This window comes from Talpa occidentalis, unplaced genomic scaffold (genome assembly GCF_014898055.3).
Source record: "Talpa occidentalis isolate TD23 unplaced genomic scaffold, MPIMG_talOcc4v2.1 talOcc4.4, whole genome shotgun sequence".
Taxonomy (NCBI): Eukaryota; Metazoa; Chordata; class Mammalia; order Eulipotyphla; family Talpidae; genus Talpa; species Talpa occidentalis.
The window spans coordinates 128,888,049-129,176,406 of NW_023604295.1; the positions used below are offsets into that span (position 1 = coordinate 128,888,049).

The following is a 288,358-nucleotide window of genomic DNA, read 5'->3' on the forward strand; positions in this document are numbered from 1 at the left end:
ACAAATAAATCTTTAAAATGTGCAGTGACCTAGTGAAAAGCCATGTGTTTATTTAGGACATTACAGTTATACTAGTTAATATTTAATTCAGTGCTAGCTTTTGTTATTTAGAAGAAGTGAAAACAAACTAGAGAGAAAAGATTCATAAAAAAAGACTATGTGAAAGGTGCAGGGGGATGCAGTTACACACATGATTTCAGCATGAGAGATGTGACTGCACAGTTAGCTCAGAGAATATAGCATGTTCAAGGCATGGAGCAGTCCCAGGGCTTTCCAAGCAGTGGCAAGATTTGAAATGGATATGAATAGATGGACTAATTGGATTGGTAAGGGGGAGAGAAAAGAAAACAATTTGTCCAGGTATAAAGAGTGGAAGTTAATGTGGGTGAGGTCTCGGAGATCATGGGGTTCAACCCTCTAAGTGGTTCATGAACTTCCTGTACTTCTGTGATCAATTTTGCAGTTGTTTTATTTTAAAAATGACCTTTAGAGCCTCCATTCAAGTCCAATCAGTCAAAAACTGCCATTGATTTCTCTTTTGAAATGTCTATCCATCCTTTCCTTCCAGTTCTTCAATGCCACCGGGCTTCTCTGTGTCTCTCTTCTGTGTGGCTTATTCCAACAGCTTCTTGACAGGTTTCTTGCCGCCGATGCATCTGCCTCAAATTTATCCTGCACACTATAATATACATCAGATAAATAGTCTTATAATGACTCTCTTCATCATATCATCAACCATAGTTTATAGAATTGTCTTAAAAGCCTAACCTGTCATTTTAGGCTCTCAAGATGCTGCAAAGCTGCAATTTCCCCATCACCTCCCCCACTCCATAGGAACACTCTTCCATAGAAAGGCTAATCTGTATTTTTCTCTAAACATGTCCATTGCAGACTGGGTGATTTTCCTCATGCTATAAATGCATTCCTGAAATGCACGCTAATCTTTCTTTATCACAAAAAAGTCATATCCAGTTTTGAAGGAACAGATATTTTTCTCCATGAAATCATCCTATGCCAGTTATAGTGAATCTCATTTTTCTTAAGTCTTCCAATGCTATTTCATTTGCTTACTTACTTATGTGTATATATAATTAACTTTATCCTGGCTCTGTATAATCTCCTTCAGTATAAGTACTGAATATCAATAATATTTAACTATTGTACAATGTCTAAACTCTGTATATAGTAAGTACTTAACTAAATATGAGGTTATAAATCAAGTGGATAATAAGGTCAGATTTTCTAAGATGGAACCAAATTTGGGAAACTTTGGAAATTTATTTTTATTATAGATACATGAACAAGCAAAAGACAGTGCTTCTAAAATTTTGACTTTAAGTCCACAAACTTAACAATAAATGCCTTATTTTTCACCATCCAAAATTATATAATGAAAATATAGTCAACCAGAAATGGGAGATAGAATTTTAATTCTTATCATTCAAAGCAAACAAATTCTCTTTTATTGCTACAATTTCCCCCCTCCTCATACCTTTTCATATGACCTCTGTGAATAAGAGAAGCTCTTAATGAAGATAGCATTTATTTTCTTTCTTTCCACACAGTCATTTTGGGATAATGATCATGCAATAGTTTGGGTTTTCTTGTTATCTGAAATTAAATTCTATAATTCATTAATTTACTCATTCAAAATTTATAGAGTATCTGTTATTAGAGGCCAAAGTCCATGGGAGGGGATGGAAATACAGGAAGGGGGTAAATTGGACATGATGCTTGTTCTGGTGGAATTTATCACAGCATTTAATCAAATAACTGTTTGACCATCATGGCATCTAATTTATTTATACGTTTAAACATAAAGTCTGCTGTTTGTTTACTTAATGATATAACTTATCATATTTTGTATAGAATGGACCAGAAATCATAATTGTAATTGTTAAAATGTAACTCCCAATGATAAAAATAATGTAATGGTCCTTTCCTGGAAGAATCAATTTTTCTTCTTTTTCTTTCTTTCAAAATTCTACCAGGGTGTAGTGAAATATGCAATACTTGAATGACTCAAAGAAATTAAAGACTGACCCATAAGAATATTGCTACCTACATTAGTCAAACTTCTGTTCCTAATCTGTTGAACCAGTTTAAAATATTTAAGTAAGTGTGCATTGTGTCTCTAATTGGATTAGACTTTTCTATATTACAAGTTATATTCTTTCATAAATTTTTAAGTTTGGGACTATGTAAATCTCTCTTTTTTCCCTACCTATCCATCTTTTATGTAATCTTCTAGGCTAAAAAAAAAAAAACAAAACAAAAACCACAACACAGTAGAGCAAATGACTACATACTGTTTGTTCATTCATAGTTTCACGGCTATACCTTTTTCTTAGCCAATCAAATTGTAGGATTTTTGAAGGAAGACACCTCCCCCGCCCCTTGATCAAAAAAATTTTCCTTTTTGACTAATAGTTGTTTACACAACAAGAGGTCAATGCATAATTCATTCACAACAAAGAGGAATAGCTTGATTAAATACACTAATGATTATGCTTCTTCTAGTATACTAAACAGGGAAGAACAGAGCAAGCAAACAAGTGAAGATTAGAATGAATTTCTAATAATAACAACAATTATTAAAGGAAGTCATCCTTAATGGAAGGGATTTATCTTTTTCCTTGATACAGTGATAATCAAGGGTTTCAGTGAAAAGAATTTTGCTAAATTGAAGGAATTGACTAAAGGGGGAATTTCTAGAAAACCAATTTGGTTTGAAAATTAAATATCATTTTCTTGCCTTCACAAATATATGTATTTCTTTAATTATCTGACTTCAATATGGGAAAAGCTTTTTGTTACACAGCTGATCAATTTTAGCATGTATCTAGAGGGAGGTGGCATAGCAAAGTAAGCTGACATTGAGACTTATGGGCACAGATCCAGACTTACCTGCCGGAAACACACACTTTAAAGAATGCCCAACCTCACCAGCTATAACAAATTTGAAATTAATTTAATAGCTACATAGAAGCTTAAAGTAAAGCTGATTTAAAAAAAAAAACCCAACTAAAAAACACTAGGCTGGAACTTCAAGTTTTCTTTACTGAATTCATTTGTGAATCTTGGAAAACAGTTTAATGATATTCATTTTTTCTTTTTCATTTCTTTCCCATTTTATTTCCCGTAACATGGCATAAAAAATAAATAATGTGGGACCTCCCCTGGTGGCGCAGCGATTGAGCGCTGGGCTGTGAAGCTGCCCACAGCCTCTGCAGCACTGGTTCGATCCCTGGCCATCAGCAAGGGTCCCACATGGCGCACAGACCTCTCCTGCCGCCCGCTGCTCCCCTCAGCAGTGTACTTCGGTCCTTCTGCCTGATCTGCTCCCCGCTCTGGCTCTGGTGAATTCTCTCACCCTCCCACGCTTTTGACTGTATCCAGTGCTTGTATGTCTAAATAAATAAATAAATAAATAAATAAATAAATACGGCTTTAAATAAATAAATAAATAATGTGAACATGAAGAAGTATGCTAAACTATCTTACCAAAATTTTACAAACTGCCCATACTCATCAAGGTAATTGAAAGATTTTATTTGTGGACTCCAGACACTAAAAAAAAAAAAAATAGAATCTGTATTAGTTTTTAATACATAATGTATTTTCTAAACATAACACACATTGTCTTCCAAGTATAAATGCCTTGTCTGCAAACCATACAGCGGTCTTCTGGTTTGTGATTATTTTACAGCACCTTAATTAGTATGATCTGTTGAAAGCCTAGTCTTGGTTAATATTTATACAGATGTCTATGCTTAGCAGCCACCCAGTTGTGAACAAACGTAAATGAACCTTTGGTAAACCGTGTGTAATATGGTCATTCATTTTGCATGCACTCAAACCATTTTGCAGCATCACTGCATACATTATTTATAACTCTCTCCTATGCCTTGCTGATTTGAAATGAGCTCAGAGTCAACTGTTTACAGGCTAAATCTCTTAATATATGCTCTTGTAATAGAAAGGATGGAATAAGGCTGACAAGGCCTTGCTAAGCAATAATCAGTGATAACTTCAATGATGACATGTTCAGGAACAGCTTTCCTGAAGTGCTGGTCATCAGCTCTTAATGTAGACAGCATTTATGTCATTGGTGAAGTTTTGAGGTTTGTCTCCAGGGCAAACTTCACTTGAAACTGGGGAGTTCTAGACATTGGGGGACCAGGGAGAGAGTTTGTCTACCCATATGAATGCTTCCCCTTGGCAGTCTTTGCCGGAGGCTGTCATAGAGGATTCATTTCAAGGATGTTACCTGTAGCCACCAACTGCTCTGGTTCTGGGTCTGGAGTTTAATTTTAGTTCTGCACTTAAAAAATAATTGTAAACTAGATGATGACTTTTGGTTAGTATTATGGTTTTATTTTTGGCTGAGATTAATAAATGCTATATATGTGTTTGTGTGTACATGGTGTGTGTGTGGAGACAGGTAGGTTCATTCATTTTGAAATCTGAAGCTGTCAGTGCTTCCCTTAACATGAAAGGCTATGGGTGGGGGAGCGTGTTTGCTACTGGCAGTACTTTTTTTTTTTTAGAAATAATCTTTTCTGGGTCAGTTGAATACGTCTCTTTTGTCTTCTGTAGGTAATGTATTTTTTCTCCCCCTCTCACAATGTGCTCTTTCACCCCATCATAGAAATTTGGGAAAATGGAAATGAAGCAAAGGTGCAGAAGAGACAAGGGCAATGTCATCCGAGGCTATTAGTAATAAAAGGCTGAAGAACAGCCCTCCAAAGTATTTTGCATTTAACTATAACCTGATGTAGAATTTATAAATGCAGTAAAAATATACTCTAACAGAAGGTGGCTTTCAACTGGGTGTGTGTGTGTGTGCACACTTGTATCTTAGGGATCATTCATTAACATTTGAATTAATATTTTACATTTCCATTTAAAATTATTTCCATTTATGGAAATTTGAATCGTGCTTTCTTCCTTCCATAGACTCTATGTCCATTTTGAACTCCTTTAAACTGGCTTTTGAATACAAATAACAATCATAGGACGCACCATTTTTACATCTCAATTTCTGAGATTTCTGAATTCTTTTAATTATGCAACACTATATAAGCTGTGAAAGGGAAAACTTACTGCACGTACTTAATCTCTGCATTTATTGTAGGGATAAAAAAATATACAATTCCATAGATTACTCCTTATGTCCCCAAGATATAAGAAGCATGATATTATAAAATTCTAGATTGATGTCTGATTACAAAGCAGGAGGCCAACTGTGGGCATGGTGCTGGTGCCTGCTGGAAGCAAATGTCCTGGTCCTTCTCCCGGTTCTGCTGGTCAAGGTGCGTGACTTGCTGGAGTGCTGGGAGCAGACAGTGTTCTGATTCCTGCTGGTTTCCAGTGCAGGGACGGCTCTCAAAACAGGATACATCACGTCCCAGCAGATCCCGATGATACAGCACTACTTTGAAATTGTGCAGTGACCAAGATATGACCCATCAGAACTAACTTTATGAATGTAAAGATTAAAATTCATGGGCAGAACAGGAAGATAATTCTGCCTCACATGTTGTGTTTTTTATTTTTAACGGGCTCTTAAATAGTTTTTGTGTATTTTAACAAAGTATTTGGATAGCAGAATTTTCTTAATATTTGTCACTATTACACTATTAGCTATTGGAAAGCTTTTCTTTTTCTTTTTTTTTTTAATTATTTTAACTTTTTTTTTTTTTGAAAGCTTTTCTTTTTTTTTTTTTTTTTTTTTAAGATTTATTTATTTTTATTTATTTATTTATACAATCACTGGGTACAGTCAGAAGTGCAAGAGGGTGAGAGAATTCACCAGAGTCAGAGCAGGGAGCAGAACAGGCAGAAGGACCGAAGTACACTGCTGAGGGGAGCAGCGGGCGGCAGGAGAGGTCTGCGCGCCATGTGGGACCCTCCTCCGGTGGCCGGGGAGCAGCCGAGGATCGAACTGGTGCCACAGAGGTCGTGGGCGGTTTCGCAACCCAGCGCTCAACCGCTGCGCCACCGGGGAGGCCCATTGGAAAGCTTTTCTTATTGTAATTTTGAGTACACTGTAATTGCCTTCCATTTCTAAACCAGAAGTCATTAGTTGTGTTTTATTGTTCTTGCTATTGAATGGCACATACATCTGCCTGGATCTATTTCTACCCTTTTTTTTTTTTTTTTTTTAAAGATTTCATTTATTTTTATACAAGAATCAGGGTACAGGCCAGATGCGCTGGAGGGTGAGAGGATTCACCAGAGACAGAGCGGGGAACAGAACAGGCAGACTGATGAAATACACTGCTGAGGGGAGCAGCGGGCGTTACAGGAGAAGTCTGCTGCGCCATGTGGGACCCTCACCTGCTGGCCGGGATCGAACCTGCACTGCAGAGGCCACGGACAACTTCACAGTGTTGTGCTCAACCACCTGCACCACCAGGAAGGCCCTATTTCTACTCTTGACCAAAGTTTTGTAAGAAACAAGAAATGGGGCACGAGGGTGGGAGGGAGGATATTTTATTGAGAATTATTTACAAAAGACTATCCGTAAATTTGCACATAGGAGTACAGTTTTAGCTATCTGGACCCTAACAGCTTTGATTTAAAACTATTGAAGTGTTTCTTAACAGTGAACAAGACCTTCCTATAGTTAAAATAAGGGACATTTTATCTTTTAAATGTTTAATTCTTATGTGGACTCACTTCCAGAAAACTTTGATGATTTTTGTGATGAAAGGTGTTAAAATAGTACTATTAAATGTTATTTATGTACTGTAGGTTTTTTAAAAGTCTATCAGTTGCATCTAAGAACCATTATTAATAATATACTTCCTTAAACTTCATGATTGTACTGGGTGCTGCAAATACATTTCACATTGGAATAAAATGTGATGAGAGGAGTTGGAGGTAAAAGCTATAGCAAAATGAAATGTAAACTTGGTTAAAATCTTTTCACTATTTTTTTAAAAAAGATTTTAATTTTTTTTAAAGATTATTTATGCATACAAGAACTGGGGTGTAGGCCAGAGGTGCTGGGGGCTGAGAGAATTCAGCAGAGACAGAGTGGGGAGCAGAACAGGCAGAATGAGTGAAATACACTGTTGAGGGGAGCAGTGGGTGAGTCAGGAGAGGTCTGCTGCACCATGTGTGTAGCTCCCTGGCCAGGGATCGAACTCATGCTGCAGTGGCTGTGGATAGCTTCATAGGTTGTGTCTTGCACCACCAGGGAGGCCCAGATTTTAATTTCTTGAATGTAAAATGACTCATTATAATAAAAAATGGTAAAAAAAAAAAATACTAGAAATTTTTTTTGCACCATTTACCAACTTTTAAAAACAAGCCCCTTGATTTTTATCCTTGTTTGTTTTTTTTTCTCTTTAGCAGAAAACAGCCAATGTTTGTAGTATGAGTGAATAAATGAATAGATGAATAGGTGAATGAATTCATGCCCTATGATCTTAGGGAAGGAGGGGCTTCCAGTCTATGAATAAATGGGATGGTAGTATTTTTCCTAGGGTCAACAACTTTAATAAGCACAATATGACCAGGTGGTCGTTCATTTTTCACTGCATGTCCTAGATTAATATTTCCTAATTAGAAATCTTTGATTTCCATTCAGTGAATTCTTGTTTTAACTTTCTTTGCCCTCATTGTATAAGAAAAGTCTCCAATGACATCCAGCTGCTCTTTGCCTAGAATTTGAGTGCAAAAACAAATTACATGCTTAAAATGGATTAGAATGTCTCACCACACATTGGTCTGGGATGAATACCCTGTTAGGAGCAGACAGCTCTAATTAGAATGTGCTCCTATGGCAGGGAATTTGATTAGAGATGAAAAAGTTTTAAATTCTTCATGGAAAGAAATTGTCTGATACAATTAAAAATTACCTGTATTTCATGGATATCCTCTCTGTTTCTTATCCTACAGTTACTAATGCTAAACTTTGCAATATCAAGGTACATTAATAAACTTGTAAAAGCAAAATTGGCTATCATAAAATATAAAATATTATAAAATAATACAAAAATAAAAACAATGGTTGAAGATAGTTGGGAGAGTAGCCATTTCTTCTGTAGTTGACTTGCATGTAACCTTTTTATGGCACATGCACAAATAAAAACACATTCTTTTAAAGCTTCATTTTAAATGAATGGGGATGGGAACGTGTGACAATAGTAGTAGTAGTGATGATTGGAACTTGGTGATGGAAACTCATTTAAATATACTCTAACTTACAAGAGGAAAAAATTCGATACCTACAGAAGACAAAAAGATGTACTTTCTTTCAGAGCTATATAAATCCTTTATATACCAGCCCTCATTTGCCTCTGATCCTCAATTGCATGTCGCCTTTCTTCTCAACTCCACTTTCATATATTCTGAAGAATTCAAGAGTTGGGGAAATTCTCCAGAATTTCCATATCATAATTTCCCCTGTAATCAAAGGGATTATAAGTAGAGGAACTGTTACTATTACTTAAATAGACATGCAAGACATTTAAAGCAGATCAGGAAATCCTTTAAGAACACTGGCACTTCAAGCATTTGGAGGAAAAAAAAAACCACTAAAAGTAAAACCTACAGTTTCTCTGTGGAATTAAATAATTCTGCCTTTCATCAAGGACTACAGAGAATTTGACACCTTTTAAAAGCTTATAAATAATGACTCCTGTAAACATTAAGCATTATTAAAGACTACAGATATAATGCATTAAAGGAAAAATAGGCATTGACTGCTAATTCCAAATTGTAGAATCCTGACTCTTAAATTTTGCTTCCAGTGGTGGGGTTAGAACAGTGATGCAGGGAGGTACTCGGGCCATCACTGCTTGGACCAGGCATCCATTATTTGTGCCTTCTTTTCTGATATACGGTCAGCTGCCAATTCCTGACTTCCTACTGGCCGGGTGACACCTATTTGCTTCCCTTGTCTTTTATTTTCTTATTGCCCTTCACTAGAAAATTAGTTCTAGAGCAGTGGTTTCCAATGGGAGGCTTTTGTTCCCCAGGAGGACACTTGACAGTGTCTAGAGAGAGACATTTTTGTTTGTTACACTCTATGGGTATTGGTGTCTGTGTGTGCCACTGTCATCTAGTAGTAGAGGTCAGGGGTGCTGCTCAGCACACTGCAACACACTGGACAGAACCCAACGACCAATTTTTTCTTATATATAATAGTACCAATGATGGGGGAAAAAATAAAACTTCTTTAAACAGAAACTACAAAGAATCCTCTCTTTGCAGGAGTTTTATCTCCTACCAAGAGCATTTTCATGTTTGTTGCAAGTTGGGTTCATGGTGGAGCAGACTCTGATATCAAAATCAGCAGACAAGATGCTTATCTGGGAATAAGTTAGGGATGAACACCTGTGGAGAGAGGGGAAGGAAGGTGGATTTTTCCTTTTCTGATGAATCTTATAAACAAATCCACTGAGAACTCAAACTGGGATGAACATTCAATCCTAGGTGGGTGTGGTGTGGTAACATACACCTGAAGGGTGTGATCCTATACCTCTAAATATATACAAGGTTGTAAACCAGTGTTAACTCAAAAAAATGAAAAGAAAAAGAAAAAAGAATGTGCTCAGCTGAGGACACTGAAGGCATCTCAGTGAGTAAGAAGGATATTGTTTTTTGGGATTGGGACATTACAACCCAGCAGCATCATAAAAGGAACACATACAAAGAACAAATATGATACACCCCAGAGTGTTGTCTCTGGAGGTTTAGAGACTCATTGTATGTGGGTTAGGGTGATAGGAGAGAGCTCCAAGAACCTCACATGTAAACAAAATTTTGACATGTAAAAATGGTTGATAGATGAGTTTATTTCAGAGGGAATAGCATAAACATGTAATTTAATCAAAGATATATTTAAAAAAATAATATTGGATTTTCTTTATCACTGGGCCTATCTAATAGAATTAAATCTCCTGAATAGGTAGTTGGATTAAAAGTCTCTTTTCTTCATTTTTATAGGGTTGTATTTCAATAAGTGAGTATATTTTCTTTAATCCTTGCAAATATTTATAATTAGATATGCAACTACCACTGGGGAGGAATTTATAAGAGATTTTTTTTTTTTTGCTGACAGGTAAACACCTACTTGTGTTTAGGCTTAGACATGTCAGGCCTAGACATGTTCAGGATGGGGCACATCAGAATAGCTGTAATCAGGAAACCAGGCAGACGCAAAGGATCAGGAGAATACCAAATGTTGCAATATAGGGATGATTTTTCAGGAAGTCAGTACAAAGAGGTATGTTTCAAACTTTAGGTCTGAAACAGACATTAGTCTATGGGGTAAATGCAGATGTGGTACAAACATTAATAGGCAAAGATATAAACTGAGTCTAAATTTCAGAGCAGCCATATAACCAGTGGTGAAGGTTTGTAGATAGAGATTCAGCAGCAGAAGGCATTAAGTGTTAAAAATATTTGTATTGCAAACCTTTTCACTTTCTTTGGAAGTCAAAAAAGTCATGCTTGATAATAGTCATGGATAATAGTTATGTATTTAGGAAGTAAAGATCAAGAGCTAAATTTCCAGGTAAGTATTCAGGTATCAGGAACAAGGCTGGAACAAGGTGCTCAAGGAATCAAGAACTCAGGCAGAGAGAGAGAGAGAGAGAGAGAGAGAGAGAGAGAGAGAGAGAGAGAGTTGAGTGTGTGTGGGGGGCGGGGAGGGAGAATGGGGCTGTTTCCAGCATCTAATCTGACTTAAGGCTGAGATAATAGAAGATGTTCTAGGGCCAGCATTATGGCAGGTGGGCTCTGAGTCCTCCAATCTCAGCCCCCTGTTGTTCATGCCCTCATATGATCCTCTCTCTTTCAGTATGGGGGTATGGGGGCATGTTACTTATTTCTCACCAATAGAAAAACAACAAAAGTGGGGTGGAGGGGCATAACTTAAGTACTGCTATTGTACTCTTTCTGTTCACTCTCCCATTGCTGGCTCTAATGGAGAAGCTGCCAGATGAAGGAACCAACACCTAGAGAAGGAGCTGAGGTCCCCAGTTGACAAAGTTCAAGGATCTGAATCCTGCCCAAAACTATGCTAACTAGGAAGTGGGTCCTTTCCATTAGACTCTCAGAGAAGATCTCAGCCCTGATTCACATTGCAATGGAGTCTTGAAATAGATGCTGAAGCAGAGGTTGTAATTAAGTGGTGTGTAGGTTCCTGACCATAGAAATCATGGGAAAGTATTATAAGCATTTATCGTTTTAAGCCACTAAATCATGGCATTTTGTTACACAGCGATAGATAAATAACAGGCATTGAGTTGATGGTCAGGCTAAGTGAATATTGGGTTGAATGGCCTTGAAGGCAAAGATGGATGAGAGGAGAAAACCAGAGAAGAGTCAAATTCATTATATGATCCATCACCGTTCACAGTGCTAAGACACGACGTGACAATTCTCCAGAATGTCTCTTCTCATCCCATTTTTCTTTATGGGTTGACACTATTTTGTTGTTTATGTTTTCTGATTATAAACCTATAAATCAAGAAGTTGGTAAAAGATCAAATATCAGGATGAGCTCCACTGCTATTGAAATAGACTTTTTAAAATTATTTATTTATTTATTATTTTAGTTTTATTTTTATATTCCCCATACAATTGCAACCCCCTTATTTTAACCCCAATCCTGCCTTTCCCCGCCTCTCCCCCCCCATAGTGTGTCTCTGGTTCTTTGAGGTAAAGTCATTTGTTGTGGAATCTAGTTTTAATAACTGGTATAGAGTTCAAAGTGATGATTAGAAATATGTTCTTAGTGAATTAAAAAGTAAACTTTTGGAACCTCCCCGGTGGCACAGCAGGTTGAGCACATCACTGTGAAGCTCTCCACAGCCTCTGCAGAGCAGGTTCAATTCCCCGCCGGCCAGGGAGATTCCCACATGGCATGGCAGACCTCTCCTGTCTCGCCCGCTGCTCCCCTCAGCAGTTTATTTTGGTCCATCTGCCTGTTCTGCTCCCCACTCTGTCTCTGGTGAATCCTCTCACCCTCCTGCGCCTCTTGCCTGTACCCCAGCTCTTGTATAAAAATAAATCTTTTTTTAAAAAAATAAACTTTTGGTATGACGTTTGAAAGTTTTTGTTTTCTTGATTCCAGTTTTTATTTTGTTTTTAAGATTTATTTATTTATTTATTTATTTATTTATTTATTTATACAAGCACTGGGTACAGTCAGAGGCGCGGGAGGGTGAGAGAATTCACCAGAGCCAGAGCGGGGAGCAGAGCAGGCAGAAGGACCGAAGTACACTGCTGAGGGGAGCAGCGGGCGGCAGGGAGAGGTCTGAGCGCCAGATTCCAGTTTTCTTTTCCTTCCTCTAATCTCAGTGGAATTAATAATCTTTCATATGGACACCTGGAAAGGCAATGTAAAAAGTCTGGATCCCTAAGGAGATTATGTTCAAATCATCTTTTTTTTTTTTTTCAAAGATTTAAAAAATCTTTATTATAATTATTCTTTTTCCTGGTCCCTTATTTAGGTTTTCTAAATTCCTGCTATGAGTGAGACCATCTGGTATTTTTCTTTTTCTTTCTGGCTTATTTGCTGAGCATGATCCCTTCCAGCTCATCCATGTTGCTGCAAATTTTATGAGTTTATCTCTCTTTTGTAGATTTATTTATTTTTGTACAGGAGCTGGGGTACAGGCCAGAGGCGCAGGAGGGTGAGAGGATTCACCAAAAACAGAGCAGGGAGCAGAACAGGCAGATGACTGAAATACACTGCTAAGGGGAGCAGCAGGTGTGACAGGAGAGGTCTGCTGCGCCATGTCGAAATCTCCCTGGCCAGCCAGGAATCAAACCCGCGCTGCAGAGGCTGCAAACAGCTTCACAGTGCAGCGCTCAACCTGTTGCGCCACCAGGGAGGCCGAGTTTATCTTTTTTGATTGCTGAGTAATATCAATTGTGTATATGTACCACATCTTCTTGATCCAGTCACCTATTTTGGGGCATTTGGGTTGTTTCTATAGCTTACCTATTGTAAACAGTGCTGCAATAAAAATAGGGATGCAGGTGCCCTTTGGAATTGTTTCTGTGTCCTTTGGGTAAATACCTAGGAGTGGAATTGCTGGATCATATGGAAGCTCCATCTTTAACAGATTGAGGAACCTCCACACAGCTCTCCACAGTGGTTGGACCAGTTTGCAATCCCACCAACAGTGCAGGAGATTTCCTTTTTCTCCACATCCTCACCAACATTTGTTGTTGCTAGTTTTTTAATATGTGCCATTCTCACTGGTGTAAGATGGTATCTCATTGTAGTTTTGATTTGCATTTCCCTGATTACAAGTGATGTTGAACATTTTTTCATATGCCTGTTGGCTATTTGCATTTATTTCCTCTTTGGAGAAGTTTCTTTTTAGCTCTTCTGCCCATTTTTTGACTGGGTTATTCACTTTGTTTTTGTTGAGTCTCATCAGCTCTTTGCAGATTTTTGTGATCAGTCCTTCATCATTATTGTGTGCAAAAATTTTCTCCCAATTGGTGGGGTGTCTCTTAGTTTTGGTTTCTGTCTCTTTTGCTGTACAGAAGCTCTTTAATTTGATGTAGTCTCAGATGAGACTACATCACTGCTGAGTGATGAGTGTGATGAGTCTTTAAAGATGTTACTGAGGTATATGTCATGTAGTGTTTCACCTATATTTCTTCCTATATATTTTATGATTTCGGGTCTTATGTCTAGTTCTTTAATCCATTTTGAGTTGGTTTTGTGCATGGTGTGAGGTAGTATTCAAGCTTCACTCTTTTGTGTGTAGCAACCCAGTTTTCCCAGCACCATTTATTGAACAAACTTTCTTTGCTCCATTGCATATTCTTTGCTCCTTTGTCAAAGATTAGTTGACTGTAAATCTGTGGGTTTATTTTGGATTTTCTATTCAGTTCCATTGGTCTGTGTGTCTGTTCTTGTTCCAGTAGAATACAGTTTTAATTATTATGGCTTTGTAGTATAGTTTGAAGTCTGGGAGTATGATACCTCCATTCCCTTCTTTTTTTTCAGGAGAGCTTTGGCTATTTGGGGTTTGTGGTGGCTCTGTATGAATTTCATCAATATTTGTTCTATTTCTTTGAAGAATGTCATTGAAATTTTTGTTGGAATAGCATTCAATCTGTAGATTGCTTTTGGTAGGATGGTTAATTCTTCCAGTCCATGAGCAGGGCATGTCTTTCCATTACTTTGTGTCTTCTTCTATTTCTTTTTTACAGTGAAAAACTAATTTCTTTGTTAAAGTTTAGTTAGAGTGGCATATTTCTTGCAAAGCAAGTGATTAAAATCGTGCAATGTAGCATTGTGGATACTTAGAAAGGCCTCATAATTTTTCCCCTACATTTTATCTATGTTTATAGAGATTTTCCAATATAAAAATAATTGCATATATTTTGGTTTTTATAACTTTTACTATATTTGAACCTGCTTTGTTAGTATCAAACAAGTTATATTTTTTGCAGTACTGAGATATTTCTTTGTGGTTAGAGAAGAGGAAAAAGAAAATGAAACCAGAAAACTTAAATTAAAAATTGTCACTAAATCAAATCAGAAGACATGTTTCACATAAAATAAAAGGCCTTTCCTCTTCAACAAACTAAATCTGAAAACAAATCTATAGTGACAAATAACTACTTTTCAAAGTATAGTGCAATTGGCATTCAACGTTTTTGGAAGTTGGCTATAAACAATTTAAAATAAAATGTGCCTGTGACTTAGGTTCTGGTAAAGATTATAAATGGAGCTTCATATAGAAAAATATCTTACAGACTGACACCATTTTGAGATGGTGTTTTCTTTAAAATCAAGCTAATATGTTCACCTACAATGCTTGGTGGGGGCTGGGGGGAAGAGGAGAGAATAAGAAATAAGCTTATAAAAATTATTATTAGCAACCCCCTCCCCAAATCCTTTGATTTTCAGTGTAAAAGAACATTATTTTAAAATTATTTAGCATTATCTTGGGGAATAATTTTACTAGAATAAGATTGTGCATATTTTATCCAGTCTTGCATTTACATGTAGTTTACATAAAAATCTGTAACATAAAATAAGGATAACTATTTTAATATAATAATATAGAAGCAATTATATAATATAGAAACAATTACATATAATACATATGAACAACAGTAAATATAACAGATGATTGTATATTATATATAGTATATTATATACATATATTTTATATACAGTTGATTCTCATTATCTGTTGCAGTTAAGTTCCATTAAGTGGTTGCTGTCTAAATTAGAAAATGTTGAACCATTTCTCTCATGTGTATGTATAATGTGTGTATATTTATGTACACACATGTATGTATATATGGACTAGATTTAAAATCCTGAAACAATTTATTATGGCACATTGTATTTTTTTCTATTTTTTAGAATTTCTTCTTTTTTACAAAAGAGAAACAAGGTCTAGAAGTGTTACATGACTTGCTTGAGGCCACTCACCAACAGGTGCCAGAGTGGGAATTCCAAGCATTGGTCAAGTGGCCACAGACCTGGAGCTACATGCCCTACATTGGGCAACACTGCCCCCTACCGTCTCCATCCTCTGGTGCTTCTCTGACAACTTGAAACTAGATGCAGAGGGGCCATGTGAGACAAGGAACTCAATTCCTCCCCGCCATCACACTCTGTGGTGCATGTCCATAACTCACCAAGAAAGCACCAAGAGTATTTACTTTGGAGTTACAAATAGATTTTATCAAGCAGATGACTTTATAAATATGGAATCCACCACCAATAATGGGAATGGAGTGTGGTGAAACAGAGGTTAAAGATTAACTCACAATCTTTATACTAAGCTGTGCATCTCCAGCATGCAGTGATGAGATGGATGTCAAAAAAAAATGACAGGCACCACTGTAATGGGCCATATTGACTATTATCCTGATATGCCTGGAACTAAGCTTTTAACTTTGTAAAAGCTTTCAAAAACATGTTTCTGGGTTTCTACAAAATAGCTCATTTGTAATTTCAGTTGTTGCAGAGCATTTGTGCAGGTGTCCTGGTGACCTCTCTTTCCTCATTTTTCAGTTTTGTGTAAATACTTAAAGACTTCTTCCATTTAATTTTTGATTTATAAACCTGAAAAAAAATTAAACTATTACTTTTTGCTTTTATTCTCCGGCCCATAATATCACTTAAATTACTTTCATTTAAAATGCTTAACCCCTTGAATTAAACATAATAATGATTACAAATATGTGAAGATAACTGGGTTTTGATATAAACACCTGCAAATCCATTGCGATGATAACTCTTAGATGAAGGAGAACTGATTGGCTGTTCCACTTTATAAGTCATATTAAGTAGTTGTGAGTACTTAGATTCTTCCAGACATATTTTGATTTACAGGTTATATAGTCTAAAGGACATCAACATCACTTATTTAATTTTTATTATTTTGTGAGTACTTTTGAAGCCAATATTCAATTTTACATGTTTATAAAAGAGTATACGATGCCAATCTTAAAGTGCAAAGAACAATTTTTGGTACACATTAAATATGATGATTTTTCCCATATAGATTTCTGAAAATAGCTAGATTATATACAAATTGTCATAAATTCATTGATAATATAGATGAAATTTTGTTCCAGATAGTAGGTATTTGTAGCTTCTTGTTTTACTCTCCATATTCTAGGAAAAAAATTTTTCCTCATGTTGAAATTTTGACTTCATATATTCAATTTTGGTAGCATAGAAAGTTTTCAAGAAATATATATGCTCTAAAAGAGCCAGAAATATCAAGAAAGGTCTTGTTTATAAAGTGATAGGGCATATATTATTCATCAGAAGCCATCTTCCCATTCAGGAGACCATGCATGCAAGATATAAATATTAGTTAATATTTTATTTGCATTCATAAAATGCACACAGTGCAGTTCACTGTATAACTATATGATGGATGCATTCTAGAAATGATTCTCCACTGATTGAGAAATAACCAGGATTGTCAGTGACCAAAAAATTCTAGATCCCCAGCACATTTCCATTAGCTAAACCTATGTGAATGCTGGTCTGGTGAATATACATCTGTCTCTCTCTAGTGTAGGGTTCAGGGCAATAGATGTGATCTTCTGAATCCCTCCTGCCTTCCCATAATATGATATTCATAGTTTCAACTCAAATTGTAAGAAGGGTTGACAGTACAGACACTTTGATGGGATCTAATCACACCTGAGTCCATTTCTAGCCTGTGAGGCCTTGGAAGGTCACATTGATGTAGTCACTTTGATTCTTGATTACATTTATAGTTTTTCCTTTTTAAAGAAAATTTGTTCTACTCTTTTTATTGTTATTACTCCTACTGTAATTGAGCTGTTGGTTCTCTCTTGTTTGTCTAGACCAGGGCTTCTCTGAAATTAAAATATATCTATCATTTGGGGATCTTGTTAAAATAATAGAGTCTAGCTCAGTGGGTTTGGGGTAGGGCCTGAAGCCTTCTATTTCTTACATGCTCTCAGGTAATGTTGGTGTTGGTATCCCTGGTCAGCCATACCTTGAATAACCTTAGTTTAGACAATGCCACCTATAATGTACTAACATATTCCCCATAAGTAAGAGATTTTCCCCTAAAGTTCTTTCAGAAGCGGACACATCACTACCCGCTTCTTCCTTATAATGGTAACTTCTATCCTGACTCACATAGTTATAACTTTCCTAACCCTTGCTTATTAGTGTTTGACCACATAAACATTCATTCCTATACATGTTAATTTAGTTTTGTTTGTTTTCTTGAACTTTTTAATACATGATATTTAGTAGATAAATTCAGTGTTACAGCTAATATGTCTGGCTTTTTTGCTCCAAATTATCTTTGTTACAGTTATCTATATTTTTATATCCATTCATTTTTGTTGCTGTATAATATTCCATGTAGGGCTGAATGAACCCAACTCTTGATGGATTGTTGGGTTGTCTTTATCTACTACCAATAATGCTGCTATAAATATCCTAGTGAATGTGCTAGAAAAAGTTTTAGTTTGGTATTTACCTAAGAATGAAATTTTGGTACCACAGGGTATACAATTATATTTCTTCTTCAACTTTATAATGCCAAACTCTTTTTCAAATCAATCATATCAATTTCCAGACTCAAGCTCCGAGTATGAGGATTCTGTTGCTCTATATCCTTATAATGCTTGCTATCGTCTATTTTTAATTTTAGAAAGTCTGGAGCATATAGAATTAATATTTCCTGTGGTTTTAAAGTACTTATTACTCAGGTTATATGCATTAAAAGGTTTGTTGATCAAATATAATATGCGCTACTGTAAGACTTTTAAAAGATTTTTTGCATATTTTTTTCTACCAGATTGTCAATCTTTTTCTTTTTGCTTTGTAGGAATTTTTTATGTGCTAATAAATGCTGTAGGTATTTTCTCCTTACCCATGACTAGTTTTAGAATTGTTTTAATGGTTTATTTTGATAAGTGAATTCCTTAAGTTTAGTATAGTTCAGTTGAGCAATATTTAATTTTAAGGTACATTTTTTTTTGCCTTATGTAAGAAATCTTCTCTTACTCCAAAGGTCATATTTTCTGTTATATTATCTTATGGAAACTTCACAAGTTACTTTTCACTGTTTGTTTTACAATACCCATGGAATTAATAGTTGTGTATGTCTTGAAGTAGGACTAAAGCTTAAAAATTTTTTCATGTAAATATCCAATTGATGCAACGCTATTTATTAAAAAGAACATCTTTCCCATGCTACTACTTTTGTCATGAAACAAGTGTTCAAATGAACATGCATCTGCTTAAGTCTTTCTATTGTATTTAGTTGATCTCTCTATTAAAATATTAGTGCTGGGCCTCCCCGGTGGCGCAGCGGTTGAGCGCTGGGTTGCGAAGCTGCCGGCGACCTCTGCAGCGCAGCGGTTCGATCCCCGGCTGCTCCCCGGCCACCGGAGGAGGGTCCCACATGGCGTGCAGACCTCTCCTGCCGCCCGCTGCTCCCCTCAGCAGTGTACTTCGGTCCTTCTGCCTGCTCTGCTCCCCGCTCTGGCTCTGGTGAATTCTCTCGCCCTCCCGCGCTTCTGACTGTACCCAGTGCACGTATAAACAAAACAAACAAACAAACAAATAAATAAATAAATAAAATATTAGTGCTAATATAACAGTTTTGGAATTTCTGTAGTTTTCTTTTGATTCCTGAATTTGGATAGAGTTAACTTCTCTCATTTTGATGCTATTCAAGAGTGCCTTGACCATTCTTGTCTTCTTGCCCCAACATACAAGTTTTAGTATATGTTAATTTAAAAAATAGGTGAGATTCTGTTAGATGGCATGGAATCCATAGATCAATTGGGGAAAACTGACATTTTACTACACTGATTTTTCAATGTTGTTTTATTCCTTTATTTATTTAGGTTTTCTTCACACTATCTCAGTAGTGTTTTATAGTTGTCACTTTAGATGTGCTGCTTACAATTTGACCAATTTGTTTCTAATTTTTCTTCTTTCATAAATAGTATTTTTAACACTTTTGCCTTAGAAAATGTCTTTCATTATAATTAGTTATTTTTATTATAATATCTAAAATTGTAGAATTTAGTATTTTAAACAATTAAATTTTCCCTTTGTTGCTAATAAATTGACTTTGTAGCTAGTAATATGATAAAATTTCCAATAATTTTTATTATCTTGTGATATATAAAATAATTTCAGATGTCTTTAAAGAGGAAGGTCCAAATCTATGATAACTAACATCATTTAAGATTATTACTTCATAGTTAAGTGGCCTGTTTCTACTTATTTAAGTTCTTGCAGATGTAATAAAAGTATATAATTTATATGACCTCTGTATTTAGGCATGTGCACTAAGATAAAACAGTTTCATACATAGTTGGCTCCTCCTCAAAGAGGTAAAGGTCATTTATGCCAATAAAAGCAATAAACACTTTTATACTAGTTTTGGCTGATCTCTCCATCAGGTGATTGAACATATAGCAATAATAAATTGGATATAAACACATCAATATATTTTGTAATCCTGCAATAAAATATGGACCCGAGGGACCAATATGTATTTGAAGGGTTAGAGAAAAAAATCTGGCATGATTTAAAAGAAATTGTAGGAGAATAAACATAGAGTACTCAAATATCAAGTAACCAATTCAATGGTTTTTAATATATATTTTAGAAATATATATATACAGACATGTGTATATATACAAACAAATACATATCTACACAGTCACGTAGTTTAACACCGATTAAAATATAGAACAATTATGAGATTACAGAAGTTTCTCTTTTACTTCTTCACAAATACTAATCTCAAACCCAAGAGAAAAATTGCTATCCTGAATTCTGTCACCATAAATCAATTTTTACTTTTCTTGAAGTTCATACAAGTGGAGTTATATAGTATAAGGCATTTTGTGTCCAGTTTTTTTTGATTTTCATTACATTTGTGCAATTTATCCTTCTTGTTGCATATGCCAGTAGTATTTTCAAGTGCTCTTATAATATTATCTTTTATAAAATACCACACTATCTATCCATTCTACCGTAGACATACATTTTTGTTGTTTCTAGATTTTGGTTATTATGAACAATACTGCTATAAAAGAATGTCTTTTGTGAATACATATACTAGTTTTTCCTATGTATATATGCTTTGGAGCACTGGGATCATAGGTTTGGCATATGTTTAGCTTTGATAAATGTTTACTATTTATAATAATATCTTAAATTTATAAAATGAAATAATTCTATAATTTTGAGGGAACAGTGTATCATTTTTATAAAAATGGAGCTATAATAATTTGAGATATTGCAGAAAAGATGGTAAGTGAAGAATTGATTGAACAATTTGACAAGAATAAAAAATCAGCAAGTAGGCTTCTAAACATTTTGATTGCATAAAAAGTTCTATCCAGTTCATCTATTGTGTTTTACGTGTTTTATCTGGTAAGTAATATGACAAGATGGTAACGCAATTTTGCAAAGGTTAGTGTAAGCACAGTTAAAGAAGCTTATTATTCACATTATTTCCATAAAATGACAGTTTTGTTTTTCCATTTCCAATTATTTTCATGTCTGTTGTTTTGGATACATTAATCAATATTTATTAGTAATATAAAATAGTCATTTTCAATGAGGTGAAATATCAACCAACTGAACGCCTTTAAGCAAGGAGAGTCTACTAAATAATATGATTTCCCTAAGGTAAAGTCTAATGAGCTGACTTTTGGAAATGCTTGGCGGTTCTTATAAATAAAGAATCTCTTAATTCCTTAAGCTATCTCTGGAAAAGTGTTATTTACATGAAGAAATAGTACACTTTCTCCAAATTGTCTTTAAATATGATATGACAACAAATTCACCAGTTGGCCCTGAGAAGGGTAGCTGAGTAGAAAAGTTCAAATTAAAATTCTACTACTAACCAGCCAAATGACCTTGAATTATTTAATTAAATCTACATTTCCTCATATGTAAAATGATAATAGTAATGTCGTAATATTATCTCCACACTTAGATGAGGAAATTTTAGTCAAAAAAATTTTTATGAAAGATTTATTTTTTATTTATACAATAGCTGTGGTACAGGCCAGAGGTGCGGGAGGGTGAGAGGATTCATCAGAGACAGAATGGGGAGCAGAACAAGCAGATAGGCTGAAAGCACTGCTGAGGGGAGCAGGGGCAAGACAGGAGAGGTCTGCCGTGCCATGAGGGTATCTCCCTGGCCGCCGGGAATCAATCCTGCACTGCAGAGGCAGAGGACAACTTCACAGCGGTGTGCTCAACCCGCGGCACCACCGGGAAGTACCTAGTCAAAATTTTTGCAGAATATTCAATAAATGCCTGAATATAATTCTGGAGTCATATTTTCATATAGCAGTTTCTCAGCTACAAAGTTAATGATGTTGAAGCCTGCTTCAATTTGGTAGCTCCTTCACAGTAAATATATAAAAATAAAGGTTTCTTAAAGCATTTTATAAGGATTTTTAACTGAAGCAGGAAAATCTTTTCCTTTTGATTTTCACTCTGAGAATGGTTGATATCAAAGAAGCAATGTAATCTGAATATATTCTGATATATATTTTTCCTTTTTTTACTTAGTCAAAAGGAAAATATGAATGTATTGCTTACCTTTTCTTCTAGAAACATGCTATTATAAAATAAAACAATGAATAAAATATTGGCATCTTCCTATTCAGCCATATTTTTATAAATAAATTGGAATCATTATGTAGTATATTATATGGAAATGACAATGGTTAGGAAGTAACTATGGATTTTTCAAGCTCATTGACTCTTTCTACCTAAACTAAATAGGTTTAATTCACCTGGCCTATTATACACTTGACAATGAGGGAAGGTAGGCAAAGTCTGCCCATAGAGAGGTAAGATTTGCAGATGAACTAGAAGAATCATATAAAACTGTGACTGTAAGATTTGAGTTGGGTGCTGCAATCACACTATCTATAAAACTGTGTCTTTGGCAAATAAGAGGTCTGAAGGAGTATCATGGTATGTACTTGGGTAAAGAACATAATAGATTGATGGAACAAGGTTTTGTTTAAAGGAGAGTTTCAAATGAGACAAATTGAATGGTTAATTTTGGAAAACAACAGGGCAAATCAATACATCATACTTTTTTTTAAAACAATTTTTTTAAGATTTATTTATTCATACAAGAGCGAGGGAACAGGCCAGAGGCGTGGGAGGTGAGAGAATTCACCAGAGACAGAGCGGGGAGCAGAACAGGCAGACCGATGAAGACACTGCTGAGGGGAGCAGCGGGCGAGGCAGGAAAGGTCTGCCATGTGGGTATCTCCCTGGCTGGCTGGGAATCGAACTCATGTTGCAGAGGCTGTGGTCAGCTTCATAATGCTGCGCTCAACCCACTGCGCCACTGGGGAGGCCCCAATACATCATACTTTTAATATGCCTGCATTATTATTTATATTGATATTTACATGTCTCCACTTCTTGCTTTGGGTTATTAAGAGCTGGATCTCAGTCTTCTGTGCATCTTTAGACACTAACACATGGAGAACTTCACACATACTTTAGATCAATGGTTTTCAACCAGAGATAACTTTGCAATCACAAGACATTTGGGACTGTCTAGAGATTGTTTTTGCTTGTCACATTTGGTGGGCAGATAGAGGTTAAGGATGCTACTTAACATCCTACATGGCAGAGGACAGTCTCCACAATAAATGTCAATAGTGTTAATGATGAGAAACTCTGTTTTACAGGAAAGAATAAATTCATTATTGGTAATGAGTTAACCTGGAATTATTTATATCACACATTTTTTTTGGTCATTAAAATTTAATCCTGGTAGTCAGAAAATATTTGACTTTTACACTCAAGTGTTTTTGAAAAGAAGTTTAACTTTGTAATTTGGATTTATTTACATATTTTTGTTATAAGATTTAAAATACAATTAGACTCATATTTGATTATAAATAGCATAGTAGGGGTTTTAAAATTCATTTGCACTTAATTCTGAGTCTTGGTTTTGAATCAAATATATATTATTTGATTTGAAATAATTTATAAAAGCATTTCACAGAGCTTGTCTTTCAGAGTACCAGTAAAATCTGTGCTATAGTAATTTCTTCATTGATTAAGATAAACTATTATATAAATTTGGGGGGAGGAAGCTTGTGAAACTCATGATAGAACCTTATGGGTTCAGTCATCTTTCATATATAATGGGCTATATGAAATGATAATAGTTGTCATTTAAACTTCAAAAATAAAAGCAGCCTTGAACTCAATTTTTATCTTTTCCATTTTCATCTACTATATAAATCTGACAAGTTGATTGTTGCCAGTGATGTGTAAATTAGAAGGAAGATACTAGAGCACATTTGATTGGAGAACGGAATAGTAATATATTTCCTATCTTGAAAATGTACCCAGAAAGATTATTACCATCAAATACCTTCTCCACTATTACCAAATGAGTAGAAAACAATGAAGTTCTCAAAATATAAATGATGGTGTTTCATTTGTCATTGTTTTTGGCCAATGAAAATGAATCTATGTACTGGATTTTGTCCTGGTGTGCACGAGTGTCACAGTCATTCACAACACAGGTTTTGGCATACAAATTAAGACTACAAAAGGCCAGCACCCTGGTGGCACAAGGGGGTAAGATGCAATCTATGAATCTATCCGCAGCCAGTGCAACACAAGTACGATCCCCAGCCAGGGAACTACAGACATGGCGCAGCAGATCTCTCCTGACTCACCTGCTGCTCCCCTCAGCAGTGTTTATCAGTCAGGCTGCCTGTTCTGCTCCCCACTCTGTCTCTGGTGAATCCTCTCACTCACCACACCTCTGTCCTGTACCCCAGCTCTTGTATGCATGAATAAATAAATGTTTAAAAAAAAAAAGAAATGTATTTGGGAATCTATTTGATGCTACCATAGCTCTTCCAGACATCCTGTGCTTATTATTTACATGATATATCCTTAGCTAGCAATCCATTTTTGATCTAACTTTGTCTTTATATTATAAGTATGTCTTTATAGTACCAAAAAAAAAAATAGAGAGACTGCGTTTCCCAACACCACAAAATGCACCAAATCCCAAAGAATGGGTGCTTCACGAACGATGTAATCCTTGTGGAAAACTATGGAGCACCTTAGCAATCTTTACCATACATTGTATGGCATTCACTTTGTTCACTAAGTTGGTGTCATAGTCAAAACTATGAATCCAAGAAAATCTGGAGTCTGATATTTAATTCAACCTAATTTTTAAGTGTGGATGAAATAAACTACTGAAATATATGCATAATCTCATTATTGTAGAATAAGGAAGACATTTTCTATGGCTTCTAAAATAATTTTCCTCATGTCTTCAAGTAGTAAAGATGGTAATAATTACTCAATTACTCTATTTCCTGACACCCTCTGTTCACAGGGGTCTTTGAGAGGAACACATGATTGGATATACTGTTGAGCTTGTGGCCATGCTGAACTACACTTGGAAAAGCTTATGATACAGAGAAGGAGCTCGAAAAAATCATCGTATTTTTTTTTAAAGATGTATTTATTTAAGCATACAAGAACTGGGTTACAGGCCAGAAGTGTGGGGGGTGAGAGGATTCACCAGAGACAGAGTGGGGAGCAGAACAGGCAGATCGACCAAAGTACACTACTGAGGGGAGCAGCGGGCGAGACAGGAGAGGTCTGCTGTGCCATGTATGTAGCTCCTTGACAGGCTGGGAATCAAACTCGTGCTGCAGAGGCTGCGGACAGCTTCATAGATTGCGTCTTAATCCCTTGTGCCACCAGAGAGGCCCATATATTTTCTTTATTGTATACACTGAGTTTAAAAAAAGGCATTTGACATTATAATAACTGTAGGATCTGGCATGTACACAATGCTAAATAAATCCCGACACAGCAGGAAGCTTATTAAATCCACAAAACTGCTCTCAATCCCCAAAGGGAGAAACAGTTCTGTTCATTGTTTCTGATAATTCGGATTGAAGATATAAGAAGAAACTTGGAAACAAATTTTAGTAGTACTTTAGTTCTTCTGGATACTGCTTTCAGCTATGTAATCTATAGAAATCATCTAAGTCCTTGAGATGTTTATCCATAAACTACTACAAGTCTACAATTCAATTTGAGAGCATCATTTAACAAGTTGTGTTAAAGCCCGATTAACAAAATGAAATTATGCCTGTGTATGTTATATAATAGAAATGATGCAGAAATGGTATCATAGCCGATATCAAGAAAATATGCCAAGCCACAATTTAAAATAAGCTCATTATAGATAATTAGCTAAAATTAATGCTTTCTTAATAAGGCATGGTATCAAATATATTCCAGTAAAAGTTAACATTTATAAACCTATGTAGATTTGAAAATTTGTGTCCAATAAGTCCCATTCCTATTTCAAAGAATGGAGAAGCCTTGCAAATATCTGAATAGCTTCATTAAGCTTCACAGCAATGTTGTCTGAGATAATATTTCATTTGTGTTAAAGTTGTCTAGTCTCCACTGGACTATTCCTAAACCTACACTCTTTCCATAAACCTATGCCTCTGAAAAAATCAGAAAAGATAAACAACTCTCCTACAGGAGCTATTACTCAAATTATAAATCATTGGAATAAAAATAAATAAAAGATGCCTGAATAATATTTAATAAAATCTCTGCATTTGCTTGCAACCTCCCTCCACTATAATTCTTTGTATATAAAGCCAAAACAAGGCACTAGATGTGCAACTTTGCAGAGTAAGTCTTTCCTCGCGAAGCTCACAGTACTTCTGAAACAGCACACTGGAATCTAAAGAAAATATTAGAACAAAGAAGCAATTCTTCTAAAGGCAGGCATCCAAAATGTGAGATCTGAGTTTGGAACTGCAGCATGAAGTATGTAATTGTTTATGTATGAGAAGTTTGCTGATAACACCCAGGAGCAAACAAGATTGAAATAGCAATTATACATGACGTATATTTCCTTATAGTTTCCTCAGTGGTCTGTACACCTAGATAAAAAGCAATTGTTAAACAAAGGGATGTTATTTCAAAATAAAACTGATTAGCCTGATGTGATAACACATCAAACTTTCATCAAAAGTATTTGTAAGTAAACATGCATTTTTTGTTTGCTATTCTGTTTTCCTCCAAATAAAATATAAAATTTAGGTCAGTAACACTGTTAAAATGGTAATGATAATCCAATTTTTACAGTTTTGTATATTTATTTAATCTATTTTTTTGAGATAACACTGGTTTACAACACTGTATATAATTCAGAGACATTGTATAGTCCTATTTTTGCACATAAAAAGAAATGCCACTCTAATCACAAAGAACATATTTGCTAAGTGGAGAGCTTTTCTGTCTCACACATGACTATAAAGGTATTTTAAGAAAAATGGTTTTCCTGAGGCATTTTAACATATATTTTAATTTATATTTTCAAAATGAATATTTCCTTTATTTTTACCTAAACTATAAACTAGACATACTGGTTCTGTTATAATCAGGATGCAGCAAAAACACAAAATAACTTTCTAAAAACATTAATGAACAAAAGAAGGGTCTTAGTAAAACAAAGCAAAGGACACAGAGGTAATCAGTAAAGCACATCATAGCCTAACTCTTCACTTTTAACCATTGAAAAAAATTTTTTTAAAGATTTAATTATGCATACAAGAACTAGGGTACAGACCAGAGATGCGGAGGGGTGTGTGTGAGAGGATTCACCAGAGAGAGAGTAGGGAACAGAACAGAGTAGGGAAATACACTGCTGCAGGGAGCAGCGGGTGAGTCAGGAGAGGTCCGCTGCTCCATTTGGGTAGCTCCCTGGGCAGGGATTGAACTCGTGCTGCAGTGGCTACGGACAGCTTCATAGGTTGCATCTTAACCCCTTGCGCCACCAGGGAGGCCCCCAAACCTTTGAAATTTTTTAATCTCCCTACCCCAGAAAATAAGAATACTCCTTTATTACAAGCTTTGTGCTTTTACTTCCTATTCTTGACATTCTAGAGCCCAAAGATATTTAAACAAGTATTAGATTAGTTGTTTGGAGCAGAGACATCTTTTATCATGTTGTTCAGAGCAGTCAAGACTACTGAAACCTCTGACTAGACTCCCATCAGTGCTCTGTCAAATGGACACAACAGTATTGAGAAGAGTGTATCAAGGCAGAGAAACCAAACTCTAAAAGTGTAAAAATCAGTCAATGTCCAAACTGAGATGAGAAAATATACTGATCTTCACACATCTTCAGACTGTATGTTCATGGAGTAATTTGGGAATAAATCCATGATTTGCTTGGTACTAAAGGACTTAATGGTCTGCTGTGTTACGTTATGGCTTTCCCCAGAAGTGTCCAAGATGGTCTCCAAATCACTGACAGGGGAATTTTGTTGCAACTGGATCAGGGCTTGCAGGGTTTTCTCTCCAGAGCTGTACAACTGATGCATCCAGGCCTGGTTATTCCCAGCTTGAGCACACCAGGCCTGACGTTTCCAGGCCTGGCTGCTCCATACCTGCTTGCTCTAACCTGGGTTACTCCAGGCGTGCTCACACCATGTTGGAAGAGCCTCAGGAGTGTTCATCAGGGATCCCTGGAGATTGGACGAGAAGCTGGGGTATTCTGCAGGTACCCAGCACTTCTGAGTCCCACTGGTGCTGTTCTTTGGCCAGTTATTTTTCTCCCACCTCTTACATTTCATTCTCTGGTTCTGGAAACAGACCTTGACCTGGTTGTAACTTAAGGTTCAGGATGTTGGAACACACTTTTTTTTTTTTTAAGATTTATTTATTTATGCATACAAGAGCTGGGGTACAGGCCAGAGATGCCGGGGGTGGGTGGTGAGAGGATTCACCAGAGACAGAATGGGGAACAGAACAGGCAGACTGACCCAAGTACACTGCTGAGGGGAGTAGCGGGTGAGTCAGGAGAGGTCTGCTGCGCCATGTGGGTTGCTCCTTGGGAAAGCCTGGGATCAAACTCATATAAAATCTATGCATTCTAATTTTTATTCTATATAATATAATTTCATGTAGGTATGAAGACTATATAAAAATACAGTTATATGTACATATATATTTGTTCTATTTCTCTGGAGAATCCTTGCTTCCTATTTTTTTTGCAAGCATTTAAATCCAATTCAATGGAAGTTACACATTTTTATTGCCTAAGGAAACCTACAGCAATATGAAAGGAAAGGCAGAGCGGAAGGGATTTAAGATGGAATGACCCACACTTCTCCCCTGATGCAGTGTTACTATGGGTAACTGTTGTACCAGAATCATATGTCAAATTTAGATTAAATATTGACAAAATTCCCACCTGACTTTAATAAGGAAATGGAAATTCTAATAAAGGTAATGGAAGATTGTTTAAAAAATACAAAATAGAAGGATTTCAAAAGGTGGGGTTGTGGGGACTGCTCAATTACAAAAAAAAAGAGAGAAAGAAAGAAAGAAGGGTGATGAGGGCCTCACTGGTGGTGCAAGGGGTTATTTATTGTATTTGTTTAAAATTCTCCATAAATGACTTTTTAAGAAAATGAGTATTTAAGAATAATTATAAGGGGTTCTCCTTGGTGGTGCAAGGGTTAAGCACAGTGCTATGAAGCAATCCTCAGACTCTGCAACACGAGTTCAATCCCCAGCCAGCCAAGGAGCAACCCACATGGCACAGTTGCGTCTACTGCTCCCCTCAGCAGTGTATTTCAGTCATTCTGCCTGTTCTGTTCCCCGCTCTGTCTCTGGTGAATCCTCTCACCCCCACACCTCTGGCCTGTACCCCAGTTCTTGAATGCATAAATAAAAAAATCTTTGGAAAAAAGAAAGAAGGGTGATGAAATATATTCAAAGCCACCACTCTGGAGATGGAATCACTCTAACAGATACATTAAGTCTAGAAGGAAGGGAGGAAAGAGCTGAACTCTAGAGAAACTGTTAAAATAAAAGAGATGCAACAACAGGGAATCTTTTGAGCAGAGAAAAGGAGGTGAGAAGACCAGAGGGGGGAAGTTGGAGTCTCCAGGTGCTAGGGGGAAAGGATGTCCTGAGCTAATCCCATACAGGCTTTGTGGACACCACCCCCACTCCAGACCAAAGCCATCAAGACACTGGGAACTACAAATCCCATCACCACCAAAGGGAAGGATGCTGGGACCTGAGGGTAGAGTTAAGCAGCCAGGTTTGGTATAAAACCAGACACGTGGGTCTGGGGGGGTCTCTCTCTTGGCTCCACAGCTGTTGGCTCACCGCCAGCCCTCAGAGTGCCATTTGGGATTCCATGTCAGTGGAACAGGTAGGATGCATTAAAGACTTTATCTTCCTCTTTTCTCCCTGAGTTGTACATTTCCTCATTTGCCCCTCCCTTCTAAATAAACTTTTTATTAACCTTTTGTGTGTGCCTGCAGTCAAGTATAAGTCCCTTTTAAGTGTGCGAGTGAGGACCCACAGTCAGGCAACCCGTTTTATATTGGTGTTGCCCTGTAACACAGGTAGGTCACAATTTGGAGGTGATCAAGTGGGAGTACTTCAGACATCACAGGCTGCAGACTAAGTCTGTGCCTGGAGCAGTGAGACAAATGTGAGACAAAATGAAAAGAGCTGAGAGACAGCGGGGAATCTTCTCTGTTTTTGCTTGACTCCCTTGGGAGTGCCAACCTTCTGTTTTAGCTCCGAGGGTATTTTCATATATTTACACTCCGTGCACCATCTGTTATTTTCCTGTTTGATTCATTATGAAGTTCCCCCTACATGTTGGAGTAACTGAAATCACTGCACCTTTATGTTTTCTGGGAATGAAAATTATGAATGACCAGAAAGTAAGAGCTGCAGGCAATTAGTCATCTGGGCCCAACCTGTCTGCTGCCCTGGGTCACACAGCATGATGGTGACCACCCCCATCTCCAGCTGCTGGGCATTGGTACACTGTTACTGGCTTCTTCCTGGTCTGGTTAGTGAGGGAAGCTTTGGAGAGGTTGATAAACAAATACAGTAGGAGAAATGAGGGATGTGATGAACATTTTGCTCTGAGAACTAACTAAATAGGGATGTATCATAAGCATCCCAATTATATCTAAAGAGTTTGAATATGGGGCCTTCCTGGTGGCGCAGGGGGTTAAGCACAGCACTATGAAGCTATCCACAGCCTCTGCAGCACGAGTTCGATCCCTGGCCTGCCAGGGAGCTACCCACATGGCACAGCAGACCTCTCCTGACTCACCCGCTGCTCCCCTCAGCAGTGTATTTCATTCAGTCAGTCTGCCTGCTCTGTTCCCCACGCTGTCTCTGGTGAATCCTCTTACCCCCACACCTCTGGCCTGTACCCCAGTTCTTGCATGCATAAATGAATACATCTTTATAAAAACAGTTTTAATATGTATCAAAACTCTCCACCCTCAACCTCAACCCCACCCAGTATTATTGAACTGTAGAGGAAAAAGACTGAGAAATTAATCAAGAGTTCTACTTTATAAATACTTAGTCTCTCAAAAAATTTTTTCCCAGTCAATTTAAAAAAAAATTTACATTTAATGATAATTCATGTAAGAGGGAATGATAGAGGGAAAGTATTAATAGTGAGAAAGTTTCAAGTTAGGGTATAAATAAGTTTTGTTTTTTTTTTAATATCTCTTCTTTAAGAGTTTTATTGTTTAAAAGGTTGGAAAAAGGAAGTACACATATACAGTAAAGCAAAGGTATCTAATATACTGGCATTTCTTTTCATTCAATGGACCCACAACAAGGTCATGAGTTCGAAGAGCCAGGAGCAAAGTCCAAATGTGTGTGCAGTTCAGAGAGCTCTAGGCCTTCTCTTGGCTCTATGCCTGTCAGTGTGGTATTTCATTGTCAACGGCCTCCATCATGATTTCTGTCAAGATGGCGACTCTGCTTTCTCTGGAAGGATGGAGGGTACAGAATGCTCCAAACCTGTAGATAGAAAAACCTGACCTTGATCCTGACAAAGTTGTTTAAGATTTGACTCAAACTGACTCAATGCTTACTGCCTCACTCTCTTCCTGGGAAGACAACTAAGAAGGGCTTATGCAGATACTAATAAGGAGCACACATTCCATAATCTGAAATTTGTATAATGTGTAATATATAAATGTGCCTATATATAACTATAGTATGTATTTAATAAATTATGTATTTAATAAATTATAGATATTTTATATATAATATCTATCTAAAAATTTCAAGAGTACTTTTGAAAAATTTTTTTTATTTATTTCCAAAAAGAAGAAGCACCATCTTTGGAGAATTGCAGTTGGAACATAAACATTTAATCCTTGAAAGAGAGATAAACTCTGGAGCATAGCACAAAAAGATGACATAGTCACAAAACTCTCACACATGCTATTCCACTAAATCATTGAATTTTCTGGTTTTGATTTGAGGTAATTTTTTTCCTAAATGGTAGCAGAAAACATTAGTCTCTGAAGACATCCCTACTGCTATAGACATGGATGCTACTGGTATTGTCTTTTGCACAGATTCTGGTTCCCAATTTTTTACCGAGTTAATATGTAAATATTTTTCATCCAAGTATTCTGTAGTACTTTTTTTTTTAAGATTTATTTATTTTTATACAAGAACAGGGTACAGGTCAGATGCGTGGGAGAGTGAGAAGATTCACCGGATACAGAGCAGGGAACAGAACAGACAGACTGACTGAAATACACTGTTGAGGGGAGCAGCGGGAGAGACAGGAGAGGTCTGCTGCGCCATGTGGGATTCTCGCCGGCCGGCCTGCCGGGATCAAACTGGCACTGCAGAGGCTGCGGACAGTTTCATAGTGCGGTGCTCAACCACCTGCGCCACCAGGGAGGCCCTATTCTGTAGTACTTTTTGGATAACAGAGACTTGCTAAAGACCTAGAAAAGCAGCACATTTTCTTGACTTAAACAAAAAATTAGTTCTCATTACTTTTCCTGCTTTAAGGTCAACAGAGTGCAATAAACAGTAACAAGCAAACTAAGCAAAACATATATACATTTCAGTGTCTAATGAATTAAACTATGTTTTCGACAGACAGATGGCATTGTGAATCCTAATACTTGCTAGGTTGCCTTCTGTGTGCTATTCTAAAGGGTAAAAAATTAAAGAAAGCATTTCTACACTTTCCTGCATCAGCAGGAGTGCGAAATAATTCTTCCTTTCAGTCTGCTCAACTTGTACTCAGTCTATTATGCTATATAAAGGCAATGAAAAAAAAAGTGCTTCAAGTGTGGTGTCTGTCACATCCCAGACTGGGAAAGGGTACTAGACTGTTTGCTCAGGGATGTAATTTTGCCCTTTGTCTTAATTAGCAGTTGGAAGATTGCAAGGCATAAAAATGGGTGACAAAGAAAAATAAATGCATGTTCACCTGCAGCCTGCAGTGTTTTAAACGAAGTTATTTTCTCTTCATCTGAAACTGACATAGTCATGCTAGAAAAAGAATGATCTGATTTTAAAAATATGAGAGAAAATATATGATCCAGAAATACAGTTCTTTATATAAGTATGAAGATCTTTCCATGAACCTGCTAAGCATTCTTCAGTCTATTTTTTTTTTAATTTATTTTATTTATACAAGATCCAGGGTACAGGCCAGATGAGCGGGAAGGTGAGAGGATTCACCAGAGACAGAGTGGGGAACAGAACAGGCAGACTGACAAAATACACTGCTGAGGGGAGCAGCGGGCAAGTCAGGAGAGGTCTACTGTGCCATGTGGGTTGCTCCGAGGCTGGCAGGGATCGAACTGGCACTGCAGAGGCTGAAGACAGCTTCACAGCACTGCGTTCAACTGCCTGCGCCACCAGGGAGGCCAGTCTCTATATTTTCTTTTTTTTTTTTTTTGAACAGTTATAATTTAATTGTGTGATTACTCAGTATTTATTTAGAAGGAGAAAAGAGTGCTTCTGTCACTCAAAAAAACAGGAGGCATTGCAGAAATATAGATGATATTACCATTTTGGTTTTTGTGATTATTATATGTGTGGGAAATTGTGTCTAGAATCAGATGAGAGTCTGATGACATCTCAAAAGCTCGGGGAGCTGTGACACCATGGCACTAGATGGAATTGCAGAAAGTGTCAGTCAGTACTCAAATGGCACTTATTGTATCTTTTATGGTAGGATGGTAGTTGGCATTTATCTCTAAGTAGGGTTACCAGATTAGCCAAAAAACCCCAAAAACAAAACAAAAACAAATGATACAAACTCATACTAGAACATGCAGTGAAATTTGGATTTCAGATGACCAATGAATAATTTTACAAGTATAATCATTCAAATATTGCATGGGCATACTTATACTAAAATGATTTGTTGTCCTGAAATTCACATTTAATTAAGTACTCTAAATTTATCTGGAAACTATAAAAACACAAAAAGTTATCATCTCTGGTCTCGACACATTTCCTGTAGTGAGGGGGTAATAGTATAAATACTACGGACTGGAAATGAAGAAAAGGAACCATATGGTTTCTGAGCATAGAGCAAGGTGTAAGCAAACTCAGTAGACCAACTCTATTTCTGTCATTAAAAAGTGCCCACTCACGGGTTGATGAAAAATATTTTGTTGTATGCTGAGGTCCTTCAGTCCAGCCTAAGATTGAGTTTTCTACCCTGATCTACTCTTACTAAGGTTGGATTCTCAAGAATGATACAGAATTTTGGTATTGAATAAACGAGTTAATTCATCAACCATGAATACGCTTGTGGAATTTCTCCCTCTTCTGGGGTGGTGTCACTGAGAAACATCTTAAGCCATATGACATCAAATACTGATTTAAGACAACACATTGTTCAAAACCAAAGACAACTGATCTTGAAGTTGTGTCTTTTCATGTTTTATTTCTTACCCACGAAAAGGATGGCACCTTATAACCACATGCTTCTATTCCCATCAGCACCCACATGCGTAGCAGAGACCTTACCAATGTTGGATTTCTGTTAGGAACTCAACACCCAGACAGCTGCCCCTCAGATGGAGAGGTAGGTAGAGCGTGGTGCCTACTCTCTGGACTTTGATTTAGGCTCTCTGGATTCTGCCTACATTGCTATGTGAATTGATTTGAAATAAAATAGATGCTTTTAAAATATTTTGCAATTCTTAAAAATTCAGTTTAAAAGTTAAGAAATACAGATCTAACCCTTTATTTATACTTAAATTAAAAGCAGGGCCCCAAACTCAAATGCCTACAGGATCAGTTTGGTAACTAAATGAGTGGTAAGCAGATGGAGTTGGCCATGACTTGGAAAACACTTGCAAATTCAAGATGTTGGGGAATTTTTATCTCCAGATAACGTTTATGTTTGTGATGAGTAAATGAGAGCCTCATTATTGTGACTAGATTCTGAAAGGTTAGCAAAATATTTACATAAGCTGAAAATATGTGTTTTTGCTTGAAATCCTGATTATTCAATGGTGGTTATTAATGGGATATTTTTAAAACCTGAGAAAAAAAATTTTGCCACGGAGATGTGGTCATCAGATCTCTAGTAGCCCTGACTAAAAGCATCATTACATCTATAAGCTTTTATTCTCCAGGTTTCAAACACTGGATTTTTTGGTCCTTCTTTATTGCCCACCTCTTTCTTACATTCTGAACTAACGTGCACATATCAAGCAAACATTCCAAAAATGTGTATGTGACTGTTGTCCTCTTTCAATTAGTTATCTTATTGTCATAATTATGATTAAAATCTACTGAGCATGTATATATGGTCCAGAATTTTCTAAGTTAAATGTATAGTTTCATTTCATCTTGAACAAAACCCTAGTGGATAAATGCTACTACCCCATAATACAGTTTCTGTTCATCCTTCCTCTTGAACAAACCACCCTAATACTTAAGGACTTAATAAAACAATTTATCCTTTCTAATAATTCCCTGGCTTGGCAACTTGGATGGTTTTTGTGCTGGGGCCACCTGGGGTTATTCATGGGGCCACCATCACCTGAGCTGATACTGGATACTATGATGACCTCAGTTACTGTCTGGTTGTTAACTGTCCCCTGGGTATCACCAGGCTTGTCTACATGATCTCTCATCCTTCAGTAGGCTAGTATGGTGGTTTGATTTCAAGAGGGTGAAAGTTAAAACTGCAAAGTCTCTTGCATGTTACATCTATTACATTCATTGGCCCAAGCAATACAAAAGGCTAGTCTTGATTGAACATGGCAGAGGACTGTAAAAGGACATGCCTTTTAGGGTGGCATGTTTTATCCAAAACCATTTTGTAATTATTTACCCTTTATAGATACCTTAACTGAGGCATAGGTGTATAACTTCTCATCATTTGTAATTAGCAGAACCTGGTTTTGAGTGGCTACAGGTCTCTCATTCTTTCCGGCCAAAAGTCGTTATTCCAATAATGTTGCTATTTATCTAATGTTGTTTCTGAAGGATAACACTTATTTAGGGGCAAAAGTCTTTAATTATTTGATTTTTTTAAAGATTTATTTATTTAGAAGAACTGAGGTGCAGGCCAGAGATGTGGGGGTGAGAGGATTCACCAGAGACAGAGTGGGGAACAGAACAGGTAGAATGACTGAAATACACTGCTGAGGGGAGCAGTGGGTGCGACAGGAGAGGTCTGCTGCGCCATGTGGGTAGTTCCCTGCCTGGGGATTGAACTTGTACTGCAGAGGCTGCGGATAGCTTCATAGTGCTGTGCTTGACTAACCCTTGTGCCACCAGGGAGGCCCCAAAATTCTTGTTTTTTTTTTTAAATCACCCTATAATTATTCTTTTTTTAAAAAAGATTTATTTATTTATGATACAAGAGCTGGGGTACAGGCCAGAGACGGGGGTGGTTGAGAGGATTCACCAGAGACAGAGTGGGGAGCAGAACACGCAGACTGACTGAAATACACTGCTGAGGGGAGCAGTGGGTGTGACAGGAGAGGTCTGCTGCGCCATGTGGGTATCTCTGCAGCCGGCAGGGATCGAACTGGCACTGCAGAGGCTGCGGACAGCTTCATAGTGCTGTGCTTAACCCCTCGCACCACCAAGGAGGCCCCCCTATAATTATTCTTAAATACTCATTTTATTAAAAAGTCATTTATGGAGAATTTTAAACAAATACAATTAATGCTTAATGTTCTGCCTGTTTGTTTAAATGCCAAAAAAAAAATCAGAAAAAAGTAAATTCACACTTAGATTTTTATTTTTGCCTTTATAGATAGAAAAGTTGGGTTAAGTGATGCAGGATCAACGGCATCCATTTGTATCTTTAGAATGAGGTGAAGGAGGATTGGAAGATTGTGGTGAATATGTCTTTTATTCATGAATAAAGAAAAAATAGAAAAATAACCTGTAACTGTAGATAATTCTGAGAAAATACATTATAAAAATGTTCTTAGCTTGCTTTTAATGGGGTTATGTGTGCATTCTGAGACTTGAATATATTATTTGAAATGATTTCTCCAAGCCAATAAAGATTTCATATTCTAGAAAATTAAGTTGCTGACCAGCATGTCAGATTAGACAGATGCAATATCATTTCTTAACATTTTAGGAAAAATATCAGGATACTTAATGAAAACCAAAAAGACTATTCATTGAGAAGGCTGAATGAGTGTTCTATTTTGAGATACAAATCTACAGAATTTAATTTACAATACTTTACTAAGTGCTCAAAAATTACCCTAATTTTTATCAACTTTTTTTTAAACTAGTTTTATTTTGATTGGTCATCAATTATTTTCAAATTGTTTATCTTCTCCAAATAGTATTGCATAATTTTCATGATCCTATTCAGATTTGTATGCAAGGAAACAAATTGAAGACACAGTTTCATTGAAATGGATTGAATAAGAACAAGAAAAAGTAGAAAATTTCTGGGACTGTATGGGATTTTCAAGATTTATGAGCTATTGAAGTTTGCAATTTGAGTCAAAGACAGCATTTATTCACTTCTAAGAGATAGAAAACTCACTTGTGGGCTAATCTATGGGAAAATTCAGAGGCTATCTATTCTCATTCCAGTACAATCATTGACAGATTTGATTTGTCAGATAACTTTCCTTGACCAGTTTTTAGCCTTTATATATATAGGTATAAATATTTGAGCTTTCCTTAGGGGTAGGGCAGGATACTTCTGTTCTTTTGTAGATTTAAAGTAGCCACCATTGCTGGATAGACCTTATCATGTCCTTGCTCTGTCTTAGCTTTTACAATGCTACTGGACAGTAATGGTGGGCAGTGTTACTGGCCTTCCTGAAATGGGAATGTTGAGCTGGGTTCTCACAGAGAACAGAATCAAATAACTTACTCATTTTCCTCTCTACAAATTTGTGAGTTCACTACCTCATAGAAAAGTCCAGATACGTTCAGTTCATGAACACCATTTATAACTAAGGCAGATGTGTTTTCTTTATAATAGTGACAAAGTAAACTGAACTCGGATTTTTTTCTGGGAAACCATAATTCTGTCTTGATATACTATTACAAAAAAATCAAATGTAGAAATATCCACATGAATTTAAGAGATATGTTCACAAATTCTGAGAGGAACTGGTGTAGATGTTTCAACACATAAAGACTAGCATGAAAACACTAAAATTTTTAAACTAGATGTTAATTATTTATTTATTCAACAAATACTTCCTGAACGATTATTATGCTTGGGGGCTATACTTGATATTGGCAATACAAACTTAATATAGACATGGTCTCTGCTCATAGAGCTTTATAAGAGAGGCTACTTTCTTCAAAAGGAGAAATCTAATTCTTGCCAACCTCAGTTACATGAAAACTATGACTAAGGTCTAGAGAACAAGAGTCCTCACAATAGTCAGAAAGTGATTCTCCATCACATAGTAATAAATGCTACAGTATATATACAGACAATAGTTGGTTTTATGTAAAAGGGCACGTACTACAACCTCCTTTCAAACAAATTTTGCTGTGATCTAACAAAGGGCCAAATCTAAGAAGAAAAAAGAGTTTATTTATTGGTACATATTTACACGAACACACTGCACATTCTTAATTGGAATTAAAATTGTTTACTATCCCCAAAATGTAATTTCAAAATTTCCTTAATACCTTCTTCTAAGTCTATTGATATTTTTCCAAATATTCACAACAGAATGTTGGAAGACATATATAAAAGGTTCTCCTCACTAATCATATTGAAATATACACTTACTTTTCAGGACATTGAAGATGTGCATACCTCCTGAAGTCTTACCCCAAGGAAGCTTCAGCCAGATTGATGACAGTGTCTAGGGCTGGAGAGCGATGAAAGACAAATCAGGGAATCCCACCTCCACTTGTAGGAATTTTTATGTTTAATAAGAACAACAAACCTTCAGTTTACTTTGAGACAGTTTAGGCTTTCACAAGTATTTCAGATCTGTTTTTGTTTTCCAATCATGATTGTTTTAATAGTTCACAACAGCAATAATAGCAACAATTATCACAAGTTATTGCCTTGAAGCAGGCCAGTCACTTTTGTAAATGCCTTTGTCATATTATTTAATAGATCAGAAAAAAAATACTCTGAGGTAGGCAGTATAATTATATTCATTTTCTGATCAAGAAACTGAAACTCACAGAAGTGACCTAACAAAGACACAATTAATTAGTAGACTTGCCAAGATTCAAAGTAGACCTGACTGATTCCGAATATGGGGTTGACCATTTCTGCTTACCCTCTGAGTAAAGCAATCAGGCAATAATTAAAATAGAACAAATCATGCATGTAAGAAAAACATACCCTACCATTTAGATAGAAATAAAGATGAGGCTAAGACTATGCAGGAATGTCTATGCAGGAATATAGTGTGGTCTTTATATAAACTATCTGCATACAAAAATATAAACACTAAATTTTAAAAAAATTTTCACCCTGCTAATTGAAACCAACAGTTTCTTTTTTAATAAAGCAAAATTTAAATAATTAGTCAAGAAATCCCGGATAGTGGTATAGGCCTGAAATACTAATATATTCTGCTAGTCCCATTAATACCAGTTATTCAATATCATGATAAAGTTGCCCGCTGCTAAAACTGAGCATTTCCAACTTATTGGCACCAATCTGAATTCTTAAAACAAGACAATTTTAAAACCTACACATCATAAAAGGGAGAATTAAAATAAAAATTGCAAATCCTGGAGTATTATATGATATCTTGATTTTTAGCCCTTTAGATCATTTTGCTAAAAAGAAAATGACAGTTTTCATAATTTAAGAACTGGTTGATTTGCTCGCACATTATGCTCAGACTTACCAAAAATATATTCTTGTTTAAGTTCTTAAAAAATGTAATAAAGATCAGCAGGCTGAGAAACCATATGACTCTCCTACAACAAATATACAAACATTGCTTTTATATTTTCTTCCAGGGCTCCAAAGTTTACAGCTATCTTCGCCATGAATTCAGAAAATTGGCTCCATCTTTCTCTACAATCTGACTTCATTTTACACGCTTCACTTTCCACCCTTCAATCAAGCCAGCATTTTAACTCTTATATTGGGTCTACATACTCATCTAATTGCTGCCTTATGTCCTCGCTTACATCATAACACACAATACCTATGTATACTTGCCATGTCTTCTTCCCTAAGAGTTAATGTTTTACCTGCTACACAAAACACATTCTGCAGTTCTCTTACACTTCTACTCTGCTGGATTTATAATCTTTAGTACAAAGCCTATCATATTATGTGTGTGCCTACTTTTTATTTAAAGGGCATTTTGTTATTACAGAAGTTAAAATGCGCAATCCCTTTAATCTACAATGACAATGTTAAGAATATATATACTTACATATATGCATATACGTACATATATGCATATACTTACATATATGCAAAAACTTGGAAAATAAACTAAGTAGGAGGCCAGGTGAATTTTACTTCCATATATGAAAGCAGACAGCATTTGGTGAAACTAGAAAATATGAATATCCGTGTCTTCTGTGTTTTTATTTAATCCTCACAAACGTATTACTGAAGAATATGCTATACTATTATTCCCATTTTACAGAAAAATATGGATAGATGTTTATATCTGCACACATGAGTGTTGAAAGGACATACCAGCCATTGGTCATGGATTCCCATGGGGTTTGTAATTCAAGCTAGAGGAGACTTGGTTATCAATAGGTACCCTCCTGTACTGTTTATAAAAAATTATTTATACAAATTTAAGTGAAAATAATAACAGAGGAAAATATTTGCTGATTTCCCTTCCCATCTAAACTTTTAAAGCAGCAGTGATCTCTCAAAATACATTGATATATTCAGTGGATCGACTGCTGGCTCACTTACTTTCAAGGGAGACAAAATAAAACCAAATGCAATTTTCATAAATATAAAATCTTCAGAGCAGACTCAGTTCTTTTATTCAGGGATATAATATTTTACTTAGCTCATATATCCACTGTTGTAAAATAAAATACCTGCTTTTAAACACGCATAAGAAGACTGAGAATTTAAGATTTTGTTCAAAGTAGACATTGCAAGAAAATGCTTTCCTGAAGTGATTCTGTCATTGTTCAATTTTTTCCTTTAGAATTTGTATAGCACGATGAAATATATTTTATATTTATTTTAGAAATTTGTACCTTCACATGCATGAATATTAAAATATTGACTAGTTGGTGATATCAGAGCCATTCAGAAAAATCAGACTAATGTAACATAATTCAGTTTAGGGAATTCAATATGAGAAATTGTTTTCCAAGATATTAGACCACTTAGGGAGTCACGAGAGGCAGGTGAGATTACCTGCCATCTGAGCTGCCATTCTCCACTGGTTCAAAGTTCAAAGGGAGGAGTTAAAGAGCTGGAGCGGTCAACCAACGGTAGAACCTCGAGGTCCTAGGATTTCTCGAGCGATCTGGAGCAGTAGAGAACTTACCACCTTCTGGAGGTGTCACCAATGCAGAAAAGGAGAGAAACAAAGATATCCTCTGCTTTTCAAAAGTTCTCGTGGGTTAAGCACTTCATTTTTATGAAAAGTCTGCATTCGTACCTATTTTTGCTAACTGAAAGAAATCTGAAGAGGATTTTCTCCTTTAGGACAGAAGGCCAAAAGGGAAACTCCAGCCTGGCGTGTTTTGCGCAGCCGCAGGGGAGAAGAGCATCCGGCCGCAGGCCTTCCTCGGAGCTCCTTCCTGGGTGATGCTCTGTGCAGGTATGTGTGCGTCATAGCATTCCTGGCATACTCTGTGTGTTACTCTAGGTTTTGTCAATAATTTGCTATCATTTGGAGGGGTGGTGAAGGAATAGTCAGAGTTTTTACATTTAAGTTAAAGGTAACAGCTTCTCTGCTTTCTGCCACTTTGGCTTACCTTGCTCTATTCCTGCAGGAGGTGGGGGAACCTATTCGTTGGCTTTTCTCTCCTGTGAACTAACCTTCAGCCACTGCCTCTCTTTGGCAGAAAAGGGGGCAGGAGTCGATTTGCAAGAGAACCTGGGAAATGCAGCTTGCAGAGGTCCGCTCCCGCCCATCCCCCACTCCTCACCTGGAGCTTAGCAAGGGAGAGGAGAGAAAGTAAATAAACTGCTCTGTGAATAAACTGCACTGTCTGGATATTGGTTTTACAAGACTATATATGATTTAGTGGTGTAGGGTCACACCTCCATTTATGCCACTGCACATCCCACGCCCACTCTCCCTCCCCCTCTATAGCCCCAATTGTGCAGCCATTTCTAGAGTTTGTTTGGGTTTAGTTCTGTCAGTTCCTTTGTTTTGTTCCTCTATATTCCACACATGAGTGAAATCATCAGGTAGTTGTCTCTCTCCTTCTGACTTATTTCACTTAGCATAACCCTCTTCACTTCCATCCACGCTGTTTCAAATAGCGATCTTGCATCTTTTTATGGCTTAGTAGTATTCCAGCTTGTGTACCTTCCACATTTTCTTAATCCACTCATCTGTCTTTGATCACTTGGATTGTTTCCATAACTTGACTATTGTAAGTAAGTAATGCTGCAATGAACATAGGTGTGCATATGTCCTTTCAAATTCATGTTTTTGCATTCTTTGGGTAAATACCAAGGTGTGGAATTGCTGGATCATATGACATACCTTTTTTTTTTATAAATTTATTTTATTTTTTATTATTTTATTTTATATAATTCTTACATCATTTTTGCACAATGTATGCATTTTCATTTTGGTTATATTCCCCATACAATTCCCACCCCCCTTATTTTGACCCTAATCGCTCCTCTCCTCCCCCTTCCCCCCAGTAGTGTGTCTCTGGTCTACACTTGTTGCTTGTTGATTTTGATTTTTTCTTTATTATAATTAGTCTTTCTCCTGGTCCCTTTAGGTTTTCTAAATTCCTGCTATGAGTGAGACCATCCGGTATTTTTCTTTTTCTTTCTGTCTTATTTCACTGAGCATGATCCCTTCTAGCTCCATCCACATTGCTGCGAATGGCATGAGTTTATCTTTTTTGATTGCTGAGTAATATTCCATTGTGTATAAGTACCACATCTTCTTGGATCATATGGAATATCTAAATTTTAAGTATTTTGAGGAACCTCCATATAGTTTTCTACAAGGGCAGAACCAGTCTACATCCCCACCAGAGGGGTTCCTTTTTCCCACATCCTCACCAACTTTTGTCATTTCTGGTTTAGTGATATGGTCCATTGAATAGTCTCTTGCTGTGGCTTTGATTTGCAATTCCCTCTTAGAGGAATTTTTAAAGAAGGGTGCATGAAAAGTCATGCATCTGTGAAAAAAGTATGGAAAAGAAACTCAAGACTGAAAATTATTTCTTAAATTTGTTAGGTATTTTCCATTTTTTTTAGCAAAAAAAAAAAAAAAAAAGAGGGGGGAAACTGCTACTGATCAGTCCAATGGTATTCTGGTTCTTGTTTTTTTCTTTCTTTACATAAAACCCCCAAGTACCATAGTAGGAGGACTTTTCTCTGGGGATTTTTAGTGTCATCTGAAAGGAATTCTTCAGTATTTTACCTGGAGAATTGATGTAGTCTGAAGTTAATAAACCTCAGCAGTGGCAAATCCTTGTTTGGGGGGAGTAGATTTGTCTTTTGAAAACAGAGGTTATTCAGTCAAATTTGATAACAAATCAGGTAGATAATAATTAAATAAATAAATAAAAAAGGTTTAAATGTAAAATTACCTGATTTTGATGTTACTCAAACCTCCTTTTCTATAATCCTGTGGTACTAGGATGGGATATGCAAACCATATCAGTGTTTTGTTATCTGACTCCTGCCCACAGAAGACACTGGAAGGAGAGAGGGCAGTAGTTGGTGAGAAGGAAGTGGTCCTTCCTGTCTGCATTGTCCAGCAATGGCATCTGGCTTAGCTGAGATGCTAGTACCTTTTCTTCCACACTCCCAGAACCAGTCTCATCTTCCCCAAACCCTCCCTCCCACATCTGAATTCTAGCTCCCTGGGGTCCTATCTTAGACTCCTGAGGTTTCTATCTTCCTCTCCTCTGATGGGTCTCGTCACATTTTCCAAAGATGCTAGCTTGTGATAAACCTATTCTCTTCCCTTTGTTCCAGCCCCAGAGGTGTTATCTAAGTACCTCTTTATCCCTTTTGTTTTGTTTGTTTTTCCAGGCCTCTAATAACCTTGGGACAAGTTCACTTGGCTAAAATGCTGCTGTGGTTTTTCTGTTCATGATTGGCTTCTGACTGAAACACTCCTGAATGGACCATAAAGCAAATGCAAAAGACATTTAAAAAAGTGAGTAATAATAGCATGCTTGAATAGTATATAAAAGAAAAGAGAGTATAATGTTTCAAACTGTAGGCTTTGCTTCTTGACTTTGCTACTAGCTATGGTGTGAGCCCAATATTTTTGAGTATCTGTTTCTGCATAGCTAGAACATTGATCACTCCTATTTTCTTCGGCAGATATTAGCGGTAGATGAGAAAATGGATATGAAACATTTAGAACAGCGACTAGTGCATAAAAAAGTGTTCAATGCTAAAAGTAAAGTTGGCTAGTTAAAGTGGATGTGTGTGTTTTTGTTGATTAAAAAGCCATCGATTTATGTTCTTCGTGTATGTATGCATGGTTTTGGTTTTTGGGGTTTTTTTTGGATTTAGCGAAGTGTTATGTCACTTTTAGATATTTAAAAATCCCTTTATTAACATTTGGAAAATTTACTGTTACAATAGAATTTTAAAAGTTTTTCTTCAGTGAAGTCTCATTCTCATCCGTGATACGTCCCATTGGATACTTGCCACTTACTCTCTTATCGTTTCTACTTAAATAAATTCCCTTTCTCTTCATTCATTTACTTTTTCTCCATCAGGCATTTGTATTTCTTAGGCACTTAATCTGTGTCCAACATTGAGTTGTAAGTGTAAACCATGCAGCTTATTGGTTACTTTATCTTCATAGCACACTTGGTTTATTTCAAATAATTCTTTGGTGTAATTCATTGAAATAAGTCAGTGGTCCAAATCTCTCCCACATTTGATCCGATCATCTTTCACAAGCTCTACTGAATATTTTCTCACAGAAAAACGACACATTTCATCATGCAGATGATAGTTTGAATTTGAGAGCATTTTAAAGTTTCTAAAAATATTTATTATGGGACTCAATCATCACAGTAGACCTATTCTGGAATGAAACACATTTTACAACTAAGAAGCAGTGGTGTTTTCAGTCAAGGATACTCACCGGTAGAGTTGAGAAACACACTGATGTCTTTTTTCTCACGGTCCAAGTCCATTTTACTACCTGCTCCATGAATTCTTTAAAGCTTACACAAATATGAATTATCCCTTTATGGCTGTAGCAATTTTCAAAGAGAGGGTTGAACCAACCTTTCATTAATGTCCAATTTCTCTACTTCTGCATCTTGCTGTCACTTTGAGAGTTGCAGTTGACAAGACAAGCATGTTTGACTCATCTGGGAGAACTGGGAGACTATTTTTCAAATGACTTTGAGGAAAGTGTGTGTGTATTCATGTCGTGCTTAAGGATAAGGGGGCAAGGATTGTGAGGGCTGAGAACCCCTCTGTTAGAGTGTTGTCAAATGAGCCTATGGAATTTACATACTAAGAACATATTAAATCTAGACTATTATTCTGTCTAAAATGAGTTCAAGTATATATTTTTTGGCCTTTTTTTTTGAAGATTTATTTATTTTTATACAAGAGCTGGAGTATAGGCCAGAGGTGTGGGAGGATGAGAGGATCCACCAGAGACAGAGTGGGGAGCAGAACAGGCAGACAGACCAAAATACACTGCTGAGGGGAGCAACAGGCTCGACAGGAGAGATCTGCCGCACCATGTGGTAATCTCCCTGGCGGGCCGGGAATCGAACCTGCGCTGCAGAGGCTGTGGACAGCTTGACAGCGCTGTGCTCAACCTGCCACGCCACTGGGGAGGCTCCGAGTATTCTTTATTAAAGTTAGAGAAACCGTATTATATTAAAATAATTTCAGATATACACCCCATCTTAACATTTAATCTGCTTTAATAAGCGTGTTATATTGGTGTCCTTGAAACACATTTCTAGGATATGTTCATTAAAATGATTTATTGTACTATTTAATTTTTATCAGTTCTTCAAAGAGCAAAATTAACAACAAAGTTAATAGGATAATACAATGACATTTGTGAGGCAATACAGTGTGTTCGAAACACTACTCAATTGACAATTAAGCAATTTAACATCTTTTCATCTCTCTGGTGCTTGGAAAATACTTGCTTTCCAGTATCTTATTTATCACATTTACAAAATGAAGTGAATGAAGTATCATTTGATGATTGACCAACATTCTCTGATTTCTAATTTTGAAAAAGGTCAGTTAAAAATACAGCATCAAAACCCCATTAACACACCATACAGGGCCTCCCCGGTGGCGCAGCGGTTGAGCGCTGGGTTGCAAAGCTGCCTGCAGCCTCTGCAGCGCCGGTTCCATCCCGGGCTGCTTCCCGGCCACTGGAGGAGGGTCCCACATGGCGCGCAGACCTCTCCTGCCGCCCGCTGCTCCCCTCAGCAGTGTACTTCGGTCCTTCTGCCTGCTCTGCTCCCCGCTCTGGCTCTGGTGAATTCTCTCACCCTCCCATGCTTCTAACTGTACCCAGTGCTTGTATGTATAAATAAATAAATAAATAAATCTTTAAAAAAAAAAAAAACACACACACCATACACACGCACACACACACATCACACACATACAAACGGGAGTAATTTTATGATTTCAGGTAAGTGAAAAGTATGGATGTGAATTTATTACACTTTATATTACATAAAATATTATATATCTTTGCATATCTCTGTTTTATTTATATCTCTCACTCTGTCTTCACATGTGATAGACAAACAAATTAACCAAGTACTGCTATTTGAATTTTGACAAACAAATTAGGAGCTTAAATTTGCTTTTTTGCTCCAAGGTCCTCATAAAATGGATTTTTTTTTTAGAGAGAGTTGTCACTTCTAGCTTTTGCTTAGGGTGAAAAAAAAAAAATTTATCTTCGGTTTTGAGATAAACTAATGTGAGTAGGTGTATACATAACTCAGGGTATATTGTTATATGTCAGATAAACTGAGGCATTTACAATATATGGAAGAATTTTTCATGGTTTAGCTATAAATACATATGTATGCGTGTATTTATGTATATTTAAATATTTAATATAAAACAATGAAATATTTGTAGTTTAAAAGTCATTCTATTGAATGTCAAGAATTTAGTACTTTTGTAAAGGTTGATATCATCTATATTTTACATTGTGACAAATATTACCTTTTGTGGTAAGATGAGTAGAGTAAAGCCATTTCAAAAGATTCTTAAAAAAAGAGCATTTAATTGGTATGGTTGGCATTATATGAAAGCATGGTTTTTGTTCTGATTTATCCACACTTTTATCTAAGCTTTATTTTGACACAAACATTTTTGAACACTCTAGCAAGTGAGAATTGAAGACTTGGAAAGAGGTCAGGAGGGACATAAATTAGATCAGTGGCCCCAATTTAGTCTGTTCCCCATGGTCCATGTGGAATAATCAGAGATAATAAAGAATAGAATTCAATGGAGAGCTCTGGACTCCTGTGTACAGAATAAGATAAGATTCCCTGCAGATCTCTGCATTCTTTATCTCTCAAGTTTCTTAAAGCATTTGATAGAATTGCTTGACTTCAATATCAAATCAGAAGCATTTATGAACGCTATCTGTTTCTTCAGCTTGCTCTCAATCAATTTCCTCTTATATTGTTAATAGTTCTAAGTATACAGGGCCTCCCCGGTGGCGCAGCGGTTGAGCGCTGGGTTGCGAAGCTGCCCGCGGCCTCTGCGGCACCGGTTCGATCCCCGGCTGCTCCCCGGCCACCAGAGGAGGGTCCCACATGGCGCGCAGACCTCTCCTGCCGCCCGCTGCTCCCCTCAGCAGTGTACCTCGGTCCTTCTGCCTGTTCTGCTCCCCGCTCTGGCTCTGGTGAATTCTCTCACCCTCCCGCGCTTCTGACTGTACCCAGTGCATGTATAAACAAAAAAACAAACAAACAAACCAGCAAACAAATAAATAAAGCATGCCTCTATAAAAAAAAAAAAAAAAAAAAATAGTTCTAAGTATACAAAATTAAAAGTTTTAAGCAATGACAACATAAATTGTGATGCTTTTAAAATGCCTTATTTATTTGTAATTGGAAATCTTAAAATTAGACGTGTTATAGTATGGTGTGCTTCTTGATATGGTTCTTTGTGATAATTAAAAGTGTAGTTCAGGAATCTGATGTGGGAAATTTGAGATATTGAAAATCATAACAAATATATATATATTTTTAAAAATGTTACTTCTACAGACTTTAATAATCATTCTTTAATTTTATTTCCCCTTGTATTTTTTTCATGTCCTTTTCATAATACGAACAGAAGATTGACTTTGTACACAACATGAAAGACAATTTCTTTGACAATACATCTTGAGAAAAGTATGTGCCAATGAAATTATATATATACTCTTAAAAACAACATTTTAATAATTTTGCTAGTTATAACATCTCAGTGCTCTACTACTTCAAGATTTTTTGGTAGTATTTTATACTTAGTTCTATAAATTGAACTTGGCAATAAGTATAGGTTAAGTTAACAATCCTGCAGAAAGAAAGCAGAGAACTGAGCCAAAACAGAGCTTTAATTTCATCACTTGCAGATCGTTCTGGTTTATACTGAGGATTAGAGTTTTCAAAGAAAGCAGGGAAAATAAATTGATTTCTTACTCAATAGTATTTGAAATCATTTGTTGAAGTATTTCTACAATCACATATTTTGAAGGAAGAAGGAGGAGAACAATTAAAATTACAGAAAGGTAATGCAGAAAATTTAATAAAAGGAAATTTTACTCAGAGAAATAAGTAGGTGAAGAAGTAAAGCAGGGTTCATGCTATTTGAAAGATCATGGAGGAATGCATGCTTCACCCTGCAGACCCCAGTAGCATTTGGGGGCCTAAGAGCTTTGACACTACACACTGTCTCCACTTTGAGACTTGCTTTTATTATCATATATTTCATCCTTGCCTCTCAAGTTATTACCATGGTAATTGTTGAATTTCTCATTAAGGAAAGTCAGCCTTTCATAAATATTATATGTGGCTATCATTGGCAGACACAGTGCCAGTTTTTTAAGAAATATGGAAATTTTGTAATTTGAAGTGATTCATTATTTATCTTTTTTATAATTTTAATGAACACAAGTGCCTCTTATTCATTAAAAATAGAACAACAAAAATATCCATCTAGCCATTATATTCTTGATTGATCTGTCCCATTAAGCTAAAAACCCAAACAGAGCACCTGAAAGCACCTAAATTTTTCTTCAAAGAATATCATCACAGTAAAATTATATACTACTGGAAGTCAATAATTTCAGTTTATGGATATGAGGACTTTTTTTTTTCTGGATTCAGGTAGATTAACATCATTTTTCATTCACCCCATTCAAAGAATTCTTAGTAATAAAGGAATGACATAGAATAAGCATCATTCATTTAGTTTTGGGGGAAATAATTTAAGGAAAGTTTGGAATATGTTGAGGATGGGTTGAGATCTCATTGTAGGAGTCACAGCCAGGCTATTTTGTTTTATTTGCATGTAAATACATAGCTGTATGCTACATATGCATAACAACAGTATAAAATGATCAGGTAACTACTCAGCATCATTTAGATGCCAGGAACTCCTAAGATGTCCCATATCCTATATCCATTCTTAAGGAGGTCCTAGCCTCTGCATTATTACAGTTTGCTTGTCCTTGCAATGACCAATCACTTCCAGCTACATCCAAGTCACTCTTTGTGGATCCATATTTTGATTACTAAGGAAAGAGAACTTCTGAAGATGGCTTGGTAATGGGAAAATATTTCATGTGATTCTAACAAAAATATACAACTTTTTAAATAGAAATCTTTGGTTCTTACTTATGTGTTTTTTTTTTTTTGTGGATTTTTTTTGTTTGTTTGTTTGTTTTTAGTTATCATAAGTACCAAATAAAGGTAACTGCTTTTTCTCAAAATGATCCTTCAGGAGAGAACTGTGTCTTTAAGAAGTCTCTCATATACTATTTCTTTTTCAATCATTTCCTTTTAAATAACAAAAGTCAGCATTGCCAGAAATGATTCAAATTGTGCTAGGTTTTGATGCATATCTTAGTCACCTTACCTAATGGGTAAAAAAGGAAGGAAAAGAAATTTAAAACAGATTTTGTAATTATTCCTAGGTCCATACTCAACTAGGAGTATGGTCTCACAATTTCAAGTATTGGATGGGGTGGTGAGTGATTTTTTGGACAGTTTCTAAAAAATAATCTGCAGAATGAAAGCATGGATGTTTTGATCACTGAACACATAGAGGAACAAAGTGCTAACCTTCAATACCTATTAATTGTCTAGGTAGAGAAAGATGCCTGCATTTCTTCTTGTGTTTCTTCTCTCCTCAGTCTCATTGTGGACATAGATATCAGGGACATACTCTTCTTGTTGTATGTTCCTATCTTTGCATATATTATTTTTTCCTAAATCTTGTTTTTATTTTAAAGCAACTTAGAAGTGAAAAATTACATGTGGTGCAAAAGGTAAAGATGTACCCCAAATCATTTTAATGATGGCAAAGATGTAAAGAGACTTTGTAAAGAGTTTGAATTAGTTAAAATGAGAAATATTTAAAAAAAACTTTAGTTTTTTTAAAATCAAGTCTAATTTGGTAACCACTAGCCACATGAGCCAATTTAAATAAATTAAAAGCAATTAAAAAAATCAGTTCTTCAGTTGTGTGTCACATTTCAAGTGTCCAATAGCATGTGTGACTTGTGGTGACCTTATTGGACAGAGTAGACATAGAACACAGCCATCATTACTGAAAGTTTTATTGAATAACTTTGTACTAGAGTATATAACAAATGTATAGGTAATTAAAATAATTAATATTTCCAATACCGGTTGGTCTCACTCATAGCAGGAATCTAGAAAACTTAAATAAGGGACCAGGAAAATGAATAACTATAAGAAAGTAAAAATCAAAATCAACAAAAAAACTATGAACCAGAGACACTTTTTGGGGGTTAGGGGGCGGGAGGGGAGGGATTGGGGTCAGAATGGGGGGGTTGCAATTGTATGGGGAATATAAAAATAAAATTTATTATTTAAAAAAAAGAAAAAAATAAAATAGGAATAAAAAAATAAAATAATTAATATTTCCAATAGATATTTGGCTTTCATTTGTCTATACATATTGCAAATTTATCAAAAATATTTAGGATAAAGTGGGGAAATTATCTAATATCTGAGCTTGCTTTATATTTGGGCACTCATAATATAAAAATATGAATTGATGTTTATTTTATTAAAAATCAGTGTCTTAAATGGTCAGTGTAGTTTAGTAATTTTGGGATACAGTTGATATTGACAACAAATTTTGGAAAGCAAGTATTAAAGTCATCAATTCCAAAGTAGTGAATATAGAATTTTATATTTAATAAAAGTTTCACAAGTTTCATGATCCCTGATTTCATTTCAACATGACATTTACCATACTAGCTTCTGTTTTACAAAAGGGCCCAAGGGCATCAAATAATATGTTATGTGAAAATGTAATATAGAATAGTAAAATTTCTATTTAAAAAAGAGTGAGAATTGTATTGCCTTTAAAATATTTTCTCCCTGGACCTGATATGCAATCCTTGTAGGATTAGTGGCCTCTCCTCCCAGTTGATACAGAGCACAGCTTCTATAATGGAGTCTTAATGGAATTTAGAAAAAATATATGACGGGTTTCTAAATTAAAAAAAAAAAAAAAAGAAAAACCTGGCTAACATTCTAATAAGTCTAGAAAGCTTTTCTGCAAGTAGATATCTTTGGTTACATGAATTTCTTGAAGGAATATTATTATCAAGTCTGTCACAGGTATAATATTTTGCTTTAATATTTATGTGAAGAGGTAAAATAATTAATTTGTTAGGGTTTTCTCTGTGTCTCTTTGTAGCTGGATCCCTTAAATTCAGTACTGTCCCTTATTTTGATGTTGGAAAAGACAAAATTTGCCCAGTGGAAGTCTGTAGAGATAGAGAGTTTTCACTGTGGAAGAACTATGTGCTCCTTCCCCAGAGATGTGAAAGGGAAGCTGAGGAGGAAGTGACATATCAAGAAAGTAGTGAAGATGTAAGGTGGACATTCCGAAAGAAGGTTACATATTTATCAAATATCATTCCAGCCACAAGCATTTTACCTGTGTAGGGGGATCTATCTAAAACAATCAGATACATTTCTAAGAGCCCACAAAGATAATATTCAAGTGAAGAGAGATAAACACATTGAAGAAAACTTATTCAATGACTTTTGTATGTCAGCCACTGTTCTGGATTCTGGGATATAGTAACAAACAGGGTAGCAAGCACACTCTCTATAGTGAACAAGAATTCTAGTGATGTTACAAAATACATTTTTATAAAAAGGGGAGGAGCATCAAAACACAGTGAATGGGGCCATCTCCCCACCCCTTTACATGCAGCCATCTTGGACTATAAGTTCCAGTACGCCATGAACTTACTTCCTGAACAGGGTTGTTACTGGGAACTAGGGAAAGAACTATGTAGCCAGAGGAACCTATGTCACATGGAAGGCAGGAAGGCAAGTGGGCACTCACTTTTGCTTCTGTGGCCGGATTTGGACCCTGCTGCTGCTGAGAGGGAGACATGTGGAGGAGAGACATATAGAAACTTTTGGCAGAAATACTTGGAAGAAAAACATGGATGAGAGACACCTGGGGAGACTGCTCTTGGTCCTTGACAGAGATGAAGGCATCATTATTTTGATGCAGTATATATTTTGCATTTTCTCTGTCTCCTTCTGTCCTACCTTTCAAGGACCTGTGTAACTTCTTTCATATTATAGTTTCATATTGACTAGACATTTGCTCATGAGGAGATGGAGCCTGATTGGACATGAGGAAATGATTTAGGAAGCTCTGTGACAACAGAAGAGAAATGATGGTCACTGGATGAGGGTAGGATTTTAAAGTTCTTTCCAAATTAGAGGGCTTTACTGAATCTTGTCTTTGTACTGGGATTCAATAAGTAAGTCTCAGAGATGGCTGACATTTTAGAGTTTGAGCACTGGTATATAGGAGAACTTTGATCTTTAGAAACACAGTAGAAGAAGGAAAAAAAGGGGAAAACAAACAACTTAGGGATTGAAGATTGTATTGCTTTGAAGTCTATTATTTGAAAAGGGACTAATGAGGAAATATGAATATGGAAAACAAAAAATAGCCATCTCTTTATCTTACCTTGGAACTAAGTAAAGGTCTATATTTTCTCTTATCCAGTCTTCACGGTAACTATCCTGAGGGTTGTATTATCTTCAGGTAGTAGCCAAACAAGCTATAGGTAAGATAGGTAATTAATATCAAGTCAAATCACTGGAAATTTAAGTTTTTCAAAGGAAAAAATAACTTTGAATTTGTTTAAGAAAGATTCTTTGAAACTCAGGTGGAGGCACATGCTTTCAAAATTAAGAAAGTTCTGAGAGGAGACAAGTAATTAATTGCATGAGAGAAATGAGCGGATTCTTGAGATCACACCCTGTAGAATTCAGACATTTCTTCCAGTGAGTAACAGCTGGTGTTGATAACAAGTGGGGTTTTTGTTTATTTTTTTTGCAAATGAGAAAAAGCAAGATTTTTTTATAAGGAAGTGATTCAGGTATAAAATGTTGACGACGAGAGATAAGGTGAAGATGTGGGGAAAAGAAAGGCTGGTAGGCGTTGGTGTGAAAAAGTCATGGTTTACTTGGATCTATTTTGAGAACATTGTATATACAGCTATTTTGATTTATGGTGTGAGGTCTGAGTCTCAATTGCCCTTAGTCCCCTAAATTGTGAAGCACTTAATTCAAATGCTATCTATTATGTATGTCTCCATTCTACATAGTTTTGTGATGTCTCTTTTAGTATATGTTAAATTATTAAGTAGATAACTCTCTCTTCTTAGGTTAACTCTTCTAGTGGTTTAATAATTATTCCTTCGTGAGTTTTTGAGAACAGAAAATAAAAGTGGCATTTCCTTTTATTTCCCAGTATTTTGATGGGCAGCAGTTAGTAAATGTTTATTGAGGTTGACACTGGAATAAAATACAGAGAAAATAAATGTCCTAGCATTCCATTTAGTGCTCTGTGCCTGCTATTCTGACTAAAGCCAGGAATAACATAAGACATTTTCCTACATTAAGCAACAAGACATTGGTCATATAATGATCTCTGAGATATAGATGAATATTACAGGTGGGTCCAGTTACTGGACACTGAGAATTATTTGGGGACCTCAGAGTATCATAAATAGGGGAGAAGATGGTCAGAGGGTTTGCAAATGATTCAGAGGAGCAGCCTCTGAACAAAAAGATAATTGGCTTTTTAAAAAAGTCTGATGAAAGATGGAAAACATAAAACCTGGATCAGTGAAGGTAGCTAAGAATGATCAGTTTTAGTACATCAAAGAATATGAATAATAAGGTAAAGCAATTAAAGATTCCATTTAATTGTCATAACATCCTTATTGTATGTATTTTTAAAAATCCCTCTTTTCATGTGATATGCAGGAAAACTGTTTTAAATTCAAAATACATTATAACTCTTGGTATAGAAAAGAAAATCTGGGCCTCCCTGGTGGCGCAAGGGGTTAAGACGCAAGCTATGAAGCTGTCCGCAGCCACTGCAGCATGAGTTTGATCCCCAGTCAAGGTGCAACCCACATGGCGCAGCAGACCTCTCCTGACTCGCCTGCTGCTCCCCTCAGCAGTGTATTTCAGTCAGTCTGCCTGTTCTGTTCCCCACTCTGTCTCTGGTGAATCCTCTCACCCCCCACACCTCTAGCCTATACCCCAGTTCTTGTATGCATAAATAAATAAATCTTTAAAAAAAAAGAAAAGAAAATCTAACTAAACTACAATCTCAGCGGAGCTGAAAGGTAACGATCTAAATACAAGGAATAAAGAAATGAGTGAAACAGACCAGAGTCCAGAAGAGAAATAACAGGAGGAAGTTTGGGAGCTTTTCCAGAGTGGAATGATGCTGAGAAGTGAGTTGGTACACAACCTAGGGGTGTATTTAGAATCTATTTGCTGTTTTCCTTCCTTTATGCATAATTCTCTCTTCTTTATCCTGCCTTCCTCTTCAGTAATTTCCTGCCTGGTGGATGTGTTTACTTCTTGTGCCTCTTTTTAATTTAAGACTATCTTGCTGGGTGATATCAACTATGTGCAAATGATCTCCAAATTTATGACGCTGACTTCTGCTGTTCAATCAACTTAAATATCCCACACATCACTTCTAGAAGGAAAATTTTGTAAGAGCCTCAAAGACAATTCAAATTTACTATTTTCAAAGCCAAGTTCATTATTCTTTACTAGCTAGTTTTTCTATATCCCCTTTCTTAATTAATAACTTCACCCTCCCCACAATCACTTAAGCAAGATATATTGCAGCTTCCCCAAGTTTCCTTCTGTGTCATATCTCAAATTAAAATGTTCACACCCCATAGTCAAGTCAGTCCTACACTTTAAAATAAAGTATCTCTCAGTTCAATCTTATTGTGACTTCCATTTTATTTGATTTATTTATTTATGCATACAAAAGCTGGGGTACTGGCCAGAGATGCAGGGAGTGAGAGGATTCACCAGAGACAGAGTGGGGAACAGAACAGGCGGATCAACCGAAGCACACTGCTGAGGGGAGCAGCGGGCAAGTCAGGAGAGGTCTGCTGCGCCATGTGGGCTGCTCCCTGGCCGGCTGGGGATCAAATTCATGCTGCAGAGGCTGCAGACTGCTTCATATGTGGTGCTTAACCCCTTGCACCACCAGGGAGGCCCGTGGCTTCCATTTTGATGGAAACCTTTTTAAGTCCTTTTTAAGTCTTCCTTGCCTGGAGGATCACAATAAGTTCCAATTACACATGTCTTCATATTTTCCATCTCTAATCCATTCACTTTTCCAGTGGATATATTTTCCTAAAATATACATCTTATATTCATTGCCTATTTTAAAATAAGTACTAATGTTACCACCTTGTCAACTTTGAAAAAAATCCAAAATGTGGTGTCCACTTAGCTTACCAGTCTTATTAATTGGACACTCATTCATATGCTCTAAACTTGAGCCATACTCGTCAGTTTTTCTTCTCTAAATATGTTATGTAGTGTCAGTCTTCACAATTATACTTTATGTATTTTTTAAAGATATATTTATTTATGCATACAAGAGCTGGGGTACAGGCCAGAGATGTGGGGGTGAGAGGATTCACCAGAGACAGAGCGGGGAACAGAACAGGCAGACTGACTGAAATACACTGCTGAGGGGAGCAGCGGGTGAGACAGGAGAGGTCTGCTTGCCATGTGGGTTTTTCTCTGGCTGGCAGAGGATCGAACTCATGCTGCTGAGGCTGCGGACTGCTCTATAGTGCGGTGCTTAACCCCTTGCGCCACCAGGGACGCCCCTTCACAATTATACTTTAAATAAATTCATCCAAATAGAATTCTTCTCCCTTTTATTTTTCCATGAAGTTTTTTTTTTTATGTTGCATAATATTCAAGTGTCCTTTTGCAATAGGTGATTTTGTGTTTGCTTGCAATGGAAACACACTAATGGAAGACTAGGATAGTGTGATCTCTCCTTCCTTATACCCTTTCTGTTTTGTGTAAAAATTTTTACAGCAATGTACATGCTGGAGGTACTAAATGAATTTGCTCTATTGAATATTGCTTTCTGTTTATACAAAATTTTTGACCTTGAATCCTAGCTCTCACATATTTTCCTCTAGGGCTTGGAACTTCAAAACCCATGTGTACATGCATAGAAAATAACTTGAGAAATATACAAAGTTATTAATTGTGGCTATTTCTAGAGAGGAAGATTGGGTGGAGATGTGCAAAGGAAAACTTGCATTTTTCACTCTCTGGTTTTTAAGAGTTCACAATATTATATTCTTTATTGTATAATAACATCAAAGCAAACAAAACCCTCAGTCTCTAGCACAAACCTAGACAAGCTGACTTAAAGACTTGAATATATCTCAAACCAAACCAACCTTGAGTCAAGAGTGGAAACTTACACAATGTTCTTTTTAATCAAAACCTCTCCTGTCTCACCTGCTGCTCCCCTCAGCAGTGTATTTCAGTAGATCTATCTGTTCTGCTCCCCATTCTGTCTCTGGTGAATCCTCGACACCTCTGGCCTATACCCCACTTCTGTATGCATAAATAAAATAAATCTTTTTTAAAAAAGTTTAATCATGTCAAATTCCAGGAGAAAGCTGACAGGAATATATACATAAACATTTACATTTAATATATAATATAAAAATATCTGGGCTTTGAAATAGAAAAGATAACATGAACATATTTAGGTTGCCAATTGGTATAATTTTTAAATCTTTAAATAATTGTTTAATTGTATAGTTACATTATAGTTGAATAAATTCTGTTTAGGAATTTTTATCTTTATAGCTCTCCATGAGATTAAGAAGAAGCTAATTGTAGCGAACATGTTAATCCCAAAATACATTGGGTCATTCATGTGATAATTAGAAAAAATAATTATTTGGAAATATATATAATCCGTTTATCCTCAGAGTCTATGAACAGTGAGATCATGAAAGTAGTATTACATGCAGCAGAGTTAATGAACCATAAACTTACCCTGAATGCAAGTTCTGGTTTTGCATGAGTCTTAGACATAATTTGTAACTTCAACGACATGATCTTCCTTCTTCGTTTTCCATACTATAATTAGAGATGTATGAAATGTAAATTATTCTTTTCCTTTGTTTGTATGTTGAGAAATTATATGTAATAAAATCCCTTGACATCTCATTATTTTATCAACAGTGATTGTGAGATATAAAAGATGGTCCTAAAAGCAGCTCAAGCTTCTTCTCTGAGGTTGAAACTAATCTCTTGAGAGCAAATATAGAAAGAAGCTGGCAGATTAGGAAATTACTAATAATAAAGCTTTGGTCTTTTCACTAAGCATACAACACATAATCTAACTAAGCAAATGTTCTTTCCTTCTCCAAGAGACTCTTCATTATGTTAGAAACATAGAGAACATCAATTCTAGGGTTTTTGAGACTAAAAATATTATATATTTGATTTCTTTGATATCTTAATTAAAACAGAGTTTAGACTCTTGAAAGAAAATAGTTTAACTCCAAACTGGGAAAATATACTGTAGACCCTTATTATTTTTTTATTTTATTTGACATTTTATGTTTCTACATTTTTGCATGAGTAAACAGAACTCTTAATTTACCTTTTAGACTAAAATTTTCTGTGCTAAACTAGAATCATTAGTGTAACAGTTTCAGATAATTACATAATCTTTAATATCAACAATATTTGTTTTGGTAACTTGTTTTGCATCTTAAAAAGCACATGCATTAAAGTGTTTATCATTAAAATATTAAATAAATATAACTTTATTTTGAATTATGCAACAATAATAACCAAAGATTTAATGTAACAGTGATTTGTCACATGCAAGCTTAATTTTAGCACAAAAATATGACTTAAGTTCTTGGCTTATATTTTCTCTTCATCTCTTGCTAAAAGAGTATTTTTCTGTGATTTTTGGTTATTATTTCTTCTCTTTTTGAAATTGAGATAGTTTATATACAGTCAGTACAGTCAAGGCTATGAACATAGCCATCTCGTGTTTGTAGAGTGAAAATTTTATAATATTTCATAGGGTGCTTTAACTGTGACAAAATGAATCGTAAACAAGCAGATGGTATGTCAACTTACACCTTTCATCCAGGATAACCTGCCTATCACCCTCTCATCTGTAACCCCAAGCCTATATTCTTCTCTTCCTCAATCTTTGAGCAACAGTCTAGCTGTTCATTTGCTGAAGGTGCTGGCAGGCATTCTACTTAATACGTCCATATATTTTGTACTACTTGAAAGTCAGTATGAGCAAACATATGGACTCAATTTGGGAAGATAAAAACGTGACCAAAAATAGGAATCCAATGATATGTGTCACATTGTTTTTCTTATGTAGAAATGGACCAAAAGGTATGGTTATCATTTACGTGACTTGTTTTCAAATTTTCCCTTAATTCAAAGAAAAAGATAAGGAACAGAACTACTTGTATAGAAAATTCTACTGACAATAGGATTTTTTTATGTCATTCTTACTAGAAAATATCAAATAAATATTAAGTGAAGAGGTTGAGCTTAATGCAGTGAGGACTTCATTGGATCTGGAAGCAGTAGAGTTGTACCTAACTATCTGTGTAACCATGGATGAGTTATTTTTTTTCTTAGGAGTTCAATCTTTCTGCAAAATTAGGTAGATTAGCTAGAAGCGGGCCCACTCAGGTAAAACTACTTTTTTAAAGGATTTATTTATTTATGCATACAAGAACTGGAGTATAGGCCAGAGGTGCAGGGTTAAGAGGATTCACCAGACACAGCGTGGGGACAGAACAGGCAGATTGACTGAATTACACTGCAGAGGGGAGCAGTGGGTAAGACAGGAGAGGTCTGCTGTGCCATGTGGGTATCTCCCTGGCAGGGGATCAAGCTTGTGCTGCAGTGGCTGTGGACAACTTCATAGTTTGCGTCTTAACCCCTTGTGCCACCAGGGAGGCCCAGGTACAACTATTTTGCCATTGCAGTGTGAAAGCAGCTAAATGCAGTATTAATTAAATGAGTGAATGTGCATGAGAGTAACTGTTACTAAATTTTATTTACAGAGCCAGGCAGTGGGCAGTAGTTGACTGAGTCCTGAATTAGATTATAACTAATTTTATTCTTACTTTTAAATGCTGATCATTGCATTAAAAATATACTTACAGTATTAGAGATTGCCATAGAATTTTATTACCAAGAGCGCCCCAATGGTGATATAGTTCTTCTAGCTACTCCAGGCAACGATTATACTTAAATCATCAATGAAGACAGCTATCCAACTACTTGATTCCAGCAAAAGGATAAATCTCCCTTTACATTCTTTTTTGTAGTCACTATATAATAGGTAATAGATCTGGGAATAGTATGAGATTTTGGAAATATTTTTAATGGTTTTAGATTGACTATCTCTCCACTTTTAAAATTGACTTTACACATGATAGAAGACAGAAGAATGATATATCTCTCTTTCATTATTCTTATAGCTTCAAACCCTAGGAAACCATTCTTTCTCTTAATAGATCTAAACATTATAAAATTTTTCTTCCATACAAAGAAATTGTCATAAATTATTTTTTCAGATATGGAATTTAGATTTATAGATTAAGAATCATAGCTCCTCTGTCAGCCCTTCAAGCTTTTTACTCTTTTAATTTAAGTTATTTCATGAGTTTTATAAACAAAGCATAAAAAGTGCCTGAGACATTTTAGTGATCAGACATTTCATATAGTAAAACCACTGAAATAGTCTAAGTTTTCAAAAATAATGTTTATTATCATTGTTGCTTCATAGGATAAGAAATTCATTGATGTAACCAATCTTAATTCAGAACAGATAGAAACAATACTACAATATCATTATGTGATTTATCCCATTGACTAAAGTTAACATTAAATTTTACTTCTTTATTTTCTATGGTGATATACAAATAATTTAGCTAACTTTTGGAAATGATCTCCTAAATTATATTTATTATTTATTGCTTTTCTTTCATATTAATTGAATAAACACACATAAAGACACATTAAAACTCAAAGGGGACAAGTACATCTTTAGTCACTTCTCCCCAAACTGATCTATAAATTCCACACAATCTCAGTGTATTTTAGCAGTGTATGTGTAAAATAATAAGCAAATTCTGAATGTATATGAGAAGAAAAGGCATCAAGAATAGTCAAGGAAGTTTTAAATAAAAGGAACATACTTGGAGGATTTACATTTCCAGATATCATAATCTGATATAAAAACCAGTTATATAAACCAGTGATTAGATAGACCAGCAGAGCAGAATCGAGAATCTAGATTTATGGCAAAGTGACAGTGGGGAAATAAATGGTTCAGCAAATGATTCTGGGTCAAGTTGGTCAAGATAGAGGAGGTGAGGGGGTGGAGAGAAAAGGCAATGTTTTGATAGTCTATCAATAGTAGATGTTGGCTACAGTGAGACATTTAAATTGCATATTCCATATAGCTAATTAAGATATTTCAACATGCCAGTCACATGTTGAATATGTTAGAGAAACACAAGTACAGCAAGGCACTAGCCTACCTAGGCTCAAATCTTGATTCTGGCACTTGTTTTCTCTCCTGAGCAAGATACCTATTTGTGCTTCTATTCTTCATCCGTCAAAGCAAGAATCATAAAAGTGTGTTCTTCCTATCGTTATTTATTAGGGTGACTTTGAGGATAAAACAAGTTAACATCTATATAGTACTTAGACTAATGCCTGGCATATAATTAAGTAGTATATAAATATCTATTATTGAGATGAAACTCACAGACACATAAAATATTCTAATGTCTCAGTAACTTAAGTTCTCTATATGACCAGAACACATTTTGCTTTTGTTCACAACTATTTGGAGAAAACTGACAAAGAAGAAAGATCCTTGTTTGTATGGCTTCTCTCATCATTAATCAAAGAACATCCATTAATTGTCTCACCACTGTGCCAGGAATCATCATTACCAATTCAGACAAAAGTATTTATTACCTGTTCCCTGTGTGCAGGTGCAGAAAGGAATATTTATTAAATGTCCATTTTCACATTGTATCAAGTTTTTCTAAAGCTAGTCAAAAAGCAGAGCTCTTTTCTAAAATAAAATCATGATTTACAGCGGTGTAAGATTGAAGTTCCTGTGGCTTTGAATAGCACCTTGCACATTGTGAATTCCACTTCATAATTGATGACAGACATATTATTCCTATTACTTAGCGCTTAGAATGATGCTTCTATGGTCCTGTTAGCACTGTGCTGTCCAGGTGTAATGCATTCAAGACTATAATATTGATCAGCTCAGTTAGTCTTCCATTCTCTACAAACAGAAGTATCACAGTCAAGCACCTTCTTATTATTAGCTGGTGTTCTACTTCATCATTTTAAGAACCATTCAGTTAGAATAGATACTGTGCTGGCTAAGTTACAGACAGATGTGGAATGAGACATGGCAAAGCAAAGGAGATTTTTGAAAGGTTTTATACAAGTGGCTCCAAATCTCACCACCTCCCCTTATTTCAGGGCCTTTAGTCAATATATTAGGGGGGTGACCTTCACCAGAAATCAAACAATAGTCTCTGTGACTTTAACTTGTTCTCATGTATGATAGATCTTTTAGAAATATTGTAATAAATGGGAACCTGATGAATTTTCTAGCATAAGCCAAAAGACTTTGATTTGAATTTAGTACTAACAGATAAGCTTGAAGAGTCCTTCCTACCTGCCTTTATTAGCGAGTAAGATAGGTGACAAGTGTAAGTGGTACCTGCTTTGTTACTAAAACAGAGACGTACAACATTAGCTGAGATTCTATTCTTCAAATTAAAATATAATTTATTTTTTGTTTGTAAAATATGTTAATTTGTTATTTAGTAGATTTGAATGTATCTTTTGAAATTATTGATCCTGTCTTTCATAATTGATATGTAAAATTTCTTAGGCCTAAAATTCTGAAATATTTGATTAGAATTCCAGCAGGAATGCTAATTTATTGATTCAAGTGTTTTTTACTAGAAAATTCCCCCCTCCATTTATCCTTATTTGCATGTTAAGAACCTCTCAGAATAAAGAATGTGATATTTTCAAAATTCCATGGAATCTATTCATTTATCTTTTTTTATTCAACAAGTATTTAGTATTCACTTATTATGTATTGGATATTGTTCTAGAGACTAGGAGCAGAACAATAAGACAGGCAAACTAGGTCCCCACTATCATCCAGTTTACATGGAGGTGATAATGGACAAGTAACCAAATCCATGTACAGGATAACTTCAGGTCAGGATGAATTCTGTAAAAATGATTAAATAAGTGATATTGTAAGGAGTACCTAGGGGTATGGAGCTATTTTCTATAGTGTCCCTGAGGAGGGTCACTTGAATGGAGGCCCAAATGACAAGGTTCTAGCTAAGAGGAGATCTGGAGGAAAGTTAGTGCCATTATTAGAGTGTCCTTCATTTGATATTTGTTAAAGGTCACAGTTGGGAGACAAAATTATATGACTCATTTTGGACTTTCAGAGTTGTACAAGTTGATAACAAAGAAGGATAGACATGTCCTTGTGTATATACATGAGTCTTTGACATAAATCTCAGCTATTCTTCAAACTTTCCTGCATTAGACAAGGGTGATACATCCTTACAATGGAATGCTGTTCACCAAGAAGAAGATATAAATTGTTGATGCATGTGATGACATGGGGGGAACCTCAAATGCTTTATGTTAAGTGTAAAAAAAAACATACTTAAAAAGCCATCTACTGTATGAAGCCAATTATATGAAATTCTAGAAAAGATAAAACATACAGGAACAGAGAGAAGACCAGTTTTTCCAAGAGTTAAGGTTGGGAAGAGCATGAGGGGCGATCTGAAAGAATCCCTGGACCGTTATTCTCTAGCTCATAGAACTGTACATATGAAAAGGAATGCATTTTACTGAATGTAAAATGAAACCTAATTTTAAAAAGGTTAAATGCACTCTAAATAAAAGTGTGTTTGTTGTCATAGATGTTTCCTTAGGCAAGTAGAACATGGATTAGGGCACTGGAGAGCTAGCAAGACTGGGCTTCATGGGCTTCATGTAGGTTGAGAAAGAGCAAGGAAAGAGACTTAAATCTGGGAAGCTCGACCCATCCACAGATCTGCAGCATAATCAATCTGGAAGAAAAGGGGGGATCTAATAGCACTTCAGTCTCAGCAGAAAGGGTGCTGAAAACCAAGGTGAGCTGTTAGGCTTGGCATGAAAACTAAGGCCCAGTTAATAGAGACTTTGATCCTAGGCCAAAGCAGGACTTGACATGGATGGATGTGAAGCTGAGCAAGTGGACTTATGTTTTCTCTTGCAGTTTTAGGGGAGGCGACTACTTGTTAATAGACTGCATCTGCGCCCGCTTTCTCTAACAGCAAATCTCTTTAAGTCTTTGTTGTTCTCCTGGTCTTTCAGCTACAGACATTTCCAGGTATTTTTTTTTTTTAAAGATTTGTTTATTTATGCATGCAAGATCTGGGGTACTGGCCAGAGGTATGAGGGGCGAGAGGATTCACCAGAGACAGAGTGGGGAACAGAACAGGCAGATTGACTGAAATACACTGCTGAGGGGAGCAGCGGGCGAGTAAGGAGAGGTCTGCTGCACCATGTGGGTAGCTCCCTGGCTGGGGATCGATCTCATGCTGCAGTGGCTGCGGATAGCTTCATAGGTTGTGTCTTAACACCTTGTGCCACCAGGGAGGCCCCAGACATTTCTTGAATCTAGGTTTCACCAAATACCTAATTTTGACCATGGGACACAAACAAAATGGATGTGAAGCTGAGATGTTTCTGAAAGAAGTTGAAGTAAAGAATGTGAATAAATATAAGGTGTAGTGGGGAAAAAATGTAGAGGGAAAAGAAAAGAGACTGAAAATTGTCCTGTAAATGATGGGAATAAAGCAGAACCCCCAAAAACTAATCAGAAAATACATGTCAAGAGGAAAAGCTGAAGGAATAAGAATTGAATTGAATGGGAATCAGATTATGCTAAAGGGAGAGAGGGCTTTTGAAGGGGAAGGCAGGTGGAGCATGGTGGTGGTGGGGGCAGAGAGATAAAGGCCCCCAAAAAGAGATTCTATGCCTCATATTTCTGTGGTAGCAGAAACTGGGTCTTAGCACAGTGTACACCAGGCTTATTATTTTTCCCACTAAAATATAACTGGAATTAATATCTACATTTTCATTTACTTGAGTTAAATAATTAGTTTTTCTATTTTCATATACTCCAATAGGTAGTTTCACTAGCTATTTCATAGTTAATATTCTTGCATTTAGATTATTAAATATAACTGAAATCAAGGTCAAAGGTACATGTTTTCTTTTTTTTAAAGATTCATTTATTTATGCATACAAGAACTGGGCCAGAATTGGTGGGGGGAGGGTGATGAGAGGATTCACCAGAGACAGTGTGAGGAGCAGGACAGGTGGATTTACTAAAATACACTGCTGAGGGGAGCAGCAGGCAAGACAGGAGAGGTCTGCTGCACCATGTAAGTTAGCTCCCTGGCCAGGGATCGAATCCTGTTGCAGTGGCTGCCGATAGCTTGATAGCACTGTCTTTGGCCCCTGTGCCACCAGGGAGGCCCAGTACATGTTTTCTTAATAAAAAGGTGTTTTTTTTATTAGTCATGGATATTTTGGTCTGCTTAACATCCTATTGTGTTCCTTTTATGATAAGCTTGAATAACAATTACTTAGGTGACAAAGAAAAAAGCATATTTTGAGACTAAAATTATTAGTGAAAAATAAAATTTTAATATTCAATTAGCCAGGACAAGGTATTGGTATCTTTAGACTGTGACTATTTGAATTTGAACAGTTTATTGGGCAATGGAAACATGCAAGATGTGAGAGATGGTGGTAAATATTTTAACTCACTTGACAAAGGCTGCTAGGAGCTGGCCATCAGTCCTTTGATCCTTTGTAAAACCTGCATCAACCTTGTTTTTCTGTCCACATTTGACAAGTTTACCCTGCTGCTTCCACCTTTCTGTATAATAATAGTAATATCTGAAGAATTTCTTTTGATAGTGAAGAAGGCACTGAAAATGTGAAAATATTTTTGCAGATAACCAAACATTATATTAGAAGTAGTTTAATGTTTAGTGAGTTTTGTTGTTTTTTTTTTTTTTATGTGCAAGTCTGTACTATGGATTGAGGACATAAACATGAATATAGTACAGTTCTTCCTTTAAGAAATTGGAAATATAGTGACGGTGGATGTGTAATTGTATATCTCAAATTAAACTAGTGGACTAAAAAAAAAATAGTGCCCAGAAAATTTTCATATTGTTTTACTTTTTATTGAAAGTGATGTTTTAATAACTAAAATATTATTGACTAAAAAAGAGGTGCCTGTTAAAAGTAAAAGTGTCATTTCCTTCCTGAACTGCAGTTTAACAACGTGCAAATCTCTTTATTTGATGCCCTTGTAGTATAATTTCATGTTAATAATATTTTATGTGACTTCATTTTCAAGTAGTTTCATTTGTCTTTAAATATAAACACAGTTCCCCCCTCCCATAAGTATCTATTTTTGCTGTTTTTTTTAAAGGCAAAGGCATTGCATTTATAAGGTTTACTTAAAATCTAAAGCTTTGCTACATAAAATTGTCTGAAGCAAAACAACTATAATAGAGACATAGACACCTCTTATTAAAGTGCATATAAGCTCGAAGCTCCTTGAGAGCAAGGATCCATTTGACTTGCTTCTTCAGATGGACTTGTACTATTCTTTGTCACAGAAAATGTTCGAATGTATTTGGTAGATTGATCTCTATTTGATGAACATACTCTAGGGACTTAAATCTTCATTTGTTATATTAGATCAGTACATCTTCAAGTGACTCCACAGGCAAGTGACAAATCACACGTTCCCAGTGGCTTCCTCCAGCCCTTTGTAAATTACAACAATTAAAAAAGTTGAGGGAACCATGACGACTAGAGTCACCAAGGTAATACAGAACTACGCCACCTAGAAACCCAAGTGTTTTGTCTTCCAGTTTTTTTTTTTTGGGGGGGGGGATAAAGATTTCATAATTTTAATTATCTGAAGTATTAAATTTCCTTGAAATTTTCAAATAATGTTTTTAAATATTAGTAACACACACATATATTTACATATATATAGTATATATATTACTAATGGCAGAACTAGTTGAAATACGAAACTGGAATCAATAATTTATGTTGTATTCTTCCTTCTCTCGCTCACTTAGTTGTCTTGTCTTTTAAGTCATGCTTTTGATTTACTTATTTACTCTTTAGCATTCAATATTGGTCACTAATGCAATTTTAGTTTTAACTCAGTAAAACAGATTTAATGCTACAAAAGTTAAGGATGCAAATTTTGCTTGAAATATTATCCACTGGGAATTTGCTTTGCCTTATATCTGTAAGAGCAGGCTCATAATAATGTGAATATTTAATCTTAATTATATGTGATACTTAAAAAACCTATACACACTTCAGAATTTTATGGACACTGTACAAATCTCAAGGGATCATGTGATGAAATAACAAACATAATACCCTCCAAAAGGATTGTGAAAATTAGCATTTAAAATACAAGTCATGCCCAAGCCAGTAGATGAATAGCTAAAGGAACAGTTAATATTTCACACAGTACACAACATAATTTCCACATTCTACAGAAAAATGCACACAGTGAATTTTATATCATTTGGCAATTAAAAAAAACACATTTAATTTTCATATCCAAAACAAACTCCATATGTCACCAAAACGTTCTGAGAATTGAAACAAATGGTAAAAAGTCACAACAGAATTATTATTTTTTTTCACATGGATAAAATAAAAAAATGAAAATATTTCCTATCATGGAGTTCTAATGGATTTAGAGCTATCTCTAGGTCAGGAGGCTTTTAGAGTTTGCAAAGGGCCACTGGGTGAGAGTCTGAGACAAATTTTATTTTAGAGACAACAATCTTTATACATAGCTACTGACTTATGCCACCAGATGTGTGCAGCCTGGGGAGTAAGAATTCAACCAGCAGCCCAGAGACTAGATCCTGCCTCTTAATACTCAGAATCTTCACCTTCTATTCTCATTCAGGACCTTGCTATTATCTTAGCATCCAGATTTCTCTTTATCATCTCCAACCTCTTTTTTTCTTTCTACTTTTTCTTCTCTATTTCAAGCAAGTCTACCTATGGAGTTTTTTTTTTACTAAAGTGCATGATTCACCAATTGCTTTCCCATTTTTATAAATCTATTTAAAAAATATTTCTTAAACAACTCTACTCGCATTTATAACCAAACACATCAGCTGTTCAGTTTGGAATTTTGGTCTAATCCCGATGTGCTTGGATTATAAGAATAATTTCCTTTCGTTGATATGACTTAAAAGCAAGTCCTATTGTTTTATTTACAAAGTATTCAAAATGACTTCTTTCCCCAGTTTGCCACTTAGCTTGTATTTGTCCATAAACAAAGTGATCAAAATAGCCCAGATGCTACTCTCTACAGAGTGTGAGGAACACACAAGGGAAACTGTCAAAGGGGCATATTTGTCTTGAACCAGAGCAGCATGGGGCATTCCTTGAGGCATTACGGTGAGAAGAAATGTTAGAGATAAAGCTTAATTTTATATTTTCCAATAGCTTTTGTTACCTGGAAATACTAGTATTTTCTGCACTTGTTTATTTAGGCATGACATTTTAAAATCATTTTTGATATAATGAAGATTTGAGCTCAGTGGTTTCTATGGCTCTTTCCTAGGGGTGAGTAGAGCTTTGCAGTCCTGAAATCAGAGACGCCTGGAATTGCAACTCTTGTCTTTGCGTCAATATGACATGAGTTGTTAGCTTTCATTGAAGGCACATTTACATCCTTCTTCTGATACAGGGATTCCTGCCCCTTTTTATTCATTCAAACTCATAAACTCACCGAAACTTCTAGAATGTTCTTTGGACTTTGGCAGTCACTTTTGTTTGTAGATGTGCATCTGGAAACAAAAATTCCTTCTATCTATTGCACATAGAATTAAGAAGGCAAAGGCTCCTCTAGCCTGCAAAAGTTTAATATGCTGGAGAAGAAAAATAAAAAACAAAAACTCTTGGTAATTAGAAGATGTTGTCTAGAGCGTAAGTGAGAGTGATAATTATGACCTATTTTAGTTGCATTTGGTATTTATTTCTGAGATATTTTCAAATGTACTTTGATGTTTTCATTTCTTATTCTGGGAGGCTCAAAGGCCCAAAAACATTTAAAAATGAATGAAAATAGAAGAGTCTAGCAAAGGAGATTCTTCTTAATTTTTCTCCAAACATTTTGAGGTAGACATATCCCAAAAGTTGATGATTATGAGAATTTTACTGTGTCATTCACATAAAACAAATAGTCCACCATTTTTTGGAGGCGAATGTCTAGACTTCAATCTCAGAAGTCTGCTTTTAACACAGAGGTCACTCTACATTCTAGCTAGGATGATCACCAACCTGTCGTTAGAAATCTGGACTTAGATGAATGAATAGAAAGAACAGCAATTTCTCTAAATGGATGTTCATATTTGCCACCACATTATAAAACTGTTACTAAAGGCTTTAAACTTTAAATTATTTCAAAGGTCAATGAAAGACAAACTTTTTCAAACTATACCATGTTATAAAGGCACTCAGTACACATCATCGTTTAGTTATCTTGCTAGAAAGTCAGAAATTTCTTGTAGAGCAACTAAGAAAAATTTGATAATTTAAAATAAAAAAGATTACTGTAAAAAAAGCCAATGGTGTTAAAAAGCTCTTAAGAAATACCCTTTTACACAGTGACACAAAAGGCTGTTTAGGGTATTAGAATCTTCTTTTTTTCCCCACTCTTTCTCTTCCTTGTCCTGCAACAAAATGCTTGTAGGGTCATGATCCTGCAAAGTCACCCCCAGAAACCACTTGTACACTACAGGCCTGCTTGAGGAAAAACTTCTATTAGCACTAGCCAAAAAGAGGAAAGAAGGGAAAGAAAAACATCTGGAAATAACTGGTACACAGTATTGAGTGACTCGGGACTTCATCATCAACAGAGTATTTTACCTCTTGCACTGAATTATTAACAAATGCCTCACTTCATAAAGGACTGGAGGTCAGGCTGTTGCAACCATAACCTTAGTCCTCGCATGGACTTAAGAACTGACATTGGCCCTTGCTCAGGTTAAAACAACCCCCTGATCTCTAACCTATGATATACACAGTCCAGTTCCTGATAGACTCTATTATTGTTATTTTAGATAAGAACTTCATCTGCAGAATGAAAAACATAGTTTATTTTTCTAGATTACCCATAGGATGGCTGGAATAATTATTTTTGACCCAGGTTTACAGCTAGTTATGTTATTTTAAATAGTCATTCCAATAACTGTTTTATAATTTGCTGGGTTTTGATATTTTATTGGTGCATAATAACTGTTCTCATTTATTAGGTTTATCACTGCTTTACAGAGGCATGAGTACATTTCAATTAGATGTGTATAAAATGCTGAATCTAAAATTCTTTTCAAATAGAATGAAACGGTCTATCATCTTAGTTCAGCCCACTCAGATAATTTGATTCATTTAACTTAATACACATGTAAAACAAATTGCCCTAGTAAATTTGCATATAAAATAGCACCAGTCCTAAAGGCTCTAATAGAAACAATTAGTTCCATGTTTTTATCTCATAGAAACACTGGTTTCCCATACAGCAAAAAACAACCTTGTAAAGTTTATATTTCATCATTATGTTAGGGAGGAAATAATACATGACACAAATAGTCCTCCTTTTCTGCTTTGCCATTCAATAATGAAAAGTCCTTAAACCAGTTCAAATATATTCATAAGATACCTACTTTCACTTATTAAAATCAGGAGCACTGGTAGAAGTTGCTATAATTATGACTTTAACTCATTATTCAGATTGAGCAAAAATTCTACTGGAAATACCATTTGTTCTTGGAGAGGTAGACATATCTATAGATGCAAATCTGCTCATTTAAAAACCACAAATAGTTCAGGCACCCACCATTGAAAAGAACATACTGAAATTTGCTCTTTATTGGGCCTGAAATTCAGTCTGAATATAGTTTATTTTTGAAAGCATATTAATACATATTAATTGACTAAAAGGTGCTTAGAATATCTGAGTTGTTAAGCAAACATGAAATGTGCAATTCTTTCAACTACTGCTATAAAATTAGTGTTAGGAAATATTTTAAACATTCAATATATCCCTTAAGAATAGATTCTTAATCTTTCACAAGTCTTAACAGACAAAATGTACAAAGTAGTAGCAACAAATATCTACTGGTATAATTATAGAAATTCAATTAGGTATTAGTATCACAGAGATGATACCAAAATATTTACAGGGATTCAACTTTTTTTATATGCCAAACATGATCAATCTAGCAAAACTGCATTAAAATCTTGCTATTTGATTTAGCAGGTTTCGTTATATTTGGAGATTTTCTTTGAGTGTGTTTGTCTAAGACAGATAATCTGAAATAGATTAAAAATTTTTGCAATAGCTGTAGGATGATATTTCTTTCTCTTGACCACTGAATAAATTAATAAGCTTGATAGTAGTTTTTATAACTCTTTGGTATGGATATCAGCTCCAAGATGCTTCAAGTATTGCCCAGAAAAAACATTGACTTTTTCTTGAGAAGTTATTTCTTTTGTAAATATTGTTTCAAAAAGATAAAACTCAAGTGAATACATTAATTCAGATTTTTATTGGTGAAGCAATTTCGCGAATGAAGTGACATTACCTTGTGTGATACTTGGGTACAGATAAGAAAATCACATATTTAATCAGTGCATTTTAATCAGTTCATTTTAAAATTTCAGAAATCTCCACCTTAAAAAGTAGGTACATTTTGCAGAAATGTAAGTTTCTGCAAAATTTTTGTTTTAAAGTCAGTATATATGTCATACTTTTTTTTTGTGATAAAATACTTAATGAGATAGTATAGGCACAAGGGGCAGCAGTACTATAGAACTTATTCTTCAGCAACAATTAAGATAATTTTCAAAACTTTAAGTTTAAAGAAAATGTTTGAATACATTTGAGCCAGGAGTACTCTTTGTTTGCTTATTTATTTATTTTAATATAGCTGCTTTCTCTCTCTTTTTTTAAAAAGATTTGTTTATTTATGCATACAAGAACTGGGCTATAGGCCAGAGGTGTGGGGGTTGAGAGGATTCATCAGAGACAGAGCGGGGAGCAGAACAGGCAGATTGACTGAAATACACTGCTGAGGGGAGCAGCTGGCGAGACAGGAGAGGTCTGCTGTACCATGTGGGTTACTCCCTGGCTGGGGATTGAATTCATGCTGCAGTGGCTGCTGATAGCTTCATAGGTTGCATCTTACCCCTTGTGCCACCAGGGAGGCCCTACAGCTGCTTTTTTTCCTCTGGAAGAATATGTTCTTTATCAAAATATGTTTTTTTGTTTGAATAGCAAACACTATGTCTTCCTATTGGATGCAGTCTGATGAGGTAGAGGATCTGTCAAGCTCTGTATTTTGTAAACTGGTCAGCACTAATTTCCTGCCACACACACTTGTTTTGAGAAGAAAAACTCACAGCAGGAGTTATCCACATCAGCATCTTCTTTTGCCCAGGATAGTGAAATTGAAGACTTGCTGCTGCTAAAAATATTTATTAAACTTTTTCAACTCCCAAATTTGCTTTCACAGGGCTTGAATAGCTAAAACATTTTTTTTTTAACAAGAAAGAAGTTTTAAGTCAGGTAGCACTGGATGGCATTTGATGACATCTTTGTGGCTCTTCCTAATTAAACCAGTGATCCCCTCCAGGTTTATCCAGCTATAGAATGACAAGAGAATCTGTTAATATCTCAAGTAAATAACTTTTAAGTTCTCCTTGAATAGTTGTCAAACATGGAGAGCTTGGTATTGATAAAGTTCTTCAGTCCTGCTTTTCCTAGATGGCAGGATTTAGAGTCTTTGGTCAAAAGGAACAGCAGATTTCTAAGGATAGTGTATAGTGTGCTGTCAATGGTGCTTCCCTCAAAAGACTTCAAAATGTCAATCTCCTTCCTATCCAGTTTTTCCTGCATGCTTCCCTTTAGGAGAAGTTTCCTAGAGAGGAGCATTCCAATCAGTTGTCTCCTTCCTGATCCTTAGCAAGTGACTTGCCTCTGTGAGTTTGGCAGTCGCTCACACCAGTTTATTTTTCTTTATAATATCTATGTGCTGTGGCCTCCTTCCCATTTAGATTTGGTAGCTTTTAACCTAACTTAATTTTACTGCTGCTAATCCTCATATTCAGCTGTTGCAATGTTTTTGCAACGTTTCTTATTACTAAACTATACAGAAAAAGATCCCTTTGAATTTTGTGAACAAATGCTGATATATGAGGAATCTGACGGTGATACAATTTACTTGTTTTGATTAGAATTTCTAAAAATTACATTGTCTTTTAATATTTCTCTAACAGAGCACCAAGAGAATTAGCATACCTAGAACAAATTGTTAATGATGCAAGAAAACTGTAACCACACATTTGACAAATTTGTATCTACTTCTAAGTAAAATGAACATTTTAGGAAATAAATATGGTTTAGGGTCAAAGAAATGAGGACCCTTGATCTTTCTATCTATCCCTCTTCTATCACAGTAATGCTGAGAGCCAGTATTTTCTTAATTTGAGAAATAACTAGTACAGAAAGACTCTAAAAGGGACCTTGATGTTACAGGGAATTGGTAAAGTAGATAAAAAGGAACAGTAAGTCTTTTATCTGATTATGTCATCTAAAAAAGTTATATTAGCACTCACAGTGGAAGAAAACTTCATGGAGATTTCAAGATGGTCTCTTAACATTTGCCTATAATTCTTACTAGATTTAATTGTAGGCTCATGATCTGATTACTTAGTATTATGTTCAAGTACACTCAAGAGATGTAATAATAGTGGACTCTGACCTTCTGCTGATGCTCATGGCTCACTGGAATTATCAGTGTAACACTCAGGGGAAAAATAAAATTTCTTATGGTGCTATTTTAAAATTCTTTTTTTCTTCTTAGCCAACTTGCACTTGAAAAATCAATCTCACCTTGCCTGCGATTTCTAGTTCATGCGCTGGAAGAGCATTACTACATGTAACATGTTTATATTTTGGCTTAGGTACATTAGCATCTGGCGTTATGATTGCAACCAGTAAACTATCCATGTTCAAAATGCATGTGACTCTGAATCTACTACCCAAATGTTGATACCTTGTCCCAAAAGATGAAACAGTAATATAGTGAAAAGAAAAGCAAGCCTATTTTCAAAGCCATGAGTCCAGTTCTCTTTTATTCTATCATGACTCAACAAAGGGATGTTTGCTGAATTAAAGAGCATGTACACAGATAGAAGGAAATAAAAATGATTATTTAAGAAATACTTATCTGAGATCAAATAAGTTATTATGACTGGCCCTGGGGACTTTTGGAAAGAATGGATTTGTTGTTTATCTGTCTCAAGTTAGTAGAAAGATTGTCAAAACTAAAATTAGCCAATCTGAATTCAGGTCAGAAATGTACTCTTGACATCATTGAGGGTGGTGTACTCACAATGACTTTTCCCCAAGAATTCACAGGCAACCTGCTGTGACCAATGTCTATTGCCTTCTCTAGAGTATGAATCCTTTGTTCCTAGGATGGCCTTCATGGAAGCTTTGATGAGTTTTTTTCGTTTTGACTTCAATAAGTAACACTGTGTATTTGAGCTTCCTTTTTTTCTTCCTTGTTAAAAAGAAAACAACCCCATCATTAACTTTCTTAAATGCAAGCCTGCTATTGTTTATATTCCATGGAACTAATAAAATGAATAGCAATGGAAATTTTCTGATGAATGCCTTCTAAATGATTACTATTATTGAATGCCTTTAAATGTATGTTAAATGGGGATGGCATGCTATCAAACAAACTTTATTCTATTTTTAGTGTTTATGGATAGATAAGCTCCACAAAGAAAAAGAAAGCTATCTTTTTCCTTTGTAATTTATAATAAAATAAAACCAGATTGTTTTGGCAGTTTTTAATATCCATTAATTTTTTCCCTATGTTGTCTAAAAACAAAACAAAAGCCTTTTTTTATCACCTATCAAGGATTCATCTTTAGTGTTTGAGACTGGTTTTTCTTCAGAATCTTCCAAAATTTACTAATAATTATTTTCTATCATACTTTAATACAATTTATCCTCATACCAATCACCAGAATTTGAATTTTCAACAAATTACCAATACAGGCAAAGCTATTGTCAGATAACCTTTATTTAGCTAGTCATATTGTAATTGGTAACTATGTAAATTTCTAAAATTTTCCCTTAGCATAATTTGTAGTTTGGCCATAAGTCTACAGTAGAATTAAGCAAATTTTAAGTAGACCTGAAAATACCTTTTTTTTCTTTTTAACCAAATCACAAACACTGCCAGTTATTCCTGTGAGGGACAAACATAGTAAGATTATCTACAAAGCCTGTTAACTCCAACTAGATAATACAAACTGAATTTATTCATCACTACATCCCTCTTCATTCAAGTCAACCATCTTTCTTTTCCATGACTATAAGTAATCCCCCCCCACCCCTCTGAAATATGTATGACTTTTCCCTAACCCAATTTTGTCATAAACATAAACAAGATCCTAGCACAGCCTGGGAAAACCTTCCATTAATTTCCCATTATATTTACAATAAGTGCAAAAAATATAATTTCCCATTATATTTACAATAAGTGCAAAAAGTTGAACCTACATAATATGATGGTGACTTTCTTGCTTGTCTGACTTCACCTGACATCATGCTTCCGTGTTTTGAGCACGCCTCCTCTTCTCAAATATGCTTATCACCCCCTGAGGCACTAGATGTTTTCTTTGCCTGGAGCTCTCTTCTCCCACAATTTATTCCAGGCTCACTCTTGTCTATTTGTCTCAGCTCAGTGTGATTTTTCAAAGTCTTTCCCAACCAGCCAACCTGAAAGAATACCTCTTTTTTTTTTTTTTTAAAGATTTATTAATTTATGCATGCAAGAACTGGGGCACAGGCCAGAGGTGTGAGGGTGAAAGGATTCACCAGAGACAGAGTGAGGAGCAGAACAGGCAGAAAGACCGAAAGCACTGCTGAGGGGAGCAGCCAGAGAGACAGGTCTGCCGTGCCATGCTCCCTGGCTGGGGATCGAACTCATGCTGCAGTGGCTGCAGACAGCCCCATAGGCTGTGTCTTAACTCCCTGCACCACCAGGGAGGCCCCTAACAGAATATCTCTTGAGTTACTTTTCATCATTCCTTATCATAGTGCTTATTTTTATTTTTCTTATACTATATATCATGATAGTCTTTAGATTTTCAGTTTACTGTTTGCTACATGTCTCATCCTGTAGAATGAATTATAGAGGTTTCTAACCAACGTCTTGTACAGCATGTTTATTAGTGTGAATCACTGTGACTCAACAGATTATACCCTCCTCCTTGAATTTGTGAGTCCATTACATTTGGGGATAAGGTAAGAGCAGTTCTTCTATGATACTCTCACTCCTTGTAGTTTTCTGTGATGGCTGTTCCCTTTTTTTCTTCAGATTTTCATGTTGAAATATGTCTGAATTTAGAGGTTGATCTTTTTTTCTTTTTCCATTCACTTCTGGGGTGAACTCATCCAGTCTCATGACTTTACAGAGAATTCATAGTGAGCTGAACAATGATTTCTTAACAATGTCCATCTCCTCATCCCTAAAATATTTGAATGAGTTACCTTACATGACAAACCAGACTTTGCTGGTATGATTAAGAGTCTTAAGATCGAAAGATTATCTTGAATTATTCAACTGGACCCAGTGTAACCTAAGATCCTTATAAAAGAGAGGAAAGAAGGTCATAGGCTGGAGAAGGAGATGGAACCATAGAAGCAGAGGTGGGAATGAAACACTTTGATGATGGAGAAAATGGTGATTGTCTGGAAGCAGCAGAGAAACAAATTCCCTTGGAGCCTTTAGAAGGAACACATTGATTTTATCCCATAAGACTAATTTCAGATATTTGACCTCCAGAACTGTGAAAAACAAATGGTGTTGGTTTAAGTTACAGTTTGTCATAACTTTTTATAGTTACAATAGGAAACTAAAATATTATCTATAGCTGACTTCTCTCAAATATTTATTTTGAGCTCAAACTCACTCTTAGCATACAGAGGCAACTATTTAACTACCCATGTAAGTTCTTCACTTAAGTTTCTAAGAGAATCTTGAAACTCAATACACTTTCATTAAACATGCTCTCAAAATCATTTTTGTAGTTTACATTACAAATAGTAATGGAACTAGTTCAAATGGAACTAGAAATAGGGAATATCTAGTTCCAAAACTTTTGTGAAAACTGAATAGCAGCTGAAAATAAAGGAAGTGCACTAAGAGAACACATTTCTTGTTGAATCTTATCCAGAAATAAAAAGTGACTCTAAACCAGATGATACTTAATGACATTATTTGTTTAATTTCCTTTCCAGATAGGGACTACTTCCAATTAGTGTATGCATATGAATGTAAGTCATCTGCTCTGTCTGTTAAAAGTTATAAACTTGCTCGTGGTAGGCTTTAAGAGAAATTATTTAACATTTATAAATATAGACTTCTTGTGATCATCCTAGTCAATTGTTGAATTGAGTATCTTCAAAAGGATTGTAATTTATACTTTAATGGTTTGTGAGACTTAAATAAATACTCATAAAGTGGCTAGCATTTAATAAGAGTGCAATAGGTGTTAGTTTCTGCTCTTACCTTATTATTTTTTAAATATTTATTTACATAATTATCTTCTATTATTATCTATATTTACAAAGGGAAGTTGTAAATGTAATATTACATAGGGGGCTGTACAATATAGTGGTCTAGAGAGCACCCTCTGGAGTCTATGTAACAGAAACTTACCAAAACAGACAAACCAAAATAACAGAAGAAACAAACTGGGTTTCAGTAAAAAATCAAATGGTAATTTTGCCACCTTGCTTGGTGATTTATTTTATCTGAGGCACAATTTCTTCATGTATAAAATAGTGGTAGTCACTGACTGGGAGAACATTTTCGCACAGAACACTAATGATAAAGGACTGATCACAAAAATCTGCAAAGAGCTGATGAGACTCAACAACAACAAAGAAAATAATCCTGTCAAAAATGGGCAGAAGAGCTAAAAAGAAACTTCTCTGAAGAGGAAATGCAAATGGCCAACAGGCATATGAAAAAATGTTCAACATCACTTGTAATCAGGGAAATGCAAATCAAAACTACCATGAGATACCATCTTACACCAGTGAGATTGGCACATATTAAAAAAATTAGCAACAACAAATGTTGGCAAGGATGTGGAGAAAAAGGAACTCTTCTGCACTGTTGGTGGGAGTACAAACTGGTCCAACCACTATGGAGAGCTGTGTGGAGATTTCTGGACCTACTAAACATAGAGCTTCCATATGATCCAGCAATTCCACTCCTAGGTATTTACCCAAAGGACACAGAAACATCAATTCCAAAGAGCACCTGCACCCCTATGTTTATAGCAGCACTATTTACAATAGCTAAGCTTTGGAAACAGCCCAAATGCCCAAAAATAGATGACTGGATCAAGAAGATGTGGTACATATATACCATGGAATATTACTCAGCATTCAAAAAAGATAAACACATGCAATTCGCAGCAACATGGATGGCACTGGAAGGGATCATGCTCAGTGAAATAAGCCAGAAAGAAAAAGAAAAATATCGGATGGTCTCACTCATAGCAGGAATCTAGAAAACTTTAATAAGGGACCAGGAAAATGAATAACTATAAGAATCAAAATCAACAAACAACTATGAACCAGAGACACTCTATGGGGGTTGGGGGGTGGGGAGGGGAGGGATTGGGGTCAAAATAAGGGGATTGCAATTGTATGGGAAATATAAAAATAAAATTTATTAAAAAAACTAAACAAATATCATAATAAAGTCTATTATGATAAAAAAATAATAAAATAAAATAGTGGTAGTAATAGTGCCAGTGCTTTCCAGTTCAAGAGCCCCAGGACACCTGTACTTGAACAAAACTGGTTACCGACATGTTACAATGAGGGAAGATGTGTGTCATGGGGAACAGTGTAACTTACCAATAAGAGAATATTGTGAAGAACTAACCATAGGATTTGGGCTTATGTTAGGTGATTTTGGAGGGGGCTCAAAGAAGGAATCTTTGTTTTGGATTGGGTGCTGTGGAGAGCAGGGGTAATTCTATGATTCCTTACTTTAATAATTCTCATTTCAAAGACAGAGGGATGGAGGAGAATCAAGCTGTAATTGGTAAAGGAGCAGCAGCCACTCATTATAGCCAGGTTAAGCAGACATTTGGTCATTTTTGTGGTTTGGAAAATGTCCTGGATTTTGTCTGGGTTCAGACATGATTATGAAGTGATGATGTTTTTGTCCTGATCCATTCTGGTCTCCTGATTTTCTGTGAATTAGATTATGTTCACTAGAAGAACATTAAGGCCTAGTGCCAGATGAACTCCTGCTCTCCGGCCTGCTTTTCTCTTTCCTGATAGTTACAATAGTAGTATGTTTTAATTAAAGAGAAAATTCACTTGAACTGTGTCAGATGAGGTTTCACCCCTCAAAATATATCCTTTATTATTTCCACCCCTCTTTTTTGTAAACCAAGATAGTCCTATTTTAAGATACTTTGTTTTGCCATCTTTAAGCTTGATTTCTCATTATGGAAATAGGGACACATTTCCAATTCTTTAAAAAAGACACTCAAAGAAGATAGTGACATCTACTACAGTTATTTCTCTGCTTTCTATTTCTAGCCCAAACTAAAAGAAACTGAAAAGATAATAGAGGTGGTCTTTTAGTGATTTTAAATACTGAATTTAATTATTGTGCTTTAAATAGTATGAATTATGGGTAATCTTAATATATTAGGTAGATAGTATTGAACAGAAGTTAACATGGTCTGTCTAGACAAAGTCAGCTGGGTTTGAATCCCACTCAATCTTATACTGACTATGTAACCTTGATGTGAAGGAAAAAACCATTTCTACATCTCTTCTTTACTCACACACTATACTTTTGCCAACATATGTGTAGATTTCTTGCATCAAGTGAATCTTTGACACCAGTTGGCTGTCCTTCACTACCTGAGATGAGGTCAGACCTCAGCTAAGGAACTCAGTTGTGGTCCTCCCTGGTGGTGCAGGGGTTAAAATCTCAGTGCTCTCAAGCTGTCACCAGCCACTGCAGTCTGAGTTTGATTCCTGGCCAGGGAGCTAACCCACATGGTGCAGCAGACCTCTCCTGCTTTGCCCGCTGCTCCTCTCAGCAGTGTATTTCAGCAGATCCACCTGTTCTGTTCCCCACTCTGTCTCTGGTGAATCCTCTCACCCCCTATACCTCTGGCCTACACCACAGTTCCTGTATGCATAAATAAATAAAAATAAATCTTTTTTTAAAAAAGAACTCAGTCTTGTAAGATTACCCCCTCCACCCCCACTTCAGATGTCAACTGCAGTTCCCCTGTTGTCACCTTTATTTCTGACTGACCAGCTGTAAATCAGAACTCCCAGGACCCCCTACTTGGGCTCTATAATTTGCTAGAATGACTCACAGAACTCAGAGAAACACTGACATTTACCAGCTTATTACCAAAGTCCCTAATAAAGGACATAGATGAACAGCCCGATGAAGAGATGCATGGAGCGAGGCATGGGGAAAGGGGGCGGAGCTTCCACACTCCATGTATGTGGTGCTCTCAAAACATGGTCACCTCATCACCAACCTGGAATCTTTCGGATCCCAGTATTTTGGGATATTTATTTATAAAGGTTTGGTCATGAAGGCATGATCCATCATTAAATAAATTTGCAGCCTCTCTCCTTGTTGGAGAATGAGTGTGTGTGTGGAACTGGAAGTTTCGAACTTCTAATCATGCTGTTGTCTTTCTGGTGATCAGTCCCCATCATACAACTCTACAGGGGCCTCTGCCAAAAGTCATCTCATTAGAGCAAAAACTCTACTGTCACCCAGGAAATTCCAAGGGATTTGAGAGCTCTGTCAGGAACCCAGGTCAAAGACCAAAAATGAGAACATGAGAACAAAAGATCCCCCTGTGCTCTTATCATTTAGGAAATAAACAGTCTTAGAAGGTCTGTGCCAGTAACTGGGGGAACACTAGGAAGTGTAATATTACAAAAAGTGTTTTTAAAAACTCCCATACCTCAATATCTTCTGATCTAAAATGATTTTAAAAATACCTAGTTCACAGGGTCACATGAGAATTAAAGAAAATGAATCATTAAAATGTATAGACAAGTGTCTGACACCTAATAAGCATGAACAGTGAAATAAATGTAAGATAATTATATAGACATTTTATGTAAGATGAAGGAAATTTGGATTTATTGTGTGCTATTGGAATAATGAAAATCAATTGCTTACAATTCTGTGCAAGAAAATATATTAGGTATGTAGAAACAGTTGTAGTATTTGCTTTCAAGGAGCTGACTGTATACTGAGAAAAGCATGATGAGATAAAAACCTAAGTAAACCTGTAAGAATTAAGTATGAATGTCTGTCACTGGCAATATCAATTATAATGCTTTTGAGGAAAGAGAATTAATTTCTACTTATAGTAAATTGCCAAAATATAATGGTAGAAATGGTAGATAAGACTGATACAATTTGACTGTTCAGAGAAATGATGAAAGAACATTCTGGGCAGATGGAACTTCAGGGGAAAATATATGAGAAATCAGATAATAAAAATTACAACGGCAACAATAACACAGCCACAAAAACAAATAGAACACATACTGAGCATAAAACTGAGCACTATGCTAAACATTTGTTCATTATCTCATTTGACCTTCTTCATGACCTTACAGAAAAGGTAGAGTCATTATCTCCATTCAGTGAGGAAAACAAAGCTTAAACAGTTTAATTAATTTCATTGTGGTTACTAAACTGGCAAATGGTAGGCCACAATTTAACCCACACAGAATGGACTCTAGTTCCCCAACTCTTAACCTCTACTGTTCTCTTTTCCCTTAAATAATCTTTGCAAGTGTTATGCTATTTAACATCACTAACAACTAAACTAATCAGTGTGATTGCAGTCAGATTATGCAAGATATTTAATGCAATGTCAGGGATTTTTTCATTTCCTCATGTATACAGTTGCTCCTTGGAACAGTGAAATAACGTAATTTCCTTTTTAAAAGATGTTTTAATCAATAACTCTATTTATATAAGAATTCTTAAACATCCTACCATTGACTTCCCTATTATTTTACATTACTAAATGGAACTGTTTTTTATGAAGAAAAGAACAAAGTGAAGGAAAGGCTTTATTAGATTTTTTTTTCTTTCATTCACATTTGTAGAATAGTCTGTCACAGAGTTAAGAGCCTATATCACACATGTATAATTTTTCATCAAGTTATGAAGCATGTTTATCTAGTTTTTAAGGTTCACATACAGAGATTAAATCTACATACCTAGGCCACTGAGGAAGAAAAAAATCTTTAGATCATTATATTTAGCTTTAGCCGTCAAAGAGCAATGCATGAAGAACTATATTCTTTGGTTAACTCTTCACAAAGCAACAAAAGGGGCCAAAATTGCTTAGTTTTTTAAAAAAGACAAGATGAAGTTTATTCCAACCAATAAACCCATCTGTGTTCAAGCAACCAGCTGCTTCCCTTCCATTTGCTACTTATTGAAATGTCCATAATTTATTCATCTCAGGATACACTTATACATCTGTGTAGAATCATTACTTTGGCTCATCTAATTGTCTTTGAAATTAAATAAACCAACAAACAAGAAACAAAGTGAAACTCAAGGGAGAATTGTCAATGTTGCAAAAGTGTTGAATAGAAAATAAATTCTAAAACTAAGTGACTTTTGTCAAATGGTCAATAATAACCATTGTATGCCTTGTCAGTTAATCATGAATTTTAGTCCTAAATTTACATTTGAAGCTTTTTGGATTCTACTGCATTTATCTCCTTATAAGTCTCCCAATATTTGAATTATATTTTATAATATCTTTGAAGCAAAGTTGTTAAAAAATAGCAATACTCTCTTAGTTACCCATACTGAGTTTGACAGTACAAAGTTGAATTCCTTCAATGTCTATTCCAAATAAAGTACAAATTCGCATTCCATGCATTTCTGGTCTGGTTTGAAATTTGCTTTTTTAAATTATAATTATTTTTTTAAAGATTTATTTATTTATACATGAACCGGGGTATAGGCCAAATGTGCAGGAGGGTAAGAGGATTCACCAGAGACAGAGCAGGGAATAGAACAGGTAGACTGACTGAAAAACACTGCTGAAGGGAGTAGCGGGTGAGATAGGAGAGGTCTGCTGTGCCATGTGGGTATCTTTGCAGCCAGCAGGGATCGAACTGGCACTGCAGAGGCTGCGGACAGCTTCATAGCACTGTGCTCAACTACCTTTGCCAATTATCTCTCTAATTAACTTCCTGACTTCCTTCTTTCTGAAACAGTCACCTCTGTGTATCCCTTACAGGGCTTCCCAGCAAGCAATGATTAGAAGAGCTACTGGGGATGAGCTGAGTCTCCACAAGTGAGGAAAGGATCCTAGGACGTTGTCATTCACACTGGAGGTATGACTCCATGGAAGACATGGACTTCAGGTAAGAAAGAACTGAGTTTGAATCACTGCTCTGTTCTTGCTAATAGTGCATCTCGGATAAGTTATTTACTCTTTTCTGACTTTTGAAAATCCTACCTCAAGAATTTGTTATGTTGTGTGAAACAATGAATATATATTTTCAAAATGCTTTGCATAGTACCTGGCACAATAATACACAATAAATGTGAACTCACTTTTAAAGTGGATACAAGCATCAAGTAATAGGGCTAAAAGATTTTTAAGGTCCTTTCCAATCAGGGGGTTATAACTCTTCATTTCTTAAATTACTTCTTTGTACCTAAATTTCTGTACTCAAATTCAATCTGTTAGAGTTTTCCCACACCACCAAGCACTTCTCTGACATCATCTGTGTGTCCTGCAGTTCAACTCAATTCTAACATGAGTTACCTGGAAAATAACATCAGGTCCCACAAGTTAAGAGCTCTTTTTTCTAGACTGCCCTCTCCCTCAGAAGTCAGTTGCAGATCTTGTTATTACCTATGCTTCTGATCTACTGGCTATAAATCAGAGCTAAGGCACCCCTCCTTGGATCCTAGATTGGCTCACAAAACTAGCTAGAGTAGTTCTCAGAACTCAGAAAACCAATTTACTTGCTAGATGACTAATTTACAAATGATTTCAAAGAATACTAATCAACAATCACATGAAGAAATAAGGAGTTTCTGTGCTAGTGGACTTTGAAGTTCTACAGGCTGGCACATAGAGCTCCAACCTGGAAGCTCTCTCAACTTTTGAGCTTTCATGGAGACTTCATTACTTAGGTTTGATTGATTAAATCACTGGCTATTGGCAATTAAGACAACATCCAGGCCCTCTATCCTCCCTGGAAATCAGCAGCTGAAGCTGATTCAGACTCTTCAGTTTCATTTGGTTCCCCCGAGTACTAGCTCCTGTCCTTAGGTGCTTCCAAATGTCACCTCATTCGCAGAACAAAAGACCCCTATATGATTTTCACCACTTAGGAAATTCCATGACTTTTAGGAGCTCTGTGCCATAAATGAGGACTCAGACCATGTATATTTATGATATATGAGTGGCTAAGAATTGTGATCCTTAAGTCAATTTATTCATTAATTTTGTTTACAAATATTGCAAAAGTTAGTCACACAATTTAGCAACCTGTGACTATTAGATTCAGGCATACAGCAGTGGGGTCTAACTCAAGAAATAAGAATACCTAGAGTAATTATATTTGAACATGTGGTCAGACACATTCTAACAATGGGAAAGATTTTTGAATCTCTCTCTCTCTCTTTCCTGTATTATAAACCACAATATCACAATACCTCTCATTTTGCATGTAACTTATACAGCCCTTTAAAAAAATGATCTTCTCAGTTATTCTTTTCTCCATCTACTGATAGATAAGTTGAAGGCAGACATGCTATTACTTATTATTATTTCCTCCAGGGTGCCATGGATCAGATTTTCTAAATCTTATTTCTGTTGATGAAGCTGATAAATGTCTTTGAAAGACTTCTTCCACAATGTATTAGTATTAATTAACTCAGGTTACGTGGGTGCTTCTGATATTCCTAAAGAGTAGGGTGGATAGGGGCTTTGGAAGTTGTAAAGGAGTTGATGATGTCCTAAAGATATCTTTTATTCCCAAGTAATCATTTAGACACCAGAAACATCTGGTTCATTTAATAGGTATTTGCACATTTTATGCTTGAATTTGCTTAAAGATTCATAGAGTGACAGCTTTGTACCAAATTATTCTTTATTGGTTTCCAGTGCCTTTAATGTGGTGGTGGTGATGGTGATGGTGGGGTGTGTGTGTGTGTGTGTGTGTGTGTGTGTGTGTGTGTGTGGAGGGCAGGGGGTGGAATCAATCTCTGTTTTTCAATGCTTTCAAAATATTCAAATAGGGTGGTTTTAGTACTGACATGAGAAAAATGAGCAAGACCAGCTTCTTAGTACAGGTGGACCCAAATATATGTGTAAAAGTTGCCAGGATAGACTAAATTCTGAAACATTACAGTAATTGTCTTTTATAGAGATTGCTAGAGGTGGAATTCTGCTCTTATGAAATCTTCTTGAGTCTGTATTTTCATAGGGGAATAAAAAAAATCTTCAAGCTTGAAGGGTCTTAGAAGGAGAAATCCTTCCTTTGATTGTTCTAGGTGCTTGTCACTGTTTCAAGCAATGGTAAGAACAAAAAGTATCAGTCTTCCCCACATTGAAACTTACACCAGCAGAATTTGTTTTAGATAATTCTGTGTGAAATTTAAAAGGACCCTAGCCCTATTACACTCAACAATTAGAATCTAGTTTTTTCCCTGGTCTCCTGAGATTTTCCTTGCATCTACAGTGCTATAATTTTCAAAGCCCAAGGTTTGGGGCAAGAAGTAAGGGACATTTTACCCTTTATTAGATTTCCCTCTAGAATTAGTGGCCCACTCAAAACACAATTCCATTATTCTTTTATGTGGAGACATGATTGCATGTACTCATTGCGACTCAATGAAAACACAAAGCTAAGTGAAATAATTGGAAGGGTGTCACCCAGGCTGTTTTTACGTACTTACCTTTGCCTAATCTTTTGGTTCAGTTCTCATCTTGCATTTACTCTCCAGTGCTATCTAGCTTTCAGCACTGAATCCATTCAGACTCTGCCCTTTCAGACACTCTAATTTTCCTGCATTTAACCTTTAAGAAATTGACAATTTTTTCTCCTCTTTACAACTTTATGACTTTTGAGTCCATACAAAGCAGGAAGTAAAATGCCATTTCCCTTCTCCAAATTAAAAATAAAAGCAACCTGGAAAGAGAACAGAAAAGAATTGTTGAACTGTCAAGGTCTTCCATGTTAAGACATTGGATAATGAAATCAAAAGGGATCATCAAGTATAGGTCAACTCATATTTGCATTTCAACATTTATTTAAAATAATATGACATGTAAGGAATTTTTGAAAACCCAATGCTTCTCATTTTTAAATTATCTCCCAGAATCATTTCCATTTAGTCATTGTTGAATGAATATTGACTAGCAGTAGAATATTAGAAAATATGAGTAGCTAAGAGTTGTGACCTTTAAGTCATTATTATTCATTAATTTTGTTTAGAAATGTTGCAAAAGATAGTCACACAATTTATCAATATGTGAATATTGGATACAACAGTGGGCTCTACCTCTAGTAATAAGAATAGATAGAATATGTCCTGGATGCTGAAGCACCCAGATCACAACCCCATCCAGTCTTGGGATGAGCTGCAAGCCTGATGTCCATCCACGTTTGCCCCAGCCCGCTCCCCTTTCCACCCTCCATCCAGCCCCAGACACCATGATGCCTGGATCCTGGTCCCCACTCATCTCAGGGGGAACTTCCAGCACCACACCAAGCCCCATGGGACCCAGCTGCCATGCCCACCAACTGGTAAATACCATGAACAGTGGGAGAGGAAGAAACCCACATTGAAAAACCCCAATTACAGCAGAACAAACAAAAAGGAAACTATAGGAATAAAGAAAAATATGAATGACCAAGTAAGTCCTCAGGGGAATGATACACTACAAAGAGAAAATAAATCTCCAGAAACAACAAGGACATGGAAGAGCTTTTCTTCCGAGCAGATACAGAATTAAAAATTGCCATAATTAAGAAAATCAAAGAATTGGAACAATACAAAGAAAACTCAGAAAAATAGTTTAGAGATATGCTAGAAAACTCAGAAAAACAAATGAATGCTGTGAGAAACACAATCAATGAACAGAAGATCAGTATTGAAATGCTAAATAAGAAGATAATAGAAATGCAAAAATTAGAAAGACAATGTAAAAGATGAAAAATTCTGGAGAAACTCATGGAAGTAGAATAAACCAAATGGAAGAATGAAGCCATGAACTCAAATGTGCAAAAATGGGAAAGATTCAGAACAGAAAAAGAGAGCTACAAAAGGGAAAAATGCAGGAACACTTTGAGAATATCTGACACCATGAGGAAATAAATCTAAGAATCATAGGCCTCCCAGAAGGGATAGGAGGAAGGAAAGGGAAGGGAACTGGAAACTACTTAAATTTATAATGAAAGAAAAATTCCTACATTTGAAGATGGACATGAACACACAAATACAGGAAGCTAAAAGAACACCAGGCTACCTAAACAAAAAGAAAACTACAACAAGACTTATAAGTTTAAGACTAAGAAAAAAATAACAAAGTTGATGAGGGAGAATGAAGTTATAATCTATAAAGGAACTTCAATTAGGCTAACATCAGACTTCTTTTAAGGAGTCTTTCTTATGGGCAAGAAGAGAATGGAAGTAAATATTCAAAATACTCCAAGGAAAAATTGCCAACCAAGAATGTGTTATCCTGCAAAGCTCCCCTTAAGATATGAAGGAGAAATAAAAACCTTCTCAGACAAACAGAATCATAGGGAGTTTGTAACCAGTAACCCCGGCCCTCCAAGAAATAATAAAAGTCTCTTTTAGTATTTAAACCAAAGAGAGGAATAAATACAAAAACAACAAGCATTTAAATAGACTAAAACTCAGGACAAAATGGCAGTAGCAAACTTTCATTTATCAATAATCACTCTAATTATAAATGGATTGAACTCAACCATAAACAGACACAGAGTACCATGTAGGATCAAGAAACAAGAGTCCAATCTTTTGCTGTCTCTAGGAAACACACCAAAGTTCAAGGATAAACATAGACTGAAAGTAAAGGAATGTAAAACAATTCTACAAGCAAATGGCACCCAAAGGAAGGCAGAGACAGCCATATTTATACCATAAAAAATAGACTTCCAACTTAAAAAGGTAACAAGAGACAAGGATGGACACTATATAATGTTTAAGGGAACAACACTATAGGAAGACTTAGCACTCATCAATATTTACTCACCAAATGAAGACATACCAAAATACATCAGACAAAAAAGGGGAAGAATGGTGGTATCATAATTCCAGACTCCAGACTATACTACAAAGCCATAGTATTTAAAACAGTATGTTACTGTAACAAAAACAGACACATAGACCAGTGGAACACAACTGAGAGCCCAGAAATAAAACCATATATTTATGAAAAACTAATCTATGACAAAGGAGCAGAGACCATGCAATGAAACAAGGATAGTCTGTTCAATAAATGGTGCTGGGATTGTGCTAAATGAAATAAGTCAGAAGGAGAAAGACAAATACTAAACTTTATGGTTTCACTTATATGTAGAATGTAGAGAAGCCAAACAAAAGGTCAGGCAAAGGCTGACCTTGAGAGCTGACCATAGATCTGAGGTATCTGGGGGCAGGGGTTAGGGGAGAGAAGATGGGAGGGGTGAAAACAGGAGGGACAAAATAACAATGAACTATGACTAAGGCTACCAGATGGAGGATGTAGTGGGGTGGGAGCAAAGGAAAGAGGGAGACCCAATAGAGGATTATTGGGACTTTGGTGGTAGGTGTGGTGAAATAACAAACATTTGTAGAGGTGTAAACCTATACCCCTAAGACATATATTGTGATATAGGTCAACATTACCTCAATGAATATAACTTCACACAAAAAAGAATAAATTAGTTACATGTGGACACATGGTCAGGTACATTCTAACAATAGAAAATATATTTGAAATTGGAACTGTCTGGAAGAATTCTGATGTTCTAAAACATTCATATTCTCTGTGTGTACATGCAGCTGTTTTAAAGCAAGCAGTTCATTCTAAGTAGAAGTGCTGTCACAATGTTAAACAGCTAATTAATTACAAGGACAAAGGTTTTATTTAATAATAGAGTGCTCAGACAGGCCTTGTTGGAAACTGGTCCACTATTTTCATCAGATTTCAACAATCACAAATTATAGGTAACCGCTTTCCTTCTTATTTTTCATATTTTCAAAGTCAACAAGAAGAAAAATAAACATACAATATTTAGAACTGTTATTCCCAATATTAAAAATTAGCAATGACTATAAGCATATTTTATATGGCAAGATACCAAGAAACTGAGGCTCAATTATGGTAAAAAGTAAGTTCACAACTATAGTCACTATAAACTTTTCATCTCATCCAGTGACACTTGACCTACTTGGTTCTGTTTTGCTGTTATTACTACATTTTTAAAATTAATGATTGTTTTTATAATGTTTTGAGCAGGCAAGGATTACTGGAATTGGAGAAAAGAGAATTTCTTTGTAGATAAAATTGGAGTCTAATTTTTGTAGAGTACATTTTCAATAAAGTTCATACACTGAAATCAAGACTACTCCTTTATAATAACTTAATGGTGTTTAGTTCAAATTTGATTCTTGGTAAGACTATTGTGTCCAGTCTCTCTGTACAGGAATAGCTAAGTTTTTCGGGAATTTATACTCTCTAACTTTTCCAATTATTTGTGTGTAGGTGTTATGAACTATGTAGCATTGGTAGATATGTACACAATTATGGAAGTTTAATGAAGGCAATGAACACATGCACACAGTCATGAAAACACATGTATATTGTATTAGTCCTCCCACAGCAGAAATATATCACTAGTTGCTTTTCCACAGAAGTTCTTCCAAATGAAATTTAGGCCCATAGTGGTGGTAACTAATCCTTCATTAAGACTTCTCCATGACTTCTTCTGCTCCCTTCCCCTCAATAATCTCTCTGGGAAAAAATAATGTACTAAGATAGGACAACCTGAGACCTTATGTCTGAAAAGACAGAAGTTTTGGTGGAAAATAAATTTGTTATGACACTTTTTTTTTGAGGAAAGATTTGAGGTCAATTTCATCTAATGCATTCTTGTTCCAGAACTAGTTTTTCCCCCGAGGATGGCATTCTGCTAAGGAATGAGACAAACTGCTAACACCTTCAATCATTCATGAGTAAAAGCTCTCTTGTTAGGCAGCATTATCTAATCTTCCTTGGCATCAACCCCTATTTTCTTTGTGCCTTGCTGATTTTTATTTATTTAATTTTTTTTTGGTGGGACCTTCTCCGGTGGCCGGCCGGGGAACGAACCGGTGCTGCAGAGGCTGCGGGCAGCCTCACAGCCCAGCGCTCAACCGCTGCGCCACCAGGGGAGGCCCTTGTGCCTTGCTGATATTTTAATGAACTACATGATTATGATACTGTTTTGCTGAAAATTTTAGCCAAATCCTTTATGATGCAAAGAGTTGAAGAAATTTAACTTTTCTTTTACTCAGGCTATATAAATGGTCTAGTTGTAGACTTTGTGATTGTGTAGGGCATGATGAGTTGGGTCCATTTAAAGGCAATTCCCTCTTCTCTCTTAGCTGAATATGGAAGCGAGTGATGTCCTAGAAAAATCTGCTGGCTTGGCGGAGGCATTGCTATTAAAATAAATTGGGTTACCAAGTGTTTATTACATTTTTATGTTTTCTCTCATCATAATCCTTCATAATGTGTTTAAACAATTAATTACTACAATATCCAACCTTCTGAGGTTTAGAAGAGGGACCCTGGGTAGATTGAAAATGCTGTGATTCCCTATTTTGGGCAAGAGGGATAAAGATTTTTTGTTGTTGCTATTAATTAATCACATGTTAATTTTGCATTTATTGAGTGCTCACAACGTAATGTGAACAACCAGATGTACTTAAAGAGACATGTTAAGCCATTATGGCCTTTTTATGCTCATATATTTAGCAGTTATTGGGGGCAAAGAATGAGTCTGTGACTTTTGGGAACTTTCCTAGGTGGGGATGTTTAGTTAACTTTTTTTTTGTCTATAAAGATCTCTTATGTATCTAAACACTATGTTATTGTGTAATATTCAATATATTTCATCACAGTACTCCAATTATTTCTTCTTTATGTTCCTAGCTGAAAAATTCTGTTTCTCAAGCATACCCTGCTGTGGTTTTGTCAATTGTAAGGAGTGTTTTTATTGCGTACTTTGTATAAAATACTTTATCTCATGCAATCATCATGTAATCATTTTTGGGTAGAAGTTGTTATTTTCCTCATTTCACAGGTGAGGAAATTTAAGTCTTGTAGATTTAAATGTCAAAAACTTCATTTTCTCAAGATCAGTTAGCAAAGTATAGAGCCAGTCTGATTCCAGAACTCTCCAACCATCCATCCATCCATCCATCCATCCATCCATCCATCCATCCATCCATCATCTATTCTGTCATCTACAATACCTACCTACCTAATACTAACCTACCTTCCTACCTACCGATCTATATAGCTACCTATCAAAGTATAAGAAGGCTTGATTTCTATTTTATATCTATTCTCAAATGTCAGTGTTAATCCTTGTTTCTGTGTCACTAATCTTGTGTCAATAATGGCAGAGTGAGGTGGTAAAAACTTTTCCAAAACTCTCTGCACCTGCATGGGCTTATTGACTGATGGACCTCCCTATAGGTTGGCTAGGAAGTCATTCTCTAATATTTTGTTGGTAAACATCCAATTCAATATCCATTGTTTATTTCTTTTGAGCCTTCGTTTTGCCTCAGAGATATTTTCTGAGATGCTAGTATTATCCGGACAGAGTGAGGGAATTGGAGGTGTCCCTCTTCAGGAGCAGGCATGAATTTAACCCCTCTCTTTATAGTATAGCACCTTATACCTCATACCCACACACAGTTCTATGAATGAACATCTCCAGAAAGTAAGCCTCACTTCTGATTGGGTAAACAGAAGCAACTCCATAATTGTATGGGGTCAGGGAGGGTTTGACTGTGCCTAACACAAACATCCATCCAATCCTATTGCTGCCAGCTCATACTCATCTAGTATTTGGTGGAGAGGTACCCCCACTCTGATATGCTCATAGCATTCAGCTCGAAAAATTCCCGCCTATAAAAATGTCCGTTTTTCAGCTCCTGCCAGTATCACAAGTTCAAACAGCATCTTCTTTCAAATCTACCACAAATGTTATACTATCTATGAAACTCTTGTTGATTTCCTCAGCCAGGTATTACCTTCCATAGTGTTCTGTGTGAAATGTTATATTTATGCTCAATAAATGTTTTTCATTTTCAGGACCAAACCTGGAAACTGTTCTTCATATTTTTTTAATGTCTACTGCACAATTTTCAGCACATTTTGGGTAGCAACAATAATAATTAAGTTGATTGTTTTATGTTACATAGCCTTGTTTCATAATTTGTTAATAATTAGAAATAAGCAAAATAAATTAGGTAAGTTTTGTAATTATCTTGTATAATTTCTTATTGCATATTTTGTGTTAGATATACATCAAAATTAATTTTCACATCCTCCCTGCAAGGTAGATACTATTATATGCATTTTACAAGTGAAGAACTAAAAGATTAAGTAACATGCTCAGTAATAACACTTATTGAATAAAACACTTTCACCTTAGATGATGTCATTGTATTTTGAGTCTCTCAACAAATCTTTGTGATATTATTCTTTAATAAGAGAGAAAAGGACATCTTAGAACAATGTTTCTCATAATGACTACAGAATATGAATCCCTGGTTGGGGGGTCCCAAAGGCTTTTGCAAAGTTCCTTCAGGTCTTTTCAAGGAGTTTGTGAGGCCAACCATTGTAATAATGAGACATTGCTTGCCATTTTTCACTCTCGTCTCTCTCAAGTGTACATTGAAGTTTCCAAAGTTTTCTTGATGAGTACATCATTACCCTGACAGTTAATCGGATATGTGCCTGTTTATTCTTGGGTTTTAAAAACTTCTTAATTTTTAACTTAATAGGGTAAATACCAGTTGATATAACCCACACATTCAAAAGCTGTTTGGAGTTTCTCAATAATTTTTAAAAGCTTATAGGATTATGAAAACTAGAGTTTGAGAACTACTACATCAAAGGAATACAGTCTTTGTCTTCCATAAGAGATGTAAGGTCTTTTTACTAGAAATGGATTTCTAGAAGAAATGCATCTAGTAGACTCAAGTGGAGTCTGTGCCCTTCTTCGTGTATTGTGCTGCTTGACATGGAATACTTGTGGATATCAGAATGTTCTCTATTTTACTAGAAAAATTCAACCTTTCTGGAATTTAGGTGTTATGTGTCCAACCAAACCGTCTGAATATATTCACCTTAATTAGTAAACAATTTTCCAGGCATTCCTACCAATCCCTCCTTTTTCTTTTTCAGTGCAAGATTATTTCACAGAAATCCACCTGGAATTTAATTTCCTTTTGCCCTTGAGGCCTTTTGTTTGTAGTTAATTTTACCAAAGTGGTTTCTTTGGAGGTTGATCTTTTTGAAAATCACAGTACTCAAAGAAAGAAAGAGAGAGAAAGAAAAAAAGAAAGAAAATTTTCTTATGAGAGAGTCTTTGAAAAGCCTTCATGTAGGAATTTTTTAATCCTTTTAGGTTTCTGTCTGATTGTTGGAAGATGATCTAGAAGAGTTTCCTAACTACATGTTTATGTGTGATACAAACTGAAAATTTATCCAGGATTCTGGGCTCTGATCTAAGATTCTGTGAACTAAATAATATGTTTTTAGATAGGCTTTACTCTCTTAAATCATGAAATTTTTAGTTTTAAATACAAATTTAGCCTGATAAGAGTTGTGATACATTGTTGATGGATAATAATATAGAATTTTTTTGGTTTGGCTTTTTATACTTATTTACTTACATAAATACTTAGGGCTATGATATAAAATATGGATTGAAATTATAATTTCCCAGACTTACAGTTTTCCAAATTTCATGATATTGTCACATAAAAATAATATATAAAGAAAAAAATGTGATGAATGAGTGATAATATTTTAGAGAAATTTTAAGTAGTTAGATTTTGAAGAGATGATCTTCAAACTGTATAAAGATCCAAAATTTTGACTCTAAAAAGAAAAAAAATTGCAAGTTGTAAAAAAAATAGGAAAACTGATGATTTTTGAATGTCAAAGTTCCTTAAATGAAATATCTAATAAGTGAGAACATTTTCCAAAATTCTAGTCATTTCATTTGCACCAAATTTCTAGAGGTCATGAATAATACTGATTGCTGCAGTTGAATCGATTGTGTAACAATCCACATTGATCATTAAGACAGCTGAAATGAGCAGATCAGCCACAGGGCACTTTATTTCACGTGTATAGACATGGGCCTAATTCCCAGCATAGAAGTCTCAGAGAAATATTCTTAATACAAATGTTTTCTTGCACTGACTACACACTAAAGGCTCATTTTCTCCCATGCTGTAGGAAACAAGATCTTGGGGATATGGTCTCAGTATGTTGACGCTGCATTTAGGGTTTGTAACTAATACCTTATTCTCCATCTTACAGGTTAGAACTAGGTTTTGGTAAATCTGCAATGGGAAATCATCTGTGGGTATTTTACAGTGAGGGGGGCCACTAAACCTCTGTCTCCTGAATGAAAATAAGATGCCCCTGAGCTTTGTGATAATAATGTTTTCTGAAATTTTTGCCATGTGTTCTTCTCACATCTGGTTGCAAGCAAGGTCTGGAGTATATAAGAGATGGATGCTTCTGAAGAGATTCCAAGCCAAAATCTCTTTACTCTCTCCTAGGAGTTTCTTGGATGAGTACAAAGTCTGAAAACCAGTGGCAACACAATCTAGGAGTTGGTTTTGTCAAAACACTTGGGAATGAGGTGAGTAACGTTTGCTCTCTGCGTTCAAATTTTTTGGGGGGTGGGGCGGGAGGGAAAGGATTGGGGTCAGAATGGGGCGTTTGCAATTGTATGGGGGAATATAAAAATAAAATTTAAGATAAAAAAAAAACAAAAACAAATTTGTGAAATACGACACAGGAAAGATGCAAAAGATTATTCACACGGTATCTTTGAGAGAAGTTCTATGTAATAAAATGGCTAAATTGCAAATTATAGCCTTAACCCAGTAAACCTATTTTTAAAAACCACTATAGAATCCAGTAACATGGAGGAACTGGAGCAGAAGGGTTGGTGTTTCTAAAAATGCAACAATTTTTGTGAGTAGCTAATTTGGAATACTGTAAGAAATTTTGTGTGATGTTGCTGTGTCACTAATTCTATAAAATCTATAGCTTAGGTAGTTACCTTCCTTCTCTCTTTTAGCTGTAAACCCTTAGTGCAAATTGACTTATTTCTAGATTTTCGATGATTACTTATTATCTTTGAATTTGACTGAATGTTCATTGGTTGTTCTTCCTACAGATAATGAATTTCTATTTCTTTTTTGCTTTCAACTGGAACATAAGGTTTCCAGTTATAATTTCAGCAAAGGGAAAACACTGGAAGACTAATAAACACAGGCTGATGAGTTTTCACTTTGCTGTGGCTTTTTCAGTAGGACATTGAGTCACATTAGGAAAATGTTCCTTTCAGAAGCTTCTTTCTCCCTGTACTGTTTGAATACCCCCTCCATTCTTGGATTTGTCAGGTGTTCTTTGAAGTCCTTTGGGGGCAGCCTTCTGAAAGAGTTTTATAAAGATTGAAACCAAATTTGCTCAGACAAATATCCAAATATGTGTTCCTCATAATATCCAAATCATATTTTTGTATTTTATGTATGTTGAACATTTCATATGTTTTATCATGTTAGCATAACATTAGGTAAACAACAGTGCAGACATTAGGTATACTAATAGTACAGGGGAATTAGTAAATAATTAATAAATTTAATTTGTATAAAATATTCTAAACATATTCAGACACAAATAATGAATGCACACACACATATACACAGTTAAATATTAAGTCTTTTTTCAACCTAATGCTTTTTATCTCATTCAAATAGATACTCCATTACTTTTTTTTTAAAGATTTAATTTAATTTATTTATGCAAGCACTGGGTACAGTCAGAAGCACGGAAGGGTGAGAGAATTCACCAGAGCCAGAGCGGGGAGCAGAGCAGGCAGAAGGACCAAAATACACTCCTGAGGGGAGCAGCGGGTGGCAGGAGAGTTCTGCGTGCCATGTGGGACCCTCCTCTGGTGGCCGGGGAGCAGCTGGGGATTGAACCGGCGCTGCAGAGGCTGCGGGCAGCTTCGCAACCCAGCGCTCAACCACTGCGCCACCGGGGAGGCCCAATACTCCATTACTTTTTAATATATTTTTCCAATCAAATATACCTTATGCTATTAATGTCTTACATGTACATTTACTTATTAATCTCCAATTAACAACACAGAATCAAAGAGGTGATATGACTCAGTTGTGTTTTCTGATATTGATTTGTAGGAGGGGACATGATGAAAAGTTTAAATTCTTGGGAGAAATTAGTCTTCAGAATGAGGAGAATTAATTGATACAGGAGTATCTCAGAGCAGCAAGTATAAAAGAAGGGTTGCTCCTCCACCATATTATAGGAAAAAATACTGTCCAATTGTTGAGGGGAAAAGAGAACAGGAATTTGTATTTGAAGGTTGCTGCATCAGGAGAGAATTGGCTCCTGCTTTCTGGCATTCCCTTCTGGAGACTGTGAGCCTACACAGGGAGTGAGAGGATACAGGGAGCAGTCAGATAGAAGAAAGAGCAGCAATTTCAAAAAGATCATGTCCCCAGCAAGGCAGAGAAGTAGAGAAAACTGAGGTCCAGGATGGGGCCATGTGATATGAGTCAAAGCAACTTCACCTTTGCTTTTGCTCCTCATGATTCAGGAACATCTCTGCTCACTACCTCTACGTCCTGGACAAGAGGAAGACCATGAAACTGTCTGTAGCACAATGTCATGATAGGTAGGAACCGTGTTCAAGAGGGAGGCTAAATGATTGACCAGCCCTCTGATACAGGTGCTTCACATCAGAAAATTGTCCAGTGGAAAAAATGCACAGTTGAATATTGGACAAATTTGTCTTCTTGTATAAAATAAATTTTGAAGTCTATTATTCTTATCTAGAGTAAATATATTTCACCCACATTAAGGTTGAGTATCCAGAAGTTGAGAAATTTAAGTAGCTTACTCTTGATCATGAAACAGATGCTCACAGGAGAGTCAGGACATGAGTCCCCCTCTGTCTGACTCTGTGATCCATAGTCCACTTGCTATGTTTCCTATAAATCAGGATTAGAATAGTAGCCTCACATCAATAAGTGGAAGTCAGGTGTAGAGGTAATACATGGACAACTGTGCTATGACTGAAAGAGTGAATCTAGTAAAAAGGAAGAGTGAATAGCTTGCACCAAATTTGAGTTCTCTAATTCCATTTGCAAGTTGGCTTGATTCCTCAGCTATTTCTCAACTGGGTCAAAATGTTTAGAACAAAGTGATAGAACATTTTAGAAAAAAGTCTATCATTACCCAACCATTCACTAAAAGCACACACAGTAGTTCAGAATAGAATTAAAGACCAGATTCATGTCTATAAAATCTACTCTTATTATCATACTTTAGGAAGATAGTTAAAAAAATGTATATTATAATATACAAAACTGATATGTGTGTTAAAGACCAATTTAACACAATTGTAAGTTCAATTCTTCCAGGAAGCTTTTAAGATAAAGTTTTCACATCTCTTTCAATATAGCCCCAAAGAACATAACCATTTCTTTTTTTTTTTCCCTTTTTAAAAAATTTATTGCAAGGTCATTTTGTATTTCTACCCTCAGAATTTTTAAAAGTGTATTACTGGTTTATATTTTAATGCTTTCTTCCTTTCAGAATTTCTTGTTTGCAATTCTCTAAATTGTTTTTATTTTGGTTGATATTTCTTAGCAACATTTCTTTATGCTAATTTGACCTTTGCATTTGTCTTTATACCATTTTCAACTTGAGTAGTCCCTATTTTGTTAAGCTGATGAGGTCAATAAGTTTTTAGCCTCTATCTATGGGACTTTGTTGGTGGTGATTTCAGTATTCATTCCAATTCTTCTGTCAGAGTCCTCAAGTAAGGAAGGATCATTTTGTTTGTCAAGTGGTGATTACAGGGAGAATGGAGCAGTAAATTAACTTTATATAGCAATCTAGACCAAAGAAAATACAGGAGAATATATTTCTTTTGGTATATTCATTGTAAAACATTATAGCACGTATTCTAAAAAAATATTATTATCATAATATTTAACATCTATCATGCCAGAAAGTTTTCTAAGAGGTTAATTTGTATTAAGACATATAGTATTTATAATCCTAAATATCAGGTGGTATTATTAAGCTCCATTTTACAGATAAGAAAACTGAAATAGAGGGCCAAACAGTTAGGAAGTAGGAGTGCTAGGAGTTCCCTATTGCACATGCACGTGCGTGCAAGCATGTGTGTGTGTGCATGTGTGTGTGTGTGTGTAAGGGGTATTATTAGTGAAATACACTGACAAATCTTAATAGAAGTCTTATTTAAAATTATGGCAAAAAATGAAGGTTTATTCTGCACTGAAGGTATGGAGTTCATTTTCGTCCCTATCTAGACTGATTTTCCCCAGTCTTTCTGGAGAAGTTTAAGAGCCTTCCTATTCTTCCACTCATCTTGTGTGATGTTTCATTTACTTTAGCTGTGAACAGTATGGTTGGGCTGATTCAAAAACCATTCCTTCTGTGACCCAGGTTCTTGGTTTCACTAGAAATTTACTCATCTAAATCTATGACATGAAATATAACTGACTTCCTTAGGACTCCAATCGACTCCCAGAGACTAAATCAAATGTTAGGCAGAATGTGGCTCAGATGGATGGCTGAAATGAAAACTACTTGAAAGTCTAGGGATTTGACCACCAAGAAACTAGGGAGCAAGTCTTAGTTCCTCCACAAATTAGCTAAACATTCCTGGACAATTTTCTTCCTTTAGTTTCTTTCTTTCTTTCTTTCTTTTTTATCCATTGCAGAGGAATATATACTTTTCAAAGTTTTTAGGGGTGGCTAGAAATAGGGCATGCAAACCCTATGTGTGTGGGTTTTCATCCAAAAGAAAAAAATATTACCACAAAAATGAGAGGAGCATTTATTGATACTTTATCCAAATTAATGTCTCTTTCCAACAACATAAAATATTTAGAATTATTTTATCCTGAGACAGTGGAATCATTTATATCTACTGACAATCAACTTCATTAAATAGAATAATCCAAGCAACTTTTGGGTGACTGAAAGTCACATATCATAATTCATATCGTGATCAGTGTTAGAAAGTTAAAAAGGCAAAGTTGCTTCATGGACTTGTTCTGATTGACTAATTCCTGTAATGTGATTCCTCAGATCTTTAAGTGTAAGAAAGCAATGGGGTTGAGTGAGTATATTTCAGTCATCTTGGACTACTCTAACAAAACGCTATAGACTAGGTGGCTTAAATAGCAGGCATATCTTTTCTCACAGTTCTGGAGGCTGGAAGTCAGAGATCAGATAGCCAGCATCATTAGGTCTGGTGAGGGCTCTCAATCTGGCTTGTGAACAGCCGCCTTCTTGCTGTGAACTCACATGACATTTCCTTAGCACATATAGGGCACTCTTCTTATTCTTCTAATCTCACTTCTAATTCCTATATGGGTGTCTTACTTTCATTAATTAATTTAAACCTACATATATCCTTAATGCTCCAGCTCTAAATACTATCACATTGGGGGTGAGGAATTCAACATATACTTAGTTCATGGTTATTTTAAACATTTCCAAATAGTGGAATGGGGTTCATTAATTTACCCTCTACAAAGTAGCTCAGGCTCATAAAAATCACATATAATTTTTTCAATTCTGTGTAGTAACAAAGTTCTTATGCATTAATCATGAATTTAGATTGATTTTTTTTTATAGAGGCATGTTTTTATTTATTTATTTGTTTGTTTGTTTGTTTTTGTTTATACATGCACTGGGTACAGTCAGAAGCGCGGGAGGGTGAGAGAATTCACCAGAGCCAGAGTAGGGAGCAGAGCAGGCAGAAGGACCGAAGTACACTGCTGAGGGGAAAAGCAGGCGGCAGGAGAGGTCTGCGCGCCATGTGGGATCCTCCTCTGGTGGCCGGGGAGCAGCCGGGGATCGAACCTGCGCCGCGGAGGCTGCAGGCAGCTTCGCAACCCAGCGCTCAACCACTGCGCCACCGGGGAGGCCCTAGATTGATTTTTTTTGAAGATTTTTTTTTTATTTATTTATACAAGAACTGGGGTACAGTCAGAGGCATGGGAGGGTGAGAGAATTCACCAGAAACAGAGCAGGGAGTAGAACAGGCAGACAGACCAAGGACACTCCTGAGGGAAGCAGCGGGCGAGATAGGAGAGGTCTGCTCGCCATGTGGGTTTCTCCCTGGCCAGCCAGGAATCGAATCCACGTGCAGAGGCTGCAGACAGCTTCACAGCGCGGGCACTCAACCTGCTGCGCCACGAGGGAGGCCCCTGATACGTTTTATTTATAAAACAGAAAACTATTACTTGATTAAATTAAATTTAATGGATGAAGTATTTACATTTTAAATGTCTTTGGTGCTAGTAGGAATAATTTTTGTTTACATGTAAAGAAGAAGCATAGCATGGACTTAAAGAAATTATGACACACCTAAGACATGGGGATAGACACTGTGGCAATTCTTGGCCAAATCACTAAAAATTATCAATAAAACATAAGTAACTTTGGAAAGAATCAAAATACATGGCCTGTCGAGGTTATGGACCAGATAGCATGGTAGAAAATTCTCATCTTCATAGGCTTAAAATCAATTTTTAAAATGTGGGTAGTCCTAGGGCATGTTACTCTGCTATGCAAGTAGCCAAGAAAGAGAGAAGGGGTTAAGAATATAAGACATGTAACTACAACAGGACAGGGACATTGAGCAGCTGGGAGACACAGCCTGCACACTCATAATTTAGTAAATATTTCATTGAATGAATGAGCAAAAGCATACTAGACAACACCATGACAATTACAGCATAGTAAGGTGTTGTACCGTGACCAGATGATAGAAGTGTATACTTGCAAGAGAGAGGAGTTAAAAAGGAAAGAAAGCTCAGAAGAAAGGACAACATTTCCTATAAGGCTTTTATACCAGATAATCAAAGAGCTAGTAGTAGAGTTATCTTGTCAAATAAATGTATGAGGAGTCTCTAAGTTCGCAAAAACATATGCAGGAAGAAAAATATTCCCCCATGATAAAGTATTTACAGAAGGTCTACCTAATCTACTTGCTTTTTTTGCAGAAGACTGACTATAACTGCCCCAAGAGTGGTGAGATTCTGACCTACTTTCAAAGATTTAAAAAAAAAAATTTCTGTTACCAATGCTCACACTCAGTAACAGTTTTATTTGTTTAACCCTTACAGTTTGCAAAGTGCTTTTCATACATTTTTTCATTTAGATTTTCACAATTGGTGAGGCAAGAAGCATATACAGTTTATTCTTGTACAGATAAGCAAAGGAAGTTTTATCAGAAAATGTGGCCAACATCAAACTGGTGATAAAGGCACAGAGGTGGTTCATTTATATAGGTCTTCCAATTCCTAGTTCTTTCAGCTAAAATATGTTGATTCTAGATAAACACTGATAAAGTACATTTTTTTCCTAAATAAGATCTCATATAGTGATGAGGATTCAATATTTCTTGAACCGTAAAAAATGAAGATAGAAAATATGACTGGCAAACACCTGAATCAGTTATTAAATCAACTCATGCTTTAAAAAAAAAAGATTAAAATTATGCAATATAATTGTGTTAACCTTTCTACATGGGCCATATTTTTTAACTTTTTAATCATCTTAGGTGGGTCTGATTTCACTGTCTAATTATTAGAATTTGTGGTAAGTCGTGAGATAAAGTTACTTTAGTGTTTCTTGCAAAATGCAGCCTTTCACAATAAAATAATTATGTGTAGGGAAAAAATGGACAGTTAAGACCATAACAGTGCTTATCTTCTCCAGTGAAAGAGTAAAAGGACTGTTGACAGTCAGAAAGATTACTAAAATTGTTCTTTCACAATACAATGTAGAGAAGGAAGTAACAGCAAAAATGTGTTTAGTATAAATTTGGCAAAACTATCTTAAAGCAGAGATATTATTCTTATAGCACTGTGGTTTTAAATTGTAGTTCTTGTTTGCAGATGTTAAAAATTGAAACTTTATATACTGGGACCACTTCTTTAAACATTTAATATTGTGTGGTCACATGAAATAATACGTATAAAAGCATTTCAGATATAATCCTGTGGAAATATGAGTTAAGGGCCATAATTGTAGACTGAATGCTTTATGTTTTACACATAAGCCTTGTGCACTTATTATTTGTTTGCTAACTGAGAAAGTGAATAAAATTAGCTATAACTTATAGTCAAATAAACCTTATAGTCAAAGGTTAAGATGTTACGAATCTCCTCTAAATATTACACGCCTCTTATGTGAAACTCAAGGAACAGACTTAATCTTATTTCAAATCTGGGACTAGCTCCTCTTTTTTACTTTATCTTTCCATCTATTCCACATGATTCATGCAGCAATTTCCTACCATTCATCTAAGCTAAAAATGTAGATGACATTCAATTTTAAAAGTTTTAGTCCCTTTTGTCTCTTCTGTACTGCTATGATGTACAGAATGTCCTTAATAATAAGAAAGCACCTATTTTACACATTCAGTATATTAACACTTATAAGCTCACCATATATTTCTATGTTTAGCTATCATCATCTTTCACATGTGTGTGTTGGGCTTTTTGTATTCAGAAGGAATGTAGTTTACTGTCTGTAATTAGTGCTTAGTCAGTTTTACCAAAAAGATTGAATTATTTCTAATAACACATGGGGCAAGAAATCTTCCACACTCATCTGAAATTCAGATGGGACTTCAAGCATGCAATTCACATCCCAGTTTAAGGAGAAGCAGGTTTTATAATGACTACTACTTGAGTCTCCAAAGGCTTGCTCATCTTGTAAATCTATAGCTATAGAAGATTGCAACAAGAAATTATCTTAGTCTGTTTGAAATGCTATAATAAAGTACTATAGACTATTTATAAATAATAGAAATAGGTATGTTTGAGTCCCAAGTCTATTCTTCTACGTACTGTGTATAGATGGCAACAACTTCAAATCTCAGTATACTTAGGTATAATACGATTCTAATAATAATTTTAACAGCTCATGCAAAATTAGAAATGATATATGGAAACTTCTGTCATCATCTATGCCTATCAGATAATATGAATTTAATGAATAATGGTTATTATCATTTAATAATTTTATGCTAAGTCTCAGTGGTGAAATACTCACTTCTTGTAGGAGCAGATTACATAGGAGTTTACCTGAACCACTTACATTGTAATCCTAATTTATATTATACTTCCCTGCTCTATGACTTTGGGGAAGAGGCTAGAATGGACAGAATGTTTGTGTGTTCCCAGAATTCTTATGTTGAAATCCTCCAAGGTAATTATAATAAGAGGTGGAGTTATTTTTGGAAATTATTAGGTCAGGACAGTGAAAACCTCCTGAGTAGGATTAAGGCCTTATGAGAAAGGCCCAAGAAAGTTCGTGCCCCCCTTCTGCCATGTGAAGACACAGTAAGAAGACAATGTACATCTATGAGCCAGAAGTGGGTCCTCACCAGATCCTGGTTCCTTGATCTAGGACATCCCAGTATCCAAAGCTGTGAAAAATGAGTATCTATTATCTATGAACCACCCAGTCTATGCCATTTTTGTTAAAGTCACCTAGATGGGTGAAGATACTGACTCACTCTTTCTGGTCTTCAGTTTTATCATCTGTAAAGTGAAGATAATGATAGACCCTACTTTATAGGGTTGTTGTAATGATTATAATAATAATAAGATTTGTAAATGTGTAGAGTAATGCTGAACATAGCAAGCATTGGATGATAGCTAGGTATTAATGTCATTAAAATACAATGTTTCTCTCATTCCTTCATTATAAAAATCATTCTCACCTCATTCTTCTCAACTTCTTTCTTCCCATCTCATATTTTGATATTTCTTCCCTACTCATATTTTGGCTATCTGAAATATAGGTCTTTATTTGCAAAATACTCTTTCTTCTCTGTTGTAATTAATGGTCCCAATAACACACGAGTTTCAGTGAGTGTTTCCTTTAGTGTATCACCCAGCTGTAACTGCATACTCTTCTTCCTGCTCTTGAATCAGGAATCTGCTGTTTGTTGAGCCTTTGATCACCAGGATCCTTTGCATATTCTGATTTTCTTTCCAACAGGTTAACTGAAATAGTGAGAATTTTAAAAATCACAGCTTTGTACTGACAGCCCTCTTATAGGACAGGAGTGGAATATCTCGTAACATTGTAACATATGTAATATAATTATATGTAACCTGAGGCAGTGTATGTAACAGGTATATGCAAAAAAAGGTAGCATATGGATGTAGGCAACATTAGTATATGTATTGTAGGTGTACATAACATTAAATAGTAAATATCAGGCAAATATATGTATTACAAGGTAGTATATGTAATAGAGGTACACATCAGACAAATTAGTACACATATTACCACATACTACAGGTATGTATAATAGAAAGTATTACATATAATACAGGTATAGAGCACACCATAGTATGTGTAATATAAGTATACATAATAAAAGGTAATGCATGTTCAGTGGCAGTTGAGCTGTGCGCACAGTGGGACTACAGAAGTACAAGTACTGGGGAGTTCACTGTGACCTGGGGCAACTGGGAAAGATGACATTGAAAAAGTGAGGTAGTCACTCTTTCTGGTCATTCAGAGATGCACAAAGGAGAAATGTATCAAGTTTGTAGTGTTTGGAGGAAAGTCTCTAAATACTGTGAAGATACTTCCAATGTTTTGACTTTAACTTTAAGCTATTGTCTCAGCTTCATCTGTCACATACAAGCCTCCTGCCCTTGCCACATGTCCACACACACAGGTCTTCTGCTCTGATGCTCAGTACCACAGCACATCCAGTTTTCAATCCAGAAACTGATAAATTATCCATGACTTTGCCCTCTTGTAGCTCTGGGTCTAATCGATCACAAAGTGTATTGATTCTCCTAAATATCTCTCAGATCTCTCCACTATTCTCTATCTCAAGTACCACTACTCAATTCGGACACTAATTTTGCTCCTGGATTATGGGAACTATAATCCTAATTGTTCTCCCTAAATCCACTCTTCACCTATACTTATTGCAACACTATAACTTGTAGCCAACAAAGGTGCTTCTGAAATATAAATCTGTTTGCTCTTTCTGCACGCAGACAAGGTCTACTTCTTTCAGGAAATACATCAGCACAGTGGAATAACTCAGCCTCTGTGCCCAGTGGGCCTATGTGCAGGTGGCACTCATAATGGACTCAGTGGGTAGTGCCTCATAGGGTGAGCTGGTAGTGCATTTCCATGAGAAACTGGAGCAGCAAAAAAGGAGTGGATTTCTTGCTGAGCGTCTCTGATACATTCCTAGAGGTTCCCAGACAAAGAGCAGGGCATACAGAACATTTAAGTAGAGGCTTGACAGATATTCTTTAGTTTAACTACATTGGTGGGATATTAAAATATCTTTATTTGCTCTCAGCAGCTGGGCACAAATGGGTCATACACAAATATATAATTATATTAATTATGATTTAGTTCATCCTCATGATTTGTTTCTCCTTCATGTAATGCTCTCTCATATCTTCCCCATCCAAAAAAATTACTTATTTTCTTGCAATACTCAGCTTAAAAGAATACTTTCTCTGATAAATCTCTCTGATCTCCTTCACCCTCACAGCAGATCTGTTCCCCTACAGTGCTCTGCTCTATCTCTAAGATAGGGTTGCATCACAAAACTTTTGTCTATGTATATCCTCCTTGTATTCCACACATCTGCTTGCTCACTGATACCCAAGGGCCAGCTTCCTGCACACAGCAACAATTGCAGAGCTGAAACAAAGACTTAGAGAGAGACTGGTCTAATTCACAGAGATGAGGACTTGTGTGAAAATTTATGGGAGGAAATCTAGGAATGAAATTACTGGTCATATGGCAGATCCATTTTTAGTGTTTTGAGGAACCTTCACATAGTTTTCCATAGGGGCTGGATCAGGATCAGTCTGTGTTCCTACCAAAGTCTTAAGAGATTTTTTTTTTTAATGAACCTTTCTTACAAGTGTGAGGCAGTATCTTCTTGTGGTTTTGATCTGCATTTTCCTGATGATAAGTGACAATGAACATTTTTTCACATGTCTGCTGGCCATCTGCATGTCTTCTTTGGAAAAGTGCCTATTTAGCTCTTGTGGTCATGGTGTGTGTGTGTGTGTGTGTGTGTAATCACCTTAATCCTTACACATATGAATACTTTGAAAGTGGAATGAACCCGCAGAACATATTAGGGTGTTAATCATTTTCCAAAATGATCCTTTCAAAGAAGAAATCAAACAAATGATGCCATGAGGTTAAAAACCATTGGAACAACCCTTTGCTCTCAAGTAGCTGGCTCATTCAGCCTTCCTCATAATCTCACACTCTCTGTGGTTCATATTTACTCATCATTGACTATGTGGAAACCTTGTATAGCTCATGGAGGCCTTGGGCACTACCTTAACTGTACACTTTGCCAATCACAGGCTTGTTTCTTTAAGGCAGATTATGACCTTGCCTTTTGTGGGTATTATCTGAGTGCATCTCTTTGCATGGGGTTTTCCTCTTTGTCCAAATGTTTGAAGGGCCATCTATTTGGATATGTTTCTTAATTAGTCTTATTAAACTTAATTATCTTTTACTTATTTGGTTTCCAAAGTTAATTGTCAACATAAATATGTACAATATAGTTGTGAGCCTGACATAAACTGGGAACTATCTGCTGTTCCTCTTACCATAGAAAAGTCTCAAAGAGTTAACAGGATCTAGCTGTACTATTTAAAAAACGTGAAGGAAAATATGAGTGAATAAGAAATTGCAGCATTGTAAAGAAGATGTTGTAGTAATTTTGAGAGAACACTCTTTGCCGTATGGTTTGAAAATTACCTTGATTGCAGGGAGCTGAGGGGAGATCAGATGCGAGAAAATAGTTAAAACTCACATACCACCTAAGATTTTAGAAGTAAAAGAAAAGCTAAAAGGACTGAAAGAAGCAGTAGCATGTTGGAGTAGTGATTTTAAACTTGGGGAGAACCTTTGTATCTTTTGTAACAGAAAGAAGAGAAAGAGAAATTGAAGAAAAAAGAGAACAAAAATGCTGATGAGTTAATGGCTAGCAAGTTGCTTTAAGCTTTTTAAGGGAATGAGTCTAAGAAGCTTGGTGGACAGTGGAGGAGTATTTACACCTCTCCTGTGGAGGCCAGTTTTTAAGTGTTGTTTAGATGTCATTGAGTCAGACTCCTCTTGTTAAACATGCATGTTATTAATATCAGGTGGGGCCTTATGAGGGTATTGAAATTCTATGTTATTTTCTCTGTACCTTCATTGTAGGGGAATACAGAGTTGCAAAATGAGCGGCAACTCATGTCAGGTTGGTTAATCACATAATACTAAACATGAAAAATATGTCTACAGCTCCCATGCACACAGTTTGCTCTTAACTCTTCCCTCTCCTTAAAACACCAGTGGGACTATATCTTTTTACTTTTACAAGCATCAGACTACTCTCTAGTAACTTCTTTTTCCCTGCAGGGCTACCTTTAATGCTCACTGTATTTATCTTGGTTTTGCTTGTAGAAAACATTCCTGGGAGAAGACAAGAAACACACACTGAGGTTTGCCTTAGGGCTGTACTCCCAAGGATGCTCCTGGCTACAGAGCTTAGATCACAATGCAAGGAAGCAATGCCCACTTTTAAAAGATAAAACCTCTCATTTCTGAGTAGCTTTTATATAGTCAAATAGAGGCTAGCGCATGGTTGTAATTGATCTTTTTCCCAGGAAAATTCTTTCTAGCATTTTGAGTGTATGACTGTTACAAAGTGGATTTTTTGTTTTCAGAACAAATTTGATACAGATGAATGACAATGAGGTGAATGGACTTACCTTTTCAATCATTGTAAAATAAATGAGTTTTTAACCTTGTAAGATAACTAATTTTGATTGTATAGGAGGACTGCCCTGTAAGAGGAAAGGATTTCTATTTTTTGCTTTAAAGGAAGCAAAGCTTATTCTAAGCTCTGAATTTCACAAATAAACACATTACTATATATAAACCCAGAGTAATCTCAGTGCTATTACCATTAACAGAGCAGAAGCAGAGTGCAGAAAAAAAATGTATGGTCAAATAAAATGAAAACTTTTAATGTCTTTGCAGCCCAGAATCATTGTATAGGCAAGAAGAACCTTCTGTGTGAACTATCACTAGAAACTTTATCAAGTATAATTACTCAAAAGGGAGATTTTTGAGGTTAAAGAGAAATATGAGTTACAGTGAAATGTCCTGTCCCAAAGATTCATAATATGAATTTTTTAAGACTTGTATTACTTCAGAGAAAAAAAAAATCACATAAATAATAGCCATCATATTCAATAGTTTTCAAAGTGATGGCAATAAACCTGTCATCAGTTTAGAAGTAGCATTGGGCTGTGTTAGGATCATAATAGCTACCACTGGGTGTCTGTGATGGCCTAGACTTTGTGACATGCACTTGAATTCTGTTATTTTAATTTTTACAATAACCTTAGAAGTTGCTTACCCATTTCATACATGAGATGACTGGGGCTCAGAGAGAAACAATGGTCAGATATTTCATATGCTATTTCATAACGCCTGGACCTGAACCTGGCTGATCATTCCTGTATCTTATGACTGCTTCTTTGGTAGGACATTGCTTTATGATGAAAGGTTAAGGTAAAGTGGTATAATATGCAGAACAAAATAAGTCAGATAATGAATAGAGTCAGTTATTACACAAATAAATTTAAAACATTGCACTTTGAGATGAAGTCAAATGTTCAAATGGTACTGGTATATGCAAAAAAAAAAAAAAAAGTGTGGCAAAGCCTTGAACAGTCTGAGGTTACCAAGATAAATAACTTTGGACGCCTTCCTTTTTGGCTCCCCCTTCATTCACTCTTCAGGCCTCTTCTCCAGCAAATCACCTTTCCTGTGAGTCTGGTCTACAGACTCATTAAAAATCTCTCCCAAACGCAAACATGAAAAGTCTGCCTCCTCAGCAATAAGACAACTTTACCACTGCCCCTTTCACTCTCTTGCCTAAGCAAATAATCTCCCTCAAGTTCCCTTTCCACTTTGTCCTTATTTATAAATGAAAGAACTCTTCTCATGTTAAAGATTTTGCTACTAATAGCTATGAAGAAAATAGACATAGATTGATAAAATTTGGCCTAACATTTTACCTGGATCTCTACATTAAAAAGTTTGCTGACCATTGCTCTAGGTACATAGGTGAATTCAGATTGGATCATTCTTTTTATGTTGAATAATCTTGACAGACATCTTAATTTAAAAAGACAAATTTTCCAGTATCTGCTGATATGGAACACAGGCAATGCAAGAGCTTATATTTGGCACCTGTTTCTCCATCATGTCCAGTGTATTTACCATGAATTCTTTGCTGCAGCATTTTTACTACAGACATTTTTGCTGGATTACCAATTTACCACAAGGCAATTTTGTCTTAAAAAGGATAAATTCACAAAAAAAGAGAGGAAAAGAGGACAGTACTTAGAAAAGGACATAATGAAATACTTTTTTCATTTTTACTAAAATTTCTTTTATTCAAAAGGTGTGAATTTCTAAATAATATCATATCTGTAACTGAGCTTTTATTCTGTTGTGAATAGCTTCAGCACAGTTATTTGACAGGTAAAAGCTGTTGCTATTTCTTATCATTATGTGTGACATATATCATGGTAATACATATCCAGACTACCATTAAATGTTCCATCTTATTCCCAGCCCTTACATTTCACCAACTCATCTAAACCAGATTCTGTGCCATATGCCAAAATCCTATCTGCTTCGTGATCTCCACTATGAAGTAGAAAAAAAAAATTAGCATTTTCAGGAATGTACTTGTCAAGAATCATATAATTGCTTCTTTTTTTGGAGGACAGGAGGAGATTGAGTCTTCTTTTGCCTCCAACTTTTAATATTGCATGATAAATTTGGTAAAGACAGCGTTAGAGAACAAGCTGCTTTTTCTAAATTAGCTAAAGAATTGATAATTAATGCTCTTTCATACTAGTGTGAATTTCTGTCGCTTTTATATTTGCCATAGCTTAGGAAACTTTTGGTTTTGATGGGTGGGAGAGACGATGGTGCTCACAGAAGGATTTGCGAAATGATGTTAGAATTTTCTAGTAGTCTGCAATCGGACTTTGCACTCTTATTTCACACTTCCAGGAAGTTTTATCAGCATATTTTTGTTAAGAATGGAGTACTGTAACAGTTGAAACCAAACTGTCAAGCCAAACTGTGAACCAGTTATTTGGTCTGTTATGATCAAATTTCCTTATGGCCTATTAGTCATACATTTGCAACAAAAATGCTTGCAGCAAAGAACTTACTGCAAATCTACTCAGTATCCTTCACCCAGGTGGAATTCCATGAAATGCTCTGGCAGACAGTTTTGAAGACACACGTAGTCGTTTGCTAGTAGAAAATGAATATAGACCAAGTTTCTAAGTTCTTAACTCTTATCTTTGTGTTCCGAACTTAAGTTCACCAGATAAATTATTCTTTCCAGAATCAGACTGGCAGGCCAACATTTTGGTTTTCTTCTTTAGAAAAACAGAAAAGTCTGGCTTGCTTCTTTCATTATACACACGTGAAACCTCATCAACCACATTATCAGATTTCTCTGGGGAGAGTCCTAACACACACTAAAATTCAGCATCAGGCATGTGTGAACAAGTTTCCTGTCCTATTAGGATTTCAGACCAGGAAAAGCCTTAAGGGACATGATAACTTCTCTTGAGAAGAGTCGGGCTTCTCTCTCGTGTGACTGGTGTAAGTGTGAGACTACAGATGACTGATGTTGGAAGCAGCAACCGAGCCTACTATTGCCTCTTTAGACAGCCTGTGGGATTTTCCATCGTGCTTAAAGCTCCCAACAGGTCACTTCTCGAAAGGTCACAAGTTGGGGTCACAGTGTTGTTATTTCCAGCTACTTGCTCACTTGCTAAAACACAAGCAGGAACGTCACAAATAGAATTTCCTCAGACCATTTAACGTTTGTGCTGAAGGCAGCAGGATGAGGTCAGCCAGATTCGTGGGTGCGGGGGTCCTCATGATCCAGGTTTAATCTCAGGTTTGGCCTGAGTGTTCCTCTTCATGTGGAAAGAGCTGCCTAACTGTTCTGAGTGACATGGTTCACCTGAAAAATGGTGTGTTTCTCCTGGGGACATTTGAGGACAACTTGGAGATACAGGTTATGTATCTAGCAGGTGTGCAGTAAACATTATTATATGATTCCAGTCCACTAGGATTCTAAACCTTTTTTCTTTTTCTTTTTAGACAGTGATACAACAGGTCCACAGAATCACTGTATTCTTTAAAAAAAAGTCAGGAGAAAGGGTGTCCTTGGTGGCGCAAGTTTTCAGCACTGCACTATGAAGCAGTGCACAGCCTCTGCAGTGTGAGTTTGATCCCCGGCCAGCTTGGGAGCAACCCACATGGCACAGCAGACCTCTCCTGATTTGCCCGCTGCTCCCCTCAGCAGTGTACTTCGGTCAATCTGTCTGTTCTGTTCCCTGCTCTGTCGTTGGTGAGTCCTCTCACCTCTTGCATCTTTGGCCTGTGCCCCAGCTGTTGTATGCATAAATAAATAAAATATTAAAAAAAAAGTCAGGGAAAAAACACATGTATACACCCCTCCCTCACTCTCATATATGCCACTTAACTGTATGTAAATGAAACATAATCCTGATATAAATTAATGGGGAAATACAGCCAGTCTGATCTCATAGTATAATTCGCCTCTCTGGCTTATGTTATAAAATGAGATGGTGAAACCAAATGCCGTGTAAGTCTGTATGTAATGTCCATTTTTGTGATATTTAGATCATGATTGCTTTATGAGTGTATTTGCATGTTGCTCCCAGGCCTCAGTTACTCATTCTCCTTATTTATTTATTTATTTACTTACTTACTTATTTACTGATTTACTTATTTACTTACTTTACTTACTTGAAGTGGTACACAACACAAGATACATTTTTGTTTGGCCTGAGAATGTCATTTTGGACTTTAACATATTTATGAATATGAAGTTTTGGAGATTTGCTTTAAACAAAACAATGAAACAGCACCTGGAGGTATTTCCTTCTGCTTCCTGCTCCAGTTTGATCCTGGTTTCCTACCCTCACATGGAATGGCCAAATCACATCTCTTCCTAATAACAAGTATGGGATTAAGCCATACGTCTCTGCACTGTCTTTCACTCTCTTACTCTCCCTTCCTCTGTGGATTTTCTCATCGCTGCTCTCCTCATTTGAGGAAGGTAATGAAGTACTTTTGTTTAAACCTATCCTGCTGATTTGTAGACTGCATGTGGGAATAAAAGTCAGAGACACTGAACAATATTAACAACCAGCTATTCTGTTTAATTATATCAGTGTGAACCATGAAAGATAAAGTTGATCAAGTTCTTTTTCAAAGCATGGCTGTTATTTTCACTTTGTTTTGTCTCCTTGTGGCTGATTTCTTTTACAGAATTGAAGTAGTATCTCTGTTCTCCTGAGACTGTATACTTTACTTTCTCCTTGTTATATCACATGCCAAGCTATTATTATGAGTACAGTAATGAACAAAATAAATCCTCTTACTGTAGGCAGATAATCTCTACCCCATGAGATAATTATCAGATTACATGGGAATTTGTTTTTAAACTGACTTCCTAATGATGGCTCTTTTCTCTGAAGATGCTTCATCACATCTAATAGAACGTAATCACAAACCATGGTGGGGTATGGAGTAGTTGTTTAAACTCCATCTCCAAAGAAGAAAGGAAAAGGGAAAGTTAATTATTTCTAATGGCCCTTGATCTCCCAAAAGAATAGTCCTTCCCACCTGACAGAAAACAGTAGTTTGAGAAGCCAGGAAATCTGATAAGTAGCTTAACTATTTTGTAGGAGGTGAGTGGTGGTCCATTTGTATTATATGTCAAGGTTACTGTCTCAGTGAGAAGCAGAATTGCATATTTCTTTTTTTTTTAAAGATTTATTTTTATTTATTTATGCATGCACTGGGTACAGTCAGAAGCGCGGGAGGGTGAGAGAATTCACCAGAGCCAGAGCGGGGAGCAGAGCAGGCAGAAGGACCAAAGCACACTGCTGAGGGTAGCAGCAGGCGGCAGGAGAGGTCTGCGCGCCATGTGGGACCCTCCTCCGGTGGCCAGGATGCAGCTGGGGATCGAACAGGCTCTGCAGAGGCTGCGGGCAGCTTCGCAACCCAGCGCTCAACCGTTGTGCCACTGGAGAGGCCCAGAATTGCATATTTCTTAAAGAAAAACTGACAATCAGAAAAAAGGGCAAAAACTAACCCTGGAAAGGTAAGAGGAAGAAATCTTTTTCAATCTAAATTGTATGCAGTTTATAAATACAGATTTTTCATTTTATTGTGAGAACTATCTTGAAGGTTTTACATATTGGCAAAAATAGCAGATAATGAACTATTGATCCAAAAGATTAAAAAATGCAGATCTTAATTAAATTGTCTCTCTATTGGAAGTTGCATTGCTACCATAGGAGGAGGGGCCAATCTACTGCTCCACCCCCCCCCCAAAACCCTTCTGACCCACATTTATACAAAAAAGGGAAAAATAATGAACATACTCACTGTAAAAGCCCATTGAAGAAATAATCTTGATGGGGGTCAGGGGAGAGAGTACTTGGGTCTCCACAAATCTGATGTCATGGTGTTCTGCCTTGTGACCCATTTTGAGTTTTATCAGCACCACATGTAAAAAAATAGCAGTTGAATCTTTCACCAAGAAACAGAAGCTTACCATATGGTGTTAAAGGCAGTGCAATAGATTCTGTCTTGCTGAGAAGACACAGAAATATAGGTAATCTTTCCTACAATGCTTTTTTCCCCTAATTTCTAAAGTGATTTAAGATCAGATCCTAGTGGGGATTCTCTTTTGAAGGGAGGTGGATTATTTTACTTCTAGTACCCTCACCAAATTTTTAAAATTCTAATTTGGATACTATCAGAGTTATACATAATAAATAAGGCTTATTATGACCCAGAAAAGAGAAGTTCATTATCTCCATGATTTAATTTCATTTTAACACATCCCCTCACCTAGTAAACAGCCATCCAATGTACAACTGCTGTGTATCAGGCACAGTGTCCGACACTATAGGTCAAACTATGAATCTGTCATAGTTTAATTTCTTAAGATAAATAAACAAGCAAATAATATCCACACCCAAAATATAATAAGCCCTACTGCCAACATAGAATCACAGTGCTAAGAGAAAACAGATTGAACAGGAGAATCTAAATTATCAAGGAGGTTTCCTTAAGATCTGAGCAGACATTAATTTGACAAATTGGAACAGGTCATGCCTCACACAGCCAGAACTGAATATATGGAGGCTGGATCCTTATGTCTCACAGGAGGGCTTCAAAGCAGTTGGGTCTTTCTTTAGAAATTGCAAATATTGAGATCCTCAGAGATCAGGTTAGAGGAGCAGAGGCTATCCATCAGTGAAGGAACTTGTGTGTTAATCCAGGAGTTTGCACATTATCAAGAAAACTTTGGGGGTCATTGAAGAACTTGGAGTAAGTTGACATTATGACCTATGTGTTTTCTGCTGGTGAGGATATAGTGAAAAAGAAAATCTCATTCAGTGTTGGTAGGAATGCAAGTTAGTGCAGCCTCCGTAGAAAATGGTACAGAGTTTTCTTAAGAAAATAAAAATGGAAATTCTATATGATCTAGCAATATCTCTACTAGGTATTTATTCTTAAAATATGAAAGCTCTAATACAAAAGATTTATGTATGCCTGTGATCATAGCAGCACTGTCTATAATTGCTAAGTTATAGAACCCATTCTAAGTGCCCTTCAACAGATGACTTGATAAAGAAATTGTGGAATATATTATCAATGGAAAATGACCTAGCTGTTAAGAAGACAAAATAGTGTCTTTTGGGACAAAACAGAGGGACCTCAAGGAGATTATACTAAATAAGTCAGAGAGTGAAAGATACTGAATGGTATCACTTTTCTGTACAATATAAATACATACAAGAAAAGAGGTACCCAAGCAAAATACAGAAGGAATAAATCGAGGACTTAGTGAAAGAACTTAATGGTTACCAGAGAGAATGGGGAGAGGAGAAGACCAAGAGGATGAGGGAAGGAGGCAGATTGTGTATTGAAACGGGTGGTTTGATGGAGGGTGACTGGAACATGTGCACATATGGAGGAGCAAAAATGTAACCCAAAAATTAATTTAAAAAATGATAAATAGGGCCTCCCCGGTGGCGCAGCAGTTGAACGCTGGGTTGCGAAGCTGCTCGCAGCCTCTGTGGCATCAGTTCGATCCCTGGCTGCTCCCCGGCCACCAGAGGAGGGTCCCACATGGCGCGCAGACCTCTCCTGCCGCCCGCTGCTCCCCTCAGCAGTGTACTTCGGTCCTGCACTGCTCCCCTCTCTGGCTCTGGTGAATTCTCTCACCCTCCCGCGCTTCTGACTGTACCCAGTGCTTGTATAAACAAACAAACAAACAAACAAATAAATAAATAAAACATGCCTCTATGAAAAAAAGATAAATAATTTAATTAGATTAAAAAAGCCCTCTACTAGAGAAAGACCTAAGAGGAATCCAAATTGGAAAAAGAAGCAAAACTATCTCTATTTGCAGAGGACATGATAATATACATAGACAACTCTAAAGACTCCACTAAAAAACTATTAGAACCAATAGATCAGTAAAGTAGCAGACCATAAAATCAATAGAAAAAAAAATCTTTTGTGGTCCTATATGCAAATAATGAACTAGAATAGAAATTTTCAAAAATCCCATTACCAGTAGCATCAAAATATATTAAATGCATTTCTGTTCCAGAAAAGAACTTTACTTTGAATTAAAAGAGAATGAAAGGATTTATGATTGAATATTGTGATAACTTTAATAGCCATATGTGAACCACAACTCCCCTAAATCTTTATTCAGGAGGATGACCCAGTGAAGTGGTAAATGCATTACATCCCAAGACTGGCTGCGTGCACCCAGTTTCACACTCTTCTGTGTTGTTACTTTAATCTGGACAACATCACTGAGTGCTGCGGAACCCAAGATTGCACTGTTAGGGCTGATGGTGCTGGCCAGGCAGGGAGAGGCGAAGCACTAATATAGAAGCAGATCCATATGTATTTCATCACATGGTTATAGTAGTATATGAGGGAAAATATCGGGGGTCAGAAATAGTATGTGTTTGGGGGTTACAACTTGTCTTTTTAAAAAGATTTATTTTTACTTGTTTATGCATACAAGCACAGGGGTGCAGGCCAGAAGTGCAGGAGGTGAGAAGATTCACTAGAGACAGATTGGGGAGCAGAGCAGGCAGATCTACTGAAATACACTGCTGAGGGGAGCAGCAGGTGAGACAGGAGAGATCTGCTGCACCATGTGGGTCAGTTCCCTGGTCAGGGATCAAACTCATGCCTCAGTGGCTGGCGACAGCTTGATAGCACTGAGACTTCTACCTGTGCCACCTCAGAGGCCCACAGGTTGTGTTTTTATATAGGATTGTCAGGGACAAACTCACAGATGAGGTGACTTTTGAATGGGACCTGAAGGAAGTATGAGGTAACACCATCCAGGTATCTGAGAGAAAAGAGTTCTAGGTGATGACTTTACTTTCATTTGTCATTCCACTTTGTGATGCTGAGATAGTGGGGCATTTTCACTGGTATAGACCAACAAACTTTGACAATTATACATGTTTTTATAAATAATGTTTGATATTATGTTCCAAGAATTTATAATGTACTCACCTTAGTTATAATGACCAACTGTCTGATCTCCATAGTTAAAATTCCCCTGTCCCGTAATATTTTATAAACCTAGCTACATCCCAAAACTACATAATGCAAGGTTAAAACAAATTTTATCTGGGTAGACGTGATGATGGCTCTTCTAAAATATGTCCTGGCTTGACCAAGCCATTTCCATAAATTGATAGTTTGTGTGAAAGTATTTAGTGATAGCCATCTCAACCTGTGTCTTGAGGAAAAATAGCTGAACTCCAGATTTTACAGAAGGGTTTGAGGATGCTGCATTTTGAACTATCTGTTCTCTGTACGCCTAAGAAATAAGGTTTTGCTAAATTTTCCTAGTTATCAGTTCATGCTTTGCTACTCCAGTGCTTATTCTACTGGCTTTTACTCAGTGTCTTATATCCATTTCCATTATTCTCCTTTAAGCACCTATTCTTTAATTTCCTGGGATATTTGTCTTTAGTATCTTATATCTCAGTGAATTTTTCAGCAAAACTCCTGCTCCTGAGACAGAAGTAAATCTTCTCCTAAATAAAACACTTCATTTTCTATCCTTTACTTCCTACTTACTGTTGAGTTTCCTCTGAAACTCTCTAATACTTTTTAGCCTATAGTCTGTTAAATTGAAAAATTACTGTCATATAAAATTTTGTGCATCCAGCATAGATAATATATTTAAGCAGTTAACAAAGATGCTATCTGTCCATCAACCCAATGCTAAAATTGTTTCTAGTCTTGATAAACATATATACGTGGGCATGTCAACATTTTCATTTCAAATGTTATTAGTAAACAAGATAGAGATACAGCAGATGATTCAGACCTCTAAAGGCCAAGCAAAGAAATAATTATAATTCCAGAGAAGTAGCAGTAAACACTTCTTTGTGGCCTTATTCCAAGTCAGCACTTCATTTTAATGGATTTCTGCTGTACATTGTGAAACTGGATCTCTGCTGTACATTGTGAAATCCTTGAATGTACTTAACAGACTTAGGGTACACTGAGTTTGTGGGGATGATCAAATGAAGCCTACAAATTTATTGTAGGGAAATTGTGCAGATTATGTGAAAGATATTCATTCTAATTTTGGACTAAGCAGTAGGCAAATGTGAAGATTTGAAAAGAACAGTGTTTAAGGAGGTACAGTTGTGCCTGTTATTCTTCATCATTGTCAAGTATCTCCCCTATTTAGCATATTTCTCTTAATTCTTGATTAACGGCTGTCAGTGTTCTCCCTAGAGTATGATCACGCTAATGTGATCATTCAAAAAGTACGCTGTAGTTTGCAGGCATTTTCTACATGTATTATCTTTTTAACTCTCTCAACAACCCTAGGCATTATGTTGGTTATTTTATATCTGAAGGAAAAAAGTCTTAATTAAATTGACCCAAGATAGCTAGATCCTTGTGACACCCTAACATATGGGGCTAAGTTCCATTCATATTCCCCAGCAGAAATCTATACCTTGGCCACACTGATATGTGGTTCATTTTTTAGCGGGTAGCTCCTATGAAGAGACCTGCATAAGTTCTGTGAGTGGGTTAAGAATTGTTTGTGCAGAAAATTCTGGAATCTTACATATGCAGAACATGGTCTAGAAGGCAAGGCTCAGCCTCTGGATAAGCAGGTCCTCTTAGCTTCCTAGACTCTTCTTCACAGAGGTTAAGGTTCAAGGTGAGTTCTTTGGAACCCCAGCACTTAGGACAGGGTCCTCCTACCCTGAACCTAAGAGTAGTACTGGATGGTGACATCACATCCAGGAATTTGTGGCTACTTGACTTTGAGTACCCCTTTGGTTCTTGCTGATTTTCTAAGTAGGTTCTCTCACTTCTTATCTATTCTCTAAGACTGTTACCGCTTCTAGTTAACTCCTTTTGCCTCAAATAGCTAAATTCACTTTTTAAAAAAAGATTTATTTTTATTTATACAAGAACTGGGGTACAGGCCAGAGGTGGGGGATGGTGAGAGAATTCACCAGAGACAGAGTGGGGAGCGGAACAGGCAGATGGACCGAAAACACTGCCGAGGGGAGCAGAAGGAGAGACAGGAGAGGTCTGCTGCACCATGTGGGTTGCTCCCTGGCCCGCCGGGAATCAAATCTACACTGCAGAGGCTGCAGACAGCTTCACAGTGCTGTGCTCAACCCGCTGCACCACTAGGCCCTAAATTCACTTTTTTTTTTTTTTTTTTTTTTGGTGCTAGCAACAAACCAACCTGGAACACACTGTCTTTCATTATATCAGAAGGTGAGAATGGGAGGGAGTTGACAGTGACTGAGCAGTGATGGATGAAAAAGCTGATGATAGCTGGAGCAGTGTTAGGTACCATCAGTCCATTACCAGCACCAGGTTGGTAGGATTGTTCTTCTGCCTTTCTGTATATTTCCCCAGGCTCACCCTTTCTTATTGTCTTCTTTTCAGGGTAACCTGAGTTAACAATGGGGTGAAATATTGGAGTGGTAACATAGTGCCTTGTGCTGGTTGCTGTAATTGGTTATTTTAAAAAATGTGAATGTCTTCCAGATTACCAAATCAGTGGCTACTGAAAAGCTTGTAAATATAGATAAACAAAAGTAAAGATAGACAGCTTGATTATATGACTGTATTGTCCAGAGAAGCACTGCTATTAACTTATCATTTTTCTATGCCTAGCTTTAGGCCAAAAAAAAAAATTACAATTTACACTCTATTTATACTATTTTATTCACTAGACATGGTATTATAAAATTTGTCATTTAATTAGTTATTTTCCTATCTCTCAAAACATGGATGAATATTGTATCATTGAATGATGTGAAATTGTCTAACCTAATACTAGCTGTTGAACATTTGAGTTTTCTTATACTATTAGAACAATATTAATGAATGTCCTTGAATTGAAATAATTATACTCATGCTTAGTTATTTGCAAAGGGTATATTTCTGTAAGTGTAATATTCATTTCAAAGACTTTTCACAATGACAGAATTTGAATACATTCAAAATCTTTTTAACCCATGCAAAGAGTAATTATATATTGAACATAATTCATCTAGCATTTATTTTGATAAGAACTGGTAAAGTAAGATTAAAACCCAGCATTATTCAAATCAGTATACTTTGACAAGATCTTCAAACAAATCTGGAGGGAAATCAAGATTTCTTTCATTAATTAGTGACCCATTTTGCTGTTACTCTCCTTTTTAACCTCATTATGGTTTTTATTTGCATATCCTAAAGACTGAGGTAAACATTTGCCCTTAAAAAGATGTATAGAAACATTAAAATGAACCTTTATATCTATTTTATTCTGTTTTATGTTGACAACTTCATTGATTTTCTTTAAAATACTTTTTAAAAATACAATCTAATTTTACCCATTGACTTATGGTTATTTTAGTTTTATAAAAGAGTATATATTTTTGATAGATTATGATATAACTAAGCATTATTCTACTTACATACAAATACAGGCATTAATTATTAGCTCTCTGTCAAAGAATTCATCATTTATACTTTTATCAACATCATAGCTAAGCTTTGGTAATTTTCTACTAATGAAGAGGCATAGTTATCCCTCAATTAAGAATGTTGTATCCTCTGATAAAAAAAGAATTAAAAAAGAAAACCTTTAAAAAACAGACTTCAGCACATCAAGAACTTAGATTTATTATAGATTTGTTATTTCATTGTTTTTAAATTTTTTATTAAAAGCTTTTATTAAAAGATGATGGATTTTCACTGTCTGAGTTAGCTCAAAGGAAGATGTCTGATAAGAAGCAAAGGTGATGGTAATACTAGATAAATACAATGTGATGAAACGTCTAATTGAATGTTAAAAGTTAAACTTTGATGCAGAGAAAATAATTTGGGGGCAATACTTTGAACACTATATGTGAATAAAAGTGTAGCTTTACTTTATTTTATAAAAATGGCATTCACTCCCTGAGATAACAAACTTTGATGCACTTGAGACTTTGAGGAAAGGCTGAAGGGCAGAGTGTGAATTTGCTTTCAATATGAAATCCAAATGCATATTTTTAAGGTCTCAGGTGAATTTGCAGGAAATCTTGTTCTCAAATGGATAAAAGTGTGCAAACACTTTTGATTTAAAATTTTTTTCAGAGAGCAGTATCTGTGGTGTAAGAGGGACCAAGTATTTCATCAGCTAACTCAGATGGCTCACAGGGCTTAAAGAAACAAGCTTTATATTTATGTATATTTTAAGAAAGGATTTCAGCTCCCAAGTGCATTAAGGATAAGAATGACTGAAATTTAGATCTAATCTCATGATTTCTGGAGAATGAACTAAACCAATGACATGACCAAACTGAAAGATTCCTAGCAAATCTGGGAAAAGCAAGGCTATGAAGAATTACTAAGAATTGCTTTTGCTGGCATTGACCTTCGCTGATTTTATTTGACTGCTGTCTGATGCTGTTATCTTGAGCTAATTTTTCCATTTCTCTGCCACCACTTTCCACCAGAATCCAGGGTTATCATGTATATTAAGTGGGATAATGTATATGAAAGGAATTTTGTCAAATGTAATCTTCTCATTGTATGTAGCATATATAGGCATTCAAACCAAGAATAAATTGAGTACTTATTCTGTGTCAAGTACTCTTTAAATATCTTATAGCTGTTGACATCAAAATATTAACCCTAACAAGAAGGTTTTTCAATGAGAAACTGAAGTACAGAAAAGTTTTTTATCTTAACTAAGGTCACACAGCTACCAAATGGTGAACTTAGTCTATGGAACCAGGAGGTAGTTTTTAGAATTATACCATTACTCCCAAAATGTATTGAAATGAGTATATAACTTTAGATTCATAACAAATAACCTAGTATATTTCAATTTTGATTTCAATATGTAATTATATTGAAACAACAATATACAATTATAACAAAAATCTAAAATTAATTTCTAAAAATTAAGTGTATGGATAATAATATATCTGGGAAATAGGAGCTTAGAAAACAGACTTATTTCATGGGCTTTTTAGTTATCATAAGGTGATTTCATGAAATGACATAATTTGTTTTCCAATAGAGTATTTGATACTTGTTCCCATAGGTAAATTATCTTGGATTTAACTCTCAGTAATTCAAAAGAAAGGTAACTTTTTTTTTTTACTTTAGAAATAACTTTTATTTATTTATTTTTTAAATAAATTTTATTTTTATATTCCCCATACAGTTGCAACCCCCCATTCTGACCCCAATCCCTCCCCTCCTGCCCCCCACCCCCCAAAAAGTGTCTCTGGTTCATAGTTTTTTGTTGATTTTGATTTTCACTTTCTTATAGTTATTCATTTTCCTGGTCCCTTATTTAAGTTTTCTAGATTCCTGCTATGAGTGAGACCATCCGGTATTTTTCTTTTTCTTTCTGGCTTATTTCGCTGAGCATGATCCCTTCCAGCGCCATCCATGTTGCTGCAAATTGCATGTGTTTATCTTTTTTGAATGCTGAATAATATTCCATGGTCTATATGTACCACATCTTCTTGATCCAGTCATCTATTTTTGGGCATTTGGGCTGTTTCCAAAGCTTAGCTATTGTAAATAGTGCTGCTATAAACATAGGGGTGCAGGTGTTCTTTGGAATTGATGTTTCTGTGTCCTTTGGGTAAATACCTAGGAGTGGAATTGCTGGATCATATGGAAGCTCTATGTTTAGTAGGTCCAGAAATCTCCACACAGCTCTCCATAGTGGTTGGACCAGTTTGCACTCCCACCAACAGTGCAGGAGAGTTCCTTTTTCTCCACACCCTCACCAACACTTGTTGTTGCTAGTTTTTTTAATAAGTGCCATTCTCACTGGTGTAAGATGGTATCTCATGGTAGTTTTGATTTGCATTTCCCTGATGACAAGTGATGTTGAACATTTTTTCATATGCCTGTTGGCCATTTGCATTTCCTCTTCAGAGAAGTTTCTTTTTAGCTCTTCTGCCCATTTTTTCACTGGATTATTTTAAAAGAAAGGTAACTTAATGACTCTAACAAATATATCATTTGAATGCCAAGAAGGGTCAACACACCACACTGATAGAATTAAAGAGGCTTGTCATGACTCATTACAAGATCTTCCAACCTTGCCTTAAGCGGATTAATCACCATGACCCTGCAGATCAAATCTCTACCCTAAAGTTCAGGCCCCCAAGGTGTACTCCAAATCAAATTCTAGACTTAGGTTTAGGCTTAGTATTATGTAAATATTTGCATCTCTACTTATTTCCTCATTATTTTCCTTTGATTGCATTTAAGTATATATCTGAATGCATCAGATAACAGTGTCTGCCTAGCATCAGTTGTGGATATAAGCCTAAAGAATTATGTGACTAAAAACTGATTTGGGCAGGTTCATCATATAACAGAAAGGGACATGTTTAGCATGCTTGAGGGGTATAGAATAGCTACAGCTGAATCATTATGCTAAATTGGACACAGTTGCATCTTTTGGGATTCTCTGTATTTAGTTTACAGGATGTTATGAAAACAAGTCCATGAGATCTCTTGAGTTCCTGAGTTGCTACTGAGTAAATTTTGTCTGCAGTGAGGTAAATAGCTCAAGAGCCTGGATGAGGTATTGTAGCTGCAGAAATACTTCCCTGTGAGTAATTTATGCAGTGAATGATTCTGGCCAGTTTTTATTGGACTCCCAATTAAAATAGAAATCATAACTGTTGTCTTACAAACCAAGTGCTCTAGAATTGAGAATCTGACATTATTTTACATGCATTTATATTAATATCCTGAGTTTTACTGCTCACTTTAAAGAAAAGAATTACTGCCATAACATCTTTTAGCAAAATAGTTTGGCAGGCAAAGTTACTGAAGCTAAATATTATGTCAGTGGATTCATTAAATTATTTTCCAACTCACAAGATACCAGTGTCCATTCAAGAATCCCTTTCAGTGAACTCTTCGTAAGAATAACACTAATGATTCTGCAAAGCTCATTTTGTCTAAATTATTCAATATCGGTTTTATTACAAAGGTTTTGATAAAGTATATAACACACCCTTATATTTATAATAATAGTATCAGGAAGCCTTTAATTAAAGTAGAAAAGAATAGGTCTAAAATAACAACATTAATAATAGTTTTTCTTTTCCTTACACTTTGAGATCTGTAAGAGTTATTATGATGGTCATTTCAATTTTAGTAATACTAGCAGTATCATGTTTTCTTAAAAAGTAAGAAAAGTATTTTAAAAGTATGAAAGAATACTATTCTTCTTTAGATATTACTAAACCCCTCTAAATTAACCAGACACTATCATTTAGGATATATCCACCATTTTTTGAACCAGGACAAGAAAGAAACTGCTGTGACATAACATATAACTCTTCTCTTCAGTTTCCTTGGAAGTATCTTATGTTGATAATAAGCAATTGTATGTTCTCTTGGGGAAAATGCTGAGTTAGTAAAAAAGTGATGAATGAAAAAGAGCTCAGTAAAAATTTGAACTAATATTCCTCTATGGTCCTCACATTATTTAATATTTAGGAGCATTTAATGATACTCGAAACACTTTCATTGTAAAGCATGAAAAAATACAAAGAATAGGGAAAAAATACAAATAGAATAGAGAAATTTTTACCCCAGGGTGATGAAAATTGTAAGACTGAGCATAGTATTAGCATATAGGAAATATCTCTTCCTATATGATCTATTGTGTATATAAATGTAAATTTAATTAATGAAATCCATGCATATATGGCAATAGTTTAGACTACTTATAGAGCTTTACAATATATCCCATACAATAATATATTTCTACAGTATACTTTTGTCTAAGTTTTTTATAAATGTGCCATAAATTAATAAATCAATCCTCTTATTTATTATTTTGACTGTTCACATCACCATTATAAAAATTATATATAATTAAATTTAATGTTAATTATTAAATATTTAGTCAGTATAAATTCCTAGAATTAGAATTGCTGTATGCACATTTTTAAAATATTTGACAGGTTTGAAATTCTTCCCTATTCTAAGCATAGGTCTAATAAATTTAGGTCACATTCCTAGAATAAAAGAAGAAATTAATTATGTGAACATAAATCTGACATCTTGTGTTATTTTGCTTCCCATGGAAGCATTCCTGAAAATTATATGTGCTGATAAGACCTATCTCCTTAATTATTCCATCACCTGTTATGTGCAAAGTACCTGATGGGTATTGGGAATATAACAATGATTAAGATTTTGAATAGTTTCTGCCTTTATGGAGCTAATCTTATAATGTGAAATATTTCTCTCTCTCTCTCTCTCTCTCTCTCTCTCACTCTCTCTCACTCTGTCTCTCTCTCTCTCTAAAAATAAGCAGGGATAAACAGGGTTTGTCATTCCTGAGATGAAGATTGTGATGTGTCCCCAAAGTCATATCAGAAATACCCATCAGGATACTCCAAATCTCATATACACCTCACAGATTCTAGTGAGATTGGGATTCTTACTTAAAGAATCTCTGTGACAGTAAGTTAGTGAAAAGAAGTGTCTTCAGGTATATCAAGGAAGAAAAAAAATGTTGAGATTACTGATATAACAGAGAAATGAAGAAAGTTTGAGAGGCACCTAAGCAGCTTTGCGCACCAAACCAAAAGAATGCATCTTAGAAAAAACATCTGTATTCACTGACCTTCTTAAATCTGTAAATGTATATCTTTCATCAAAATTATGAATTTTAACCTTATTTCTTCAAAATATTTTTCATTCTGTTGTACCTTTCTTCCACTTAAGGTTTGTCTCTCTCGCTATATATCTATGTCAAATTAGCTTTCAAAACTTAAATCACTTTCAGACATATGCTCTTCTTTACTGGATTCTGAATGAGCTATGTACTTCTAGGTGCTGCTAAGCAGAGTCCAGATTCCACTATTAGTTCTGTCCCATTAAAATTGTGTGATTTAGAAGAGCACCTACTTCTGAATACCAGTCTCAGTCTGAATTTAATCTCCAGGATTTGCTGGAATAAACCTGTGGGAGGCTTTGAATACTCCAATGTTAATGTTAGAAAACTGTATTTCTGGTTTCAGCTGGGAGCTTTTTGACAGAAATCAGACTTTCGGGGTTCTTTGTTTAGGTAGACTTTTATTTTTATTGTTTGCTTTTGAGTGAGTTCTAGGAAAGAAAGATATCTGATATAATCATCTTCAAGAAAGACAGGATTCAAACCTTATGGAAATACTACATGTTGAAAGAAGGAAAATTTCTTGAATTGATGTGAAGGAGTTGGCACAGCTGTCTAGAGTGATGTTCACTATATTTAAAATAAGTGATATACTGGGTTCAACAGACGGCTGATGATCATTTCAGTTCCTCTGTGAATCCTTTATCAGTCACAGGCACGTTGTTTAATTTGACAGTGGTTGAGCAATCTGTGATTCATAGCTCCACAGACAAGAGAGGATGTAATTTTCTAGTCTTCATTATTGAGATCAATAAGCAAATTGTATAGGAGGCCATGCATGTCTGAAATAATTAAATAGCATTGCCAGAACCTGTTTTCTCTATTTTTTTCTTTAATTCACAAAGGACCCAGTGAAAGCTGGAATTTGAAAATAAATAAATTAAACAAATCAGCCCTGCTAGTTATTTATTTTAGTTGAAGCATACTGAACATGACTTGGGTTGTACGAAAGAAAAGTGCATAATAGGAAGCCATTACTTTTCTAAAGTTAAAAACATTGAATAATGAAAGCAATATAGAAAATGCATAAGATGCCTATGTAAGGGCTTGGGTGTTGAGGATGGGATGGGGCAGAGGGAAGCAGATATTTTATTCAAATATGGCATAAACTAGAAGCTGAATTGTTATGCTTAAATTCTTTTTCAAACCAAGTCACCATATGCTGACTAAATTCCACTTTTTTGCTTCATAAATTATGTATAAAAATGCTTTGCACATAAATCATATTTTGTTAAACTCAGCTCCAAGTGGGTACATATAACTTATTTTTAAGTCCAGGCTTAACTCTTCTTTTTTCTCATAATCAATTATTTCTTTTTATCACAATCTTTTTCTGCTTTAATTTCATTTTTGAGTTAACCAGTAATCTAACATGGATTCATGAACAATTCTTAAGGATGTAAGAATTATTCTTCATGTAAGGTGCATTAAACACCCTAATTAAATAAGAAAATATTTTGAAGGTGGAGTATACTTCCTTCAAATGACTTATTAATGTTCCATGGATATAGATTTTAGAGTGAGTATTAATACCATTTACTTTAATCACAATATTTTGTCTAACACAAGGCATTCACATCATAGTATCTGATTCTACCCAAATGTAGCTCTATGGGGGTTAGAGATACAATCTTAGAATTAAAATATAATATGATAATGGTGTGGGGGCCTCCCCTGGTGGCGCAGCGGTTAAGTGCTGGGCTGCGAAGCTGCCCACAGCCTCTGCAGCACTGGTTCAATCCCTGGCCGCCAGCGAGGGTCCCACATGGCACGACAGACCTCTCCTGCCATGCCCACTGCTCCCCTCAGCAGTGTATTTCATCAGTCTGTCTGTTCTGTTCCCCACTCTGACTCTGGTGAATTCTCTCACCCTCCCGCGCTTCTGACTGTACCCAGTGCTTATATAAATAAATAAATCTTTAAAAAAATATATAATAATGGTGTGGACAGAAGGGGCCAAATATATACTTTCTAAATAGGAAAGAAAACTACTAAGGACAAAAAGTTGAGAGGAAGCTTGTATCAAATTTTATTTTTTTCCTCAAATGATCTAGTAATGAGCACAAAAGACTACACTGTAAGTAAGGCAATATGCATGATTAAGCATGTGCACACCTATGCAGATACACCTATTTGTATTTAAAATTGAAAGAGATGTTTTACATTATTTAGACTGTCATGTTCCTATTGTCGAAGAAACAATGTTCTAGTGAAGTAAAATGATTAATCACTTTGGAAAACAATATAGAGGTTCCTCAAAAAATTAGCAACAGATATTCCTTATGGCACAGCAATTTCACATATGAATATATACCTATTGGAAGGGAAGAAAAAATTAAAAAGTTATATATATATATATACATAAAGATATGTGTATGTATATGTGTGTACACACATGTGTATGTATACAAATACATATATGCATGTATACATATGTATACACACATATAATCCCATGTTTACTGCAGCATTATTCACAATGGCCAAGACATGGTAACAACCTAAATGTCTGCCAATGGATGAATGGATAAAGAAGGTGTCATGTATTTGTATACATATATACATATATATGACAGGCATACAGTGGAATGTTATTCAGTCATGAGAAAGAAGGAAATTCAGCCATTTGCCATAGCATGGATGAGGCTTAAGGACATTAAGCTACATAAGATAAGGCAGAGGAAGACAGATATAGCATAATAATACATATATGTGGAATTGAAAAGGTCAAACATAAAAATAGAGGGTAAATGGTGGTTATCAAGCAATAGGAAAGGTGTTTAAAAGTACAGACTACTGGGCCTCCCTTGGTGGCGCAGCGGTTGAGCGCTGGGCTACGAAGCTGCCTGCAGCCTCTGCAGCACCAGTTTGATCCCCAGCCAGCCGGAGAGGGTCCCACATGGCACGACAGACCTCTCCTGCCGCGCCCGCTGCTCCCCTGTGCAGTGTTTCATCAGTCTGCCTGTTCTATTCCCTGCTCTGGCTCTGGTGAATTCTCTCACCCTCCCGCACTTCTGACTGTACCCAGTGCTTGTATAAATAAATAAATAAATCTTTAAAAAAATAAAATAAAAAAATAAAAGTACAGACTACAAAATAGTAGATGAATAAATCCCAGAGATATAATACACAGTATAATGAATATAGACAATAATACTGTATCACAATCATCAAGCTTGCCAAGAGACTAGACCTTAATTATTTCCACCATAAAACAAATGATAATTATGTGACATGACAGAAGTGCTAATTATTGCTACAAAGATAATCATAAAAATAACTATATTAAATCAATATGTTGTACACTTTAATTTATATAATGTTACATGTCCAATATGTTTCAAAAAATCTTTAAATACAATTCCATGGTCATTCAAAATAAAGTCTCTAGGAAATTTTTAACAAATGTGAAAAAAATAATAACAGTACAAAACAGAACAAAGCAAAAGTGGACAATTATAAACCAGAGACATCCTGCAAGGGAGGAGGCTGGAGAGGGATCAGAGGGAGGGAGGGAGGAGCACAGGGGACTGAGGTGATGGTGCACAGGTGCATTGGGGAGGAAACTCTTTGGGACTACACCTGAGGGGGTGGGGGGAAGCAAATATTGTTTAAAAATGAACAATGATGTAAAAAAAATTAATAAAAAAAGAAAAAAAATTTACTGATCAATGACAAATACTGGGAAATTCTGTCAAAACTGTCATTGTTAACATTAGTAGCCACCAAAAGTCTCCTCATTTTAACTGGAATTGTTAGAAATGTTAAGTGGATATCTTGAAATAATTTTTCCTTATATCTTGTTAAATTTTCCAACTTCACTTAATGTCCATGACATAATATATTTATGCTAATAAATTCCATAATAAATTGATAGCAGTGACTTTTTAAATGACAGCAAATGTAAATTCCTGTATCAGGTAAAATATTAAAATTATCAAGGTTTTTTCCTGTTCACCTTTATATACTTGTTTATGCTGTATCTGTGTAGTCAGATGTTGGATTGTGTTTTAAATATTTATTAATTCTTGTTTGTTTTTCATTAATAATTCTCATGTGACATGTGCCCAGATTTTTCAGCATTCCTAAAAGTAAGACAATGTATTTTCCAGTTATAGTGCTTTAAACATTAATAAGTATGGCATTCAAATATAAAATTAACATGCCAAAGATTTATTTAACACAATAAATAGAAAAATAAGTTAGAATAGAAAGTTTTTTTGAGACATTAAAAAAGGAAAACTGTTGATGTAATTTTCTAGGTTATTACAAAATAGGTTACAGGACAATGAAATCATAACCTCTGGAGACAGTTTTTCTACCAAAGAGAAATCTACCAATGAAACATGCAGCTTCACAGAACCTGAACTCTTAATTAAATGAAATCAACAAAATCAAAACAGGTGCACTCTTTTAGAAAATTAAATAATCCTTGTTTGAACCTGTTAAACAATGTTCTACTGTGACATTGAAAAGACATGCAAGTCTGTTTGCCTTTCTCCTAGTTTTTAAGTAATTTTCCTTAATATAGGTCACCTAAGTCCTTTTAAAATTCATTTATTAATTTTTTCTCCCATTGTTTCTTACTTTTCTATTGCATCTTGAACAAATTTACCATGAATCCAAGGGGTTAAAATAGCCCAAATTTGTTACTTTATACTTTTGTAGATGAGCAGTCTGGTACAATTCTCACCAGACTAAAATGAAGATTTCCCCAAACTCTGTTCCTTTCTGGAGGCCTGTAGGGTAAGGAAAAATATCAGGCTTTTCTGCCCTCCCGCCATCAGGATAGATGATGAATCCTTGAGGTCCTGAATGCATGCCTCATGGCGGGCACCCGGAGTAGGGTGTGGGCAGAGGTAGATAGGATTCACCTGGGCTAAGACTGGGCTTTTAAGGGCGGCGTCACGGGGACGCCAGTAGCAGCAGCAGAAGTCAAAGGAGAAGCAGCAGCAGAAGCCAAGAGAGAAGCCAAGAAGCAGAAGCAGAGAATGCCAGTGAGCCCAGATAGAGTGAGGATTTGCTGGGGGCTGGGAGGCCTGCCAGCCTCCCGGCCCCCCAGCACCCCTGCCTGCCGTGTACTGGATAAAATCCCAATAAAAGCCTGCAAAAAACCACCAAGGACTCTGACTCCTCCTTTACCCGGTCTGCATGGGATCAGAAAACCTGCACTGTGCCCTGTCCTACCCTCTACAATTGGCGTAAGTCGGCAAGATCCATGTAGACGGGTATTGGAGCCCTCCGAAGACCTGGAGAGACTGAGAACAAACTGTTTGCCTGTGATGATGCTGGAGGCTCCATGGCGGCACAGAAGGTGGACAACGTCCACGAGCTACAGGACAAGACCTGGTATCAAGGAGACGCCTGAGAGAACCAGCCAACGACACCCAAAAGGACCAGCCAACAATCCCTGAGGCAGCAAGAATCATCGGCGAAAAGTGGACCACGATTCAGAGCTCGCCAGTGCTGATGCAGGGAGAGGCCAACGGACTTCGACTGCTGGACATGGACTGATGAACTTGGACCGACAATCCCGCCAGAAGGCAGAGGACCTTGCAGGTTAATATGTTTTGGGACCCTGGGGGTGGAACAGTTTTGTTTGTAAACCCCAGGAGATAGGAATCTGGGTGTGGCCAGTGGCCTTGATGGCCAAAAGCAGCCTGTGCATGCCCAGCAGCCAGGCGGAGGAGAAAAGCCAACTGAGAAGGCAAAAGCTGGTGCTGATGCTAAGTTGAGAAGCCCTGAGTGGCTGTTAAGCAGCCTGACTATGCTTAAGGCCTGTGAGTCTCGTAAAATCACCTGTGGGTGATGCCCTGCTCATTCTTGAGTGAGGGTCAGGAGCTGAGGAACCCGTCCTTGGGGCACAGGTGCGGAATGTGGCTTGGGGTGGAGCCCAAGCTGAATGCAGAGTTTGGATCCCCGACCCATGTGCTTGTGCAGTAGGTTGGCCTGAATGCAGGGGTCTGCGAGTCGCATGGGTGGCTATGAAGGCCAAGTGTTGGAGCGACTGCAGACAGAAACCCTGAGGGTTGGCGATTACCCCCAACAGAATAGAATCGCCAACCCCAGAGCGAGTGCATCCTGGGGGTGGATGCTGTGTGTGTGCCTTGTAGCCGAGACTACAGCCAGAGAAGGTCAGGAAGGCTGACGGCTCCTGGTGTGTGACAGAAGATGCCGTGAGTGATTCCCCTCCCTCATATGAGCAGTGCCTTCAGCAGCAGATTTGGTGGCTCATCTGCTGGTACCAATAATTATCTTTTGCACTAGGTTGGGGCCCTGCCTGGACTTATTTGTGTTCTGTTGTATTTTGTTATATTGTGATGTATTTGCTTTTGTGGGCCATGGCTGCATTATTTATGTTTGCTAAATTGTATATATGTAGATTATATGGCAGAAAACCCTGAAGGGGTGGACTGTAGGGTAAGGAAAAATATCAGGCTTTTCTGCCCTCCCGCCATCAGGATAGATGATGGATCCTTGTGGTCCTGAATGCATGCCTGATGGCAGGCACCTGGAATAGGGTGTGGGCATAGGTAGATGGGATTCACCTGGGCTGAGACTGGGCTCTTAAGGGCAGCGTCACGGGGACGCCAGTAGCAGCAGAAGCCAAGAGAGAAGCCAAGAAGCAGAAGCAGAGAACGCCAGTGAGCCCAGATAGTGAGGATTTGCTGGGGGCTGGGAGACCTGCCAGCCTCCCGGCCCCCCAGCACCCCTGCCTGCCATGTACTGGGTAAAATCCCAATAAAAGCCTGCAAAAAACCACCGAGGACTCTGATTCCTCCTTTACCCGGTCTGCATGGGATCAGAAAACCTGCACTGTGTCCTGTCCTACCCTCTACAAGGCCCTAGTAGGGCCTGATTTCATTCAGTTTCTTGGCACACTTGAATTCATTATGTTAATAGGAACATGGTCACATTTTCTTACTGCCAGTTGAGGACTATTCCCAGCTTCAAGAAGTCCTCGTAGTCCTTGCTTACCTGGTCTCTCCTTTCATCTTCATAGCCAGAAATGAAGATCAAGTCCTTCTGTTGAATCTTTCCAGTCATTTGTCTGCCTTCTTTTCTGCCTCTCTCTTCCACTTTTGAGCACTCATTTCATTAGATTGAAACCATCCATACAATCCAGAATTCTCTACCCATCTCAAAGTCTGTTGACTTCACCACAGTCTACAAAGTCTTTCGCCATGGAAGGTAACATACTTAACCGATTTGGGGGATTGGGAGGTAGACATTTTGGGGGGTTATTATTCTACCTTTGCACTTTATAATGTTACTGGTTTGAAGTCCTCAGTTCTTGACTCTGGCTAGGGAAGAATTTAAAGCCACATTCAGGAAAAGCAATTTATTTAGCAAAGGTACACTTGGGAGAAGTCCAGGTGTGCAGAACCCACAGAACACCTGCAACTTATCTAGTGATGAGGATTTTGTTTATATGCAGTACAGGAGCTGTTCACTCTGTTCCTTTCTGAGATTATAGAGTCCATGCTAGACCCTTTGGTGGTGTTGGGGTGTGTGTGTTTTAGTTTTTATTTGGCAGTTGGCAAAAATATTTGTCATCTGCACAAGGGGGTCAAGACTACAATGCTCCTTAGGGGCAGGTTTCCAACTGTCTATCACACAGGTGCTCCCCCCATCCCCACACCCACCCCATAGTGGCCCCTGGAGGTGCTTTCTGGCATCCTGGAAATAGCCATTAATTATCTTAGGCACAGCTCTCTGCCCTAACTAGCTAGTGTTAAGTGTATTTTTGAATGATTATTAGTAAATTTATAAAGTTGTGTGGTTATCATCCAAACAAGTTATTGAATATATTTCATCACCCCTCAAAATTTTTCTTGTGCCAATTTGTGGTCTGCACCCGATCTCAGCCCTAGGCAGCTACTGCTATGATTTCTGGTTTTATAAATTTACCTTTTGGAACATTTCATATAAATAAATATTAAATATTTAGTCACATCTGCCTGTTTTCATATAGCATAGTGTTTTTGAGGTTCTGTCATGTAGTTGTTCTTTTTGTTGCTGGCTGTATCCATTGATTTATGTGCTACATTTTATCTATTTACCAGTTAATAGACATTTGGATTGTATCCAGTTATTTACAGTCCTGAATAAGCCTGCAAAACATATCTCCTCATAGGTCTTTATAAAATAATATTTTCATTTTTCTTGGGTAAATTGCTAGAGGTGGAATTCCTGGGTCAAAAGGCAATTTTATGTTTATTTTTTTCACTTTTTTTCCTCAAGTGCTTATCTTTTTAAATTCCCTCTAGCAATATAGGAGACTTCCACTTCCAATTGTCTGTTTTTTGATTATTGCTTATCTAGTTTGTCTAAAGGAGTATGGTTTTAATTTACATGTCCCCAGTAACTTACAAGTTTGAACACCTTTACATGCGCTTAATAGCCATGTACCTGTCTACTTCAGTGAAATTTATAAGTTTTACTGTAATTTTGATTGAGATGCTTGTTTTATTGAACTGTGAGAGTTCTTTAAACATTTTGGATACAGGCCCTTTATTAAAGATGTGATTTGCAAATATTTGCTGCAGTTTGAGGTAATATATATAATTTTATAATTGTGGATAGAAACTGTAAGTGTAATATCTTTGCTGACAGTTTGTTGTGCCTATGATATTTATAAGACTGATGCATTAAATGTTTGCATTTCTAGGAAAAATGAAGTTGACCTTGGTTTATAATCCTTTCCTCTTACTTGGTTCACTTTACATTTTGCTAAGGATTTTTGCATCTATGTTATTAAGAGTCCTTGGTCTGTGATTTTCTTCTCTTGTGATGGTTTTGGACTTCCTCTCTGGTTACTAATAGCCTCACAATATAATTTGGGACTTATTCCTTCCTCTACCATGTACTGAAACATCTAGTCAGTGATTGTTGGGGGTTGTTTCTTCTGTAAATATTTGATAGGATTTGCCATGAGGTTGTCAGGTTTAGGGTTTTCTTTGAGGAAAGATTTCTAATCCCTAATTCAATTTCTTGTTCTTGTTGCATTTAGGCTTTCTATTTCTTCTTGACTTACTTTAGGATTTTGTTCATTTCATCTTAGTTGTCTAATTATAATAAATTTGTTCAGTGTTCACAGTTATATTTCCATTAGTTTTAGGAAGGTTTTCACTTTTTGCCTTTATATCTATGTGTGATTCAAAAAGCACATTTGGAGTTGAAGTCATATTCAAGCCTACTTGACTTACATTCTTTCTCATTTTTTTGAGAACTAATTGACATATATCATTGTATAAGTTTAAAGCATATTGCATGATAGTTTGGTTTATACATATTATGAAATTATTCCCACAACAGGTTCAGCTAACATCTGTCTTCTCATTTAGACATGATTCTCATTTAGACATGTTATGACTTTCATCTTTAAAATACCTTTTGACATCACATGTGCATGCTTTTTCAACCTTAGGGTTAGAAGAGTGTGTTGTTGCTTTGAAATCTTTCTAATGTCCACTTTGCATACAGACAGCTTTAGGCATTGGCTCACCAAACTCAGGCTGTAGAGTATCAGAAGAACAACTATATTTCATGATCCAAATCCAGATGGTGACTTGTTTTTGTATGATCTGCACACTAAAAACTGTTTATACATTTTTAAAATGATGTGGAGAGCAGGAGGGAGAGTAGGAGGAAGAGGAGGAGAAAGACGTACTGTATGAGAACCACAAAATAAAAAAAAAAATATCTATTACCTGGTCCTTTTGGACAAAGACTGTTTATCTCCACAGAAGAGCTGTTGGCTCTCCCCATCCATCAACAACATTACTGGAAGTGGGTGTTGTTACCTAGTGCTCCCAATCTAGGAAAAGCCCTTTAACCATTGAAGAAAATCTGCCAGCCCTCACAGCTTTCAATGGGAGCAGCTCAAGGCCTGAATGTCCTAAGTTCCCACTGTTCTTATCACAAGTTCAAGTTTTAAGAATCAGTACCTCTAAAAACTATATAAACCTTTTGGTCAATTTCTAAAGTACTGAAATAGATGTTCTGGTCAATTTTGTTCAGCTTTCTAGTTGCTTCTTGGAGGGGAAGACATCCTGATCTTTTTCAGCCACAGAGGGTCTATTTGAATTTTTTCTTAATTGTATAATTTTTATTAAGGTAAAAGTGGTCTACAATATTGCATATGATTTAGGGGTATAGGTTTACACCTCTTTGTATGTTTTTTATACACCATACCCATCATCCAAACATCTAGAATCCTCTACAGAGGTCCATTGGGCCCCTACCACTAGAATCCTTTTTTAAGAAGACTGATTACAATACTAAGAAAGAAAAAAATATCAAATACTAATTCATCACAACAATACCTTCTTTGATAAATATTAGCCATAACTATTTGGCACATAGAAATTTGGGGATTTAAGAGCTAACAAAGTAAGAATGTTGCAGCTTTATTTTCAGGATTTAAAAGGTCATGAGATTGCAAAACTGCCAAGTATTTGACTAGAGTAGCAGTACATTATTATAAGGATGGACACATCATTCAGTTGATAGATGGAAACTGGAGCCTAAGTAATTGGTGGCAAATTTTCCAAAGGATCATGTTTCTTCTAAATGTGAAATCTGCAGCTAAAGCACCTTTTCTGTTGGGGAATAAATAAGTCAACCACTGATACTGAATCCTCCTTTAGCACATGGTTACAAAGATGAATAAACCCAGCTATGGTCCATTTATCTATCCTGTCCCTATAACTAAATTTCCTCAAAGATAATATGACTGCCACTCTCCTCTGACATCTTACACAGGAGCCAGGAAACCCACAAACAGAAGATCTATGAGTTCTGAAAGCATGCAAAATGTGGGCTTGATCCCTGGAGTTATAGCACTCTATTTTTTCCATGACACATTTTGTAAACTAGTGTTAAATCACATCACCTTGTTTGTGATTCTGCTATAGTAATCTGCCCAGGTATTTCTTTTGAAAAATCATTGCTTTACAATGGCCTTTTTAAATTTTACTAAATATCTTTTCTTCTTGCCTTTCCCAAGCTCATATAGTTTAACACACCCATAAATGACCCCTCCCCTGAGGATCAAGAAGGTTAGTATTCTCCTGAAAGGAAATAAGTGGAATCAATCTGTAGGGTTGAAGTGCTTTCACATATCACACTTATGTCATTGGCTCAGGCTTAGTTGAAAGAATATGAACCCACAGGGTCTGTACACCAATAAAGACACCAATTTTCTGGCAGAGAATCATCAATTGTCATGTAAATCCAAGTTTGCACAGCAATGTGACTAAGAAATCTGGAAGGCAATGTCACCAATTTATGCTTAGCCACACATTATTGTTTAAGTTCAAATACTTTACAAAGTAGAATTTACTTTCACTAGATTTTTTTTTTAACTCACCTGTGCTGATTCTCTTTTATCAACCAAATTCTTATATATCGATACACTCTGCGTCAAAGACACCACCTGATTGCTTCTATATGCTTCTCTTCCATTCCTGATTTTGTGCTATTTTTTACTTAAGAATTTCTTTAAGACAGCTCACAGGGAAAATGACTCCACCCAGGACCCAATCAAATGTCCATATCAATTAAGAAATTTGACAGCAGCTTTAACAGATTTCCCAATTATGAATACAAGAACTTTGTTAGAACAACTCCTTCCTGTTTCATACAGACCTTTAGCAGTTCTTCCCTAGGGTTATGTTCAGTAGAAAAATGAGCAAAGTATTCAACCATTATCCGTGCAGCAGTCTCTTTTTGTAACAAGCAAAACTAGATATTTTAAAATAAATAACAGGTCCTCTCGTCTTAAACAATGAATATAAATTATTCCAAGTAAGACTTTTATATAAAACTAAAGAAAGCAATACTATTTTGATGGTGCATGAAAGAAGTTTTTTATTTGTAGAAGCAATATAATATAGTTATCCATACATTGCTACTTGTTCTAGCTCACAGGAAATAATCTCTACTTCCTGCTGAAATATACATCACATTTGTATTTGCTAATCTTCTAATATAAAATGAATAAAGCTGTTATGAAGCAAAATTGGAAATATAATTATGGGGTGCATTTTTGTGGGATTTTCTAAACTTAAAAAGTGAAGAAATGACAAACTTTAATTTTTTACATCTTTGATCAACTGGGAATTTTCAATAGAAGTAATAAATGTAGTGTTCTGTCTTTTATGCTATCAGTTTAAAGATTAATGTGATCATCATTATATGCATGATTTAGTATTTTGAATCACTTGGTAAAATAATAGAAGGCTAATATTTTATAATCAAATTGGAAAAAATATGAAAATATCAGAAACATAAATAGCATTCTCAGAGGAGATAACCTCTTTCAAGGACTATTCAGAAATCTTAATCATGGAAAATAGTCATTTTACTCATTTTCATATAAAGAGAAAATTAGTGTAAAACAAAAATAAATATTTTCAAAATATTTCTTTTTAAGAGGAACTTTCCTTCTTTTTTTGTTATCCAGATGACATCTTTTGCCTACTCTTTAACTCCTGATGTTTCTCCTGCATTACACTTACAATAATTTGCTATAAGCCTCTTTCCAGCCAAGAAGGAAGGTGAGCAGCTGCCTTTATAGCAGATTTGCTGCTGCAGCCAATAAGTGTATTAAAACCAAGAATCAATCTCCCACTCTCCCACTTGTCCTTCCTACTTTCTTCTGCACTAGATGCTTCTTAGAGCTGGCCAGTCCAAGTGGAAATGCAACCAGCTCTGACTTTTATCATCTTGTGTGGCCTTTGGCTATCTTGGTCATCACCTCATTTACTGTAACGAATATACCCACACTAAGAGAACACTTTCCTGCATTGGAATTCGGTTTGAATCATTATAAATATTTCATTTACTTTGAAAGATTCTAAAATGTGTGTACATACTAAATTTTTACTTTTTTTCCATGTGAAATGTCGGAGTAGAAATATGACAGTGTTGAATTAAACTTCCAAGGATGCATGATCCAGGTTAATATGCTGCAGAAACCCAGGTTAATTGGTTCTATTTTTTCTGGCTTTGCCAAAATACTAACTGGGTATCTTTGCGTGTGTTATTCAAACATTCTCCTTAAAAAATCCTCAGCTGAAAAATGGGAATATTATAAAATATAAGCTCAAAATCTAGGGCTATTAGAGGCCTTAAGCTTAAAAAAAAAAAAGGATGAATGAACTCAAGCACTTATCATAACAGAAACTTTTCTTTAAGATCTAACTTAATTCATAATTCTTGGAACATATAGCCAAAGCTAGTTATTTCTCTTTTAATTTTAGAACTTGTATTTTATGAATTTTCCATAGAGTTCTTAACTTGAATAAATTTCTTCTCACTCTATGGGGCAGTCACTGTTTAATCATTTAAAATCTTTTATGTTCGTTTATGTTCATTTAAAATATTAAAATACATTCAAATGGGCAAGAAAGGAAGCTCATTTAGTGCAGAAATAGCATTTAGCTTAAAAGCAAACTTTCAGGAGCAAGGATTCTAATGTATTCTTAATTGAATATCTGTTAATTAAGGTGTGTATACTGCCACAAGCTTAATATAAATACAGAAATTATAGATAAACATTTTGGGGCTACATAGGTAAATAGATTCTATTCCAAACAGTCTATAATCCACCCACATTGGTTCATGCTGGAGTAAGTTCATTAAGTTAACTAATGTAAGACTAAATATTTCTGAATCATTTCTGTCTTCTACCATTTCTTTAATCATTTCTTGTCTTCTAATCATTTCTTATCTTGACCATATCAGAGAGAGAGAATATCCCAATTAGATTGGCATCCAGTCTCCTTGAGTGGGAGGGGTTCCTGGGGCCATCTGGAGAAGCTGAGAACCAGTGACTTTTCTGTTTATTTGTCAGCTCCCTGGCACAGGGAGGAAGAGGGGCACCCTCTGGTCCAGAGTTTGTAGGAGGGAGCCTCCTGAAGAGCTACAGTAATGGGGAGTCCCAGTATCTGGACCTTAAATGTAAATTGACTTTGCCTTTAAGAAACCTCTCTTCAATAAGGGTTATACATTCAATGGTTTTATGATAAATCTTAAAGGATTACTTCCAAGTTTCTGAACACCAATGCAACATTAGATGTCTACTTAGGATTTAGGTCTCCTAAAGGCTCTGTCAGGCCTAATTCTGTGACTGAAATGCCTATAAAGAGCCTTAAAATGAAGTCAGCAATTTAAACACATCGGTGAAGGAAATTCTATGGGGACTACACCTGAAGGGGTGGGGGCAGTAAATATTGTTTAAAAATGAACAATGATATTAAAAAAAAAATTAAAAAAAAACCAAAAACTCATGAGAAGAAAACAAAAACTTTGAAGATGGATTTTTCATCTTTCAATAATGCATTTTATAGGCCTTCCTGGTGGCACAGCAGTTGAGCGCTGGGTTGCGCAGCTGCCCGCAGCCTCTGCAGCGCCGGTTCAATCCCCGGCCTCTGGGTGAGGGTCCCACATGGCCGCGCAGACCTCTCCTGCCGCCCGCTGCTCCCCTCAGCAGTGTACTTCGGTCCTTCTGCCTGCTCTGCTCCCCGCTCTGGCTCTGGTGAATTCTCTCACCCTCCCGCGCTTCTGACTATACCCCAGTGCTTGTATAAATAAATAATTAAAAAAAATAATAATGTATTTTACTTTCTGAGTATAGTGTTTTGTGTTACTCATGCTTGTTTGATTGATCTATCATTTCCTTTGTGTTGACAAACAGGATGTTTTCCCAGACATGTGCTTGGGTCCGCTAATGCCTGGCATACCTCCATGGAAAAGGATCTTTCTGTAGAACCTGGTGGCCCTGGGAACAACACTGCCACCTACTGGTACTTATCTCAGACTGCAGCTCAGATTACCAGACCCTGTAGAAATGTGGATATAATGTGGAGATCAAAAAATCTGACAACCCCACAATGGGTAAGTACTCTGGAGAATTTTTTCAGTCTTTGATTCAATCCCTAATTTCACTGCTAATGCACAGAGGAAAGAGATGGTTTTGCACTGCTCAGATACATAATATATATTTATTAAAGTAAATGTGCATCACTTGTTCAGAATTAGAATATCTGTATTTTTTTTAAAGATTTATTTATTTATTTATTTATTTATTTATTTATTTATTTATTTATTTATTTATTTATTTATTTATTTATACAAGCACTGGGTACAGTCAGAAGCGCAAGAGGGTGAGAGAACCCACCAGAGCCAGAACGGGGAACAGAACAGGCAGACTGAGGAAATACACTGCTGAGGGGAGCAGTGGGCACGGTAGGAGAGGTCTACACGCGATGTGGGACCCTCTCCAGCGGTCGGGGATCGAACCAGCGCTGCAGAGGCTGCGGGCAGCTTCTCAGCCCAGTGTTCAACTGCTGCGCCACCAGGGGAGGCCCAGAATATCTGTATATTCACTTAATGAAAAAAGTTTTGTGCTCAGAGCATTAAGCTCTATGTTTTCTAAGGACTTTAAAATATTTTAATCTTATTCTTTAGTAGTCTATAATTCTAGAAAACAGACTATTTTCAGGGAAATGTACTGTTTAAACTCACAGGGAGGATAACCCTAAAAAGGTAGTATTTCATTATAAAGGTTTAGTTATATGTTTGAATTCCAGCCTGAAAGCAGGCACTGCAAGGTTGCTCTATCTCTTACCTAAAGCAGGAGTGAGATGGGAGTTATTCACTAGATTCCCAATTCAACCAGAGAGGGCTTGCTTAGTAAGCACATAGAAAAGGCAACCTGGGTAGCTAATTGTTTAATAAGATAGAACTTCCTAGGAAGAAGTACTATGAACAGCAGAAATTCTTAGTAAAGTGGAGATGACCATCTCTGTGGCTTTTTGTCTAGGATTATGAAACAGTACAATGGTTGGTCATTAAAGAAGTGACATACTAATTCAATATCATTGTTTATACTCCAAATCTGTGAAGTTTTTATCAAATCATTTTTTACTCAGGTGGGAAAAGAAAAACAGTTTGGACTTGGGACCAGTGAATATTTATTTGTATAATAATATAGTTCTAGAAATTTCACTTTCATATTCTACTATAGAACCTGACAAGTTCTTTCACCAAGGTAGCACCATACCTTGATCTGTCAGTCTTATATCCTGTCACCAGAATGAATCTGAGCTCTTATAAACCCTTTTTAAAAAAAAAAATTTACTTTTATTTATTTATACATGCAAGAATTGGGGTGTAGCCTAGAGATGCTGGGCGGGGGTGGTGGTGGTGGTGAGAGGATTCACCAGAAACAGAGTGGGGAGCAGAACAGGCAGATCTTCTGAAATACACTGCTGAGGGGAGCAGCAGGTGAGACAGGAGAGGTCTGCTGTGCCATGTGGGTTAGCTTCCTGGCCAGGGATTGAATTTATGCCTCAGTGGCTGACTATAGCTTGATAGCACTGAGACTTTAACCCCTGCGCCACCAGGGAGGCCCTCTTATACACTCAACTATGAAAAAAGAAAGACTTTCATTTATACTTGATTTGCAAATGGCATAAATAGAGGGAATTTATCTATATCTCCCCATTCATAAATCTTAGGAAGTAAAATGAATGGGTTACAGACTAATAAAATTTCTTAATATCTTCACTTGCCTTAAAAGAAGGTTATACTATTATTGATGACTCCAGTGGGAAATTTTATCATAAAACATACAGAAAACAATATTAATTTCAGTCTGTTTTCTGTACAATGTATATCTAATAAACAAGAAGTGCATTTCTAAACATAAGTTACACATTAATTCACTAAATGCCCTACCATTTGGCCTACTCTCTACTTTGATACAAGGTTAGCAAAACCCTGGAGATTTCACTGTGGGTAAATTGAAATATGAACATTTGTAATGACTATGAAAGTGGACCAAGTAATGGAAGTTTTAGTTATCATTTTCCACTGACATGAAAACAGGTTAAATCACTTTCTATAAAGCAGTAGTGAAAAATTTATCAGTAAATATTCAGATTATCCATTTAGGCTTGTTGGGCCATACTGTGTCAACTCAGCTGCTGTGGTACCAAAGGAGCCATAAACAATGTAATGGGGTAGGGTGGATTTGGCCCAACTCCTGCTCCATTGTAAAATGCTCTGTGTTCTAGCAATATCTGATGTTTTGTCAGAAACGCTACCTTTATGAACATGTATACCTGCATATCTATTTATCAGTCGTCTATCTGTCTAATCTATCATCTATATCTATCTCTCTTTCTTATCATTCTCTCTGTCTATCATCTGCCTATCAATCTATCTGTTTAATTTATCATGCTTCCTAAAAATAACTTCTTGCTTAAGCAAAGCTCAGTTTATTGCTTATTGGAATAAAGAATATTGTGACTTTGAATAACATGTTGGAAGTTATTTTAGTAACTTTTGGGAAGAGAACAGCTATGATATTTATAAGGATTTCAAAGTGATTAAATTAAGATGGTCTTTTTAGTGAATTTATACGGATTGAGTAGAGTTCATGATAATTTAGGATGGGGGGCACAATGAGGTAAGGGTTTGGAGGTAAGAGTTTCTCTAGTCTTGGAAAATGAGCAGTCTTTTGAGGCTAGCTGTTGTTACCATATAATAAATGGCCAGAATCTAAGAAATATTTTAGAAGTCATGAAAAAACTCACCTTAATTCTTCATACAAATTATAATCTTTTGGGTCTACTTACTGAAATATGAGTAGTTAATGTTCTTTAAGTGGATCTTGGGGAAATTTCTCAAATGAAAATAAATATTTCCAATATGTGCCTCTTTTTAGAAAGTGTTTCTAAGAAGAGTAAGTTATTGAGAAGATACATGAATAGTAAAGCCATATTAGCATAGACAGAAAGTTTTATGAGTATGTTATATGTCATATGTTTAGTAGTTTGGTACAAAAGCCATATAGTTCTAGGAAAGCTGTTTTGTCTATTTTGAAAAATAATCTGAAGCAAAGAGTGAACTTTTTGAATAGGGACTTTGAATTAGTTAGAGTAGCCTAAATTATTGATGTATGCTTTATAGTAAAACATAATAATTGTCAATACTATAATGTGGTATAAGAAGAAAAATACTTAATTGATAAAATGGTATTAAAATGCTCACAAAATAGCAAAAACAAATGAAGAATAGTTTAATTGCTTTCTGGAATAACTAAATTATTTGTATTCCACACATAAAAAATGAGTAGAGACAATGAACATAAATACCAAACATATTTATGGGGGTTGTAAAATAAAAAAATGAAGTAATAAGTAAAAGTCAGAAACTCCAGTAATTTTTTTAAGATTTATTTATTTATGCATACAAGAACTAAGGTACAGGCCAGAGGTGTGTGGGGGGGAGTGGGGGGGTGAGGATTCACCAGAGACAGAGTGGGGAACAGAATAGGCAGATTGACTGAAATACACTGCTGAGGGGAGCAGCAGGCGAGTTGGGAGAGGTCTGCCATGCCATGTGGGTAGTTTTCTGGCCAGGAATCAAACTCATGCTGCAGTGGCTGTGGGTAGCTTCATAGGTTGTGTCTTAACCCCTTGCGCCACCAGGGAGACCCCAAACTCCTGTAATTTTGAAGGCAAGATCCCAAAATAGGTAGCTAAAGTTTTTGCTATTACCGTACAATAAATGGCCAAAATCTAAGAAATATTTTAGAAGTCATGGAAAGTTCATTATATTTCTTCATACAAATTAAAATCCAGCAAGTTATTCTTTAAAAAATTAGGATGGTTTATTTGCATATAAGAGGCAGCATATTTTAAAATATAGAGATTAGACAACAAGAGCATGGTTGGCAATTATCTGCCCAGAGGGTAGGATGATGGCAAACATTACTGTATAAAACTCAAACAAAAAAAGCACAGGTTTCAAGCACTTTGCCCAGTCATTGCTACCTGAAGAAACAAAGCACCATTTTTAACTTAGCAAAACCAATTTGAAAGTAAAGGGATAATATTGCAGCCTAAACTATCATAATCACAAAAAAGTAGAAATTATCTTTTAAATTAAAAGAGATATTTGTCTTTAGTAATCCCTCCTTCTTTGAAAATAATCAAGCTGCCTTTGATGATGGTGGGTGCTATTTAACTCTTGAAAGCAACATGTCAGCCATACTGATGTCCTTACCCAGAAACCTCAAATTGAACACTGCAAAGTTAGGAGGAGGTCATGCATCGTATATATTGGAAATTAACTATGAGGGTAAGTTTTTAAATGTCATATTATAGGAAATAACTGAAAAGAAAAAAACAGGCTTTAGGATTCCAAGTTAGAAAAAAACTCATAATACAGAATGAACACTTGCTGTTGTTCTGGACCCTTTCATACTTTATGTCCACATACGCAGTGTCATTACTAGTGGCCATTAAATGATTTCCTGGGGAATTTTCTTATACAATGTCCCTTAGATATATTTTGATCTCACAATCAAAACTTTTTCTCCATTGCCCAAGTAATAAACTCAAAAATCAGAATGCTATATGATTTATTGTATATCTCTAAGTTGAAATTTATGTTACTAAAATCTGACATTATCTAGCTACCTGAAATAATGCACTTAAGACTTTTTTTTCCTTGCACAAAAATCAGAACTCCTTCATATATCCAGTGTCACATATGCAAAGCACTCAATTTCAAGCTAGCAAGTTATTATTAAGTATATATTTATATTTCTTACTGTACCCATACTTCAAGTAGAAGGTTACCACAAATATAGATCACATCATGGCATTTTAAGAAAGTGGTTGGGGCCATTTCAAGTTAATGGTATACCACAGAATTATGTGAATTCCTGTGGGAGCCGAACTTTCTGCAGAGAAGTTTGTGGTTTTTGCAAATTCTGGAAATAAATGGATGAGTCCTTTGGCATTTTTAGACATTCACATCACATAGGCAAGAACAATTCAAGTATGACTTAATTGGCAAGAAGTATCAAGGAATAGCTAATACTCCTCCTTTACAACAGAATTGTTTGGGAAAAAAACAAGTTCATTTCCATCTTTGAACTCTCAACTCATTAAAATCATGGATCATCAGAGTTGCTCCTGAATTGAAGAGTAGGCAAATTTCAAATAGTTGTTTTGCCAAAATTGTTCAATGCTGAATGTAGCATCAAAAGCTTAAAAGTCTTCCTTTTCATCCTAAAATATTTTGCAAATTTTAACTATAAGCACACCAGAAGCCTTAGGCCTGGTTTGCTGGCAGACTCAGCGATGACAGCAAGATGGTAATTTTGTGTAAGGAATAGCTCTATGACAGAAGAGCAGAGATGTTATTTAGCCCAAAGGGTAGCAGGTAGGAGCAGGAAAACCTAGGAATGCAGTCTGAGTATTCGTGGGGGGTGGTGAAGCTTTCAACAGGCCAAGAAGACAGTTAAAAAGGCAAAGTAGTGAAGACACATGGCTTCAATCTTATGATGTGTTCAACCTGGGTGCATAGCATTATCAGAAATAGAAAAGCAGCCCTTTCTTCTTTTATCAGAAATCCTTACTCTTCAAAAGCAAATAGTGATGTGCTAACACTGGAAAACTGGGCAACCATCTATAAGAAATAAATGATCATCACTTCCTTTGGTGCTCATTACACTGACATGAGTCATTATGAATGCTTTTGGTGTGAGATCATTGCCTGTCCTTTGATCTCATGGGAAAACCTCAAGCAAAGTGTCATTTGCCAAACAATGGGTAAAGAGGGCTGATTTATTTCTACCTTCTCTCTGGTCTTGAGTGATTTTTAAATGAAGACTCCTTGAGTTCATGAAGAAAAAAGCAAGCAAGATTAAAGTTCGCTCTGGATTCAACTTTGATTCACTCCCTAATATTAACCAAATAAAACCACTTGTGTTTAGATTTAAGTCTGTCAAGTGACAGTAGCATATACACAAATAATTAAGAATTTTTTCAGGAACTGGGATACAAAAATCTGTGTTTAATGTTTACAACCTTGGTTAGGTGATCGTTACTTTTTTTTTCCATATTACACTTTCTATTAAGTTCAACAATTTTCTTCTCTTTCCACTTCATATATTGCTCTCATCAGAATCGGACACGTACTTCAAGGCTTTCCAACAATCTCATGATTTTAGAGAGCTTAAGGGAGTCTAGTTTTGGAGTTAAAGAACTACCTCTGGAGTGCTCAAAATGATAGTTTTATGTCATGGTCCATTTGTTTAAATTAGCTCAATTTTAAACAAAGAGAAACATTGAAGCTTGAACTACCTTATTCCTTCAAAAGAGAAAACCTCAGTTCTCTCTTTACATGGACATCAGAAATAGCACAATACTTTCATATTAAAAGCCACTTTTCTCTTGGCACCCGTTTATTTATGGTTGTGGCCCTTAAGAGATGCCTGTAGTAAATGTGATGAAGGCAGAATGAAGTTTTCTTGCTGTTATCTAGCCGAATGTTGACAAATGCCCATATTCTATTCTATTATCTTCCGTGTTGATGCCACAAACCATTGTCAACACAGAAATATTAGTTGTCCACTTTGATTTGGGTTTGTAGTTGTTGTTTGTTTTTCAAATAGCAGGTCACTAATCGGTATGCTGCTTAGGTGACCCTTTTTATATTTTAGTTCCAAAATTTGGGCTTTTTTTTTTCAAAAAAACGAGGCATTTTATTTTGCATCAACAAAATATTTAAGCAATGACAATAGAGAAGTATGGACCAAAATATTGTATATTCATGGGGATTAAACTGCTAGATATTTATGCCTATTTGGTGTTGAAACATGGAGGTTTTGTTAAAATATCTCTTAGAATATGCTTATTTGAAGGGATATATGCACTGCTGTGTTCACTGCAGCACTATTTACAATAGCCAAGTTATGGAAACAACCTACGTGTCCAATGTAAGATTAGTGGATAAAGAAGATATATTAGACACATATAGAAGAATGCCATTCTTGCTATCTGCAGCATGGATGGTATTGGAGCTGATTACGCTAGACAAATTAAGTCAGAAGGAGAAAGACAAATACAGGATGATTTCATTCATCGGTAGAATATAGAGAAACACAGCAAAAGAATAGACAAAAGCAAACCAAAGAAATGTGAACTTGTTTTCCTATGACATATATAGTGTTGTAAACTAACATTACCTCATTCAAAAATAAAATAAATGTGACTTATAACACCACCTTATAGAGAAGTCAGTTATCACTAATTTAGAAAGTAATCTTGTGTAATACAGTGCTTTTTTCTGGAATTGTCTGGTGTCTTTCTCATGATTAGACTGGGGTTACTATATTTTTATATAGGTTACATTGGTTTATATCATTGTTTTGTTTTATAGGTATAGGATCTGTTCCTTCAGGTGTCGTTATAACTCAACACCCACTACCCAGTCCATATCCATAGTCCATTGTGTTCTTCCCTACTTTGTTCTTATCCTTCCCTCCTCCTCCTCTCCTCCTGATAGCCTCAGTTTTATCGTCAGCTTTCTAGGGTTTTTTGTTAGTTTGGCCTTTACTGACCCTTGTTTGGTTGCTCCATATTCCATTTACAAGTGACACATCCAGTATCTTTCTCCTTCTGATTTATTTTGCTAAGCAAAATCTTCTCCTGTTCTACCAATGTTTGTCCTTTTATTTTCTTATAATGTATTTTGAAAACAGAAAGATTTTTAATTTTCATGAAGATTAATTTATCATTTTTTCTCTTATGGATTGTACTTTTAGTCTCACATCTACTCTTTTCCTAATGGCAGTTCACACACACACAAACACACACACACACACACACACACAATTCTCTGTTTTTTTTAAAGAACTTTTGTAGTCTTAGCTTTTATACCTAGATTTATGCTTATTATTAGTTAGTTTTTGTGTGTTATGTGAATAAAGTGTTAAATTTCTCTTTTTGCATGAAGTTATCCTGTTGTTCCAACACACAAAAAATATTCTTTCCATGTCGAATTACTTTGGCATCTTTGTCAATAATCAATTCATTTTATATATGTGTTTATTTCTGGATTGAGTTCTATTTCTTGGATCATGAAAAGTGAGTTTGGAAGAAAGAATTTAGGAGATGAAAAAGATATGTAACTAACTATTAGATACTTGAAGTACTAATCTGAAGTGTGGGGTTTCCTTGGTGGCACAAGGGTTAAGACATAACCTATGAAGCAATCCACAGCCATTGCAGCACAAGTTGGATTCCCAGCCAGCCAGGGAGCAACATACATGGCGCAGCAGACCTCTCCTGACTCGCCCGCTGCTCCCCTCAGCAGTGTACTTCGGTCAATCTGCTTTTTCTGTCCCCAACTCTGTCTCTGGTGAGTCGTCTTACCTCACACACCTCTGGCCTGTACCCCAGCTCTTGTATGCATAAATAAATAAATCTTTTTTAAAAAAGATAAAAAAATAAATCTGAAGTGTGAAACTTTCAGTTCAGATTCTGTAAATCAAAGTAGTGGGCATGCTGATAGAGATACACTATTCAATCTCTTAGCAGTATATGACAGTTTTCAGTTTTTCCTTCTTTGCAAAATTTCTTCACTTTGTTTATAGGACACTATGTACTCTTGGATTTTTTTCTTTAACTTCTTAGTATATTCTCCATGGAGAAAGAAAAGTTTCTTCAATAAATGGTGTTGGAAAACTAAACAGCCGAATGCAAAAGAGTGAAACAAAACTACTGCTTTATACCATACACAAAAGTTAATTCAAAACTAAAGACTTGCATGTATGACCTGAAGCTATAAATTAATTAAAAGAAAACATAGGACATATGCTCATTGACATAAGTCTTGGAGATTGGGGATTTGACGTCAATGGCAACAGAAATACAAGCAAAATATAAAAAATGAGCAGAATAGACATTTCTCCAAAGAAGACATGCAGATGGCCAATACAAACATGAAAAAAAAGTGTTCAGTGATAGTTATTATTAGGAAAATAATGCAAATCAAACCTATAATGAGATATCCTCTCACACCTGTAAGACTGGACTATATCACAAAGATCAGAAATAGCAAATGTTGTTGAGGGTGTGGAGAAAAAAGGAACTCTTATACACTGTTGGTGGAATGTAAATTGGTTTAGTCTCTATGGAAAACAATATAAAGGGTCTTCAAAAAATTGAAAATGGTACTACCATATGATCCAGCAATTCCACTTCTATGTATTTATCTAAAGAGCATGAGAACACTGATCAAAAGTTAAGTGCACTGCAGTAGTAGTCATAATAGTCAAAACATGTAAATAACCTATGTGCCTATCAACACATGAATGGATAAAGAAGATGGAAAAATACTATTCACCTGCAAAAAATATGAAATACTACCATGTTCAGCAATATGGATGGAACATATGATTATGCTAAACAAAATAAGTCAAAAAGAGATCAGTACCAGGTGATTTTACTCATAAATGTGGAATATAAAGGAATGACTCAAAGGATCAAGAAAAACAAGACACCCTTATCCTGTGAGTTTACTAACAAAATGGTGGCAACCAGAGGAGAAAGGGTGTGGGGAATGGGAGGAGCTGGTAGATGGAGGTTGATTGGATATTGGGTTATTAGCGGTTATTAGGTTATTATATTGGTTGGTGGGGGTGGATATTATCATACATTTGAAGAGGTGTGAAGTTGTATTGTTAAAATTTATATAGTGTTATAAATTCACTGTCACCTCAATAAATTTTTAAGAAGTAAGAAAGGTCTTAAAATGATTTAGAAGAAAAACAAATTTTGTGCATTAATTTAATTTGCCAACTATTTTACTATTTCAAAATACAATTTCACTTATTTGGAGCATTCAGTTTAGTAAAATAATTCATTTTCTAGTATTGTTTACCCAGGTACCCTTAAGATATATAATTAGAGATGTGTTTATTAGTATGACAGAAAGGTCTGAGCTAAACAATATTTTTATAGTTAGCATAGAATTACCTTTTGTTTTTCAACACTACATTGCTGTTACTTTTTCAAAAATATTTTTCAAAAAAATAAAATGTACTGTTTTTACCTTTTATTAAAATAGTTTATGCTCATTATAAAAATGTAGCGAGAATGGGGAAAAATCACCCATAGTTCCACCAGCAAAAGACAACACCATTAAAAATGTATATGTGTATGTCACATCAGTCTTTTATTTTTTACATAATTATGTTCTTCTAAAACTCCTCAGGTTACCTAAGTTTTTATTATTCATGTAAATTATAATCATTATGCTTTGTGTATCCGAACCCATGTAACTATCAATAATATGCTTAAAAATAAATCCTTTCAGGGCCTCCAGGGTAAGGCTAATGCCTTTGTTTATCTACATATATCACCTCTGTCTGTAATATGTTTTGTTTAAACACTTCAAAAATTTTTTTCTCTATTAAGAAAAATAAGAATAATAGTACATTTGAATTAGAGCATTAAAGTATTTATAATAAAAAAACTCAAACAAGTATGAAATATAAGGAGCTACTTACTCACAGCAGTCATTTCCCTAAGAATAAAAGCTTAATTCCAATTTAAAATTTATTAAAGCAACATAGGTAAGTTAGGATCCCAAATGAAATACACAAATATTATTGTACAATGTTGTAATTTAATTGTTATGTATATTGCTAAAACTGTACAAAGGATTCAGAAGCTCATGACAAAAATGGAATAGTGCATTGATATTCAAACTAGATGTTTTATTTCTTTTCTGAAGGCCATTCTAAATTTTTAAAGTAAAATTAAATTGGCATAATCTACTTACATATGCAGAAATGCTTTACCAAGCTTTTATTTACCAGAAATCTTACCCTTTATATTTTTATATCATGCTCTGTATCCCCTTGATAGATAACAGTATCCATTTTGTTTTCCAAGCTTCTTTGAATAAGGTCTAATGCTTTAACTATAATAATCAAAACCATAGGAGTTTGCTCTTATTTTATCTCTTAAGTAAACATATGTTTAAAAGGCATGTTAGGGGTTATCTGGACCCATTAGTTTTTTTCCAGAATCCTTTCTCTGTAGTCCATGATAGTTGTCTAACCTTGACGGGGACATGTCCAATGGCTGGGCCCTCACAAATCATTCACTCTATACTTATATATTCATTCTTTCATTATTCATTTATTTAACCAGTATTTATTGAATATTTACCACTTACCTGCCAATACATTTGATGCTGAATACACAAAGATGAATAATCCTGGAGAAAATGAATCCTATTAGAATGTTTTGTTGATTAAACTTCTCATTTTGCTATTTCTCTCATTTCCTGATTATAAAAACAGTGGGTGTGAAAAAAAATCCTCATATTCTTTTTTACATGTCTATTAAAAGTATAAAAGACAGTACAAAAAGTAAATGTCAATTTTTTTTTCCTAAGAGATAATCCTACAAGAATTTATACAGTTATAGTTCACAGTCATGGTTTACATGCTCTCCAAAGAGATTGAAACCTTAAATTTAAGGTGCAGATACCTTAAATTTCTTGCCTAAAAACATTTTCTGTTTCTTCAGTTCCTTTAGACTCCCCATACTTAAAATTATCTCATGTCTACAAATGTCTTGAACATGGTTTTAAGTATGGTAACTGGTACTAAAAAGGTAACCATTATCTTTTAAATATGGCAACCAGGTATAAAGATAGATTTCCAGATGCAGACTAACTAAATAAGTCCCTTTATATCCTTCTTTATTTTTGGCCACTAGCTTGTATGTTGTAACTAGTTTAGTTTAAATTGCAGTAGTTTTGGAAGAGGAGGAAGAACAGCCGATCACACCACTGACTCCTACTGAGCTAGTTCAGGATGACTCAAGTTCTATGTTTTATTCATAGGGATGAATGATAGCTAGGATTTTAATTTTTAATTTTTTTCCTTTTTATTGCTAGGAAAAGTTTTTCTTTATTCCATCTATATTTCATCATTTTAGCCTTGTAAACATTTAGAATCATGATATAGCCAGTGGGTGTACAGTCGGTCATGCCTCCTTTGATTTAAATGATTTATAAATTTGATGCTCTATATCTTCAAGTTAGTGACTTAACAAATGCCAACTGGATCAGGACCATGGCTAAAAATTTCAGAAGAATATAGTTGAAACAATAATAAATACTTCAACTCAATAGCGAACTCCAACTTGGTTAGGAAACCAATAATCAATCTTTTTGTCTCAAATCTTCACTATCCACATTTTCCACTCATCATATGAAAAAATCTTCAAATATCTTGAAAACAACCTGGGCCCATGTAATATTTCCAACATTTTTCTTTATTATTTAGTTCCATTGCCTTGCTTTAAAAAATCTGTTGTTTCATGAAATCTCAGGCAATCCTTGCTAAGTTGCTATTATCATTATTATTTTAATTTTTGTTAAATATTAGTGAACTACCTCTCTTATACCTGTCCTGGAATTTCATCAGGGAGCTATATGCACGTTTTATTTTCTTTACCATTTGTTTAGAATTGGTCTAATTTTATATCAAATAATATCTATAAGAAAGCACATATTTATATTTTTTTAATCACTGGAAGACAGGATTAGATCATCTAATCCAATTTCATTTTAAAAATGAACAGATTGGGGCATAAAGAAATGCATTTATGTCAGTGTGAATTAATCATGCATTTCATTTAGTGAGGTCCTTTACCATTTGCTAAGGACAATTCTAATTTACTTGAAGAAGTTAACTTCCAAGTTGAAGATACCCTCGGAATTTCCAGATATGACTTTCCATCTTTATGAAGTTGAGCATATTTCATAACAACAGTCAAGGGACCTTATGATTGGCCTGAATCCATCTATTCCACATAACTTACATTAATAAGAATTATCATTAGATGAGAAAGGAATAAATTGGAAACAACCATTACATTCAGAATAACATACTAAACTGCTGACCTTATATCTATTACTGAAGGACATACCAAAAAAAAAAAAAAATGACTGAGATTTCTGTGATATGACTGAAGGACAGGCCTACAGTGACTGATGTTTATATGACACAAATTTGTCACAGAAAATGTAATGTTTTATTTAAAAATAATTTGAATTTTCCAGTCTGTTTTTAGAGGTTTCAAATCAGCATTAACTGTACCATATTTTTAACAATCAAATTTCTCTATATGACTTATTCCAGTGGCAATTTATTTTTGCCTTTTTCAAATTACACATCTGTCAACTACACAGGCATAGAAAATTAATGTAATCCATTAAAAAAGAAACAACCCTTAAAATGTTAATTCTCTTCTTGTTCTTTATTTTTGAAAGTATAGTGCCCTTTGCAAATAACGGTTCTGTGTCAGACCAGCTATACTGAAGTAAAGCCTCGATGATTGTACCCTTGTCCAGAGTTACAGAAACATGAGCATATCCCAACAGGAGACAATATGGAATAATCTAAATAGCTCTTTGTATATCAAATATGTCCTGAGGCTGGTAATTTTAGTCCTTCTTGTTTGCTTAAACTAAATGGATGAACTGTAGTACATCTTGTCAGCCAAATTTCCTGCCAGGCCAATTTGGCAGCCGTCATATAGGGATAATTGCAGGGTTCATTTGTGTAGAAATATATTATTATCTAAGATTCAAATGTTTGGTAAATATCACTGATTTTGATTATATATTTCCTGCCCTATGATCTCTACAACTAAATGTCTATACTGTCTGGGTATTGTTGTGAAATGTCTTTCTAACCATTTTTTGTAGCTATCCTTGGCCATCCTTTCTACATTGTTTTACATTTTTCTGTGATACTTGCTTTTAATATTTGCAGTGTCTCAATATTTGAATGTTTCCCTAAAAGTGCCTCTTATTTAGATGTAAAGCTTATCTTTACTTTTAGAAAAAGGCAAATTTATGTTGAATAATAAAAACCCAAACTCTCCTCAAGAAAGCAGAATTTCCAATAACTATAAAAGAATTTTCTTTCTCTGTTTTAGTGTTCTTTCACAGAAAAATTTTACTTTACTTTTGGCAAGATGCTATTAATGTCATATTTGACTTTCTATGAGAAAAGCCAATAATCCCAAGATTGCTAAAATATATCAGAAGTACATTACAGAAAAGATGGAAAATACACTTTTTTCCATCTTTGATGTACATTGTATACATAAATACTGCATATTTTACAAAATATAGAAAATTATTTCCTTTCCCCAAGAAGATCTTCTAAGAATCCCCTTGTCTTTCACTAAGCTTTAATGCCCTGGAGAATAAGGAACCAGGATGGTGGTATTTCTATGAATATTAATGACTATCTTACCCCTGTAATACTCCTTTTCATCCTGCTGGTATAATTGGAGAGTCTGGTGTGACACACCAGCAGTCTATAATCAGAAAATGCCATTGGGATGAACTAGCAAAAATATAAACCTATTCACAAAAAAGAAATTGAACATGGCAAATATATGAGAAAATACTTTGTATTCAGCTCTAAAAGATACTATCTTATATCCATTAAGTTTGCATTTAATGTAATAATATGTGATTCTAACAAAACAGATTACTCATATGTCACTGGTAGTAATGAATCTTTAGCAAGCAATTAGCTAATGATATCAAAAGCAAAAAGAATACACACACATTGGCTTATACGCATCATTTATTGGTATTTATTGTAATTTCAAAAGTATGAAAAATTGATTTAAAAAATCTGTTATATAAAATTACATTCATTTCAATATCCATGATCATGATTTTAAAAATGAAGACTCAGCATACTCACAAATAGGCTTTAGGTAAGCAAATTGTCACCTACATGAAATCCTAGGTAATTTCATTTCTGAGAATTTAGTTAAAGGAGACACACTAAATGTAATGAAAAATAATCTTTATTGTGGACGAATTGCTGTATTGAAGAAGCAAGACCCATGAAATATGATCAGTTATCAACTTAGCATCTGCTCACTTCTTGTTAAAACCTTTTCATGGACCAACTTTCCTATCATCTTCAATGACCGTTAGCCCAGATCCCATCATTTTCAAGCCATTCTTAGAGGAAAGTCCTACAAATACTTCACAAAAGCAAATAAAAATACTTTTTTAACTTTATAAATGAATTTGTTTACTCTAGTGGAGTAATTGCAACTTCCTCTTATTTCATCAAAAAAGTAAAATGCAGTATGAAACATTAGTTAAAGGGCTTCTATGAAAACTTAGCTTGAGTAGTTTAGATAAGACACCAACTTTATGATCTTGAATATCTGAAAGTTCTTTTTCTAGTTTTGCCTCTTGATCAATTATCTGAAAATACTTTACTACCCATTTTGCTCTGTAGTCTCCATCTAGAAAAAAAAAGTCACCTCAGGGACTGACTCTTAGGACAGTGGGGCCACCAAAGCTTTCCACCATGTAGTTTTATTTGGTCTCCCCATCCTGATAGACAGGCCCTACTGTTTCCATCTTGCATAGGAGGAAACCAGGGGTCAGGGAAGTAACTTATTCATGTTCACTAGTTAAATGCCAAAGTTTAATTCCAAAGATCTAAGAATCAGAGCTGATTTGGTGCCCATTTTATGTAGGACTTGAGGTAGGACTTTGACAAACCACTTAAGTTGCTGGTATGACAAGTGTCCTCTAAAATAAAATGATTGAATTAGGGGGTCCTTCAAGTTCTCTTCACTTTATTTGTTCCGCATCTCAGATTTTAGAAAAGAATATCTTTGCCTTTAGAACATTTAAACTCCAGCAGCCACATGCAGTTTGTACACAGTCAGGATGATTGGTCATGTTCTAGCTTGCACTGCTGTGCCGAGTACACATCCCCAGGCTTACAAACAGTTGCTTCCTAAAGGTCTTGCGAGCTCATGGCGCTGTAATATGTGCAATCTTGGGTGCCAAGTGCAGATCTGTATTTAGCAATTCAGGAATATTGACTCTTCACCCTTTCTGAGACTTTTCTTTCAAGTACACGGAGATGAATGAAACAGGTTGATCAAAGTGCTCTCCTTAAAACTCTTTGTAGTATGATTGCTGAAAACTGTTCTTGGGAGAGCATTCAGGGCCAGGTTTCTGTCATCTATATTTTATAATATCCACAGATTGAGAATTCTTTGCTATTCTCATTTTTATGTACATTACAAGCAGCTACAGTGGGAGAAGTACAAGCCTATTTCGATTTGGAGGGAAACCTTTAAAGGACATTTTTTTTTTTTTAATGCACAGGCATTGCTGCATTAGGTACAGGATTAACAGCATAATTAAAGTAAATCAAAATGTTCTTGCATTGATTTCATTTTAAGGAAATGTTAATTGCATGCTGCTTTATATTCTGTCTATATGATGGACTTTCTTAATTAGATTATGAATTTTGGTTTGAAGGTCCAACCTCAAGGTAATTAAAACACTGGGTAGTTAACCATATTTCCTGAAACTTATACTCTGAAAATATTTTTGTAGTTATATCTCTATGTCTTACCTCTTTTAATGAACATATGATTTTTACCTTTTTTCTTCTTTATGAAAGAAGAATTTGGAGCATTGTAGTTGATGGGCATATGATAAGAAATGGAGTTTTATTTAGATGATCATGTTAGTGGTACCTGGAGTGAGTAGCTTCCATCAGACAGAGAGGCTGGCAGTGGTCACTTAAAAATTCTGCTTCTATCTGCCAGGCTGAGCCTGGGCGGCAGGAATCCCTACTTGTGCCAAGAAGTAAAGTGTCATTTAATTGTTGGCATATTTCTTGTAAATATCTGGGAACTTGTAGATGTTATGAAGTAATACTCCAGATTTATGGTTAAATACCAGTTCTTATAAACAGCAGCAGAAGCTTAGCCACTTGGGGAAAGAAGAGAGGGAGAGAAAAGTGAAGGTGAACATGAAGCAAATGTTTGTAAGATAAAAAACCAAGATATTTATATCCAAGAAGAAATGACAATGGAAGGAAGCAAGTAAGATTATGGATGCTTGGGAAATAAGATGAGGGGAAGAAACTCAGGGATATACTGTCTATAAAAGAGCAGTTGACAGAGTGGATTTTGTCTGGAAGGAACAATGATTTAAAATAATCAATGGATTACAGAAAATGGGGTTTTCTCATCATTTCTGAAAGCCTCAGAAGTATTCTATTATCACACATTTAGCTTTCATTTCCCTGGGGCAACACAGAAACAGGGGCACCCACACCTGGACACCTGAGCCCCTTGGCACCCATAGTATTACACAAACACGCATCTTCTTCCACTCCACCCCAGCACAGCCTCCTTCTCAAGGAAGTTATGGTGTAACGGGACACAACAATCCCTACTCTGCAAATTGCTCGGATGCAAGGCAGGTTAGCTCACCCCATGGAGTAGATTTCCTCCCTGAAAAAGAGGAAATAATAATAATTGTTAAAGTAGCCAGAGTTAAATAACACATACATATAACCCCTTTTATCCATGCTGGAAGACCGATACATTCTTCTTCATAACATGATTCATCTTTTAATAATAGCATAGCAGTTTCTTAAATAATGTGTTTCTATTCAATGTCACTTTCTTATAAAATCAAGGAAGAAAAATATGATATAAATCTGAGGGGCTAGTTCCCTTCTCTCTTCTTTTACTAAATTCACAGTTTCCAATAAACTGTTGATGACACTGGAACTCAGTGAACAGAGCTCACAGTCAGTAGAGTCACAGTGTAGTAGCTCAGAGTAGCTCACAGTGTAGTCAGAGTCACAGTGTAGAATTGGCCCTTCCTTCAGGCTAGTCCCCACCCAGCTTGGATTTACTTTGAACATCTTCAACTCTACATGCATAAAGTCAAAATCATCATCTTCACCCCCACTCCCAGCCCACTGTTCCCCCCAAATATTCTTTTTTTAAAATTAAATATCTAATTGGTTTTATTAAATGACTGATGAAATCAGGCAGCATCTTACCTAGCAAATAAAAAGGTATTCAAAAAAACTATACAAAATTAAAGTTTTTTTTTTTCTCATTTTTTAAAATTTTATTTTATTTTATATATTTTTTACATCATTTTTCATTTTTGCACGGTGTATGCATTTTCATCTTGGTTATAGTCCCCATACAATTCCCACCCCCTTTGTTTCGATCCTACTCCCTCCTCCCTTCCCCCACCACCATAGTGTGTCTCTGGTTTATAGTTGCTTGTTGATTTTGATTTTTACTTTATTATAATTAGTCCTGTCTCCTGGATAGTAATACTTAGCTTTTCTCAGTCTCTCAGGCATGAAATATCAAAATATTTTAGATTTTATCCTTTATTTGTCAACCTTTCTACTGAAAATTTCTAGTTTCTCTTTCTCGTATTCTTTGATTCCTTTGCTTTGCCATTGGCATAGCTGAATCCAGACACATCATAACACACAGACTTCTAACTGGAACCTGCTCTTATCTATCAATGTGCCAATGTCATTTTAATGTTAAAATAGTTCCACTTTCATGACATTGTTTTCACAACAGTCAGTTTGTGTTGAGGGCAGGTATTTTTTTTATTTTTAATTTTCACAAGGAACAGTACCTTGTAAAATACAACCAATGAATTACAGAAGAATAAAAAAGGACATACTTACAAAACACAGCACCACTTTTTAAGGTATGTGTTGCAACAGATATAAAATCATTTCATCAAATAATCGTACAGTTTTTATATTCTCACTCTCAATTTCCCATCCTGGACAGTAACAGTTTGAAGACTGACAGAGTCTTCAGACCACACAGGGAGGTGACCATACTTCAATCACCAAGGCACTGACTCTCTACTGTGCCTCTAGAGCAGAATCAATGGAGGAGTTTTAAAATATGCAGATGTCCATGCCTCTAAGAGCTAATGAATAGAATCTCTGGGAGTATTGCCAGGGAATGGACATTTCAAAAAAGCTGTAAAATTGATTCTGATTCTCAGCCAAGGCTGAGAACTATTGGCTTATGGAGAAAAGTACAAACTTTCAATTCACTGTATCTGGTTCCAACCTATCTTTTAAATAGTTTCAAAATCATTACATTTGCATGGTTCAGAAAACCTAGATATGTGACCTATCCAATATATGATCTGGCCTTTTCCACCTCTGCCGTCTCATCCCTGACTTGACTTCAGTTTGAGCTGTCCTTTCCACCATCTTTACTCACTAAAATCCATTCATCTTTCTATAATTGAAAAAAAAGTCTCTCATTTTTGAAGCCATTCCTAATAAATTGCAAATAATTAATGTTGCCCTCATCCAAATGTCTTTGCTACTTTGGTGCTTATGATACTTATTATAGCTTATTTAGATTCTGACTATAGAGGCATGATGGTACACACACACACACACACACACGAAGAGAGAGAGACTCATATTCAGGAGAACTGCATCTGAGTACAAATTCTTCTACTTCCTAACAGTGTGACCTTAGGTAACACCCAATAATTTCTCTAAAGCTATGCATTGGAATAAAAATGCCAACCTTCATCACGAGATCACTCTTATAAGTGAATGAGATGATACATTTTGAGAAAATATCAATAAAGCCATTAACTAGCTTTATAGATTATGAGCATGTTTGGGAATCAGAGTAAGTAACATAAATCTTTATATTGCTACATTCCCAGTAGAATATTTGACACAGCAAGAATTCAGTTATTTTCAACTAAATGAAAAAATGAATAAGTAGATGCCTTACATAATAAAATTTCTAGTATGGGTCCCAATAGGCCATTTTCCCAAAATTGCTTCTAATAGCTTATTTGATATTAGTACTTGAAATTCCAGCATTAGATAATTTCTTCTTTGAATTAGCACTGACTGTACTATAGAAGATAATTCATTAAATCCTTCTTACTTAGGCCTTTATGTAAATCCCTTTATTAGATTATTTTCTCCTCTGACAAGAGGTATTTACAGATTATGTCTGGAGAATATAGTTAGTGGGCATAAGTACTGAAAGTTGAGACAGGATACATGAATAAAGACCAAGGGATGTCTGAAACCAAAAGTTATTTAATGAATTTTTTTTTATCTTGTGATTTAGGGAAAAAAGGAAATTCTCTTTATAATTTGATCAAAAATTTGGATTTCTGGACAAAGAGAATAAATACCTTGTTCTTATTTAAAAGATAGTATGATCCAAAATTTATCTGTAAGTGTGAACAAATATCCTAGCAAAACTTATTTTTTTAAGCAAGTAAAAGGATAAAAAAAGGGAAAATATTTTGTTAAGAGTGTGAAACTAAAGTAGTAGATAATAATAGTGTAATAGTAAGAAGCAACACAAATGCCATATACACTATTAATACACACACATTTGTAGCATATTATAAAAGCTATATATATCTAAACTATAAATAATCCAGATTTTATTATATTATATGGGAGGAAGATATAAATTCATTTATATTTTAAAAATTGATAAAGACATAAAAGAATATTTATCCTCTGACAGAGACAGTAAAATAAAAAAGGTAGCAAAAAGCTGAAGGAGAAACTTATCTTCCATTGAAAGGAGGACAGGAGGGGGATGATATGAAAAAAGAAGACTAAAGGAAAAATACAAGATGGTAGAAATAAGTCTTAATTTAACAATAATTATAATTAACATTTAAATTGAAAATGTGAATTAGGATGGCAGAAATAAGCTCTAATTCCATAGTAATTGCACCAATTAAAACTCAGAGTAAACTTACTAATTAAAAGACCAAGACTCCCTAATTGGATGAAGAAATATGTTGCTTGGAAGCGACAAATAAAACACACAAATACTCAGGAAAACTGAAAATAAATGGTTGGAAAATTTATACTAAGCAAATTCAAATCAAAGACATCTTGGCAATTCTTACAAAATTCACATGGTGCTGACTGACAGGAATCCTCACTACAGCATAATTAGGTGAAGAGCCCACACAGTAGAGATAAGAAGGGATTTAGCAACAATCAAAGGAGACTCGCAGTTGTCCCGAGCAAGGACCAGGAGCATCAGCAGGGGTGGGATGCAGCTTATGTGAGAACCCCAGGACCTGAGACTGCACCTGCTCGAAGCAAGAAGGTGCATTTGATGGAGCGCTCAGAGGACAGACAGCGAGAGCCATTGCTGGAGTGATTGTCATGGGGCACCTGGGGGCCCTGCGCTGCTCTGAGATAATCTGCTACAGATCATCTAAGACCTCTCGTAACTGTAAGGGTTTGAAAACATGACTAGTTCTACATAAAAGAGAAAGAAAAAAAGGTGAAGAAATGAAGAGCATTGTCAGTAGGCAGAAGGAAAAGGTGAGAGGGAGGAAGAAAGAGGGAAAAAGGGGGAAAAAGAATGAATAGATCAGAATCAAGAATAAAATATGACAAAAAATAAGTAAAAGGTGAAATCCAGTGGTTTTTCTAAATGACATAATTATGTGATAAGCTTTGCTATAACATGACATCTTTTTTTAAATTTTTATTTTTTTACATTATTTATATTTAAACAATATTTGCTTCTCCCCACCCCCTCAGGTGTAGTCCCCATGGGATTTCCTTCCCCAATGCACCTGTGCACCATCACTTCAGTCCCCTGTGCTCCTCCCTCTCTCCCTCTGATCCCTCTCCAGTCTCCTCCCCTGCAGAATGTCTCTGGTTTATAATTGAACATGACACTATTTATGCTTAGATGACAACAGATTATCTTGCATGAGGCCCTAAATATTTGAATACTTGCATTTTTATTTTTATGTACATATATCTGAGATGAGACCATTATAACTAAACCCAAACTTTTTTAAAAAAAAAATTACTATTACATAGCTAAACCTGCCATACTTAGCCTCCTTCCCTGGGGTGAGCTGTGGGACAGACACACAGACCACTACTTGGTATATTTCTCCTCTCTGTTTTGAAATTTCTGAAGTAGATTTTTTGTATGACTGGACAATACTCTCACCAGAACTGATTCTGGTCTCATTTTGTGAAATATCTATAGCTAAGAGAGCAGAGAAGAGAAATTCATCAAAATTTTATTTTCTGATATAGAACAGAAGAAAATAGTGTTAAAAATTGACTCTACAGTTTTTCTCCAAAAAGGGGATTTGTAGAGCAAAGATTATCTTTACTCATTATAAGAAATTCTAATTTGAATGTTGAAGACAGAAACTCATTCTAAAATGGAAATTGAAAAGTCAGAACAGGAAGTCTACCCACAAAGAGACAGTCCCTACAATTGCTGCAATTATTTAAACATTAATTTTCAATAATGTTTCCTTTTGGTATGTGGAGAAGATGCAATGTCCAGATCATGTTGTCCTTTTGTAACTAATACTAAGGAAAATATAAAAGACCCTAACTTGCCTTTTTCATCATTGTTTCTATAAATTCAGTTTTCTTCTTTTAAGAGTTCATAAATGTTTCCAATCAAGCCACTCTGGAATCATTGTTTTTATCACTGGGAATTATTAATACTAGTTTGTTTTTTCATACTCCACAAGAGAATTAGATTGTTTTTTCAAAGTAAAAGCTAAAAATAAATTTAATTTCTGTGGTTTTAATCTTTTTCTTTGGGACATGCTTCTGAAGGCGATCTCATGCATGGAGGTAGGTATTAAATGTGATAATTTAATAAAGACAAATGGATACAGGGAAGAATGTTTGTCAGTAATGCTTTGACTCTGCCCTTTTTAAAATGAGTTAATGACTTTTGCTTCATGATCCATTTCTAATGGTAGCTTGGTCTTTTCAAAGAGGACGCCATTGTCGTAGTTCAGAGGTATTAGGTAGTCATATCATCTTGAAGTGTTAAAAGTAAATACATAAAACTTAAATGCTAAACACCCCACAGAATAAAAGGACAACACTAGTTAAATAAAGAAGCAGTTTGCAAACAATGGATTGCAATGATAGTACTTGGTAAGAAAATGTCTTGATTGTCAAATTCTGTTTTAAAACTTATTTATACTAATGACTAAGCATCATGAAGTATATATCTTTTCTCATTCAAATACAATTTCATTGTAAATAATTTGTGCTCATGCAGATGGAATTTATTTATATAAAGAGAGTAATTTTGTCTCTCTTCACTTTGAAGCAATCATTTTACTTCACCCAAGTTTTGGTTATTAAATATTAGGGAAAGACTATCATTATTATTTGGGATTATAAATTATTCTAAGTGATCTAATCTTTAAACCAAATCAAAGTAATGAAAATCCTTTATTTCACTATAAAATTAGCTTTGGATCTGCTGGACAAAACACAAATCTAAGAATAAAAATCCTATGTATCTGGTATTATACCTGCTACATTTCAGGTAGTTATGCAGAATTGTAAAATTTTTCAGTTGTACAACTTTTCAATTTCCTAGAAAGTAGGAAAAGAGATAAGATCATCACATGAGAACAGACTAATGAACAATTCAAGGAAGTAACCAAGCAAACATGATCCATCATCATAGAGTATTTACAGTAAGAGAATGAATTTCATAAATGAGGTTAGTCAGGGCTGACTTTATGCAGGAGTAGTGATTTGGATGCTTGGAAAATATTGTTTATTTGTCATGTCCTGCACTCATTCCTAGTGGCTGGTCATTCACAGTGATCCCAGGTTGTGTGGAGCTCCTAAATAGCTATTTCAGATATGACACTACATGTAGGTGTACACAGGGCATACAGGGCAGCAATAGCTAAACATAGTCTAGACCCAGGGACCATATCCAGCATGTCTAAACCAGAGTTCCCTCTCATACCTCTCATCTGTCATTTGATCTTATTAAGTTTCTTTTCTAAGTAAATGTACTCTTTCTTTTCCTGGCTGTCCACTATGTCTCTAAAACTTCTAGCTCTATTTCAAGACAGAGTTGAGTTAGAATCTTGACTTGTTACTTATTTTCTGTGACAGGCTTTTACCTTACTCAGTTTATCTTGGCAGCACCAAATGGAAGACAATAGCATTAGGAAAGAGCTGGAGAGGAGAGAACAACTATGAGAGAACAACTGTGAGATGAGGGATCATGAGCACTTGAATTTTGACGGGGTGAGGTAAAGAGAAAAAAAAAAAAACCATCCAATAAGTGTTTGTGGAGATTACCCCAATTCGGTCTAGTTGTTTTTCACATAATCCTTGTTAGTCAATGTGGATGTGGGAGCTCCCCAATCATCATGAACTTCAACTCTTGTTGGTTCACTGCTGGAAACGTGCATCTCCCACCTGTGTTGGGGGTGGGGTGTCTGCTCCATTTCTGCCATAGTGCGCATCCTGCCAACAAGAGAGAGAGCGAGCAAACTTATACCCTTGCAAAGATAACAGGTCTGGCAATTATACACATTGTTGGTATTGACTTCAAGAGGAGAAAATAGGAGCAAACTTTATTCTAAGTGACTCTGTGCCCATTTGAAATTCAGGGTTTTATTAATGAGGAAGAAATGGAGACTGGGTATTGAAAGCAATTCCATCATAAAAAGAGAGGAGTCTCCCCACCCTAGCCATGCAGAAGAGTAGAAGAATAAAAAGAAACTTGCATGTTTTCTTTGTTTTGTTGGCACAACAGTAGACAGGTTAGAGTTAGAAACTGAGATAGACATAGAGACGGAGATAGATACACACAGATTTACACATATACACAAGTGTACATAGATGTGTGTGTGAAACAATAACATCTGGGAAATCCACCCTATACCTTATCCATATGTTGACCTGAATTACACCTTTATACGGAACTAAAAAAGGAGCAAAGTACCCCAGGAGAAAGATAATCCTTCAACTAAATGGTGTTTTAAAATCTCTGATTAATCATGTTATTTCATTCAAATTAGAATAGAAATGGAGGGATTTGAGATGGAGAACAAAGCTGCTGTTTTTTTTTTTTTAATAAACATTACGTACTTGTAAAACATATAACTGTAAGTAATGTTATTTGAAATTCCTGATATATCTTAAATTTTGCTTGATATGCACCTTTTTATTATTTCACAGTTTCTGCATGTTCTTATCATTTGAAAAAGCAGTAAGTTAATTTTGCATAATTTATAATTAGTGTATCAAACATTCCACAAATAATATAATAATCTACCGTTTTTTTCTTTGCAAAAATCAATACCATACATGTCAAAACACTAGAATAAACCAGGATCTTTTCTCTGTAGCTGTATCCTGTTGTATATCCTAAGATGGAGTGTTACTGTTCTAGGATTTTATGACTTGCTTGTTTTTCTTTTCAAACACAGTTATTGCTTTGGGTCATTTCCTGCATGAGGAATCATGAAGTGTGAAAAAGAAAACAGATAGAGTAGATCTTTAACATTAGAACCCAACACATTTGGAGAAGTTGCTAAGTCAAGTAAGCCTTAGATATTTCAAGGTAGATGTGTTTGGAAAAGATAGTCACATTTTAAGTGCTAGGTGGCAGAGATAGTAACCAGACAATTCTCTTACAACATATTTTTTTCTCGGAGATAAGAATGTTAATAAGTTCAGAGAGCAGGTCAATAATAGCATAATAAGTCATGCAGATATTGCACTAAAGAAAAGATGAAAAGGAGTTTAAGAAAGGAAATAAGAATTTAACCTTTGGGTTTGAAAGGACTTCACCATTACTCATGCTGGGGTTACCCATTTTAGACTAAATAGCAGGATCAGTAGCATTTGACTCTTCAGTATATATTCCATCAGCACTGATATTAAATTACTGTATTTTAAACTGCAGAAATTGCATATAAATATATGCTCTGGGTCATTTGGATGCAAAAGGTCTCAGAGAGTTTATGATAACTTTGAGGAAGAAAGGAGCAGACATATTTGGCTTTAGTGCCACTTTTAACTGCTCTAAAGCAGAACCATTTTGTCAGCACAGAATGGCTTCTTCATTGCTTTCAAGAGGGTGATAGGTTGTATCATCGTCGTCTTTATGGATTTTAAAAACAGAAAGTCACAATATTTGGAGTTTACTAAGTAGGCAATAAGAAGGTGCAGGCCTTTGGCACTGTCATTTCTAAAGGACATTTCTTACCCCCCCACCCTGCCTTAGTGTGTCTCTGGTTTATAGTGGCTTGTTGAATTTTGATTTTTACTTTATTATAATTAGGTGTTTTTCTGGTCCCTTATTTAGCTTTTCTAAATTCCTGCTATGAGTGAGACCATCGGTATTTTTCTTTTCTTTCTGGCTTATTTCGCTGAGCATGATCCCTTCCAGCTCCATCCATGTTGCTGCAAATTACACGAGTTTATCTTTTTTGATTGCTGAGTAATATTCCATTGTGTATATGTACCATATCTTCTTGATCCAGTCATCTACTTTTGGGCATTTGGGTTGTTTCCATAGCTTAGCTATTGTAAATAATGCTGCTATAAACATAGGGGTGCAAGTGCCCTTTTGAATTAATGTTTCTGTATCCTTTGGGTAAATACCTAGGAATAGAATTGCTGATCATATGGAAGCTCCATCTTTAGCAGGTGGAGGAATCTCCACACAGCTTTCCATAGTGGTTGGACCAGTTTGCACTCCCATCAGCAGTGCAGGAGAGTTCCTTTTACTCCACATTCTCGCCAACATTTGTTGTTGCTAGAGGTATCTAGCCTTGTATAATGAGAGCCAAAGTCTGGTGGCTGTGTCCTTCTGTACACAGGTAAAAGTGTAACACAAACAATCTAGACTTCCCTTTCTACAATATTAAAAGATGGCTGATGAATAATCTCCAAGGATTCTTTTCATCTTAAGTATTAAGATGTCAGAACAGGTAAAACAAAGTAACAGTGAGGTAGACTGTAAAAAATTGTAAAAAACATAGATGTGTGTAATTCCAATTTGGAAAAAAATGGGAAAATATATAGGTGAGAACTGCAGTTACTATAATATCCTTCTGGTAATTTGCTCTCACTTCCTGAAAGAATTCTGGTCACTTGACCATTTCAATTTTGTTCATAGAGGTGCTTCTTAGCTGCATTATAACTTGGGAGTCTCATACTTGTTCTGTGGTACTAAGCTGTCAACACTAGGTCTATTAGCTTTCTTGTGTCTTTGATGTTTCCATGGCCATGTAAGAACAATATTTAGGTATTCTTTGGTTGGGATAGGTTTCATTTTATTCAAGTAGAGGTCTGATTAATTTCAACTTTGAGTGTTACTAAACAGTAATGCACTTTTTACTCCCTTCTGGCACATTGTCAAAGATTGGAGATTTTTTTATGTTGTTGAGAATAACTTAAGAAAAGTGAAATCAGCATTATCAAAGCATTACAGAGAAAAGTAAAAATATCAAAATTAGAAATTACACATATTAAAAAAGAAAAACAGAATTTTTGTTAGAATTTTATGTAATTTTTCTGTCTTATAAAATTGAGGAATGTGTTAGTATACACTGAGGTTCCTTTTATAACATACAATAGTATCTCTACTAATCTTACCATGTCTTGTTCTGAAAATTCACTAAGACTTCAAAAAATGCAGACTGTTGTTTTAGAGGCAACACCTCAATAATTTTGACAATAGTTGACACTGTTATGTATTTAAGAAGTTTGTGAATGGAAAATGTTTAATCTTGGTAACACAAAGACTTTTCAAAATGAATCCTAGACCAATTTTCATGGGAAGACAACATTCATTCATGGTATTCATTGTAGAACAGGAACATTTTGTGTATATTAGGATTTGCATACAAGTGTATTTGAGAGAGAATATTCAAGGTAAAAAATAATAGTGGATGCTAATGATAAAATAGGACAAGAGAGATAAAGATATATATGTATACATACACACAGTAATATGTATTAAAATATTGAGTGAAAAATGATAACTAAAGCGATTAAAAAATAAGTTTTACTTTCTTTAAACATCCTGGTTTAGGGTATAAATCATTAAACCAAAGGAATATGGATCAACTCATAGCAACAAATTGAATTTAATCTTTTGATGTCTTCTTAGAAAACTAAATGAGCATTAATTGATACCTTAAAAAATGTGGAAGATGCTTGCCAACCTTGGCTCTCAAATTTTGTTAAAGAGAGACTGAGATAAGAAGAAATGAAAGGGCATTGAAGTAGGCAAGGATAAAAGAGGAAATCACAATCTACTTTTCTTTTATCTTACCCATCAAATAAAGACAAATTTACATTAAGTTTTCTTAAGGAAAGCCCCTGATAATTTTCAGAAGTTCATAGTGGATATTTCAAATATAAAATAAAAATTGTGTGCTTCCTTATATGTGTGAAAATGTGCTAAAGAGAGTAAATGGAAAAATTTACTTGATTCCAAAAATATTTTATGAAATGTAATAATTCAATGTACAGGAAAAATGATGGTAAATACATTATTTGCAAAATCATAGATGCAAAATTATATTATTTCAGATAATATAGAAATTGAAGAGATGTTTATATTTTTATTTGTATGAAACAGCATTAAAATTTTTCCTATTCTACATTTGATTCATCAATTCATTCACTTTCATTGGTTCTATAACTTGATATTGAATATTGCTCAGTATTTTTTAATTCAGAAGTCTAGCATGTAATCTTATACATATTAAAAGCATGAATTTTTCTAAGAAATAGGTAATATCATAATTTTGAGATTAGTTACTTTTGTTAGTTACTGTTGTCACACAAAACAATGTTGTGTAGTAAACGCCCAAACTCAGGGTCTACTAATGACAGTCATTTATTATTTAGCACCAGTTTGCAAGGCTTATGGGTCTAGACAAGACCAGGAAGGAAAGTTCTAGTCTCAACTAGACCAACTCTCATTAGGCAGCCAGTGGAGGGTTGATTCATGGGTTTTGTTGAAATGCTTGGGTGGGGCTTTCTTCTATGTGTCTTTTGTCCTCTTCCTCCAAGGACTGACTGGGACAGCAGCACAAAAAAGCCATCAGAGACATGCAAGTTCTCTTGAAGCCCAGACACACTGTGTCAATCCCATCTCGTCCTAGTGGTTAGAGCAGGTGATATTGCTGAATCTGGAGTCATGTGTGATGGAAGATACCGCAAAGTCATGGGGCATACAGAGTGGATACCAAGAAAGGTGAATAAATGAAGTAATTGATGAAGCATATATATTTTATGCTACAAATGGAAAGACCTGTAAAACACATTTCATAGTGTGTTAACCATGAAGATTCCTTCAATAATAAAAGAAACTACTTCTCAAGCCCTCATAACTAGATCCCAACCTTCAGGTTTCCACTGGATGTCTCTTTGCTTTTTTAGCTATTATTTTCATGACACCTTCGGAAACTGCCCTATCAGAGGACAGACCACATATCGGGTAGGAAGACAGTATTCATGATATTATGGATGCTGTTTGTACATTATATTTGCTACCCTATCACTCACCTGTGCATCTTATGTTCAAGTGGTTTTACTATCTTCAGCCCTCTAATTCTTAAGCCTTTCTCTATACCAATTTTGTCATAAATAGTATAAAAATGTTCCTATCTAAAGAAAAGTTTCTCTTATAAACAAGTCTACCTTCCCCTGCTATTCCTCAGGGAAACAAAATTTAATAAATCAAACCTTTGGATCAGAAAGCAACACAGGTATGTTTTTCCATCATAACCTTGGTGGAACAGAAGGACAAAGATGTGGCAAAGGAAGGGAGATTCCCCAAAGGAGTTGCATTTTCCCACACTTATCTTGTAATACATTCCACTTAAAAGTGCTTTTTTGCCTATGTGATGTCCTGACCTATTACTTTATGTGCTCCCAGAATAAGTAGCAGTTGCTAAAGAAAAAGAAGTCAGACTGCAAAGAATCAATGTACTCTAGCTCTCTTACTCACAATCTTTCTGCTCTAATTGTGCTAATAAAATATTGTGAGATAAATCACCTTTTGAAATATCTCTATTTTGATAGAGACTTTATTTTGTCCCCTTTTTTAGCAAATGAAATCCAAAACGGTGCAAAAATAAAATAAATATTTTGGTGCTGACTAATGCTTTCTAGATTTTTAAATTTAAAATCTCTTCTACAATAATTTTCAGCATATTAAAACATCATTTTAATCTGTTAGGCATTTAAATAGTTTTCAATCACCCAGTCTTAATGATTTTTTTTTTCACTCATAAAAATGAGGCAGTAATGTGATCAATGCATTTAGCAACTTCCATCCAGTTCATATTTCTTTCTTTCTTTTTTTGGTCATACATCTTAAAATTATTGAGTAAAATATTGAATAGTGAAACATATAAATTTAATGTTTCATTGAATTGTCAAGAAAATGTTAGTATTAAAGATATAGTTATATAGATATAGATATATTTCACTCAAAAAGTAGTCCTTTCTGTTTAATGCTGAAAGAGGTCATTTCTGAATAAGAATATTTGAACAAAGCACTTCCAGCCCTGTTTAGTGGGGTTCAGAGAGAGGACTTGTTAAAACTACTTAGCAAATAAGATGAACTCCCACATCTCTATAAATAGTCTGTAATCTTGACAGGCCTGCCAAATCTCTCAACTCCTTATCTTATCCTCCTGATCTACTCCTGTTTTCTCAAATTTACATAAGCTCAGTTTATACTACACACATTGGCAAGGTTTCCCACAGTTGTTATTTGGAGAATCTGTTCTGTCTTTACAAATGAGAATGTTAACTGCAGGTAGAGATCTCTGGGATGGCGGCTTCTTTATTACCTCTCTCCTGTACTCACAAGCCTTTGACTTCTCCTGGCTTATCTTGTGCTCAGTGACAGTTGGTGACAGAATATAAAAAAAATTTTTACTCCTTCGTGTAACTTACATGGCATAATTCAAATTCATTTGAAGTTTCTTTGACTTAGTGCACAGGACTTAACTGCAAGTGTATATGTCCTTAAATTAAGGATTCTGTACCAAAGAATGGTATTGAGTTTCCAGAATATGTGGAAAGAGTCTCATCTGAGCAGGGTTTGCAGAATTTTGTTGCTCTAAACTATCTTTCCTGAACCTTACGTTAACTTTCTCACTTTCCATTCAGTAAAGTTTCTAAATCCCCTTCTCAAAAAATAAATTTATTATTTTTTTTCTGCTCTGAATGTTGAAAGGCATCCAACAGGTTCTGAAAGCACAGTATTTCATCTTCTGGAGTTTGAATGAACATTTTTTTTTTCTTAATAGCTCAGTGAAACTGGAGAATAATTACTTTTTCAGTTAATGTTAAACCGATCGCATTTTTTAAACAAAAAGCTGGCAGCAAATATTATGTCAAGTTATAGTGCACTGAAGAGTGGTTTGGCCACTTTGCAACTCACCTTTGAAACATCAGACTTCCTTTGTTGTGCCAAGAGCAGCATTAAGAAATAACACAATGGAGATGGAAGGAGGGCTGGGATTTGTTTTGCTCTAGGCATGGAGTTCTCTATCTTCACACGCTGCTACGCAAGTCTGACTTTCCAGCCCTTTTCATAACCAAGGATCCCGAAATTCTATCTTTTCACAATCTAAATAATATGTGGCTAATAAATGATTAGCACTATATAAATAATTTTAAATGCATTTCTCTGGTATTTAAAATTTGGGACACCTTCAGTTTGTTTGTTTGTTTTTGGTCACACTTTTGAAGAACCTTTAGTCAAGAAAGGATTATTTTCCAACTGTAGATCAAGCATTTGTGCAGACTAGGCTGATAGGTGAAATGAGCTATTAGAGCCTACCCATTCATATAATCATAACAGGTACTTCAGTCATAATGGGTACTTCAGTCATTAAGTACAATGTGGAAAGCAACATTTTTTATGAGCTAAGTTCTGTCTTAGGCACGGTGAAAGATGTTTGGTAAAGATGGGGCATTTGGGGCTATGACAACTATACAGATAATTTTACTTAATACATGGCAGAAAGTATTACATTTAATAGTGCAGATAAATGGTGTATGAAAAAGAATAGGTGTTCTCTTATTTGAAGTGACTGAGACATAAGGATGGACAGACAGGGGTAGAGACTGATGACACGGGTTAAAATTGGATATGATGTGACTTCTGATGTGGATTTCAACCAGGACAGAATCACAGGGGACAAGCAGTCCACAGAGGAAGAGATAGATTTAAGCAGTAAATTCAGTATCCAAGAATCAAGACTAGAGTTACACAGTCAGGATTTCAGAGCTGGAAAGGCCAGAATGAGACCTGAGAGAGTTAGAATGAGAATAGTTTGTGAACAAATATATGAAGGTAGATGGCAGAGAAAGAACTACATTGAGTGGGGCTCATGAGACACTGAATTTGAGGTGATAGAGTTGGGCTGGCTTTTTTATGGGGCAGGAGGATCACATGGAGGAGATGCTGGCACTGATGACTTTTCCCTCGTATGTGAGTGTTTGAAAGACTGGATTGTGCTGTGATTACATGCTTATCACTATGTGAACAGTGTGGAATCAAATTGTATTTGATCTTGGAAATGATTAACAAGTGAATATATATTTTAGAATCTAAAAATCACTTCTAGAATCTAAAAATCACTCTAAATTATCCATGCTGGTTAACTTGAGGTAACCAGCTGGATAACAACATTTCTTAGTCTTAACTTTCACTGAGTAAATGATAGTATAGTAGGGATTTTTTTTTTTAAATATATAAAGGAAATAACCAGAAAATTAGCATACCTTGCTGTGGTTCGTTTTGTTATCCTTTTTGAAAGGACTTTATCATGTTGTACTTTACCAATCATAAAGTTTTTGCATTTGAACCATAAAATTCAATGATTTTTGGCTACTTTCAAAAGTTTGCTAACATCACTATAAGTCAGCTTTAAGACATTTTTGTGCTCCATCTAAGATCGTTCCTGTCGTTTTAGTAAATCCTTTTACCCACTCTCAACAATGGACAAACACTGACTACTATCTGTAATTATAAACTTGCTCTTTCTGGACATTTCATGACAATGGAATCATAAGTTTGTAGTCTTATGGCTTTCTTAATGTAGCATATTGTTTTGTGATTCATGTATTATAAAACAGGTATCAGTGGTGCATTCCTTTTTGTTATTCAGTATTACTCTATCATTTAGACATTTCATTTAGTTATCATTTAGATATATGTAGTATTATTCTATCATTTAGATAGTCACTCAATTGATATTTATATTGTTTCCAGCTCTGGGTTATTATGGGTAATGTTACGAATATTTATGTGCAAGTCTGTATGTATGTATGTGTATATATTTATGTGAATGTATGTATACATCCATTTCTCTTGGATAGATTCCTAGGAGTAGAATTGCTGGGTAATATGGTATCTTTATATCAGCATTTTGTGAAAATTCCCAATTGTTTTTCAAAGTGCCTGCAACAGTCCTGTTATTTTCATATTGATGATCAAGATAATATCTACTTGATGCTTATATTGTCTGTGGGTCAGGGTTAGGTGCAGAATATATATGTACATACATTCTTTCCACTCTGATAAAATGTCATTCCATGTGATAACTCCAGTATGATCACACACACACACATTTTTGGGGTGCATTCACATTCTTCATCATTGCAGTTGCTCCATCTTTAGTATTTAGCAAGTCTACCTAATATATCAAGGTATGTGGTCTAAGAGAGTAGGGAGATAACAAAATTTATTGATAGTAAGAGTCACTTATGAACATTTCTAAAATCATGTGTGGTCAAATTGAATAAGAGTGGAAAGGTACATTTCTATGGTGGCCAATTTATACTAGAAATATTGTGCATTTTAGAAGATGAGAAATCAAGCTGGCATGAGACGAATCACATGATTGGTATCTATTCAGGCTGTCAACACAAGTGTAGCTCATTTTAACCCGGCAGAGTAAGTAGAAAAATTCTTTTGTGGCAGAGACGTCCTGTTTATTTTAGTATCTCTGGCAACTAGCTCACAATAGGGACAAAATGTACATTTGTTTAATTATATGTGACAAGATCTAAATAAACACTTTTCAGAGATGATCTTAGAGGTATGAAAGTTAGATCAAGTTGAGAATATACCAAATAAAAGCAACAATCAGCAAATATGAATTCTATAAGACTGATATTTTAAGATAGCTAAAATTCTAAATCCAGCCAGCAAGGCACTTTTAAATTTCCATTTCTAGTTTTCCTCTCAAGAGCACACTGAATCTCTGGGGGTACTTTTATTTCATGCAGTATCACGTAGTTGGTCTTATAGAAAGACTTAAAGATGGTCCATGGATGTACAACTTAGGGTATGGCAAGCTTATTTTGAGAGGAGAAAACAGGCACATCCTTACTTGTTTCTATTGTATTAAATGAAACAAAATAAGATATAAAGCCATTAATTTTCATGCCAGTTAAGATTGAAGTTTAGATCCTTATTGTTTCTCCAGTATTTATGTTTTCTTTTAAGGAGCTTTAGCAATAAATACTTAGTAATTTTCTCTCTAATTGACTTTGAATGAAGACATAAAAAATGCAGATTAATATTTAAGGCAAAGGTGTTGATTGGTTATGACATTAACATTTTAATTAAAGTTGGAATGAATTCAATGTATAAAAGAGTGAATAGCTGATATTTTCATACACTGCTTAAGCACTAACTAAGGAAACAACTTGGCATCAACCAAGAAAGCCTCTCAAGTGCAGGTGCCTGTTGACTAGGTAATCCCTATTCTTGCAATTTACCCTAAAACTATGAAGATAAATGTAAGAATTATGGAAATATGGAGAGGGGAAAACTAACTTAAGAAAGTATTAATCACAGACTTTCCCTCTATTTTTTGGCACTGGAAGCTATTTACTTGGGTAATAATAGGGAGTGATTAAGTATATATCAAATGAGCCATTTAGTGGTAAATATACCATTAATAATGTTGGTTATTACAATTATGTAGCACACAGGAATATGCTCATAATAAAGTTGTATATAAACTTGACATCAAATATATATATGTTTTGATACATATTTTTTAATTCATGGAGGGAAAAATTCTGGAAAATTTATACCAAAATACTAACAGAATGAGATCCTATGATTAGATAGATTTTTTTTTCTTCTGTTTTTCTGGTTTCTATATGTGGTTATAGTATGTAAAGAGAACAAAAATAATGAAATTAATCATTGAACATTTAGTTAACATTTTCTTTTTTTTTTGTTTTGCTTTAGATGCCAGAGACATTTATTGATTGTTTAACATGGGCTATATAGGTGGCTTCCATACATCATATTATTTCATTTTATAATTATTTCCTAGTATAGATACTATTTTTGCTTTAATTTTATTAAGTGGGAAATTGTGGCTTAGAGAGTTAATTGTGTTAAGTAAGGTTAAGGAAGGAGGTAAGCGCAGCATTGCAAGTAATTTCAGCCCTGGCTAATTCCCACTAGAGCATAACCTCTTCACCAATATACTTGTCAACCTCACAACTGCAAAGGCCACTGGGCAATAAACTTGAGACCTTACAGAGCGGGTGTCCAAAAGAAAGGAAATTGTTTCACTTACATTTTGGTTTTGCATAGCCAGAATTTTCACATGTCTTTTTCACTCCTCGTTTGGACTTTGGCAACCGGAAGTCAGTGCGTGGGACTGGAAGTCAGAGCAAGCAAACTTTTGGCAAGTTTCCTCTGGACTAATTTTGCTTTTCTATCCTACTCATCTCTCAACTGCAGTCACATCCTTGCCTGATTTCAGGATCACTGGGTTAGGTTTCTTAGGGACAGGAAAACCTGGCCATATTTGATAATCCTGGACTACTTTCCAACTTTCAAATAGGAGTTTGGAAACCTTCAGTCTGTCCACAAAGAAGCAGGAGTAATAACTACTGCTCAGTGAATCGTGAAGACAAAGTAGTACTGTAGTTCAGACCAGATGGGCGGGCCCCTGAGTGTCAGATGGCATGTGACCTTTCATAGAGACTTTCAAGGAGTGGGTGGGGTATTTCCTTTTGCTTTCCTTAAAATTGTCTGACTTGTGTCTGATCAGCTGAAGCAGTCCTCTAAGAACTACTCTGGATGAGAATGACAGTCGCAGCCTTTGTCTGACAGCAAAGAGATTTTCCTAAGCCAATGTCTTTGGCCGGGAGATGAGCCCAAAACAGTTTTATACTAGAGCAGTTGCATTTGTCCCAGAAAATATTTGTTTACACTGACTTTGAATGGGGAGTAGGAGGATCCAGCTGGTGGCTGCGGAGTGTGACAGTGTTTATTTGAATGAGATACTTAAAAAAGGAGGATCGAGAGAAACTCTTTTCTTTGGAAATGTCCACACTTTCAATCTCTGTGTGACTCTTCCACTCTCTCTTTTAGAATGGATTTAGAACTTTTATTTTGGTTTAAAAACAAAAAACAGAGAGGCAAAGTCACTATGGTGTCTCCAGCTATCTTTCTATTATATAGCACAGTAGCAAAGAGTGATTACAGGAATTAAAGAAGAGAATAGCATAGTCTCCATGCTGTTTGGGACAGTTTAGAAGGTGCCCAAAGACACCTTGACTTGTTCAGACTAGTCTAGAAAAATGGAGAACGTAGTGTAGATCTCAATGGAATACTGTCCAGAACTGGTAGTGTCAGATCACAGTATAGGACACACAGCTTTCCTTTTTTGCATGTGCTACATCCAGTCAATCCTCTCTTTGAATTGCTAGAGTTTCACCCAGTAAAGGAGTTTTTGGATTCAATCTCCAAATTTATATATTATTTGCTCTTACTGCCCCAAAAAGGAATAATTTATAACAATTTACCCAGTAATAAATAAATGATCCTATTGTGATGAAACAAATGGCTTTTAATCATGGAATTTTTGTTGTATCTTTAATGAACATTGATTACCATCATGATTTTAATGATGTGATCTGTTACAATAAATTTTTAAGTAAACACTGCTATACACCTGCATGCAACCAGAGCAAGATTTGAAATCAATCCAGGAACAAAAGTTCTCTTTCTAACCTTCCGCGTTCTCATCTGCCTTTGTTTTGAAAAGGATTTTAAATGAACATTTAAACATTTCACAAAACTAGCTTTCTGGCTCAATCGTTTATTTCTTGTTAGAACAATTTTTCAGGCTAATTAAGATGAATTGTTTGTAATGAACAGAAACCTGGCATTCATGGATTGGCTTGAAGTCTGAATTCTAAATGACTGAAAAAAATAGGGACCTTGAAATTAGAAAATGATTACTTATTCTGTAATTTGCTGGTCAAAGAGAGTACATGTTCATGATTTACATTACCATACATATTTGGGCCATGTTTTCTAAAGTAATACCAATATTTAAAACAAAAATTACTTGCTAATTAAGGGCTGGGGGAAAAAAGTCTTAAAAAACAATCAGAGGTTCAATTAGAGTACAAGTTGAAAGATTAGAACTTCCTCTGGAATTTGTTAGTTGATTTTCTTCAGAGATCTGTTTCTTTCCTTTTACTTTCTACCTTCAGATTTTCTTCATTTCATCCATTCCTAATCTAACTGACATTTTAGAAGGGAAAGAATGTTCGCCCATGACATTGTTAAAAACATATTTTTCTTTGCTATAAGGACATAATGTTGAAGGAGATATTTTAAGGTCCTCTTCAGCTCTAAAATCTCATAATTCCAACCAGTTCTTTATTCTTTTGCTTCCTCACTGTACTCTGACTAATATCCATGCCCCGATAGCAATTAATGAAGATGCAGGTCAGTGGTTCTCAGACCACATAATGCACAAGAAGCTGTTAACGTTAAGATTCCATGGCCCTGTCCCAGGTATTTGAGTGTATTAGATCTGGGTGATTTTAGGAGTCAGGCTGTTAAGAGACTACTGCTACTGTGGCAGCTCTCTTGTGGATCAAATGTTTTATTTGTTTACTAGTTTTATTTATAGCAGTTAAGTTATATATTGTGCAGAAACCAGCTGACTTTGTGAGGACATCTATGATAAGCAGACAGAACTTAGTTAAAATCAGAAAGCCAATTTTTAAAATATTCTGCTTATTCAAGATGTCTCTTGAAATAGCTTTTTATAAAGTGATATTGAAGGATGTGGGCATAGGGATAAGAACTAACTCTTGCATTTTAACTACTAGAAAATCATTTCTCAGTCTCTTGTCTGGAGAAAAAATATTTCAGAGATCTAAGATTCCATATGTTCTGGCCAGGTTTAAATGAAGATGGCTGATGAATTGAATGCATAATTATTTGAAGTCATGAAAATGAGCTGGGTCATTTTGTTTACATCTTATCACATTATATTTCCAAACAATTTAAGATATCTGGAATTGAACTTGGGTTAACTGCACATCAGCACAGGGCTTGCTTCTTACTGCTCTTCGGAGAAGTGAGTGAATTTGGCAGCTTCTGAATCCAAGACACATACATGTGCTTCTGTGTCTGGTCTATGTAGGTCGTCTCAGAGGTCACTTGTGTGCGGAACTGTCCTTCACCATTTTCTGTAGGAAATCCACTGCTGTCAGCATTCCCTGATTTTGGACACTTTTTACTGAGGTTTGAAGGGATTGGGGAAGGATATATGCTGTGTAGTCTCCTAACCTCTCCTTTACCTATTTTTAACCCCTTATGCCACTTGGGAGGCCCTGTTCGCACTCATCTTTTAAAAAAATCTTTAAAGTAGAAATTGCTCCCTTGTTTCAGAAAAGGACAGTATCCATGACAGACAGTTTATTTTTTTAAATATATTTTTTTACTGATGTTACATTGTATTACAATATGATACAGGTTTGAGGTATGCATCTTTACAATTCAGCATCTTTTTTTTAAAGATTTATTTATTTATGCATACAAGAGCTGGGGTACAGGACAGAGATGTGGGAGGTGAGAGGATTCACCAGAGACAGAATGGGGAACAGAACAGGCAGACTGACTGAAATACACTGCTGAGGCGAGCAGTGGGCAAGACAGGAGAGGTCTGCTGTGCCATGTGGGTTGATCCCTGGCTGGCCGGGGATTGAACTCATGCTGCAGAGGCTACAGATTGCCTCATAGTGTGGTGCTTAACCCCTTGTGCAACCAGGAAGGCCCCCAATTCAGCATCTTTAGATACTCCATTAGTTTCACCAATAAACGTCCAATTGTATCCTTCATCAGACAATTGACTCCTTTTATTGGATTTACCCAATCTTCCTCCCATCATTTCTGTGTATATAGATACACCAAATAAAAGAGTAAAATAAATAAAACAGACTCTTTAATGGGATATTGAATTTTATGCATTTCTAATGATGGGGAGAATAAGAACTATAGTAATCTATTTGGGCCAGATGTATGAAATCTTTTCTTTCTACAGAACCCTCAGTAACACCTTGTAGTACAGTAGTGTCCTGGAGAGAAGTTTTAGAATATTTCTCTCAGGAAAGATAACCCTGATTTCCATTATGTGCTGATAGGAAATTGAGTGAGGTTGGACATGGGAGACACAGCTTGACCTGGTAATTGCACTTGAATTTCAGGCGAAGGAAATGTGTATAGTCAGAAGGTACAAGGAGGCATTTTACACACATATTTTAAAATTTATAATTTTCTCATCAGAATCTCTTAGCAGTTTCCAAGCTTGGTGAATATGAGGATTCCTCTTTCACATCACAATTTTTTTCTACATGATTAAATTATTATTTGTTTTTCTATTTATCAAGAAAACACAGAGCTATAAAAAGCCACTATGATAAACAATGAGATACAACTACACACAGTGGCTAAAATGTGGAACACTTACAACACCAAGTGCTGGTGAGGGTGTGGAGCAGCAAGAACTCTCATTCATTGCCAGTGACAATGCAAAATGGTGCCTCCACTTTGGAGTTAGCTTCAAAATTAAACAGACTCTTACCACATGATCTAGCAATCTCACTTCTTGGTATTTATCCCAAAGACCCAGAAATGTATATCTGCACACAAAAACCTGCATAGAGGTGTTTCTAGTAACTTTTTCATAATAACCCAAAGTTAGAAGCAAGTCAGAAGTCTTTCAGCAAATGAATGGATAAATAAATTGTGGTGCATCCAGAAAGTGGATTATTATTCTGCAATAAAAAGAAATGAACTATAAAGCCATGAGACTTAAAGGCATATTAGTAAATGAAAGAATCTACTCTGAAAAGACTGCACGCCGTATGAGTCCATGTAGATGACTTTCTGGAAAAGGCATAACTATAGAGACAATAAAAAGGTCAGTGACTGCCAGTGGTTAGGGAGTAGGAGGAGGGATTAGATGGAGCAGAGAGAACATTTAGGTTCATGGTTCATCAGTTGTGTGTTGATGGTGAGGGAGGTTGTGTGTGTGAAGGCAGAGGGTATATAGGAACTCTGCATTGCTAAGACCCTAAAACAGCTCCAAAGAAATAGTCTATTAAAAAATTGAATCTTTAAAATATACAGTTACCATATGATCCAGTAATAACATTCTTGGGCATTTATCCCAGAGAAATAAAAACTTGTGTATTATGTAAAGCACACGCATGCTGCACACACACACACACCCTGACCTTAGCAATACATTTAAGTACATTTAAGTTAGCTTACAGACTGGCAGATTAGAAACTATTGTCTTATGGTAAAATGAGCTAATTGGAACTTTTAAGAGTCTAGCATCAAAGTCTCCATCTTGCACAGATTATTTGCACTCCATATAAACATCATATTGAGTTGCTGCACACATCTGCTTTTTACATATAGATATTTTCAGCCATACTGTTTAATGTAGGCAAATAATCACTAAAACTCAGCATACACGTCAGCACCAAGCACATCGAGAGTGTCTCTTGGACTCTCTGTTCTCAAAACTGCGGTGTGAAGTCTGGAGCCAGCCTGCCCTTGCTTCGTGACTCAGTCACTGCTCACTTAGCCACATGTGCTCTATGACAGCCGAACTCTGAGAAGCTCTTCCTAATGGCCTAAAACATTGTTTGAAATGCTTTGTTGAAGTATTTGCTACATTGGGATTTATTCCATTTGTTTATGGACAGATATGTATGTGCTTAATCACTTGGTAAACATTTAATAATGTATGATATCATGCACTTACTCTCTTGATCATTCTTGCAATATGTTAAATACTTGCTTTGTGCCAGGAAGCTGTATTGGTGTTTTATGTGTTATTAGTATATATTATTAACAACCTCACAATACCACTGTAAGATAGATATTATACCATTCTACAGATTTTGAGGGTGCCTAGTCAAATTCAAGAAATTTTATAATGGTAATGGAGCTCCTAAATATCAGATTATGCGAACCCAATTTTTAATGGCATTGATGATGTAAAGATTAATTTCAGTAGTCTTAGATAAGGACTCATATTTTTCATGACATGTTTACCGTAACTCCTAGTGGTTAAGAGCCTTGGCTCTAGACTAATTGTCAGATTAGATCCTGGATTTACAAGTTCCTAGTTAATGTGATCTTGAGGAAGTTACTAATATCTCTGTACTTGTATTATCCATCTTAAGGTAATACATTAAAAACCGTATTAAAAATTGCTTCAAAATCAAATGAGTTAATATATTTCAATATGTGAAGTTTTTAGTACAGTGACTGGCATATAGTAAACACTAAGTCTACATTTGTTATTATTATTATTAAAGACTTTAAAAAGAAACATTTTAAGTGATAGTACTGCAACACTACTATTGCAGCATGTTTACCAGTTTTCAGTGACAAAATTCTGATTGTTGAATATTCACTATTCAGTGTAGAACTCACTGAAACCAACAGGTCCCTGATCTTAAATGGCCTGCTTGGATTCATTGCTGAATACCTCCATCAGCAGCCTCAGCTTGCTGGCCAGCCACCAGCTCTCTGAATGTAGAAATGCACACATTTTGAAGATGCTTAAAATGAAGGCTGTGGAGTAAAAATTTTCTATTTTTGAAAAATCCTATAAAGCATAAACAGCATAGCATCTTTTTGTGTAGAGAATATGGGATTATTCTTATCTGTTTATTTATAATATTGGTACCTGGGATAACTTAGTGCCGGTGCCGATAAGGACTCAAGGTATTATAAAATAAGTTTAGAAATGTATTTGTGAATCCTGATATTCTATAAGAAAAATGTTTTAAAATCTCAAATTTGCTCGATGTTAGGTTACATAGTCTGAAATTACACTAGTTGTGGAAACATTAACTTTGCTGACATCAGATACATTTCTCCCCAGAGGAAGATTGAAAACAACATTATGAGCCTGTTAACCAGAGCAAGACACCATATTTTTGACACAACCTGATGTTTACTCACTAGGGCTGATACGATTATATTCACTATCACACATAAAAAATACACTTGTTTATACACATAAAACCATAAGTAACTCTTTTATGGCAGAATCAAGTATACAAACGCCTTCATTGATCTTTTAAGATCAAAATTTACATTTCTAAATTATGTTTTCACACCATGACTGTTTACCTTGTGTTTGTACTTTTCTTTGATCTTAAGAGAATCTTTCTTTCTTGAACAGAGACATGAAAACACACAACAGTAATTGAGCTCTAACTCTGTATTCAAAGAAGATGACTTTTACACAGACTCTCTGATGCAGCTGGAGTAAATAGCAGCATCTGAAGTCTATTTCTTTTCATGTCAGGTCATTAGCAGAAATATGGATGAGAAAAATTAGGATCTTAGAAATTATGAGCTAGGATACTGTTTTATAATTAACTTATAATTTATTTTTGAAAATAGTTTACAAGTAATTTGAGGAAAATATTCCAGATAGGTAAACAGTTGCTCTGAACAGACCTTTGTTATTTCATCAAAACAAATATGCTGTATGCTATGTGCTTAATGATGAAAACAATAAAACAAGATAAAGAATTCTTAAAATGAAAGCACTCCAAAAGAACTTATCAGGTGAAGGCTTGCAAGAGATGCAGAATGAAGCCTTCTCTTTTGCTCCCAGACCCCCCTGAGGCGAAGCTTACATCAGCAAAGGAATGTACATCTCATTAAAACTGTAGTCTTCAACGTGCTGTAAATCTTTGATTTCCAACTCCAGAATGCAGTCTTCCTGCAGCCTGACGGAGACAAAGGAAGGAAGACTTTTTTCCCCCTAAGTTAGTTAAGGGCTGGCTATATCTTTAAAGTATTTTTCTTTCTTACAAAGAAAGAAAGTGATGGAAAATAAGTTTAAAACTGTAATAGATGCTTCTTCAAAGAAAGGAACATAATTAATTTGGGAATAGGATCACAGCAAAAGGAAAATGTTAACTATCTCATTCTAAACTAACATAGCCAGATGAGCGTGGTTGGAGAATGTGAGTTTCTTTTCTTTTTTTCATGAGTCAAAATAGTTTCTCAATTGTGCTTTGTGGAAAAATAATATTTTCAACACCTTTTGTATAAAACATTCCTTGCAAAGTACAATAGATTTTTTTTTTCTTTTCAAAATTGTATTGCTAACATTTTGCTTTTATTTTATGTTTACTGAGGCAAGGTTATGTCCATGGGGCACACGTTCACACCTCTATACATGTATATATCACACCACACCCAGTACAAAGCACCAATTGAGTCCTAGGGCAAGTTAGGGATAATTAGGCAGCTTCATGGGCAGTGCAGGGACTTCAGGAGAGTTAAGAAAGGCTCCAGAGATAAGGGCAACAAATTCCAAAGGGGACTAATCAAACACCCCAAGACTAGGGGACAACAGGACATTCCTGGACAAGGATGATAAAGGGCTGGGGCACAGAGACTTAGTCCTGAGCACAGAGACATTTAGGCAGTGGTGAGACCACCAAGAACTAGCCAATCACAAAGAGACTGGTAGAGCTTTAGAATAATTAGGGAAAGAAGGTATCACTTCCTTGCCCTTCCCTGGCCTGGTTTCACCGCCTGGGAGTCCCACTTTATTTCTGTTCCCATTCTCTTTAATATTTTCTTTTCTAAGCAAATCTGCCTCTTTTCTATTGCTTGCCTGAACATCAGCAAAGTTCCTGCTGTGGTTTCGTGAGACAGCAACCCATGGTGGTCTAGTGGCTGGGATCAGCACTGCCACTGAAGCCTGGGATCTGATCCTGGCTGGGAGACTAGGCCGGAAAACCTGAAATTTCGGTATTATCTTACACCATAGTCCATTGAGCCCCTTCCTCTGCTGCCATCCCTCCACCCACCCTTCCTGCTAGCCTCATTTCTGCAGTCAGAATCTAATGGCTTGTTTTGGTTTCTTTTTGTCTGTTCCTTTGCTTTGGGTTTTTTTTTTTGTTTGTTTTTTTGTTTTTTAAGATTTATTTATTTATTTTATACAAGCACTGGGAACAGTCAGAAGCACAGGAGGGTGAGAGAATTCACCAGAGTCAGAGTGGAGAGTAGAGCAGACAGACTGACGAAGTACACTGCTGAGGGGAGAAGCGGGCAGCAGGAGAGGTCTATGCGCCATGTGGGACCCTCCTTCTGTGGCCAGGGAGCAGCCAGGGATCGAACCGGCGCTGCAGAGGCTGCGGGCAGCTTTGCAACCCAGCGCTCAACCGCTGCGCCACCGGGGAGGCCCATGCTTTGTTTTTTTATATTACACATATGAGTAAAATCATCTGGTACTTGTCTTTCTTCTTCTGACTTATTTCATTTAGTATAATCCTTTCCAGTTCCATCCATGCTGTTGCAAATGGTAAGAGTTCATCATTTTTTTGGGTAGCTTCCCATTGTGTACACATAGCACATCTCCCATCCACTCATCTTCTTTGGGCACTTAGGTTGTTTCCATAACTTGGATATTGTAAATAGTGGTACAATGAACACAGTACACATATCCATTTGATTTAGTGACTTTTGTATTCTTTGGGTAGATACCTAGAGAGGGATCGCTGGATCATATGGTATATGCCTTTAAAAAATATTTTTAGGGACTCCCTGATGGCCCAAGGGATTAAGCACAGTACTGTGAAGCTATTTGCAGCCACTGCAGCATGAGTTTGATCCCTGGCTGGCCAGGGAGCTACCCACACGGTGCAGCAGACCTCTCCTGTCTCGCCCCCTGCTCACCTTAGCAGTGTCTTAGTCTGCCTGTTCTGCTCCCACTTTGTCTCTGGTGAATCTAACCCCCTGCACCTCTGCCTGTACCCTAGTTCTCGTGTGCATAAGTAAATAAATCTTTAAAAAAATATTTTTAGACACTTTCAGACTATTTTCCAGAGGGGGCTTGACCTGTCTACATTCTCCCAACAGTATACAAGTGTTCATTTTCCTGTACACTTTCACCAACACCTACTGCTTTTCATCTTATTGATATAGGCCAGAAAATGTGAATTTAAATAAATATTTTGTTAGTACTTAAAGCATTAGTGGTAACTTCTAAATGAGTCATTTGAAAAGAGTATGACGTATAAATTCCTATTCTTTTGGACTCTGTTGGTTAACATAAAATGGAGCATTGCCATAAAAACAGAATAGAGTATAATTACTATGTCACCAGTATATATCATCAATAATAAATGTATTTTACAACCACCAAATACTACATGACAATTACTATAAAATACTGGGTAATGAATTCAGGAAATTTTGGTTTATCTCTATGAAAAGAGTTGATGAGTTCTGTTTGGTTCTTTGTACCTAAATGAAACCATTCACAAAGAAAAATGGTTGGATAAAGGACTCAGCTCTCTTACCTCCTTTTCTCTTCACCTTCCCCTGTCCCTGGAATAACTTTAAAATTCTTGTCAATTAGGCCTGCAAAGGAAATACACAACTGTGTTCCAAATGGAGGAGTCAGAAAACACTAACAACATAGAAAAGCATATTCCAAATTTTGTCAATGACTTATCTATTAGTAATTACATTACAATGCATCTGTAACATATATTTTTTAATCCAGGATATTAGTGAATGAAGTCTTTAGTACTAGTTCACAAACCTTTAGGTACCATTACCGAGTAAATACAGAAACTTTTATAGAAATTTGGCAGGTTGGACTGAGATCATTAGAACCACATTTTACTTACTATTTCTTCTTATAAAATGTTTAGAAATATTTCATGAAATTTCTACTTGGAAAAGATTTCACCTGCTCTTTCAGGGCAGTGAAAATTTAAGCATTCCCTGATCAGAAGAAAGCCACACTGATGTGGAAATGTTGACAATGACAGATGAAAGGTCAGTTAACAGTCAAAGAATTACATGCATTTACAGGGTATACTTAATCTTTTCTCCATTAATCTAGCAATTTTCGTCAGCATGGAAGTTTTTAATATCTGTCATTATTCTGACCCTAATAAGGCCTTTAATAATAATTTTATACCATTATTTCTAAGTCTGCAATCAAGCCTACTTCAAGAGAATTTGCTAACTCCTTCTAAAATGCGTTCTCATTACTACTCACCAAATACTGTATTGAAAGAACAAAATGGCAGTTATATAACCAATTACTAAATCAGGAATATGAATACAAAGTAAAATAAATATATTAACAATTTTAAAAATTATATAAAAAATAATGTTCATGGAAGGCTAAGGACTGCTATGATTAGGGAAGCTGAAATTACTTTCACATGGCCAACAGTGAGAATATATGGTAAAGATGATTAATTTTTGTGAATAAACTCAATTTCATTTCACACTGTTAAAAATTATTTATTAAAACCAGTTCTAAAAAGAATAATATCTTTCAAGAATTATGAACTCTACCTAAAATGAGTTTAAAAAAATGAGTTGAATAGACCATTCATTGTTTAACCATTCTTATTCCGTAATTTAAAAGATAAGCATTTTAGTTGTCAGTAATACTATTAATGTGGGATACCATGTGTAATCAAAGACCTCTGGTTGAAAGAGTATGGACAGATGTACAAGTCAACAAAAATGCCTATTATACCTGTCACTTAATATGTAAAACCTAATACACTTATGATATCTATTTCCCATTTTCTTCTACTGCCCTAGCAGCTGTCCCAATTTCAAAATGCCTTCTATTATTCATTTTTATGATGCCTTAAAATCGCTATAATCACTTAAAACTATTCTTGTGAATCCAGTTATTGTTGTATACCACTTACCACACTAATTAGGCTAAACTATACACTATAGCCTTTTATATGAAATCGTATATGCATAGTGTTTTCTGGGATTGAATGATTTACTTTCACAGAATTAAAATTATTATACTCTAAGTTTGAAAGGAAAAAGAATGTTCTAATAACTATTATCTTTTTTTTTTTTGACAGATTGTCAAATCATTTGGAGCCATAGGATAGTTATAAGTACATAACAATCAAAACAGTACAAATGTTGTCATTTTAAACATGTAATTTGTTTGGTTTTATTAAAATAAAGTTTATCTAGACAACTAATGAAAAATAAAATCAATATGATTCTGCATTATAGGACTCAAAAGTTGAAAGAATATCTTTATTTTGTAACATATACAATCAAATAGAATACAGAAATGATTTGTTCTTGTGATATGGTCTTAAAATTTCACTAAAATGGTATGAAAATGTTACACGGCTATATTTTTTAATGAACATTTAAAACAATGAATATTTTATAGATATTTAGTATATCAGACATTTGTCTGCAAAGAAATTAAAACTATTAATAAACAAGTCTATTTTAAAGTAGATGTCAGTCTATTTTGAAATTGAGGAAATACCCAGTAATATCCCTGAAAATAATTTACATTTAAATTATTATTTTCATTACATTTTCAAAGTCTAAGTTGTGACGTCCTGTAATGTTTGTGGACAAAACAAGACTGGAAATGTTACCTCTATGGTTTTTTGGGTATACAGATATAAGCCATAGCATATATAATATAAATATTTTATCTTAATACAATTTTAGCACAAATATTAATTATAATATATATTATATGTATTTGCAGGGTATACTTACTTTTTGGAAATTCATATAACAATTTCTGTCAGCATAAAAGTTTTTTTAAATCTGTCATTATTTTGACCCTAATAAGGCATTTAATAACAATTTTATATTTCTTGTTTTCAGACTGCATTTTATATTTATAATATTGTAACATATGCCAATATATTAAGATTTGATTTAATAATTACTGAATTTAGCAGAAATAAAAAAGTGGAAGGATATTTTGAAACATTTACAGAGCCAAAGTAGAACATGAAGTTCAGGCTCTGAAACTTCATCAAAAGCAAAGGATTAGCACTCATTCAAGGTCAAACCACAGCAACATTATCAACATAAGGTGGCTCTGAAGGGCACCATACTGTTGCCAGGGTAAACTCAAGACTCCAGAGCTAGTGCTGAGATTTTTTTAAAAATGACTTTGTTACAGTCTAATTTGTATAAAATGATATAAATAACAATATACAATTAAATGTTTTGATAAATGGATACAATTTTGTAATCACCATCCAATCCATACTCAGAGAATTTTCATAGCCTAGGGCATTTCCTTCATAGTCAATTCCCAATCCTACATCCAGACAATTGATCTCTTTTATTTTTGATTAATCTGTTCTAGAACTTTATGTAAGTGAAAGGATATACTACATAGTGTTCTGTGTCTGGTTATTTTCATTAACATAATGTTTTGAGAGTCATTTATATTGCTGTGCATAGCAGTTGGTAGTTTCTTTATAATGCTGAATAGTATTTTATTATATAAATATATTACCATTTGCTTATGCATTCATTTAGTTGATGGAATTTGGGGTCAGCCCTACCTTGAAAATATTATGAATAATGCTACCAACATTCTGGTATAGGCCTCTGTATGGACATATGTTTTAATTTATCTTGGGTAAATATATAAAAGTAGAATTGTTATGTCATGTTTAAGGTGTGTGGTTAACTTTATATGAAACTGATGAGCAGTTTTCAAAAGTCAATGTATCATATCACAGTGCTGCTATTCCAACCTTTGCAGTCTTATGGGAATAATTAAAATATATTTTGTTTAAGTTCATGTTTCAAATGTTTTACTCATTTTATACTTATAATAATTTTATAAGGTAGAGATTCTTATTTTTCACATTTTACAGATGCAGAAGCTGCAGTTCAAAGAAGGTCCAGTTGATACAGAAATAGCAATCAGCTTTGACAATCCCCTGACAGCACAGGAATAAAATTATTCAATTGGTAGAGTCTAGTTCATGTGCTCAACTTATTACTTTGATGCCAAGAAGAGGGAGGATCTAGTTCTTTTTACTTCATAACCACGGAGTCCCTTGAGATAGAAAGGGCTTGAGATATTGGATACCAGAAAACTGAAAGATGTCCTCTAGTACATTGAGGAAGGGGTTTGGACACAGAACCAGGGAAGGCAAAATCGGTTAAGGTCCCTGTGAAGGTTTCTATTCAGCTTTGTTTGCCAAATCACTATAAGAAAAATAATGAAACATACAGTACACAGTAAAATAAATAATAAATTCAAAGGCATTTTGCTACAGCTTAACAACCAATCATTTATATATTTCTCAAATTTCTTTTAAAAATGTATGCATGTGTGTATGACTTATTTTAGCGTAAAACAGAGTTCTCATGTTTTGGAAATAATGTCTCATAGAAGAAATAATAATGTTCATATATTTGGCAAATGAATATTATTTAGAATATATTTTATATAATTCAAAGCACTTTTCTTATTAACTATATATTATACTAAACATATTTATCTGTTAATTTTCTCTATTCTAAAATATTTAGATATTGCTTTCAAAGAATCTTAATATATAATATTTTAATGCTGCAAACTGGTATAAGATATAAAAGGATAAAGGCATGATTAAAAACTAGAGAAAGGGGAAAAGGAAGACCATAACAAAGAGCATCTAAGGAATTGGGTGGATTCTGAGAAATCTTTCTTATTGTTTCTAGACTTTTGATTTGTGCTCCTATTGCTCGTAGTTGTATATGTGCTGAGAGTAAGGGCTGAGTGGAAAGAAGTGAACTTAGCTTTAAAGACAGTGGACTCCTTGACCATAAGTAGATAAGGTCACCAGCCTCTCTCAATAAGGTAGATCGTTTGCTCTGAAAGACTTGTCTGGAACAGAATTTTGCCTGTTCTAACTGCAATCCCAAGGATAACAGCAAAAGCCAAGATGAGTCTCATCACCTACTGCAAAAGCAAATATTCTCAGTCTTCCCTGGTGGTGCAAGGGGTTAAGATGCAACCTATAAGGCTGTCCACAACCACTGCAGCACGAGTTTGATCCCTGGACAGGGAGATGCCTACATGGTGCAGCAGACCTCTCCTGACTTGTCCGCTGCTCCCCTCAGCAGTGTATTTCAGTCAGTCTGCCTGTTCTATTCCCCACCCTGTGTATCCTCTCACCCCCGCACCTCTGACGTGTACTCCAGTTCTTGTATGCATGAATGGATAAATCTTTAAAAAAAATTTAAAAAAGCACATATTCTCCCACTAGGATATATTTGCCAAATTGAATCATTCATGATCCCTTCCTCTTTCATCTTGTTAACTGTTCCCCAATTGTATTATTCCATGAAGCACAGCACTTTTGTGGAGCTGATCACTTGCCCCACCCTCCTTGAAACCATAGTACAGTTGGGAGCAAATACAAATTGGGGAAATATTTCTGTGGACTTCTTGGAAAGAAGATGGATAGTTTTCCCAAGCAGTACACAGTAACAAGAAACAATTTTTCTTCTTACTGAGTGTAATTAAGTAAGCATGTCTCTTCTGCTAGCAGCCATTTTCCATCTTTTGACCAGGAGAGTTATAGATTAAAGCTAAAGCCAGTTTTGGATTATAATAATACTATAGAAATACTATAGAAAGCAGAGAGAAGAGATGGAATAAATTTGTATTGGCAATATCATTATGCCACTTAACCAAGTCTTGACATCTTCTGAACAAGTGATTTCCCGTCATCCCAAGAAAATTTCAATTTAATTTACCATTATATTGAATAGATTTATAAATATGTTCTCATAGAATGACAGCTTCTATACATTTCATTCAGTTCTCAAGAGTATTTCCATTTCCTTTTTCCTGTTATTTTAGAGAAAACATATAACTGGAAGTCTTTGTCTACTCAAGTTCATAGTTTCACATTAGATAATGTAATTCCATTTTTCAACTAGATTCCATATGTCTACTTTTGAATTTTAGTTTTCATATTCTCTCACACAACTAGGTAGTTCTTAGTATACACTGTCGTTTCTTCTCCAACTTTCATTATAAAAGGAACTTCCAGCTCCTACTTCTCCTTTAGCAATGTTTTAATCTGAAATATAAAATTCCTACAAGGGAATTAGGTAACTTACTAAAGCTTCCATTTATCTTAAAAGGGTAACAGACATAAAGTCCAGTGAAAGTAGGAATCAGGTAACTTACTAAAGCTACCATTTATCTTAAAAGGGTTAGACATTAAGTCCAGTGAAAGTAGGAATCAGGAAACTTACTAAAGCTACCATTTATCTTAAAAGGATAATAGACATAAAGTCCAGTGAAAGTAAGTTTACATGATGGAGGAGAGTAATATAAGAAAATGAGGGGAAAAAGGAGAACTAAGAGTCCCTGTTAAATAGAAAATAAAAACAACCATTTTTATTGCTATTGATACTTAGATTAGAAGCAGTCTTACCTTTTGGTTACTAATGAAATAAAATATATTCATTTACAAACAAATTCTATTTTTCCAAATTCCTTGTTTTTTTTTTAATTTCTTAGTTTCTCAATATTTAAAATTTCAGTTATAATTAGAATGTGAAATTGGCTTGTGTATTTTTATTAAAATATTTTATGAAAAGTTTTAATAAAGGCATAGATCTGAAAATGTTGGCTCTAGACAAAGGACTAAATGACAAATTAATATAAAACAAAATTACTAGCAGCAACTATTCTACAGCAGTGATCCATGGATTCATTTGGAACTGTGAGCATCTTCCAGGTTCTAAGAAATGATCACTTAAATCATTAATGTCCTATTTTAATCCTTACATTTATTGTAAATATTAAATTTGTGATATTGAGGAAAAAGCAGATTTCCTTATAATATTTCATCAAAGGTAATTTTATTTTTTATCTAAGGTAGTAGCTCCATTCTTCATGTAGCTCAGTTTTTTGTTTGTTTGTTTGTTTGCTTTAACCAGTGGAGTCAGGCATCAGTGTAGATAAGTGGTCTGCAGATACATCTAGTCAGCAAAATAAAAGTCATGGAAATAATGTGAGGAGCCTCTGCTTCAGAGGTGGTTAATGCCTAGCTAAGTAAAATATTCTCAAAGTTTAAAAGTATAGTTTTCTGTGTGGGATTAGACATTTGTGTGATAATAACAAAGAATTGTCTATAATGGATGGGAAAAAGCTCAGAGTCCATAAAAATATATGTTAAGTGCTTTTCTAGTCTTGTAAATGGATTTGTGTTCAACAACTGTGATTTCTCACTTCTAACTGATACACTACTTACATTTTTAGAGGGAGGGAATGGTCAAACTGGAGAAAATCTCTACCTACAAGTGACCCAAAGACCAGTGGAAATACCTTGTTGAGTCAAAGTAAATAAACACTTGGGCACTTCTTTTGGATGTGTTCATAGATGAGTATATGCAAATATCATGAGACATTCCCCAGCAAAGAAATCTCTTCTAGGAAGGCATTGTTCTTATCCAATATAGAATAATGGATCCATTCCATTGTTCTCTTCCTTCAATTTCTGTATTTTGCAATTAAGATAAAAAGATTAGCCACTGTGATTAGAATTCATTTTAATAATAATAAAGTATATTATAAAATCACTCAAAATATCAATTGCTGGCAGATTTAAAAAATGAACAGTACTTTTTCAATCAAGTTAAAATACTTCTTAATTAAGATATGTTTATGATAGATACCCTTTGTGCCTACCTTTTCTTCCCATGTATGTGAAATCAATCCTGGTTGATCTGATATTCATGTTTGAAAGGGATGATGACACTTCACTTGGGAGGCAAGTGAAATGTTTCACAAAGTGAAAAAGGAGTCCCACAAATGAGTAAAGGGAAGAGTTTGAGTGATGAGAAAATGAGAAAGAAAAGCCAGGTGAAAATAGAGAAGAGTTTGTGAGAGGGCCTATTAGCAGAAACAAATTAAAATAAATCATTAGACACCCAGTGTGATTATAAAGTAATGAGATAAATGTTCCTGTCTGGTTTATGGAAATAACGTCTTACTTTAGAATCACACAATGCTCTTAAATCTGCTCATATTTGTCTCGTGCTGATCTTCATAGCAACACATTTCCCATTAAGCAAAATCTGAAAATATAAGTGTCCTAAGTTATGAACTTCTCAAGGGCAAACTAGTCATTCATAATTATATATCTTTAACATAATGTATAGCACAGGGAGACATTCAACATATATACTGTGAATAAATATTTTATGAAAATTTTATTTTAAATGGAAAATTAAATATAATTGACATAATTATACTCAAAATTTATTATTAGAAGTTCTCTCAATTTACTATTTTTTAGCTAATTTAGTCCACATTGCTAATTCATCTTACTTTGAAACTATTTATATAAGAAAAGCATAATTTTAATTAGTTTTTAAAAATAAATAAAAATGTTACTAATAATTATTGAAATCTATTTTTTTTCTTAGTACTATTGTAGCAGAAAAGCCTTGACCTTGGATTCATATTTCTGGGTTTAAAGTTTCATCACTATTTATTATATCCTGGTCAAGCGATTTAACCATTTTTAGTCTTGAAATGACTATAAAATGACCTAATATTATTATTAGGATTGAGGAAAGAGATAAAATAAATATCAGTTATTTTCTTCGTTGCCTTCTGATTTTTTAATGGGATTTGATGATAGGTAAGAACCAGTTTTATAATATTCTGAGCAGAAATTTGTTTCTGTTTAATTGAAAATTACTGTTTTTTTACTCCTTTTTTGAGGATGTGTCAGAAATATCTTTTCTCCTACTCCCCTCATCTCCAGTGACCAAAACTCTACTGCTTTTTTTTTTAATTTTTTAGAATTCAGATGCCCACTTATTTGCTGAAAATCAATTTATCTTGTAGAAAATAGTGTTCAAGGTTAATATTCCTATAGAATATAGTTAAATAGTATTCTAGAAGGAAAACCAAAAGTTTTGGAAAATTTGTTGTTGTTATTGCTCTTCATTGTCTACTTCTTTGACTGTTAGTGTAACTCTAGTGCATCATTTTCTGTAAAAAAAGCCTTTTTCACCCTAATCAGGAGTTATTTGTTTCCTGGACTCCTTGTGTTCCTGTTTAGTTTGGTTTTATTCAATGTAATATTTTTATTTAACATAATCATATGAAAGGTCAATAATGAATCTGGCTTTGAATTAAAAAAATAAGAATCAGGGGAGATAAGATATACGTATAGATAATATGACATTTAACATGAAGATACATTTATTTTAGCTGCTCTCTTAAAATAACTTAAATTCATTATTTCTACTACATTTGTGAAAAACTTCACTATATTCAATTGTCTTATAATTTTTTGCAATAAAAAACAACTAAATTTCAATTGTTTTAAAATGTGATTTAGAATCAAATATTGATATTTGCATGATTTTCTTTTTGAATCATTTTTTGTAGTCTAACAGTTATACAATATCCAGATTAATTTTCATGAATAGTCTTAGAATTTAATCTTACCAAGGTCATAACTAAAATGTTTAAAACACATCAAATGGTTATCTTATGTTACTCCTATGTTACTCTTATGTTACTTATGTTACTCTTTTAAACAGTCATTATTTGTACTTATACTCTGTTCATATAGAATGAGTTTTTCAATTCAAAATTGAAGCAAGTATTATTTATTATGCATTGTATTATAATGGTCTTTCATTTGTTCTAATAGACTTTGAGCAACTTAAAATTCTGTAAATTGCCCTCCCCATTTTAGCCTACATCTCAATATAATACATTTTAAAGGCAAATGTAATATATTAATGTATATATTATCTTTCATTCAAAAATACATCTTTTTGAGCATAATTATTCTTTTATACTTGTGCTTTTTGTAACCACAAAATACTCTCTTCCATGCCATCACCCACAAATTCGTTATGAATATAGGTTATCTATTAATAGATTTTGAAAATGAATCCATTAGTTCCTTGATCATGCCTGCTTGGTACACTTAATTTGAAATGTTTAACTATGTAAGTACTATTCTATTTTCATCCAATGTAACTTTTTAAATCCATTTTTAAAATATACTATCTTAACTTATTACACTCAAGGACTGCTTCTACTCTAATATCAGAAAATACATGACTAGTAGGTCTTTTATGTGGCTTTCCATTTAGCTAGCCATATTTTCTTTAATAATTGAAAATGGCAATATCAGTATAATATCATGCAATTAAGATAGAGATGTAGAGACTCAAGGATATTGTGGACAAAAATGAAATTAATATTAAAGGCCATAACTGACATTGTTGCATATTTTCTCTGGAACTTGCTATAATGATTTAAAAACTGTGTCTAAGTAGCATTCTCTTAGGCAAAGTCCAATTGAAAAAGTCAAATATCCTGCAAAGGAATAAATGGAAATCCAGCTTATAAACTTATAATTACTTTAACATAGACCTTAATATTTTATCACTGGTTTTAGTGAAATTTATATATTAAGTTGCAGTCATTTTAAGTAGAAATTATGGATCATTTAATTCTCATGTAAATCTACAGTACATGCAATCTCTGTATCAATACTAGGAAAGAATAAAAATAGATAAATTATAATCTTCCTTTCTTCACAAAATAAGAGATGGGTAGTCATTGAAGAGTCACTTTTGCTGCTTATTTCTAGGCATGAAGTTATCTTATAAGAAGGTGGCACATGGGTATATCTATGTTATCACAATTAATAGTTTACTCTTTAATTGGTTTTCAAACCTCTGGCTTGGTACCTCTGGAATCCATAGCCCTTCAAATAATAAAAATTGAGCCTTGGCTTATTTAAATATATAATATTCATTATTATTATAATTTTGATTGTTATAGGCAAAATAAAGCCAAAAATTATACATAGCTATACAGCATAGCCATGTGTGCAGGTCTGTGAGTTGCTTTAAAGTGTTAGCATCTTCCTCCTCATTCTCTGTAGAATTTGTGAAATTTCTATACCAGTGATGACTCTATTACAAAAGGCTAAAAAGAAAGGAACCAAGCCTCTGCATTGTGAAACATAGTCAGAGAACCATTTAACTGGTGGAAACTGACCATGACAGAGGGAATTCTTCAATTGCCTTTCAAAGAAGTGTGTGGAATCTTACTGGCTTTATCATTTTCCATTGAATAATTAAATCATTCTCTTTCCACCGAACCTGGAAGAGAAACAGTCTAAACCAGAAGACTTAATTGCTTTTATGTACCAGAAAAGTTCTAAGCCAGAAACTTACAAAGCGATAAGGAAATTCTGCTCCAGGCTCCTGTTCCTCATCAGTATGTGAAGCGATGCACAGACTGAATGATGCATTCTCCTGGTGAATTGTGAGGAGCTTACAGGAGAGGAGAGAGAGGCAGGTCTGACCCAGACATCATCCCCTTCTACTCATAGACCTTCCATATGTTTGCTTTCATCATTTAAATGGAATGACTAAACATCAATCATGCCTACATTCAAATGCAAATATTAAAGCATATCCCAAAGTAAAATATAAAATGGCTTTTGGTCCACTTGGTGACTTAAATTATCTGCTCAATTGCTTCCATCCATTAAGGTGGATAATAGAGAATTGACTGAACATCTTTTCCATGCAGAAACGATCGAATTAGGTTTTCCATCTACAAAAAATGACTATCACAATCACTGAGTGGATTTAATGCCTACCATAAATCCTTCTTGAAAATAGGTAGAAAATAAATAGTAACTCCTTGAGGTTAATTTAATGACTGGGGAAAGAGACATGAAATGCCACAATGTTTCAAAATTATAAGAAAAGATAACAATTAGTGGGCTACCCAAGCTCTAAGAGTACCAAGCAAACATAATTTAAAGTTTTCTAAACACCAGTAATCTAGCCACCACACCATATCTCAACTCCTAAATATTTATGAGAACTTTTCTAACAAAGAAAGGATACAGTCTACAGACATGAAAACATTCTCTAAAAATAATTCCATTCTATGAAACACATAGCATATTCTCAAAAGGCCATCTTTAAGAAACTATAAAGAAAGCATCTATGAACCAACGAAGGCATAGCAATTCATGCTCCTTAGGGAATTTTTACCTTAGGATGAAAGACTTTGTTCTATCAACACACAAAGTAGTACTTGAAGACTATACTTCCAACAAAAGAAAAAAAAGAGGAGTTGAATAATATAAAAAATTAATCAGAACTTCCATTTAACATACCACCCTCTCTCGTATATACCCCCCCAAAAATTGTATTTACTTTATTAAAAATATCACAAAAGATGAAGCCATGGAGGTGATTTCAGTATTTCTTCTTAAGATTAATCTTTAGTTAATATTTTAAAGATATGCAAGCTCTGTTAGCTTGGGAAAATCTCCAGAGCTTGACTTCCACAATCTTAGCAGGAGATGCTTAAAGGTCATTACCCTCCACCTTCTTCTTTTGCAAGTCTGGAATGCAGTACACATAGAGAACAATCGATTTCAGTTGCTCCATTTTGCATAGGTAGGTAGTAGAAGAGCCCAGCTGAACACAAATTCAAGTTCTGCCAATCAAATTATATTAAAGAGGACATAAAACTTTGGGAAAACAAATGTCTTGATCAAAAACCTACTTGCTCTGCTTTGCTTGTAATTTTTTTTTTTTTGCTAATTTCAGTATCTTAATCACTATATACATGTGCAAATTTGCTTTATATGGCTAACTTTCTATTGTATTATTAGTTTGCTGAGCTTATGCGTGATGAGGAACATTATATTTATTGCTCCAGTGCAGAATGTCCTCAATACAGGTGCCCGAGAATGTGATATTATAAGTTAGGGTTGCATTTTGTTCATATTTGTAACCTAGGCACTACCATAGTGGTGACTTAAATGAATTAATATTAAATATTTAAAATTCATTTTCTCTGTCATGTTAACCGCCTTTCAAGTTCTCAATAGCTTGAAAGTGCTCAATAGCTCAATTGTGGCCCGCAGCTGCTGGATCTGGATCTGTATGCAAATATGGAACATCATCAGAATTTGGAACATTCTTTTTTTTTTAAAGATTTATTTTTATTTATGCATACAAGAACTGGGACCTACTCCAGAGGTGCAGGGTGGGGGGGAAGATTCACCAGATACAGAGTGGGGAGCAGAACAGACAGATTTACTGAAGTACACTGCTGAGGCGAGCAGCGGGCGAGACAGGAGAGGTCTGCTGTGCCGTGTAGGTTAGCTCTCTGGCCAGGGATTGAACTCATGCCATAGTGGCTAGACATAGCTTGATAGTGCTAAGATTCTAACCCCTGTGCCACCAGAAAGGCCCAGAATTTGAAACATTCTTTGGACAGTGCTGGTAGCATTGAGCAATAAAAATACAAACAATATTAGGGTGGAGCAAAGGAGAAATCATAGACAGATATATAGGGAGATAGATATATATGGGGGATAAAGGAGGAAGAATGAAGGAATTAAGGAAGGGGGGAAGCAAAGGAGGGAGGAAGGAACAAAAAATGGCGATGAGAGACTTGTTTGATATTTTGAGTGTATTGTAGATGTGTTCTGCTGCCGCATAATTGTGTAAAAAGTTGACTCAACACTTTTTTCTAAACCTTATAAAATATGAATCAAATCCACAGTATACGGTGCAGAGAAGCCAAGACTTATTACAGGTAGCCTCCTCACCTCAATTAATACAACATATCCACCCTGAAGTTGGTGCTTTGAAGCAGAGCAAAAAATAGTGGCTTTCAAATTCTTCATACAGAAAAGAGAAAATAACAGTAATGATAATTTAGGACCTGAAACTGACATTTTTTGGTGGCATAGGAATACAAAATCAATAAAAATGTTTGTATGTATATCTTTGGTTTAAATCCATATTTATAAACTTTTCTTAAATATTGCATACTGTTTTTTCATTGTTCCCAATTTCTGACATTTCATACTTGTTTTAATATCAAATTATTATAGTACCCATAGAATTAATTGAAACATTTCACAAGCCATTTACCCAAGCCAATATGCATGTTATTAAGTATCACATATTAGCAATGAGAATTATGATCCTTATCTAATGACTACATGCAGGATATTTTTTTATTTTTTAGAATATAAATATTAAAAAAATTACTTAGGTTACATAATCTATGTAGACAGATGGACATACTCCTTTACCCGAGCTGAATATTTATGCAAAGAATAGCTTCAGTGGTATTTTGTCAGGCTTGGCCCATGGTTAGCCAAGCTCCTTCCTTCCTTGGGCAGCTACAGTATCTAGAATTCAAGTTTATAATCATCACAGATTGTTCTGGTAGCAGAGTGGCATTTTCCTGTTGTAAAATAAAAAAGGAACATAAACTGTAAGCACTATCATAGAGGAAGACTTTTATTAAACATTTAAATCTATATAGAATTTTTGTTTTGATCCTATATATTTTTTATTGTTATTCAAAGAATAAACTAGTCTAGTAGGTAGATACTGTTTTTTGTTTTTTTTTCCCCAGGATTGGTGGTACTCACATGGAAATATAGTCAGTTTCAGAATGAAAGTTTTCATTTAGATATATCAGTATAGTGAAATATCTTAAAAAGTCAAAAACATGACCCATGAGGCAAATTATGCCAGTATTTGTGAAATACTCTCCAGACTCAAATCTATTTCTCTTTAGAGTAAAGAATGTTCCCAATCCAAAGAAAGCTTCTTGAAATTGCTTCCTGTAAGAAGGCAATATTTTAGATTCTATCACTGTTCTTTTCTATAGGGGTGGTGTGTTAGAATTTTTATCCAGTTATGCCAACTGTATGAAAATTCCAGAGATATGATACAGTTTCTGATTTTATGGAGTTTGGAGTTTAGTTGTGGATATAATCATCAAACACATTCTTACACAAATACTCATTTCATCAAAATTATCATAGAAAAATATTATATACATATGTAAATTTTTAAATAAGAATGACAATTACTAGCCTCAAGAAGAATATATAATAAATGAATAGGGAGACTTAACTAGACTTAGAGATCAGACAATGCCTCCTAAATAAGTAACAGTTAAGTTGAGTAGGTATTTCTATGGGGAAAGAATAGGAAAGTACATTCCAAAAAAAGGGAACAGAATGTGACAAGTGGGGTCTATAATGTACTAGAAACTGAAAGGATATGTGTCAAGGACTAAAAAATAAACTGCTGTGAGAGAAGAGATTTAGAAAGGAGATTGAGAAGTTGCTGGATTAGAGGAGAGCATGAATGTGCTACTGTGGAGCAGGAAGTAAATGTTCCTGACAGGTTCATGTTGCTGAGGACACAGGGACAACCTGCCAAGGATGGCAAGTGACTGGGGCAAAGGCAGTGTTGGTGTAGAGTGAGTGAGTGTGGTAAGCCATAATGAAATGTGTTGTTGTAAATGGGTAGTGCAGAAGAGGAGATGAAAACTGTAAATAATGCTTTGAAAAATTTGGCTTTGGAAATTAGAGATAAAATTATAGTTGCAGGGTGCAGTTTGTTTTATTTTAACAATGGCAAATACTAAATGAAATTTAAATGCTGATTGAAATGGTCCAGTAGAGAGGGGAAAATGTAGATAGAAACACTAAATAGAAAAGAACAGATACCAATGAAAAGCAAAAGGAGACTACAGAAAGGATTAAATTTCAAATAATTTTAAGTGTTATATATGTAAATCTGGAAAAATATGCTGATGAGGAGAACAGGCAGATCTATTGAAATACACTGCTAAGGGGAGCAGCAGGGAGATAGGAGATGTCTGCTGTGCCATGTAGGTTAGCTCCCTGGCTGGGGATCGAACTCAAGCTGCAACGGAAGGCCTTCAAGATCACAGCGCTGAAACTTAACTCCTAGGCCACCGGGGAGGCCCTAAAAGAGACATTTATTAATAAGGTTATTCAGAATTAAATTGAGGATCCAGACATGGGAGAACTAATATGAAATTTCTCTTAGATGGTCTCCACCTTCAGATTTTTTTTTGTTTTGATACTCATAAGTTACATGCACAGAAAAAACACATAATTATTTGTTCTTAAAAACAGCAAGACCTATATTTCTAACATTTTCAGTGAAATAAAGAGACTGGTTTCTAACAAACTTAATTGATATGGGAAAAATACTGTTCATAACTTCATAGCAATTCAGTGATCTTACAGATGAATTTAGTCAGAGCTGCCTATGTTTGGGAATATGTAAGGAACAAAGATTATTTGATGCTCTTCTCCTAAAATGATACCTATAGACATGTAGGCACAATTATCTCATGCTCCTTCCTCTTGCAGCTTGCAAATATGACAGCGGCTCCATCTGTGGGCTTTTTCAGCAGTTTCTGTTTCTTTCCTGAGGGTTCTTCACAGTGAATATCAATCATTGCTTTACCGACTCCTAACTCTGGAGGTGGCCCTGGGAGGGTGTTGGTAGAAATTTTCCGACAGAGCAAAAGATAGAATTTTCCTTTTTTGGTTCTCACATGGGCAGGAGCATTTTGAAGTTTTAAGTGGGGATGAAATACAGGGAATACAAGCGAGTACTCTGAGATTCTAGCCCTCCCTAATAGAAGGGGTCTGTCCAGAATGGACCAGTACCTGACAGTGCATTTTTTCATAAAAAATTAAGATGAACAAATCCACCTGTTGTCCAGCAACATGGAATATGTTAGGGAGAATGCTAATGAGGCACAGGACAAGCAGAGAGCCCTTACGGTCAGAATAGAATAGGACAAGCCTGGGAGGAATAAAGAGAGCTCCAGAGATAAGGATAACAAATTCCAAAGGAGACAATCAGACACCCCCAGGACTAGGGGCAACAGAACATTGGGGAACAAGGATGATAAAGAAAAGTATTCTAAGATAAGGACTGGGAGACAGAGACTTAGTTCTCGGCACATAGACATTAAGACAGTGAGACCACCAGAACTAACCAACCACAGAGAGACTGATGGGGCTTTAGAATAATCAGCCAAAGAAGGTGCATATTCCCTGAGGAGACTCCACTTCAGCAACCTTGCCCCTCCCTGGCCTGCTTCCACCGGCCTGGGAGTCCCACTTTATTTTTGTTCTTTTTCTCCCTAATAAGCTTTTTCTTTCTCTAAACAAATCTGCCTCTCTTCACTTGCTTGCCTGAGCGTCAGCGAAGTTCCTGCTGCGTCTCCCCGTGGTGGTCTAGTGGCTGGGGCTCAGCGCTGCCTCTGCAGCCTGGGATCCTTTCCTGGCTGGGAGACTAGGCCTGAACACCTGAAATTACGGTATCACTATTCCCACCTTTACCTGGAGCCCAGAGATTCTCTGTCACCACACATGAGATTTTGTCAGCATCTGGAGTCAGCATCCTGCAGGGTCAGTGACCTTGCCAAGGAGGACAGATGAGAGGTAAAGCTGCCCCAGGTGGCTTCCCAGGGAGCCGGAGCTGGAGCGCAAGTAAATGGTTAGGGAGTTTTGGGGTCACCTGTTCACAGACTGGGTGGTAAGAGATTGTTTTGAGAACTCCTAAAAAATTACTGGATGACTTTGGGAACCTAATTTCTGGTAACAGGAAGATTGATTATTTGTCCATTACAAGCAAATATATCTCATTGTGTGACACTGTGTTTATGTTGTTATAATTTTAACTCTATATTGTAATACAAAGAATGTTAGCAGTGACTTTTAGTGCTGGGAGGTTTATTTCTTAGCATGTTAGTAGATTTTTCTAGGTTGGTTTAATTGTTTTAAATTATAGTATGAATAAGAGAGTAATATAGTGTGCGGGCAGGAGGAGGGAGGGACAGAGAAACAGGGAAAGAATTTCAGCTGGACATAGAAATGGAGGGAATTTGAAGAGAAACAAAGACCCTTAACAGTTCTTAGGCCTGTTTTTCTAGAAGTAAACAGTCCTTGATAGTGAAAACACAGCACTGAAACTTTAGTGCTGGAAAGGAGACTTAGATTTCATAAATTCCAATAAGCTCATTATTCTGATTAGGAAACAGTCTAAAGACTTCCTTAGAAGAAGACTATCAAAGTGAGCAGATTTCTGTTGAATGTCATGTGTTAAGTTAAAGCTTAATATATGTATTGTTCACATTTTCTGAGTCAAGTTTTCAGCAAATTAGTAGCAAATGAATCACCCATAATTACCCTTGTTGGATTAACGGAGAGTGTTTTCCTACTTAAAAGGTAGGCTGGGGTCAATTTTATGGCAGTATTATTTATGTTTATGCATAAAGACATCTGGTGGCCTGAAATTTCCATCTCCATTTCCATCCCTTTTATGTTTTCACAGGTTTGTACAAGTGAACAGAAATGTCTGTTTCCTGCTAAATCCATTAGAAACTGATATAGGGGTGAGAAGAAAAGAAGTGATGGAAAAGGTAAGGTATTAGACCTTAAAAGAATGTAGAATAACAAACCAGACTATGAAAAATGTCGGTGAACTGAATTACCCTCATCTTCAGAAAGGAAAAGTTAAGATACAAAAAGTTAATTGAGGTATGTGCTCTGTAGATGTCAGCCGCTCAGCTGAGATGAAATACTTTTATCTGTGGTTTTAATTTGCATTTCTCTGATTGCTAATAAGGTTGAGCATGTTTGCTTGTTACGCATCAGTTGTGTTTCCTTTTCTGAGAAATTTTTATTCATGTCTTTTGCCACTTATTACATTACTTGTTATTTTTAATATTCATTTGTAAGAATTCTGTATATGCTCTTCTTCCCAAATCTGTGTTGGTTTTGTGTTCTGCAAACACATTCTTTCTGTCAGGGACTTGTTCATTCACTGTTGAATGGTTTCTTTTGATGATCTGAAGTTCTTTATTTTAATGTAGTAGAATCTTTCTTTTATGATTAGTTCTTTTATGCCTTTTAATATCTTACCCTGAGGTAATTAACACATTCCTTAGATTTTCTTTTTTAAAGTTTGTAGTTTTGCCTGAAATATTTAGTTCTTTAATCTACCTTAAAATTATACTAGTAAAGGATGTGAAGTTGGAATTGAGTTTCCACTCAGTGTGCTAGTACCATTTATAAATAGTCCCTTCTTCTAAAATTGAGCTTCAGGGCCTCCCTGGTGGTGCTGGGGTTAAAATCTCAGCACTATCAAGCTATCACAAGACACTGTGGTGTGAGTTCAATCCCTGGCCAGGGAGCTGAGCCACATGGCTCAGCAGACCTCTCCTGTCTCACCCACTGCTCCCCTCATCAGTGTATTTCAGTAGTTCTGCCTGTTCCCCGCTCTGTCTCTGGTGAATCCTCTCACCCCCTCCAACCCCTGCACCTCTGGCCTACACCCCAGTTCTTGTATTCATAAATAAATCTATCTTTAAAATATGAGAAATAAAGTTAAGCTTCAAGTCCCGCTTCATAAATTATAAATTCTATACATGTGGATTTATTTCTCCAATTTCTATTCTACTTCCTTGGCCTATTTGCCTATTTCCAGATAAAATGAGGGCTTTCTTAATTACTATGTTTTACAATAAGGTTTGATAGATCCATTGGTAAGCCCCCATCTTGCTTGACCTTTTTCTCTATATATTTTAGATTCTGTTTGTCAAGTTATATCAAAAATTCTTTTTTTATTGGAATTGCATGGCATCTGTAGATTAGTTTAGGAAGATGTACATTTTTACGATATTAAGTTCTTCAAGTCTACTTACAGTTTTCTGAAAGGAAAGATATTTTCTTGGGCCCATAAGTATGAGTTTAAGCATTTTTTTTAAAAGTCATTTATATCTGAAACCGAACCTAATAAACTTGAACAGAGTTAGTGTTTCAAAAATCTGAAGCTCTTCTCTAATAAGGGATGCTAAGGGACAGTTTATAAAACTGAGACACATTCTATAAATCGCTTGTTAGCAGAGGAACTTGTTCTTTGTGAAATTTACAGAGTTATAAGGGGATTCAGCTTTAGATATTTTAGAGAACTTAATTCATCTGTTTTGAGTTTATTGACAGTAAAATAATGTAAAAGCTGTTACTCCAGGCCGGTAAAAATTTAAGGTGTTCTGAGTTTAGTCATAATTCCTGCATGGGATTAGTTTATTTTTGAGCTACATTTTCCTGTAAATAAGTACATCTCTTCGGAAGACTTTCATGTATTCATATATTCTCTCTCACAGCGAGAAAAACAAGCAACTGAGCATAAAAGGGTCAAAACTTTAGAAACCTTTTTTAGTTGGAATGAAAGGTTCAAAATATATTTACAGGTTCGAAACTGTTCCAGAGTTCTTATTTTTATTGTTTGTGTAGTTACATAAGTGAAGCTTCCTGTCTTCTTCTGTTTAGCAAGCAGCTCTTCAGCCTGGTGCTGGGAAGTGTCTTAGCCGATCCTGAAGTGTGTCCACCTGACTCCCTACTCAGCCATGGATCAAGTGGGCTCAGGGACACGAATGGCTTGCCTGAGTTGGAGGCACTGAAGAGGTCCCTGCCCAGGGGAACATAGGAAAGAACAATGCAACCAGGATAAGCATGAAGTCTCCCCTCACACAGTGCAGAACCCCTAAATCCCTACATATCCACAGGGCAAGGAATGTCAGCCCACAGGAATTATAAGAGATAGGGTATAGGAGGGCTTTAAGTTTGTTTTGAGGAGAAAGTAGCCATTCCTGTCAGTGAAATGATGTCTGGAAAAGCTTGGTGTGTTGAGCCTCATTGCGGAGGAGAAAGGACCTGCAGAGAATGAGAACAGGGAAGAAGTCCTCACCTCCAAAAGCACCTGCTCAGAAACCTACATCAGACTAAGCCTTTCCTCTTTGGGCACACTGGAAACCAGACATTGGCTGCTATTCCACACCAAGGGGGCATGATAATATTTGCTAGCTCACATCTACGTCAGTCTTCCCGTGGCTATCTGGGTGACAGTTCATACTCTCAATTTGTGCTATAATTACTTGCTATGTGTTTTATATTCTCTGGTAGATGGAACATTTATGAGGGTGCAGGTCATGTCTCAGACCTGCGTTTTCTTCCCCTGCACACAAAACACTAATTTGTATGAGGATGCAGGGATACTACCAATGGAATCCCAATGTGTGGATGTAATTGAAGGAAAGCCCATTTTACTTGCACATAGTGGATGCACAAAAAATATTTGTTGACTGGCAGCCGATCTTCAAAATTTTGTTTCTATAGAAAACTAATTCAGAATTCTTAGGGGGAAAAATAGAGATAGAAAAACAAAGAGATATAGAGGAAGGAGAGAGTTGACTTTTTTACAGCTTGTTTTCTCTACCTCTTGTTTGTCCCCGTCAAATCTGGGTTTGAATTTGCAGAGTTAGATTTATAGAGGCTCACTATTTTCCTACCTGACTCTAAGACTACATTTTCCCAGAAAGTATGAACTAGGGTTATGACTCTATGAATCCATTGTGGGGGGTATAGGGGAAATTCCTCCAGCCCATCAGGGTTTTTCTGAGACTGAAAGGACAAATAAATTAGCATTAGACAGTAGGAGAAAAGCCCAACATTTAATAACTGACATATATAGTGGTTGCATGGCTGTAAATTCCAAAATAAAATGGAGTGGACTCAGAATATCTTGTGGAGGGCAAAGAGAAAGAAGGGGGAAGACTTCACACGCTATGAGAGTAAAAAGATGAGTTTCTTAGAAAGGAAGTATATACTTACTGATAAACCTACATCTATAAGATACCCCTAAAACCACATTCTTCTAGGTCATGAAAAGAGGCACCAGTTATTGTAACTTTCTTTAGACTGAGACAAAACAAATTTTCTCTTAGCCTCTAGAACCTTCACTGATCTTAATATCAAAAGGTCTGCATTTTTAAATTTATAGTAATAGACTTCCTAAGGTTTACTGGACCTTGATTGACCTTTAGTTTCTATACCAAGATAACCTATTGGAAAATGCCTATTCTGGGCATATAGAGAAAAGTCAATTTCACTCTGTTGAGGATATGTATTGCACACAACCCACTAGATTTCTCCTGAGTGGAATTATTATTTTTTTTCACAAATAAATGGATAGAATATAGAGTGAAGTTGTGCATGCATCTAGATTTAAGGTCACTATATCTTTGGCAGTGAATATGAAATGATTTCTGTAACTATTCGATCTAACCGTAGTTTTCTCAATAATTAAATAAAAACAGTTAACTTTTTTCTCACTCTTCCAGCATCAACCATTCCAGGGACCTGGCCTACTATAAAGCTATTGCGTGTTCACAGATTTTTCCTACTTCAAATAAGAGATTTCACAGCAATTTAATAATATGTCATGGTCTTCTTCAACTGCTGAAAGATGGTTTGGTCTGCCTGATGGACACTCTCACACTAGTATATTTTATTTATTCCATCTCAACAATAGCATGCATCCCTGTCCCTCCCCATTTCTTACTTATTTCTTTGATTTGCTTCCTTTAATTCTATTGTAGAACCAAACTGGAAACACATGCACGCATGCGTGCGTGCGCGCGCGCGCACACACACACACACACACACAATCCCATAACTGTTCAAACATGTCCCTAAATGCTAGTTCTTCCTTTCTTTCCTCCCTCCTTCCATCCTACTTTCTCTCCTTTCTTTCTTCCACTTTCACAGCCAGCCAAATTTTCCCCTGATGTCCAAAATGCCGTATCGTTTACTATAATTAAGGGCTTAGGCCTTTCATATGCCATACTTCAAGAATTAAGATTATGAAACAACCATCCATGGAGATTCATAGCATGAATTTAAACGTTTTTCTTAATAGGGCTTTGCATTCTTCCCCCTCTGGCCATTGTAAAATTCAATCAAATAGAACTGGTTGTGTTATATTTGGAAAATTTCCTCTGTTCTCTCACTGAGCTTTAGGGCCTCACCTGATGTCTATTTTTATGATTTTCTTCATTGAACAGAGGGAATAGCCAACTTCTTTGTAGCTAACCAGATATTAATGGTGCTTTTTAAAGGTTAACTGATAGCCATATCATATTATAAATTATAGGTAGGTGTGTATGAAAATAAGCAGATTTCAAAGAATGTCTTGAACAATCTATAAATTGCTGAAATAAAAATTATAATTTGGGGTCTACATTTATAGAAAAAGGATCACATATGAGCCACTATTACTTCTTAACAAAACATGTTCTATCACCAAGAAAAGGCACAAAAACAACATATGGCAGCATTATCAGTATTTTGGCAAAATGCACTTATTCAAAGTCTAAAGTTTATATTGCTTTTCTTTATGATAATGAACTGGCTTTTAAGCCCAGTAAGAAGCCCTCTTCAGATGGTCTATAATTTTCAAAGTGCTTTAAAGCATAAACATTCTCTGTAGAAGTTTGATGTTTAAAAACTTCAAATTGGAAAGGCATAACAAACATCTTCTTGTGGTCAAACTAGGAAAAATACAAATTTTAGCTTAGTATATGTAGTTCAAATCCAGTGACGGTTGTGTTTAACCCTAATGCTCTATACACATACCTCTTCTTAAAAGCTAAAAGAAAGTACATTTTTTTTAAATGTTATGACAGGTATTTATCTCTCCCACAGGAAGATTTTTTGAAGATGACAAATAAAATATTCATGAGCTCAGTCTAGCTTTGAGCTAAACCTGTCACTTGGTGTCAGAAATCAAGAGGTACTTAACATTACAATCTTGCTGTTGTTTGTTTTCTCCTCTTCTGCATAGTTCTTTTGAAAAAAAAAATGAAATAATCTGAGAATAAAATCTCTTTCCTACTCCTTTAGAGCTGCAACACATAATTCTCATTTTAGAGATTTATGGAGTCATCTGTCTATATTTCCAATTTTCTTTTCTAAGGTAACTATGGAAAAATTGGGACTTAAATTATTTGCATTTGATATTTTAATTTTTGTTCACTAGTTTTAGTCTGGATGCCTAGAAACCATCATGCTCCGCCCTCCCCCACCCCACTTACTCTTCTGACCATCCCATGGAAGCCTGCCCTTCCTACGCAGCATGCCCAGTGCTGACAGGACTTGGAAAGACTTGTACTGTCTTTGAGTTATCAGGCTCTTTATTCCACTATGACTCAAAATAAACTTTGTGCCTCACCATATCTCAGTATGTGCTTGTCTGTTCTGGAACAATTTTCAGAGCATGCACATTCCTAACACTTTAGAGATCAAATATTCTAGTTTATTCAGCATTATTCCAACAAAGTTATGTTCCAGCATAATTATTAATGGTCTCCTTCCACATACAGAAATGTCCCTGTTTGGAGAATAGTTTATAAGGCTTTCTGAACTGTACATCTATGTTTATCTTCACCATTTACAAAAGATCAAGTAGGTTGAGACCTGAAAAGAGAAACTCTGGTTTCAGTGACTGAAATAGTTAACTGGTCATTGAGACCAGTGATCCATTGGTTTCAATGAATCTGATTAATTGGGCATTTGGGGGCTTGATCTAATATAGGATAAGATAAAATATGGGGAGAAACCATAGTAGAAGGGGAAGGCCAGCTATTTCACTGTTAATCAAAGTAGTTCAGACTAAACTTTTTGATAATAATCCTCATCATTTCCCCCTAAGCCTATCCTCCTAGCAGCAGCTCAAAACTTTCCTTTTTGAATTTCCTATCTCTCTTTTTCAGGATCTACCTAGATTTTGCACTACAATCTGTAGCAACCTGTTTGATTTTTCTTGTACATAATACCATTTGTCTGTTTCAACTCTGTCCTGAATCAGACCCGAGTTATATACTCTCATTGTTTTGCTTCTGCTTAACTTATTATCACAATCTCATAGCCAGCTAGTTTTTCCTCCCTACTAATACATTTTCCAAACTATGCACAGACTATTATTTCCTGGAAAAATATTTGTCATGTCTCTACCTGCTTTAAAACTTCTTTCTGGGTTCTATTACTAAAAGATAATAGAACCCAATAGCAAGACTGAAGAGATCTTCTAAAATCTGGTCTGAATGAACATTTTCAGTTGTAGGCCTTGTCCTTCTCTTTACTAGACTGAGATGCTGGCCACACTAATACCAGTTAGTCCATAAAAATGTAGGTCCTTCTTTCCTTGTTTCCTTTGCTAAAAAGTTCTCTGCTTCCTGGACCTCCACCCTCTACTCTCCACCCTGCATCTTTTTTCTTTTTTGATATCTCATAAATATCCATGTAGCCTTCAAAGACCAATTCAAATGCCATCTTCTCTCTGAAGCTTTTTGTAACTCTGCTGTTTCCCTTTTGTGCCATCGTAGCTGTAAAATGCCTCCCCCTGAAGCTGACAGTGGAGGCCTGGCATGGTAAGGAGCTATCTTACTTTCAATTCCCAAATCTTTAAGGGCAATTGCTAGGCTTTGACTGTCTCTGTATTGGGAAAAGTTATCTTCATTCATAATTAGTACTCAGTATGTATTTGTTTGATAAAGACAAAGACTCTTATTATAAATTACACTCTGAGATTTCTCTATTTGTATTTGATATTTTATTTTTGTTCACTAACTAGTTTTAGTCTGGATGCCTAGAAACCATCATGTTCCCCCCTCCCCCACCCCACTTCCTCTTCTGACTGTCCCATGGAAGCCTGCCCTCCCTATGCATGCCCAGTGCTGACAGGACCCTATTTTCTACCTTTCCCTGGAAAACATGTATTTACTTCAACTTTTGTTGTAAGTGAACTTGGTTCCCTTCAGTCTTTTAAATTTCTTTGTTTCTCAAAGAATTTGCAGAGTCCCAAGATAACACAAGAGTATTATTGATCATAGTTAGAGAAATGCGGTGGTGTAAATTAATTTTGATGTTTTAACACAACAGTGAAAATATACTACAATACCTATTATGGGTGCTGAAGGTGTTTGTCCAGATGGTACAGAAAATGTTCATATTAATATTTAAAATTAAAACACAAAACAAAAAAGTCTTGCAGAAAAACTCCAGGCATTTTAAGAACCACTGCACTATGAGGAATTCATTTCCACTTGTATGTGTTCCCAGTTAGGTATTGAGGGAGTCTATCAGTGGGTTACAAAGTGAGTACTGGAGATGCCGGCCCAAAGAGGGAACGTATCCTATGGTCGTACCTTACCAAAGAGAAGAGTTTAACCAAGGAAGAGGACTAGGACTAAGAGAGAAAGCAAATGAAGAGGAGAAAAGAATAGGGGTGAGAAGGAAAGCAAATGCAACAAAGCAGAGAACTGAACTGGCTTTGGACACGTGCCCACCTCCATGAATGAGCCAGGGAGGCAGTGCACCAGGGGCTCTAGAAGTCTGCTTTGAGAAACTGCCATGGTGTTTCTGTATCTTTCTGCTCAATCAGAAATTTTAATGTTCAAGGTAAGAACTCATTTCTTGCTTTCAGTAAGACCAGTATCTCTAGAAATTCTCTGTAAAAAGAAACATGTGTTACAGAAGGAAAAAAAAAAATAGATCAAGCATTCTGTTTAGTTTTCCACAACCATTTGCTACTAATAGATTAAGACTTCTTTATAGGCAACTGTGATCTTCAAAGATAGAAGAAATTGGAACTATGACACATAACAGCAGCAACAACAAATATGAAAATACATAACATTTGTTAAGAGCTTAAGTGCCAGGGAATGTTTTATTTATTTACATATGTGAAATCATTTAGCTCCTAAAATAACCCTATGAGTTAGGTGCTATTATAGCTTTCATTTTAGAGATGGGGACACTGCCAAACATCACATCTATTGATTTTGCCATTATGTTCACTCTGTCTTCTTTTCAATGAAGCCTTTGGTCATGAAGAGGACTAAACATAGAGAAGCAAAACAAAGTGCCAGACAAAGCCGAACACGTAACAAAATCTAGAAATCTGACTGCAAAATTGAGGGTATGGAATGTGGGACAGGTCAGGGGTTTAGAATGGTAAACAAAGTGTGGATAGAGACCGTGAACTAGATGAAAGACTGTGGGTGCCTTGGTGGTGGATACGGTGTGGCAACATACATCTGAAGGAGTGTGAGCCTATATTTATTAATCATAGACAGTGTTGTAAATCAGTGTGACCTCAAAAAAAAAGGGGGCCTCCCTGGTTGTGCAAGGGGTTAATAAACACAGCACTGTGAAGCTATCCGCAGCCACTGCTGCATGAGTTCAATCCCCGGCCTGCCAGAGGGCTACCCACATGGTGCAGCAGAACTCTCCTGTCTCGCCCGCTGCTCCCCTTAGTGGTGTATTTCAATCAGTCTGCCTGTTCTGCTCCCCACTCTGTCTCTGGTGAATCCTCTCACCCTTCCACCCATACCTCTGGCCTGTACCCCAGCTCTTGTATGCATAAATAAATAAATCTTAAAAAAAGAAGGAAAAAGGACAGTTTGTCTCAAAAGAAACACATCACTGCAGTTAGAAGTACATTCTGAGTATATAGACTACAGATGGTGAGTATATTTAGTCAATTTGACTCAAATAAACATTCATTCAAAGTACATTTATTAAACCAATGGGCTCTAACTTGAATAGGAATGGAGGACAGACAGATGTAATGTAAGTAATAATTGAGAAATATATGTGAAAATGCCTCGTATTTGGAAAACAATTAATCTTCAAGGAGCAATAGTTTATGGATACGAGTTTCAGAAATACTGTGCCTTTCCCCAAGCTTCTAGTGTATTGTTCCTAACCCCACCAAAGAATTGGCTAATCAAAGACTTTTTACTTCAGAATTAGTTTTCTATTTCTTGTGTCTGTAGACTGAAACTCTTTTTGCTGCCTGTCTTTTAATAGGATTGTCCAAAGGAGATTGCAGTGCACTTCTATAGGACTTTCATTTGTCCGCTTGAAATACTTTGTTAAGCACCTACTATCTGCAGGAGCACATAGATGCCATTTAGACAGCAGTGAACAAGACAGCAATGGTGTGAGTCTCAGGGAGTTTACTGCCTAACATGTGCTTTGGTGGGCTAGTACTAAGTGAAAAAACATCTGCTATAAATCAACAAAGTTACTTATTCAAATTTCCAGCAGTAAGGTGGCACACCTCCAGTGATTTATTGTGCAGGAATCTCCCTTGCTGTGCATGGTCCTGCAAAGTCTCATTAGGACCTTTAAACTAAAAATATCTGATCCAGCTAAATTTTGGAAAAGGAAACTATTATTTGAGGAATTCATTTTCAGCAGCTGAGTGCCTCAGGAAGTTAGTAATGCCCTATGGAGCTTTATGCCTCTGGTCCTCTCATTTGAAACCAGCAGAGGTTGGAACAGTTCTTAGTTATTAACATCTAATGGCTGTTTTGTGACTTCTCAAGTGCATTGGACTCCTCCTCCCAAGTCCCAGGGAATGGAAAGATACTTATTTGAATTTAATTAACTCAGAGGAAAGTCAGCCCAAAGGATAACGATTGAATATAGTTAGTACTGAATGTTCCTAAGTCTTCCCTAAAACTTTATGATGGTTTTGTTAGACTAATAATTACCATGAGTATGTGAAATAAAGGCCCCACCTAGAAGGAAAGCCAAAGGCAGGAAGTATCTGTCACCATGGCTCTCCTTCTGTGCCTTAGTCATGGTCTCCCCTCCATCTGTACCCACCTTCCCGGAGTATCCCCTTGCAGAAAGATCCCTGTGGTGTAGGTAAAAAGCTTCATGAAACATAGAGCTTAGAAAGACAACAAATGAGACTTCCAATATTTGTTTTTTCTTTGAGGTAACTTAGTCTATCTTTCTTTCCTAAATGTGTGTACACAAATGCCACTTGTTAATCTAAAATATTGTCATTTTCATAAGACTCCTATAACTTTCATTTCAACACCCAAATTCTGAAGACAAAAAGATGTTAGCTGTGGATTTGATATGATTTCACGGATGCTGTGAAATCCTGTACAAGAGATCATTTACATATAAATTCATTCTGAAATAGATATTGCAGGCGTTGTTAAGTATTGTAAGCATAACAGTAAGACAGATCTAATTATTGCTTTTATGGAATGTACAAACCTGTACATGTGTTTGTTTACTCACTTTTTAAAAATAAAATGTGTCACTTAAGAAAAAGTGAGAAGTGGACTAGGACAATAGCAATGGGACCTTAAGAGAGAAGAAAAGATAGTTTGAAGGTAGAACCAAAATCAGATGACTTGTGGGAGGGAGAGTAGGTGAGGAGTTGCACAAAATTTTCACAAAAGGTGTTTGGGAGGATTTCTGGTGCCCTTAAATCAAGTTAGAGGATGAAAGAGACACAGACAGAGGGTAGATTTTGTTAGCACGATTGTTAGGTACTCAGACACACTCTGAAAGACATTCGGCCATCTGCATAAAGAAAGGAAGCCGACTCTTAGTGTAAAAAATTTTTTTTTAATAGAATTGACGTGCATAGAGAAGAAGAAATCATTTTGAATAACAGTTTCCTAATAAAATTTGCAAAACTAACTACCCCCTCTTGGGCAAATGTCCAGGCAAACTAGGTTGGTTTGCAGCAGGACTGCTGAGTCCCCAAAGCTTGCTACAAGTCTAAGGTACCTTTTGGCAGAAAACCACAAGGAAGGGCTAAGGCAAATTCCAGAAAGCTGGGACAGTAGGAGAGACTAAAACTTCAAAATATACTACGTCAATATAATGGCCAAAGACCACCCATGTGTCCCTTGCAAGTGTCTCTGCATGTCTCTCCTCTAAGTCCCTGGGTGTAAGTTGAAGCTGGAAAAATAAGAGAGTGTGTGCTTGCCTTCTGTGTTAAATTGGTCCACCTGGCTACTCAGCTCTATCCCTGGCTCCCAGTAGCTTCCTGCTCAGGAAGTCTGGTTCATGATATACTGGGATTTATAATCCAAAGTGTCTGTATGTAAGTGGGAACAGGGAAAATGGTTCCTGTTCACTGCCCTGAAGTGTTCCTCCGCCTTTTAAGGAAATACGTCCTGTAATGGTTTAGGGGAGAAAAATAAAGAGTAAAAACTGTAGGAGGATAAGAAAAATAGTGAGTCTGACTTGAGATATACAGAATTTGATATGCTACACCCATCTGAGGTTTTTTCAGATTTCAGATTTAATTTTATTTTTGCGTAGAAGAACTAGGGTATAGTCCTGAAGTGTAAGGGTGAGCGGAATCACTAGAGATAGAGTGGGTAGCACAGCAGGCGGATCTACTGAAATGCTGAAAGAAGCAGTGGGCAAAACAGGAGATGTCTGCTGTGCCATGTGGGTTAGCTCCCTGGCCAGGGATCAAACTCAGGCCTCCATGGATGGCTGTAGCTGTTGTAGTACTCAGACTTAATCCCTAGGCCACCAGGGAGGCCCATTTTTGTTTTTGTTTTTTCATTTTAGATTTAACTGAGATAGAGACTTCTCTTAATCTCAAGAAAGAAGGAACTGTAACTATCTTCTTGATAGTTACTATTTAGTTTTTATTCTGGATCTTGTTCCCAAAGGATTTTTGGTATTTTGAAAAGTCATAGGGAATGAGTAGGCTAAACAGAGATGAGGACATCAGGGCTGTGGAGGACATTTCTGGCCTATGAGATTTCTTCCTAAATATATAAAAGCCATTGCTTTCTGTTTTTTAATATTCTTGGTGTTTTCTGGATCCCATCCTATCCAAAGTCTAGTTGTTTGATTTTTTCTTTATTTCAGTGAATCAATCTAAAACTTTTTAATTTTTTTTCCCCTTAAAACAGCCATAGTGAGTTTTCTTATTTTCAAACAAAGAACCTTAATCTGATTTTGAAGCATCCTAGATGTGAGATGTGGTAGGTCACATAACCTGACTTGTATCACCAGCTGAGCTGAAGCAACAAGGAAGACACTGAACTTCTCCTTGCTGAGAAGTTTGAAATCTTATGACAGAGCAGCAAAGTCTTTGGTTAACTTCCATCTCTTGTGCCTTGGCAATCAGTCCACATACTTCTTAGGCTGGAGATTAGTAACTTGGTAGAAAAATAACAGGATTTTGGCATGTGTTGATGAATTCTTAAAGGTTTTATAAGAAGAGACAAAGTTTGCTATAGTTAACTTGATCATGTGAAAGCATAAAGCCGAGCAAAAAAGAAACAATAAAAATAGTTCTGTTTTCATTCATTTGGTTTCTCAAGTGGCCCATTTCTGACCTGTGGCTGGAAATCTGCGATGGTTGAGAGATTGGCATTTTGGAAGATACCATGCTAGACTGGATGACTCACCTGGATGAATTTGAACAAAGCTAGAAGATAAGGAGGGCAAAGCATAGATGGGAAGATAGACATGGCCAACCTACTGAACCACTTCCTTACATAGTTTTCTATTATCTAAAGACAAGGCTAAATTAAAGTGAAGGCTGAGGGCAGGGAACACCTGAAGCTTATGCTTTAAAATTCTGGTAGGGCCTCCCTGGTGGCACAAGGTGTTAAACACTGCACTGCAAAGCAATCTGCAGCCTCTGCAGCACAAGATCGATCCCCAGCTGGCCAGGGAGCAACCCACATAGTGAGGCAGACCTCTCCTGTCTCATCTACTGCTCCCCTCAGCAGTGTATTTCAGTCAATCTGCCTGTTCTGTGCCCCACTCTGTCTCTGGTGAATCTTCTCACCCCCTGCATCTCTGGCCTGTACCCCAGCTCTTGGATGCATAAATAAATAAATCTTTTAAAATAAATAAATAAAATTCTGGTAGTGTTCTCAACACACCTGCCACTAGCTAACATGGGGCAGCCCCAGATTTAAAATTCTACCAATGTCATCTCAGATGTGCCAGTGGAGGCAAATAAATAAAGATCCTCATAGGGAAAAATTGAAAAATACAGAATCAAGAACCAAGAAGCTCATTTTCCTTTTAATTGAGGTGACATTACAATATTGTATATGATTTAGAGGTATAGGATCACATACTTCAGATGTATGTAACCCCACTACACTCACACCACGGCACCCATAGTTCTCCACCAGAGTCCACTGGGCCTCTGCACACTTTGCTTCCCTTTCACCTTTCTGATAACCTTCATTCCACAGCCATATTTCTAGAGTTTGTTATTAGTTTGGTTTTTCTAATTCTTTGTTTTGTTTCTTTCATATTCTATATGTAAGTAAAACCATTTGATATTTCTCTTTCTCCTTCTGACATTCTGCTGGGAGAGTTCCAGTATTTATTTGCTATCAGATCCATTGCCTCTCTGCTGGTTTCCTTTCATTCTTTTTGAAAAGGAGAGAGAAGTTGGTTTGGTTTTATATGTATTTCCTTATTTTCACCATTATATATTTTATATGTTGGGATAGTTTAATGCATCATTTAAATGTATTCAAGTGTATCATTTAACCATAGGTTGCTCTACCAGTAAAGCTAAGTGGGAAATATCTATCACCCAGTGATTTTGTATTTGCATTTAGGAGTGGTCTTTGGATATGATTTTATGGTTACCTTTTTTGGGGAGGGGGTAGTGTATTTAAGTGTGTAATTAATATGTGTATTAATTTGTGAGTGTTTCTGAAATTGTATGTTTGAAGAGTCAATATATATTGGAATGAAACTGGTGGGCTGTTGAGAACACTTGTTGTTTTGCCTATTTTATTAGTCAGTTTAGTCTGAAATTACTTTGGTAACAAACCTATTATACAGTGACTAACAGCAACAAAGTCTTATTTTTTGCTAACTTTACACATCAATGTGTTATCTCTCACTCTGCTTTCTGTCATTTTCACCCCAAGACCCAGGCTGAAGTAGCTGATCTTATCTGGAAGTTAAAAGTGGAACAAGAGAGCGTGGCAAACTCAAGTTCCTAAATTTCCACTTAGAACTGATACGTATCACTTCTGCTCAGATGTCATTTGCCAAGGCAAGTCACACACCATTGTTGACAACAATGGGATGAGAATGGACAATCTTTCTGTAAGGAAAGGCATCTTAGGGAAACAATCTTCCTAAGAACATTCTTCCCTTTTCTGCTAATAGTCACCCAATATTCTTTTAAGGAATAAACCCTTACCAATTCTTAGCCAGTATGGGTTTGACAGAGCTGAGGCAGGTCGAGATAGGGCATGAGAGGTAGCGTTAGCTAATCAGAGCTTTCCATTCCTCTACCCAAAGCAAGTCCAATGAAATGCAGTTCCAAAATGAAGATTTTTTTTTTCTTTCTGTTAGAGTTGCTAAGAAGCTCGCTGTGATTCTGGTGTTCCCAGGAGTCATCTCGGTGGAAAGAGAGCCTCCCAGAGAATGGAATCATCATCGATGCACATAAAACTGAGAGACTGAGTAGAAAAACTGAGGCTGATGTCCCTGTTTGAGTCCTTATGGCTACACATGTTAAAAGGGAAAGGTATAAACTTCTACTTCCTAAATATGTAAGTCCAGTTTTTGTAAAAGACAGTTAATTTAGATTTCTGTTACTTGTAACTTAAGAGATTTCTTACTTATTAAGGGAGACGTTAGTGCCTAAAATACACAATATGTAACACTCTTCTGTATACTTTACTACAGGTGGACTACAGTTTTGGTTATGAGCTCTCTAGCCATCAACATAAAGAGAAGAATCTGATTTAATGTATTACACCTTTTATATACTGTATCTATACTACATGAAATTTCCCACCAAAAGCTTAAAAATAATCAACCTTTGGTAATTTTACATAGTCCAACTCAATACAATTCATAGCATTACATAACAAAACAAATTATTTGTTAGGCAATCACAGCTTTTCTGATAGTAGCTTTCTACCATAGGACATTGACAAAGCTTGGTGCACAGACTAGCAACTGGAAATTTACGTAAAGCAGAATCTTTGGCCCCACCCAGACCTACCAAATTGGAATTTACACTTTGACAAAGTTCCCAGATTTTTCTACACTATAAAGTTTGGACAATTTTTATATTGAAGACTCAACATGATATGGTAAATATCCTTAAGAGCAGCCCTATAATAAATGTATTAAAACATTTATAAAATTGTACAACATTTCACATTAAAACTTAATGGCATAATGTCAAACAATTCCAGGAAGAATGGAAAAAAAAACCCTACAAGAGAGTCTTTGGAAGCAGTTCAGATTATAAGATCCAGGAATATGTTATAGATGTGTTTCCAAAGACCAAAGCAAATGATAAAATCAACCAACTCATAACTCCCCTATTTTCCCTATAGCATTATACAATAAAGGGGATTCAAAAACTCATAGATTCAATTAAAATATGGAGTCATCTATGGCATAGATTACTCCAAATCTATTCCAACCTGGGCTACCTATGACTTCCCTTGATGGCGATTGTCCACTTGCATTTACATGCAGATGGTCCTCAGGATCTGTGGCTCACTGTGACTCCCTGTTCTGTAGCAGAAACATTAGTAACTGACTCCAGTTAATCAGCTTGCTCCCCCTATCTGGGGAGATTTCCCAGGGACCATACTGGAAATCAGGGATGCTGTCAGCCTTCATGTTTCTTCAGACCATGTTGCCAGCCATTTAACAGCCCAGTTTTTACTATCCCTCCAGCTTCAATTTTTCTCTTCCAATCCCAAGATTAAAATTTTCACTTGCTAGGTTAAAGGACAGTCTGGGCAGAGGACAAAGCCAATCTCACAGTATATTCAAATTCTGTTATTACTGGAATATATTATATTTTTATATCAATGTAGAGAGGATGAGAATTATTTCACTAAGGAGGAAACTAAGGAGAGTGAACCAGTTAACTTTATTAAGGCTGAGTTCTCTGCGCACAGTAGTCATCTCTGTGAGCAGCAATGTGTCAGATTACACATTACAAATGTCCTGCCTTCCCATTAATCAGATGGCGGGTTATGCCACTAACCCATGGGGATTGGTCTAGGTGAACAACACTAACCTGGTTTCACACAGAGTTCCCAGGCATCAGGCACCAAACGGAGGTATAAAGCATCTGTTGAAAATCATTTAAAAAATAATTAGATTTTTAAAATCTCTCTGCTTCAGCTCCTGGGATAAATTTGCAGTTGGGGAGATCTTTAAACACAGACTTACACTTCTAATTAGTGAAGGTAACATTTGGGTATATTTTATCTGGCTTAAGTAAACAGTCTGAGCTCTTTCATTAGAAAACAACAATAGAAAATATTTCTTGTTTTCTGCTGCTGTTTCTTCTCACTTTTGCTAGGGAATTAACTGTAATAATTCTTCCATGTGAAGAGAAGATGGCACTGGAGAAGCTTATTTTTCTGAATTGGAATTTGTATCGCTATTCAATTGGTATTATAAGTAACAATGAAAATTGAATGTGCAAATCTATTTTCCTCCCCACCAATACTAAGGAATATTTTAATCTGTGCTCAGATCCTTGTGCCAATGTAAACAACTTAAAATCAGAAAGACCACATGGCAAGAGCTTGTCAAGTGTGTGTCTGGTCAATTTGTTTGCTGCTTTATTCCCACTGTGCTTATGGCTGCTACATTAGGTTATGTGGTGAGGATGGCCAAAAGCTTCTCAGGAATTATATGGATGAGCATGGTGTCCAATGGGCAACACTGACTTAATATTCTTAAAACACATACCAAATCATTTTTTCTTTTCTTATATAGTGAAATTAATATTTCCCTATATGATTACTTATAGTGAAATTTTCTTCCAAACAACTATAAATTCTGTGGCTGTAGGATTGGTCTGAGAAACCTTTATGCATATTCTTAGCTAATTAATATAGACATTTTGATAATCTCATTTGAAGAAGCAACAGACTTTGGCAATAAAGGGAGTGCACAACATAAGAAGGGAAGTGAGAAATACTTCCTAGTTTATTGAAATATAAATGCTGTAAACTTACGTTTTAGAAATCAAATAGACACTGATTTTAATAACATTCTCTGTTTTCTGTATCCACATTTAGTTGTTTCTTTTTTCTTTTAGAGAATACCAATAAAGAAAGTAGTCTAAAAATAAATTGGAATGTCCAAAATCAATGTTCTGAGGCATGTTCTTAAATTTAAAGTAATAACTATTTTGATGGGAGTAGCATACTAAAAGAAACAAAAATACATAATTATACACTCAGAAAAATACTGATTCACCCCCAGTTAAAAATGCTATCCTTTTGTAAAAACACAAAGTACTATGCCAATCTTCTCTGTGTTTTATTAAACACTTACTATGTGCCATGTCTCTGTCACATTTTTTTTTCTATTGCCTCAGTTCAGTTCCATACCATCCTTTAAGCATTACTTTCCTTTTTAAAGGGAGAGAGTCTTGGAGAAAGGTCCTGCTGAGCAGGCAGTCCTGACTGGGCTATGTGCTTTTCCAACTAAGGAAAGTGAAGAAAGACACTCAAACAACAGATTGGGAAACTGAAACACAAAGAATCAAAATGGAAAAGCAGAAATTTGAATGGAAGATGCTAATATTGGAACCAAAACATTGTTCAGTGTTAGTACAGCACCTGGTAAGTGTGCAATGAATCCTATGAATTTTATTATTTATTTTTTTAAATGTTTATTTATTTATTTATACAAGCACTGGGTACAGTCAGAAGCACGGGAGGGTAAGAGAATTCACCAGAGCCAGAGCGGGGAACAGAACAGGCAGACTGATGAAATACACTGCTGAGGGGAGCAGCGGGCAAGACAGGAGAGGTCTGTGCGCCATGTGGGACCCTCGCTGGCAGCCAGGGATCAAACCAGTGCTGCAGAGGCTGCAGGCAACTTCGCAGCCCAGTGCTCAACTGCTGTGCCACCAGGGGAGGCCCATGAATTTTATTTTTAAAAATTTTTCCTTACTATTCCCGCTGCTCCTTTCAAAGTCTACTCCTGACACATTACGTCTTTTCCTCATGTGGACTACTGCAATAATCTCTGAAGTCATCTTCCTGTCTTTTATTTTTACCTTTTTGTGACCCACATATGATTCACACTCCATCTACTTCTTCAGTACTTCCTCAGATGATCATACTCCCTTTACCATTGACCCATGAAACCGTATAGGATTCTCTGAACATCCCCTGCAAATTCTATGAGAATTCTTCTCCACAACAATGTCCCCTTTTCTTTTTGAAAAATGTGCTTGCCTACCTGAAAAGAAAAATATGTTACCCTTCAAGATTCATTTCAAAGTTTCCTCTATGGAATTATTTTGTATCTACCAACAACTGGTGACTCTCTTCATTTTGCCAGCAATTGGTATTATATAAACACTATAAAAAGGAAGCTACACTGTGTAATGATTTGGCCTTCAGTCTGTTTCTGCTACTGAACTTTAAGTTCCTGGAGGCAGAACATCTTATTTGGCACTAGATCCTTAGAATTCATAAACTTGAGCTCAATAAATGCTATTAAATGAAATTTTGTTGAAGAAATAAATGGATAATTCTATGCTTCAACAATAAGACACTACCAAGTGCCAAAAGAACATTTTCCTTATTAGAAGTTATAATCTATGACAAAGAAGCTTACCTACAAATAGAAAATGAACTGACAGAACTCTAGGTCTCTTGGAATGCTGGAGAGAGTAGTGTGACCTAATGGATCTTGGAAAATTGTAAGCAGGATGACATATTAGCTTCTTACATTACCTAGATATCCATATGGATTAGCACCACATTGTCTAAAATCAACATTACAACCTTGAGCAAGAATATTGCTCTGCAGAATAATATGGTTAAGTCAAGCAAACAGTTTACATGGAGAAAAATTAAAAAAATAATGGCCTATGAATTTATAGCATTTCTAAGGTTTAAGTCTCTTTTCGTGTGTGTGTGTGTGTGTGTGTGTGTGTGTTTTACTATTGACAAGTTAAAAAAATCAGAATTGATAGATCAAAATTGGGTAGGCCATTAAGACCCCTAGATTCCAACTTCCCACTTTTGGAAAGATGCTGATGCAGATTGCTTGGGTACTTTCATTTTAGGAATCTCATTGCTTTGAAGGCAGCTGTTTAATTTGGGATTATTTATGTTGAGTTGGGATCCGCCCTTCTGTAATTTCATCCATTGATCCTGATTCTTTTCCCTGAAACTACATCTCATTATTTTTCTATATGAAAACTTCTCATGTATTTAAGCACATCTATCATTCCCCCCACCAAAGTTTCCTTTTCCTGAGATTAAAAATACTTCATTTAATATATTTCCTTTTATGATGTTGGTTTAAAGCCTTTCAACTCTCTGTGGTCATAGTCCAATGGGCATACTCCAGTGTGGTTCCCAAATGTGAATGCAGCACTGTAGATTTAGCCTCAGCCCTACAGCCTATAAGGAGACTTTCCTAACTTTATTTGTAGAAATATTTCTTTATTATAATTAAATATTGCATGATATTAAATGAATAAATGGGACTGTTCAATATTAGGATTATTCTTGGGGCTGGTTAGGAAAGTACAAGAGTGTCTTTGCTCCAAAAAGTCCACAACATAACAAACTAAAAATACCATCTTAATTGTAATTTTATATACTATAATTGAGCACTAAGCAAAGTAGTCTCATCAGAGAACTTATATGTTTTCAGACAATTGAAAGCCTGTGCTTACTTGAGATGAGTTCATATTGATCAGGAGCACCATAATTTCAAACTTGTGCTGTTGATTTTAAAAAAGTCTAAATGCTAGATTTTATGCATATTTTTTTCTGATTTCATCTTGTTGATTTTGTTAAAATTCCAGCTTATCTAAATCTTTCAATTTTTATTGTGTCATCAAGTATGTTAGTTTCTAAGCTTTGTGTCACCTCTAAGACTGACAGCCACAGGAAAATTGACTGCTCTTTACATGAACAAAATGGTTTGTGTTCTGTTTTCCCAGCAGAAATATGTGTTTGGGAATTTGGTCAATGGGAAGTGGTAAGGAATATATTTAGCAAACACAGTTTTTTCCACCCTAGACAAATATAGACATTTGGAATTCTATCCACCATGACTCATAGAAAGTGCAGAGGTTTCTTGTCCTCTAGCTGCCACATGGTGTTCTCTGCTGGCAAGTAGTGAATTCAGGGCCTGAGAAATTGACAGGGTGGCAATAGCTGATTTTTTTTGTCCCACTGGTTTTATCCCACCAAAAGAGACATCATAAGCTAAAAAGTGACCATAACTCCAGGCATGCAATGTAGGTTTAAATGTGATTTTATTAATCAAGCATTCCTTACCTCTCTGTTTACTAGAGGCTTCCCTTGACCACTCTAAAAGCTTCCACACTCCCTCTGTCCCTTGCTGTGCTCATTGTTTGCCATGGTTCCTATCATTATGTGGCTTATTAGATATTTGTTACTTGTTTATTGTTTACCAAACTCTCTCCATTCCCCACACCCACTAGCAATGCAAGCTCTGTGAAAGCAGGCCTTTGCTTTATTTATTGCAGTGCACACAGCTCTGAGCAGTGTTTGACACTGCTGCATGTTTCACTGGTATGTGCTCAACAAACACTTTTGAATAAATGGAAGACTCTGAAGTACAATGGTGATTGATTATTCATTTACTTAGCTGGCGAAAGGTTTATAAAAATGACCAATAGAGGGCCTCCTGGGGTTAAATACACAGCACTATCTAGCTATCGCCAGGCCAGCCACTGCAGCATGAGTTTGATCCCCAGCAGGCCAGGGAGCTGACCCACTTGGCTCAGCAGACCTCTCCTGCCTCACCTGCTGCTCCCCTCAGCAGTGTATTTCAGTAGATCTGCCTGTTCTGCTCCCCACTCTGGTGACTCCTCTCACCACTCCCTGCACCTCCAGCTTAGATCCTAGTTCTTGTATGCATAAATAAATAAATCTTTTTTAAAATGACCAATAGAAATAACTATTGATTATTTTTACTTGGTCATGTTTACTTGGTCATTCATACAAAGATATTTTAATTATACAAAGGATTTTGAGCTTCTCTAAATTGAAGAACTTCATATGTGTTTTCAGTGTATGCTAGTGTTATTTTGTTATGTGTAGAAAAGTTTATTAAACAGTAAATATGGATTCCCACTAACAAATAGCAAGGAAAGGGCTAGCTACCTAAGGTATTTTGACAGTAAGCATCACTATATTCCGATAAAGATTTGACTGTACATCTCACACAGAAATGGAGATGCAAAGGAACTCAGTTATTTGTCAGGAACCCAACCTTTAAAGTGCCAGAGCTCAAAACCATGACCCTTACATCTTCTCTAACTTACAACATTTATTCACCACCAATAAGCAAAGAAACAAAAGTCCCGTCACTGTATGAAACTTCCTAATAAAACAGCCACGTAAGTTGGGGGATTTCATTTTTGGCTGAGGCTTTTGTGATACAATCCATCAGAGTTCAAGTGTGAGTGTAGCTGCCTAATCAAGATGGCAGCACTTAGGAATGTGACCCTCAGAACACCTGCATGTTTTCTATTCCCTGCTCTTCCTGCAAATCAGATTTGCCAAGAAAATAAGGTAAACTGCTTTTTTTTGAAGTTCTCAGCATTCTTTACATCTGAAACAAGTTGTGCTTTTTCTATCACATTCATCACCCCCTCAACAAAGATTTTATAATCCAAATGGGAGATCTAGGAGAAGAAATGTGTGCCCTTCTCTCTTGCTAGCAGTTTTGTTAGGTAAGATAAACTACAATACTTGCTCTTCAAATCCTTTCTCAATTCTAAAATTCTCACAGAAGAAGTTTGCACCCAGAAGTTACTAGGAGGAAGTGAAGGGATTGCCCATATTACCAGAAAGGGGCAGAAAACTGGAAAGTACTGTGACCTGGGCTTTTTGTAGAGCTATTCTTTTGGCTGTGCCCCTGCTAAATGGTGTCATGTCAGCAGCAGCTGGATATCTGAGCTTCTGGAATCCACTGGAGAGGGATCGGATCCCCCGGGTTTTGCACCTCTAGCACACTGTAATTACAGACCCCCTCTCATATGTTTTGTTAAAATGTATGTGGTCTGCACTTGCATTAAGGTCATCTTTCTTATTTAGAAAACTCCTTTCCTGACATGCCCAAGTATCATGTGTTTTCTGTCAGCACCACTCACATAGTGAAATAAAATGAATGAAAAGGAAGTAGGAACAATTTGACACTCAGCACAGATGTCCCTCCTAACACAACCACTTCTGCATTGTTCTTGGAGGTTCTTTACCTATCAACAGTTCTGTAAAAGATGAGTGTATTCTAAGATCAACTGGCACAGCTTCCTTATTACTATCTCTTTTCTTTTATTGGATGCAAAGTTGTTTCACAACCCTGGAATAATTTCATAGCGGACTAGGTTCACACTTACTACATGTATGCCACCACACCACACCCACCACCAAAGCACCCACAGTGCTTTACCCCAGTTCATTGTTCCCCCTTTGTTCCCACCCCATCCTCTTCCCACTTTAGTAGCCTCAGTTCTGCAGTAACTTTTCTAGCATTGTTTTGGTTTCATTTTATCCATTCCTTTGTATTGTTTCTCTATATTCCACATCTAGGTGAAATCATCCTGTATGTGTCTTTCTCCTTCTGACTTGTTTCACTTAGCATAATCTGCTCTAGTCCCATCCATGTTGTTACAAATGGCAAGGGTTCATCTTTTTTTTATAGCAGAGTAGTGTTCCATTGTATGTATATGCCACATTGTCTTAATCTACTGCTCTATTGTTGGGTACTTACACTGTTTCCATAACTTGGATATTATAACTAGTGACCATAGGCATACATGTATCCCTTTGAATTAGTGTTTTCATGTTTTTTGCATAAATGCATAGGAGTGGAATTACTGGGTCATCTGGTATACCTTTTAAAAATATTTTTAGACACCTCTATGCTGTTTTCCATATTGGCTGTACCAGTCTACATTGCACCAATAGTTATGATAGTTCCTTTTTCTCCATACCCTCCCAAATATCGTTGCTTCTGGTGCTTTTTGTTTGCTTGTTTTGACATGAGCCATTCTCACTGGAGTGGGGTGTATCTCATTGTAGTTTGGATTTTCATTTCCATGAACATATGTTCAACATTTTTTCATGTGTATATTGACCATCATGACTTTGGAGAAGTGTCTGTTTAGGTCTTCTTTTGACCATTTTTTTATTGGGTTCATTGTTTTTTGTTTTTTTTTTTTTTTTGGCTCTTGTTGAACTGTGTGCTTGTAGATATTGGATATTAACCCCTTGACAGATGTGTGATGTGCAAATATTTAGTCCCATTTAGTAGAGTATCTCTTTGTTTTAACAATAGTTTCTTTCACTATACAAAAGCCTTTTAATTTGATGTAGTCCCACTTTTTTTATTTTTGCTTTTGTCACTGTCTTTATAGTAGAGTATGTGTGCTATTGAGAATGAACAATTTGTTTTTTTCTGTATTACTTCATAGCCCTTAAAAATTTTGTTAAATAAATTGATGATATTTATTTAGAAGGTAATTGGGAGTCACTGATGGTTCATGGGATAAAAAATTGTATAACATAATGTTTATTTTAGGAGGATAATTGTTGTAACAATATGCAAAATGGGTTAAAATTTAGTGTCTTAGAACACCAAGAAAGAAAATATTTCAAGAAGAATATTGTCTCCTGAAATTGGATGAAACTGAGAAAAGACATTCATGTGCTTGGAAAAAGTAGAAGGGTGTGGAAGATGAACAAAAATATTTTCAGGGATAAGTAGAAGAGTTCACAGAGATTGAGATTGCAAGCAAAACAAAAAGTTTATGTTGAAACTTAGTGTACAGTTTCCCTCTGTCAAAGGAAAGAAGAATGAGAAAGTGGTTGAAAACATGGGACATTCTGAGGTAAACCAGAATACAGAAAATTTATTATTGATAATTCAGTATCAGATTAGGATATCTTTTATCTTCATTTAGGGCCATAACAGTTATTGTGATGATTTTAAGGACAGTGAGGGATGTGGTTTGAGTTTGAGTGGGACAGGTCCAGGACTGTGATGTGGGAAATACAGGAAGGAGGCAATTAGTGTGCAGTAAAGAGCTGACAAGCCCACTAAGATCCTGCTTGAAATTACATAGCATGAGTTTTTGTTTTGTTTTTGTGGAGGAAAATTACCATAATGCTAATTAACTATTGCTGACTAACAAACCTTCCCCAAAATCAGTTGTTTAAATCAGTATTCATGATTTTTGGGTTATACATAAATTAAGGCAGAGCTTTTTGGGTGGTTCTTTTGCTCCATGTAACATTGTATGGGGTCCCTTGATTTACTCATCTGGTCATTGGGGATCTAGAGGGTCCAAGAAGGCTTTACTGTCATGCCTGGCACTTTTGCAAGGACGATTGGATCCATAAATCTGGATGCCTCCTCATGTACTGCGGGTCATTTTACATGGACTCTTTTTTAGACTCTCCAGACTTCTAACACAGAAGCTTAGGGATAGGAAGCAGGCAGCCTCTATAGATCTGCAACTTGAACCCAGCACTGAGTCACTTTCACAATTGCCTATTGGTAAAAGCAGACAGAAACTCTATTGATTTCAAGGGGAGGAGACCTGCACATCTTCTTGGAAGGGGTGTCAAAGTATTTTGGGCTAGTTTTTACTTTTTTCATAACATCGATCATTTCGTAATTTTTGTCTTTTCTGTCATCTCACTAACATATGAGTTCCATAAATAGGGAATCCTGTATGTTTTCTCCCAATTGTCTGATAATGTAGTTGACACTTCAGTATTTGTTACATAAATGAAGGGAGGATGTAGACAGAGAGTGTGCATAGGATGGATCTTAGTCCTCCAGGAAGATAAGGAAGAATGACAAGCAACTTCAAGATAATCATTCCTTCTACCAACTTGAGGGTTACTGGTCTTTCCATCAGCTATAGTGACTCAAGAAGGTTGTGGTTTTTACCACCAGGAAGAAACCATGTCAACTTCTTAAGAATATGTGCTACAGGAAGCCTAGTGAATATTTTTATGTTCAATCCAATTGAAGGCCCTCCTTCAGGTAAAGTTACTGCATTGAAGAATTGTTAATTAATTGAACTTTTTGGAGGTGTCTTCATCTACATTTCAGAGTGTCTTTGGGGTTGATAACTTCCCCAAAACAGTGTGGGTGAATGCATCTTCTTTGGAGAGGCACTATAGGTTTCATCAATCTCTCAAAGGGAGATTTGGCCCCACAATAAAAAAAAAAACAAAAAAAAAACCTGTCAGCATAAACAATATTTTCAACTTTATCTTTCAATATGAGAGTGAAGTCTTTCAAATACTGTGAAGAAAAAGAAGTTCATCTGGAAGAAGAAAACGCACCTCTAACATTAACTAAGGGCACATATGTAGCAAGCAAATTGATGCAATAATCTGTAATGATTCCCCAGGAGCTATTAAGCTTGATTCTGTTAGCAGCACGTGAACCTGCAGGGAATTGCAGGTAAAGTTATTCTAGCTATAAAGAGAAGGCATAGTGTTGATGTCAAGAAGTCACTTAAAAAGAAAAATAGTATTTTTGAAGACTTAGACTATAAAAAGGTGTGTTTCCCAACTAGTGCTAAAAACCTCTGATTATAATGTGGCATTTCTTTAGAAAAAAAAAAAACCTAAATATATGTTAACAATCGAATTTGAACTAAAATTGTAATTCTAGTATTTGAAAATACTTTCATATATTTTTCTTTCCTCTCCTATTATATTACTAAAATGAGATTTTTTAAAAGCTCAGATTGTCAAACTTTCACAACATAGCAACATAATAGACATAAAAAATTAAATAGCTTATAAATTGAGGCAACTATAAAGATATCAGGCATCTAGAAACAAAATCTATAGATAATACAGGTTTAAAATCATGCAGAAATATTAAAATGAGGACATTTAAAAGTTTTGTTCATTTCCATATTAAGAAGCATAACTACCTAAAGGATATCACTGCTAGAATTTATTTCCACGATCTAAATTTCAAGCAGTCTCAAAAGTTAAAAGCCTCATCTCAGCCCAGCAAGCTTCCCTTTTCAATGGCTGCTTTTATGTCACAACAGTTATTACATGGGATTGCCTCTGACTTCTTCCCAGTCACATAGATCTAATATACCATTTCTTATTTCAGATCCTAGAATCTCTGGGTTATATTGCCCATGCAAAATCACAAATATTTTGCAAACACAAATCTGAAATAAACACACTTGCACAGTATTTTCTTATTCATTCTTTTTTTTTCACCATCTGTAGCTTGACTTACCGGTTTTTCCTTTCTCTCAAAAGTCCACTGCCTTAATGTAGATCCTCATGATTTTCCTTCAAGAAAGCAAGCCTTCACTTGAGCTAACCTATTCTCTATTTTTTTCAATGTTGCTGAAGGAAAGAAAAAAAAATCTCTGTAAAACAACCCCATTTTTTTCTCTTTAAATACCAATAATAGTTTTTTATTGACCAATGAATCAGTTTTATGTCTCTTCTGTCTGTTATAATAATGCACAAGTGACATGTGTTAATTCACAATTAAAGCCCAACAAATGTACATTGGGAGGCCTTTTTTTCTGCCCAGCTTAGTGTCTACAATTTAAGAGTCCTCTATGTCAGGTGTAGCATTCCAACATGGACGCAGAGAATCTGAAACATGTAACAGAATGTAAGGTTTGCATTATACTTTCTTGATCAGAGGAATTTGTTTTCAAACACAGATTGCTCTGGATCTATACATATGCAGTCAAAGGTACAATTTCTATTTACAAGATGGGTAAATTCTAGGGATATAATATATAGAATGGAGATTATAGCTAGTTATACTACATCATACACTTGAAAGCTACTAAAAGAATAGATCTTGAAAAGAATGTTGATTATGTGATGTGATGGGGATTAGCTACCCCAATGGTGGTGAACATTTTGCAATATATAAATAGATCAAATTAACAAACATTGTACACTTGAACTTACACAATGTTATATGCCAATTATACTTCAATAAAGCTAAAAAAATATTGATTGAGCATCTACTGTATGGAATTTTTTGGCATCAGTGAAATACCTTGAATGCTAGAATAATGTGCTTTGAGATTCATAAAAAGAGGAAAATGTATTCTGCCTTAGAGATTTTCAAGTGAAACTGCATATAGGAGGAAACTACTGAATTGAGTATATTTTTTGATAGCGAAAGAACATTAGAATAACAGCATTGTAAAAGAACACAGCTGTGGGGGGAAAAAACTCCACTGTGCCAAGACCAGAGGAGACAGGAGTGAAGGGGGTTGGAAGCAAGGGAAGCAAATGAGTCTGGCAAGTTTTTTTTTTTTTTTAAGATTTATTTATTTATGCATACAAGAACTGGGTGTATAAGCCAGAGGTGTGACCGGGGCAGGGGGGGCGATGGTGAGAGAATTCACCAGAAAAGAGTGGGGAACAGAACAGGCAGATCTACTAAAATACACTGCTGAGCAGCAGGGCGAGGTAGGAGAGGTCTGTGAGCCATGTGGGTTGCTCCGTGGCCTGCTGGAGATCGAACTTGTGCTGCAGTGACTGGCAATAGCTTGATAGCGCTGTCTTTAACCCCTGCGCCACCAGCGAGACCCAGGCAAGTTTAATTGAGATCAGATAATTTCTTATTTAAGGAGAGAGCTAGTTAGATACCAAGAAGATAACATGAAGTCCAAGAAAATGAGTACATTCTTCAAGGAAGAAAGTGTATAATAAAATAGAAGAGCTAAGAGTAGAGATAGGCGAATCCACTTCCCTTCATAAGTTTGCTTCAGGAAGGTCAGGGAGAATTTCCTTCACAGAGTGTGAATTTTAGCATAATCTTTACCTATCATATGAAGATTGTTAATGCACCATTAGAGGTCCCAGGTATAGTAGTTTTCCTAGCAGTGGGGATGAATTTGCACTAAATGTCAAGCTGCCTTGTCACTTCTTCCAGAAGGCTGGAAGTTACTAAGAGCTGAGGGCCTGGGCTTAATCACAGGCAAGGTTTGAAAGAACACAAAATTACTTTTAAGTTCCTAACAAATTTGCTGATGGAGTGAAAAAGCTTGAGAAGAGAGAGGCCCCAAAGCAAGTGTTTCCCCTTGGAATTACAAATCCCTATATATTTCAAGGAAAATGCAACCAATTTCTAAATTAAGTAAATATAAATATCCAAAATTTGATTTGATAACATATATTAGAATACTGATGCCTTACAATTTATTTCTAAACCTCTGAAATCTCTTTCTTTGCAGTAGGAATCCGTGGCTTGCCAGCTCTGAATCTTGAAACTTAAATTTTATTCCTGGCTTGAAATGGCAAAATACTTGTAATTGTATAAGAGAGAAGATTTCTGTCAGATCATTCTGAATATAAAGCAATTGTGCATCAACTATTTTCTGAGAATATAAATGCATGACTGTGAGCTATCTAATTTTCTGAGATGAGCATCAGAAGGAAACATGGAGCATAGAAATAGTTTGCTAAAATAACAATGAGCAAAGCCCTTCAAAACAGCTGCTTTGTTTCTTTTAGACTGGTTGGTTGCCTCTGCGGTGACATGAGTAGTTTCAGAAAAAGGAAATACCCACATGGCGCGGCAGACCTCTCCTGACTCACCTGCTGCTCCCCTCAGCAGTGTATTTCAGTCAGTCTGCCTGTTCTGTTCCCCGCTCTGTCTCTGGTGAATCCTGTCATCCTCTCACACATCTGGCCTGTACCCCAGTTCTTGTATGCATGAATAAATAAATCCTTTAAAAAAAGAAAAATAAAAAGAAACTCAAGCAAAGGGTGGAAAGAGTGGAAATGGTTATGCATCTCTAAGGCAAAGTTATGAACACTCTTTAGTGACCAAGAACGAGTTGCATATATTTATGTTTAATTTTAATATAAAGGAAGAGAAAAATTTCTCATAAGGGTTTATCTGGACATTTCATTTAATTTTATTTTCAATTGATGATTTTTTGCAATATGTTCTTTTCACCCACATGAATAAGATAATCTATCAGGTCTAAGAATGAGAATAAAAATATTTTGACCCATACTTAACTTTAAATGGATTTATTAAAAAGCTCTTGATAGTTCCTAAATATTCATGTCAGGGACAACTGATTTTAATTTGTCTTTTTGAAGTCTTCTCAGAACATTCATTAAGAAAGTCAGAGACTGCAAGAATTCATACGTCAAGGTTTTTATGCATGACAAATTTCTTGAAAAAGACTTAAGTACTGCATGATTCTTGAAAACATTTACCACCAGATTGTAATTTGCTTACATTTGAAAATAAAGTATATGCCTTTGATTCAAATTTTAAGTAATGTTGAAATCTTCAACTTGCCAAGACATAAAATAAAAAACGTAGTCTGTTGTAGAAAGTAAAATCACTTCAAAATGCAATGTTTATCATTTTTTAAAGAACTATATTTAATTTAATGTAAATAAAAATACTTGTTCTGTGTACATAGAGGTGATTATTTCCGTTATCTGGTCAGTAGTAGAAAGAGAATCATGCCGAGAATGAACAGGAGAACTACATTCTTAAAGTAAATTTCAGCAAGATTCTATAGCATCTTAGCAGATGAACTTTTAGTGAAAAGTTGTATTACTTGCTTTGAAGTTTTTAACAATAGATTCATGATAACAAGTGTTAATGGCATGTAGGCTTTTGTTAGTTCTTATGGGGTTCTATAAATTCTCCTATTTTGCCAACCCATATATGTCTTAAGCATTGACCATTAACTGGGTTCCAGCTTCCTCACTTTCCCACTCCCTGTGCTGGATTTTGTGCTCCCCAAAAGATGTTGAAGTTCTAACACACAGTAACATGTTGAGAAAAATGACCTCATTCAAAACATTAAAAAACATACCCTGTGTCTTCAATCTGCTTTTCCAGTCTTATTTATTCATATTCTTTTACATGCATCATACATTGCTATAAAATGACTCTTAGCTACACTTTCCAAACACCTTCCAAACACTAAGCACATGGATTCAACCAGAATGTTTTTCATGTATTATGTGCCAGGTTCTGCCATGTTCAATTTATGCTTTTCTCTTATCACCTCCTAGGCTGTCCCTCAAATTTTTTTTTAAAGATTGATTTATTTATGCATGTATTTATGCATTTATTTATTTATTTATTTATTTATACAAGCACTGGGTACAGTCAGAAGCACGGGAGGGTGAGAGAATTCACCAGAGCCAGAGCAGGGAACAGAACAGGCAGACTGATGAAATACACTGCTGAGGGGAGCAGCGGGCGGCAGGAGAGGTCTGCACGCCGTGTGGGACCCTCGCCCTGTGGCCGCGGATTGAACTAGTGCTGCAGAGGCTGTGGGCAGCTTCGCAACCCAGCACTCAACTGCTGCGCCACCAAGGAGGCCCCTGTTCCTCAAATTTCAACTAGTCACAAACCTACAAATTATTTGAGGTCCATTTTCAAACCTGCTTTGTGAGTAGCTTCAAGTTTCTCTGATCCAGTATTTATTTTATCTTCTCTCCAAATTCCTGAGTACCTTTGTGATTTGAAATATGGATATCTAAGAGCTAATATTATATCAACAATTAAATGGTAAATTATTTGAGAGTTGGGATATTTAATCAGATGAGCATATTATGTAGTATGAGTAATACACACAGTAGATATTTAATATATGTTTTGAAATAAATAAGGTTATCATAAAGTTTACAAAACATTTAAATATATTCTAGGGCCTCCCTGGTGGTGCAGGTGGTTGAGCGCAGCGCTGGGAAGCTATCCACAGCCTCTGCAGCATGGGTTCTATCCTGGCCAGCTGGAGAGATACCCACATGGTGCAGCAGACCTCTCCTGTCTCACCCGCTGCTCCCCTCAGCAGTGTATTTCAGTTTATCTGCCTGTTCTGCTCTCCATTCTGTATCTGGTGAATCCTCTCACCCTCCCACACGTCTGGCCTGTATCCCGGTTCTTGTATGCATGAATAAATAAATCTTTAGGAAAAAAATAAATATATTCTTGGCTTATCTTTGCCAATTTGACAGAATAAGGAGATAAGGTGACAGAGCACATTTGGAGAAATGAGAGCCAAAGAAAAAGGGAGACTCTAGAAAACAGAACAGCCCAAGAAATGGTTCTGCCCTGGAACCTCCAACAGGAAAACTGCACTGCCCACAAGTTGATTTTTGTCTGGAAAAACTCATTTCAGAATTATAGCTTCCAGATCTATCACAAAATTAATTTGTGTTGTTTTAAATCACTAGTTTTGTGGTAATTTGTTGCAGCAGCAATAGGAAATGAATACAGAACTAAATGTATTATAATTGGATATGCAAGTATTTTCCTGTGCATTGCTCTGGGGAAAAGGGCATATTGTAGCCAAATGCATTGGCAATGTGGCATATTTCTCTTTGAGATTCATACATGCCCCTCTTGGAAATTCACAATTCAAATCAGTGTATTATGCCCTGAGATTTAAAGTAAAAAATCAGTTTTACCTAACAATTAGCAAAAATATTAGGCCATATGATCACCCCTCCCACACAACACACACACCGACCACACATCACCTATTAACATCCCACAGAACACATTTGGGAAATTCTAATGCCAGCTAATTAGATCATTAGGCAAGTGTTGTTTGCTGCTGCAGTATCACTGAGGTATTTCTTGAGGATGTGCTCAAATATTACCATCCAAAATAGAAACTTTGAGTTCTCAAATTTGAGCTTATCTGAAGTCACATCACATTCATTTGGACCTACTTACCAAAGGCTAATAAAGAATAGCTGATGTTCTAAACAATAAGTATTTTAAGCAATCAAATATAAAATTGTTCCATGCTAGTAACATCATCAAGAATTACTATTTTGACTTTGTCATTTATTTAAAGAGCTTCATAGACGCATTTACCTTTTAATTTTCTAATATGTAGTGGACAGACAGGTAGAGATTATCTGGGAGGAAGTGCGTGCCCCATGAAGGAGAAATTAAATACTCTAAACTTTATATTTAGCATTAAAAGTTCTTTTTGGCTACTTGTGATAAATTCTCCCATTTTCTCCAGTTATATTTCATGATTCTAAATTGCCAGAAACCACAAGGCAGGATGCTTTGAATCAGATTGTAATTCCATTTTCCTAAGGCTTTTAGTTGGAGGCAAGTTATTTGAAATCCATGGTTTCTATGCTATATGATTGCTGATCAATTCATTTATTTTATTCAAGTGATATTTATTGATTGTTTATTACATGCAAGTTGATAGGGTTACAGTGATGAGAAAAATAAAAAAGTAAAAACCTCAACAAATCATTACTTTTGCCCTCATAAATTTAGGGGGGGCAGGGAATGACAAACATTAATCTCAAAATTAATTGAAGAAATCTATAAGGCCAGTCATAAAATAAACTGTTCCTGGAAATTGAATTATAATAGTTTTCCTTCAAGTGTAGTCTTGTCTCTGGAAAAGATCATACCCAAGATCAAAAGCAAGCAGCCTTCTCTAAAAGAAAGGTTATCGTAAGAAATGCTTGCTTATTTCAAAATAGGAGAACTCAGATTTTATATTATAAAATATCTGCTAAATTTTTTTAGCACTTCCTGTGTTAAAGCAATCATTCCCAATGGCTTCATGAAGGAATCAAGCATAACAAAACACACAATGCACGTCTAGGCAATCACCAAAAATAAATAAATAAATAAATAAATAAATAAATAAATAAATAAAAATGTAGTCTGTGGATTGTAAAAACCTGGGCTGAAATTAGGGTAGGGGGAGTGAAACAACAGCATGAGTGTGAAACTTAAGGGGTTACCAAAAAACCTCAGTAATAGAAAAAAGTAATACTGTAATGCCAAATTTCAAAACTCGAAGTTAACATAAAAGTACATGATGAACAAACTAAAAACATTTAAAATAAAGACAGAATCCTTTCACAGATCTTTCCTGCATTCAGTGTGACTCATCACCCTCAGCAGGCCTGGTGCACTGGCTATGACCCAATTACCATCCAGTTTCAGCCTCCACTATTCCCCACCCAGTGTTGTAGTTTTGTGCTTTGGGAAACTGACCTTTGGACACTTGCCTCAATAGTCTCTCCAGCTCTCAGCCTCTGATGGGGTTCAGCCAAAGGAAAATTTGGGAAGATTCTCAGAAGACACAGAATAATGAGATTGGGAGATTTATTCCCTGGTTCCTTTCACACCAAGTAATAGAATAACTATGCTGCTCTGTCAAAGGCCAGAGTCCTCTTCAGTCTCCCTCACCTACCTCTGCAACTCCTTTGAGTACAGGAGTAGTGAAGGCCCTGCTGCTGCCAGTGTCCTTCTCCATCCCTCCTTGGTTCTCATAGCCCTACCCAAAGTACTGTAAATGGACTCTCTCAACTCTCCTCAAATATCCTATTTGAATAATTCAAATGTTCCCTGATGGGACCCAACAGCCTCAGACTAGTCCAGGTCTTATGCAATGACAAAAACACAGACCATGACTACGTTAGTGTATTAACCTATATTCTGCAACCAAGGGCTTAGCATGATCAGACCATGCCCAGAAAGCAATACCTTCATCAGATCCCTCAAGCTCTGGCAAGGCCACTTTGTCCTCAGAGGACACGGCCCATCTGAATCTGGCAGCTTGTTTGTTTCCTGTATGGTGAGCAATTTTTAATGTTTATTAGGACTACACAAAATACTTGCTTAATGGCATTTAAAAATTTGGCAAATATATAATGAATTTAAATGATGTGGAACATTTATTTCATAATTCAGGCATCCAATCAATATTTTTCTTAATTACTAGGCTGACTTGAATAAAAACTGTTTTTCTAAGCCTGACTGGTTGAGATAATTAGATCTATGATGTGACTCTAGAATGGGTGCCTTTGAGCTGAACTCAAAGGAATGATTCATATGACTGCATCGGTTCTCGTCTTGCAAACCATGTATTTGTCACATTCATAATCAACAAAACAATGTTCAAAACAGCTTGTGTGATCAAAATAAAATATTTGTCTAATAGCACAATTCTTTCTCATGAAGATCATAAAAATTGGTTAACTTAATACCTTCATATATCAGTTATGTGGTAATAATCCAGACATTATTACACTAATTTATCTTGTTTCCTGAATTTTAACGAATGTTTTAACTTTTGATCCTTAAGTATGCAATGTGAATTGCAATCCCTTATCATCAGAGTATTTTGTTTCATAATACATTGGTAATACGAAAGGAAGTAATAAAAGGCAGATATTTAGACGTATTTCTAATAAATACTAATTTCATAAAAAAATAAAAGAAAATTGATAGGAATAATAACCCACACTTACTCTTTCTGAGAAAAGTTAATTAATATATCCTTGCATGTTTCAAGGCAGAGTCTATTGTGACAAAGACATAATATCTACTTTTAATAAGTTAATTTGGCTTATGAACTAATATGAAATTCTTTGAGATCTTTAAAACAGTAATACATAAATGGAACTATAGAAAATCTGTTATCTTTGCTGGAAAATATATTATTTCCTACTAATTCATATCCAACCACTTTCCCTTTCTATATAATTTAGATCTTAATATATGTGTGTTTACATTGGGAGGAAATGAAACATAACTTATTAAAATCTTTTCTGTATTCTGTATCCCTTTTAACTAGTAGAAGTCAGCACTTGATGAAAGACACTAATATTGATGTTAGTTTCTGTATTGTGCTAACCTCCTTTATGAAATCAAATATTCTAGGTCTTCTAGTTTGGTCAAAATTTGTTTATTCACATTTACATTATTGCTAGAATTTTTCAAAATTATAATACAAACTCACACTGAATTCAAGCACTGAACCTTCGAAGTGTTCAAACAACTCAAGTTCTGAATTGTTCGCAAATAAAATAAGTTAGAGGCACAGTCAAAAATGGAGTAAATTAGATTTTTTTTCTGTTGAGATAGATCAGTCAGGATGCAATGAAATCAATCCAGTTCTGGTCGTCACAGAAGCACTGCACTAAACGCAAACACTTTTTGGTGTGTGTGTTCTTGAGCTTTCATTTGAAAAAGCAAAGGAGTTTAATTAAATGTGGATTGAGATTCCCATCCACCAAATCAAACCGTGCGATGATAGATGTAAGTAGCTGTCTAGCTCTAAGACCACACCGTTAATCCATCTATATTTTTCAGCTGCCAGAAAATAAATAAATAAATAAATCTCTGCACTTAACATTTATTTGATGCTTTGCTTTTTTAAAGATTGAAATGGCAAGTTAGATGAAGGGAAACATAGCTAAGTGTGTCATGGTTGAGAGGCCCCCATCTCTGCTGCGCCCCCTCTTACTCTTTACCGAGAGATTAGCAAACGCAATGTGTACATGTTCATACTCACCAGTATCAGTGTAATAGAGAGTCTCTGAGAGCTATTACTTCACTGCCCATATATTTTAAATGTAAATTAGAACACCTATTGAAATTGGGTTGAAAAGAAAATTCACAAGATCAATTTCACAGGCCAAAGGAGAGCAAACTAATAATACAGATATTCAAACAACAGAGCACATAAAGTAGTGAGGATGTCAGGCAATATGCCTCAAAATTGCATATTCTGGGTGACCATTTGTCCGTTTGTATATGCCACTGTGCTGCTGTTGGGGTGTTTTGTTTTTCCTCCAGTGGTTTTAGGGCTTTGCTAAAATTTGGACCTGTGAAGTTAGTGGAAAGCCTTCTACTATGCACCTTCCTCTGAAAATTACATCAGCACAGCAACAAGTGGTACAAGGTATCACCTCAATGTCATACACTCATTGCAATCTTATCTAACTCTGTGGAGCAGAGCCCCCACGCTCTGTGGCAGGAGTTGATGGTTGTGCCTCCGGAGGGGCCAGCAAGATGCCTAATGAGAATGGGCAGGGCATATTTACCTCATTTTGATTTGTTTCTGCTTCTTATCCTTTCTAATCATGTTCCCAGTAGCATCCATTTTTAAAGTTTTATATGAGGCATAGATAGTGATTATGTGCATGTGAGAGTTGTATGCATCTGGGTTTGAATCCTGAAAGAACCATTTACCTGCTTCGTGTTTGGGCAAATGAGTTAAATACCACTAATCTTTTCTCATCTGTAAATTTAAAATGATGGCCAAGGTAACTAACCCACAGAGCTGTTGCTATGGGATTAAATTAAATCACACCCATGGAGGGCCATAGAAAAGTAACTGTGCCACAGAAAGTAACTGTTTTCATAAGTGGCTTCAAAGTTTGTTTCTTTCTGCATCTCTCCTTTGCATAAATCAACCCTTCACACTGTTCATTTCTCTCTCATGCTTTCCCATCTGATTTTGCCATCCACAGGGAAAGGGTGCACAAAATTGTCCACATCTAAACTCAGCCCTCCCTTCCAGCATTGGCTCAGATTGTGTCTCCCACAGGGTCTGCTGTGCAGATGCTGAACTTTTCATAGTCCATCCCATTGGCTGCTCTCCTGGTTCTCATCTTTGCGTGCCATTTTCTCCACCACATGAAAACAACTCCAGTTCTCCTTTTTAGTCTATTCTCTTCTCACCTCTTCTCTACACTAGGTTTCTTCCTTCTCGTTATTCCTGTTGATCTTCACTACACTGATCTACTGGGACTATAATAAGTGCCGATGCATGTGCGTCTTCCACCTCATGACAACAAAACTATATTGCACATTTGAAAGTTACACATAACTTTGCTCAAACATCTAGAATTTGCCATCCAATACATAAGTAATTGATACTCAAAGACCATTTACTGTTATAAATAATATGACATTGTTATTCTATTCCCTCTTTTTCTTCTCCAAATTTAATAATACAGCTTTATAGAACTAGATGCCCAAGGAATTTCTGCAAAATTAGAGATGCTTGACTATTTTGTTAACTTTATACAATTCTTTAAAAATTTTACTCATTTGACACATAATTAATAGATGGAAAGATTTCAAATTAAAGACCAAGGTAGCGAACAAACTGGAATAATTATCCATCAAGACTTTCAGTTCAGTTTTTGTTCATTGCTAACCTTGCTGGGTTAGCAATTCTGTGAAAACTCTTTCATACTGAGTTGTTCTTCATATACAGAGAAGATTTAATTCTGAACCATTTTTTCTAGAAATATTTTTTCTCTCTACCTAATCCATTCAACAAATTTTAAAAAATTTTATCTTGGGATTGATAAGAATTTTGGAGATACACAGACATTCTTAATCTTCAACCACATCTCTAAAATCTGTAGGAAAAGAGGCAAGAAGTCATGAAACTTTAAATTGAAATAGAAGAATAATTTATTTTCTATTTTGAATGTATGCATTATACTTATCTTTTATGTTTGGATACATGTATTAGCCTTGTATGTTATGGATAGATTATTCACCAGTATGAAAGTGAGGTATATGAAAAATAAACCAGGAAAATTTTGGATAACTATGAAGAGTTTATTAGTATCCATAAACTTGCTTCCTTTTACTTGCCTTTCAGAGAAGTGATCTTATTATACCTTCCTGCTGTACAATAAATGTGGACATCAATGGAAAGCTCCAACAATCATTAAGAATGGGGATTACATACCTCTATGTTACACACACACACACACACACACACACACACACACGATATGTGATGACATACAAATGAAAAATTTTTGGTATCATAAAATGGATTTATTTCACTGCATTATTGTAATCCCTTCCAAAAACAACAGCAGAGAAGCAAAGTATGAGCACAAATAAGCTAAGGCACCAGCTCTTGCTGCTTTGTTCCAGGGCTTCTGGCAGATGCGGGCAGCTGCCTCTCTCCGATTATAGCTACAAGCTTCCAAAAGCACTTGTGGACTGAAATAAGTTTTAATTCTGAGAGAATATAGAAAGAAGGCTTCTAAAAACATTCATTTTACAACACTGGGTAGCCTAGCCAAAATAACAGTACTCTTTTTATACTCTCATACTCATAAAAATGAAAATAATAATTGGAAATACACAGTAACCAGCTTTAATTCTTTTTGGAGAACGGAGGTAAAAGAAAGCTCTCCTTTTTTTAGTTATGTGTTTTGGCTTTATGCAAGAAGATAAAAATAATTTAAGCTTTGCTTTTTTTTGTACAGGCAGTGTATTCCTATGGTTTAAAAATGACATATAAAGGGTTTATATGGGAAACAACTGTTTTTCAGGGGTTTTTTTTTTGCATTCTTCAGTGTTTCTATATATTATGATAAGAATATGTTATTATTCCACTTTCTTAGCAAAAGATTGCATACTGCAAAGATTGTTCTATTCCTTCCTTTTATTTTTGCTTGCAACAATATATCCTGAAGAGTGCCTTTAGATGAATATGAAGAAAATGTTTGCACTTTTTTATAGGAATATTCCATTGTGAAATGTTTACATTTATGCATTAATTATGTCTAAGATTAGTAAAAATGCAGCCTCTAAGGTTTACACTTATCTTTAAAAATAAATGATTTTTAAATGAGATATGACTATTTTAGGCCGAAGGTAAAAAAAAAAAAATTAAGTCCACTGTTCTAAGATCATCAGTGATTGTTACAACCACAAAACAAGAGATGATAGTTTCATGTTCATATTGCAAAGTATTGCTAGCTCCATCCATAAACAGCATACCCATATACTTTGTATGTCAGTGTAAGCGCTGCTATCTTTAAATACAAAGATCATTCAAAAACTTGCCACAAAAGCAATTATTTAAAGATTTATTGTGATTATACTTTGCCTCGTAATTCTGTATTTTTCTTAATGACCTGTTATTTTTAAGTTTTTTTTTCCCCTTTCAAGTTAATAAATCCATTTCCTTTTATGCCTACTGTCTAAAAACAAGGCAGGGTGGGTGTTGGAAATTTGCAAAGGGATTTACTCTGTTGTAACAAAGAATACTTTTTATTGATATTTTTTAGACTACGACATGTTATTTTCTTGATAATCTTTTGAATTATCTGACTCATTCTTTCTACAGAGTAAGTCAATTAAAACCAAGGATAGCTGCATAATTTTCTAAGAGACTTGATGATACCCATTCATTAACAGAAAATGCCAATGAGAAAAGAACCTTTTTAGAATCTTTATCATTGTTCAGCTAATTCAACCGAGTGCAGGTAGAATTGCCCACACTGTACAGCTGAGCAAGGATTTGATTTCAGGAAAGTTAATGCTGTCTTTTCCTGCTTTACATGGAGAAACAAAGCTGTGGATGTGTACTGTGTTATGCACAGAAAAGGATGCTGGAAAGAATATCTTTTCATAAAGCTATTAAATCTATGCTACATGTGTCAGACTATAGTAACATTAAGAGAGGTCATTTGATTGCCTGACTGCATTAAATGCATTAACTTGAGGTTAATGGCCATACATTTCAAATGATTCCAGTCAGCGTGAATATGTACTTCAATGGGGTTTATTTGACCTTGAGGGAACAGACATAGATTATACATTTGTAACTCTGCTGGGTGGGTAAATAGACAGATGTGATCAATGTTATTGCTTGGGAAGCAGGATGAAAAGAGAAGGAAGTCTGTGGAATGTGTGTGGAAGGGACTGATTATAAATGCTTGGCCATATTGTTTCAACTGGGCGATAAGGAGAATCAGAACAAGAAGGAGTTAGAGAGAATGAAAAGGTGATTCTTTTGGTGAAATACAGGTCCTGGTGTGTAGAAGGATTTTGTTTGTGAGTGTATTCTAGAGCAATAAGAGGTAATGGGAGGAACACATGATGACTGAAATTAAGATTATGAGTAGTTTGTACTTAGTAATGACTAAGTCTAGGATGAGACAATGGAAGGGAAAAGTCATTGCACTCTAGGAAGGATTACAAGAATATTTGAGAGGAGGTCAAAGAACCAGGTGACCCATTTTAAGATGGTTATCTGTGTGGATATTGAAGCCACTAAGAATAATGAATGAATAGTTCTAGAAAGAAGGTCAGTAAGCCAGGAAGAAAAATCTTCTTGGAATGAGGGGTGTGAGCTAGAGGTTGGTATATAACTGCAACTTATTATGGCGATAAGTAGCCTATGAGAAGTGAGGACTCCTAACAGGAAAGTTAAGCCAGGAGGTTTTGTGGAGGAGAGAGAGGGACTCAGCTAGAAATGGCAAGGAGGGGTATGTTGAAGATGGTCCCTATGATCCAACAAAAACAGCCATCGCTCAGAAAGAGGAGCAGCATTTCCTTCAAATACTCAAAATTCAATAAACCATAAAGCAAACACAACATATCTAACAGATCATTTAGAAAAGTCTAAAAAAACCAAACAAACAAGTGTTTACTTGGCATAGCCTAGGTCATATATCCATCCCCTGACAATTATTGTGTCCAGGAGGGCAATATGTGAAAATGGGTGGTTTCACCAGCAACTCATTTCTCTTCGAAGAGTTAGACAATAAAACTATTAAATAGAAACAAAGGAGTAAAATTAAAACATATCCAAATAGTGGAACACACAATCTTTTCTTCAGGAAAAGATTTAAAATATCAATAACATAGTCTACAGTAGTATAACAAATGTACAAATATTGGTAACACCAAACTGGTAACAACTCATCATTAGGTTGCTTGGGAGTTTTAGGAAAGAAAGAAATTAACCAACATACCAAGAATATTAGAAACCCAGAATTAGAAATCCATAAATCTAGATATTCTTTGACTCTTTTGTTATTCTTTTCTCATTCACACTCTGTTGTATTATCTTACTTTTTTTTTAAATTGGTAGAGTTCATCACTGTGGGCATATTCTGAAATATGACTTTTTTAAGATTATGCAAATAGTAAATTCAAAGGAAGTACTTTTAAAGTGGGAAGTTGTGTCTTGTTCTTAATCTGTATCACTTAAGTGAAGTAGAAAGTTAAATAGCATTGCTCAAGGGATTTTTTTTTTTTGAGAAAAGAAAAAGATGGTCGATCAGGTTATGCTATTACAATCTGTCCCACAGAACTGAGGTTCTGATTCTCTTGAATAATTACACAACTTCTCATGTTCACTTGAACATAGACTTTTGTGATGACTTCTGGATAGAAAAGGGGCAAATTGGAAGAGATAAAAAAAATCAAAGTGGATGTCTATTAATACAATTTACAAGTCAAGCATCTAGAGTAAAACAGGACACAGATTGGAAAGTTAATAAAGGATGTCAAAACCTTGAACTGGAACAAGACTCAATGTTCATCAAATGCAAGGAATTATACCACGGGAATCCCTTGATATACTTTTAAATACCTTTTCACCAGAAAACCTTAAATTTGAGTCTAGTCTTGATTCTAATTAACTAAGCAGTTATTTTGGAACAACCCACTTCCTTACCATCTTTGAACACTGGTGAACACATTTTAAAAATTATGAACAGACATGAAGCATTAATTATTTCTCTTATTTGACACTCTACTATGTATGGTTATATGATATCTATACATATATGACATACGTATATATGAGCATATATGTGATTATATGTATCACATATGTGCTATAAACTGAGGATATTTTATATTATTGATTGCATATCCGTAAGCAACATGCTTGGTCTAAGTTCATATTTATTTAATTATACTTTTGCAAATTTTCAGGGTTTTACACAACTTTATATAGTTCTGCCAGTTATAGGCACTTAAAATCAGAAATTATTAACATAATTAATCTCTATTTTTCATACTATTTGTCTTTAAGTATTAAGTATTGAAGATTCTTAATTTTCTAAACCTTCCATACTTTATTTTCAGATCTAAAGTTAAGAGAGAAGAGACACCATATACATTTCTACTATAATTATTCTTATAACAGCTAGCGCTAGATGCAATACAGAGTTTGAATTTATTGGGAAAAATTGTACCCAGAAGTATAAATGAGTCATTTCAAGTACTTTTCAGAAACACATGTTGTGAGAATAAATGGTTATACTTCTACACCAATATATCAATAGACTTAAAGGGACATCAGTTATTTTTCTAAGTAGATCATGATCTCCTGTCAACTGTGAAAGAAACCATCTTTAAATCTGTTTACCATCATTTCTGGCAGAAAAATGTGAAAGGACATCATATTAGAGTCCCTAAAAATTAAAATATACTGGCAGAAACACAGAAATTGGATTGATAAGTACTAAGTTCATGATTATATATTTAAATAAATAATAGATTTCAAATTAATATAAATATTTAAAGTATTTTATCCTAATATAATTCACATATGCCACTGTGATATACTTTAATGTAATTTCTGTTTATTTTGGTGTAACCTTTAAGCCTCTTTATTGTTACATAATAGACATACCATAAAAGTAACCAGTAACCATTTGAAATGTACAATTCAATGATTTTTAGTATATTCAGAGTTGTACAAGCATCAGCACAATCTTAAGGTTTGAAATATTTTTATCAATTCAATTACAAATATTTGTCAAAAATTTTTATAGTGAAACTGATAATTATATATGTATATATGTATGTTTATTTTATAGTATTTAAGCCAATCATGCTTCCTAATACTGATCAGGAAATGTTGAATATACTGAGCTTGATGAGTAGTTAAAAGCCATAAATTAAGAATGTATAGTGAATCCCTAATTTGTGTTAAATATTCAGTAAATGCATAAAAGTAGAAAAGAGAAAGAAAAAAACTGTGATCCTATCTTTCAAAAGAAAAGTATTATTACCATGGTTTTGTACTACATCTTTATGTAATGTAGTTTTAAACATTTATTCATATTATTATACTTTTCCTAAATCCATAGCATGTCATCATTTGAATGATGTATCCTAAGAATCATTTCCCTTCTGATACAAAATTAAGGTTTTTTTTAAAAAAGATTTATCTTTTATTTATACAATAGCTCAGGAACAGGCCAGAGGCGCAGGAGCATGAGAGGATTCACCAGAGACAGACTGGGGAGCAGAACAGGCAGATGGACCAAAAGTACTGCTGAGGGGAGCAGCGGACGAGACAGGAGAGGTCTACTGCGCCATGTGGGTATCTTCCTGGCCGGCCGGGAATCGAACCCGCGCTGCGGAGGCTGCAGACAGCTTCACAGCACTGTGCTCAACCTGCTCTGCCACCAGGGAGGCCCACAAAATTAAGTTTTGATTCTTTTTTCTCATAACAATATTTTTTCATCTTTCTCCATAAAGGCTTTTATTGAATATAGGATTATTTCCTTAGACCATATTTCTTAGTTGTGCAATTACTAAGTAAAAAAATATTCACAGGGCCTCCCCTGGTGGCACATGGGGTTGAGCGCCACGCTGTGAAGCTGTCCACAGCCTCTGCAGCACCAGTTCCATTCCTGCTGGCCGGCGAGGGTCCCACATGGCGCAGCAGACCTCTCCTGTCACGCCAACTGCTCCCCTCAGCAGTGTATTTTGTCAGTCTGCCTGTTCTGTTCCCTGCTTGTCTTTGGTGAATCCTCTCACCCTCATGCATATCTGGTTCTTGTGTAAAGGAATAAATAAATCTTTAAAAAAATGTACAATTTTGAAGTAATTGCTGCGTAATACTAAATTACTATCTAAAAGTAATGCCACAAATGGGCCTCCCTGGTAGGGTGGGGGTTAAAGACAGAACTATCAAGTTTTCACCAGCCACTGCAGCAGGAGTTTGATCCCTGGATTCCTGACAGCCAGGGAGCTACCCACATGGTGCAGCAGACCTCTCCTGCCTCGCCCACTGCTCCCCTCAGAAGTGTATTTCAGTACATCTACCTGTTCTGCTCCCCACTCTCTCTGGTGAATTCTCTCACCCTCGGCACTTCTGGCTTACATCCCAGTTCTTGTATTCATAAATAAATAAATCCTAAAAATAAATAAATAAAGGTCATGCCACTGCCCACTTCGTTAGAAGATTATCACAGCATCCATTTTTTGAGCTGTTCCTAAAACTGGACTTTCTCAATTTTAAAAATATTTTTATTGGATGATAGAAATATTGTTATATTTTAAAGAAAAATTTCTTCATTTCAAGTACTTTGTATAGAGGTTTATGATTGAGTTTCATTCTCTTGTGTGTACATGTTTTGTTGTTTTTTTTTACTAATTTCGCTATTGCAAGATAATTGTCTTTAGTTTATAATTTTTCAGACAGCTTGGAATCATCAGCAGTTAAATTATACAACCCACATGTATAGGATACAATGAATAGATAGGATTTGGTTTTCCATGAGAAGTACTTGACCTCTAAAATATTCATCAAATAGTTTATGGAAACTCTTCCTTAATTTTTTGCTTTTTACTACCCCTTGCAAAGTACTATATTAGACATAATTAAAAGCAAAAAGTTCCTTAGGCACATCTTACTCTGTATTGTGGAGAGGATGCTGATAAAATTGTTAATTAGCAGCTTATCAAGATATCCATGTCATTGTATTTTGCAAAATGCCCATGGGCTGAATGTAAATTATTCATAAATTAACATAGGAAAAGCAAAAGCTAGATCAGCAAGTTGAAGGTCAAGTCTACCTGATAGACAAAAATGCTAATCAACCCATAATTATTAAAGATGAATATAAATATAAGCAAGCATTTTTGAACAAAAAATACACATTACTATGTACCTTGATTAGCTTAATAAAACTTCCAAATTAAGGCTATGAAATTTCTAAGTCAGTCACAATTCTTCTTTGATAAATCTAAAATTTTGCTTGTGAAACCTGGACAATGAAGCGTTTTTTTAAAAGTAAATTTCATTAATTTACCAGTGGTCTACAATACTATGTAAAATTTGGAAGCAGGGCCTCCCCGGTGGCACAGCGGTTGAGCGCTGGGTTGCGAAGCTGCCCGCAGCCTCTGCGGCGCCGGTTCAATCCCCGGCTGCTCCCCGGCCACCGGAGGAGGGTCCCACATGGCGCGCAGACCTCTCCTGCCGCCCGCTGCTCCCCTCAGCAGTGTACTTCGGTCCTTCTGCCTGCTCTGCTCCCCGCTCTGGCTCTGGTGAATTCTCTCACCCTCCCGTGCTTCTGACTGTACCCAGTGCATGTATAAACAAAAAAACAAACAAACAAACAAATAAATAAAACATGCCTCTATAAAAAAAAAAATTTAAAAAAAATTTAAAAATTTAAAAAAATTTGGAAGCACAGCATCACCCTTTGATATGTATATATGCCTCAGCACACCTGTCACCTACATTCTAGCACATTCACACTATCAAAGCTACCACCTGCCCAGCCCATTTCTCCTACCCCTTCTTCTTTGATGACTACCATATTTTTTCAGTCTAAATTATTTTTGTTGTTTTTATTTTTTCAGTTAATTAGCTTTGGTTATTTACAATGTCCATATGGGAGAAACCATTTGATTATTGTCTCTCACTTTCTGATTTACTTCCACTTAGTATAATCACCTCAAGTTTCATCTTTTTTAATAACTGAGTAATAGCACATTTAATGAAGCTGAAATAAAAAGATTTCTAATCACTTGTAAAAAATAACAGAGGGAATATTATTTAAAAAACAAAGGTCTTTGGTCTTTACCTCTCATTCTTATGAACTCTTGCAAAATTCTGTCTCATTTGTACCATTTTGAAATATAACTCAATATTCAAAACATTAATAACAGATATACTGAGTGCCATAAGTGGCATTAGGGGAAACATAACACTTTTATTTTTTATCAGTAACAAGCAAAACAAAAATTGTTCTTATTCATAAATAAATATTGTTCTTATTCATAAATACTAACTTATATCTCTTATACCTACTTGGGAAACAACTAAATGTGTCCGTATAACAATATAGATGATCTGTCACTCGGTTTCCACTAAAAAAGCAATTTTATTGTTACATGATTATGCTCATAATAGTTGAATATTTGATTTTCTACTACTACAAAAACTTTATTATCAAATGTATCTGTTAGGGGGAAGTGATGTCCTGAGTTAATCCCATACAGGCTTTGTGCACTCCACCCCCACTCCAGACTAAAGCCATCAAGACTCTGGGAAAGACAAATCCCATCACCACCAAGGGAGGGTGGCTGGGACCTGAGGGTGGAGTTGGGCAGCCAGGTTGGATATAAAAAACCAAACACGTGGGCCTTGGGCGCTCTGGCTCGCGATCGCTCGCCTCCTGGCTTCACGGCTCCTGGCTGGCGGCCAGCTCTCAGAGCGCCATTTTGGGATTCCTAATCGGCGGATCGGGTAGGACTCATTTAAAACTTTGTCTTCCACTTTTCTCCCAGAGCTGTACATTTCCTCATTTCCCCTTTCCTTTGTAAATAAACCTTTTATTAACCTTTCACGTGTGCCTGCAGTAGAGCATTGATAAGTCCTTTTAAGCGCGCGGGTGAGGACCCACAGTCAGGCACCCCGTTTTGTATCGGGGTTGCTCTACAACATATCCAATATTTTCAAGTTAGTAAATATCCATTGGGCCCAACCCTATTTCCAGCACTTAGGAAGTGCTAGCATTTTTATCATAATAAAAACAGTCCAGGTCCTGGCTCAGTGACATTGCAGTAAAGGATGTGTTGCTGACAGAATTGGGGATATTAGTTCATCAAACATTCTGTTAATTAACAGCTTGCCACCACCAGAACAGTTGACTCAGTTCTGCTCCAGGGAACTGACTAAGGTATCTGTGAGGATACAGAAATTACTCAAATCAGATCAAGCCAAGAACTGACAAAGAAATAGCATGCTTCATTTACTGCATTTTTTATATGCTCTACCTAGGTGTGTATCACTCATATATATTTGCTTTAACTCTTACAACAATATATGAGCTAGTTAGTTATTTTTATGACACTTATTTTACAGATGAGGCAGCTCTGGGACTTAGAGAGATTGATAATTTTGCCGAGGTCCCGTAATTAGTGACTGTTACAGGGCTAACTCTCAGGTGGTTTTTACCCTCATGCTGTATCTATAGTGTTTAAGAGCACTGTCTTTGTCAAGGCCAAGTCTTTGACACCAGTGCCACTTTATTCCTCCAAGATACAACACTTAATGCAAATTACTCTCTTGGTAAGAACAAAGAAATAATCGGGTTTCCTCCAGGAGCTTCCTCACTCTTGTTTCTTTTTTTTTTAAGATTTATTTATATATTTATACAAGAACTGGGGCACAGTCCAGATGCGCAGAAGGGTGAGAGGATTCACCAGAGATAGAGCGGGGAACAGAACAGGCAGACTGACGAAATACACTGCAAGGGAGCAGTGGGCGAGGCAGAAGAGATCTGCTGCGCCATGTGGGACCCTTGCTGGCCAGCAGGGAATGAACCCCGGCTGCAGAGGCTGCGGACAGCTTCACAGCGCTGCACTCAACTGCCTGAGCCACCAGAGGAGGCCCCTCACTCCTGTTTCTGATCTACAAAACAGCATGGATCTTTCCACTGCCTTGCACTCTGATTAATATTCCTCTTCAGTTGCACAACCAAGTTGGATGCCTGTCAGAGAAAGAGGGAGAGACTTTGTGCTCAATTTTTTAATAATTTCAGCAAAATGATCAAAACTGTGGGAATCTGTAATCCAAGGTAACAATGCCCATAAAACATTTCTACGCATTGCAAGCATTGAAAGATCCAAGATTTCAGTAACCTGCTAATGACATTGTATTTCAAAAGGAAAAAGTCTGTGCTCCTGTGTATCTTTTCCAGATTTAATGAACATTCAAAATGATAGAACAATCTGCTTATTCCTCTTTTATTTGTTTGTACTGAATAAAACTTTCTCAGCCACCAGGAAATGTGTTCAGCCTTGTGATAGCTAAGACAGTTGTGAGCTCTTTTGAGGAAAGGAAGCTTCTCTGGGGAAAAAAAGCTAAAGATGAAGAAATCATGGTCTTGAAAGGATATTACATAGTAAGCAAGTCTGGTAACCAAGAAACACAGACAGAAAGGGTGCCTTGAGAGAAACCAGTCTTTCCAGAGAGACACTTGGCCCAAGATCATCAGGAGGGCAGATGGGAGAAAACATTGCTTCTGAGGCTCTTGTTGTGTACAAAGTCCTGAGGTCCCAATGTGCTGACCCCACATTCACAATTGCTTTAAATAGACCAACTCTAGCAAGACATTCACAGGCAACAAAGTCAACAGAACCTTTTGTTTAATTGTATGTTTCAGGTGAGCAATGCCAAGCAGATCACTGCTTCTCAGTAAGCCTTGGCAAACACAGAGACCACTGCCTGCTCCTTCATAACTTACCGACAGACCAAAGTGAATTCTATGAAGGTGAAAAGGGAGAGCTTATAGCCTTTATGTTTTATAAAAATGTACCAATTATTCTTTTCAAAGTGTTAAAAGCTCTGTTATTTTTAAAGCTTTGTAAATATGTAAGCAATTTTTTAAATTGCTGCTTCTCATGTTCATGGCTATAAAAGAAAATGCTATCTCCTTCCCAGACCACCAGATGAACAGCAATAGGTGTGTCTATTTTGAAAAATCACATTTTTGCTTTTAGTAAAATTACTGGTAATGTTTTCAATTATTTTAAAAATGTTTGATGTCTCCATATATTTTGTAGTTAATTTTTATTGAGATTCAAATATGGCTCTATAATGAGAATGATTCCCTGATGTCTTTGGTGATAATGGGTCGCTGAGAGTTTCAAATTCAATGGTAAAATTGCTTCAAAATTTGTATTGTACTATGAAAATTTAAGATATTATTTTGATTTAGTAATAATAAAAATAACAATGAACACATGTTTGCATTTTGTCTTGTCTAAAACTGCATTGTTGTGATATATAGAATAATAAATGTGCATTTGGTCTTTGCCCCAGTTTCTGGCACAGAGCTCCTAAAACCTTTAGAATTTCCCAAGTGAGGAGCACCATAAAGATTCTCTTGGTATGTTAATGAACTAACTTTTGACCTTCATTTAAGGAATGGTGTTGGTTGCCAAGGGAATAAATCATGTGATTAGGGAATTGAAACTTTCAGTCTCACCCTTCTGAACTCTGGAAAGAAGGGTGGGGCTGAAGGTCAATCAATCACCAGTGACCAATGATTTAATCAATCATAACTATGTAATGAAGTAGCCATAAGAATACAAAAAGGGGCCTCCCCTGGTGGCTCAGGCGGTAGAGCACAGTGCTGTGAGGCTGTCCACAGCCTCTGCAGCACTGGTTCTGTAACAGGGTGGTCCCCAGGAAAGGGGGAGGTTCCCTGCCCCACCCAAGGGAGGGTGGAGCTGAGCAGGAAGAGGAGAAGCTGCAGAAGAGAATGAGGAAGGAAGCAGGATGGAGCAAGGAGACCTGGAGGAGGCACATGGAGCCTAGAGACACGTGAAGAAACTGCGCTTGTCTTTTGGTCGTGGACTAGGTGACACAGATGTGGGTGAGACCCGTGGGGAGGTGACCATGGCAGCTTTTATCTTAATGTTGATTTTGTTCTTTTCCTTCCGGGCTTGTCCAGTTGTTTGTGACCCTTTTCTGTGGGTCCCCACTGGAAGATGCTTTAGACTTGTGGCAGGCTTTGGGGCCTTGTTCTGGGCCAATCCCATTTGGATGGACTTTTACCCATGAGGGGACGGGTAACTCTGGATGCTTCATTTAGAAACTAGACTCTTTGCCTTACCTGTATTGTTTCCTAGTTTTATTAAAGTTCCTTCCCATTAAAGTCTCCTATGTTTTGTGTTGATGCGGCGGATGGCAGAACCCATGTAGAATAGGCAGGTTTGCGGGGTTTGGGCTGCCCCTCTCCCTGTCCTATAACAGTTCGATCCCGGCTGGCCGGCAAGGGTCCCATATGGCACAGCAGACCTCTCCTGCCTCACCCACTGCTCCCCTCAGCAGTGTATTTCATCAGCCTGCCTGTTCTCTTCCCTGCTGTGTCTGTGGTGAATCCTCTCACCCTCCTGCACATCTGCCCTGTGCCCTGGTTCTTGTATAAATAAAATAAATCTTAAAAAAAAAAAAAGATAAATACTTAAAAAAAAAAAATACAAAAGGACAGGATTTGGAATTTCTGTTTTGGTGACCACATGGAAACTTGTGGAGAGTGGTGCGTTGCAGAGGACATTGAAGCTCTGAATCCTTACCCTTGAAACTATGCATCTCTCCTATTTGACTGTTCCTGAGTTACATCCTTTTATAATAAACTGGCAATCTAGTAAGTAAAATGTTTTCCTGAACTCTGTGAGTCACTCTAGCAAATTAAGCAAACCCATAATGGGATTTTTGGAACTTCAGATCTATAGTTAGGGGAGGGGGCAGTATTGTAAGGACTGAAACCTTAACCTATGGTATCTCTGAGTAGATGGTATCAGAGTTGAATTGAATTATAGGACACCAAAGTGGTATCAGAGAATTCCTGATGATGTAGGAAATCCTTGCCACATTGTGAAACTGGGCTCACAAACATTAGTGCGTACCAGAATGTTAATTCAGCTGTATTGAAGATGAGGAGCAACGAAACATCTGCTCCTACACAGCAAATGAGGAAAATATGAAGCCATGTTTATTTTTTTAATGCAAAAAAAATATGGTGTGTTTTCTCTTGTTTCAAGGCATTTCCATATGGAGTTTCCCCTGTGTTGAGGAGCAAAGAACATCATCCCATATCCTTCTGGGTTCTCTAGGCTGGCAAGTAATTAAACAAGTTTCAGAAAGATTGACAAAAGAAAAAGTCAAAAAGAATTTTAATAGTAATATGTATTCCTATATACAGGTGAGGGGCCCAGTGAAACTGAGTAATCAAATAGCTTCACATTCTATCTTAGCAAAGCTAAGATAAGGGAGGTTGGGGAAAAGAAAGAGCAGCTTAGGGAATTTACCCAGGGAGGCACAGTAAGGCATGCAGATTTAAGTTGTGCATACTCCACTGAAAAGATAAGGAAATTAGGTCTTGCCAGCACAGTGAAAACAGATGCCCTTAAGGAAAGGAGTTTCTCCTACACTTCCACCAAACTTCAAAGCCCTCCATGCAATCAACCATTTGCCAAAAGCATATTTTAGGGAGGCAGATTTTTGCTTCCCCCCATCTGCTTGGACAACTCAACCCTCAAGCCCTCTACTTGATCAACTTCTTGAGTGGCAGTTTAAGCATAACTTGGTAATATGAATTTAAAGCTTCTAACAGTACTTAAGGAGGAAACTTTCATGTCTGGTTTGTCATGAGGCATTAACCCTTCCCACATTCAAATTAACGGAACTTTTGTGGATGCATTGGTCACCTCTAGTGTTTGATAAAGGACTTGAGCCAATCTCATGTATAGTCCAGGGGCTGGAAAACCTCAGCTAGTATCTGGAAGGCATGAGCACAGCCAGAGAGAGTATAATCTGCTGCCAGTAGGTTACTTGGCAGAGTTCAGAAGAAAAGACGTGAAGAGAATGATCACTTTCATTTATGATATATTTCAGCATGTACAGTAATGCCTGTAGGTGATTCACTGATCTGGCCCATCCATCTACCTCCGCAGATCATAGTCATGATGTTTTATGGTTGTCAACTCTGGTGAATGTGTAACACAAGTTTCTTTTATAGATGAATGACAAATTTATAGACAAAGGGAAAACAACATGCCTGGAAATAGCACAACAGGGAAGCAGAAACCTGCTACCCAAAATATGTCTTTGGCAAAAGGTTGACTTCATGGGAGTGGCTCTGAGGACTGGGCAAGTTTACTTTTGAAACTACATTATATGTAAACTTCTGTCTCCCTCCCTGTGAGACTGGAGAAGGCAGAACTTTAAGTCTAAATACCTATGTTAACTGTGCCTTCCAGGGTAAACTCCCTGCCTAACCTTCCTCTTCTCCCAATCACACTGACCTTGGTTAAGCTACTGTAGATGGCCCCTGAAGCCATGTGGACAGTGACTCGGTCACCCTGGTTCTCCCCCATGTACACAGGAGGTAAGCATGTTATTATTAAACTTTTTTTGACTTTTTCTTTTATCAAACTGCCTGATGCTTGTTATAATATTTGCCAGTGTAGAAGAAAGGTACAGAGGGTTACAGGATGATTTCTATCGTACTGTGGCAGTATCTTATAGCCCTAGTAATCTTTCTGTAAAAATTCAAATCTAGGGGCCTCCCTGGTGGTGCAGGTGGTTGAGCACAGCACTGTGAAGCTGTCTGCAGCCTCTGCAATGCCAGTTCGATCCCCTCCGGCCTCGGAGCAACCCACATGGTGAGCAGACCTCTCCTGTCTCGCCCACTACTCCCCTAGGTAGTGTATTTTGTCAGTCTACTTGTTCTGTTTTCCTCTCTGTCTCTGTCTCTGTTTGAATCTGTCTTCGTCCTCATTAAGTTGTTTTAGAAGGGATCAACCAGTGTTTGTGGAAATAAAAAATTAGTAAATAAGTATTTTGTAGTTTTATTCTCTGATATTTTCTAAATGTAAGCTATGCTTTTACAAGAAATTTATTGTTCCATAAGACTTTTTTGCTAATTTTAAGTAATTTTAATTTATTTAAACTATAATATTTATCATAAAAGTTTAAGTAAGGAAACTTTATGGGAAAGGCAAAATATCATGATGGATGGAAACTTAAATGTAAGAGTTCAGTAAAGTACCTTTTACAGAATCTGTTGAACTATGGGGTGTCAGATTCTGGTTGGAAATTCCTCCCTCTGCTTGAGGGAAGCTAAAAAGAAATGTGGGGGAAGAATTGTGAGGAAAATTTGAGGCTAGTGCTCGTGGCTAGTTTGTCATTAGCGTGAGTCTTTAGTTGACAAAATGGAAAGTACTATTGATTTTTATGAAATTTGAGACAGGTGTCAGAAGTTAAGAAATCGCAGCATTAAAAGAAGAGTTGGCTAAAAACTCTTAACTGTCAACAGGTAGAGAGTAATCCAATTCTAGACCATGGCATTTATTCCTTAAATTCTACAACTAAGGAGGTTTTGGGAATAAAATTAGCACATGGCATTTTTTAAAAAAGATTTAACCATTCATACAAGAGCAGGGGTATAGGCCAGAGGCGTGGGAGGGTGAGAGGATTCACCAGAGACAGAGCAGGGAGCAGACCAGGGAGAAGGACCAAAATACACTGCTGAGGGGAGCAGTGGGTGTGACAGGAGAGGTCTGCCGCAACATATGGGGATCTCCCTGGCCGGCCGGGACTCGAACCTGCTCTGCAGAGGCTGTGGACAGCCTCACAGCACTGCACTCAACCACCTGTGCCACCAGGGAAGCCCAGCACATAGCATTCTTATGCTAGCAACATTCAACTAGAATCTTAAGAAACACCCTTCCTAATGAATTACAGTATTAACCTTGCAAAGAATCCTTACCATAATCATTTTTGTGTGGGCTCTGGAATCACCAGAGCAGAGTTTTAGCATGGTGCTGCTTCTCAGTAATTGAGCAACTCTGGACATCAATTAATCTCCCTCTGTCTCTGTTACCTCACCTGTAATGTGGAGATAATTAGAGCATCCTCTCATCTATATGTGAAGGATAATAATTCTTGCTACCTCATAGAGTTCTTTTGAGACTTATTAAGTGTAAAGCAGTTAGAACAGGTTTTTAAAATATCAGCTATCAATATCTTCTCAAAACCCTACATTTAGGGCCTCCCCTGGTGGCGCAGGCGGTTGAGCGCCGCGCTGTGAAGCTGTCCGCAGTCTCTGCAGTGGCAGTTCGATCCCAGCCGGCCGGCAAGGGTCCCACATGGCACAGCAGACCTCTCCTGTTCTGTCCGCTGCTCCCCTCAGCCACCCGCGCATCTGGCCTGTACCCCGGTTCTTGTATAAATAAATAAATAAATCTTTTAAAAAAAAAAAAACCTACATTTACACATAAGCAGATTGAAACTCAGAGTCTATATACATGTTACAAATTTTGTCACCAGAAAGTTACAGGGGAGAGGCTAAAATCCAGATCTACCTGATAGCAAAGCACATACTATTTATTTTTCACGTTATCATATTATAAGTCTATATTTAGGTCAAAGTAAAAGAAGAAAAACCAGACGAGAGATGGAGAAAGGTGAGATAATTAGGGTTGAAAAGTGAGTTTAAGATTCAGCAATAAAAGATTATTTGACCTGGTGAATTGGCATAGGATATGACTGGAAATGATTAAGAAAGTTAACTAGAAGTGATTATATTTGGAAGATACCCAAAATTTTATCCTATCTGGAGGTACATAACATAGGGCTGTAAATTAATTTCTTAATAATCTGCACCTTAATTTTCTTATTTATAAAGCAGAGGAACATACCAACTCATCATTTCACCCCCTTTCGCACTTAAATCTTTGACTCAACTATATACAATTAATACTAGTTTATTGACTGATCTAAACTTCTGTCATCCACATATTAAATGAAGCCTTGCTACTTTATTCATGGATAAATCCTTACTGAGTCCTTAATAAACTTATAAACTCTGACAGCTATTATAAGAGTTAAATAAATTAGTTTTAATCCTGCTCTCAAGAATATCCCATTTTAATAGGAAGAGAAAGTCATGTGCATAAAATGTTTAATATATGGTCAAAAGCAGGTGTTTCGAACATACAAATGTTACTGAAATTCAAAATTTACATCTGGAAGGAGAATTAGGAGAGCCTTTAGAACATGTGGGGTTTGAGTAGGTTCTAGAATTGTGCAGAGATAAGGAAGAAGAATACTTTGATCAAATTGAGGGAACATGAAATATTACATGAACTGAAACAGCACTGCTATCGGGTAGAGGATGTGAATGGAGAGGCAGAAGAGGAATTCCAACTTGTCAACAAGTACGAGCTAAAAATAAGGAGCAGTGGGGGCAGGTAAGTACTTAACAGTGGTCTGGGAGTAATAGGTAACCATTGACAGTTTTCAGCAGATGATGAGCAGAGTAGAGCTATATTTTCAGAAAAGAATCTGAGAGCATAAGCTTTCACAGGGAAAAAGGAACTGAAAAAGGTCATCCAGTAAGAAATTGCCATAATTCTAAATCAACTTCATCGAATGGACAAATACTTGCCTTTGTGTGACTGACCTGTTTCAGACCTTTGCTAGTCTATTAATATGCCTATTGAATGAATGAATAAATAATGACTTAAGATTAGAAAAATTGTAAAATTGCTCTGCTGACCCATAATAAAATCCAATAGACTTGAATTGACAAGGACTAAGGAAATCCTGACAAAAAAATAATAGCATTACAGAAAGCATGTTAAGGAACAGGAATGTTTTGTCCACAGGACCAAAAATACAATCTAATACATTAAAATGCCTATGTTATTTGCAGAATGGCCCTGTTTAATATTTTATTTTTACTCATTTCCATATATGCAATCAAAACTCCAATGTATTTTATATCCAGGCTTGTGCTGTGAAACATGATTATCTAGTCAAAGAATAGTGTAGCTGCACAGCTTGGGAAAATTTACACAAAATCTTTCAAACAAAGAGTATCCTCTACAATCCTAAATGTATAATCATACTCAGTTGGTAAGTCATTTTATGAAATTTCTCTCCTGTTTCAGTTCAGTTTTGAGTGTATGTGTGCAGGGCTAAAATTATAAAAAACAACAACTGGATGACTTGAGTCATTTAAGTATTAATTAACACAAGTCTTTTAAGAAGCTGGTAAATATTTGATGATATTTAACAGACCTGCTCTCCTTAAACTTTATCTTATATTAACATGAGTCAAATATATTCTTTTCTATTTATGCTTGTTCACTTGGCAAATGATAGCTTGAAAAATTAAAGTTTACAACATTTTCAGCTCTTACATAGTTGATTACTGTGCAATTTTTTTTTTAAAGATTTATTTATTTATACAAGAACTGGGGTACAGGCCAGATGCTAGGGAGGGTGAGAGGATTCATCAGAGGCAGAGCGGGTAACAGAACAGGCAGACAACCGAAATACACTGTTGAGGGGAGCAGTGGGCGAGACAGGAGAGGTCTGCTTCGCCATGTGGGATTCTCACCAGCCGGCTGAGATCAAACTCGCGCTGCAGAGGCTGTGAACAGCTTCACAGTGTGGCTCTCAACAGCCTGCGCCACCAGGGAGGCCCTGTGCAATTTTTTTTTTAAAGTTTTTATTTCTCTATTGTTTAAATTTTTTTTAATTTATTTTATTTATTTACGCATACAAGAGCTAGGATGTAGGACAGAGTTGCAGGGGGGTGAGAAAATTCACCAGAGTAGGGAACACAACAGGCAGACTTAGGGGAAAATGATATCCTGAGTTAATCCCATACAGGCTTTGTGGACCCCACCCCCACTCCAGACTAAAGCCATCAGGACATTGGGAGAGACAAATCCCATCACCACCAAAGGGAGGGTGGCTGGGACCTGAGGGTGGAGTTGGGCAGCCAGGTTAGATATAAAAACCAAACACGTGGGCCTTGGGGGGGCTCGCTGTCACTTGCCTCCTGGCTTCAGGGCTCCTGGCTCGTGGCCAGCTCTCAGAGCGCCATTTGGGATTCCTGATCGGTGGATCGGGTAGGATTTATTTAAAACTTTGTCTCCCACTTTTCTCCCTGAGCTGTACATTTCTTCATTTCCCCTTCCCTTGTAAATAAACCTTTTATTAACCTTTCGCGTGTGCCTGCAGTAGAGCATTGATAAGTCCTTTTAAGCGCGCGGGTGAGGACCCACAGTCAGGCACCCCGTTTTGTATTGGGGTTGCTCTACAACAGTTTGGCACCCAACGTGGTTTCCAAGTTACACCCGCGGTTGACCAGCCCAAAGTAACTTTTGTATTGGGGTTGCTCTACAACAGACTGACTGAAATACACTGCTGAGGGGAGCAGCAGGCAAGACAGGAGAGGTCTGCTGTGCAATCCATTGCAGGGATTGAACTCCTGCTGCAAACGGCTGCCAATTGCTTCATAGTGTTGAGACTTAATCCCTTGCACCACCAGGGAGGCCCTGCTGTTGTAATTTTTTTTCTTTGCCTATATTTCTTAGTAATTGCCTGTTTTTTGTTATATGATTAGCTTTCTTGGAAAGAGGGAGCTCCTTTAGAATCAATTCCAAATCTCCTGTCTTAGAGCAGAGCTTTAGAGCAGGGTAAAAGTATCCTTTTACCCTCAGCCACAGGTCTTAAACAAGCCCTTAACTTTAACTTTATGCAGGTTAATTAAGGGGCTACTATGCACTGTCTTGTACAGTGAAGGTATAGAAGTAAATGCTTTTAGTTTTGAATATCTTGCCAGTTTTTCTTCTCCAAGGCCATTTATACCTTGAAGGATACCAATAAATGTAGAGAAAGGCTGTATCTTCTTATTTGACTCAATTAAGTAATCTTGTTAGTTGGTGTTTTGAAAAAGTTAGTAAATGGGAGTGACAAAATAATATATTGAAATATGGATAATATTTTATACACCTGTCTATTCAATTGTTAGTTTTCATTAAGAGGCCAGAGTCATTTTTAGATATGGGCTCATAGATGAGGGATCCATTTGTTTTTTTTAACAAATAACATTCAATGCATCTTTACAATTTTAGAAGTACAGTCTTTTTAGAATGAACAATTTAATGATAATCATGGAACAATATTAGTGTAGATTTCTACTGAATTGTCTTCTCTATATTGTCTGTTTCAGCTTATCTTGTCCATATATGAGCAATGACATTTTAACAGTTTATCTTCAAAAGGTTTTAACCAATTTTATTTGTTTTTATAGAAACAAATTATTTCTTTTTACTTCACATTTTATTGCTTTTTATAGCACTTAATTAGAATATATAATTATAATAATAAGTAAACCAGCACAAACAGTTTTGGGAAAAAATACAAGTGGTACTTGCCAAGCATAGAACTCAAATAGGGAGCAGAATTACATGGTCATAGTGGAGATTTACTAATCAGCCACAGGGTTTCAGTGTAAGATGGTGGGGATCTTTAACAGAGGAAATGGACACCATCACTTAATTGTTGATTACTTAAGTGGAGAGTGATTATAAAGCTCATTCCTCCCTAACTGTGTCAGCATTTGTGTTCTTACTGCATCTTGAAAGCAATTGCTTATTTCAAGTGCATTGAATTTATATGCGCTATCTAGCCCTGTATAATTCCCCAAAATAATGTTTCTTTTCCCTATAAATAATTGGTATATTTCTTCTATTTTGTTGGGTTTTTTTTCCCTCCACCAAACCACCCATGCCTATATCCCATTTGCCTCCTCCGTCTGTTATGAAATTGGTACATTTTATCACAAACTAAGTTGTAACTGAGAATGAATTATTGTCAAGTACTCAAAATTTGACAGGTACTGCGCTGTGTTCTTAATGAGTTATTTAATTAATTTTTAAACTACCCCTTGGATTTTATATTAGTACTATCAGCATTAGCAGATGAGGAAACTGAGGCACAATATGTAAAGTAACTAATCAAGAATCTCAGAGATAATAAGCAAGTGATGTTGATTAAAATCCATATCTCTGACCATAAATCCTAAGCTTTAATCATTCTCCTTTCACTACTGCCCCATGTTTTTGCTCATTTTTTAAAAATCTCTATTTTTTAAATTTATTTAATAGATTATTTAGGTTTCCCAACCTTATTTCTCTGCTAATAATAATCTTTCCCTAAAGACATTAACTTTCAATTATTCTTTCTAGTGTCTAATATTTAAACATAATATCTAGCATCTAAATGTACTGATATCTTAATGTAAATTATCAAAACTCACTCAAAGCCTTTTTTAAGATTTATTTATTCATGCATACAAGAAGGGGTGGGGGGACAGGCCAGATGTGCAGGAGGGTGAGAGGATTCACCAGAAAGAGAGCAGGGAACAGAACAGGCAAAGGTCTGAAATACACTGCTGAGGGGAGCAGCTGGCAAGACAAGAGAGTTCTACCCCGCCACGTGGGATTCTCGCCTGCTGGGATCAAACCCACACTGCAGAGGCTGCAGACAGCTTCACAGCGCTGCGCAACTGCCTGTGCCACCAGGGAGGCCCTCCTTTCCTTCATTCCTTTCTTCTTTCCCTCCTTATTCATTCTACCCTACCTTCCTCCTGTCCTAAAAATTATGCATATTTTAATATTCTTTATTATCCTAACTGGTCTCTCCTACTTCTACCTTTGTCCTCTAATACTTTACTTCACAGTACAGTAGTCAGAGTAATTCTACTAAAATATAAATCAGACCATATCACTTCTCTGCTCTGACCTTCCAGGGGATTCTTGACTTGCTAAGTGTATAAACCAAAGCCCCTAAAGTCATCCAAAAGCCCAAAGGACTTACTTCCTCCATCTTATCACCTCCTGATTCCGTCTTCCTCCCGCCTTCCCTGTGCTCTAGTAGCCAGTCTCCTTGCTCTTTTTGAATACCTTGGGAGGTTCCTGATTGAAAGTCCCTGCACTTTCTGGCCTGTTTCCTGGAATCCACTTCTCCCAAATGTCTCCTCCCTTACTGCATTCCTATTTCTTCATTAAAATATTGCTTGGGCCTCCCTGGTGGTGCAGGCGGTTGAGCGCAGTGCTGTGAAGCTGCCTGCAGCCTCACAGGTTTGATCCCAGCATGTGGTGGAGCTACCCACATGGCACCGCAGGCCTCTCCTATCCCTCCTGCTGCTCCCCTCAGCAGTGTATTTCAGTCAGTCTGCCTGTCTCTCTGGTGAATCCTCTCACTTTCCCGCACTTCTGGCCTGTACCCCTGTTCTTGTATGCATGAATAAATACATTTAAATAAATAAATAAATAAAATAAAATATTGCTCTTTCATTGAGATCTTTGGGAGACTCTCCTACTTAATATTCTAAACCCCAACATCTTCTGTCCCCTTCCCCACTTACTATACTTTTCTCCCTATTATATTTTCTTTTTCTTTTTCTTTTTTTTTAAGATTTTATTTATTTATTTATACAAGCACTGGGTATAGTCAGAAGCGTAGGAGGGTGAGAGAATTCACCAGAGCAAGAGCGGAGAACAGAACAGGCAGACTGATGAAATATACTGCTGAGGGGAGCAGTAGGCATGGCAGGAGAGGTCTGCACACCATGTGGGACCCTCACTGGCGGCTGGGGATCGAACCGGTGCTGCAGAGGTTGCGGGCAGCTTCACAGCCCAGCGCTCAACCACTCTGCCACCGGGGAGGCCCTCCCTATTATATTTTTAATAGTATATATATTTTATTTATGTATATCATGTTATGATACTGAGTTTCTATCTGAGTTAAATATCTGCTTCATTATACTGCTGAATACTCAGACTACTTTTGGCAAAAAGTACTACTCTATATTTTGTTGGTGAATGATTTAAAAAAAAAAAAAATGACTATTCATCTAGTCTAAAAGAATGAGTAAAATATCCTATAGAATCAAAATGTATGTGGGTAGTAATGAAACATATTTAAAAGTATTTGTGAGACCATAAACCTTCTATATGTTAGATATTTAGATTTAACATTTAAGAAAAAGAATAAATTAAACAAAGTTATAAGATACAACAGTAGGGCCTCCCTGGTGGTGCAAGGGGTTAAGACGCAACCTATTAAGCTATCCGCAGCCACTGCAGCATGAGTTCAATCCCCAGCCAGGGAGCTACTCACATGGTGCAGCAGATCTCTCCTGACTTGCCTGCTGTTCCCCTCAGCAGTGTATTTCTGTCAATCTGCCTATTCTGCTCCCCGCTCTGTCTCAGCGAATCCTCTCACCCCCCGCACCTCTGGCTTGTACCCCAGTTCTTGTATGCATAAATAAATAAATCTTAAAAAAAAAAAAGATACAACAGTATTTTACTTTGACAATTCAAAATTCTCTGGAAAGATTTCAAAACGCTAAAATTTTATCATCTAGCATAAAGGAAGATATCCCAATCTACATATAGACACAAATGACATGTATAATTTAGACACACATATGTACAGAAATATATGCATATGTACATAAACATACACATATCTCTGTACTAGAATCTTAGGAAGTATATTCTCAGGTTTTATTTAGCAAAAAACACTAAAGTGCTCTGTCTCTATAGTAGTTTTATAGGCTGCCAAACCAACTTTATCTAAGTCTGTTACAATTAAGGGACAAAGAACAGCTACAAATGGACTGTATCAAGTAGTTCTTCAACTTAAAAGCTTGACTAGGAGGAATTACATCAACCTGTTCTTAAGGTCTTGAGCCTTAAGAGTTCAGGTTGATTAAATTACACAGCTGAAAGAAACATTTTCAAATCATGCTTGCTCTATGAGTTTCCATGAGAAATGCAGAGACCAAAAAAATAAATAACCATAGTCTTCACTTGGCCCAGAATAATGTCACATGCCTGCTAGGTTAGTAGACATGGAAAAATTATACCCATTATGGCTATTTAGAAGAAATATTCTGGTTTTATGTTCTGAATTTTTACCATAATAACTCCTACTCATTTGGCAGGACAAATGTATCAAATGTAATTTTAAGATCAATATAAAGGGGAGGCAATTTCACTCACAGAACAATCCAACTGTGTCCTCCACATTGGTTTTATTAATACCAGGGTTTGAACTAGAAAAATCTGTATGTCTTTCCATTTCTATTGTGGGGTGCTGCTAATCCATTTCAAAATTCTCAATTTGACTAATACGAGTTTTTTCCAGACCCAAACCATGACCTCTAACTTTAACCACATGCAGTCCTGTTCTTAAGAGTCCAAGGACTTTACTTATTCTATAACCTGATCTTTAGAAAACTGCTAAGCTATTAGATAATATCAATTACATCATCTTCCTAGTTTACTAATTACATTTAGTAACCTGGCAAGAGGCACTCCTTAAAAAAATACCTCTCTAGGCAGATATTTGAGCAAATGAAGCTAGAGAATAAATCTCTAGTAACTGCTTTAACTGGTTAACTCTATCAATACAAAGTTGCTTCTGAATAGACAGAGAAAATAAAAATAACTTGGAAGGAAAATGAAATTGAGTGTCTTCTTCATTCTCCTTTTAAAGACTAGGAGAGGGTCTTCATGAGCCATGATGAGACAGTAATTTCCTGGCCATATTGTGTTTACCATGTGCTCTTTACTAAGAAAATACATCAAGGGTAAAGAATTTCAAGCAATGCAAGTTATCTTTTATAAATAACAACTCTATATAGAGTTGGGGTAGTGGTAAAAATTAGTGTTCCTCTTTCTAGATCTCTTGGCTAATACCATCATGAAAAGTAGAGAACTTGAGAATTCAGATGTTTAGCTATTCCTGTGCATTCTCTAGCCTCCATACAGACTCCTTTCTTCCTCACATGACCACCTATTTTTCCTTGGTTTGTTCTCTTCTGAAATTCCAACATTTCCAATGTGCCAGACACACTATTACAGATCTCAGTGTTCATAGAGTCACAAATATGTCCTTATATTTTATAAATTATTTTTTCTTCTATCAATGAAGATAAGTCAAAATCATTCTATGTCCTCTTCTACCTGTAAATGGTTTCATTTCAGTATGAAAGGGACAGTACTCCCATTTCAGCATTAGATTACTCCAATTTCTAGTCACCATATTTTTTAACATAGAGCTAAAGATGAATCTTGTGTATTCTATTTTATTTCCCCCTCAAATTACTTTATATTCCATTAGCACTTTGCTTCACTACTTAAATACTTGTTCATATTTTCTAATATTTTTATATACAAATATTGTATTTTTCCAATCATTAGGTTAAATAAAGGAAAGAGACTTTGTTCTCTCATTTAGAAATTTACATTTTGAATCAGAGTATTAGATCTACAATTCACCTTAGAGATCATTCAGTTAAATGGCCTCATTGTCATGATGAGTAAATGGAATCATTTTATAGCCTCCCATTAACATATAACACACTTTACACAGTAAATACACAACAAGCATTTGGTGAATGACTGGAGTTCAGTTGCTCATTTAACTTTTTTCATTACCTTTACATGTGTGGCAGTAAGTGCCCACTTCTATGTGAAATGGTGGTGCTTAACAAATGGAATTGAAATGAAGCTGTCACAGTATGAGACAGATAATATTGATGCAATCTACTCTATTATAAACAAGGCAAAATGTTTAGGGTTGGCAGGACATGCCAATAATCAGGTGGCTACTAGAAGGGAACTTCTAGTGGGGAGTGATGTTTGTGAAGAATCTGCCAGTCCTGTGCAAATTGTAGTGGTTAATTTAGTTGCAACAGCAAACTTTTATAAGTTGAGTGATAGTCCTGAAGCATCCAGGAAGATGGAGACTCATTCATTTTGTTGTATGCTCTGCTTAATAATGGACCAATTAAAGGACCTGCTTAATTAAAGGACCAATTTTGGTGAGACAATGTATTCTAAATTATATTTACATTTCTAATTAGTTCTATTCTTTCCTATAACATGATTCTTCCAGGACAGTTCTTCTAATTGTTGAATCTTTAACATAAATTCATGGTTGTTAGAGAAACTATCTTTATTTAATCTTAAAGTGCCTCATATTGGAAGCATTTAATCTAAATACCTAAGTTTTAAAAATGCTATTAATTGGTCTCTGATTTAAGAGGGAAGATGCTTTATGTCATACTCAGGAGATGGGATGATTACCCAAATTTATTTAATCAGTGTCTTTCCTGGGAGAGAGAAACTAAAGTTCAAAAAAGAGAAGAAAGGCAGAATCAAAGTAGGAAACTATTTCAGACGAAGGTCAATGAATACATGTAGGTGAGTTGGAGAGTAAATAACAGTAAATACAAATATCTGGGCAATGATATTGGCAGTGTGTATGGAATGCAATATATGTGTTATGCACTATGAAAACGTAATTTTAAAAAGGTGTAAAACACATCAATGAATGAATTCAGACACTAAGTAAAGATGTTTAGAGGTAAGTAAAATTCTCATTTTCACATTTCATTTCAACTCACCAGAAATAAGATTTGTTATCAGCATCTATTGCTTTCTTCTCAAAAATTCCCAAATATATCTCCATCTTTATTCCCATATTTATCTGTCTGTGTCTCTACCTACCTATATTTTAACTTATCTACCTATATTTTAACTTATTTAACTAATCTTCATGTTTCTCTGCTTGGATAAATGGAGTTTTTAACAGAAATGAAATCATTACAAGCTACATTTTGCAACCTTCCCTTTTGTTTTAAAAGTTAATGATATAGGGCCTCGCTGGTGGCCTACGGGTTAAGACTCAGCTGCTTCTTGAGTTTGATCGGGCCAGATAGCTAACCCACACACAATGCAGCAGACCTCTCCTGTCTCCCTGTTGCTCCCCTTAGTAGTGTATTTTAGAAAATCTACCTGTTCTGTTCCTCATTATGTCTCTAGTGAGTCCTCTCACCCCTGAACCTCTGGCTTACACCCCAGTTCTTCTACACATACACACACACATTATTGCTGTATCTTCACATTTTTTTCAAATCAGCAACTGTATCCTGCATCTGTTTTTCTCTCGTTGCAAAATACTCCACTATGCGAGAATATAATGTTTTTAACTTCATCACTTTCTTATTTAGGCATTTAAACTACTTCAAGTCTGTTGTAATTAACTTCCCTAGACATACATTCTGCAAGAGATTCAGAAATATTTTTAAAGACTCCTAAGGGGAGATGTGAGCAAAGTGTTTAAGGACAGAAAGTGAGAGGAAACGTGAGGAAACATGGCTTAATCAAATGGGATACTGAAGGCAATCAGAGGCAGAACTGCCTTCATAGTAATACATACATAAAAAAATCATCACTATTTCAGATTATTTTTAGTTAAAGCTAAGAAAGTCAGTGAAATTTTCCATATTTAAAAACCCACTTAACATTGATTATATCATTCAATTCACCCTTCTGGACATTACTGGTTGTTATGTTTAAGTTTGAATGAAAGGTATTTATATAGAACAGAAGTAGCATTTTAGTCTTGGCAACATTTTTCTTTTTTTAATCAGAGTCAGCCTGGATCTGTCTGGGAACTGAGCTTTGTACTAAATCATCCCCTACTTAATTGTTTGTCAGAGCTTCCCAAACTTCCAATGACTCTTTTCCTCAGTTTTATAATTCTTGCAGACTTTAGGACAGGAAAATTCCAGTTGCAGAAAGTTAATTTATGATACCTTCAAATCCATTTAAAGTCCACTCCAAATCTGTAATCCAGGGTAAAGCCAATCATCTCTCACAAGTATAACTAAAAAAACAATGGTTAAATCATGGTAATATTTGCAGAAAAACTTTACACTAAAAACACATAACATTGAATGTCAACTATTTTAGTTTCCTGGAAAATGGTGAAGGTCAAATAGGGAGAGATATAATATATAAGACATACATTATATAATATATATAATACAACAGTTCATATTATACATTATATTATATTTATAATACATAAATACATATTTGTAATATATAAATATATTTATGATATATTATTATATAATATGCATATAAGATATATATCTTTAAAGGAATTTTTTTTTATAATAAATTTTATTTTTATATTCCCCATACAATTGCAACCCCCTTATTTTGACCCCAATCCTTCCCCTCCCGCCCCCTACCCCCCATAGAGTGTCTCTGGTTCATAGTTTTTTGTTGATTTTGATTTTCACTTTCTTATAGTTATTCATTTACCTGGTCCCTTATTTAAGTTTTCTAGATTCCTGCTATGAGTGAGACCATCCGGTATTTTTCTTTTTCTTTCTGGCTTATTTCGCTGAGCATGATCCCTTCCAGTGCCATCCATGTTGCTGCAAATTGCATGTGTTTATCTTTTTTGAATGCTGAGTAATATTCCATGGTATATATGTACCACATCTTCTTGATCCAGTCATCTATTTTTGGGCATTTGGGCTGTTTCCAAAGCTTAGCTATTGTAAATAGTGCTGCTATAAACATAGGGGTGCAGGTGTTCTTTGGAATGGATGTTTCTGTGTCCTTTGGGTAAATACCTAGGAGTGGAATGGCTGGATCATATGGAAGCTCTATGTTTAGTAGGTCCAGAAATCTCCACACAGCTCTCCATAGTGGTTGGACCAGTTTGCACTCCAACCAACAGTGCAGAAGAATTCCTTTTTCTCCACACCCTCGCCAACATTTGACGTTGCTAGTTTTTTTAATATGTGCCATTCTCACTGGTGTAAGATGGTATCTCATGGTAGTTTTGATTTGCATTTCCCTGAGTACAAGTGATGTAGAACATTTTTTCATATGCCTGTTGGCCATTTGCATTTCCTCTTCAGAGAAGTTTCTTTTTAGCTCTTCTGCCCATTTTTTCACTGGATTATTTTCTTTGTTTTTGTTATTGTCTCTTTTGTTGTGCAGAAGCTCTTTAATTTGATGTAGTCCCAGCTGTTTATCTTTGCCTTCACTATCACTGCTTTGGGTGACGTGTCTGTAAAGATGTCTTTGATGTGAATATCATGGAGTGTTTCGCCTATATTTCCTTCTATGTATTTTATGGTTTCAGGTCTTATGTCTAGTTCTTTAATCCATTTTGAGTTGATTTTTGTGCATGGTGTGAGGTAGTGGTCAAGCTTCATTCTTTTGCATGTAGCAACCCAGTTTTCCCAGCACCATTTATTAAACAAACTTTCTTTGCTCCAATGCATAGTCTTTGCTCCTTTGTCAAAGATTAGTTGACCATAAATCTGTGGGTTTATTTCTGGATTTTTCTATTCGATTCCATTGGTCTGTGTGTCTGTTCTTGTTCCAATACCATGCCGTTTTGATGATTATGGCTTTGTAGTAGAGTTTGAAGTCTGGGAGTGTGATGCCTCCATTCCCTTCTTTTTTTTTCAGGAGAGCTTTGGCTATTCGGGGTTTTTTGTGATTCCATATGAATTTCATCAATAATTGTTCTATTTCTTTGAAGAATGACATTGAAATTTTGATTGGAATAGCATTGAATCTGTATATTGCTTTTGGGAGGATGGCCATTTTAATAATGTTTATTCTTCCAATCCATGAGCAGGGGATGTCTTTCCATTTCTTTGTGTCTTCTTCTATTTCTTTTAACAGTGTTTTATAGTTTTCTTTGTATAGGTCCTTTACCTCTTTTGTTAGATTTATTCCCAAATATTTGATTTTTTTTGTTTTGATAATAAAAGGGATGGTTTTTTTTTTTAAAGGAATTCTTAAGACCTTTAGTGCTGTGAGTGTGGCTCTGTTGAGGCAGGTGCATGGAACGGAGGTGAGTGTCTCTGGTTATGGGGAATGGAACTGTACCTCTTAGTCTTGCCTAGATAAGGGAGGAAACAGGAGAGGAAAGGAACTGAGAAATGTGAAAGAAGTCATTTAGGCAAAGATTTTTTTTTTAAGATTTATTTATTTATACAAGCACTGGGATACAGGCCAGAGGCGCGGGAGGGTGAGAGGATTCATCAGAGGCAGAGCAGGGAGCAGAACGTGCAGAAGGAACGAAATGCACTGCCATTGGGAGCAGTGGGCGAGACAGGAGAGGTCTGCTGCACCATGTGGGAATCTCCCTGGCCAGCTGGGAATCGAACCAGAGCTGCAGAGACTGTGGCCAGCCACTGAGCTGCGCTCAACCTGCTGTGCCACCAAGGGAGGTCCTAGGCAAAGATCATTGACACAAGGTCAGAGAGTTTTTACAAGCACTAGAAAGAGAACTAAGATTTGGAAATAGCATTGATTTATTATTTAGGATGGTAAATGCTTCTAAATCAGTGATTTTCAATCTTCCATTTGCCCAGAGACCATCTATGGATCTTACTAAAATGCACTTTCTAGTCATGAATTCCTCATTCCCAGGTGATGCCAATGTTCCCATATTTTGAGTTGCAAGGCCGTCTAGGTCTTAATGAGAGGAATAATTGTGGAAATAGATAGCAAAGTTGATTGAAAGTGGTTATCAATAGTAGCTAGCAACTTCTGTTTTTTAGAGGAGCTAATGCTCATCATGTGTGGCTTCAAAGAATGTGACCACAGTTCTATGAATGTGATGAAATATTTAACAATTTCTTGCATTGTTGGAATGCTAATTGTGGTTGCTGAAGAAAACATCTTTGGCAAGTTTGGTATCAGAAAATAAATCATGGGTGAACATTTAATTCTGAGAACAGTATTTTGGTCCGGGGTTCTGATTCCACTTAACTAGACTCTGGAGGTTGGATGGCAAGTGAGTTGAAGGACTTCAAGAAAACAAGGAGGGCCTTCCTGGTGGTGCAAGGGGTTAAGATGCAAACTATGAAGCTATCCACAGCCACTGCAGCACGAGTTTAATCCCTGGCCAGGTTGATACCCACATGGCTCAGCAGACCTCTCCTGACTTGCCTGCTGCTCCCCTCAGCAGTGTATTTCAGTCAATTTGCCTATTCTGTTCCCCACTCTCTCTGGTGAATCCTCTCACCCCCCTACACCTCTGGCCTGTACCCCAGTGCTTGTATGCATAAATAAATAAATCTTTAAAAAAAAAGAAAACAAGTGAAAAAGAATGGCGAGGATGGGAAAAGAGTGACACCCCCTAAAAATGTTTATAATCCACTGATTAAGCATACAGAAATGAGCTCTTTGTGGGGATTAGTAAGAAACCTGTCAGCAAACATGTCTGCTGGATCTAGATTTACAAGTTAATTTCATTGAATTAAGAAGTTTGAGGATTCTTTGCAAACCTAGTGCCAGATTACTGATTTAATGCAATCCTTCATTTTTTTTTAAGATTTATTTATTTATGCGTACAAGAGCTGGGGTACAGGCCAGAGATGCGGGGGGTGAGAGGATTCACCAGAGACAGAGTGGGGAACAGAACAGGCAGACTGACGAAATACACTGCTGAGGGGAGTAGAGGGCGAGACAGGAGATGTCTGCTACGCCATGTGGGTAGCTCTCTGACCAGCAGGGGATCGAACTCATGCTCCAGAAGCTGTGGATTGTTTCATAGTGCGGTGCTTAAACCCTTGCACCACCAGGGAGGCCCAATCCTTCATTTTTAAAGTAATATTCCACCTCACTTTTCTTAAGCTATATACTTTTATTTATTTATTTATTTATTTATTTTTAAAACAAGAGAATCTTTTTTTATATATATATAGAGGCATGTTTTTTATTTATTTTTTTGTTTGTTTGTTTGTTTTGTTTATACATGCACTGGGGACAGTCAGAAGTGCGGGAGGGTGAGAGAATTCACCAGAGCCAGAGCGGGGAGCAGAGCAGGCAGAAGGACCGAAGTATACTGCTGAGGGGAGCAGCGGGCGGCAGGAGAGGTCTGCGCGCCATGTGGGACCCTCCTCTGGTGGCCGGGGAGCAGCCGGGGATCGAACCGGCGCCGCAGAGGCCGCGGGCAGCTTCGCAACCCAGCGCTCAACCGCTGCGCCACCGGGGAGGCCCAAGCTATATACTTTTAGATTGTTTGAAATAAGAACAAAAAAATCTTATCACATGGCTGTATAATTTCTCCATATTTTGTCACATCTTCTCCTAGTGCTATAGCCAAATGTGCCATGAAAACTATGTCTAAATATTTATGAATTTGACCATTTAGATCTCAATTTAAATTGTCAATTTATTCTAAATCTGTTAACTACTGGTACATACAAATTTACTCAATGATCGATCCCTGGCCAGGGAGGTGACCCACATGGTGCAGCAGACCTTTCATGTCTTGCCTGCTGCTCCCCTCAGCAGTGTATTTCAGTAGATCTGCCTGTTCTGCTCCCCACTCTGTCACTGATGAACCCTCTCACCCCCTGCATCTCTGGCCTACACCCCAGCTCTTGTATGCATAAATAAATAAATATTTTTAAAAAAGGAGTTACAGAGAAATCTTGTAAGTTCTGAAGATGGGAAAAATCAAACTTTTTAAAATGTAACATAAGCATTTTTGAGGAGTATTTGCATTTTAAATGTGAATAAAGGAGAATATTAATATACAGAAAAAATTGGAATACACTTGGGGCAAAGTGTTGAGAGAGAAACATCAGATAATTTGACTTTAAAGCAGTACTACTTTTCTTACTTTCTGTCCTATCTCCTAATAATTTTATTGTTCTCAGTCTTCTGGTGACATAATTGAAATGACTTAAAAGATTTCTATCCACTTCTAACCAGCAAGTGTGAGAAGTTAAAATCTAAAAGTTGGGAATTCATTTCTATTTTCTGACTAGATAGGAAGTAGTCAGTCAACAATATTTATTGGGGTCTCAACAGGTGGTGTAGGCAGTGGAGTGGATTATATGCAAAAGTGTTGAAAAACCCTGGGAAATGCATCCGGTCTAGTAAAGATTTGCCACTCTCAGTTTTACTATAAAATCTTACAAAGGAAAAAGATCTGTTGAAGTTAGAAAAAGTTCAGATGAGCTGATAGAACTATTTCTTGGTGAAAAACTGACCCAGGATCAATTGCTAGTAAAAAAAAAAAAAAAAAAAAACACCTCTACTAGATAATTCCCCAAACTCAATGATAGTAAAATTGAATTTTAAAAATATAAAAGTGAAAAATAGAAAGAAAATTTACTGTGTGTATATAGAAATTTGAGCCAAGGAAGAAATATGTCAGGTGGAGATAGTTACATAGGAATAAAGCAAATTTTTTGCTGAGGTTTTTATTTTATCATCTGTCATATCAATCATTTTACTTTGATTTAAAATTACAACTTAAATAAAATGTTAACTTCCTCCTAACTTGGTACGGATTTCAATATAACATTGTAACCAAGATGGAAATATTCTAATCTTAGTGCCAGAGAAGGGACTAAACAAAAATACGGATGATTCATCACCATGCAAAAATGATGGCATTTGTTGAGAGTCATCATATTGGGTTAATAAAAAAGAGAACATTTATTTTCCCTTTTGAATTATTCAAATGAAAGTTTCCACTGTCATGTTTGAGTCAGTTTATTTTACTGATTAAAAAAACTATAAATAAAAATAAATTGAAGAATGCAACATTGTTGATTTCAAAAACATGTTAAAAGATAAATACCACATTTAATAAGTTTGTTTATTATAGAAAACCATACAAAGAAATGCACAAAGAACACACTATAAGTCATCTACATTTCCTTTACAACTGGTTTATTGACTTTTTCAATTACTGCTCTATTTGATCTCTTAGTCACATCTTTGCAATATTTGAGAGCAAACCCCATAACTCTTTACTTCTATTTATCAATTTATGGCTATTTCTAAATATGTCATGACTTTAACTTTCTATCTGTTGTAGGTGATCAAAACAACAGTAACAACAAATGGAGTTCATGATAGTAATATCAACCATTCAGATGATTTTCTATATTTTCAGGCTAACATAGAAAAAGTAGCTTTAATAATTGCTTTTTTAAAGAAGTTGTAAACATATCATATGTATCCACACAATAAGTCAGAAACATCACTTACTTATTCTGAAGTCATAATATACTTATCATCGCAAAATTTGTAGCTTAAAACCACTAGAAAAAATATCAGGCAAAAAAAAAAAAAAGAACAGATAACATAACTTCAAGCTCTAACATGTCTGTTTTTCAGATTTATCTTTTTTTTTTTTTTTTGCTTAAAATATAAAATAAAAATACTTTGAATATTTGAGAAACCAGTGTCCAGATCCCATTTTTATTCTCGTATTTATACCATGGTTTAGTGAAAGCAACAAGACATAATTTAAATCTTTCTTAACTTTAGTATCCGGCTTGAAAATTTCTACTTTCAGGGTCATTTTACTCTATTCATCTTATTTCTCTGTCTCTGTCCTTAATTTTTTTTCTTTTTATAAATATGTCGTCAAAGGAGTGATTCTTTTGCCCACTTAGAGATGAACAAAGATTAAAATGAGAAGTTATAAAGAAATTCCGCCTTATTTATTTACCTGCTTTGTCAAAGAATGAAAGACTCCAAAGTAGATCAACATTTTTTTCCTTGTTAAACATAATGAAAAGAACATTTCGATTTATTTTTTTCTTTCAAAGGACAGGTAACATTCCCTGCACCATTGACTTTAATTCATAATCCCCTTTTGGCAAGCCAAAGAGAATTACAATTGGAAAGATTTTCACAGTCAGATGCTCTACTAGAATGAAATGCTGTAGAGCACTTCACTCAGCCAAACCAGCAAAATCCTCCTATTGCCAATTTTTCTTTTATATTTTGAAGTTGGCCTCTCAGCACAGATTTGATTCACACCATTTAAAAATAAATCTGGCGTCTGCAAAGCAGAAAATTTGGGCTGTGTTGTCATAGTATCACTATTTCCATTTTTATGCCTGGAGACAACCTAGACTTCTAAAGAAAGCTAATTCTATGGTAAAAGTAAAGACTAATTTTGTTATTAGTATAAACATGATTTTTCTATTTACCAAAGAAAAAGCACCACGTTTATATATGGCACGTTAAACATTTTTATGTTTTATTTATATTAAGAGGTGATATCCTATGGCAAGACTTGATTTTGAGATACAAAACTTAAATAAGAATTTAAATTCAATTAAAAAGTTTGTTTGAGTATTCTTATCAAATCTAGTGCCAGATTACTGATTTAATTCAAGCCTTGTCAGTATGCCAACTTTTCCTTACTTTATCATAACAATTTCATTATTATCTGCTGAAAAATCAACTAAGTAATCTGTGGTGCTTGCCTGGCATACATGTGCATGGGTAGCTCCTTCTAAAGACACTCCCTTCACATACATGCCATTCTGCCCATCAGGTGGCACAACTGTGCCCACCCCACTCCCCACTTGAATCTGGACTGGACCTGTAGCCACTTTGACCAAGAGGATAAAGGGGAAGTGATGATGCTCTGGAACTTCTGAGACCAGGCCTCACCTCAGGCTGTGATAACTTCTTCCACCACAGTCTTGACCCACTTGTATAAAATCCAAACGTGTGTGTGTGTGTGTGTGTGTGTGTGTGTGTGTGTGTGTGTGTGTGTGTGTGTGAGAGAGAGAGAGAGAGAGAGAGACCCTGGAGAATGGGAGAAAATATGTGCACACTGAATATCTGACAGCAGTCTGACACCCAATATTTACAAATAACTGACACAATTCAACAAAAAGACAATTACCTGATCAAAAAGTGGGCAGAAGTGCTAAATAGGTATTTTTTTCAAAGACTGCAGGCAGAAGGTCAACAAGCATATTAAAAAAAAAATGATCATTATCACTTATCCTCAGAGAAATGCAAATTAAGACCACCTGTGAGAATGGTTGATATAGAAAAGGCCAGAAATAACAAGTGTTGGCAAGTACGGGGAGAGAAAGGGACCCATGTACACTGTTGGTGGGAATGTAGACTGGTCCAGCCCCTGTGGATGTTTTATTTTATTATATTTAACTCAAAGTATTAGAAACGATCTAGCAGATAATCCAGCAATTCCATTCTTATGAATCTACCAAAAATATTTTTAAAACATTAATGCAAAGGGATGAACGCACTCCTATGTTCATTGTAACACTACTTACAACAGCTGTGTTATGGAAATGACCTTTGTGATTTACACACAATGAAATACCACTCAGCTACCAAAAAAGATAAATTCCTTCCACTTGTTATAAAATGGATGGAACTGGAGGGGATTAAGTGAAATAAGGCAGAAGAAAATGGACGGTGTCACTTATATGTAGAGGAGCAAAATAAAGGGTCAGATAAAACCACACTACAACAAACCCTGGAAATCTGAATGTAGACTTGGGGCTATCAAAAACGAAGGGGGAGGGAGGGAGAGAGAGAATGTGGAGAGGTTTCAATAGATTCTGATGGAGGGCTACGGTATCTTATTTGTGAGTATGATGAGGTGACATACATCTGAAGTGCATGATCCTATACTTCAAACATATAAAGGCTTTTTAAACCAATGTTGCTTCAATATTTTGCTTGAATGATGAACAAACAGCTCCAAGAGAAACCTCTATCAATCCACAGAATCGAGCTGTTATGCTGCAATAAACAGCACATATAATCTATACAACCAACACTGTCATTTGTTTATATTAATAATAGATGCTTATTTTATTATATTTAACTATGAAAAAGGAATCACTAAGAATTTCATTCCACTGAGAGGAGTAGAGATGACTGAGTAAAGAGCTGCTTTCTGTGAAAGATAATAGCTTAGTTTGAAAACATGAACACGTAGTTTCTGGGAGTCAGAAACCTGGTTTTCTTTGTTTTTGTCTTGAAGTTACTGGAATAAACACTTCCCAAGTTGTGAAAATTATTTTACTTGCATGAAGGAAACTAAAAACTAGCTGTAATAATTTAGGTAAAAAAATTCTTTTATTGCTTTATTATGAAACCTTATATCAGAAAGCAAAAGATGGGCGTATATAGTTTAAGTTGAGAATGTCTAAAAGTAGAAAAGTAATATAAGGAAATATTTCTTTACTTAAAAGAAAAATTTAATACAGGTAAGTAAAGGTCAAGAAAATATCCCCCGCAATTCTTCAATGATAGAGCTGAAGACTAGAATTAAGTAGTGATGAAGAGCAGCAAATGATAATGATAAAGAGATGAAAAGGAAAAAAATAAGTAAGATAGGAGAAACACAATACAGTCTGCTAATACTGGCAATGTTCCCAAGAATTTAGCCTCAGGGGGAGAACTAAAGTCACATAACTAAACTCCGATTGTAATCTCTTAAGGGTAAATAAAGAAGGAACAGGAGAAATTTTATATAAATATTCCACAAAGCACCATGTTTTTAAAAGCCTTAACGTTGATTATCTGGCAAATACCCAAGTCCATCAGTTTAGGCTCTGTATTTCTTGAGGATAGGAAATAGTTTGCCTCCTGATACAAATAGCATTTTCATTTCTTTATAGCTCTAACTGCTGCAGGAATAATAAAAGAGGCAAAAGGAGATCAGAATAGCAGAAAACAACCCCTTGAAAGAGAAAGGAAATGCTTTTTTTATTCGTCAGAAAAGAAAGAGTTACATTACTTGCTTCTAATTAGAGTTTCAATAGTGAATACTTTATTTGTGGCTTCCTATAGCAAGTTGTACTTGTGTACACAGTTGCATGGCTGTTATTTATTTACTAGTTTTATATACATCTATCTCTATCATTTCTATCTATCAACCTATCATCTATCTATCTATCTATCTATCTATCTATCTATCTATCTATCTATCTATCTATCTATCTATCTATCAACTCTGAGGTTTGTGGTAGGTAGGATCATGGCACGCACAAAAAAATTCACCTCCCTACCCTCCCAGTGCCTGGAATCTGTGAATATATCATGGGACATGCAAAAGACACTTTTCAGATGCGACTGAGGGTAGGATCCTGCAGAGGGAGCTAATTCTCCAGCTGAGTCCCATCTAGTCATGTGCGTTCATAAAAGCTGAGAACCTTTCCTTAAGGAGCGGGGGTGGGCAGAAGAGAGTTGATATGAGAGACACTCAGCCTGCAGCTGCTGATTTTGAAGATGGAGGAGAGGTCATGAGGCAAGGAATGAGGTGGTTTTTAAAAATTTCTTCCACAAACTGAGTATGTGCCCTCAGTTTACAGGCAACAAGAAACAGGAACTCAGCCCTATAACAGAGGGAAAGTGAATTCTGCCAACCTGAATGAGCAAGGAAACAGATTCTAGAAACAAACTCAGTCACACAAACCTTGACTTTAGTCCCTTGAGATAAACAATAGATTTTGACCTAGAGACCTGTAAGATAACAAATTTGTGCTGTTTTAAGATGCAAAATTTGCAGTGATTTTTGCATCAGCAATATAAAAACATATAAGGTTACTTACTATAACTTGTCTGTTACATTTTTACAGAACTAGCACAGTGCCTTAATTATATATATATATATAGAGAGAGAGAGAGAGGGAGAGAGAGAGAGAGACAGAGAGAGATAATTGGCAAAAATATCCATTCTGATAGACTTACAGACTCTTCACATGTTAGTTCAGTTCACCACCCACCTCTGTTCTATCTGTATAGATATTAATTAGAAATATGGACTAGAATTTTTTTCACCAATGTTAAACTAAACAATAATTGATACAACTTATTTTAAAAGCTAAAAACATTGATGTGGGTACTCAAGAGATCCAGCCTAACGAATCAATCAAACTTTATGTTGTTCATTCAGCACAGATCTTATTTTATTACCCAGAAACATTTCCAAACCAATTAACATCTTAATTCAAACTTAAAAATCATGTTCAATACAAATAAATGGACTTTAATGAGTTCTTACCATTTATTCCTTGTGCTTCATATCTCCCTGTACACAGAGAATGTCATAAATATATTGTTTAAGTAATCCACTGAAGGCATGCAGGTTGATTGCTTAGCAAAGAAGCTGCAGGATCCCTTCAAGATGTTATCTATATGTCAGGGTTGGTGTTTACCCAAGGCTAACAGTTATTTAGAAAAGGAAGGAAACAAATACAATTTTATCTAGTGAAGAACCCTGATCATCTTGTCTGGTACAGGTAGAATTAAGTAGAGCAACACACACACAGAGCTTCCTAGGATAATGATGATTCCAGAAGGAGGGGGGAGAACTCAGAAAGTCCGTGGGTTGCATTTCACACTCACTGTCTCATTGAATTCCCCACTAAATAGGATGGCATCTTCAGCAACACTTTATAAGTGTGGAATCCAGGTTTTGTGAGATTGAGTCTCTGATATAAGATAAAAACCACCTCTAGATATGCAAGTAGCTAAAATTAGCAAGCTTCCTTCCTTTACATTTTGATATTTCATGAGATTCTATCCTGAAATTATGTCAGGTCTCCATCAAGGAAACATTAATTAATTTAATTAGCAAGTGAATAATAATTATTTTTGTTGTTAGAACTATGAGTGTTATTGCTACAATATTTAAGTAAATTTTGATCTTAGAACAGATTCTATTATTTCTTTGCTTTTAGCAGAGTCCTACAGATGCTTTTACAAAATATCTAATGTGTCTGATACTGTAGTTCTAATATTTCCAAATTAAGATAATAAATGGAATGAAATCAAGGTTTTATATGTATGTGTATATGCTTTATATGTATATGTGTATACACCCTTATGTGAAATATATATATAAACAATGTATATGTAGATGTATAAAATGTATAATGAAAAAGATAGGTGTGTGCACAGATATACGTCTATATAAATATAGGGAGAGTGATACTTATATAGGTATCAGGGCTATGTATCTTGCAAATATGTATCAAAGGTAAAAATATTTCATATTCATATATACACAGATGCATATAAAATGGACTGATGCTTGGGATATTTGGTTTTAAAAGTTAACCCTCAATGAGATCACATTTTTCTGAGGTCCTTTTCCCTGAAAGAAAGTGGAAAGGGGTGTGTGTGTGTGTGCGTGTGTGTGTATAAAATTACCCCCAGAGGTTTTATGTAAGAGAACTTTGTTTAATGTGTTATGTAAGAGAACTTTGTTTAATGTTTTCATTGTCTTAGAAAGCAGGATCTTTACTAATTAATTAGTTGTTTAATCAGTGTGCTTTCTCAATGTTTTTATTAGATCATGGAATTAATTCTTTCAAAGATTTCTTTTTGAAAAACATGTTTTTAGGGAATGTTAGTATGCTACTCCAACATGAACAGCCACGTGGGAACCAAAGTGTATTTACAGAATGTACATTTAATTCAGATGCATCTCTGGGTTTGACAAACCCTCTATACCAGATGTAAATCTAGATGCCAACGTAAGTAATCTGGATTCCAAAATAGACAATATTACTTTATCTCTACATGATTCAGATTTTGAAATTGATTCCTTATACCTCTCTGGCTATAAAAAATTATTTATAAATAAAATCATAATAGTCATCATATGTAGATAATCCTATGTGGCTTTGGTTTGGAAATATTCCAGAATTTTTGATAATAAAAATTTAGTCAGAATGGTAACAACTTAGATATTAAAAAAAATGAAATGAAATGTTTTACCAAGAATTTTAACCCAAATAAATTTTTAAAAGATATGCATATATACAGCAGTTTAAAAAAGTGTTCTTCCTTTCTATTTTTTATTCATTACAAAAATCACAATTACCACTAAAATATACTAATAGAATATATTATTCGAAGGCAACAAAAGCTTGTCTTCAGGAAGCAGTTTGTTAGTGAGATGAAGTATTGAGAGCTCCAGTGTTCCACAAAGTTCTATTATTCTCTATCATTTTCCAGCTCATGGTATCTCTCCCATTGCATTAGCTCCTCAGGCATCCCTTAACAAATCACCACAGACTTGATGGCTTAAAATAACAGAAATTTATTCCCTCACAGTTTAGAACGTCTGAAGTTCCAAATCAGGGTACTACCAGTAAGGTTGAATTCATTTGGAGGTTCTGCAAAAGTGTCTGTTCTGCCCTGTCTCCTAGTTTCTGGTGACTGCCCTCAGTCTTTGGCATTCATTGCCATACAGTTCCACCACCCCAAGCTCAGCCTCCATCTTCACATCACCTTTTCTGTGTCTGTATCTTCTTCTCTTATAAAGACTCTAGTCATTGGATTTAAGGTTCAGCCTAAATCCAGTATGTTCTCAAGATCCTAACTACTTTTATAAAAACTTCTCCAAATAATGTCATCTTCACTAGTGCTGGTGATTAGGATTTGGACAGATCTTTTTGGGAGAATGCTATCAACCTAGTATACTCATCTTTAAAATTGTATGACACATGAATAATGATGTAAAATATATATATAGAAATAAAAAAAATTAAAAAAATTAAATCGTATGACTCCTGAACAAAGAGTCAAGAAAAAGACCAAACTTGCAAACTGATCACAGATCTGAGGCATACAGCAAGGGTGGGGGAGGGAACGAGGTCAAAAGAGGAGCAGGAAAAGCACAGGGACTGTGGTAACGGGAGAACTACTAGGATAACACCTGAGTGGAGAAGTCAAACACTGCACAAAGATTAAAAATGATGTAAGAAGGGCCTCCCCAGTGGCGCAGCAGTTGAGCGCTGGGTTGTGAAGCTGCCCACAGCCTCTGCAGTGCCGGTTTGATCCCTGGCCACCAGGCGAGGGTCCCACATGGCACGCAGAACTCTCCTGCTGCGCCCGCTGCTCCCCTGAGCAGAGTACTTCGTCAGTCTGCCTGTTCTGTTCCCCGCTCTGGCTCTGGTGAATTCTCTCACCCTCCCGCGCTTCTGACTGTACCCAGTGCTTGTATAAATAAATAAATAAATCTTAAAAAAAAAAAAAAGATGTAAGAAAATAAATGACTTAGTTAACATTAGAGTTATTACTTAACTCTTTCAGTCTCGGCTTTATTACCTATAAAATGTACATAATAATAGTACTTAACTCATAGAAATTTTACATTAATATGAGTAAGCACACACATATCTGAATGTTGCCATTACCATTTGAGAAAATTGTTTTTTTGTTTTTGTAGGAGGTATTATTTAGAAGTGTGGCTTCCAAGAAAGCCAGCAGGACTGCTAGAACTACAGAGTTGCGTATGGGTGGGAGAGATGACAGTCAGGCTCTTAGGTCAGTACTTTGACAAATTGGCAGGGATGGTTTAGATATGGAGCTGGCTCAGGGAGAAAAGTTTCTTGTGTTGGTTTTCCCCTCGAGAGAAACTTCTGGACTTTGGAGGCTACAGAACAGGAACAGTCAAGTCACGAGAGAAGACAGGGAGAAATTGTTTATAGTTTGTGTTATGTTGAGTTTGAAGTCACAACAGGCATATTAAACCAATGATTAGAAAGTAGGATCAAAGCTGGGGGTAGAAATTTGTTTGGTATTCACAAAGAAGTAAATGAGAGGACCAACGGGGGAAGTTTATAGAAAGAAAAATAATCCCTGAAAAACACAGTACCATGGAAAGTACCCAATTGAAGACAGCAAAAGATTTCCCTCTAATATAGATAAGACCAGATATTTACGGATAAAAGTAAAAAGACAGAATATGCAATCTTATAGTAATTAAGGGAAGGAATTTTATGAAAGAGATCAAATGCTTTAGCAATATCAAGGGTACTGTAAAGACAACAGCCTTTTCTTAGTTTACAATTAGAATGTTTCTATTGAATTTTAGATGAACAATATTTATAAAGATTTGGGAAATCCACTGAGATCACAAAAGGTTGCATACTATATGTGTTGAGTAGCCAATAATTACCCCAGAAATGAGTGAATATATAAAGGTTATTATCAAGAGTTAAGAGTAGGATTTTTGAGCATATTTAAATCAGCAAAGATGAAACTAACAGAGTATAATGATTAAAAGGATAAGAGAAGGGAGGCATGATTTGGGGAAGGCTTAAAGGATACAGGAGATAATTTAGAAGGGGGAATCTCAGGACTGGAAACAGTTTGTGTGCATTACAGACATCAAATATTTCTATGGCTTAGAGAGAGAAGCATATTCCTACATCTGTTCATTACTCCAACAAAATTTATTGAGCAACTAGTATGAGATAAGCAATAAAAAATAATCACTGAGTAATAACGGAGCAAAAACAACTACATCAAGCTCACATTCTAATTTTTATGTGCTGAGAACTTGAGTTATTTCACATGAATGCTTTTGAACATATGCAACACTTCAATATGAGTAGTTTAGAAAACCTCAACTTTTTTAGATTTGTTTCTGAAAACTTTCAAATGCTTTCAATGCTCTCTGCATAATCATGATGGAAGACAGAGTTTGGACAAAATCAAACAAGAGTGTTTGGATAGTGGCCTAGAATTATGTGTTCTTTTTGTGTCCTGTGAATTGAGAAATAGGATATTTCTGGTTTATTTTAATGTGTTTAAATGTGTGTAAAGTACAGCTATATTTGGGCCTGAAGATCCTGTGTTCTTACCACCCTTGTCGTCTACATGGACTAAAAATATAACACTTTTCCAAAAAGGTTTCAATGCCTAGATCCTGCCTGACTTTTATAGTCAACGTATAAATTTGGGATAATATAGGTTTCTGATGGAAATGCTGACAGACTCTTAGGTCTACCAGTTCTAATTTTCTGGCCCTGATTTGCAGTCCTACAAAATGCTGCTGTTAAAGGCTTTTAAAAGATCTGTGATCTTTTAAAAAGGAGGACTCTGAGAAGGTGAGGTTGAGTGAATTCACACCATCAAAATGAAGATATTTTTCCATTTAAATGAGTCCTGTCCAGTACTGTCTTGGTCCTAATTCTGTGGAAGTCAGGCTATTTCTACTTCTAAATAAATTACCTTCTTTAAAGGGGTGTGAAGAAATTCTTAGGAAAATCCTTTATTAAAATGTGTATGACATACCGCAAGGATTCCTTTTGACTAAATCTGCCCTCAACAATCTCTGTATTTCCTTTTCTGTAATCCCCTGGGGTCAAATTGCTCGATGCTTCTGATGTTTTTGTTTACACCTCAGGGGTACAGAAAAAACTTCATTCTGGCTTGTACTTGATTTTCCGCTTCATACTTTTTTGTGATGGCCTTGATAGGTCTTCATGTGTTGACAAAACTGTCAGAACTGCAAGTCCAGGATTAATTAATTAACACCATAAATGTATTAGAAAATTACTTTATGTTGGTTACTTAACTGCAATTTTTTTAAAAAAATGAAAATTTTTCTTAAGTACATACTGAAGTTTAACAAATTCTCAGTTTCATATATTTTCCATTTACGTAAAAACATATTTGCTGCTTGAGGCCTCCCCGGTGACGCAATGGGTTGAACGCAGCGCTATGAAGTTGTCCATAGCCTCTGCAGCGCAGGTTCGATTCCCAGCCAGCCAGGGAGATTCCCACATGGCGCAGCAGACCTCTCCTGTCTTGCCCGCTGCTCCCCTCAGCAGTGCTTTCGGTCCATCTGCCTGTTCTGCTCCCCACTCTGTCTCTGGTGAATCCTCTCACCCTCCCATGGCTCTGGCCTGTACCCTAGCTATTGTATAAATAAAATAAATCTTTAAAAACAACAACAACAGAAAAAACATATTTCCTGCTTGAACTTCAGAGCTATAGCAGTCACCAATTTTTAATCTTTTGGAGCTTTGCATGCCTGGCAAGAATGAGCATTAGAAGATAATAAATATAATAAATCAATACAGAACGCCTTGTAATATAATTCCCCAAACCACTTATTAAGATCTCTTTTATAAAATATAAAAGACGTAATTTCTATATACACATAAATGATGCTATAATCATTTCTCTGGGTTTTTTTTCCCCATAAAGTTGTAAAGTAATCCACTTATTTGTCTATGAAATGACAGCAAGATCTTTATTACTATAAAGAATTTTATTGAAAAAAAGTACATTAAAATAAGCCAGAAGCAGTGAAACATTTTTTAGTTGAATTCATATCCCTGCCTTTCAAAAACAGTCACCTGAAAAGAGAAAGATATTGAATATCCTTGGTGTGATATTTTTACTCTTCAAAAGATACATCTTCCATGTACTAAATCTAAAATTTGCTGTATCCTCAATATAGAGGTTTCTTTTCAATTATTATTATTTTTTTGAAGTCCTTGTGTGAGAATTTTGGCATTCTGAACACAAGGGCCTTTTTATAGACTCTATTATTCCTTTTAAAAATATGCTGTATTATTCTTAACATTGTATATTTTGCCCATTATTTGTTTGTGGACCTTCTGGGCATTTTCTCCAGTACCATACAAATTGGATCCCAAGTGACTTTTTTTTTTTTTAAGATTTACTTATACAAGAATTGGGGTATAGGCCAGAGGTGCGGGAGGGCAAGAGAATTCACCAGAGAGAGCAGGGAGCAGAACAGGCAGACGGACCAAAGACACTGCTGAGGGGAAAAGCTGGCGAGACAGGAGAGGTCTGCCACATCATGTGGGTTTCTCCCTGGCCAGCAGGGACTCGAACCCACACTGCAGAGGCTGCGGACAGTTTCACAGTACAGCGCTCAACCCACTGCACCCACAGTACAGCGCTCAACCCACTTTTCTATAGGCTATTTCTTACCGTTTCTTTGATTTATTTCTAAAACCTTACTACTTTTGGATAGTAGCAAAATATTGAGTGTTAGTTATGACTACATTGCAGGGACAATGTTTTCAAAAAAAAAGGTTCACCCCAATTCTTAAGCCAACATTATGCCTGCCAGAGCTGGGTATGCAGGGCAGTGGGAGACACTATATACCCTAGTTTTTAAAGGAATTCTGGAATTTTTTAAATGTTTTGCTTCATTTGTTTGAGTGGTACCTTGCACTTGAGCACACAAGGCAGAACCCATAGACGGTGACATACTCCCCCCTTGGCACTGTACTTTAACATTGTCCCCTGGCACTGATTTAAGTGCTGTCTTTGGCACTATCCTTTAAAAAAATAATAAAGATTTATTTATTCATGCATACATGAACCGGGATACAGGCCAGATTTACGGGAGGGTGAGAGGATTCACCAGAGACAGAGCGGGAAACAGAACAGGCAGACTGACTGAAATACACTGCTGAGGGGAGCACTGGGCGCGGCAGGAAAGATCTGCCATGTCATGTGGGTATCTCCCAGGACAGCTGGGATCGAACCCTCACTGCAGAGGCTGCAGACAGCTTCACAGTGCTGCGCTCAACCCGCTGGCCAGTGGGGAGGCCCTGGCACTATCCTTGATATGGTCTTGAGAACTTTTGTAGCACAATTTTAACTCATCTTTGTGCACTATTAGCAAATAATTGGTGTTGATGTCTCTAGTCAGAAGAAATTACACCCTGTTTTTCCTTTACCAAATTGAAACTACCGAAAGGTATAGACAACTTTTGAGTTCACGAATACTGATGAATTAATGTCCGATCTTATGGCAGCTTTTTCTCATGTCAGACTTCCTGTGATGCGCTGAAAATACTGCCCTCCTCTATCGAGGGTGTAACCCGCTCACCCATTAATTCAGGTTGTAATAGTTACCTGATCGTCTTCTGCTCTGAATAGCTACTGTCACTTAACCCCTCATAGAGAAAATTAAGGGTTTCTCCTTTATACTCTAAAAGCATTATTTTCATATGTCACTGAATTTAGCCATTCTCATTATTTATTTTCCTGCCCCCTTCCTATCTGATTGGAGTTCTCTTAGCCCAAACTGTGTCACTCTTTTCAATAACTTCAACAGTTAGACAATACTAGGCAAAGCGGCATGTTAAAAAGCTACTGTATGCACACATTGGTAATTTTGTCACACTCATTTTTCTATTCTAACATGTCTAGGAAATGCCTAAACATACATGTGATATAAGGCATCTTTCTTGAGCTGCAAAGTTTAAACACTAAAAGAAACATAAATTAGTATCTATTAGGTTCATTTAGCATTAATACCTGTATTTTTACTTAATGTTATATAAAAAAGGACCTTATTGAAAATGTTCAATTCTAGGAAATGGATATGAAACCGGGTCTATGGGTTTGGAAATACTCAACAATAACAGCACATTACCCAGAGATAATGAGATTTTGTTTATCTCCTCCTAGCCTGAGGTTACAGTACTCTTTCTAGGTCATTCTGTCTGCATTCTGAAGTGCTATCTCTCATTGAGTTGAATAGAATGAAGCACTTTCCCTCTGATTATAGCAACAAAAATTTTTCTATACAAACATAGTTAAGAGATTGTTGAAGGGTGATTATATTCTCACATATTTAGAAAATAAATAACATTGAGAGAATAAATACAAATTATTCTTGGTAGACTGAATACTTCTGGATTTCAAATATTTTTAACATTATTTTCTTTGATCATTGTAACACACCTTTGTTATT

The 288,358-nt window shown here is 35.9% G+C and overlaps 1 long non-coding RNA gene and 1 pseudogene across 1 annotated transcript; one reads left to right on the forward strand and one right to left on the reverse strand.

The window, feature by feature from the left end:
- Positions 1 to 27,708: 27,708 nt before the first annotated feature.
- On the reverse strand, positions 27,709 to 41,622 carry LOC119258248 (homeobox protein NANOG-like; annotated as a pseudogene).
- Positions 41,623 to 44,029: 2,407 nt separating this feature from the next.
- LOC129146792 (uncharacterized) lies at positions 44,030 to 218,026 on the forward strand. Its single transcript, XR_008554019.1, has 7 exons — positions 44,030 to 44,148; positions 83,186 to 83,312; positions 94,774 to 94,856; positions 140,404 to 140,603; positions 203,648 to 203,735; positions 211,276 to 211,614; positions 217,905 to 218,026. It is a non-coding gene; the product is annotated as an uncharacterized LOC129146792 (long non-coding RNA).
- Positions 218,027 to 288,358: the final 70,332 nt, after the last annotated feature.